Below are 288358 nucleotides of genomic sequence, written 5' to 3'. Positions count from 1 at the left end.
AAGTTTCTTTCCCTCCCAGAAGTGACTAACGAGATGTGAGATCAGACAGCTCATTTTCTGATAATCAACTTCAGAAATTTCAGCTATACGTAGAAATTTATGTAATAAGCATTCAAGTGCAAGAATAATATCTTGAATCTTATCATTATAAGACAATCTGTGAAAAAGAGAATGACTAAGAGGTATAGGAATACCTCTCTTTATTCCAGCACAACTATAATAACAATATTTTCTGAAACTCTTACTGTTAGCAGTAAATTAAATTCTATAATTAAAAGTATCTAGATAATAATAAATACTTGATTCTTATGTTTACAGCACTTGAAATAAAAGTCCATTAAAATAAGCCCACAATTTATATGGGCAAATTAGAAGATGCAACAAAAATTAGAAAAATATCATATTGTGGTCACTATATATAATGGTATACTAGTTTGATACACTTTTTTTTTAAATGGTATCTCACTTGCTGTCTTTATTTACAATACAGTGCCTTATTATTTTCTACTCCTATCTCAAGCCCTTGAGATGAAATACTTGGAATACATCCTTCAGTTTCACCTTATTTGAAGACAGTTTTTCTTCCTGAAAAACAGGGAACAGTTCAAACTCACATTTTAAAACAATATCTTGTATATAAATTGAATTACATCTCTCAGGATTGGATTATTTTCAGGAAAAAAAAAGTAGTCCTTTCTTTTTCTTTGAAATGCTCACAGGACCTTTCCAGATTTGCAACAGGTTAATTTCTGTAATATCTACAAAAGCTATCACTGATGTTGTTTCTTTTCAAAGTGATGGTGCCCATGAAGCTACTTTAGATTAGGGCTTTTTTCTGGAAAAAAAAAATCCATTTAAATTCTTCTTAGGACTTATTTCATATGAAGAGACACAGGAAAAAAGCACATATGATAAATTATCACTCTATCAAAATCAGGGATTGATTTCTTGCTGACATAAAGTAGCCCAGAATTTCAACCATGATTCTTCTATTTCTTCACAACACTCTGAATTTTCTAATGGCATATTCATTGCACACTTAAATATTAACAAGGCAAATGCTTTCATTAAAACACATCTTTTTGGAATTGCATATAATGAACAAGTTATCCTGTTAGTTGTGACATATTTTTCAAAAATATTTGTTGTGCTCTTTAAAGCAGTACACCAATACAAACCCACTCTTGTCAGTGAATTTTAATTAAATTGAAGTTAATGCTTAATAATGTTCAAATGAAGTATTGTATGCCACATGCTTTTCAGACCTTGATGTTCTGGAAAGCTGTTTTAGATAAGTCTAAAGGTAATTTCTATAATATTGTTTTTGTCAACAGAGAACGCTATAAAACAGTTAGCCACATCTCAAAAGATGGCAAGCAGAGAGAGTGACAAAGTCTCAAAAAATAAATTTCAGAAATGAAGAAACAGAGATAACATAATGTCTTTTATTTTTAAAAACTGAATTTGACCGCAATATGAATGAATCTGAAATATGCACAAAATATTATTCACATTTTTTCAGGCTGGAAAAAATATTTGTTTAACATTTTCTCTCTGCTCATTTTTATTCCTTCTTCCCCAAGAACGTTTGTAGAAAAAAAAGAATCAGTGACTTTTGTGTGAAAGTATATTTAGGTGCATGTTTGCACAGATAGCTCCTTAGAATCACAAGAAGCAAGCCAAAAAAGGTTTTGAGAGATTATTTGCCCTGTTCCTCTTCTCCTGGTTAGGATAATCTGAATACACACCATTCTTCCTATGGTGATCACACTGCTGACAACCTCAGAGTCACTTTACAATTCCAGAATTCATGTAGTCAGAGACTGACCAGTGTGTCACTGACACTGTCACAAAAGGTTTCAAGGCCATCCTCGCTGGAGACACCTCACTTCATGAAGCTTCAAGAATAAGCTTCAGGACAGACAGACAATATGAAATATTGACACTAGCTATTGTAGTGAAGAGTTTTCAAATAACCCATGGGTTGAAAGGTATTTGCAAAGAAACATTTTGAATAGTGCATTTGTAAATATTTAAGTCTCTTCTCAGCTGTGAGGAGATACACCCTGGCAAATGCATTGCTGTTGTATTCATAGTGCACTATAAGGTTGGCAAGATTTATGCTTTCCCTTTTTCCAAAAGATGTATCAAAACCTCAGATCTCATTTTTGCAAAAAAAAGGAAGTTGGCTGTTGCATCAAATCTGGTTTTTTTAGATCTATTCTTAATGGAATTATATGATACACAAATTCGGTGTTCATAAAGAATCTGATAGTTTTATCTCTTCAGGATGCCTTGATGAAAAAAAATTAAGATACAGAAATGACATCCAAAAAATGGACAAACACAGGTCATTCTTTTTAAAGATGGATGACAGAGAGAGGAAAAAATATCTTCCTCCTATATATTAAAACAACACTGTACTAAAATACACAAATATCACAATATTCATGCTATTAATAACATTATCACATATTGGAAAATATGGAACAACCTTATGCCAATAACCTTAAAAATAAATAGCAGCTTCCAAAAGTGCTATGAAATTGTCATTATTTATTATGTCAAAATCCAGTTAAAAAACAAGCCAATTTTCTGGAAAAAATTGTTAACCAAACCATTCAAGGGAAAAAGAACCAGTTAACAGGTCATTGTATATCACACTTTCTATGACTATTAATAGCAAACCTTAGGTTAAATTATGGCACATACTCCTTTTGCAAGCTTTAGGCTTTAGCTGTAGCTTATTAAATTGGTGTGATTTTAATAGGAGTTATAATCCTCAGATTCAACAACAGAAATAATGATGACAAATGTGTCAACTGGTGTTACTTAAATGTTGTAAACAATGTTTTGTTTAAGTTCAAAACTAATTTCTTATTGTTGAAAAATCATAATAGAAATTGAAGTTACATTACTCACCGAGTTCTTCACTTAAACATAGTGGGATGGGGCTATTGCCATGGAAATTAAATACATGGAAAGAAAATTAAGGAAATTTATCCTGAAATATATCCTCTTACATAACAATTGAATTCTGGAAGCAAATTTTTACTGGGTGATTACTAAACAGAAGAGGTATTAAATAATAATAAAAAATAATTACGAAGAAGTTTAGCAAGCTTCAATTCAAATAAACACCTGACAAATATGAAATTTTATAGTAAAATTAGAAATCATGGACACAGAATAATATAGTTTCCTTGGCAATCGTGAGCATAGTTGTTCTCATACCTTTCTGACAGTTCTACCTCAAAAATATGTTGTCATTCTTCAAAGAGGTCAACATTAGTGTTTATAAGGAAAACCCAGCTGATATAGCCGACTTGAGTGTCCAAAAGTCATTTATCAGACCTTTATTAAAAGCTGTTATGAAAACCGAGCAGTTAATAAATGAGAATCAAATTTATGCACTGATTTGTATGTGGTTACAGTGGAGAGACGTTACCAGTGGAGTTGCATATGCATCCATTCTGGGATACCTTCTACTCAGTGCTGAGTAAATTTGAAGTGTAAGTAAGTGTGGCAGAAAGTTGTATTTCCTAGAAAAAGCTTGGCTATAACCATAATAAAGAACAAGTATGTAAGCACAGAGCAGTAACAATACATACCTTCTCTGAATAGGTTAGTATACACTAACACTCAACATAACACAGCTTTTTTATCTTTTGACCAGATGGGCTTTTAAACTGCCATTGTTACTCACAGCATTTTTCTTGGCACTCGTGGGAAATAAACCACCAAGATTACACAGCCCATAGCTGAAGGAATGAATTCATAGAGATCTCTTATAAGCTTCACGGTTGCTGAGCTCCTGAGGGACAGGGTGATGATGCTAACAAACTTCTGCTAACACATTGTAATTGTATTCAAATTTCTTTCATTGTGATCTTCCATGTCCTTTCTTTTTTTTTTTGTATCCCATTTCATTTTTCAGTGACCTTTTGAGTTATTCTCACTCTTCTCACTGAATATTCCTATCTGTCCTATGGAAGTTTAAATTTTTTTTTCAGTATTTCTTTGCCTGGAAGATAACCCAAATCCCAGATTAGGTAGTACAGGTATTGTAGAAACACGTGACAAAAAGCTCTAATTGACTCCAAGGAGCATTGTTTCCTCAATTTCCTGACAACACGGAAGGCCTGGCAGTGCTGTAGGTGCAAAATGAGAATAGCAAAGCTAATAAAAAGAGCAATTGTTGTAGCTGGCCACTATTAAGGTCAAAGTTCCAAGAACATCCGCAGTGGACAACAATTTATAGATTTGTCTGCAATCTTCATTTCTCAGTTTTACTTAAGCTTTATGAGAAAATACAATACAAATAAGGCTTAACAAAGCATACCAGTAATCCACCTGGGTCTGGAAAAGTAATAAGTGCTAGTAACATATTAATCTTACAGAAGGAAAAAAATAATAAGAAAAAAAAATCTCAGTGCAGTTGAACCACTTACCCTGACATTTCGTTTTATAATAAATATTCTTTAGCAATATTGTTTGATTGGACTTTATCATGCTTTTATTTTTTTCCTGCTTCAACTTAGTATCTTAAATAAAGATTTAACTTTACAGCTCTGGTGGAGTTGTCATTGTTGACTACAAATTCTGTCATGATTTATAATCTAGCACCAACTGACTTTCCATTTATACTTCTGTGTTGAATTTCTTCTTGCTATTCAGCGTTTTAGTATATGTAGAAAAAGCTGACTTTTCAAGACAAAAAAAAAAAAGTGATACTTCAGAGGGAGTCATTTGGAAATTTTGGCATTATTTTCTTGTTTATTCTTCTCCTATTATTATTTTAGGCCCTTTAACTACAGCAGTTAAACTGTATAAGCTTCTAAGCAGCTTTTTCACAGAATCTTAGAATTGTTAGGGTTGGAAAAGACCTAAAAGATCAAGTCCAACCATCGACCCAATGCCACCATGCCCCCTAAACCATGTCCTGAAGTGCCACATCTAGATGTTTTTTGAACACCTCCAGGGATGGTGACTCCACCACCTCCCTGGGCAGCCTGTTCCAATGTCTAATGACTCTTTCAGTGAAGAAATTCTTCCTAAGGTCCAGTCTGAACCTCCCCTGGTGTAACTTGAGGCCATTTCCTCTCGTCCTATTGCTGGTTACCCGGGAGAAGAGAATGATTCCCACCTCACCACAACCTCCTATCAGGTAGTTGTAGAGGGCGATAAGGTCTCCCCTCAGCCTTCTCTTCTGCAAACTAAATAACCCCAGTTCCCTCAGCCGCTCCTCATAACACTTGTGTTCCAGACCCTTCACCAGCTTTGTTGTCCTTCTTGGGACACACTCCAGCAGTTCAATGTCCTTCTTGTAGTGAGGGGCCCAGAACTGAACACAGTATTCGAGGTGTGACCTCACCAGTGCTGAGTACAGGGGAACAATCACTTCCCTCATCCTGCTAGCCACACTATTTCTGATACAAGTCAGGATGCCGTTGACCTTCTTGGCCTCCTGTGCACACTGCTGGCTCATATTCAGCCAGCTGCCCGCCAGCACCCCCAGGTCTTTTTCTGCCAGGCAGCTTTCCAGCCACTCTGCCCCAATCTTGTAGCGTTGCATGGAGTTGTGACCGAAGTGCAGGACCTGACATTTGGCCTTGTTGAACTTCATATAGTTAGCTTTGGCCCATCGATCCAGCCTGTCCAGATCTCTCTGTAGAGCATTCCTACCCTCAAGCAGATCAACACTCCCACCCAGCTTGGTGTCGTCTGCAAACTTACTGAGGGTTTTTATTTATTTTGAGCAAATGCTATGCCTAGATTCTCAGACAGAGCCCGATAGAATTAGTAGCCATTTCACCATTTCACTCCAGAAATTCTATATGAACTTGCCTTTCCTTTGGGATACTTCAGAAAGAAATAATTTCTTACAAACCTGCTGGACTACAATTTCCTGTGAATTCCTTGTCTCCAAACCTATTTTATTCTTTATTTGTTCTGCCAAGTTGGATACCATGTTAATCTGGGAAGTGGCTTGCATTACTACTCTCCAATGTGACAAGATCAAAGTGTTCTGTCTGCATTTGATGCTCCCTGGCATTCCTATCCAGAGCACTCCTAGGCTGCGTTTCGGTTGCTCATCTTGAAATGATGCTGCGTTGGTACCTGTGTGATTGATCTTGCTTCCTGCCTTCAACAGGAGCTGAGCAGCACTGCTGCCAGTATCAGTTATGCTGCAGCATCTGAAGGAATTAATCACCTAACTCCTCAGTCAAGTTATTTAGATACCTATCCAGCAAGCCAATCATATTCAGCAAAATCAATTTAACATTAATCACATGTTTAAATTTTGGTCTTTAGATGAGGTGAAAGTCTTATTTGTAATTGAGCCTTAAAACCTATTTTTATGTGCCACTCAGCATTTTTAAATACTCATGATACTCAGAAGAATTTGGTTAGTATTTACCTAAATTGAGTAAAAATGAGACAGAATTGCACAATTGCGATACACTGTTATCTTCCCAAATTACCCTCCCAAGTGGTTACAATAGCAAAGTGCAGATATACTCAAACCAGGTCATTTAAAACTTCAAAGTAGGGGGCAGTCACTGGTGGTCTGAAAAGCAGAGTGGAAAAAAAACTTAAAAAAAAAGCAGAAACTGAAAAGTCCACGTCAGCAGGATGAATTCTTCTCCTCTGAGATCTGTTCTGCTGTGAAAGCTGCATTTCAGAATCAAGGAGACACGGTGGCACCCATATGCCTCTTTAAGTCCAGGCCTTCCTACAAGCTTCCAAGATGCAAGTGATGCCAAGACAATGGAAGAAAAACAGAGACCCAGGGTGATCAGATTCTTCCCCACTATGTGGCTTGAAGGTTTTCTGCCCCCTTCCTGATGCTGCAGTATGTGATATTTTAACACTGGAGAGGGACAAATAGAACTGCTGCACAGACACTGCAGAGTACACAGAAATGTTACTGAGGGTTTTGCATTTGTAATCTTGCTGCCACCCTTGCTGTGCCTTGTCCTTGCTCTTTACATATACAGGCTATAAACTTCTTCGAATGCTAGCTGTACAGCACAGTGTTTCCCCATCCCCCAGCTTAGTAAAACCTGACAGGGAAGCGAGTTGTGCACACATTTGCTTCTGTTCCCAGTTTACCAGTAGCTTAGACTCTGCCTCTTGCAGTCTCTGGGTGTGGGCTGTATAAGAAGTGCAATGTCTTGCTGGCCTAATGAAAAGTTCTTGCCCATTCCCCTTGGGCTGTGCTGGGTTGCTGCCAGAGCATGATACTATACCCAGAAGCAAAGGAGGTGGCTAGATCACACCAGCCACACAATATGATACCTCCCCCTGCAGCAATTGCTCTGGACAGGAATGGCTTCTGCTCTGGCCTTCCTACAGACCTGTCCAACTAGACCTCTGCCTGTTGTTGAGACATTGACCAAGCAGCACTCACAGCAGTTCCCAAAGTGAGTATCTGCCCTAGTTTTTCAAAACTTTCTTCCCTCATGCTCCCGCAATATGTAATTTAGCCATTCATGTATTTTCTGTCTCATCTGATCCTGAAGCAGCAAATGTTTATTTCCTTCTAACATGCATGGTTGAATTAGGTGGTAAGAAGAAGAAAAAAAAAAAAACACCACAGAAATTTTCATTTCCCTTCCAAACCACACCAAGAGAAATCTTCCCTGTATCAAAGTTTTGGGGGACTTTGTGATAGAATTTCAAGCTGATCTAGAAAGCAATATATTCTACGTGCCCTTGAACTTGAAATTTAACCTGACCTCGGTTTTGTGCTTCAACATTAGATGAGTTTCTCCTGCAGTTATGTTTCCAGGAAATAAACTTGAAGTTCCCCTGATAGTTCCTCAAGATTTAGAACATTAAACTACTGACTGCAAACATTTGCACAAAGGTGTTACAGATTACATCTAATGGGTTGTTGACCATCGTACCCGAAACACTTTTTCAGTGCACTGTCTCAAAGACAATTTCAGGCTCCCAAAGGAGATCTGACTTACGTATTTCATAGGCACAGCTGCAAATGGACACATTTTTACCTTGCATGAATGTGCCAGAGAATATTACCAATAAACTTTGCACTTAACTCGTAAATATCGTGGAGCAGAACTTACTTTAATTATACCCCAGCTAAGGTTTGGCATAGGATAGAACAGTTTTAAAAATTCTAAAATACGCTCTTCTGTCTTTCTTGAAATTTCAAAGAGGCCCTTGAGAAGTTTGTGTAAGACATTATAATATATAGCAAGAATGCTGATCCATAATGCCTGCACATTGCTTCATACAAACAAGCCCTGATTTCAATTATGGTTGCTAGGCACTACTCTAATTACTCATAATGGAATCAGGTAAAACATATGCTTTATGGAGTTTCTATAGGTTTAGTTAATGGTATACGTTAAATATTTATATGAGCTCCTTTCCATATCCACATAGGTAACACCACCATAAATGAGTACCATATGATTCACTAAGTATTTTCAGTGATTGCTGTAATATAATACTGCAAATGCTGTCTGTGTTTCCAGGTGAATCTTTGTGCTGAAATTCACTTGTCACTTGTAAGGAATGAGCACGTGGAAGGCTTGGGTGTCTCTGATGGGGGACAGCAATCCCTTTTTATGAACTGATGCATATTTAGGATGCTACATTGTACTGACTTTTAATAGGAACTGGGATCTTCAGTCTTTACCTCTCAAAAGTGTTTAAGCACTTAGTGGAAATTAATCAAAGGTAGTCGGGCTCCTAGCCACATGTGAGAAGCTCTGTCTAAGTGTTGAAGTTACTCCTGAGGATAGGTGTTTGAGGGATTGTAAAAAAAAAATAAAATAAACCCATACTTATTATTGTCTCCTTCACTTAAAATGCAGCTTTGCAGAAACCTTTCTAATGTACTAGTGTGGTTTTTAGACCTTTTGTCCAGAAAGTAAAAAATCTGGTTTTAGTTCCTGATTCAGCCTCAGGATACTCAGATCTCCCACCTCCCAGTTCCCTGCTTTTTTTCTGTCTTTGCATTAATTAAAAAAAAAATCCAACAAACAAAACACCACACGCAAACCCACGACCACCACCAACAACAATAAAACCCCCACAACCTTGGCAGCAGGAACCAGACTCAAGGAATCTCATACCTGCGCTGAACGCCATTACAAGGCCGTTGATGTTAGATGCCCCAGCTCTGGTGAGAGTGCTGTAACTGGATGGGGCATCATATCCCTTCTCACATGCTGACTCTCTAATAGCAGCTGACTAGTGTTAGCTATGCAATGACATATATTCCCCTCTATTTTGTAATTTGCCGAGAAGAATCCTTTTTTCTGTGAGCTTTCAATTTCAGGGCATAATGTCATGGATATTGATGACGTTTTTTTCAAGTGACCAGACTGAGTTTGGTTTAGAGTTTTACTTTACATATAGCCAGATTTAGATGAATGCTAGAAAACCACCAGCTTTTGAGGCCAGGTAGCCCTGGTAATGTTTCTACAGTTGAGCTGCAGGCACAGGGGGACCTCAGTTGACAGAGGGCTTCCCTCATCAGGGAGTTACTGAGGAAAGTTTCTCTAGATCATACTTTTCAATGCAAAAGCCTAACACCGTTTTGAATTTGATCATAAGTCACTAAGATATTATTACCAGAGTTATTGTATCAGACTCAGAGGTGCATCCTGCGTGAAAAGAGATTGCTTTTATTTCTCCTCTGGAATGCACTTTATTCAGACTACCTTTATTCAGTCTTCTGTCTTCATGCTAGCACAGCATCTTTTTTTCTTTTTGTTTACTCCCATATGGTTTGTTAATTAACTTTTCTTCAGAACTTATGAAAAATATTCTCCATATTTGCTGAGTCTTTTACTAGCAGTGTTTTCTCTTCCTTTGCCAAAGTATACGTCTCTTAACAGGTCTGAAATAACAAATTCATAGTGTTAGCATGTGATGGAATATCTGATATGCTTGGTACACAATGCAAAAAGCAATAAAAAATTATATTTTGAAAGCTGACAGCAGATAAATAGCTTGTTTTGCTAGAAATCCTCAGCCTTGATAAAAACTATGATCTGCTTAAGACACCAAGAAATCAAAAGTTAACTTTGTATCTCATCTACATGAATATTTGTATTTCATATTGTGGTGGAGTTTTTCTGTATGGCATTGCTAGAAAATATCTTTAAAGTCAGTTGTAACATAAATATAGCTAAAAGTCTTGTTCAATGTATGAAACCACTTGAGGTTATACTGTGAACAACTCTGTTTTTCTGGGTTTTGAAGCCAGTCTGACTTTTGGATATGTAATTTGAATGGAAGTATATACTAATTTACATGTAATTAACATTGACATTTTACATGCAAGGCTGATACAGTTTTGTGCCTCTTTTAGTTATCTGTTGTAAACAATCCTATACAGAGAGCATTCTGACATGGAGTGGAACATACTGTGCACCTCTTTTTCATGAAACACATCTATTTTTTGTGATGAATCTACTGCTATCAAAGAATCATGAACAGGAACAGCCACTGCTTTCCTTTGGTTCTACTGGGGCTTTGTACTTCTATCCTGTGTTGCCTTCTATCTTTTTTGTCATTTATACTTGAGTGAAATGAATACCAAATACCATTAAATATGAGTGGAAACCTTTCAAATTTATTCTGAAGTGGCTACAAAGGGTACAGGACAGCAAAGAATCAAATCAAGATTAAGCTTCCGTTTAGCTTGCTTTATAAATTCAAATTAAGTATAACTTTTTGAATTGAGAGAAGAAAGGGCATTTAAACAGACTTCAAAAGAGGTAAAAAGTGAAGAAAACTTAACTCTGAACTGGAATTTCAGTTATCACACACGGTCTTTCTCACTATGAATCACACCATTATCATATGTCGCTTAGAATAGCCCTGCTGGTAGCACTGAAGCTATAAGATTTACATCAGCTTAGGATGTAACCCAGTATTTAAGTGTAGTATCTGCTTAGAATTAGCCATTAATTACTTTACACAAACAAAGCCAAAGACATATTATTTTAGTTTCCTCCATAAAGTTCCTTTTGCTTGCCTATTAAGAGATGCGATGTATTTCCTCTGCCAAAACTGATGTCATATTGGCAACAGAGTAGGGAATCACACATTTAAATTTTCTGTAAAAACACTACTTTAATTAATTTCTGGCCACTCCCAGAGACAAAATACTAGACTATACAGACCTCAAGCCAGACTCAGTGTGGCAAGCCCTACGTTTCTAAATACTTCTCTTCATTTTTCATAATTTACAAGTATATTGAGGACTGTTAGCAACTAATTTTTGTGGAGCACAAAGTGGTAACTTCTCCAGTATAGCTAGTATTTAGCTAAAAGTCTTTTTGCACTCTTCTAGCATTCAATGGACACCAGAATAAAGCTTAAAGAACACAATTCAGTGGAGAGAGATCAAACACTCAATACATGCAAGAGGGGAAAAAAAGAGGATACACAATTCTATCCCCTACCAAGATCAAGTAACAAACACCTGGTTGTGACAGGGAAAAAGAACGTCTCTTGTGATTTCTTTCTTTACACCAGAAAAATGCTGAGGCCTGTCTCAAGCACACTCTGAGACCAGCCGATCTGGCTATTAGCACAACCGTTAAAATGAAATCATAAGTCTCTTGTGTTTCCTTCTTTTCCAGTCATAAAAAGATGAGGCTTGGCTCATGCTTATATCAAACGCTACATTTAAATATTGTAGTTTACTTTCTCTCCAGGGCAATCACCCACCAGGGTCACCAGGCTAATCACAGCTCACTTTAAATCACTGGAAACAGGGACAAAGTAGGAGTGAGAGGGGGAAAACAGACCAATATATTGTTAGTGACATTTCTCAGCTTTGTAACTTATTTTCCTCTGAGATCTCTTTGTGCTTCCCAGCAGCTTAGAGAGGATGATTCCCTGTCCCCTGAGCTCCCATTTCCAAATAATTCTGAGCCAGAGACTTTCTGAAGAAATTTCACAATTTTTTTCCTTTTTCCCTGTAGTTCATTTATTCTGCCTTTCTTTTCTTTCTTTTCTTCCAGTGTGGTATCTCTCTGTCTGATTCATGAAAGCCTCTCCTCCCACCTTTTATAAGTGGGAGCATAGCAACTAAGTGACACACTATCAATAACCACTCTGACTGCTTCAGAGAAGACATTGCTTGTTTCTTGCTGGCTGGCAGGAGTAGGAATGTACCCAAAGAGATTACATCTGACTTGCAGTTTGAATGAGATACTGCAAGAAACTAAACAAAGCTAAATAAAATGAATGCATTGGTCAACTGAGACAAAATTTCTTTCCTGCATCTGCTAGTTCTACTGATCCCAGGCAGTAAAACAGCCTTGCTCCAAACTCTTCTGAATTGCTAAATGGCCTGGATGAAAGGAAGATTTCTAAAAACACACTTGATATTTCCGTCATAATGACTGAAATCACAGTTTTGACTTTTTCTTGTAGACAATTACTAGTTATTGTCTTGGCCTAGAAACTCAAATGACTCTTGAATTCAATCTTTTCCAGTCCTACACAAAATTATCTACCTTATGCTGCATCATAGTCCTTGTCTCAGGTTCCACCCATTCAATATCATTCTGCTGCTGGGAGAAGTAACCAATAACTATTCCTCCCTAGTAAGATACAACATCACAGTCTGTCTTGGGGCTGTGAATCAACATCTTATTGTTCAAACAGACAAAAGACCAATATACAAACCAAAGTAGAAGTTTATGCTGTTATTTTGAATCATGAGCTTCCTAATAACTGCAGTTGTATCTAAATATATGATCCACTAAACACAAATTCTTTAGCCTAAAGTACCCTTTGATGTTTAACTGGAAAGGATATTTATGAATGAATTATGACATAATGCATAAGGGTAAGCTACAAAAATGAAAAATGGCATAAACTTAGCAAAGAAAAGAATGTAGGAAATCTGAACCCACTGCGAGTCTGGATTCACTTCTTTTGTCACTATACTCTGTTTGCAGGATCAGGCTAAGAAAAAAACAAAGTAGACAGTTTTTCAAACTTAAAATATTTGTTCCTCATTTAGGGACAGAATAAATGATGTAAAGTGAGAGATTTTTCTCAGGAGTAATCTCTACAGAGGTTTTATTTCTTTTAAGCCAGACAGCAACAAACCATACAATCAGCTTACTCTAGAAGAATTCTAACACACTACACCTTACCCTGCCTTTGCGTTAGCTTTCTCGTACATTTCTGGCCTCTCTGGTAACTAACCATGTCCCAGACAATGCCTGTGCATTCAGGGTTTGTTCTGGAAAGGCAATTCAAATGTTTCTACTATGTTTGGGGAGAGATTATAGCTGTGTGGGTGTGAATCACGGTTTGCCACTTCACCTCATAGCCATAGAATGGTTCACGGCCTCTCTCATTTTGCAGAAAAGACGTGGCCTTTCTCTCTCCAAGACCGAAGAAAATTCCAATTAATTTAAGTCTTTTCTTATTCTCAGTCACCTGACTTTCATATTTTGGGAAATTCCTACCCCAGCTTTTTTTTTCCCCCAAAGCAACATGATCTAGAAAGTTTATTCCAGATATCTGCCACACTTCAAGGAACTTAAATCCCTTTACCGGTCTGTTATACCACCTGACTCCAAAACAACTTTCTCCGTAATCACGTAATAGGTAAGTCAGAGAAGCGCTGTTTGATTCCTGCTTCTTTGCATCTTCAGGTGTCAGATGCCATCTCACTGTCATACACAGCGCAAGGGTAACTGCAGAGTGTTTTACCCATCCAGATCATGTCATGATGACACAGCAGAGAGCACCATTTTCTCAAAAGAGTGGTAGTCAGCTCTTACCTCAGAAGTCACCAGAAGCTCCTTGACCATGTTTTCTTGAATGCAAATTAGAAACTAATAAAATAAATGGCAAAACTTTAAATAAAATCGCACGTTACAGGAAAAAAAACCCTTCTTATACTATGTTTCAAACTTGTATATCATGTGTCTATTTTTATTTCCAACAACCATATACTTCAATTATCATAACCTTCAGCTTCTTATTGAAAATGATACTGAAGTTAATATATCTCAATTCACTTTATCATTAATTCATATAACCCATTACATGTAGAGTTTCTTCAAACAACTTTTCTGAATTATGAGTGCCATAAAGAAAAGGCAATTATATTTTTCACTGCAGCATGCTTTGTTAACCGCAAGTATCCTCTGGAGACAGAGGATAAAAAGAAGGCGGAGTTACTGAATGCCTTCTTTGCCTCTGTCTATACTGTTGGAGGCTGTCCTGAGGAGCCCCAGACCCCTGAGGCCTCAGAAGAAGTCAGGATAGAGGAGGAATCTGTCTTGGTTGATGAGGGCTGGGTCAGGGACCAATTAAGCAACCTGGACGTCCATAAATCCATGGGCCCTGATGGGATGCACCCGCGGGTGCTGAGGGAGCTGGCGGAAGTCATTGCTAGGCCACTCTCCATCATCTTTGCTAAGTCGTGGGCAACGGGAGAGGTGCCTGAGGACTGGAGGAAAGCAAATGTCACTCCAGTCTTCAAAAAGGGCAAGAAGGAGGACCCGGGTAACTATAGACCGGTCAGCCTCACCTCCATCCCCGGAAAGGTGATGGAACAACTTGTTCTTGGTGCTGTCTCTAGGCACATCAAGGATAGGGGGATCATTAGGGGCACTCAGCATGGCTTCACCAAGGGGAAGTCATGCTCAACCAACTTGATAGCCTTTTATGAGGATGTAACCCAGTGGATAGATGATGGTAAAGCTGTGGATGTGGTCTATCTCGATTTCAGTAAAGCGTTTGACACGGTCTCCCACAGCATCCTCGCAGCTAAACTGGGGAAGTGTGGTCTGGATGATCGGGTAGTGAGGTGGATTGTGAACTGGCTGAAGGAAAGAAGCCAGAGAGTAGTGGTCAGTGGGACAGAGTCCAGTTGGAGGTCTGTGTCTAGCGGAGTTCCGCAAGGGTCGGTTCTGGGACCAGTTCTATTCAATATATTCATTAATGACTTGGATGAGGGATTAGAGTGCGCTGTCAGCAAGTTCGCTGATGACACAAAACTGGGAGGAGTGGCTGACGCGCCGGAAGGCTGCGCAGCCATTCAGAGAGACCTGGACAGGCTGGAGAGTTGGGCGGGGAGAAATTTAATGAAATATAACAAGGGCAAGTGTAGAGTCCTGCATCTGGGCAAGAACAACCCAATGTACCAGTACAAGTTGGGGACAGAGCTGTTGGAGAGCAGCGGAGGGGAAAGGGACCTGGGGGTCCTAGTGGACAACAGGATGACCATGAGCCAGCAGTGTGCGCTTGTGGCCAAGAAGGCCAATGGCATCCTGGGGTGTATTAGAAGGGGTGTGGTCAGCAGGTCAAGAGAGGTTCTCCTCCCCCTCTACTCTGCCCTGGTGAGGCCGCATCTGGAATATTGTGTCCAGTTCTGGGCCCCTCAGTTCAAGAAGGACAGGGAACTGCTAGAGAGAGTCCAGCGCAGAGCCACGAAGATGATTAAGGGGGTGGAACATCTCCCTTATGAGGAGAGGCTGAGGGAGCTGGGTCTCTTTAGCTTAGAGAAGAGGAGACTGAGGGGTGACCTCATTAATGTTTATAAATATGTAAAGGGCAAGTGTCAAGAGGATGGAGCCAGGCTCTTCTCAGTGACATCCCATGACAGAACAAGGGGCAATGGGTGCAAGCTGGAACACAGGAAGTTCCACTTAAATTTGAGGAAAAACTTCTTTAAGGTGAGGGTGACCGAACACTGGAACAGGCTGCCCAGAGAGGTTGTGGAGTCTCCTTCTCTGGAGACATTCAAAACCCGCCTGGACGCGTTCCTGTGTGATATGGTCTAGGCAATCCTGCTCCGGCAGGGGGATTGGACTAGATGATCTTTCGAGGTCCCTTCCAATCCCTAACATTCTGTGATTCTGTGATTCTGTGAAATAAGCAAAATGATGGCAATAGAAAGAAAAAAATCATAATTAAATTGATTTGAATTTGAAGCTTAGCCTTAACAGAATTTATTTAGCAGTTTTCTCCAATCTGCCCAAATCTGTTTATACAGTGTCACACACAAATGCAAAATCTCATTATGTAACAGTCCTCAAATAAATCGTTCATACCTGGCCTTTATCAAGACTCAACCGTTCAACAGTGCTTATTATCTCTTGTCAAGTTAGCATTTTATTCAGAGATACAGCTAAACCTCATTAGAGTAATTATGCCTGCTGAAATCAAAATATCAAGTCAGCAATATAGAAACCAATATATGTTATATCTTTCCATATTGCATCCTTTGTCATTATAGTTTTAGATAAGATTTACATTCACTAACTATTCATTTATTTTTGTTGATATAGTTTACCATTATGCAATCTGTTATAAACTTTGACATATATGATATAGAAACATAGAACCATGGAATGGTTTGGGTTGGAAGGGACCTTAAAGATCATCTAGCTCCAAACCCCCCACCACGGGCAGGGACACTTCTCCAGTAGATCAGGTTGCTCAAAGCCTCATCCAATTTGGCCTTGAACACTTCCAGGGAGGGGGCAGCCACAACTTCTCTGGGCAACCTGTTCCAGTGTCTCACCACCCTCACAGGAAAGAATTTCTTCCTAATATCTAATCTAAATCTACCCTCTTTCAGTTTAAAACCGTTCCCTCTCATCCTATCACTACATGCCCTTGTAAAAAGTCCCTCTCCCGCTTTCCTGTAGGATCCCTTCAGGTACTGGAAGACTGCTATGAGGCCACCACGGAGCCTTCTCTTCTCCAGGCTGAACAGCCCCAACTCTCTCAGCCTGTCTTCATAGGAGAGGTGTTCCAGCCCCTGATCATCTTTGTGGCCCTCCTCTGGACTCGTTCCAACAGCTCCATGTCCTTCTTATATTGGGGGCCCCAGAGACGAACGCAGTACTCCGGGTGGGGTCTCACAAGAGCAGAGTAGAGAGGCAGAATCACCTCCCTTGACCTGCTGGCCACACTGCCTTTGATGCAGCCCAAGATACGGTTGGCCTTCTGGGTTGCACACGCACATTGCCAGCTCATGTTGATCTTCTCATCAACCATCGCCCCCAAGTCCTTCTCCTCAGGGCTACTCTCAATCCATTCACTGCCCAGCTTGTATTTATGCTTGGGATTGCCCCAACCCACATGCAGGACCTTGCACTTGGCCTTGTTGAACTTCATGTAGTTCGCACAGGCCCAGCTCTCAAGCCTGTCAAGGTCCCTCTGGATGGCATCCCTTCCCTCCAGCGTGTCGATCACACCACACAGTTTGGTGTCGTCGGCAAACTTGATGAGGGCGCACTCAATCCCACTGTCCATGTTGCCAACAAAGATGTTAAACAAGACCACTCCCAATACTGACCCCTGAGGAACGCCACTTGTCACTGGACTCCACCTGGACATCGAGCCGTTGACTGCAACTCTGATTGCGACCATCCAGCCAATTCCTTATCCACTGAGTTGTTCATCCATCAAGTCCATGTCTCTCCTATTTAGAGACAAGGATGTCGTGCAGGACAGCGTCAAATGTCTTGCATAAGTCCATGTAGATGACATCAGTCTCTGTTCCCCTATCCACCAGCACTGTAACCCCATCGTAGAAGGCCACCAGATTTGTCAGGCATGATTTGCCCTTAGTGAAGCCATGTTGGCTGTCACCAGTCACCTCCTTGATTTGCATGTGCCTCAGTATACTTTTGTCACGGTTTAAAGCTGGGCCGGCTATTAACCCGGTGGCAGACGCTTTCTGTTAACCCTCTCCCCCCCCCACCCTAAGGGAAAGGGAAAAGGGAGAGAGACTTACGGGTTGGAAAGTTAAAACAGTTTTAATAAACTATAGTAATGAAAAAGAGTATAATAAGAATAATAGAAATAATCAAATATATACAAATATATACAAAACCAAGATCGAGAGCTTGGAAATCCTCCTCAGGCAGAGTTGCTCCCCCAGCATGGGCAGGCTTTTAACTGGAGAATTGGCAAAGCTGGTACCAATCAGTGGGAGACAGGAGGGCCCCTCCCTCCTGGGCCCCACCTCCAGGAGGCAGTGGGTTAGTGATAAATAGGAAAGTGAGAATGACGTGTATGGGATGGAATACCTTGTTGGTCAATTCTGGGCCACCTGCCCCGTCTGCTCCTCCCTGCAGGTGCAACCCCCCTTCGGCTCTTCACTCGTAAGCAGTGAGGAATTTAGCAGTGACCTTGGTTTCTCTAAGACTAATTGGCCTGGTTTGGGCCAAACCAGGATAACTTTCCAAGAGGATCTGCTCCATGATATTGCCAGGCACAGAGGTGAGACTGACTGGCCTGTAGTTCCCCAGGTCTTCCTTTTTTCCCTTCTTGAAAATGGGGGTTATGTTTCCCCTTTTCCAGTCAGTGGGAACTTCACCAGACTGCCATGACTTCTCAAAAGTGATGGATAGAGGCTTAGCAACTTCATCTGCCAGTTCCCTCAGGACCCGTGGATGCACCTCATCAGGTCCCATGGACTTGTGCACCTTCAGATTCCTTAGATGGTCTCAAACCTGATCTTTTCCTCCAGTGGGCGGTTCTTCATCCTCCCAGTCCCTGCCTCTGCCTTCTGCAACTTGGGTGGTGAGGCTAGAGTACTTGTCGGTGAAGACTGAGGCAAAAAAAGTTATTGAGTACCTCAGCCTTCTCCAGATCCTGGGTAACCAGGTCTCCCGTTTCCTTCTGGAGAGGGCCCACATTTTCCCTAGTCTTCCTTTTATCACTGACATGCCTTTAGAAGCATTTCTTGTTGCCCTTGACATCCCTGGCCAGATTTAATTATATCAGGGCTTTAGCTTTCCTAACCAGATCCCTGTCTGCTTGGACAATTTCTCTGTATTCCTCCCAGGTTACCTGCCCTTGCTTTCACCCTCTGTAGGCTTCCTTTTTGTGCCTGAGTTTATCCAGGATCTCTTTGTTCATCCATGCAGGCCTCCTGGCATTTTCACCTGCCTTCCTCTTTGTTGGGATGCATTGCTCTTGAGCCTGGAGGAGGTGGTCCTTGAATACTAACCAGCTTTCCTGGGCCTCTCTTCCCTCCAGGGTTTTATCCCAGGGGACTCTACCAAGCAGGTCCCTGAAGAGGCCAAATTCTGCTCTCCTGAAGACCAAGATGGTGAGTTTGATGTGCGCCCTCCTTACTGCCCTATGGATCTTGAATTCCACCATTTCATGGTCGCTGCGGCCAAGGCTGCCCTTGAACTTCACGACCCCCACCAGCCCCTCCTTGTTGGTGAGAATAAAGTCCAGAATGGCACCTCTCCTCGTCGGCTCCTCTATCACTTGGAGAAGGAAGTTATCATCAATGCATTCCAGGAATCTCCTGGATTTCTTGTGCCCAGCTGTGTTGTCCTTCCCACAGATATGAGGTGGTTGAAGTCCCCCATGAGGACCAGGGCCTGTGAACGTGAGGCAACACCTATCTGTCTATAGATGGCCTCATCCACTCGGTCTTCCTGGTCAGGTGGCCTGTAGCAGACACCCAATATAATGTCTCCCATCCCTACCTTCCCTTTAATCCTGACCCACAAGCTCTCAGTCAGCTCCTCCTCCATCTCCAGGCACAGCTCCAGGCACACGAACTGGTCATTGACATAGAAGGCAACACCTCCTCTTTGTCTTCCCTGCCTGTCCTTCCTAAAAAGCCTGTATCCCTCCATTCCAATGCTCCAGTCATCAGAGCTGTCCCACAGGTCTCCATGATGCCAACAAGGTCATAACCTTGCTGGTATGCACATGTGTCTAGCTCCTCTTGTTTGTTCTCCATGCTCTGTGCATTTGCATACAGGCATGTCAGTTGGGCCCCCAACGAAGCTGACTTACTGCCTGAAATTCCTTTCCGCTGCTGTTCTGTCACTCTCCTGCTGACCTGCCATCCTTCTCCAGGCTCTGGGCACCTATTGCTGACCCTGGCGTCAAGCTGGCTGAATTGTGATGGACTGAGGTTCCCCTCCCTCAGCAACTCTAGTAATATCAAGCAATTCTGATTTTTAGCCTGTATCATGAAAAAAAAACAACTTTGTTCTAACACTGTTCTAAGAGAAATGTAAGCAGTACTCACTGAAGAATAACTTCCCAATCATGAAGATTTTGATTTAGCGTCATACATCAGTTTTATCCTTAAGTTAATCTTAGAAAACTCTTGTTATTCTCTTGTGTGAAGAGTTATCTATATAAATAGAAAAAAGCAGTAAAGGGGTTTTTTTCTTTCTTGAAATTTAAGCTAGACTTGCAGTCATTATTTTCTCCATTTACATGCTGGTTTGTATCTCACAGTCTTCTGCTTATGGCTGTCCTTATTCTAATTCTTGTTACTGAGCTGATCAACGCAAATCATAACCACATGCATTCTGGAAAAATTTTTGAGATGTTTTTAGGGAGTTAGTGGGACTTGCTGCTGAAGTGTCACCATTAAATTCACTGTCATGAAGTTCATGATCCATGCACAAATACACTTCACCCAGATAAAATCTTAATTCTAATTTTTGTCATGACCACCTTGTCAACTCTGTACCTGTCATATCTTAAGCTAATGAAAACCAAATGAAGTCCTTATAGAGATAGTGTTAAGACTGCAATAGGTATATGGGATAAAATCATTATTAGACTTGGAGCAAACCGAGTATGTAGGTAATACTGCAGCATTTCTTTTAGACCTGAAAATACATTCCAATGTCTTTTAAATTTTTTTATGGTTGAAGTCTTTTCTTCATAGAGTTTGTTCAGAAACATCAGCTCTTTACAAGTACTCTATAAATACAGATTCTGTTTTTGTGAAGAATTGAGCAAAGACAACTTTGTTGAAATGCATGAAAAGACATTTCAGTGGCTCAGTATTCATTCCAGATCTTTGCTTAATTCCAGGAGGTTTTCAGGTTGGAAGCAGTAGTACCAAATTCAAGGAAATCTCTATCGCTGTTTATCAACAAGAGTGTACCACATAGCTTCAGATGAGAAAGTACTACTGAACTTTAACAGGAGTCCATATATTTTTCCATTTATTCAGCACTGTCTCTGAAGCTGTCTTTCTAGATCTTTCTCAGTGGCTTGTGTGGGGGACAACAAAATGGCAGATGAATGTCTCAAAGTTTGCAGTCGTGTACGACATTTTCTGAGGCAAGAAGTTAGTCGTCGACTAGGGGTGAGTGATGTCTCCGTCCTGCAGCCCTCCACCCCCTCCGGAGAGACCCATCCGGGATATCAGGCGACAGCCTGGCAATGGGCCAATCCTGCGGCACGGGAACCGGAACTGTGACTGGCGGCTCCGCGTCAGCACAACTCTGCAAAAATTCTCTATAAAAGAGGCCGTTTTGCCCCACCATGCGTGTGCCCACCACCGACTGCTGAGAATCAACAGAGGACAGACGGAACACCGCTGGGTCCATGGTGGTGACTAACCCTGCTGCTCTCTCCGCTCTCCTGCTTAGTTTTCTCCTCTCTCTTCCTAACTTTCCTATCACTTCATTTTCTCTCTGACGTCTCGTTCAATAAAGCGGTCTAAGTGGCAGCAATCTGACCTCGTTTGTGTCTTAATGTCGCTCTCTGGGATCGTAAAGAACCTTCTCAGAGCCCAGAATCTAACTCAGGCCCTGACAGCTTGCGATTCACAAGCATTGCAAGACCTAAGGGCCTCCTCAGGGCTGGACTTCTGCCCTAAATATAGGTTGATGATCCTCCACCAAAAATCCATCAAAAGCTCTTAGAGGTAGTTATGTGATACATAAATTGAGTTTGTTGCCATGTTTCAGAGGTCTTTAGAAGAAGAATCACAATAGAAATTAATGTTCACAGAATCACAGAATCACAGAATGTTAGGGATTGGAAGGGACCTCGAAAGATCATCTAGTCCAATCCCCCTGCCGGAGCAGGATTACCTACTATGTTCATAGTACTTCTACTAGCATAATTTCAGTTTCTCACTGGAAATAATCATAGAATCACAGAATATTTGGGTTGGTAGGGACCTTTAAAGGTCGTCTAGTCCAACCCACCTGCAGTGAGCAATGACATCTTCAACAAGATCAGGTTGCTCAGAGCCCCATCCAACCTGATCTTGAATGTTTCCAGGGATGGGACGTCTACCACCTCTCTGGGCAACCTGTTCCAGTGCTTCACCATCCTCATTGTAAAAAACTTCTTCCTTATATCTAGTCTGAATGGAATCTTGGAACCTTCTGTAGCACTCTGCCTCAACACTGATAAATACATATAGTAATGGCAATGTTCTTAAGCCTTTGAGCTCTGCTGAGAAATGGGTAGGTAAAGAGAAGGTACGTGGATCCCAGCAGTGACCCAAATAATCTGGGACAACGATTTTTCTTTTGTGTCTTTGCAAGATTTATGATCCAGGAGTGTCAGCCCCTTCTTGATAAAAACCACATCTTTTCAAGGATAGTTCCAATAGCTCATCCAGCAACTTCAAGCTGATTAGTAGGTGTCCAGGACACTGGGCTTATTAACAATGGCATCTTAGAGTATTGCTGAGACAATATGTCACTTCAGCTCCAGAGAACTCAAGGAATGTTATCTTCTTCATTTGAATTTCCCCATATCCTTCCCCAGGTCTGTCATACACAGTCCCAACAATTACTTCCAATTGGTTGACCTCAGAAAGTAAGACTATTTCAGACGAATGTAATGTACAATTTACTGCTGTGTTTCATCTTTGCACTCATTTCTCCACATATCCGTCATTGTTTCCCAAGGTGTCCAGAACCAGCTGGATATACACTTGTTGAAATATATTCATCATTCTGTAAGTATTAACAATCATCAAGATCCCAAGACAATGCAGTATTTCCTCTGCATTGGCTAACATCAGTTAAAAATGGCAAGGGCCCAAACTGTAAGGAATGAGATGAGCAGATAGGAATTATGGAAATCCTTTCATTTGAGTCCAGATTTCATAATTTTAGATGGTACCAATAGCTACACATCAGCGCAAAAGAAAGCAAGGCACGATCAATCAAACACACATACACTTATCCCATGCCTAAATCCAAAACACATTACTGTATACCAGTGAGATCCTCAGTAGAACCCCAATTCCCAGAGTAACTCTGCACTTCTTTAGAAAGCCAGTCCTTTGTGGAAAGGGGTATTTATACAACCTATCTGTAGGAAACCAATTTATAGGTCTAAATCGGGAGATCAGTCTTACCAGTATCCACACACAGACACTGAAAAGAGGTAGAGTATGTGGTTGATAGGCTGGAGGGAAGGGATGCCATCCAGAAGGACCTTGACAAGCTTGAGAGCTGGGTCTGTGCGAACTGTGTGAAGTTCAACAAGACCAAGTTGCACGGTCGGGGCAATCCCAAGCACAAAGACAGGCTGGGTGGAGAATGGATTGAGAGCAGCCCTGAAGAGGACTTGGGGCAATGGTTGATGAGAAGTTTAACGTGAGCTGGCAATGTGCGCTTGCAGCCAGAAAGCCAACGGTATCAAAAGCAGCGTGGTTGCATCAAAAGCAGCGTGGCCAGCAGGTCAAGGGAGGTGATTCTGCCCCTCTACTCCGCTCTCGTGAGACCCCACCTGGAGTACTGCGTCCAGCTCTGGGGCCTCCAACATAAGAAGGACACGGAGCTGTTGGAGTGATCACCTTATCACCTTCGTGATAAGAGTGCTGGAGCACCTCTCCTATGAAGACAGGCTGAGAGAGTTGGGGCTGTTCAGCCTGGAGAAGAGAAGGCTCCGGGGACACCTTATAGCAGCCTTCCAGTACCTGAAGGGAGCCTACAGGAAAGTGGGAGAGGGACTTTTTTACAAGGGCGTGTAGTGATAGGACGAGGGGGAATGGTTTTAAACTGCAAGAGAGTAGATTTAGATTAGATTTTAGGAAGAAATTCTTTCCTGTGAGGGTGGTGAAACACTGGAACAGGTTGCCCAGAGATGTTGTGGATGCCCCTTCCCTGGAAGTGTTCAAGGCCAGATTGGATGGGGTCTTGAGCAACCTGATCTAGTGGAAGGTGTCCCGGCCCGTGGCAAGCAGGTTGGAACTAGATGATCTTTAAGGTCCCTTCCAACCCAAACCATTCTATGATTCTATGATTCTATGATTTTATGAAATATGTTCCTGCCCTGAATCACCATATCTGGAGGAAAGTAAGGGAAAGCCAAAGTTAGGAGTCTAAAATTAGGCTGTGGGGATTCCTCACAGCAATCAAAAGGAACGTAGCCTGAATATGCAAAACAAACACAGTGAAATTTCTGATTTTAGAAAAATTAGATTGGGTGAAACTGAAAAAAAAAACATAATCTGGAATAATTTTGTGGTTGAATATGAGTCTTCGCTGTTCCTAAAATTGGCCACTGTACCAAACTTCTGGTGCGGAACATAACAGCAAACCTTCTGGCCCTGACTGTGTAGTACCTGCATTTTCTGTAAACTTTGCCATTTGAAAGCAGACTGACAAGTGATAATGCAAAACATGGATAAAGGCAGAGGGGGGTTAATTTGCTACAAAAGAACAGAATTTCTAGTAACTGTTGCTTAAAGGTTCCCTGGCTCTGCTTTGAGTCTCCTTAATGAAATAATAAATGTATTTTTACAGGTGTGAAACAGCACAAAATGCAGAAATTGAAGTATTGGCTAAAACACCACGCCTTATTCACAAGGATACTCTTGGTGTGAAGCAAATCTGTGGATTATGGGAGGGGAATGGTGAAGAGTCAATAGGAATTTGAAATCCCAAGTGTATGGGATGAGCCAGCATGCATAGTGAAATCTTTACCTCTTTAAATTAAAAAGCTTCAATGTGTAGTCTTTTACAGTGGCAGATGAAGGAAAAGTTAGCCTTATTGGACATATATTGTCTTTGCACTTCGTATTTTTCTTTTAGTCTTATATGGTGCTGTATTTCTAACAACAGATAAATGCTGTATGGGTTTCCCTAGCTGCTGACAAGGGCTATATAGCAGGTCAAATTATCCTCTAGAAACACCCAAATGTCCTTCACTCAAGGAGATATATCAGGAGATTATGCACCAGTATCTTGGCTCAGACTTACCAGAAAATGACCTGCTGAAGACCTATCGGATGAAGTAATTCCAAAATAACCCCTTATTTGCTTTACAGGATATGAAGCGAGTTCTTTCATAGGGATACAGGAAAGAAAGGCATGTAATTCACTGTTGGGCTGAGAGCTGAGCTGATTAAGGAGTTCCAAATTTGTATATTGTGGAGACTATCTTTTGCAGATGGGATCAAAAATGTCTGATGTGCTTGTTCACACACGTGCAGATTACGGAGTGGGTTGAAAAATAATGTAACTTCCTGTAAATAATTCCCAGCACTATGTAGGACTGATTTTAGGTGCTACATCTCTGGGGATTGATAATGTGCTATTGGTACTAGTCAAAATGCTGCTAGGATGAGCATCATCTCTACAGGTCCCCATTTCTGCCCTGTATGAAATCTAAACTGATTGCTTTCATTATGCTACCCCTTAACCTGCGTATCACATCTAATGCACATTTATGACATGGGATTCCCACCTTAATTTTCATTGCTCATTAGAAAACAATTTAAAAAAAAAAAGTCAGAAGGTTTTGTAGTTTCTTCCTTGAATTTCTGTGGGCAGTGTCTATTCTACTAGTGTCAGGCAAGCACATCAGATTCTGGTGACCTGTGCTTCACAGCAGGCCCTACCAAGTACAGTCAGGTACTACATCTCCCTATCCTTCTTTACAGAGGTGTTTATAGATGTTAAGACCAAAGGACGCCAACTTCTAGCTGCTGGGAGATGCAGTCTCACAGGTTTTCATGTGACTGAGACTCTTATGTGACTTTGACACTTTCCTTACCTCTTTCCAAGAGAAACCCAAGCTGTTTAATTTTCCTGTATACTTCCCCTTTTAGATTCCTGTTTGCAGAGGGAAAGATACCAGCATTTAAGCTGTCTTTACACTTGCATTAAGTTCTCTGTCAGCTGCCAGTGTTTTTAGAGCAGTTTTGGAAACACTGCTATATCTGGGGTGCTTTACCAACATAAGATATGGAGACAGCCAGAGGTCTCTGACATAATGGACAGTAGGAAGAAAGTAAGAAGTGAAATGAATAATTATAATTCTTCATGATAAAAAAAAAATAGGTCTCCAAATGAAATGATAGGTTTAAAATGGAACATAATTCTGTTACTGAATTCACTGTCACAGGATACTATGTGGCTTATATTGTAAATAGTTTCAAAAAGTAAAATCCGAAGATAAGCTTCATCTGTGGCATCCAAATAGAGTGGGCAGATCACCACCACTCCAGAAGTTTTTAAACTTTTGATAGCCAGAAAGCTGGCTTGTATGGTTCATTGAGCAGAATCAGCAATTCAGGCTGCTGAGCTAATGAAGCTTCAGTCTGAACCAGGTAGACACACTTTATCTTCTTACCTTTCATGGTGTAAGGTAGGCAAGTAGTATATTCTTCATTTAACACAGTCACTTGGCGGGGCACTGATCTCTGGCTAAACAATCTGATTAATGCCTGTATTAAATTGGGACTGTGCAGTGCAGAAATGCAGTTTGTGGCTGGCACTGACTGCCCATATCTGTGTAGAACTGTCAGCTGACTCACATTTCTGGACCTTCTTCAGTCTCTCCTGTTGGCAAGCTGTGAACACTTTGCACTTTGCACAGCCATCAGAAGCCTACAGATTTGACTGTAGGCATCTATATTTATTTAAAGCAATTTAGTTTTCCTCAGGTTTTTTTTTTTTTAAAACTCACCTTATTTCCACATTTATTGCAAAATATCTCTTTTTTAGCTGATTTAAGTTGCTGAATCTTCTTTATCTGCCTGTTTTATCTTCAGCGATTTCTTGTAAGGTTTTGTGTTCTGCTCTGTCACACATTTGTAAGTAAGCATATGTTGTTCTGAGTAGGACATAAAATGCTTCTGCAGTATGACATCTCCTGTCAATCCACAGCTATAGTAAGAGCAATCTCTTATTTTCTAATCTAAAAATCAAGGGTCCTTTTCTTTGTTCACAGTATAGCAAGACAGAAAAAAAAATATAAAGAAACATATTTCAAGTGTTTCACTGAATAAGCCATTATCTTGAATAAGGCTTTTGTAATGCCAATGCACTGTGACTCATGCAATTCAGATCCAAAGCTAATATGCTGTTTGAAAATGTACCCGCTGCTGAGATGATTCCTAAACAGGGAAGCAGAGAAGTGATTATTAGATAGGACAAGACATGAGCTGATTTACTGAAATGTGGAATAAAGAGATCTCAGCCTCTACAATTTGCCTGTCAAAAATGAAGCTTTTAATCAATTTAATCAGTGTAACAATATATTAGTTCAGCAACCTGCCATCTCAGCATGTAATTTTAACTATAAAGAACATTCTACAAACACTATAAAGCCCCAAAGTGCTCTTTGAAAAAGTCTCTAAAACATAAACAAGGTTTTTAATAGCCTGTGTCAGCAGGATTAGAACAAATCACAGGAATGTAATGAAGAAGCTTTTTCTTTTTTTTTTTCCACAAAAAGGATTCTGCAGCCCTGGCTAGATAATCTGACTGCACTCCTCATTCTTCTGTGGAGGCAAAATTTAACCTTGATTTGTCATCTTCTCTCCAAAATCTCACTATTTTTCATGCCCCATGGAACTACTTATACTAATCTCCATTAGTTCTCTCAGGGTGCTGAAATCATCCATTCTTAATTGCAACAATGTCCTGGCATACACACTAAAACACAAAGGAATGTTATAAAACAGTATTAAAAAAGTATTAAGGGCAGTAAAAATTTTCACTCTCAAACTGCACTGTTGGAATAAATTTTCATAGGAAAGTATTACTGTGTATTATTAATAAGTTGAAAGAAGGTGAAATCATCATTTATATTATTTTGTTGATTTAAAACATTTCAATGAAGGAATTACTGTAATTAACTCACTCTCGTGTTTTCAGTTTTCCAGTGACTCACTGTGAAAATTGCCTCCCCGAGCCTCCCACATACACACAAGTCACCACATATTTGAAAGCCAAGAAAGCTAAAGGATCAGGCACATATACAAGAGGGCTTGACACAAAAATGGCATATATAAATAAATTTTTCTGTGCGACCATGAACGCTTGCAGTAGTATTTTAGCGCAGTGTGGTCTGCAAAATGAACTTCAGGTTCACATCATAAATACAGAGTTCTCTATGTGCAGATGACTATGTGAACTATTTTCTGCTCTTCCACCCTCTGATGCACCTGGCCTACCCCACAATTATGTGAAAGGATGGTTGTGGCTTTGACCTTCTGTGGTGCCTTCCCTTTTTTGGAAGTAAAGCTAAGGAGCAGTGTCTGAACCTTGCACAAGGATGGAAAAGTGTTCTGCGAATTGCCTTTCCATTGAGCTGAGTGTGCTGAAGAGCCTAATGCAAACTAGCCCCTGAAGAAAACTATGTGTATCTTTGTTCTATAAAAGAAGAAAATTAATTCTTGGTCCTCAAAGGAGGAGGCAACATGTGCAAAAGGCCAACAGCTGCACCATCACATTTGAATCTTAAAAGTCTACCCAACTGGAGAAACAGATGTGAATTTGGAATAAATTTAAGAACATTTCTCCCTCATTGCACCAGTAACAGGGACACAGGAGGCAGCAGATTAAATCACAGGATTGCCATTTATGCCTAGACAAAGCATATATGTAAAGTGCCACATTAAAGGAGAGACACTTTATGGCTCTGTGAACCAGCCTAATCAGCAATGGGTTTCCCCCAAAATCAGTGGTTTTCAACTTTAACAGAAATTCTCACAAAAGAAAGCAATAATTGCATCAATAGCACTGTAACTGCATCAAGTGTTGCAGCTTCACTGGCATCAGCCATCTTAAACTCACTTTGATTTCTCTCTTCATTCCAAATGTTTTAGCTATCCAGTGGAGGAGTAATAATTATTACAAAGTATTTTTTTCTTTTCTGTTGGAAATTGTTCATTGTTTCTGTTGGAAATTGTTGATTTGTGTTTTAAACTGTATTCATGACAAAGAGATCCAATCTATCATGAACAAATTTATAGGGCTCGCATGTGGATATTTCATAAATTTTAACAAGGTTAAACATACTGAATAGATCATTTATTTGAAGGAGCTTTCATGGTCTACTCCTATTTTAGACCTTTGCATTGTAAAGTAATAAATACACAAAAAAAGTTCTGCTAATAATCATTATTATACAACTGAAATAGGTAATCAAACCCATTTTTATGGGTAAATATTTCCTATTTACGTGTTGCATTGATTTGAATAAGCATAAATGATGTGTTAGTGCCGTCAAAATGGATCCCATAGAGTCAAAAACACATCTAGTAGGGAATTCTAATATTTTAGGCACTATATCTCTTGTAAAATAATCCTTCTATATCAACAGCTAATTATTTCAGGCAGCTAATCAATTCAATTATTAGCCAAATATTTCAAATCTTTGGCTTGGTAAATCTTCATTTACTGTAACAAAGGGTGCAGTTACACAATATATTCTCTCTGGTGGAGAAGTTAGCTAAAGAAGTCCATTCCCCCCTCCCTATTTTAGCATTCATTCTCATGCTAATGCTTTATTCATCATCTTTAATACAATTGCTTATGAGGCCACAGTGTAAACCAGGTCACTTAGATTATTTTGATTTCAAAAAGAAACACCGAAAATCATTTCTGCATTTGTGCTTATAGCTCAGAACAACTTGAAGTTGTGATGGAGGGCAGAAAAGTGTTTAGAAAAAAGCAGATCTAGATCCTGGACTGCAAGCAGTTTAAGAATATTGAAATACTCGTGGCTCATTTCCCAGAAGAATGCTTTAATTATATGCATACAAAATATCTGGAAGGAGCCAGATGTCAACCTGGTAAACCATCAGCCAAGAACACAGGGCCAACAGCACTGGGAGAGTAAAGCTGGAAGTGGCAGGTCAGTTGTCTGGTAGGACTCTGTGTCCTAAACTCACACAGAATTTTCTACTTTTTCATTGCAGTCACAAAATATAAACAAAGCCAAACTTGGCAACAGAGAACTAAAAACACAGGTCTCCTTGTTTAACTCAGAGTCTAATCATGAAAGTGAAAGAGCTGAGTCTGCGTTTATTTGCTCCTTTACAGATCTTTTCTTCTGGTGCCTCAGAGGTGGCCATAACAGCAAACACACCTTTGGTTTTAATGTTCCTTATCAACAGTAATGGCTCCCTACTCTTAATCTGGCTTTTTAGATGCTATCTATCTGAGGAACGAATTCTCTCTTCTTTATCTGTGGCGATTAGCTGTTCAACTGCATTTCCTTGAGTCACTTTGCTCAGGCAAGGTGTGTAATTTTTAGATATTTTCTATTCAAACATTGAAGTTTCCTCCTTGGATCTTGCTCAAAGCTCGCAGTGTTCTTTGAAAAGTTCAAATGGAATGAGATCTAGAACTGAAAATTCTGTTAGACTGATGGACCTGTAGTTCCCCAGATCCTCTTTCTGGCCCTTCTTGTAGATGGGCATCACATTTGCTAATCTCCAGTCAACTGGGACCTCCCCAGTTAGCCAGGACTGCTGATAAATGATGGAAAGTATCTTGGTGAGCACTTCTGCCAGCTCCCTCAGTACCCTTGGGTGGATCGCATCAAGCCCCATAGACCTGTGTGTCTAAATATACCTATTTTTACTCCTCTTTACTGTCTGTGGAGAGATTATAGACAACAAGCTCAAATGTAGAGCTAAACTACACTTTTACCTAGTCAGATGAAACCTACTCTAATACACGTAGCTCCTATGCCTTTGTATATTCCTTGTTTTCTTAGTATGTCCAACTGCTTTTAAACAAGTTTGGAGCACCTACATGACTATTAATCTTGTAAAATTTATTTGATACGAGTAAATAGAAGGAAGACAATAAATCTATTTTCACTTTCCACTTGACTGGGTTCTGCAGTCTGATCTCCTAAGGAGTTCAAAATATACCCTATTAGGCCAATTGTTAGATCATTAATATATATGTTTTTAAAGAACTATATTTCTTTATATAGAGAGAATTAGACAGATTAGATATGTATTTATATTATATATCCTCAAAATACTATTTTTAAATGCAAAAAAACCCTACGTATAAGAAATTGAGGTTTTAATAACATTTAAATTACATTACACTGTAGCAAAAAAATAAATCTGTATTTGGCTGATTTGTTAGCTTGCTTTTAAAGAAAGGCCCAAGATCTAATACAGTTTCAGGAAAGATTGTTAATCAATATTTTTTAGTTGATCAGCGTATTAATCTTTATATGTCCTAAGCAACTTTCTAGCTTTTTTCCTGCAGATATTCATGGGAAAACTAGTACAAAAGATACTATAAACTAAATAGAAGTCTGGTAATTAATGTGCAAATGATATAATTACTGGATTTTAACTGTCTAGAAATAACTGCTACAGACAAATATGACATGACTTACATGTCAGGGGCATCCTCATACAGACAAAGACAAATCTTCAAATTAAGCCTCCTGACAGTAATATTCTAAAAGCCTGAGACCATTAGTTTTTCCTAGGTACTTATTAATCCCTTTGAAATAGAACTGATGGCTTTGGTTTCAATCCCCCATATGCACAGCTAACAGTCAGATTCTTAGCATTATACATGGAAAGGTGAAATTAAGAGGGGAAAAAAATATTCCTTTTGTCTTAAAACCTGGTAATTAGCACACCTCCTGTAGCCCTGCCATTAAATGCTGTCCCTTCGACTTCTTGTGATTTTACGACAAGAACCATTTATCCCACCTACGATTCTGTTGCAGCATTTGAGCAGAGAGATCGCTCCTCCTCACAGGAATGTGGAGACAGCTGTTTTCTGAGGTCCTGCAAAGCGTTATACAGAGCTCTCCGTGGATCTCTGACTCTATCAGAGTGGCCTCACATTCACTCTCCGACCACAAGTCTTCAGCTCATTTAATTTATAACTGTTCTCTCAGTTCAAGACTTTGTTCTCATGTCAAATCTTCCTTTAGTATAATCTGCCAAAGACTATTCTTGGTTAACGGCTTTGATGAACGTGCCAACTCTGTATGTTTTAATGGAATAACAAAAATGGAAGGTTTTCTGTTACAGAATAAGAAAATCCTAAACGCACAAAAAAGACAGTGTCTAGACTTCCCTGTATATTTTTGTTGCCAAAGCTGCAAATAATGCTGACTGAACAGCACCTCAGCTAGGAATCCGACTCGAAATCAGCGATGCAGAGAAAATGTTATTCTCATTTTACAACAGATACATTAAATTTAACTTCATGTACATTCATACAGTCACAGATACAAAACATGTCCATTCTTGCTCTAATTATTAGTGAAATCTTGTTCCTACTGACCTAATCACTAATTTTTTCATTGACTGATTTAGGGGAAAGGGAAGGCAAGTTTCAACTAAAAAGGGGTGAAATGATACAACATATGTGGAATATTCTGGATCTTTTCTAAAAATACCATATTACTGCAACCTCATCTAAACCAATATGACAGAAGCAAAACTCGAGGTGAATACAATGATACAAATAATTAAACAGATATGTTTAAAAACTGTTGAAAAATTACATGCATTTACTATTATTTCTTAACATGTCAAGCCATGTTCTTGGCATGGTCCCGAAGGCATCATAAGCCCTGTCTGTCCCTGCACAGCCCCCCAGGGCTCCCCCCACCCTGCTCAGGGCCCAGGACCCTACATCAGCCCCCCGGGGCTGTCAGCGGCCCCTGCCCCAGCGGTGTCACAGCAGGGCCGGTCTCCAGCTCCCCACAGCCCTGCCCTGCCTGGCAGTGGGTCCCCTGAGCCAGGCCCACCCACAGGCCCACATCCTGGCCCAGCCTCAGCCTTTCCCCATGCCCAGGAAGGTGCCCGATGCCCAGGGCTGGGGCTGTCCCGGTGCCCCTCGGCTGCCTTGCACCTGCCTGGGGGTGGGACGGGCCCTGGCTGCCAGCCCCTGCCCTGAACCACCATGGGGAGCCCTCACTAGCCTTGAGGTGCCCTGACAAATTGAATTAATATGCAAACAAATTGAATTAATATGCAAACAAATTTACCATACTTCGTGAATTTTGAAGTTTAATATAAGTGATTAAATCTCAATGTCTTTGTTCTTGCTTTTATTTGATTTAGCAATAAAATAGAGGAGGGTTGTTGGGTTTTTTTGCAGTCAGTACACCCAGAAAGATTTGAGTCTTTACCTAACAAACAGTTTCTAAATGTTGCTTTGTATACTCTTGTACATAATGCACTAAGTAATGCATCCATAAATAGAAAATCATGTATTTAAAAAACCTCAGGTAGCATTTTTTACAAATCTCCATGAAACTATAAACTGCAGAAAAAATAATTGCTTAAAGATTTCTATTGAAATAAAAACATGCAAATTGCACAACTGACAAGGCTTTCTTGCCAGAATAATAAAACAAAACATAAAAGAGCAAGTTTACCATTACATATAAATTGAGCTAAACATAATGAAAAAGTATGTGACAGAACTGTAATGAAAGCAGGCAAAATGATAAATAAAATTATGCTAATATGAATTTGTAATAGACCAAGTGAGAAAGAATAAAGATATATAATCCTATCTGTGAATTGGTGTTTCAGTAGTGAGAAAAATATCCTCTTCAAGTGGCTATACATGTGGTGATGCCCAGCCTGCAACATAACAAATGTACTTAGCCTAAATACAGATATAAGTATATTCAGAGATAACAGGAGTTTTCATATGATGCATTATTTTAGACTTTGTCTTAATGTTTATGAAATGGAATATCACATATTTAAGAAATGATAAACTCATTCAAAAAATCATAAACTCACTCAAAATCCACTGGTGCTTTCTCCTTCTGGGTATTTATTTCCTTTCTAGTGGGACTGCAACCTAACCATGCATTATGTTAAGTAGAAGCATATATGAATTATATTTAATACTGAAATTATTACTGAATAATTTCAGTATTAAATACTGAATAATTAATTCTGAATTATATTCAGAATTAATGAATTTATTCTGATTAAATTCAGAATAATTAATACTGAAAATTATTCCAAATCAAACATTCATCACCATCATGAAACAGACATACATTTTAACCTTGGTTGTACATGTACTCTAAAGGTTTTGAGAGAAGACAGAATGAGGACTATTGTAGCTCTAGGAGAAACTGACTTGGCTGTCCAAAACTGAACTTCTAAAACAATAGTGGGCACAGCCATTACCCAGGACGTCTTTGTAGAGCCATAACAGGTCTAAACAAGTTAAATATAGAAAATATGGAGTAAATAGGTGCCCTTTTTTTTTTCCCCAGCACACCAATATACATGATAAAGCAGCAAGAAAACCTCTTCAACTTCCACATCTTTTCTCCTTTCTGACTTCAGTTCTGTACCTGTTTCCTTCTTTTGCCCAGGCAGACCCATCTCTTACTTGAAGCTTACTTTGCACAGTTCTAGTGCACTTACACTAGTGCACTTACAGTTCTGTGAACTTACTTTGCACAGTTCTAGTGCAAAGTCTAGGTTAATATTCATATTCATATTCAACCCAGTTTACAGAACTTACATCCTAGGGGAAAATAACCATTTGCTTACTTTTTCATTATAATGTATACAAATTTATGTTCCAGATTGGATTATCCAAATCAATATGTGATAGCAGTTAATACGGTTCATAATATGCTAACTGGAGTCTAGTCAATACATCATGTAATAACTGATGTATTTGTTTTCCTCATCTCTCAGTTAATGTAACCTGATTCTGGAGGCAAAAGAATAGATTCAAGAAGCTTCAGTCTTCTTCTGTTTATTCCAGCATAAATCAAAAGTAACCTCATGAAATGAAATTAGCTTTGTTGATGTGAGATAGGTGTGAGAGGACATACAGAAACAAAAAGTGAAGGTCTAACTTAGGTAACAAAAGCTTTTCTTAAGTGCATGCAGAGAGATAGAGAGAAAAGGATCCACAGTAAGTGCTGAGCAGGGAACAGAGAACAGATAGAACACTTAGGTGAATATGTCAATAGAAACTAGGATGCCGTTAGTTTTTACTCTTCTCCTTTACAGCTCTTCTATTACACAATGATGTAACTAGCTGCAAAGCACAGTCCTGATCAATGTCCTCCAGTTAGTCTTTTTTCATAAAATGCAGGAAAAAATACATAATTACATATAATTATAAATACAAATACATATGGGCAGTATGAGTATATATATCCGTTGTGAATTTACTTATATCTCAAGTGCATATATAGTGTACACATAAGAAGGAGGTACAGCCGTCTTATTACCTAGTAGCTTAGGGAATCACTAGTAACTAAGCAAGCCAGTCTGAAGGGATCTGAAATGGATGGACTCACCAAACTCTTTGTGTTGAAGTGTTCCATTTTGACAGAAAAAAATAAATTTTCATTGGGCCAGAGAGACGAACAGACATGAAAGAGTGAGCACGGCTTATTGGTTGGTGTCCTGTCTCTTTGTTGGGTGCTGCAAGACATGATTAAACACCTCACAATATTTTAGGTGAAACATGCACAACTAAAAAGCCAGTTAGGCAGCAGGAGATCATGGCATTTCAGGCTGTATGCTAGGAGTGATAATACTCGTAGTAAAAGTTTACCACCTAAAACTCTTACTTTAATCCTCCTGTTAATGATCTGAGTCTGCCAAAATGTTAAACATTTGCCCAAAAATTCCAGTTTCCTACAGCTCTGCACTTTGAAAATAACTTTAAGGATCAAATTAATGGTCTTGACACAATGACTAAACAAGCAGGTTGGATAGAGAAGGTGGCAGGTGTTCAAAGTAATCTTTTAATGATAGTAAACTCAAAATACAGTGCCTAAAAGACCACAACAACTCCTTTGCATTTTTTGTAGCACGTCTTTTCCAGTTCAGTTTTATCTGCAATATCTCTATATTGTGGGATGATTCCTTAGTATCCACCTATACAAGGAATGACACAGTATTGCATCAATAATGATAGCTTTGCTATACATAACAAATCTTTAAAATATAGAATATCTCTTCTTCCTGGCATATATTGGCAAAAACTTTCGGCTTTAAATGAAGGGAGTAAGATAGAGATTACTGAACATTTGAAATCACACATACTAAAGAAATTTATTTCTTGAACTAATAATTAGTTTACACTGGCTAGAACAAATTGTGCCTTATCCTTCAGAGTCAGGTGGCATTTTATACGAGAAAAATAATAAAACACCCTATTTTATCTAGTGTCTGTATCTCTCACACATGACTGAAGTCTTTTAAATCTTGAAGCACTGATTAGGGGTATAATTGACCATATGGTGGAATTTTTAAGTTCCTCTCTCTAATACCTCTAATATTCTGTCTTCTTGTGTCAGTTATATCAGCCTAAGGCATAGATTTTGTATGTATAAATACAACTTTTTATAGACGTACACATACACACATATATACACACACTGATGGATGGAATATATGTATATATATATCTATCTGCAAATATATATATATATTTGGAGATAAATATAGATATACACATATATACATATATATTTATATATGTTTGGATATATACATACACACACACATTGGTAGACGGAATTTTTTTTCCAGGATTCTTGATGGCCAACTGCTTGGAATTCCATTTGAGGAAGCTAAACAGCTGAGGATTAAAGGTGCTTTTAAGAAAATAAAACCTACAGGTCAAATAAGCACACTTGGAGGACAAAGAATTTTAAGGAAAAGAGCACGGATGAAAACTGCTTGTTTTCAGTCATATGTCTTGTGTATGTTTAAACCCAAAAGCTCACAAAACACTGCAGAAAGTGGATATTGGGAGTTATATTTATATATGCAGATATTGTTTTCTTTACGTCTATATTATGTACAGACAGCATATACACTTACAAAGTTCATTATGGGTTAAAGTTATCACCAACTGGCACACTAAATTATATTTGCCAGACTTCAAAAAAGACAGAATACTCTAGAAGAACTAAAATATTAAGCATACTCACTGAACATATTGCAGCGATTGTTATTATTGATGCATCAGCTACAAAATTAAAACACGTTCCATCATGCTGGAAGAAAGAAATCCCATTTTAACAAAATGATCATTAAGTTTCAAAGGTTTACACATGTTCTGAGTGTACAGCCCTCAGACTTGAGAGCATTTAAGAGGCTGACAGTAGGACGGAAAGGCAATAGAGAGTCTCTACAATAGGCAGAACTGGAGAAAGTTTGCTGAATGTACAAATGGTATAGAGTTTTGCTTGGTGAGGTGCATAGATGACACATGGAACAATGTAATCAGAAATTAAAACTTCGTGCTATGGATAATGAAGTCACATAGAGAGAAGGACATACACATGTACATAGATTTAATTGTATTAGATGGGGTAGTAACAGAAAAAATTGCATTAGGTTAAGCTATTTAAATTTTCCCTTTATATAGGTTTCTGCTTTTATACAGGTTCCTTTAATATAGACTCTGGACTGATTCTGGATCCAGAGCACATACACATGCTATGGACAAAACTGGAACATGGAACTGAATGTAATTCAATGGAAAACCCATAAACAGCCCTTGAGCTCTGCTCTTTGAAATGACCCACAGGTATACAGGTTTTAAACTTTGAAGAGACAACACAATAATTGGATATGACTTTTTGCATCGGATAGACCACAGAACCTAACCGGTAATTTCTTCATTACACCAATAGCTTCAAGTTTAGCAATGTTATACTTTCTAAAAAGTAAAAAAATTAACATCCCTGCTATAGTATTTATATTGCTTAAAGATTTTTGAATCATTATAACAGATAAAAGTTTGTTATTAAAATGGAAGAGACAGATATTAAACTTTTGATAAGTTTAAAAAGTTGAAAATGCCAAATGAACTCAAGACACAATATTAATATTATTTTCATAATGTAAGTTCCGCTGAAAAAAAAAAAAGAAATATGTTTCCAGCAATAATTAGAGACAGTTTAAACACAGAGTATTTCTGGACAGTTTGGGAGTTTGGGTGCCTTTCCAAATTCATCATGGTACAAACTCTGCATGAACTTGACCTAAATAAAAATATGCGAAATAAATCTTGAATAGTATGTATTTTGATTGTGTGCAACATTAGACTAATTTGGAGCACCTATGCTCAAAAGAGTGCTAGATTGATGTTACATTTCATCAAATGAAAAGCAACATGAAGTACATTATCAAAAGACAGTTGCTTATATTAAAAAATAAATATTAAACTTTTTATGACCATCACTTTATCTCTATACTGAGCTCTGACTTTTAGACTTAGAGAAAAAAATTTCTAGGTCTTCTGTGTATATTTTCACTTGAAAAAAAGGATCGTTATAAAGAATGACAAGCTACAGTTAAATTAATACTGGTTTTCCCATGATGAAAATCAAGTCCTGATTAACTTCAGAGATGTATTAAGGCAATTTTACTGATTGCCACTGTGGAAACTGGCTTGACATGCTGGAAAGCCAGGAATCATTTTTAGATGTTTTTCTCCACAAAATCTGGTTTGGGTGACTTACCCATAGGAACTGCACATGAAATTTCTTCTGCCTAACTTAAACTATTTAAGAGGTCATTCTGCAGCATAAACTATTTTGGACTACTCAGATAGGTGTTTACTGTAGGTCATTGGAATCACCTACTAATGAGGCCTAAGGGGCACATTATTGAAAGAGGAAACCTAAAAATCTGTCTTTCAGGTAAATGGAATTGAGATGAGTTCTGTCCTGAGACAGGAGCTCCACTTCAAGTCTGTCTTCCATAAAATGGCTAATGAAATCACTAGCTGGTATTGGACATTTCAGTAACAACAGTCATTGAAAAGCTACAGAGTGTAATGATGTTTAACGACATATTCATTTAGTTGAAATCTGAACAACAGACTAGTCTCCTAAGAAATGAAAATTGCAATATATATCTTAATCACTCATTTCTTGAGATTACTTCTCTGACTTTAAAACCAGGCTTCAACTAAAACTGGTGTATTTCCCACTAAGCAAATATATGTTGCGTCAAGTTGGCTGATTTCTGAAAAAGATCAATTCGTGTCTGGTTAATTGGCCAACTCTCAGCTACTAATGTTTGGCAAAGCTCAAAGAGATACATTTACAATAGACATTAGGGAGTAATAACCCCATGACCAGTACAGGTTAGAGGTTGACCTGCTGGAAAGCAGCCCTGCAGAAAAAGACCTGGGAGTTCTGGTGGGCAAGAAGTTCACCATGAGCCAACAACGTGCCCTTGTGACAAAAAAGGCCAAGGTTGTCCTGGGGTGCATTAGGAAGAGTGTGGCCAGCAGGTCGAGGAAGGTTATCCTCCCCCTCTACACTGCCCTCGTGAGGCCACACCTGGAGTAGTGTCCAGTTCTGGGCTCCCCAGTTCAGAAAAGACAAGGAACTACTGGAGAGGGTCTAGCAGAGGGCTAGGAAGATCATTAGAGGACTGGAGCATCTCTCTTATGAGGAAAGGCTGAGAAAGCTGGGTCTGTTTAGCCTGGAGAAGAGAAGACTGAGAGGTGATCTTATAAATACTTACAAATACCTTAGGGGCGGGTGTCAAGAGGATGGGGCCAGACTCTTCTCAGTGGCGCCCAGTGACAGGACAAGGGGCAATGGGCACAAATGGAAACATGGGAAGTTCCATCTAAATATGAGAAAAAAACTTCTTTACTTTGAGGACAACAGAGCACTGGAACAGGTTGCCCAGGGAGGCTGTGGACTCTCCTTCTCTGGAGATATTCAAAACCCACCTGGACGCGACCCTGTGCAATGTGCTTTAGGTGAACCTGCTTTGGCAAGGGGTTGGACTAGATCATATCCAGAGGTCCCTTACAACCCTCACCATTCTGTGATTCTGTGAATCTGTGATTTTGATAAGTGCTAAGAGGCAGTCCCTGAAATTTCTCCCAAGTTCCTTACCTGGTGCACACATCTGGTCGTGAAGAGAGCATTGTATCGGGATAGTTTTGTAAACATTATACATCTACATGTAACAGTGTCTGACAGAGGATATAGGTAAAGCTGTGCAAACACTAAAAACATAGCCCAGCTGCAGCAACTGTCTCTGTGAAACCTGAAAAATCTAATCAAAATACAGGGGCAAATCAACAGCAGCTGAGAAGAAGGAGACGGAAAGAGAGCAGAGATGCACTCACAACCCAGAAAGCCAACCGTATCTTGGGCTGCATCAAAATAACCATGGCCAGCAGGTCGAGGGAGGTGATTCTGCCCCTCTACTCTGCTCTCGTAAGACTCCACCTGGAGTACTGTCTCCAGGTCTGGCGTCCACAGCACAGGAAAGACATGGACTTGTTGGAGCAGGTCCAGAGGAGGGCCACAGAAATGAAGGGAGGAATGGAACACCTCTCCTATGAGGAAAGGCTGAGAGAGTTGGGGTTGTTCAGCTTGGAGAAGAGAAGGCTCTGGGAAGACCTTATTGTGGCCTTTTAATAGTTAAAGGGGGCTAATAAGAAAGATGGGGACAGTAATTTTAGTAGGGCCTTTTGCAATAGGACAGGGGATAATGGTTTTAAACTAAAAAAGGGTAAATTCAGACTAGATATAAGGAAGACATTTTTTAGGATAAGGGTGGTGAAACACTGGAACAGGTTGCCCAGAGAGGTGTTAGATGCCTCATCCCTGGAAACACTGAAGGTCAGTTTGGACAGGGCTCTGAGCAACCTGATCTAGTTGAAGATGTCCCTGCTCACTGCACGGGGGTTGGACTAGATGATCTTTAAAGGTCCATTCCAACACAAACTATTCCATGATTCTATGCTGAAAATACATGATCTTACTCCACAGATCTTGAGTTTGCTCTGTGAAGACTCAGTCTCCAAGTCAGAGAAACTGTAATATATTCTACCAAATGGTACTAATGATGTGACACAGCAAATGAAGATGAGGACAAAGCAACAACATTGCGTTCCCTTGTTCTAGCCATGTTTCACGTACTCTCAGAAACTGAAAGTTTAGCGTGTGGCCATATCTGTTGACTGTGTCACTGGAAGACTCTTCTGTTATTCTGAGGGGTGACAATAGTCAAATCTGTGCTATTATAGAAGAAAACAAATGCACCTATCAGTATATGTGACACGTCATATGGATTACATACTACAATTTCATATTTCTTATAGAATTATAAGTCATGTCTACATTATTAAATTAAATGGACCTAGGGAACAGCTACTTAAATTAAGCAGTGCTAATTCCAAGCACTGGAACTTGATCTTGTACTGTTAAACAATCAGAATCCCTGTTATGTCCGTTGTACGATTTGGCCTTCACGTTTTGCTCCCAAACCATTCCTAGGACTAGACAAGAGTTGACATGGGCTAGGAGCCATTCACAACAAGGTTTGGATGCATACTCCCACTTTTGCAGGACAAGATTGTTTAATGTTACAAATCTGGTCTGTTCCACATCAGCTGTCCTCAGCAATAGAGGACAGTCCCCAACACATTTAAAGTTCAAGATAGAAACAGACTTTGCAACAGACATCATCTTGCAGTAGAGAGATTCTGATTAGATAAAAGGAAAAGTTCTTTTTACCATGACAATGGTCAAAGATAGGCACAGGTTACTCAGAGAGGCTGTGGGGTCTGCCTCCTTGGAGGTCTTCAAGACTTGACATAGCCTTGAACAACCTGATCTGCTTCAAGAAGGGAACAAGATTAAATGACCTCCAGAGGTCACTTCCAACATAAATTATGCTGTGATTTTGTGACTCATGTTCTCATTCAAAATCCACACTAGGCTGTGCACACAGGTAAGGATAATTTCATCTAACAAAAACTATTATTTCTTAAATTGGCAGCATGGATCAGATGGATGAAATTTCCATTTATTTTATATGAGTAATTTGAGTCTCAAACAAGATCACTATAGAAAGATGACATAAGCATCATGTTACATAAGGTAAACAATAAAACTTTGTGTATTCGTTTAACAGACATCCAATCAATACATGAATCACATCTGGCAAAAGTGTGAGAAGTTACATGAGAAAAACTCTACCAAAACAATTGAATTCAGTAAGTAACACTTCTGAATGCAGTTGAAGAGGATCTGAACAGCCCTCCATAAGGATCAATTCACAACATCTCTACCACTAGAAAATAGGTCTGTAAAGACAGGATCTGGGTCATGTGTGAAATTTGATATGTACACTTTTTTTAAGTCTTCTGAAATTGTGACTTAGATTAGATTTGTACGTTGGGGTCCTCAGTTTACTGAGCAGAGTTTTCAAAAGCCCTGAAATTCCTCAGTAGAATATGACCCATTTTCAAAAGTAACTAACTCACCTAAGGAGTATTTCCCACAGGAAGTCAAAATGGCCATTAGTTTATATACTGTATGTAACACAATTGTATGTGTGTGTATGTATTTTCCCCCTACCAGATTCATCACAATGAATTTGTACAAAAAGATTTTGTATTAATTCCCTTTGATGGCAATGATAATAATTTAGTTTGTAAAGATATAAAACCAAATAGTAATTTCCAAAATCTTGCAAGACTTGAGCAAATATCATGAAAATAAGGACAGATACTGAATATTGCCTGTGAAGTTACAAATTGTATGTTTTGAAATGAGCTTTCTTTCATGCAGATTTTATTATTATTTTTCTATGGCATGACATAATCAAAACCACAGAAATATTTAAGTGAAATTTATGTATTTCTTACATTAAATTTATTACCATCACTTTCTAGACTCTAATCAAATCAAAATACATGATAAATTGTCCTTACCCATGGATCATTTACAAAGTGTACAAAAATTATTAATGATCATATTACTTCATGCTTTCGGAGACCTTGCTCACATGGATCACTGGCAAAAATAAACAACAGGAGCCATGTCAATGCAGATATGAGGTCCTTAACTTGAAACTCTGCAAATGAACCGAGTCCACATACTGATGGCATAATGTTTTTCAATACTGGAACTGTTGATGGCTAAACAAAAGTGAATTAATATTATGGAGTATTGACCTCAATGATTTCCCTTCTAATATAAAGACATTTGAAAATAAGAATTCACACATAGGAGATTCCAAAGCTGAATAGTTAAAGAAGGATTTCCTTCCCAATTTGAGCCAGGAGGAGTAGTACATGATCAGCTAAAGCAGAGACTTAAAGGCTGTAGGTCTGGTAGGGACTATTCTGCTCCGTGCTGAGGCACTTCAATCCATTTCCCCTTGACCTCTCTTCTCAGAGTACCTTTGGTTTGGCTTCACTCCAGTGGTCCCTTTCTGACCTATTTCTTTCCACTACCACTTTCTTCATTAATTTGCATACCCTTCTCCTTTTACTTTATTTAAGCAGTTAGCTAATCACTTCCTACAATTTCCCTTCCTGAAATTATACCCCCAGCATGGTGTTGTCTGCCACAATACTAAGCTTTCAGTGTGTTTTGTTTCTGTTCTTTTGATCTTTCTTTTCTTATTTATTTGGACTGCAATAAGGTTAGTGAAGGCATTATAGCACCTAGTGTGATGTGGCCCCATTCCTGATTGATCACAAGTCACAAGGAATTCATAATAAAAAATGTTACACTTAATAAAAATTTACCAAATGTATTATTTTCAAGATTGGGAAATATAATTCTCCTTTTGAAAGTTCTAGCTTTGCAATATATGCCTACAATCAGCTTGACATAGCTAGTACTGTGAAACACAGCCACTTGGGAGAACACTGGACAGGTTGTTTCATCAGGAGGAAAATACTGGTAAAAGAAACACATAGATTTCATACAGAGGTCTAAATTCTAGTCTATATGTTAAACCTGATCATTTTCTTCCCCACCCTTTGATTATATGGCTTTAGAAAAGTATTATGCTGCCAAAGAGGATTAAACTGGATTTGAGATCTATGATGGTCCTATTATTTCAAGCATTTAGGAGCATCTTTTTGTTTTTGTTCAGCATTAGGCAAACTGACAGCCTTCAACTTATCCTTCCTGCTGCGGTACACTGTGCAAAGTCTGTAGTCTATTTAGCTGGGGCTGATTGCTGGGTACCTGTCTTTCTGGTTTTCTCTTAATCTAGTCCATTTTCAACATTACAGAGAAAGACTATGAACATTTAGTTAAAGCTTATGTAAAATATAGCTTAGTCTATCTAGCAATGTTAATCTTGGCCCCAATCCAGCAAAGCTCTTAATATTTCTTAATATTCTCATTACATTCAGCAGAAGAATTGAAAATCAAGCATATACCTAAGCATGGAGTCAGCTCAAGGTTTTCAACATTATCTGTGTTATAACAGCAAAAACAATAAGAACACAGAAAAACAGAACATTGTAAATCAGGAAGGGCATAAGACACATTTCTGAGATTAGGTTAAAACCAAAAGAATATATGAATTTTATTTTTAAGCTAATTAATGTTGCTTGGACACAGACTCTTAAACTAGAGCTAGTTATATACTACCGATACTGACCTTTGCTTAAAATGTCTCTCTTTCATCTGGAGAGTCAGATGGCTCACAGTGGATAAGGCCAGGCTAAAGATCTCTCTGGGTACCTCTGTACTGTGTTAGAAAAGGGCCAGAGACTGAGGTCAGCGCTGGACCACAGCATCCTTACTGTCTAATTGTTAACAGCACTTCCTGGCTCTTTTTTATTGGAATACTCCAGCTTGCTCTCTCCAAGACAAATTTCTCACAGAGGTGGTTAGCCCTAAACACTGTGGACCCCAGCCAGCTGGCTGCACTCACCCTTTCAGCAAAAGATCAATCCCTGGACTTTTATTTAGCAATATAGATGGAACTTCAGCTTCCATGGTTGGGAAATAGCTCAGAAAATTAAGCTCCCTTTGTGAGGTGCCTTGCTAAAGATCACATGTCTCTCCTTCCCCTACTTTTTCTCTTCATGATCTCTCTTCTATTGCAAAGGTTGTGAAATCGTTTTAACTCTATACATGGATTTCTCAGCCTCTGTGTCTTTCTACAACTAAAATAGTCTATCATTCCACCGCCTCTGCTTTGATAGAACTTCTGAAAACCTTGCAGAAAACAGGACCTGGGAAAGGACCATTTTAGGTTTTAAGTAGTCCTTTCTCTATTGCAAGGGGTTACATAACCAAAACCTGAAATCAGAAGTTTTATAGTATCATCAAGTTCAGAAGTTGTTTTTATTCTTCCTGTCTTTTTCTTGACTGTCTCCCAAAGGCCTAAACCAGACAAATGTTTCAGTTTGTTGAATATTGTGTGTGTTGTATTCTATACTCCCAGTTTAATCTTATCAAATGGATAATGATCAACTGAAGGACAGAATAAATGTTCATATTCTTGTAGTCATTTGAAGCACTTAAAACACAGCTAAAAAGTGAGAAGGAAAATAATTCTAAAACAACTAAGTCAACTTCCTCTGGACATCCTAATGAGATGCAACATTATGTCCTTCAAGATATTTCCAATAATCACATATTAGCTACCTCAGCCTGTTAGAAATTCTCGGATACCTTAGATACCTGTTTTTTCTTGTGCCTAGCACTGAAAATAAAACCACTTTCTACATTCATTGGTACTCTAAACTGTGTAGTTCTGAAATTTGTAAATAGATTCTGCTGTAGTTTTGGATACAAATTGTTTTTGAATATGCACAGACAGAAAACATTCTCTTTGTCTAGTTATAGTTGGAAACATAAGTTGAAGAGCAGTGAAAATACCAAGGAACAGCTGATACATTTCTAAGAAAAAAAAATTATTGCTCTCAGAAAAGAAAAAATAAAACAAGAAAACAAGGATTTTTAGTGCATGCAGTAAATAGTATATATCACCTTGCTAAGCAAGGACTTGAACTGCAAGATTGTGTCTTAAATACACTGAAAATATCTCAGTAAATGGAGAAGTCAGCTATCACTTCATTTAACTGATTGGTTTGTAGGCAGGATAACATGTTTATGATACTTCAAAGTAAGTGAAAGAAAGCTGAGATAAATTCTTGCCATTCAAAATGACATAATGGTAACAGTGGCCCTGAAAAATCATGAGAGAGTATTCTTGAACAATTGCTGGAAAGCGATACATGTAATTATGGTAGATTAAATAAAACAGATTTCTCTAGCACAAGGAGAGTGGTTTTAGGGCTATGATATGTGGGTGATGACATTAATTTTCCTTAATTTGTTGACTTGTATAAGACAACTTGTACATTGACAGAAGTACACACATCATGAAAGATATAATATTGACTTTAAATATGTCTATCAACAATTCTCAAAGACACCATGATATAATGCAGCTAATAATAATAAGCTTGGTAGCCAAGTGTTACCAAAAAATTGCAGCCAAAGGAATTAAGAGCTAAATATTCTCATTGCTATGGATTTCGCATGCCAGGAATCTGGTAAAAATAGCATTGTGTATACATACTTCAGAAATTGTTCATAAAGTATCCAAATGAAAGTTTATATGTCAGGACATAAAATATGAAGCATCAGTCATGTCACTGGATGTGTGTTTTTCTTGCCTAACTGCACAGACAAGCAGGAGCACTGATTTCAGTTTTTGAGAATATCTGGCATTAGGTACAATTTGGGAGGCTGCTAAGGATCCTAGAATATGATATGTAATTTTACGCACAATAACAACAGAAATATTTTATTTTTCCAAGGCACTAAGTCAAAAAGACATAAACATGGCTTATCTACCCTACTGTCTCGAACTGCAAAGGCACGGCAATCTGCTTCAGTGCAGCTGATCAGATAGAAACTACAATTCCTTCTGGAAGGAAGATCATCAGAAAAGTTTAAGGTCATATATAGTGAGAAAGGCAAACTTTCCAAAGAAAACAAAATTTCCCAAGAAATGTAAAGAGATACTGATGAAACAAGCTGCCTAAAATCAGCACACAAAAAGTGATTTAACATATGCTGCCTCAAAGTAACAGATATTGAAATGTCTAGTATTCAGTCAAGATCAAACCAGAGAATATATACAATTATTAATGGTCTTGGAACTCTACCAAAGCAGCAAATGTAAGAGATAAGCAAGTTGAAAATGTTCCTTAAGTGAATGTTTCTACTCTCAGTCAAGACAGAACAATGACTCCATTTCAGCTCTGGAGGACAGATGTCACATTATAGAAAGAACACTGAAGTTTGTTCAGGAGTGTCTCTGTGTAGTCAAATCCAGTATCACTGTTTTTTGAAAACAATCAAGATGACAAAGAAAGTTTCTGGTGACAGCAGGAAGTGAAGCTGTAGCTGAGGTTGGTTTTAGCCCTTCTGTAGAGTGCACTGTCAGCAAGTTCGCTGATGACACAAAACTGGGAGGAGTGGCTGATGCGCCGGAAGGCTGCACAGCCATTCAGAGGGACCTAGACAGGCTGGAGAGTTGGGCGGGGAGAAACTTAATGAAATATAACAAGGGCAAGTGTGGAGTCCTGCATCTGGGCAAGAACAACCCCATGTATGAGTACAAGTTGGGGACAGACCTGTTGGAGAGCAGCGTAGGGGAAAGGGACCTGGGGGTCCTAGTGGACAGCAGGATGACCATGACCCAGCAATGTGCCCTTGTGGCCAAGAAGGCCAATGGCATCCTGGGGTGTATTAGAAGGGGTGTGGTTAGCAGGTCAAGAGAGGTTCTCCTCCCCCTCTACTCTGCCCTGGTGAGGCCGCATCTGGAATATTGTGTCCAGTTCTGGGCCCCTGAGGTCGAGAAGGACAGGGAACTGCTAGAGAGAGTCCAGCGCAGAGCCACGAAGATGATTAAGGGGGTGGAACATCTCCCTTCTGAGGAGAGGCTGAGGGAGCTGGGTCTCTTTAGCTTAGAGAAGAGGAGACTGAGGGGTGACCTCATTAATGTTTATAAATATGTAAAGGGCAAGTGTCATGAGGATGGAGCCAGGCTCTTCTCAGTGACATCCCTTGACAGGACAAGGGGCAATGGGTGCAAGCTGGAACACAGGAGGTTCCACATAAACATGAGGAAAAACTTCTTTACGGTGAGGGTGACCGAACACTGGAACAGGCTGTCCAGAGAGGTTGTGGAGTCTCCTTCTCTGGAGACATTCAAAAGCCGCCTGGACGCGTTCCTGTGTGATACGGTCTAGGTAATCCTGCTCCGGCAGGAGGATTGGACTAGATGATCTTTCAAGGTCCCTTCCAACCCCTAACATTCTGTGATTCTGTGATTCTGTGTAATATGTTGTAACAGTGAGAACAACACATACGCTCACAGGGTGAAGACAGTGACATGCAGCTTCTACATGTAAGAAAAGATGTCATGTCCAGAAACCCAGAGCTCAGATTACTGGAACATCTTCATGTTTATAAATTGTTCTTTTTATTTATGAATGTTTAAGTAGTATTTTTAAGCCATAGTGGCACACAACCACTTTAATAAAAGTAAGCTGAACAAGTTTCTCAATTCTCTTTATATATTATCATTATATATGATCCCATCCTGTTGGGGGATGGGATAAAAGTTCCCCTATCTATCTCCCTCTAGCAGTCTTTTGCCACCACAAAACAAGAATAAACAGAGGGTGAAGGCAGAATGAGAACAGAGCAGAAGAAAATGTTTTTTGTGAAGAAAAAGTTGATAACCTAGGAAAATAGGTTATGATTTCCCAAGCTCATTTTATCAAAGCAGATATATCATATAAATGTAGCAATGCATCTAAATACTAACGCATTTGCCATATGTATGGATTTTCAGAGTTACTGGAGTTTCTTATTTCAGTTACTGAAGTTACATATTTTACTTGTGAACAGAAATACCAAAATGGGTATACATAGCTCGTACAGACTGGGGTTTCCTGTGGCTCTAAGCATGCAAGCAAAACTTCTTTACCCCATTTCTAGAAGGTCTTTTTTCCTTTTGTTAGCATTTTGCACATTTGACCTCTAACCTAAAGCTTGCTGCAGAAAGACCCCATCACACCCTTTTTGAGTTATGAAACAAACATGAGAAAGATTTCCTTCTTAGGATTCTGTTATACCTCATTCATCTTATCATTGTTTTCACTCTGCAAAGATATGTTAAGCTTTTTCCAAGCCCCCAAGGCAGCACAACAGTATTACAATAACATTTACTGAAAGCTCTCAGAAAGACCTCCTACACTGCAATTCCTAGTTGGCTGGCACACCCATGTGTCAGTTCTTTTAAATCGTATGTCTCAGCAGGTTTTACACACATACTCATTCATGACATAGAAGTTTCTAGGGTTTGGGGGCTCACTTTCTTTTATCACAGATTGTCACATTGTTGAAATTAATCATAGGTTACTTTCCCTAATGGCTGCTGCTGGGAAGTTGGGTATGTTGGAAATCCTGTTGTGATTTGGGATAAAATATTAATGTCAATAGCATCTGCTCTGTGTTATAATGCTACGTAGAGTTAAACAGTAAGGCAGTTAGTGATATTAGAAGGCTACCCTGGCAAATTACCATACTATTTTTTACATTGTGATACCTGATCTGAATAGGCCTTAATTATGACTTTATTTATCTTTCATACGCAGCTGCTATTTCTGTATAAGGACCACTTTTTTGCAACAAGCAACCGTCTATGATTCAAAGTTTCTTAAAGTGCCAATGCCTATCCTTATCACCTTTATAGAAACTTATTCCAGTAAAGCAAATCCAGGCTGTTCTGAACTGCATTCAGATCAAGCACATTTACACTTGATGGTCATTGGACTATTGTGTGAACTAAAATAACTGTTTCTAGTGTATTAGACCTGAATTCTGCCCTTCAACTTCAGAATCCCAAAAACTTAGATGTTCAAGCAGAAGCCACCTGCTGGTGTTTATGTTCATTTATTTTGGTCCAGATGACTTGCTTAGTTGGTGTTGAAAGGTATCTAATTCTAGAACAGGTGTTTGGAAAAAAAACCCTAAAATTTTTGCATCTTTAGGGTATTGTTCTCATCAATAATGTCTCCAAGCTACCATTGATTTAAATGGAAAATAGATCATGCTCCAAGTGAATTAAGGAATAATTTGTTGCCTGGAAGCTAGGCTAGGGATAATGGTCAGGCAATATATAAAATAACTGATGAATATTCAAAAACTGTCAGGGACCAAGCTAAGGAGAGGACAGTAAGAGTTAGTACACAGACAAGGAGATGCAAAATGAGCTGCTAAAGCCAGAGATATGATTAATCAATCAGTCAGCACATTTATTGAGTAATGCAATGGCATATGTCCAGTTAGAGAAACTGGAGGGAGTCCAAAAAAGTCCCCCAGAATACCTAATTTGCATGCATATTCGTGATGGAATATCATTTGCCCCACAAAAGTGGAAAGGCTGTTTCGGGAAAGGACATAGATCAGAGATGAGATAGCTGTGAACAGCTGTCCTGTTTTACTTTTTGGGGGTTTTTTTACCCTAAGAGGTAAAAAAGAAACCAAGAAACAGTCACTGCAGTGTCATTTCCTGGACAAATGCTCTCTAGAAGAATGACGAACTATTGTGATCTTTCTTTTGTAGACTGACACAGACCCTGTTTCCTGCAAACATTTTTAATATGTGAATTCTAGACAGACATTCCAGCACGTACAAAAAAATGTGGTGGCAAAAAAGATACTAATCTCTTTGGGCCGAAACTGATTTTGACCAATTTTTTACTGTGTTGGGAAAACACTTTTGTGCTGCTCCTGCTGCTGTTGTTGTAAGAAAAACAGATATAAAACGTGAGAAAAATAGTAGGCCTGTGGTCCTTGCTTCATATTTCCTTTAGTTTTCTGCCTTAAAGGATCAGGTGATTGGCTCTGGCAGCCCAGTCACCACCTTCTGTTTGAAAAATTGAGCATCTGATCTCAGATAAGAAAACAGCTCTTAGTTACCAGGCTGTGCCACAGAGCTGATTCCTGAGTCCCTCAGATGCCTGTGGCATCTTTTTTCTAAGGTCTTTTCAAAGTTTTCTTTTGAACCACAACCTTACTCATAGCATCTACCAACTGTGCCAGCTGCTATCAGATCTGACCTCTCATCATGCAAAAGTATTTCCGATCTTTCATAAAGGTCAATCAGAAAGCAAATGTGTACTGCTATTATGCTGTCAGTGTGAACCACTTCCCATTTGTGTCCTTCTCATGACTCTTCCCACCCTTTGCAGCCTGAAGAGTACATTTTGGGACTAGCTATATGGGAAAGTGTCTCCATCTAATCTACTCAGTCTTTTGGCTGAGTGTGAATTCTGCACCAATGTATAAGCAACTCCATGTAGGCTGGAAATCTGTTGTCTGTGATAGTGTGATGGAGATATTGCCATTTTGTCCCATCTTACATCGTGCAGCTTTGTGAGAAACAGCATGTCTGAGCATGGCTTTGATTAGCTTTGCATGTGCAGTTAGCCAACTCAGATGTGATCCAGTAAAGCAGACTCTCTTGTGATATTTTGTGGCTAGAAAGAATGGGGGCTACCACAGTATATGAGTATTCCCTGGGCATTAGATAAGAAGAGGCCCAAACTATGCCAGTAAAAAGTATTACAAATTACACATAGACCACAGAATTAGTTCTAGTCATGGTCTTGGACCTGTTTACCTGGAGAACTTCCAGAGACAGGAGATAGGGGATCTTTCATGATCCGCAGCCCAGGTTCAAGAGAGCCTACCTCTTTCTCTCCCACTATTGATAAGAGAAGTTATTCTGCTTAAAGCCTGAATCTGGTGAGTTTTAATGAGTGACACATGCATGGGAACTGTGTTTTCCAGCAAAGAGAGACAGAAATGAGACAGATCTGTGGTGTTCTGGCATAAGTACCTGGCTGTAATAAATGAAGAGCCTTGACACTGACCTCCTAGGCTAGTCAGGACCTGGACAATAATAAAGACTGGAGAGAGATGTAGAGCTACAGGTGGAAACAACCACACACAGAAGTTAGGAGAATGTGCCATGTTCTGCCAGATAAAATTTTGTCTCAGTGTGGAAACGTGTCCATATGGACGCTTCCTGTGTGTGTCCATTTTCTTCCTGACCTTAACTTCCAATGCAGCAAATAAATTAGTGGAAATATAGGTGACCAGACGTCTGAGATATAAGCCTTTCCTCTGGACTCTGTCACTGAATAACAGAGAGAAGAGAGTGTGGGAATTTTGTATTCAGTCTTAGAACTGAGGGAAATGCCTGATGAGGGTCTGTTCTCCCCTGGCCTACTCCGTCATGGATAGCTCTGTTCACTGGCCAAATGCACCTCTCTTGCTGCTAGTGGAGTGTGGTGCTCACAGTTTAGCATATCTAGGCTCCTGCTAACTTGCAGTAGATTGGCAAAGAATGAACAATCTGTGTCTTCAAATGCAAGGTCTTGGAAGGTGACTGTAGTTTGTTACATGCTGTGGCCTTGATCAGAAAATCTAAGAAATGGCTAGATGTTCATCAGCACCTGACAGGTATTACTCTTTGGTGCCTTTGCTCAGCAATGCCATTATTTCATGGTGTCAGGGAAAGAAGTAAAAACAGCAGCATACATCCAAGGCCTTTTTTGCGTAAAGAACTGATGACAAGTACGATGAACAAATGAGGCACAGAGTGAGGGAGAACCATATTGGCATAACACAAGTCCCTCCCGCAGGCCTGGGGCTGCCCAGATACCAAGAGAAGTAAAAAAGGTACTACTTATTCAAGAGTACTGCAAGAATTAAAGCGGTGATTCTTGACTGACTGGCCTGAGCATCTTCTGTAATATCTTAGGAGAGGTTCATGCAAATAGGGGTCTACACACATCAGAATTAGATACTCTGTATACACTTTGCTGTTATTTGCAACATTGAGGAAGAACACACTTTCTTTTCATAGATCTGAAGCAATTTATAAAGAAGCAATTGTGCCCTGAGAAAGAAAACTGAAAGTACCAATCACACCGTCATTCTCAGAATAGTCAAGGTCCTGATTCACCAGACTATGCGATAGAAGTCACCTATGCTGTATTTTCTAAGAGAGATTGTAGTTCAAATTTTTCTGCTCATTGAACATTTCCTTTTTACTTAAAACAATCCATTTTCTTTTTTCCTTTGCATTTATTTAGCAGAAAAAAACACCAAATCTTATCCATAGGGAAATATCTCATGCTGTTTAGCAGTGCAGATTACCCAAAGCCACCTGCAAAAAGTGTGATTAAAACAATACAGTAACACTGGGAATATTTTTTATTGTTGTATTGGACAACCGCATTTTCTTTTAAAATAGGAAGAAACAGCATGGTATTAATGTAATGTACTAAAACCTCTCAATGATACTTCTATACATTAGGAAATTAGAAAACCAGAAAGTTATTGATGCTTGAAATGCTGCATAGCCCAATTCAAAATAAAACATTCAGATTCATACTGCAAGTGGTGACAGATTTATACTAGGGTTTGTATATGTGTGTCCTAAAATGAGACTGAAATGATTGAGCAATCTGAGCAAAACACACAAGATGGGTAATATGAAAAATATTCCCTAAGACAGACTGTGTATGATCCACAGTAAAACATAAAATGAATATAAGCATCATAATAACAATACTAAGCAGAACTTAGCAAGCTAACTGAAGAATTTGTGCTTGCAAATGTGTCCCACATGTCTAATTTTGAAAATTGTGAACACAATTTTACTGCTTTACCTTTTAACAGGATAAGTTAATACCCTAGTTTTTAATACAAGCAATGCAAATATGCTCTAAGTGTGCATTAGTTGTGTCACCTTAGTGGAAGAACACTCAATTTTGTCCCTGTCTTGTCCTGTTTATCCTTTCTGACTGTTTTCAGATTGTAAACTTAAAAAAGTGATTTTCCACTCTGCTCAGCTTCCATATCAGTCTTATATGTAACAGAAGATTTAGGGAAACAGGTGGCTGTAATTGCTTTGATAAAACAGTTTCAACAGAAAATACTGGTTTGTCAAAACTGAAACTTGGTACTTTCTCTGCTCTTAACACAGTGGAGAGAGACATTCATCAGAGGAAAAGCAGAAGAGTGGCCAAAAACATTATCACTTTGAAATTGCTCACATCTATAAAGCGTCTTGTTTTAAAACCTAACACAAATGAGAATGATGATGAAAAACGTGGGTCTGAATCTTTTCAGGCAGAAAAGGTAAAACAATTGGGTTCCCCAAATCCTATATGGGTGCTACAAATATAGTTGCAGTAAAAAAAAATGAACTCTTCTTCTCTGTTCTTGTCAGAAAATTTTAATAACTGATATTTGCAAAAACACCAATATCGGTTAATTTTTAAAATCTGTCTCATTCTGGAGAAGGTTCATTGCTGTAAATTCAAAGCAGAAGTTATGGACAGAAATAGGGTTAAGAAACACCTCTACTCTCAAGGTTTGCTACCAGCTTAGTTGTAGGTGCCTTCTCACTCAGCATTCTGCCTGTCAGTTCTGAATCCAGTTCTGCACTGCATCACCCTTATACATTAATTAAAGATTATATTTGTGCAGGATTTTATCATCCATCAGAGGCTTTGTTGATAATGTAGAGCAGTGTAGAGATCCTTGTTGCCTCTTCTGAATTCATATTTCATAATCTAAAAATTATTATAAAGATTTTTATTTAGTAAATATGACTATAGAAGTCTTAATAAAAGTCAACAGTACACTGTATGATATGTGTATAAATGTTTTATCAAAAACTGAATGAAACACTACTCAGTGTTGTTCCTCCATCAGGGATTAGAGGCTGGCAGTAAATTTGTGAGCAGAATGCAGCTGAAGCAAATATTAAGTTTTCTGAAAAACATCATTCAAATTATATACACTCTTTGTTGTTCTTGGAAAATTTTTCAGCCTGCAACATTAATCCTATTCATCTCCAGTTGAAAATAGTTATCTCATAGAAGTTGAGAAATATTTCATATGATGAAATTAGATGTTCTGTATCATATTTCTGCTCTCTTAAGCCATAAAAATATGGATGTTAAGGAACTACATATAGATGTTTGTGATACATACAGATTTTTCAGAATTAAAAATATATATTTAGATTCCCCCATATATATTCTTTACCTTTTACTGCACATAGATTACACAACTGTATGCAGTGTACAGGGCATATGTAATACAATGGTATAATAAACTTGTTGCATCATAACCAGCATTATTATTTCACACAAAATTTTCATGAAGAACACTCTGAACATCATATGAACATAGGACTGAATGTTCGCATTTCCTACAGGGTAATGGTGAGAAATTAACGTATAACAGCTCCTTCTCTTGAACAAGTAAGTGGTAATGAAAGCCTTAGAGATTCCTATAAGTGATGCTGTTCTATCATTTGTCTTAATTTTTTATGAACTTTCAGCAATTATTAGTGTTACAGCCCCAACAGTCATTGCTGAAAGCTCTTTCAGCAGCATCTTGGCCACATATGTCAGTAGAAATTAAGAAACACAAAGATATTTCCATCCACTTCCATAAGTGTATCATTTATACCTGCCTAACATAACAAGAACTGACAAAATCTTGGTGTTTGCTGGAGGTTATTTCTAGCAAAAACAAAGCAGATTTTTTTATCCTGTAAACCTACAGTGGTCTTTTTAAGACAGAAGATTCTTTAATAATGGTGGTCCATTTTATAGGATTTCCTGCATCTAGAAGAATCTACCTTTGCTCTTTCCATTTGGGAAGTTAAAAGCCAACACACAGGTGGCCAGGAAAGACTGGACTAACCTTTTCCAATTATGAACTAGCTGGGTCATCAGAAATGTCTGCTGGTATACATTATATTATGCGGGGCAACTGTTTGATGGCAATACAACACTGCCCAAAGTCAATTTTTAAATACATGCCGATTTGCACAAGTCCCTAAGTGTGTGACAAAAACATACACTTTGTACCAGAACTGTGTACTATTGGATCACGAATCATTTCGGCATCTCTGGTCTAATACTGATCATTTGGAGTCCCTGCGTATTCTCAACAGGAACTATAGAGTAGCATTTTATGTTTCTTCCAACTGCCACCATGTGTTTTCAATAAGAGCGGCAGTCTGCAGGTGCAGTTATCTTTTGCAGTACATAAATTTTAAGGAGACTGAATTCTTTTTCTCCTCTAACAAAGACCTCTGAGACTTGCCATGCTTGAGAGCTTGCCATTGAGGTGTAACCTCTGACCTCCAGTGCAACATGCAGCAGAAGAAAGCAAACTCCCTGGTCTGTACAGAACACCTGCCTCAAACATCTGCAAGCAGCAAAGTCAGCAATTTAATGAACTGGCCTGCTCACAGCCCTGTGATTACAATAGCTCTGCAAAGATTCTTAAGGAGGCCAAGACTAAAAGTGCTCAGGATAGTATGATTTATGATACTAAAATGTTGACCTTTTACAGACTTATTATGATCAAGCTTCATACTTCAGGTTGATGTAGCCTGTTAAAAACACTGGCCCGCTTGCCTGTTGCATGCTAATGCTTTATGTGCTTAGTGTTTTTATTCTTCCTTCTACTTATGGACTTGTACCAATTTGCAATACCCAATGGAGGGAAACTCCACTGTAAAAGCTTGGAGAGAAAACCTCTGGTTTCCCATTTCTCCATTTGTAACAGTAGTATTTATATTTGCTTATACAGTGATTTGAGATTCCTGAATAAAACCAGGTTTTTTTTAGAGTTTGTGCAATCCAGGCCACTGTAAGGATGTCATATATAAGTCCCCATAGAATCTAGACAAAGTCCCACAGATTTGTCTTGTCTCTCAAACTTGCTAGGAACTCTGCTGTGAATAACATAGTATTGACACATTTGAGTGGGTTTTTTTGGGGGGAGGGGGGTTGATGGGGGAGGGGAATTGTTCCTGAAGGGAAAACAGTATACAGTCCCACCCGTTTTTTGTTGTTACAGAAGCACAGTGTGCTTGGGAAAGTGTTCTGCTGTGGGAGCACACAAAGTTCCTTTGACACCCTTGTGGGTCACTTCTCCCTACCTAACCAGAGTCTATATGATTGCACATGATAAAGTAAACGGCACTTGTTCTCACAGCTCTACACCACCTGGCTATGCTTTGTGACAATCTAGTCAAATATGATCTCTTTTTTAATAGCATATTAAGTAAGCTTAGTAAGTATGGCAATCATGTCGTATTCTGAGCAGTACATCTCCTACTGAAGTTAATAGTTCTCACTTGCTGAGGACCTGAAGTTACATTAAAATCAAGGAGAATACTGGTAAGCAAAAAAAAAGACTACCCAGGATAAGATCCAACATGCCCTTGCTGTAAACACAGTACAACTCTTCTTCCACAGCAAAACTTGTAAAACAATTTTCTGCTGAGCCTGAGCCTTTGCCAAATATAAATCTTATCTAGAGCATTCTAATTGAGTCATTAGCAGTTCCCACTTATCTGATCATTGCTAAGCTTATCTTTCATATTTGGCCACAACTTTTTCTTTGCTTCTTTCTACTGCAAAAAGTGCACAACATAGTCCGTTGCTTTCACTGTAACAAGACTGATAAACCTCTAAGGTCCCTAGGATTTTACATGAGGAGAGCTTGCCCTTTGTTAGTCTGAGTGTTTGAAAGTTGGGTTCCCAGACATATTTATGTACTGCAAATTGCAGTGTTGCAGAGCATAACTTGAGTGCCCAGTCTTGCTTCTTCAGATAAATTATTTTCCTAAATCTCTTAAAAACTGGGATTTATCCAGTCTGTCCTCTGTAGTAATACTTGTAATGCTGGTACACTGACTGTCCCAGACAAGGAGATCTGCTGATTATACTGAAGTTCCCTCTTTGTTTAGCTCCTAAATCTCATTCTAATTATTCTAAGGCACAGGGGTGGGATAGCACAGGTAGGAGAAACAGGTTCATTTTAACGTGTTGCATTGTCATAGTATTACAAAAGATCACTAGGTCTGAGAAGTGCTTGCAGGTGCTCAAGATACCCTGTTCAGTATAATTTGAAAATTAAATAAGTTTGGTTTGAGTATTGAATAACTCTTTAATGTCATGGAAGGAGTAAAATTGGTTAAAGAATATTTTCTTTAGTTATATAATCTTCTACAGAAGTTTCTTTCCAGCTCAGTTTTTAATGTACCAAACAGTCATGGTTTCTTTTAAATGTCCCTAAATAATTCTTCCTATTGTTCTGTTGTGAGAAAAATTCTAACCTAATTCGGAAACTCCTTTACTCTGATGGAAAAGTTGTGAACATCTAGGGACAGAAATGTCTGAAAAAAAGACAGATTTACAGGTTCCCAGCTAATTCCATTTCAGGACAATTATCTGCTAATGTCCCTCTTTCCCTCCTCTGAATCGGGTGCAGTGTAAATTTCATCTGATGAAAATCCCTAAGAAAAATAACAGAAAGACTGTCTTTCTCAAATGAATCTCTAGTCTCATAGGCATCTACAAGAGTAAAGAAGATGGTTTGCAGGAAGTGTATTCACTACAAATTACATAAATAAACACAAAGTACCTCAAAAGTGCACAATCGACTTTGTCCATATCCATGCCAGATTCATAAAAGGATTTTTTTTTTTCTCTTTAATGGAAGAATTATCCATTATCTAAAATTGAAAAATCCTGTCATTAGGGATGTACCTCAGGGATTGCTACTGGCTCCTATACTGTTCAGCATCTTCATTAATGACCTGGATGACAGGACAGAGTGTACCCTCAGCAAATTTGCAGATGGTACAGAACTGGGAGGAGTGCTTCGTACTCCAGATGGCTGTACCACCATTCAGGGGAACCTCAAAAAGCTGGAGAAATGGGCAGAGAAGAATGCATGAAGTTCAGCAAAGGGAAAAGCAAAGTCCTCCAACCTGCAGAGGAATAAGCCCTGTACCTGTAAAAGGCTGGGGGCTAACTTGCTGGAAAGCAGCATGATAGAGAAGGACCTCTGGGTCTGGGTGGACACCATATTGACCATGAGCTTGTAGTGTGCTGTCATGGAAATGAAAGCCAATAGCAGCCTAGCCTGCATTAGGCAAAACATCCCCAGCAAGTCAAGGAAAATGACCCTTCCTCTTTGCTCACTGCTGGTGAGACACATCTGGAGTGCTGGGTCTGGTTCTGGGCTCCCCAGTACAAGAGAGACATAGACATAGTGGAGTGGGTGCAGCAAAGGACCACAAAGATGATTAAGGGACTGGAGCGTCTTCCACACAAGGAGAGGCTGAGAGAGCTGGGACTGTTTAGCCCAGAGAAGAGAAGGTTCAGGGTGTATCTTATCCATGAGTGTAAATATATGATGCGGAGAGTAACAAACAGTGAGCCAGACATTTCTCAGTAGTGTCCACTGGCAGGACAAGGGTTGACATGGTGGTGTCAGGGCAATGGTTGGACTCAATGATCCCAGAGGTCTCTTCCAACCTGATTGATTCTGTGATTCTGTGATTCTGTGATATGAAACTACGTCTGAACATCAGGAAATACTTTTTTACTGTGAGGATGACTCAGCACCGGAACAGGTTGCCCAGGGAGTTTGTAGAGTCTCCATCCTTGGGGATATTCAAAACCTGACTGGACACCATCCTAAGCAAACTGCTGTAGTTGACCCTGCTTGAGCAAGGAAGATGGACTAGACAATCCCAAGAGACTAAACAATCCAACTTCATCTATTCTGTGTAATTCTGACTAATCCAGCCTTTTTATGTTAAAATTGGATGTCAGTTCTGGGATCCATCTTACAGGTTATATGGGACAGATAGCCAAGATGTCTCTCTGATCTCAGTATTGAAAGCAGTGACTCAGCAGTATTAATAACAGTGTAATTTCTCTCTCTGTGCATAAATTGTCTGGCTACATGAAGCATAGCAGGTCAGAGAGAGTCATTCTCTGTGACGGGTTGCCGCTTTATCCACTCTTCTTCAGGGTAGACTGGAGGGAAATGGGAAAAACAGAATTTATTCTTAGGTTAGTCAAGGGCTCATATAGGACCCATAAAGTGGCTTTAATCTAATAATTTTAAAAGTTAGGCAAAAGTAGGCTAGCTTCTAGGACTTTAACATATGACCAGAGACATAAGAACTTTCTAAGTAAACACTGACACGATAAGGTGGCAAAACTCTTCTTCCTCTCCAAGCAGTCACAAGGCTAATTGTCTCCTTGAGCATTAACCAAGGTGGTATAACTATGTTGGATGTCCAAGATGGTTCTGGCAGTACATGCAAGTTTCATATCAGCTGCTTGATCCTCACTTATCAACAAAGTAATGCTTCCCACGTGACAACTGAAGTGATGCTTCCCTTTGACTTTATTTTAAAAACAATACTTCTTAAAACTTGAACATATGTTTTCATTATTATTTCCTCCTTTAGAAAACATAAGGTTACAAGAGGCATTTACTGATGGAAAAGACTATTTTTCATTAACAATTACTGGCATGGTAAAACAAAACAAAACAAAATCCTTTTATAGGCTTAATTTCAACAATTTTACCTTTCTCAGATTGCAAGTTCTTCAGGTCTTTTAAAATTATACCACATAAAGCAGCAAAAAAATAGTCATTGCAAACTAAAGTGATAGGATTATACTATTAAAAAAAATCAGAAATTAAAGAATATATTGTGAAAAGTGTAGGAAGTAATAAGCACATGGAGCTGTTTTGAAAGCTGCTGGCACTGTTTAGAGATTAAGTTAGCCTTTGGCATGGCTGATCATTATTTCAGTGTTGTGTTTTTAAAGGCGGATTTTAACGAAAGGCTACTGGATTAGTAGTTTGGAAAAAAAAGTTTTATTTTATGAAGCAGATTTATAAAGAAAGTCCATGTTGGTGGCAAGGGCAACAAAAGGAACATACATATGGAATGCAGATTGGTAGATATGTTTTATGCTGAGCTTTTACCTGAAAGTACAACTTTGAAGAACAGGTAGTTCCTCTGTGACCTCGGGAAACAACTGAATCTTTTCCTTTGCAAAAGAAATAGAACAAAACAAACCCAAAACAGGTTCAAAATGTAGCTCTGAGAAATTTGGCAGTTTTCTCTTGAAAGGCAGTCTCAAAAGAGTGTGTTGATTCCTGGAGATGTGTCTCAATCCATTTCCCGATTCTATTATATTTTGTTTTCTCTTTGGAGTTTGAATGAACTGTTGACTTTCTCCTCTCCTTATAGAAAATGGAATTTTTAATTTTCTCACTTGTTAGCTTAGATATATGAGAAATATGTGGCAATCAGAAAGCCTCTCAAAGCACAAGGTCTTAGTTACCAGGTACGGGTTTTACCGGGGCAATAACGATTAATATTTGTGAAGCAGTTCGTGAGGAAAATGTAAGTGAATCACACTCAGCTTGTTTTCTGTTTGTTCTGTTAACATTTTATGCAGCTGTCTAAGCACAAATACATATTGAAAAAATAAATATTGAAATTGAATTAAGCTTGCATGTTGCAATTTCTGAATTTAGATGGCATGCACTAATTCACAGGAGATACACTGCTGTATATTCACTGCAGATCTAGGGAATACTAGCGAATCCCTACCTTAAGGATAAAAAGAAATACTTAATCATCAGAAACTAGGGACTAAACATTAGAAAAGGACATTTCTCATCATTGCCTCATTATATCTGGTGAGATTAAAGCAAAAAGGCAGTTTTCGGAGTATTCATATTTTCTTCTACATGAAACCATACAGCTTCCTATAAGCACAAATTATGACACAACTTAGACTTCCAAAATCCAAACATACTGACCTGAATGAAAATGATCTCCAGAGCCTCAGCTAACAGAATATCATCAAATGAACCTCACCAGCAGAGACGCTTGTATTATATATATCTTGAATTTAAGATAGAGTGATTGTTTTGCTGCAGAATCCACAAATGAAAGTCTCCAAAGTCTGAGAACAATTCAAAATATTTGCAATAACTTCTCTGCTTTTTTTTTATGTAGAGCAGAATGCTTTGGAAAGCAATTTTAGCAATATTTTCCTTTGAAAACTTTTACTGTTATTTAAATATTATCAGCTATACTACTACAAGGGAATAGGATGAGAAGAAGATATGGTAGTCCAAAAAGGCAGAAATACATTGTTTTCTTTCAAGAGCATTTAGAGAGAAGTTAAAATCATTGAGAATTGTATTATTTATGGCTTTTTTGAAAAAAATGTTCTGCTCAAACACAAAGTCATGCTGCTCAAAGAAATCTCTCTTCAGTTTATTCTTCAGATTCCAGTAGAGACCATTACAATCATCAGAAATAAGGACAGATCTCAATCTCATCTGATCAGATATTACAAGTGCAATGAAAACCAGCTTCCTTTGGGAGAAGAAACATTTATTCTGAAGGTATCTTAAGAAGAAATTATTTCCAGGATACAAAATGAAAGATGAAAACAAGGGCCGTGTTTCTTCTCTATTTGATGTGTTGCGCTAGGCAATCTTGGAAACTTTGATAATTTTGTAACATTTCTAAATCATTTTGTTCTTATTCCTTTTATAAACTGGTGAAAAGTAAAGTAATTTTGAGTAATTACACATTTTCTGTTAGCTCCTAATTACACCAAAAATTTAACATTCCTTGGAGAACTTCACTTTTTATTATGATGAAGTTAAGTCTGAGATTTACTATTTTATCAAAAAAACTTATTCTGTGTTAGAATGAGGCAATAATTTTATCTGTGAGCACTAGGTGATGCAGTTTTTTAAAATGCAAATATATGTAAAGAAACACTCCACACAGATTTAAGCCGTAAACAAAATCATTCTATTCATGATTTTATATTAACTTCTCATTAATACGGTAATGTCCTATTAAGTATAAATGTAGTGCTTAGAATCAAAGTAAAGATTAAATAAAAGTAAATGACTCTGTCACAGCCTCAATCTTTTATAAATACTTTCCAGGTGACTGGTATGCCTGACTGTTAAACAAAGCAAATATGGACCATTTGGAACTACTTGGAAATCCTTTCATCATTTCCTTAAAAGAAATGTGTCCCAAATAGTTCAGCACATCATTCTCTGGAAACCATTTAGCTAATTTATAAAAACAAGACCACTGTTGAGAGTGTGGCCTGCATCTACCAGGCATAATGATGCTGCCTTATGTTTTGTTCATTCTGGAAACAATCAGTCACACACGTGCCAGAAATAATAGTTACTACATGTTCAGAAAGTATCCAAACACCAGAGACACATGTATCTCATTGACTGAGTGGGGAGTATAAATCTACATCAACAAGCACCATATTCTGATATTCATAAGATATTCTATTTCAGCTGCTGACAGTTTCAGATTATTTTTATATCTAATGCATCATAGTTCAAAAACACCATGGAGATAAAGCCTGTGAGTGAGAAAAAGAGAGGGCTGTGGTGAACTGAGAAGTGAAAGCTGCAGAAAAAAAGACAAACAGAAGACAAATGAATAGTTTTCTGTAACATTTTCAGAGCAGCTGGAGATATCAAGCAGACATCAGTAACAAAATATCCCATTTCTACAAATTCAATGTAATATGCAAGTATTATAAAATAAAATTCACACAACCCCATAATATCTCTTAGAAATTAAAACCAGGATGTCTCAGAAGCATGATCTACTTTTCTGGGACCATTCACAGGATTAAGTGTTGTACAATTTCAGGAAATTCAACAGAATCAATTTCAAAACAGTTCTTTTCATAAGTAAGTATTACTGGCAGGAACTTGCTTCCCTAAAACTCCCTAATAATCATTTTAGAAAACCAGCCACCCATTCTACCTTCTTCTAAAGCTTTTCCATCCCAGTTAACAGAGTGAACTGGGGAACATTGTTATATACAAAGAAAAAAATAATACTGAAGGGTGTATTTGATGCATCTGATTAAAAAGATTTTGTAAATACCTTGCCAATAGTTTATATGTTCCTGTGGACTACAAAGTGTCTTTTGCTCTTTAATTCATTCAGCCTACGAAGAATCTCAGCCCTTGTTGGAACTGGAAGATATTTTGTCTTCATGGGTGATGGTCAGCCACATCACACTAGCATTATGGACAAGTTTCTTGTTCTCTTGTCGAGTTCACAAAGTATTTATGGGGATATATCCTCTGATGACAGGATTGTCAGCACAGCCTTCCCTTTAGCTCTTTGATGGGAGAAAGTATGTCCCCTTAGTTACATGGTTTAGTTTGATGTACATTCAGAATAACTACACAGAGGCCAATAGGTTGAAACAAGTGTAAATCAGCATGTCTGAGTCAGATTTAGTAGGTGAACTAAGGTGAAAATGTACTTTTACACTGAGGCAATAGGCAGAAAACACAACTCACCTACTACAGGCAAGGTACAGAAGTTACTGTCTAGGGGCCCGTGGATTGCCTTAGCATAAAATCAATGAGGGTTCAGATTTGATCTCGCAGGATGAAAGGATTAGTGCATCTGAGAAATGTCAAAGAAAACAAGATTACAGTGCATGTGATGTACAAAGAACTGAGGGTTAAGTATGCAGAGTGTTTCTGCCGGGTCAGTTTGCTGGATCTGCTCCTTTTCTTTGAAGGCGGAGTAACCTACCAGCAAATTTTCGCTGAAAATGCATTATTAACTCTGCTTGCTTTATGGTTCATCTTAGAAGCATTATACAATTCATATTGAGAACTGAATCTTTAAAGTGTGATTAATACAGAATTAGATGTAGGTAAGCTAATGAAGGACTTGATGACTGTGATGAGACATACAGCCCCACTCAGCCTGGGCATGATTGATCAGTTGGGGAGATCCTACTGGCTACTTGTGGGACTGGAGGGCACCACCAGCCCCCCAGGATTCCCCCTACCCTGCCCAGGGCCCAGGACCCCATGTCACCCTCAGGTGGCTGGCTCATGACCACACTGCCAAGGGACCATCATGGCATTTGTTCTCCCTGCTTCCTGCATCATCATTACTACCATGTGGTTTCTGCACTAAACTCTCTGGAATAATAAGAGGATTGTGCTGTAACCCACTAGAGTGGTTTTACTATAAAATGAAACTGCGGGAAAAGTGACACTGCCTGAGCTGCCACGTGAAGGCAGAGGGACCTCAACAGTGCAGTGTAACAGAATACCCTGGTTCCATCTTTTCCATACTGCCTCTGGAGAGTAGTGCCAAGAGAAACTTATTCAAACTCCGGGTTTTGTCCAGGGCCTTGCTAGTTGGAGCAATCCGATCTAGGGCAGGAAACAAACTAACAGTTAAGCAATGTGGCTGGTCAGGCATCTGGTACTGAAGCTCGCTACCTGGACCTCTTTCGCACAGACTCATGGAGGCACAAATAATTACACAAAGCAGCTGAACATATACTGCCTGACAATGTATGATGCTTTTCCTAACTCTGCTTTACCTATCACATGATCACAGGATGGTTGATGTTGGAAGGGATCTCTGGAGGTCATCTGGTCCAAGCCCCCTGCTTCAAGTAGGACCATCTAGAGCCGATTGCCCAAATCACGTCTTGACAGCTTTTAAATATCTCCAAGGATGGAGACTCCACAATCTCCCTGGGCAACCTGTGCCAGTGCTCAGTCACCCTTACAATGAAAAAGCATTTCCTGTTGTTTAGAGGGAACCTCCTGTGTTTTAGTTTGTGCCCACTGCCTCTGGTCCTGTTACTGGGCACCACTGAAAACAGCCTGGCTTTGTCTTCTTGACACCTACTGTAGGAACGCATTTGTACCTACTGTGGCTTTGGGCTTAGAAAGGGAGAAGCAGAGGTAGTGATCTCTTCTGTGATAATGAATTAAAGACACAGCATGAGGTTCAGGACAAAACAACTGGCTTCTTATTGTAACTCCAGAAGTAACTAAACTCTCGTATTTTCTAATGTTCAAGTACTCAACTTTTCAACTTAAATATAGTTTAATAAGTTTTGGGGGTGTAATGGAGTACACATTTCCCTCCAGTTATAGCACAGCATAAAATTCAACCAGTATACCGCTTTTTGCACTCACCTAACAGAGTTATGTACATCAGTCACTAAGAACTGTGTTTGACTAATTATGTCTTTACATTAAAGAGGACATATTTTAATATCTATTACAATTTGAAAACCTTGTGTCAGACAAATTCTCTTCTCAAAAGCATTTATGATAACATAAGCAACAACAAATTTGCTCTAGTCTCACCTGGAAATTCAGCTTTGGCATCATGTTTAAGCCACAAAGTGAAAAGCAATAGAGTCTTCACTTTGCAATTTATGTAATTCCTATTTTACTCGAAAAGAAAAATAAAAAATAAAAATCAGTGGCACAAATATTTATTATTTCTATTATTTAGTTATTATTGTGCATATACATACACAACCTCATAATATGCACATATACACATATATATACACATGCCATTTCTAGATACAGTGAGGTTTTATTGATAAGAAAAAGTTATCGGGGAGAATCTCTGACCTGGGTCAAGCTGATAAGTCAAAACTGACAGGTCATGAAGGTTAAGACCTCATTCAATTAACCCCACACCATGTGAATGGCATTAGGTAATTACTGTTTTAGATGTGCCAGGGTGGATTAATTGTGTGTCTATTAGCATTTAGACATTGAAGTAGTTATGACTGAAATTTACAGTATACAACTACGGCCTATTACGTGTAAGATGTTAAATACTGATACTTAAAAATACTTTTAAATACATAAATTCCAGCTTCTAAGAAATAAATTAGCATGATGGCCAAAATACTGTCATTAGTAAGACAAACCTCCCTTCAAGGCTTCAGAATGAGGGGTAAGCACGCTAACAGTTCATTAAAGGAGTAGCTATAGGCCCTTATCCAAAAAGCACTGAAGTCAATGAATTACAAGAATGCTAACCAATGAGAAAAATATGGGTAGTCTTTAAAATCATTAACAGACAATAAACTTAAAAGAAATGCCTATTATTGATGTATGAATTATAAATTTATTTAATCTGGCACCATAGCTAGTTTTTTATGGTTAATCTGTCTACCTTTCCAACATTCATCAGTATCTCAATTTTACTTGAGAGTGTATGTATGTTCATAATTCCAACATTTATAAATATTTCTGAGCGAGCAGACCGCAAAGGGTTTTTCACTGAATTAGAGCTCAGAAGATTTGTTTTAATCCTTTCTCTACTTGTACCCATTGGTTAAGAAAATTTCATTTCCCTCCCATGTAAAAAGGGGAAATAAACAAGAGATGTGAGAACTGGAAAAGTGGGAATGTTTTGAAAGATTTGCCTCTTCTCAGTTATCATGTTCCACTTAGGGTGACAAATGGCCTTAGACTGTTAAATTGGCTCTTAATACCGTACAGCACTTTTGGACTTTAGGTGCATTGTAGCTGGGTACACACAGAAGTGCAGCTGCCAAGCATTCAGTGGCACGACTTTTAATTCTGACCTGGCTCGATCAGAAAATTGCACCTCTATTAGCAGCTACAGTTTAGGCCACAAGGATATTTGTGTTATCCAGGCTTCAATATTAATATATGAAATCTCAAAAGTACTTAATCACTGCTACAAAATCCATCATTCTCTATGTTTAGATGCACAGATTGCTACAAGCAGATCACCTTTGTATGCTGGCTTTCTCCCTGTGTCAAGATATTATGGCCCTGAAACAGTAGTCTCCAGTCTCTGTAGCTGTCCCTGCCTCTGCTCAGGATCAAGGCAATCTGGAGATCATCTTTCACAGTGAGTGGGTTTCTGGTCCAGGACCTGTCTGCTGGAAGTAAGACCAGCTGTGTGGTGTGAGGCACCAGTTAGAAATATGCTTCCTTCTTTCACAGGGGAAGAAGAAACCTGGCTACAAGCAAAAGTACTCTACTGATGGCTGTGTGCTTCAACAACAGTGAATGACTTATGGCCTAAGGCCTGGAACATGAAAAATGAAAGAGAAATTTCAGAGCAGGTGAATAGAAGGTGCCTCTGGTGCAAGAGAAGAGTGGTTGTGTGTAGGTACCTCAAAAAAAATCTGAAATCCAAAGCTCTGTAAAGCTTTGGAGCGGTTCTGTCCCTCTAAATAGCATAGGTCACTGGCCACTGTAAGGGCTCACAAGAAAAGCTACTGCTTCCTTGAGAAAGAGAATCTAGTTCTTCATCAGTTTACTAAAGTGACTGATGCTACATCCATGACATTAGCATCCCTTAACAGCTGTGTCCACAAGAAAAAGTATAGTGATGTTCATAAGAGGGAGAGACTATACTTCAACTAGAGCAGGCTTTACGCTTTGGATCTTTAGGATACAATAAATTAGATTGAAAGACGTACTTTTTCAGAGCATAACAAAAAAACTTGTACTTGGCTTAGCTCTCATTTGGTTTCTCATCTATATGCAAATATCTAGCACACAAACAAAACTAAAGCAGAAACATGAAAAAGCCTCACAAAACACCTTCATATCCACCCCACTGATTTTTCTTTTTGTTTCTCCTGTACCTTAGCAAGCCATTCTCAATGGAAATTTAGGGAATATATTTTGCCTAAAAAGGACACTTTTCCAAACATTTGTGCACCTGAAAATACCAGGTAATCTAAACTAAAATCTTTGCATTAAAAGCTTTGAATTTTTATGTATCTAGGATGAAAAAATTTATCAAAACCAGAATACAATTGCCGTTAAGAGGAGGAGCAACACAAAGGACTATCTCACAGAGCAGACTTGTAGTTGTGTCGCCGCCATTGCAATGAGATATTTGAACAAAAAAAATTTTACTTTTTATGGGCTGGAAGCCTCCTTTGCCATGGCTGGGTTTATTCCTGTGTAGAATAAAGTATGGATGTTCTATGAACAATCCTTGCTTTTTTAAGGCAGAGAATTTGGTAAAGAGAGAAAGAGAGAGACATTGTATTCCCTGTGGGATCTTCAGTTTGGGCTGCACTTTACTAGCTACTCTGAAGTAAAAAATAATCTCCTTCCCAAAACATAAGGAGAGAGACAAAGTGGCTTATAACAGTCCTTGCCAATGTTTTATTGCAAAGACTAATGCAGCAGGATTATTGACCTCTTCTGAACTTTTGACCTTGGTTAACTACATCTTTAAAAAATACCATTTGCTCCATGCATTTTTGCTCACGAATGGGAGTAATTTTTTAACCTTGTGGTATTTGTTAGGCATAGTTCAGTCAGGAGCAGGGAGAAAATAAATGTTCTGAACATAGCTGGTGGCATTATGAATTCTGAGCTTTATCATTGTAAAAGATGTTTACAGAGAGTCTTTTTTTTTAACCTTGCATTATGAAAAAAATATTATTCTCCCATCAGCTAGAAAAAATAATAAAAGCTTGTTATTTCTCTCTTGAAATCCTCATGACTTGCACACAAACTGCAATGGGAAGTATCATTAAAGTATATGAGCAGTCTGTCTATATTATGTTTAAAATGAAAACAGTATGTATAACATTATAAGTTGTAGATCTTCGGAAACACAATCTCTTCTTTCATTTGATGTCCCAGCTTCTTGCTTTCGGTGTTGGCTTCAGTGACAGAAAGCATAAACTTGATGACAGAATAAAAGGCTGAAAGCACCTAATTAATTATCATCATTAAAAAGGTTCGTATTTCTCTTTGCACATAGTGTGTGTGCTTAGATTGTAACTGAGATAGAATCAGCACTTCCATGTACTTTTAAACATCAGATTTTTGGGGGGATGATATAGCAATTTCTGTTTCAAAGTTTTTGCTTTTTCTTTTTCTGCTAGGAGCGTGTCACAAGGAAATATTTCTCCCTGTTTGGCTCTTTACACAAACACTGACTTTATCAACATTCAATCACAGTTATTTTTGCCCCTTTTTCAAAGCCAGAGAAACTGTACTGTACTGCTACATTTGTGGTGGTCCTCAAAAAAATTCTGTTTATAATATCACAGTATAATATTCCATTCGTCTTGATGCTAATTTTTGTATGTGTCACGGTTTAAAGCTGGGCCAGCTATTAAACCTGTGGCAGATGCCCTCTGTTATCCCCCCCCCCACCCCGCAAAGGGAAAGGGAAAGGGAAAAGGGAGTGAGACTTACGGGTTGGAAAGTTAAAACAGTTTTAATAAACTATAATAATGAAAAAGAGTATAATAATAATAATAGAAATAATCAAATATATACAAATATATATACAAAACCAAGATTGAGCTCCCCTGAAGTCAGCCACGTCACCAGCGGCACTGCAGGGCAGGCTCCGGGAAGGCCCAGGCTGGGCCTAGCGACGGTCGAGAGCTGGATTCAGGGATGCACGGATCGGGATCGGGGGCAGCAGGAAAACAGTCGGAGTCCTCCTTGGACACCGGCCATAGCAGAAAGAGAGCGAGACCCTCGTGATCCCCCCGCTTTATACCGAGAATGACGTGTGTGGGATGGAATACCCTCGTTGGTCAATTTTGGGTCACCTGCCCTGTCTGCTCCCCACTGCAGCTGCAACCCCCGCTTCGGCTCTTCACTTGTAAGCAGTGAGGAATTCAGCAGTGACCTTGGTTTCTCTAAGACTAAGTACAGCAAGAGCCTTACTGCACAACATCCCTACCGGTGCCTCAGCGATAACTACAAACTTCGAGCGTTATCAGTCCTGGAGGCAGACACTGTCTGCAAAACATGTAGTTAGTTTCAGAAAGTGCAGTTACTTAGAGGAGACTTAGCTGAAAGTAAAAATCACTGAAAGGAAAATTGGCCTGGTTTAGGCCAAACCAGGACATTCCACCCCTTATTCCATACCATTCACGTCATACTCAGATCACCACTAACTTTTCATTTTAAAATATATACAGATAACATTAGTTTATGATTCATCTCTATACAAAAAAAAAAAAGGTTCATCAAGTTCATTTAGTTCAGGATTGTGGGTTTCCATCTGGCTAGGAGTCTCCCAGGGTAAGAGAGATGGTATGAGCTTTGTCACAGTTCGTGCCCACGGGTTGCAGGTTAAAGATGTCAGTCTCGAGGAGGTTACTGGACGCCACTTGCAGCTAGCTCCGATCTCATCACCACTGCTTCAACCTGAAAGACACTTATGAACACTGTTAGTATCATGCAGCAATTAACATCATGCAGTTCAGAATTAAGTATTCTCACCCAGGATCAGATCACCTTCAGGGACACATCGGACTCCACCATCCTGCAGCATCACCCACCAAGTACATCCAGGTCCTTGAGCAAAAGCAATCCCATGAATGGGTTTACCTTTGCCCGTAGCAGGAAGAACCCAAACAGTTTTTCCCAACAGATTCCTTTCATGCACCACAGGGACTTTATCCCCTTCTACTGTATGTAAAATGTCTGACTGAGCAGGGCCAGCTCGGTTGATAGATCCTCTGGTATTAACTAGCCAGGTAGCTTGTGCCAAATGCTTATCCCAGTTTTTAAAGGTTCCACCCCCCATTGCTTTTAGGGTAGTTTTTAACAGCCCATTATACCATTCAACTTTCCCAGATGCTGGTGCATGATAGGGGATGTGATATACCCACTCGATGCCATGCTCTTTGGCCCAGTTATCTATGAGACTGTTTTTGAAATGAGTCCCATTGTCCGACTCAATTCTCTCTGGTGTGCCATGTCGCCACAAGATTTGCTTTTCGAAGCCCAGAATAGTGTTCCGGGCAGTGGCATGGGGCACAGAGTATGTTTCCAGCAAGCCGGTGGTCGCCTCCACCATGGTAAGCACATAATGTTTACCCTGGCGGGTTTGAGGGAGTGTGATGTAGTCAATTTGCCAGGCCTCCCCATATTTATATTTCAACCACCGTCCCCCATACCACAAAGGTTTTAACCATTTGGCTTGCTTAATTGCGGCGCATGTTTCACAATCATGGATAACCTGTGCAATAGAGTCCATAGTTAAGTCCACCCCTCGGTCACGAGCCCATCTGTATTTTGCATCTCTCCTTTGATGACCTGAAGTGTCATGAGCCCACCGAGCTAAAAATAGTTCACCTTTATGTTCCCAGTCCAAATCTATTTGGAACACTTTAGCAGCTTGATCCGCTTGTTGGTTGTTTCGATGTTCCTCAGTTGCCCGACTTTTAGGTAAGTGAGCATCTACATGACGTACCTTCACGACTAGTTTCTCTAGCCGAGCAGCAATATCTTGCCACAGTTCAACAGCCCAAATAGGTTTACCTTTACGCTGCCAGTTGCTTCGCTTCCACTGCTTTAACTACCCCCACAAGGCATTTGCCACCATCCATGAGTCAGTATAAAGATACAGCCTTGGCCACTTTTCTCGTTCAGCAATGTCTAGAGCCAGCTGGATGGCTTTTACCTCTGCAAATTGACTTGATTCACCTTGTCCTTCTGTGGCTTCTGTGACTCGTCGTACAGGACTCCATACAGCAGCTTTCCACTTCTGATGTTTTCCTACAAGACGGCAGGATCCATCGGTGAACAGGGCATACTGCTTCTCATCCTCTGGTAGTTCATGATATGGTGGGGCTTCTTCAGCACGTGTCACCTCCTTTTCTGGTGGCATTCCGAAGTCTTTGCCTTCTGGCCAGTCCATGATCACTTCTAAGATTCCTGGGCGATTAGGGTTTCCTATTCGAGCCCTCTGTGTAATTAATGCAATCCATTTACTCCATGTAGCATCAGTTGCGTGATGAGTAGTAGGAACCTTACCCTTGAACATCCAGCCTAGTACTGGTAATCGAGGTGTCAGGAGAAGCTGTGCCTCAGTACCAATTACCTCTGAGGCAGCTCTAACTCCTTCATATGCTGCCAGTATCTCTTTTTCAGTTGGGGTGTAATTGGCCTCAGAGCCCTTGTATCCTCGACTCCAAAATCCTAGGGGTCGACCTCGAGTCTCCCCCGGCACTTTCTGCCAGAGGCTCCAGGTAGGACCATTGTCCCCAGCTGAGGTGTAGAGCACATTTTTAACATCTTGTCCCGTACGGACTGGTCCAAGGGCTACTGCATGCACAATCTCTTTTTTAATCTGTTCAAAGGCCTGTCGTTGTTCAGGACCCCACTGAAAATCATTCTTCTTTCTGGTCACTTGATAAAGAGGGCGTACAATCTGGCTGTAATCTGGAATATGCATTCTCCAGAAACCCACAACGCCTAAGAAGGCTTGTGTTTCCTTTTTGTTAGTTAGTGCGGACATAGCTGTTATTTTGTTGATCACCTCTATCGGGATCTGGCGACGCCCATCTTGCCATTTAATCCCTAAAAACTGGATCTCCCGGGCAGGCCCCTTTACCTTGCCTCTTTTTATGGCAAAACCAGCTTTCAGAAGAATTTGGATTATTTTCTCCCCTTTGTCAAAAACTTCTGCTGCTGTATCACCCCATACAATGATGTCATCAATATATTGCAAATGTTCTGGAGCTCCACCCTTTTCTAGTGCAGTCTGGATCAGTCCGTGGCAAATAGTAGGACTGTGTTTCCACCCCTGGGGCAGTCGATTCCAGGTGTACTGGATACCTCTCCAGGTAAAAGCAAAGTGTGGCCTGCACTTTGGTGCCAAGGGAATAGAGAAAAATGCATTAGCAATGTCTATAGTGGCGTACCACTTGGCTGCCTTTGACTCCAGTTCTTATTGAAGTTCTAGCATGTCTGGCACAGCAGCACTCAGAGGTGGTGTAACTTCATTTAGGCCACGATAGTCCACAGTTAATCTCCATTCTCCATTAGACTTTTGCACTGGCCATATAGGACTATTAAAGGGTGAGCGAGTCTTGCTAATCACTCCTTGATTTTCTAATTGTCTAATCAGTTTATGAATGGGGATCAGGGAGTCTCGATTGGTGCGATATTGTCGTCGGTGCACCGTGGCAGTAGCAATTGGCACCTGTTGTTCTTCAACTTTCAGCAACCCCACAACAGAAGGATCCTCTGAGAGGCCAGGCAAGGTAGACAGCTATTTAATGTCCTCAGTCTCTACAGCTGCTACACCAAAGGTCCATCTATATCCTTTTGGGTCCTTAAAATACCCTTTCTTAAGGTAGTCTATGCCAAGGATGCACGGAGCATCTGGACCAGTCACAATGGGGTGCTTTTTCCATTCATTTTCAGTTAGGCTCACTTCGGCCTCCAATACAGATAACTCTTGAGATCCCCCTGTTATTCCCGAGATACTGACAGATTCTGTCCCTTTATGATTCGATGGCATGAGGGTGCACTGTGCACCAGTGTCTACCAGGGCTCGATACTTTTGTGGTTGTAATGTGCCAGGCCATCGAATCCACACAGTCCAATAAACTCGGTTGTCCCTCTCCTCCACCTGGCTGGAGGCAGGGCCCCCCTAATTAAAGACTGGATTCGTGCAGCTCACGGGGACTGGACCTTCATTTCCCCTATTCACTCTTAGAAAAAAAGGATTTGAGGCCCATCTACCCTGACTGGGGTCCTGCTTACTGGTAACTGGAGCAGCCATCCTCCTAGGAAAATTCTCTCTGGTATTTCTTTTAGCTTGCAACTCACGTACTCATGCCTGTAGGGTACTGGTAGGTTGTCCATGCCATCTGGTCATGTCTTCCCCATAATCACGCAGGGCAAACCACAGGATACCTCGTGATGTGTCCCGTTTCCTTTGAGCTGGTCCTGTAGGAGGGCGTTTTCTCCTAACAGCTGCAACGCGCGCCTGTGTAGGTAGAGAGTCAAGTTTATTCTCGATCCTGGACAGTTTGTCTGACAGTTGTTTAAATGAGTCCTTGTTTTCCTTTGTCAGTTGCCACGTTGGGCGCCAATAAATCTGTCACGGTTTAAAGCTGGGCTGGCTATTAAACCTGTGGCAGACGCTCTCTGTTATGCCCCCCTGCCCTCCTCCCAAAGGGAAAGGGAAAGGGAAAAGGGAGAGAGACTTCTGGGTTGGAAAGTTAAAACAGTTTTAATACACTATAATAATGAAAAAGAGTATAATAATAATAATAGAAATAATCAAATATATAAAAATATATATACAAAACCAAGACTGAGCTCCCCTGAAGTCAGCCACGTCACCACCGGCACTGCAGGGCAGGCTCCGGGAAGGCCCAGGCTGGGCCTAGCGACAGTCGAGAGCTGGATTCAGGGATGCACGGATCGGGATCGGGGGCAGCAGGAAAACAGACGGAGTCCTCCTTGGACACCGGCCATAGCAGAAAAAGAGCGAGACCCTCGTGATCCCCCCGCTTTATACCGAGAATGACGTGTGTGGGATGGAATACCCTCGTTGGTCAATTTTGGGTCACCTGCCCTGTCTGCTCCCCGCTGCAGCTGCAACCCCCGCTTCGGCTCTTCACTTGTAAGCAGTGAGGAATTCAGCAGTGACCTTGGTTTCTCTAAGACTAAGTACAGCAAGAGCCTTACTGCACAACATCCCTACCAGTGCCTCAGCGATAACTACAAACTTCGGGCTTTATCAGTCCTGGAGGCAGACACTGTCTGCAAACATGCAGTTAGTTTCAGAAAGTGCAGTTACTTAGAGGAGACTTAGCTGAAAGTAAAAATCACTGAAAGGAAAATCGGCCTGGTTTAGGCCAAACCAAGACATTATGCAAATATGTTGCCTTTACAGTCTCAGAGCTAGAATTTATGAAACCCAGAAGTCATAGTGCTATTAGGAGCATCTCCATTCCAGTCCCATTGATTCAGTGAAACCTGACTTGGTGAATTATAAGGGGTAGTAAGTCTTCCAGCTACTAGGTTAATTACAAAAGATATTAAGGACATAGCCCCCATGGTGTTTTGTTCTAAGAGTAGTACCAACACAAGCTTCAGCTGCACTTGTAAATTTCAAAGATGTAAGAAACCACATATTTTCTGCTTTCATTACAGTGCTGATAACATCAGCGCTACCAGGGTCTGTGAAGGGTAATATAGTTAGTAGTTAAAGCTTTCTCATCTGTAGCAAATGATGTGCATGACACTAATAAAGTTTACTGTTTTACAAACGTGTAATAAAAATCCGTCATATTTTAGTGTGAAACAGACAAAGTCTCAGGTGTTTCTGAGATTCTATGTCAATCTAATCTACCTAATTCTGGATGAAAAGTAAATGCTAATTACTCCCAAATGGCACTTGTGAGCTAAACAGCTATTTAACTGGGGGAAAGAGGTGAAGAAAGGATAGTTCTCCCACCTCTGCAGGTTTTCCAGGCCAAAAAAATGGAAAAAAAATGTCTTTCAGATGTAAAGCAAGATAGAAGATACTGTATACTGTAAGACTGTAACAACTGATGGACCAAAACAATCTTCAAATCAAATATTTACCTACCTGATAAGAAGGACACAATTTTGGAAAAGTATTCAGCTCTTCTCTAGACCAAGCTATTTGTTGTATCTCGAATTAATATTAATTAAATCACTCAGTATGTCCTTCATCTTGGTTGCCTTTCCAAAAATGAAATAAATCATAGTTTTCCATTAACTATGATGTAATATGATTTGGCTAATATTAATTAATTATTCTAAAATGTGATCAATCCATTTCTTCCAGAAGTATTCCAAAGCACTGTATGTCCAGTCCTTGGATTAATAAATGAATATGTAGGGAAAAAAAAGGGGGGGAAGGCAGACATTTCAGAAACTAAACTAATCAAAGCACTTTCTTTTAAAGTTAACTTGATTTTTCTATACTAGAACAAAAAACCTTAACACCCACCCTCCAGGCGTGCACATTTGATGCTGTTTAGCTTTTTTACTGAAACACGAACAATCAAGGGATGCAACATTAGTAATTACAAAGTACAGTGCAGCAATTGCTGTGTGCTGATTAATGCTAATACATTAGTATGCTGCTGTTTGAATCCAGAGGTCATGACCAGTAGTGAAGTTCTGGTGAATCTCTTCACTACCAGTCCTTTTCTTTCGATAGAAATACATCAAAATAGAAATTTAGAGGAAAGTTTTAGAAATTGTACTCATATTACACAAACTCTGATGCTGAGTGTATCACAGATATCATAATAAGATACGAGGAACTTTTCTGGGTTTATTATTATTAATTGATTTTTTTGTGTTTTGGTGCACAATGCCATTGCATTATTTTATTACTCTAAAGTTGGATACATCCTTTATAAACCTACCTATCCTACTATAAACAATATCGTTATTTGTTTCTACATTAAGTGACCCTGGAGTTAAAAGACCCTTGGTAGTCTTTTCAAAGCTTCTTAATATTTTGTAACTGAAGGAGCCATATTTGGCAATGTGGTCCTTATAGTGCAAGGAATACTTCATGAACACCAGAAAGGTTTAGCTTTCACTTCAGAAATGAAGTTGAATCTCCATAAAAATCTTCTGCTAAATCCCTTATCTATTAGTTGAGTCTTCATGCTCTTCATATTTGGCCATCCACCTTTAGTGTGATAAAATACGCATTGGTCTCAGTCAGAAACTTAGTATATTTTCCCTAGGTATTTAAGCCAAAAAGCTAGAAGAATAGAGGTAAAGATTTCTCTTTAGAATCAAATCATTTATCACCTCTCTTTTTCCTTTCTTTTTCAGAATATATTGGCTGGTGCAGACATATCAACATTTTATTAGAACTCGTAAGCTCCTTCAACACCATTCAGAGCATTAAATCCTAACCCCTACATGGCGCTATTTTACCAGTCTGCGAAGTGGAACCAGAAAACTTCATCAGCCTCTCAGCTGAGTATACAAAACCTGAGTGTTAGCCAGTCCTCCCATTGTAGAGGACTCTTCATGAATAACTTGTGAAATATTCAGGCAGAAAATGTGGCTCGCTCCCAAATCACTCCAAAAATCTTCCTTTGCATCATAAAACCCCTGGATTCCACCACAGGCTGATGCAATGTGTAGCCATCCGGTCTAGGGAAGTGATCGTCCCTCTGTACTCGGCACTGGTGAGGCCGCACCTTGAGTACTGTGTCCAGTTCTGGGCCCCGCACTTCAAGAAAGATGTTGAGGTGTTGGAGCGAGTCCAAAGGAGGGCGACCAAGCTGGTGAAGGGTCTGGAGGGTCTGACCTATGAGGAACGGCTGAGGGAGCTGGGGTTGTTTAGCCTGGAGAAGAGGAGACTCAGAGGTGACCTTATTGCAGTCTACAACTACCTGAAGGGAGGTTGTAGTGAAGTGGGAGTCGGCCTCTTCTCCCGGGCAACTAGCGATAGGACAAGAGGACACAGCCTCAGGCTTCGCCAGGAGAGGTTCAGGTTGGACATTAAGAAGAATTTCTTTTCAGAAAGGGTTATTAGACATTGGAATGGGCTGCCCAGGGAGGTGGTGGAGTCACCATCTCTGGATGTGTTTAAGAAAAGACTGGACATGGCACTTAGTGCCATGGTCTAGTTGACAGGGTAGTGTCAGGGCAAAGGTTGGACCCGATGATCCCTGAGGTCTCTTCCAACCTGGTTGATTCTGTGATTCTGTGATTCTGTAATTTAGAGGCTGCTTCAAGGATTCAGCGGATAAAAATGATTGATCAGTGTTTTCTTGTTTTGTTTTCCTCTCTTGGGTTATGCAAAGCAACAAATTATAACAGAAACTGGAAATTATCCAGATGACCAATCATAACAGCTCTAAAGTACCATCAGAGAATCATAGAATAGCTTTAGTTGGAAAGGACCTTTAAGGTCATCAAGTCCAACTGCTAACCTAGCACTGCCAAGTCCACCACTAAACCATGTCCCTAAGCACCACATCTACATGTCTTTTAAATACCTCCAGGGATGGTGACTCCACCACTTCTCCGGGGCAGCCTGTTCTAATGCGTGACAAACCCTTTTGGTGAAGAATTTTTTCCTAATATCCAATCTAAACCTCCCCTGGTGCAACTTGAGGCCATTTCCTCCCATCCTATCACTTGTTACCTGGGTGAAGAGACCGACACCCACCTCTCTACAACCGCTTTTCAGGTAATTGTAGAAAGCGATGTTTCCCCTGAACCTCCTTTTCTCCTGACTGAACAACCCCAGTTCCCTCAGCTGCTCTTCATAAGACTTGTGCTCTAGACCCTTCACCAGCTTCATTGCCCTTCTTTGGACTCACTCCAGCACCTCAATATCTTTCTTGTAGTGAGGGGCTCAAAAGTGAACACAGTATTCGAGGTACGGCCTTACCAAGGCCAAGTACAGGGGGATGATCACTTCCCTAGGCCTGCAGGCCACACTATTTCTGATACAAGTCAGGATATTATTGGACTTTTTGGCCACTTGGGCACAGTGCTGGCTTATATTCAGCCGGCCATCGATCAGTAACCCCAGGTCCTTTTCCACCAGGCAGCTTTCCAGCCACTCTTCCCCAAGCCCATAGCGGTGCATGGGGTTGTTGTGCCCCAAGTGCAGGACCTGACACTTGGCCTTGTTCTACCTCATGCAGTCGGCCTTGGCCCATCGATCCAACCTGTCGAGATCACTCTGCAGAGCCTTCCTACCATCAAGCAGATCAACTCTCCTGCCCAACTTGGTGTTGTCTGCAGACTTACTGAGAGTGCACTCGATCTCATTGTCCAGATCATTGATAAAGATATTGAACAGAACTGTCCCCAATACTGAGCCCTGGGGAATACCACTAGTGAGCAGCCGACAGCTGGATTTAACTCCATTCACCACAACTCTTTGAGCCCGGTCACCCAGCCAGTTTTTTACCCAGCGAAGCGAACACCCATCCAAGCCATGAGCAGTCAGTTTCTCCAGGAGAATGTTGTTGGAAACATTGTCAAATGCTTTACTAAAGTCCAGGTAAACAACATCCACAGCCTTTCCCTAATCCAGTAAGCGGGTGTCACGGTTTAAAGCTGGGCTGGCTACTAAACCTGTGGCAGACGCTCTCTGTTAACCCTCCCCCACCCACCCGAAGGGAAAGGGAAAGGGAAAAGGGAGAGAGACTTACGGGTTGGAAAGTTAAAACAGTTTTAATAAACCTATAATAATGAAAAAGAGTATAATAATAATATTGGAATAATCAAATATATACAAATATATATACAAAACCAAGATCGAGCTCCCCCGATGTCGGCAACGTCACCACCGGCACTGCAGGGCAGGCTCCAGGAAGGCCCAGGCTGGGCCTAGCGACAGTCGAGAGCTGGATTCAGGGATGCACTGATCGGGATCGGGGGCAGCAGGAAAACAGTCGGAGTCCTCCTTGGACACCGGCCATAGCAGAAAGAGAGCGAGACCCTCGTGATCCCCCCGCTTTATACCGAGAATGACGTGTATGGGATGGAATACCCTCGTTGGTCAATTTTGAGTCACCTGCCCTGTCTGCTCCCCCCTGCAGCTGCGACCCCCATTCGGCTCTTCACTCATAAGCAGTGAGGAATTCAGTAGTGACCTTGGTTTCTCTCAAGAACAAGTACAGCAAGAGCCTTTCTGCACAACATCCCTACCGGTGCCTCAGTGATAACTACAAACTTCGAGCGTTATCAGTCCTGGAAGGAGACAGTGTCTGCAAAACATGCAGTTAGTTTCAGAAAGTGCTGTTACTTAGAGGAGACTGAGCTGAAAGTAAAAATCACTGAAAGGAAAATTGGCCTGGTTTAGGCCAAACCAGGACATTCCACCCCTTATTCCATACCATTCACGTCATACTCAGATCACCACTAACTTTTCATTTTAAAATATATACAGATAACATTAGTTTATGATTCATCTCTATACAAAAAAAAAAAAGGTTCATCAAGTTCATTTAGTTCAGGATTGTGGGTTTCCATCTGGCTAGGAGTCTCCCAGGGTAAGAGAGATGGTATGAGCTTTGTCACAGTTCTTGCCCACGGGTTGCAGGTTAAAGATGTCAGTCTCGAGGAGGTTACTGGACGCCACTTGCAGCTAGCTCCGATCTCATCACCACTGCTTCAACCTGAAAGACACTTATGAACACTGTTAGTATCATGCAGCAATTAACATCATGCAGTTCAGAATTAAGTATTCTCACCCAGGATCAGATCACCTTCAGGGACACATCGGACTCCACCATCCTGCAGCATCACCCACCAAGTACATCCAGGTCCTTGAGCAAAAGCAATCCCATGAATGGGTTTACCTTTGCCCGTAGCAGGAAGAACCCAAACAGTTTTTCCCAACAGATTCCTTTCATGCACCACAGGGACTTTATCCCCTTCTACTGTATGTAAAATGTCTGACTGAGCAGGGCCAGCTCGGTTGATAGATCCCCTGGTGTTAACTAGCCAGGTGGCTTGTGCCAAATGCTTATCCCAGTTTTTAAAGGTTCCACCCCCCATTGCTTTTAGGGTAGTTTTTAACAGCCCATTGTATCGTTCAATTTTCCCAGAGGCTGGTGCATGATAGGGGATGTGATATACCCATTCGATGCCATGCTCTTTGGCCCAGTTATCTATGAGATTGTTTTTGAAATGAGTCCCATTGTCCGACTCAATTCTCTCTGGCGTGCCGTGTCGCCACAAGATTTGCTTTTCGAGGCCCAGAATAGTGTTCCGGGCAGTGGCATGGGGCACAGAGTATTATTGACAATGTATGGGTATGTGTTGGTGGAGCACTCTTCACAACCTTCCGGAACATGGATCGGTTGCATTCCACTTCATCAGGATCTACAGGATCTACAATTTCCCGTGGGTGTCTATAAATGATCTCTTGCACAGCTAGTTGTCTAAGGTAGTTAATACCTTTTTCTATAGTGGTCCATTTGCTCAGGTGGCTCATAACATCATCTTTATAGGGATACCTGCTCTTTACAGCTGACAAGAGTCGCCTCCAGAGACTGATAGTGTTTGACTTTCTTGCGAGCGCCTTATCAATACCACCATCTCTGGACAGGGGTCCCAACTGTCTGGCTTCTCTACCGTCTAATTGCATGCTATCTGCCCCATTATCCCAGCATCGGAGCAGCCAGGTAATAATTGGCTCACCATCATAACGGCTGAAATCTTTCCTTATATTTCTCAGGTCCTTCAGGGATAAGGAGTGGTAGGTTATCTCTACATCCGAGTCCTCCTCTTGTGATAGTTCTGCTTTAGAAGGACCTTTATTCTGTGATGGGTCTGCTTTAAAAGGACGATTGTGGAAACCCCCATCTGTGTCGGGCCCTAACTCTGCCTGAGAAGGGCCCTCACCTGGGTCATATGATGGCTCTGCCTTAGAAGGCTCTGAGTCATCATCCTTCTCTTCACGAGCTGATTTCTTTCCGTATTTCTTCCTGGTTACAGGAGCAATTGGTACAGATTCGTTAGATGCTGGGGTCTGAGTAGATGCAGTGGCTGTCGTGGGAGTGCTGAGACTCGTTAGAGTCTGAGTAGCTGCAGTGGCCATCTTGGGGGGTGTAGCAGCTGTGGTGCAGGCTGCCGAGGTTTCAGTGGATTTAGTGGCTGTAGCGGCAGCACACGCTGTAGGATCTGAGGTGGCTGCACAACACCTACAACTGTCCCTGCACCGATATTTAACCTTATCCCACATCAGAAACACATTCAGGACAACCGAAAATAAAAACATGCCACCTAGACAGCACCATCCGAATTTCACAAAATCTAGAGGAATCAGCTTGGCAGAAAAGGAGAAGGTACTATTTCCCGAAGTAAAATTGGAAGTGTAATCATTAACACAATCAGCTAAAGGACGCCCGGAGTCCGCAGATAAAATCGCTGCTACCGCGGTCAGAATAGTAACAGCCCAGTTTATCATGACATAAATCAGTATGAAACGCCATAACAAAACAATGCACATTGACCAGTGCCCAGCAGTGATAAACTGCACATAAACAGTAACAAACAGCGCATACGGCAAGTAAGGTATCATTACACTTAACTCTGTAAAAGGCTTTATAAAGAGATGAGATAACACAGCGTTCAAAAATGACATTACCATCTTCACTATCTGTTTTAATTTCCAACCCCTTGTAAATCTCAAAGGAAGAAATCTGATACTCTCTCAGCTGAGCTCTCCGGGTCTCCTCCCACTGGAGCTGGGATTCGACTTATCAGAGGAACCTGTTGGAGCTTCTCTCGAGCCCCACGTTGGGCGCCAATAAATCTGTCACGGTTTAAAGCTGGGCTGGCTACTAAACCTGTGGCAGACGCTCTCTGTTAACCCTCCCCCACCCACCCGAAGGGAAAGGGAAAGGGAAAAGGGAGAGAGACTTACGGGTTGGAAAGTTAAAACAGTTTTAATAAACCTATAATAATGAAAAAGAGTATAATAATAATATTGGAATAATCAAATATATACAAATATATATACAAAACCAAGATCGAGCTCCCCCGATGTCGGCAACGTCACCACCGGCACTGCAGGGCAGGCTCCGGGAAGGCCCAGGCTGGGCCTAGCGACGGTCGAGAGCTGGATTCAGGGATGCACTGATCGGGATCGGGGGCAGCAGGAAAACAGTCGGAGTCCTCCTTGGACACCGGCCATAGCAGAAAGAGAGCGAGACCCTCGTGATCCCCCCGCTTTATACCGAGAATGACGTGTATGGGATGGAATACCCTCGTTGGTCAATTTTGAGTCACCTGCCCTGTCTGCTCCCCCCTGCAGCTGCGACCCCCATTCGGCTCTTCACTCATAAGCAGTGAGGAATTCAGTAGTGACCTTGGTTTCTCTCAAGAACAAGTACAGCAAGAGCCTTTCTGCACAACATCCCTACCGGTGCCTCAGTGATAACTACAAACTTCGAGCGTTATCAGTCCTGGAAGGAGACAGTGTCTGCAAAACATGCAGTTAGTTTCAGAAAGTGCTGTTACTTAGAGGAGACTTAGCTGAAAGTAAAAATCACTGAAAGGAAAATCGGCCTGGTTTAGGCCAAACCAGGACAGCGGGTCACCTTGTCATAGAGGGAGACCAGGTTAGTCAAGCAGGACCTGCCTTTCATAAACCAATGCTGACTGGGCCCGATCGCCTGGTTGTCCTCTATGTGCCCTATGATACCACTCAAGATGATCTGCTCCATAACTTTCCCTGGCACCGAGGTCAGACTGACAGAGCTATAGTTCCCCAGATCCTCCTTACGGCCCTTCTTGTAGATGGGCGTCACATTTGCTAATTTCCAGTCACCTGGGACCTCCCCAGTTAGCCAAGACTGCTGATAAATGGTGGAAAGTGGGTTGGTGAGCACCCTTGGGTGGATCCCATCTAGCCCCATAGACTTTTGTGTGTCTAAGTGGTGTAGCAGGTCACTATCCATTTCTCCTTGGATTATGGGGGCTTCTTACTGTTCCCCATCTGTCTTCCACCTCAGGGGGCTGGGTACCTGGAGATTAACACTTCTGCCTACTAAAGACTGAGGCAAAGAAGGCATTAAGCACTTCAGCCTTTTCCTCAGCCTTTGTCACTATGTTTTCCCACACATCAAATAAGAATGGAGATTCTCCTTAGCTCTCCTTTTGTTGCTAATGCATTTGTAGAAACATTTTTTATTGTCTTTTATGACAGTAGCCAGATTAAGTTCTAGTTGGGCTTTGGCTCTTCTAATTTTTTCCCTGCATAGTGTTATGACATCTTTGTAGTCCTCCTGACTCACCTGCCCCTTCTCCCAAAGGTCATAAACTCTCCTTTTTTTACTGAGTTCCAGCCAAAGCTTTCTGTTCAGCCAGGCTGGTCTTCTTCCCTGCCGGCTCGTCTTCCAGCACATGGGGACAGCCTGCTCCTGTGCCTTTAAGATTTCTTTCTTGAAGAGTGTCCAGCCTTCCTGGTCCCCTTTGCCCTTCAGGACTGCCTCCCACAGGACTCTGTCAACCAGGTCTCTAAAGAGGCCAAAGTCTGCCCTGCAGAAGTCCAAGGTAGCATCTCTGCTGATTCCCCTCCTTACTTCTCCAAGAATAGAAAACTCTATCATTTCGTGATCGCTATGCCCAAGATGGCCTCCAACCACCACATCACCCACAAGTCCTTCTCTGTTCACAAACAATGGTCCAGCAGGGCATCTTCCCTAGTTGGCTCATTCACCAGCTGTGTCAGGAAGTTATCATCTTCCACACATGCCAGGAACCTCCCAGACTGTTTCCTCTCTGCTGTATTGTATTTCCAGCAGACATCCGGCAGTGCGTGCTTGCAGCCCAGAAGGCCAAACGCATCCTGGGCTGCATCAAAAGCAGGGTGGCCAGCAGGTCAAGGGAGGTGATTCTGCCCCTTTACTCTGCTCTCGTGAGACCCCACCTGGAGTACTGCGTTCAGCTCTGGGGCCCCCAAAATAAGAAGGACATGGTGCTGTTGGAATGAGTCCAGAGGAGGGCCACAAAGATGATCAGAGGGCTGGAGTACCTCTCCTATGAAGACAGGCTGAGAGAGTTGGGGCTCTTCAGTCTGGAGAAGAGAAGGCTCTGGGGAGACCTCATAGCAGCCTTCCAGTATCTGAAGGGGGCCTACAGGAAAGGGAGAGAGGGTTTTTTTACAAGGATAGGCAGTGACAGAATGAGGGGGAATCGTTTTAAACTGAAAGAGGGTAGATTTAGATTAGATATTAGGAAGAAATTCTTTCCTGTGAGGGTGGTGAGACACTGGAACAGGTTGCCCAGAGAAGTTGTGGCTGCCCCCTCCCTGGCAGTGTTTAAGACCAGATCGGATGAGGCTTTGAGCAACTTGGTCTAGAGGAAAGGTGTCCCTGTCTGTGGCAAAGGGGTTGGAACTAGATGATCTTTAAGGTCCCTTCCAACCCAAACCATTCTATAATTCTATGATTCTATGATCTGGTAAGTTGAAGTCCCTCATGAGAACAAGGGCTAGAGATCATGGGACTTCTCCCAGCTGCTTATAGAATATCTTGTCTGCCTCTTCATCCTTGTTGGTTGGTCTATAACAGACTCCCACCATGATAGCTGCCTTGTTGGCCTTTCCCCTGATTCTTACACATAAACCCTCAACCATATCGTCATCATCTTCAAGCTCTAGACAATCAAAACACTCCCTAACATACAGTGCCAGCCCACTGCCTCTCCTTTCTTGCCTATCCCCCCTGAAGGGTTTATAAGCATCCATTGCAGCACTCCAGTTGTGTGAGTCATCCCACCATGTTTCTGTGATGGCAACTACGTCACAGTTTTCCTGCTGCACAATGGCTTCCAGCTCCTCCTGTTTGCTGCCCATGATGTGTGCGTTGGTGTAGGTGCACTTCAGTTGGGCTATTGATCCTGCCACCTTTTTGGTGGGAGAAGGCCTAATTCCTACATGACCATTCTCAGGTGCTTCCACGGTTTCTAAGACATCAATAACCCTTGCGACTCTGCTGTCGCATGACTCACCATCCCCTGCCTCCACTGAGACAGTAGACGAAAGGACCTCTAGTACACCGTCCCACAAACATTGGCATGACGCCCCCAGGTTTATCTCTAGTGAGCCTGGTTTTATCCTTTTCCCCCTTCAAATCTAGTTTAAAGCTCTTTCGATGAGCCCTGCTAACTCCTGAGTAAAGATCCTTTTTTAATCATATTGTTAACATCCAGAATTAATTATGTTATGTACTTCTGAAGTAGTAGCAGCAATTTTCATAGAAGTTTCATTATATGATTAATATATTAATGCATTATGGAATGAATGTAACTGCTCATCCTTTGCTAGTATCCTGTAAAAGAGGTTATAAAGTATAGTAACAACATTTCGACATGCTTAAGTAATTATGCTATAGGAACATACTGAAACGCTACTACACTCAATACTATGTTTGCCATTCTAGAATGATTTTTTACTGTTAAAATACTGTTTTGTGAGCAGTGGCAGCCATACAGCTCAAAGATAACATCTGCAGTTCTGCGAACATCCATATCGATTTTTTACAATCATTTGATTATCATTTTTATATAGCAAAATTGACTTCCAACCCCATGAGTTTGACCTGATCAATGAACACACCTTTAACATTTAGCACATATGCCTTTTGTTTAGCTTTTGCTGAATATACATTTAACAATACAACTTTAACTAGAAGAGGCTGTTTCTCACTTCTACAGTTCATTTGCCTACTGAAGGCAAGCTTCCTATTAACTGTGAGGAACACAGCATTTATATTCAGTGACGTGTATTTTTAAGCAAATTCAGTCAACAATCTTTAGTCCACCAAAATCATTCAGTATGCATGCTTAGAAAGCTTTAAGGGAGGTAGTTGCCTGTGCCTGGAAGCTTACTTTAGATAGGAGTAGTTCAAAGCATTTACATCAAAGTCTTAATGTTTGTGCCATTAAAGACTGTGGAGGTGAGTTTGGCAGATGCAAAGTCTTGCATTCAAAGCCAGAGGCAAATGTATATATCTCTAGACTTGTTCTGTTCATGTTTTCATTAATTGCAAAGAATGTGTTGCTTTAGGCTTACTCTATACTACAGATGACAGAATCACTTCAGCAGAGGTAAGAATTCTTTAAATCACCCACAGAATTATCTTAGATACAAACATTAAAGAATTTTGTGGTCCCTATTTTGTTATGAAAAAATACTTCAGATTTCTCTTTACCTTTTACAAGAAGACTCATGCCCTTCACTAGTAGAAGATAATTTACTTATACACTCAGCAACTCTAATGATACCAATTCTCCAAATTGTTCTGAGATGGGTGAAAAAGTTATGGGAAATGAGAGGAGAAAACTGAGTGGAGATCAAGTGATAAAAAAAGATATTTTAGCAGTTCCATGGCTCTAGACTACAGTGACTTTGTGGTTAATTATAAAACTTTTATTCTTGAACCTGACATACCTGCAGTGACCCATGTTACCCCCATTAACAGTAGCAGATTGTCAGTGTCTCTGTTGGCTCCTCAGCTATGTGTGAGAAGGAAACAGGAAGAAGGGCATTTTTGCTGATGGAGTTTGTTATCTGTGGGAGTTGCAATGACAAATATAAAGGAACCAAGGAAGTAAGACAGAAGAGTGGTGAAAAATAAACTATATGTAAGTTGCCAGTAGAACCTTCAGGGTAAAAAATAATCTTCATTCATTCAGGAGGAAAGGAAAGTCATGGATCTAAACAGCCTTATTTTCATATGCATTCCCAGTCACAGCTAGAAAACATCCTAACCATACCAAACTGTGGTTCTGGAAGGGAGATGATGGTTGAAGGCCAAGAGGTAAAGAAAAAGAGAACACTCACCAAGGTCATCTTGAGCAGAAAGACCTTTGTATTTGGGATCCCAGATGGTTTTGGTTTCAGCTGTGGAGAGTCATGCAGCATGAAACCAAACATTTAGAAAAAAAACTCTTCAAAAGCCCTAGCAGAGACGGGGAAGCTCCTTATCCAACATGTCAACAGAGTTGACGTGCAATACTTGTGGGGGTAGCAGCCCCTCCAGATGGAATGAGATCAATATGCAGTCACCTTAAAAAACCTGGAATACTAATGTAGTGATTAACCCTAATACTAATGCTACATTTTGCAAATGAAGTCTGAGGTACCTGGAGTCATCTGTGGTTGCAGAATTTTTGTTCGCTGAGTTTTCACAAAGATTGGGGGGGGGTGTGTGTGTGTAACAAATCAATCAACTTAACAGTCTTAATTAATTATATCCCTATGAAGCGTAGACACTCAGCTAGATATTTTCCCTCCAACTGGAATGGAAAGATCAGAGGGGAGTCAGATTCTTTGGTCTTTCCATAAGCATCAAATTATCACTGGGGTTTCTCAAATTCCAAGGCCCTGTTTGCCCTTACTAAAGATTTCTCTATTTTACACATACAAGTAAAGAGCTCTCAAAGGATGAAAGCTCTGCCTGTCCTTGGGGCAAAAAGTAAAAGCTTTTTCTTTAGTGATGAGTAAAAGCTCAGGCCAGAGTTTTTAAGCATGTAGGACAAAATTCTCAGTACCATTGTCAACCGCAGAAGGTTACAACAGGAAAGAAGCAGCAACTCAGCAGGGTAATGTAAACACATGCTGGGGAAGTAAGAGTTGCATTTAAGAAATGAAGCAAGTTAATGTTTTGGCTTAATGATAATTTTTCTGGAAATTCTTGGGAGGTCTAACTGTGTTCTGGGAGATCTTTGGTTTCTCAGGATTGCAAAGCTTCTGAATTCTCCCTCACACACACACAAAAAGTGCCAGTGCTATGCATTATACAGTTGTGCTAAGAAGTGAAGCTCTGTGTAGGAATAGCTCATAATTTTCTCTGCATTCCAGTGAAGCCAGTGTTGGAATGCCACTAAGGTCCCAGCAGCTGCTTTTTTAGTAGGTGGTTAGATGGAAAAAGGCCTTTTGGGAGGGTCTGTCCAAAAGACAGCAGTAGCAACACAGGGATTACAACTGTCAAAGTTGTGCATTTACTTCACTCATGCATGTGTGCATACTAATGGAGTAATTTGATAATTTTTTTAAAAGGCTTGCTCATTGCTTGGTTGGTTTAATAATCAAGGATTTGAAAAGCAGAGTTTTTCTACAGTAGGGATTAAATTATCTGCCTTTATGTTTTGTGTTTCTTTTTGTCCCCTTCTCCCTTCTTATTACCTGGCTCTTTACTCCATCCCTTCTCAATATCCTATTTACCCACTGCTGCTTAAATCCCCCACCTCCTCAGCCCTGCTTTTGGTGCTCTTCTGCTCCCATCTTTCACCACACTTTTTTTGTTACAAATAAGATGTGATCGTAGTTACCCACCTGCTGTTCTCATTTCATGATAGCATCAGAACACTACTTTCCCAGCAATGCGAGACCAACAGCAGTCAGAGCTTTTTGTTGGCTTTTTTTTTCATACATCCTTTTCAATATTTGGCATTAAGTGAAAAGCAGTCTTTTCCTTTCACATTACGGCTGTTTTGAACACGCAAGTTTTCAATTTCTTTGAAGATAAGAGAACAAAAAATCTATTCTTTGGACACGTCTTTGCTATTTTGCTGTATAATGACAATATTGACTCTTCTCCTCATGCCATTTGATCATCTACCTCAAGGCCAGGGCAATAAAGATGTATAATTTGTCTCTCACCTAACATTGACATTTATTTTAAAATTCATATATCGTGTACTATAGGAGAAGACTCTCTCATAAATAAAGCATATACATCATAACCATCTCCATTTCAGATTATTTAAAATGCATAGCATCATAGAATACCAGGTTGGAAGGGAACTCAGGGATCATCTGGTTCAACCTTTCTTGGTAAAAGCATGGTCTAGACAAGATGGCCCAGCACGCTGTCCAGTCAAATCTTAAAAGTGTCCAATGCTGGGGAATCCACCATTTCCCTGGGGGGATTATTACAATGACAGATTGTTCTCATGATGAAAAATTTTTCCTAGTGTCCAATTGGAATGTCCCCAGGAGTAACTTGTACACATTACCCCTTGTCTTTTTCATGTGACTCTTTGTAAAAAGGGACTCTCCATCTTCTTTGTAGCCACCCTTTAAATACTGGAACATGGAGATAAGGTCTCCCCTAAGCCTTTTCAAGGCTGAACAAACCCAGTTCTCTCAGCCTTTCCTCATATGCCAGGCTTCCCAGTCCTTTGATCGTCTTTGTCGCCCTTCTCTGGACCCTCTCCAGCCTGTCTACATTGTTTTTGCATAGCAAGTACCAGAACTGAACACAGTATTCCAAGTATGGCCTGGCAAGCTCCGAGTAGAGTGGGATAATGACTTCTTTATCTCTGCTGGTGATGCCCTTCTTGATGCAACACAGCATCCTGTTGGCTTTCTTTGACGCAGCAGCACACTGTTCACTCATATTGAGCTTGTTGTCCACAAGGACTTCCAAGTCCCTTTCCACAGAGCTGCTCCCCAGCTGGCTAGATCCCAGCCTGTGCTGCAGTCCTGGGTTATGTTTTCCAGGTGCAAGACCTTACACTTATCCTTGTTGACCTTCATAAGGTTCTTGTTAGCCCACTCTTCCAGCCTATCCAGGTCTTCCTGCAGGGTGGCTTTCCCTTCCAAAGTGTCCACTTCCCCACTCAGTTTGGTATCATCAGCAAACTTCATCAGGGTACCCTTGATCCCATCATGCAGATCACTTATGAAGATATTAAACAGCTTTGGGCCCAATATCGACCTCTGGGGGACCCCACTTTTGACAGGTTACCATCTGGAAAAGGAGATATTTACCACTACCCTCTGGGTGCGGCCTGTCAGCCAGTTCCCTACACACAGCACAGGCCACAAGTCCCTGTTCATGCTAACTTTACCTCTCATTTCAGTAAGTTATTTCAGACTTGCTTCCTCTATTTAATTCCTAACCATTGGAAGTTAGTACTTTTTTTGCTTGTAGTTTTGTTTGCTCAGCATTACCCTGGCTTCTGCCTTAAACATACCCCATCACCATCCCCTTCAAACTGTTTGCACCGTTAACAGTGCCAGCTCTCTATTTATTGCCTTTTTTCAGCCCTTTTTTCCAGCTGTTGCCATCTGCTTGATACACATTTACATCTCACTTAAAAACCTGTCTATGTTCACATGGGTTGCAGATGGACAAGCCTTTTTGTTGGTTTGTTCATAAATTAATTTACTACCAAAGAAAAAGGAAAAATTGCCTAAGTGATTACTAGCTCTTAGTCTCCATTTTGGAGGATGGGAAATGTAAATTAGTCATGTGTAGAAATGTAGAATCAAGTACACTGTTGGTACTAAACAACTTCTGCATGTGTATTTATTAACTGACAGAGAAATATATTTAGGAGCAACAGCTATAAAAGGTTTTCACAGTTCCTTACTTTGCTTTGAATTAGGCTTTTATGTTATCAGCTGCAGTATCTGAGTTAGAAGTTAATCTGTTGCAGCTTTGGGATAAACGTATAATGCTAAGATTACTTGGAATTCTGTTACTATTTGCATACCCCTCAAATCTATTAAATAAATGAAGCCAATAAAACTACTAGTCAAATAAAGCATTATAATCACAGCAGATTTTAGTCATTATTATATACATAGAACTCTGAAATAGCACTGCTTAGAATCTGTGTTTTCATTCAATTGCCTTTGAATTTACATTAGTAAAACTCAAGCTAGAAATTCATTAATTCTCTTTGCAAAGAGGCTTCTATAGTATCTTGGTAAATATGAGTGTTTTTTACAATCATTTTATGAATGGAAATTAATTCTACTGTGTATTTGGTAGATGTATTAGAATATTAAATGTCTTAGAATAAGTGATATCTTCAACACCACATATTAGAATGACTAGATTATTAGATATCTTAGAATATATGGAGTCTTCAATACTGAGAGTATTTTCTGCTGTTATTGACATCTTGTAATGCTACATGTGCACAACTTTTGTATGAAGAATTTGAACTCTGTATAATCACACTTTCACAATATGTATATTATAAATTAATATACATCTTCAAGTCCAATATTGTGAGTTTTCCTTAATTTGACCTTTACAGAAAAGGTTACATTTTTTTTTTTTTTAGATGAAAATTCAAGTGTTACCTGCTTGGGTCTCACCCAGGGAACAGGCAGTTTATGCCAAGAATCTGTAATGTGGAAATAATTCAGACTTCTGCAAAAATATACACAAGAAGTTAACTCTTTTGCACCATGTGTACACTGATTATGAAGACAAATGGGGAAATTCTGAATTATTATTTTTGTTCTAACCATCTGTCAGCAACTTTCACCCTTTTTTTTCCCTTTGACCTACCCAGTTGTCTGTATGCTCTAATGAAATTGAGCTACTCTGGGACACTGAGAGAACTGAAATGAAAGAAGAACATGAGATAGTCAAAGGTTCTCGTTTAATGAACCTTTATTAACCTCCTACGCATTCCTTCTCATTATGTTGATTTCAGTCTTAGGAAAGATTTAAAAAATATGTTCAGAGCAACCGCCTGCTGTGGAAAAGTTTGATTTGTGAGGAATGTGGTGGTATGCCAGCTCTTTGAGCACAGAAAGAGAAAAACTAAGAATGCTTACCAATTAAGGCAATGTAATTCAGTAAGCCAGAGCCAACTGCAAAATAGCCCTGCTAAGACTGAAATGATATAACTGCAGCATAACAGTGCAATCCTAGTAAGGATTTGTGAGAATCAATTCCTATAAGACAACCTTACAATAAAATTAATTTGTGGCTGAAGACCTTCACCAAGGAAAGTAACACCTGGGAGGAAAAGAACTGCCTCACTGTTTATGGTGTGACTAGAGAGCGTATACCAGTAGAGACTAAATAAACCATTATTAAAGTCACTGTTGAGCAAGGAGATAACGAAGTCTTTCAAAAATACATTTTAATTGGTAAAACCTTAAAGTCAAAATAGCTATGTTGATTTATAGTAGCTGAGAATGTAGCCTTTTATCTTCAAAGAACTCCAACTCAAGGAGCTTTGACCATATAGGACTGAAGTAATATTATTTCCTTCAAGGCAGTTTCTCAGTATGGGGACATTGCTACAGGGTGAAATTTATTGATTGCATCTTTGATGCTACTGACTAAAAGGAAACTGCACTGTATTTTGTCAGATTGCAAGCTCAGCATTAAGGATTTCAACTGCAGTATTCCTGCCTTGTGTAATGAAAGAGAAACTTATTAATTTGCTCTTGACCTCAAGGGATAACTGTCATGAGAGACATTGACCCCCTTAAGTAGCTTATTATTTCTCTTGCTTTTCTTATTTCTAACAAAAGTACAAACTCTTTCCTGACTAGATCATGGCAGGAAGGATGTGCCCTTTTCTACCTTTAGCAGTCAGTCTAGTTACAGTTTTAGACATTCAGTCCAGGTATACTTGCATTCCTCTTCAGTTGTACAGAAACAACCCAGTTTGTGCAAATCTCTGATATAAAATAAATTGTTATCTTAATAACATTACTGTAGGTGAAAATGAATATTCATCATTATTAAAAGAAGGATGTAGTCTACACAGATTCTGAGATGCTGTAGTAGCTGTGAAGAGATTACTGAAACCGTCTGCATCCCAGGCATTGGACTTCCACATGGAGCAGCAGAACTGACAGTTGCAAATATCTGTGACACTATGCAAAAGTTAAATGAGGACTCAGATTAAAGATCTGAATAGACAATGCTGCCCTCATTTTTACTTTCTTGTTTCAAACACAATTATGCTACATAAAAAGCTAGTCAATCCAACATCCTCAAACATGCCATGTTCTCTCTGCATTGATTTTCTAGCTGTTGCCTGTTCAGACAGCACAGTTTAGGATTGTATATTTACTTCATACACTTCAAATTTTGTCAGCACATCTACTTCTTCTTTCGCCTCCGGAAGGTATGCAACTGGATAGTAGCATTTGTGAGAGGACACCAGCTGTACTTTATCCATAACAGTAGTATTGGTAAAGGGAAGAGAGGCAGCAAGCAGAAGAAAAAGAAAAGATAAAGTACTCCCTTCTGGTGAATATTTTTAAAAAATAAATCTCTAGCCAAAAGAATTTATTACCTAAATAGATAACCAAGAAATTGCTGTTATCTACATTTCACCAGGACAAAATCAGGAAACAGCAAAATTCAGTGATTTGACAAAGGTTGTGGAGCAAATTGTGACACTCTGAATTCAGCTCAAATTATTCTGTCTTCTAGTCCTGAGAAAGAGATTATCCTTCCCTGCTGACAAGATGGGTGTCTAGCAGCATTTCTATTTAGACCTCTGCAATAAGACTGTACTAAACTATGTCAGGACTCAAGCGCCTTTGACTATATCCACTTACATGGGCATACCCTAAAAGACAATGCAATGCACAGCCACTTTGTCATTACTTTTTACACACACACTAAACAGCATTAAGGAAAATGTCTTATGCAGAGCTGACAGAAATAAATTGCACAAAAGTGATGAAGCATGGAAAATTATTTAGTAGTAAGGGAAACTTCTAGTCAATACTGACCTTTACCCAAGTGGCAATATTTCTAGGTGATGAATAATTGCAGACAAACACACAGTGCATATATACCTTTCTGAATCTTTGACTTTCTATGTGATTTTTGTCTATTTAGCCAATATTTATTCTTCCTCCATTGTATTTGTCTATTAAAAGACATCAGAATGAAAGCAGTTCAACTTTTTTTTTCAAAGCTTTACTTCTTTTATTAGCAATTTCAAGACACTTTTTATCAAAAGCAAATGTTAATGTATGACCCTCTACAATGGCAGTTTTACATCATGAGGTGACAAACATTTTAAAATACATCTGGTACATTCCACTTGTCAGTTATAAGTGTGCTTCAAAAACAGTGAGAATATGCTATGACCAGCTTTGATAACATTCCTGGAAGAGTATGGTATAACTCTGAGTTGACTAAGGGTAGCAGAACAGAACTGTCATTGAATGATTTTCTAATTGCACAAAAGTTTAATGAGAATTTTGGCCACAAGTCCAAGTAAATCATATTACATGTTTGCACCAGCTGCATGTATTCAATGCTGCAATTTTGATCTCATGAACAAAAAACATTCCCAAAACTACTCTTGAAATGTGGTGAACACTGCTGCAGTAAAATGTTTAATTCTGTTAAATTAACAGGGAACATATCGTGTTTACAATCCATGCTTTCATTTGAATGGAAGATTTTCTATAGACATAGTTATTTTTCTTGCATTCTAAAACTGGAAATGGAATAGAAAAGCAGTGCTTATTGACTTACTATATGAGCATACTGGTAGGTTGTGCATGACTGGAAAGCTCAGCACTTGTGCTGAGGCTGTAGAAAGGGTGACATCATGTAGTGTTTTCTTGGCCCTGACCTCCAGAGGGAAGATTGGGAACATTTTCACAGTTCTCTGCAGTTCCCCTCTGTTCTGCAGGTCCAGGCTGCCTTCTGTAATCCAAGGCTGTAGATGCAGGAGGAAGGAACAAATGATAGCTTTAGACTGTGGACAAAAGGATCAGTAAAAAAAAAATCCATCAATTTAGACATAAATGAGATGTAAATGATAATATGATTGAAATAATAGTGGATCGATCTATGTTGTTGATGTCTTCTTTTTTTCTTTTTTCACTCCACAGTAGATGTATATCCTGGAAGAAATCTTGTATAGCTACAATATAAGAAAAATGTTTCTTTTTCTTCACTTTCAGATGACAATTAACACGTCTCTTTTCAACAAGATTCTTATAAATGATAAAGGTATCTGTGGTATCTGTCACTGTTCTCTTGATTTTTTTGTTCAGTGGCCATTAATCTATACTAATTTTACTAGTGATTTTTAAAATAGGATTTATTAATTTATTAATAGGATTATTCATGGACAAAAGAAATATGCCTAGACATTAGCTTTACATATGTAAAAATTATGAGAAATGCCAAACAAACCTTTAGTCTTGTACTGTTGCACTTGTACATCAATGCATTAGTGCAGACAAAACTCAATTTGAGAAAGCTACCATATGTATGACAGATTCTTCTTGAGATCTCCATTTCATTCTATAAAGCCTTTTTATGTGAGTACATACTCTACATTCTCTGGTCAAAGGAACTGCTCTTAAAAGTAATGCAATACTATTACCCCTTTTCAATATTACCAGCAGCATGCTTTTACAAAAGACTCTGTATAAAAGCAATTAGAAGCATTCCTGTATTAGTAATATAGTATTGTTTGAATTGTACACTGCTTCACATTTTTCCAGAGAAGTATAATAGTGTATCCAGAGCTGGGAGTTTAACTTCTATATAGAATGAAAATATAAGCAACTCGTGTTGGAAGTCAGTAGTTTATGATTTAACCAGTAACAGCTTTGTTTTCATAATTAGTAAAAAGTAATAAATAATGTTCAAAAGTTTAAGAGAATAATTTATTTAACTCCTTAAAGAAGGGGCAATTCTGCAGTTATCTTGCTCCAGTTTAGAAATATATTTGAGTTATATTTTTTCCAGTGTCAGTTCCAAAGCATTTGGTATTCATCTTAAAAATGGCAATTTTCAGAAATTTTCTTACATTATGGTCCAGACTTGTCTGTGTTAAATTCGATATAAAGTTATCACTGTTTTCCATTAAATTATTATTATGACTCCAAATTTGACAAATTGTACTTTCCGTCCCGCCATTTCCCTATCAGGCCTTTTGGGAACCAATGAGAATAACTTCCTAGTTTCTCGAAGGATGCACTGAAACAGTGCAGAAAAGATATACAAGCATTCATGAGATGAAGAACTGGGAAAGCTCCTTTCAGGCAGGGTGTTAAGCTGTGCTCACTTTCTCTTCTAAGTGAAGTTGACATGATGATTTGCTTGAATACTGAACTGAGAAATGGTGCTCCACTGCCCTGGAACACTAGCTGCTGGTGTCCCTGAGTAAAGCATCTGCCCTGCTCTGCGGCATCTTGCCCTATGCCAGCTTCCTTTCAAACTCTTTCAGAAGCATTTGCTGAGGCTTGACTACACATATGCCGGACTTACACAGCTGATTTTCTTAGGACATAGTAGCCATTTAAATAGATAATTCACAGTGAAACTTACCTTGAACTCCAATATCCTGAACTAATTAAAACAGATAATGGTGACACACAGGCTTCAACTGGGAACCAGAACAGTTCTAGGAACACTCTTCAAAGACACTAAATATTAACAGTGAGAGAAAAAAAAATATTTTTTCTTAAAGTTTTAAACATGTAGCACAATGATTGAATGAAGAACAATGTGTCATAGGACATAGAAAGTGCATGCATCACAATGACACAAAAATGTGTGCAACTGATAACTTTGCTACTTCACAATGAAAACCAAAACTAAATGTAAAATGAAAGTCATTGCAGTAAAAGTAAAGCAAAAATAGAGATTATTAAAATAATGATAAAGCAGAAAGTCTTTTCTATAATTTTCATCTTGCCAGAAGCTTTTTGGAATGTCAACATACAATAACCACTGCGTGAATGCCAGAGGAACAGTAACAGACTGGCAAATGAAATGAGGTGAAATGATGCCTGCCCACTAGTTTATATCCAAGCTAGTTATTCTGGCTCTTTGACCAAACCAAGCCTTGTCTTATATCAGTATTCTTCCTCCAGTGTTTTCTGGACATCTATTACCCTTACTAATGGAGGTGACATAAACTGTCAGTATGGCTATTCACACTTGCTGCGATACCACTCACATTCTTCTTTTATAATCTTTTTAATAATTATCTTAGTCCTGTATCTTAGTCATTCTCCTTGCTCTGTAATTTTTCCACAGTCTTTCTTAAAGTGAGGTTCATTCTTGGATTAATACTCCCACAGAAGCCATAGCCACATACACTGCACATAGACCTACTGAGTTAAAATCAAATGGTAACTCTACAGTAGCAGTTTTTTAGAGAAATTGATTTAATCTCATGAAATATTGCATCAGCTAATAATTTTATAATTACTGTATGTCATTGAATGTCTTAACAAAATTTCTACTGAGAAAGAATTGCTACTATATTAGAAGAATCCATCATTATGTAGGCTATAACAACATAGAATGGTGTGAAATTTGAATTTCCTTTTGTTGAAACTTGTGGTAACTTATGCTTTTTTCTTATGTAAATTTTCCTCTTTCATTTAATGTTTTAAAGACATTTTATGTTTTAAAGCATTTTATGAAGTGTTAGTATGACACTTTTTTCTCAAATACAAAAAAAACATGATCACAACTCTCCATGAACTTTAAACAATTAAAAGGAAATTAAACAAAGTAACTTCATAACTTTCAAAGGCTGTCACAGTTAAGTAGAAACCTCTAAAAATCTAATAAATGTCTGGAAAAAATCTAGGAATGATGATTTTTAAAAGTTTTGTGCATGATGGCATTACAGGGCATTGTACGTAAGATGGGAGACTGTCCACATCCCTGTTCCTTGGCATGAATTCTGCCGTCGCCACTTCAGCAACTAGCTGGGAGGAAAGAGAGCTTTCTTTGGAATCTCATTCTTCTACCTGTATAAGCAGCAGCAATATGCACCCTTGAACTCAGAGTACCTGGTGGCACATTTTGGGGATTTTCTCACTGTCCACTATGCTTGTGCTGCACCTAGACAGATATCCAGCTCTCATGAAGGCAAGGCTTTCTCCTTCAGGAATGAAGTAGGAGCCTGGTCCTCACATATTCAAAGCTGTCTGAGACCTTTAAACATCTGCATGCCTGGAAGCAAAATGAATTGTGCTTAGGACAGAAGTTTATTTCAATTGCTCTTAAGCCCTGGAAACCACATAAAATCTCTTCAGGCAAGGTTCTTTACTACTTTATTGTCCTTACTAATACAAAATATTTTCCAAAGACTTGAATTTGAGCCCATTAGATCTTCATCATCCTGCATCTCACTGCAGCACATTTCTACATAGTTGGAAGTAAATAACACTTCTTTGCCCTTTCTATTCTCACAATGCTGCAGAACTCCTTTATTCTTTCACCATAGACCATGTTTTCTGAACTCTGATCATTCTCCTTGCTCTGTAATTTTTCCACAGTCTTTCTTAAAGTGAGGTTCATTCTTGGAGTAATACTCCTGCAGAAGCCATAGTAGTGCTAAGCAGAAGGAAAAATTATTTTAATGTTAAATGTCACATTCCTGTCTGAATAATTCAGTATAGTTTGCCTTATTTTTTTTTTTCAACAATACAATATTGTTGGATTATGGACATTTTTTCTTCAACCCACGAGTTCATGTCTATTAGATGACTACTTAGATAACTGTTCCCCAAACTGTAGTGTCCAGCATATTATTCTAGCTCTAGCAAAGTACTTTTTGCTTATCCCTATTATAGCTAGCATTTTAAAAAACACCATACTGTTAATTTGAGATTACTTCAAATTCTAATATTTCTTTAAGATGTACTTCCTTTATCAAGTCTGCAAATTTAATAAGCAGTCCCTATTTCATCTTCCAAAGTGTCAATGAAAACAGTACATAACCTTGGACAGATCAAGAGTCTCTGTAGTACATTAGTGGATACATTCTTCAAAATTGACAGGTACCATCATTAATTACTTTTTAAACATTTTTTTGAAACAAAGTTTGCATATATTGTGATACTTTCATCTGAATAACATTTTTAGAATTTAATCCTAAGAGTAGAACACAAAGCCAAAAGCTCTGCTAAAATCAAGGTATGCAAAAATGCTCTTTTCTATCTTGAAGGCTTGTTTCTATGTTATATGAAGAAATTATGCTATTGTTATGGTTTGGTCTTCACAAATTCATGTTGGCCATTATTTTGTTGCCTATATTATCTTCTAAATTTTCACAGGTTAGGCCTTGTTATTTTTTTCCATCTTTTGCTGTATGAACTTCCTTTATACTTTTGCTTATTTATTTTTGTTCCCGCATCCATCTTTACAGACCTGCCCACAGGTAGTATGCTTTCTGGTTCATGACATCAATACCTTGCAAGTTAGTCAAGTTGCAAGCACAGGTATTGCTTCTCTAACAGACTCCAGCTGTTTTATGACTTCCTCCTCTGCAGGATTTTGCATCTTGACTCTATTAGGTGGCAACACCACCATGTTCCAAAAACTTGTTAGACTGCCTGGACGTGACTCATATCATCCTACTTTAAGTGTCTTCTGCATAGACATCTGTATCTTAGGTTTTCATTCAAAGTTGTTTCTGATAATGTAAAGAAACATAGACATTTTTAATGCACAGTTACTCAGATCTTTTGACTCTGTGGACTAGAGAGTAACCAGCACAGATACAGATGTCGTCTCTGTAGCAGTGTACCCTTAGTCAGGTGAGTTCCTACCTCCATGTCATGCTGTACTCTTTCCATAGATTATGCTTGACTAGTGATCAGTGATTACTAAGTAGCTATGATATTACTACCAAGTCCTATGCTTGGATTATTCTAATTTTCATCTCCAGGACCACCACCATGATAGTGTCCATCTTCTTTCAATTCCAAGCACTATAAAGAGGGCTCTGAACACCTACAGGAAATGTATGCTTCTCTGTAATCTGGATCTCAGAGCAGAAGTAAGCACCCATCACTTTTTAGAATACTTTCTTGCCTTCATTAGTCTCCTCTTGCCTTTTCTGAGTAAGCTATATCCTTCAGTATTAATGCTGTGACAAGTGTAAATCATGAGACAAGTTTTTAATCAATCAAATGTAATTTACAGCAAAATGTTGGCCGTGTAGTAAAGCCTCCAGTTCCTCCTACTTAATCCCTACATTATTTAATATGTTTGGTGGACCCACTCACCATTCTCCTTTTTGCCTCTCCTCTGACCTTACGGTAAATACTTCTTTTCTTGCCAATATTTAGACTTCTGTTGAAGGCAGAATATATACCATACTGATCTGGTGGGTTTTGTGAACCTATCTCAATAAATCAGTAAATTGATGTGAGAGAGGTGCAGCTCTTTCTTGGGCTATAGGGTTTATGGAACTTTATTCCGTGGTCAAGGCAGCTGACGTTCTGCTGGCAGCACCATCTGCTCACTCACATATTTATCTCCATGTCACATCTGTCCCTAAGCCTTGACCTTTGATCAGCAGAATTGACAAAAAAACACCTGAGCTCCTGACCCCTTCACCTCCCCATTCCCAGAGCCTTACAGTAGCTTTTAATCTGTGTAAACTCATTCCCAGTAGTGTTATTAATACCCACATGGAACATAAGCATGGGGTAGTGTTCAGAGGGCTGGCACAAGATTTCAGTAACGCCGAGGATTTGGGTTCCTCAGAGGCAGCATGCCTTCCAGAATGTCAAGTCTTGTTAACAGATGGGTCCCACTGTCACTCTCATCACCACTGTCATTGACAAATCTTATAATCTTGTCACAAAAGTGGTGTTCCTTGGTGTTTTCCATGCAACCTAATCCTTTAAATTCTTAGCTTCATGAGAATTTCACATCCTTCTCTTTCAACCTCTCCCCCTCTGTTACTGTCACTCTTGTAAAATTATAACATTTCTATTTACAGAGAAAAGCTCAAAAACATAAGTCCTGACTGGCAAGAAACCAGAATGTAAATTAAAATGAAACAAAACAAAACCACATATTTTTTCTCTTTAGAGAAGCCTACGATTTTTCAAGCATATACGAGTTTGGTAATTCCAGGGATTATTTCACCAAGCACAATTAAAAGTACCGTTGAATAAAAGAATACAAACTCATCCATCCTTAGGGGTACATGGTTGAAGAGAAGATAAATGTCTTTAGAAATACGCTTTCACCTTAGCTAAACCTCTGACTACATTCTTGAAATACTTCCTGAAATATACTTTTGTAAACGGTCCAAGTTTACAGTGGAATGAATCTATACACACAGAGTGCAGTGTCATAGACAAAGTCATACTTCTGAAACATTTTAAGGGACACCTAATATAATATCAAATCAATCTTTTTGTAACATAATGATGAGCCGCTGTAAGGATGCATACTTCCCTTTTTTTAAATTTATAACAAGAAAGCAGGTGGGGATAAGAAAATTTTAGGGAAAACCTCTGAAATGAAGCCAAAAATATAAACATTCTATGGTGCAAATAGTGACCTATTATGGAAAAAAATTGCTCATCATTATAAAAATTTACCTCTTTTTTTGTCATTTTTACATCCTTTATGGGAGAAATAAAATCATTTTGAAGACGACTAAATAAGAAAGACAACCAAACAGCTGCAACCTAGCTTTTTAAAGGGTTTCTCACAGCTTACGTATTGAGCTATACAGAGGAAAGAACAAGACACTAAATATTGGAAAAAGGAAACTTCACACAAATCTGTGAAGCACAAAGCATCTCATAATGTATGCAACAGGGAATATGATAATATATCTAGGTCATCTCTATAAAAAATAATGGCTATGTTAATCTTTTGAAAAAGTAAGCAACCTAAAATCTATATTATTCCCAAATAGGTAAACCATTTGCCACAAAATAGTCAGTGATCAGGACAAGAAAAAACTTTGTAAAGTTGACATATAAACAAGAAGGGCAATTTTGAGACTGAGGAACACGTAAGAGAGTGTTTAGTAATTGGAATTTTAAAAAACATCTTGCAGCTAATAATAGAATTTCCTCTTTAATGAACAATGGAGAAGCATCACTGTCCAACTCAGGCAAAATTCAAGTTATCCCATGAGAAAGTAGGGTGACAGTGGTCAAGGACAAGCAAAGGCAAAATCCTTAGAGAAACAAGGAAGCCCATAAAAATGCTTTTTAGAAGAGTGGACTTCCCATGGCAGAATTATGGCTGTTAGGGACAAGGCAGAACACAGCAGAGAGGAGAGAGGCTCAGACAACAGAAGTATATCCAGGATGTGTAAAGGAAAAGTCAGGAGGATTGTCTGTCAAAAAGAAAGAATTAGAGAAATCACCTAATCGAGGGTAAGCCCTTCACGTAACCTAGGATCTGTTTTCAAAGTCAACAACAATGAGCAGGTTGGGTTTGCTAATCTCAAATCCAGCAGTACTACTATTAAATTTAAAATGGGTTTAAGGGCAGAGGTGACTGTGATTTGTAAAGAGACTTTACAAGAGATGATCCCTGGAACCAGATGGAGAGGTTGCAGATAGTGGTCAATAGCCCTGGGGACATATAAGTTGCCTTGTTTAGTGCAAAGTCCATCTTAGCGACACAGGGAAGGCGTGAAGTTTGACAAACTCTGTGTCCTGGTTTGGCTCAAACCAGGCCAAATAGTCTTAGAGAACCCAAGGTCACTGCTTACAAGTAAAGAGCCGAAGGGGGTTGTACCTGCAGGGAGTAGTGGACGGGGCAGGTGACCCAGGATTGACCAGCAAGGTATTCCATCCCATACATGTCATTCTCACTTTCCTGTTTATCACTAACCCACTGCCTCCTGGAGGTGGGGCCCAGGAGGGAGGGGCCCTCCTGTCTCCCACTGATTGGTACCAGCTTTGCCAAATCTCCAGTTAAAAGCCTGCAGGTGTGATGGCAGTGGAGCTTTTGCATTTTGCCCTCTGCCCGTGCTGGGGGGAGCTACTGCCTTTTCCCCTCTGCCTGTACTGGGGGGAGCAATTCTGCCTGAGGAGGATTTCCAAGCTCTTGATCTTGGTTTTGTACATATTTGTATATATTTGGTTATTTCTATTATTATTGTTATTATATTCTTTTTCATTACTATAGTTTATTAAAACTGTTTTAACTTTCCAACCCATAAGTCTCTCTCCCTTTTCCCTTTCCCTTGGGGTGGGGGAGAGGGTTAACAGAGAGCATCTGCCACCTGGTTAATAGCTGGCCCAGCTTTAAACCGTGACAGATTCATTGGCGCCCAACGTGGGGCTCGAGAGAAGCTCCAACAGGTTGCTCTGATAAGTTGAATCCTGGCTCTGGTGGGAGGAGACCCGGAGAGCTCAGCTGAGAGAATATCAGATTTCTTCCTTTGAGATTTACAAGGGGTTGGAAAGTTAAAACAGATAGTGAAGATGGTGATGTCATTTTTGAATGCTGTGTTATCTCATCTTTTTATGGAGTTTCTTTCACAATTGAGTATTGCAATGATGCCTTACCTGCCGTGGGCACTGTGTTATTGCTTGCTTCTTATGAATGTTTACATGCAGTTTAGCAGTGGGCGCTGGTCGAAATGTATTGTTTTGGTATGGGGTTTGATACTGATTTATGCTGTGATAAACTGGGCAGTTAATATTCCGATCTCTTATCTCTATGACACAATGATGGGCAGCTTTAATCGCGAATCAGTAGCAGCAACTTCATCTGCACGCTCCAGGCGCCCTTTAGCTGATTCTGTTAATGATTACACTTCCAGTTTTACTTTGGGAAATAGTACCTTCTCCTTTTCTGCCAAGCTGATTCCACTAGATTTTGCGAAATTAGGATGGTGCTGTCTAGGTGGCATGTTTTTATTTTTGGTTGTCCTGAATGTGTTTCTGATGTGGGATAAGATTAAATATCGGTGCAGGGACAGTTGTAGGTGTTATGCAGCCACCTCAGATCCTACAGTGTGTACTGCTGCTACAGCCACTCAACCCACTGAAACCTTGGCAGCCTGTACCACAGCTGCTACACCCCCCAAGATGGCCACTGCAGCTACTCAGACTCTCAGCACTCCCACGACAGCCACTGCATCTACTCAGACCCCAGCATCTATCGAATCTGTACCAATTGCTCCTGTAACCAGGAAGAAATACCAAAAGAAATCAGCTCGTGAAGTGAAGGATGATGACTCGGAGCCCTCTAAGGCAGAGCCATCATATGACCCAGGTGAGGGCCCTTCTCAGGCAGAGTTAGGGCCTGACACAGATGGGGGTTTCCTCGATCGTCCTTTTAAAGCAGACCCATCACAGAAGAAAGGCCCTTCTAAAGCAGAACTATCACAAGAGGACTCGGACGTAGAGATAACCTACCACTCCTTATCCCTGAAGGACCTGAGAAATATAAGGAAAGACTTCAGCCGTTATGACAGTGAACCTATTATTACCTGGTTGCTCCGATGCTGGGATAATGGGGCAGACAGCATGCAACTGGATGGCAGAGAAGCCAGACAGTTGGGATCCCTGTCCAGAGATGGTGGTATTGATAAGGCGCTCGCAAGAAAGTCAAACACTGTCAGTCTCTGGAGGCGACTCTTGTCAGCTGTAAAGAGCAGGTATCCCTATAAAGATGATGTTATGAGTCACCTAAGCAAATGGACCACTATAGAAAAAGGTATTAACTACCTTAGAGAACTGGCTGTGCAAGAGATCATTTATAGACACCCACGGAACATTGTAGATCCTGTAGATCCTGATGAAGTGGAATGCAACCGATCCATGTTCCGGAAGGTTGTGAAGAATGCTCCACCGACATATACCCATACATTGTCAATATTAGTATGGGGAGAAGATGATATGGCACGTTCTACTGTGGGCGAAATGGCTAACTGTATGCGACAGTATGAAGATAGTATTTCTTCCCCACTGCAGGCACGCATCTCAGCTGTGGAAAAACTGACTAAGGAGAACAAGGACTCATTTAAACAACTGTCAGACAAACTGTCCATGATAGAGAATAAACTTGACTCTCTACCTACACAGGCGCGCGTTGCAGCCGTTAAGAGAAAACGTTCTCCTACAGGACCAGCTCAAAGGAAACAGAACACATCACGAGGTATCCTGTGGTTTGCCCTGCGTGGTTATGGGGAGGACATGAACAGATGGCATGGACAACCTACCAGTACCCTACAGGCACGAGTACGTGAGTTGCAAGCTAACAGAAATACCAGAGAGAATTTTTCTAGGAGGATGGCTGCTCCAGTTACCAGTGAGCAGGACCCCAGTCAGGGTAGATGGGCCTCAAATCACTTTTTCCCAAGTGTGAATAGGAGAAATGAAGGTCCAGTCCCTGTGAGCAGCATGAATCCATTTCTTAATTAGGGGGGCCCTGCCTCCAGCCAGGTGGAGGAGAGGGACAACCGGATTTATTGGACTGTGTGGATTCGATGGCCTGGCACATTAAAACCACAAAGGTATCGAGCCCTGGTAGACACTGGTGCACAGTGCACCCTAATGCCATCGGATCATAAAGGGGCAGAATCTATCAGCATTTCAGGAGTAACAGGAGGATCTCAAGTGTTATCTGTATTGGAGGCCGAAGTGAGCCTAACTAAAAATGAATGGAAAAAGCACCCCATTGTGACTGGCCCAGATGCTCCGTGCATCCTTGGCATAGACTACCTCAAGAGCGGGTATTTCAAGGACCCAAAAGGGTATAGATGGGCCTTTGGTATAGCAGCTGTAGAGACTGAGCACATTAAACAGCTGTCTACCTTGCCTGGCCTCTCAGAAGATCCTTCTGTTGTGGGGTTGCTGAAGGTTGAAGAACAACAGGTGCCAATTGCTACTACCACGGTGCACCGACGACAATATCGCACCAATCGAGACTCCCTGATCCCCATTCATAAACTGATTAGACAATTAGAAAATCAAGGAGTGATTAGCAAGACTCGCTCACCCTTTAATAGTCCTATATGGCCAGTGCGAAAGTCTGATGGAGAATGGAGATTAACTGTGGACTATCGTGGCCTAAATGAAGTTACGCCACCGCTGAGTGCTGCTGTGCCAGACATGCTAGAACTTCAATACGAACTGGAGTCAAAGGCAGCCAAGTGGTACGCCACCATAGACATTGCTAATGCCTTTTTCTCTATTCCTTTGGCACCAAAGTGCAGGCCACAGTTTGCTTTTACCTGGAGAGGTATCCAGTACACCTGGAATCGACTGCCCCAGGGGTGGAAACACAGTCCTACTATTTGCCATGGACTGATCCAGACTGCACTAGAAAAGGGTGGAGCTCCAGAACATTTGCAATACATTGATGACATCATTGTGTGGGGTGATACAGCAGCAGAAGTTTTTGACAAAGGGGAGAAAATAATCCAAATTCTTCTGAAAGCTGGTTTTGCCATAAAAAGGGGCAAGGTCAAGGGACCTGCCCGGGAGATCCAGTTTTTAGGGATTAAATGGCAAGATGGGCGTCGCCAGATCCCGATAGAGGTGATCAACAAAATAACAGCAATGTCCGCACCAACTAACAAAAAGGAAACACAAGCCTTCTTAGGTGTTGTGGGTTTCTGGAGAATGCATATTCCAGATTACAGCCAGATTGTACGCCCTCTTTATCAAGTGACCAGAAAGAAGAATGATTTTCAGTGGGGCCCTGAACAACGACAGGCTTTTGAACAGATTAAACAAGAGATTGTGCATGCAGTAGCCCTTGGACCAGTCCGTACGGGACAAGATGTTAAAAATGTGCTCTACACCGCAGCTGGGGACAATGGTCCTACCTGGAGCCTCTGGCAGAAAGTGCCAGGAGAGACTCGAGGTCGACCCCTAGGATTTTGGAGTCGAGGATACAAGGGCTCCGAGGCCAATTACACTCCAACTGAAAAAGAGATACTGGCAGCATATGAAGGAGTTAGAGCTGCTTCAGAGGTAATTGGTACTGAAGCACAACTTCTCCTAGCACCTCGACTACCAGTACTAGGCTGGATGTTCAAGGGTAAGGTTCCCACTACCCATCATGCAACTGATGCGACGTGGAGTAAATGGATTGCATTAATTACGCAGAGGGCTCGAATAGGAAACCCTAATCGCCCAGGAATCTTAGAAGTAATCATGGACTGGCCAGAAGGCAAAGACTTCGGAATGCCACCAGAAAAGGAGGTGACACGTGCTGAAGAAGCCCCACCATATAATGAACTACCAGAGGATGAGAAGCAGTATGCGCTGTTCACCGATGGATCCTGCCGTCTTGTAGGAAAGCATCGGAAGTGGAAAGCTGCTGTATGGAGTCCTATACGACGAGTCACAGAAGCCACAGAAGGACAAGGTGAATCAAGTCAATTTGCAGAAGTAAAAGCCATCCAGCTGGCTTTAGACATTGCTAAACGAGAAAAGTGGCCAAGGCTGTATCTTTATACTGACTCATGGATGGTGGCAAATGCCTTGTGGGGGTGGTTAAAGCAGTGGAAGCAAAGCAACTGGCAGCGCAAAGGGAAACCTATTTGGGCTGCTAAATTGTGGCAAGATATTGCTGCTCGGCTAGAGAAACTAGTCGTGAAGGCACGTCATGTAGATGCTCACGTACCTAAAAGTCGGGCAACTGAGGAACATCGAAACAACCAACAAGCGGATCAAGCTGCTAAAGTGTTCCAAATAGATTTGGACTGGGAACACAAAGGTGAACTATTTTTAGCTCGGTGGGCTCATGACACTTCAGGTCATCAAGGGAGAGATGCAACATACAGATGGGCTCGTGACCGAGGGGTGGACTTAACCATGGACTCTATTGCACAGGTTATCCATGATTGTGAAACATGCGCCGCAATTAAGCAAGCCAAACGGTTAAAACCTTTGTGGTATGGGGGACGGTGGTTGAAATATAAATATGGGGAGGCCTGGCAAATTGACTATATCACACTCCCTCAAACCCGCCAGGGTAAACGCTATGTGCTTACCATGGTGGAGGCGACCACCGGATGGTTGGAAACATACTCTGTGCCCCATGCCACTGCCCGGAACACTATTCTGGGCCTCGAAAAGCAAATCTTGTGGCGACATGGCACGCCAGAGAGAATTGAGTCGGACAATGGGACTCATTTCAAAAACAGTCTCACAGACAACTGGGCCAAAGAGCATGGCATTGAATGGGTATATCACATCCCCTATCATGCACCAGCCTCTGGGAAAATTGAACGGTATAATGGGCTGTTAAAAACTACCCTGAAAGCAATGGGGGGTGGAACCTTTAAAAACTGGGATAAACATCTGGCACAAGCTACCTGGTTAGTTAACACCAGGGGATCTATCAATCGAGCTGGCCCTGCTCAGTCAGACCTTCTACATACAGTAGAAGGAGATAAAGTCCCGGTGGTGCATGAAAGGAATCTATTGGGAAAAACTGTCTGGATTCTTCCTGTAACGGGCAAAGGTAAACCCATTCGTGGGATTGCTTTTGCTCAGGGACCTGGATGTACTTGGTGGGTGATGTTGCAAGATGGTGAAGTCCGATGTGTCCCTGAAGGTGATCTGATTCTGGGTGAGACTACTTAATTTTGAACTGTATGTTGTTGCTGCATAAGTGTCTTTTAGGTTAAGACAGTGGTGATGCGACCGGAGCTAGCTTCATCAAGTGGCGTCCAGTAACCTCCTCGAGTCTGACATCTTTAACCTGCAACCCGTGGGCACGAACCATGACAAAAGAGAGACTGCTAGCCAGAAAGACTGCTGAGAGACTGTTAACCAGATGCAAACCCACAATCCTGAACCAAATGAACTTGATGGACTTTTTGCATAAAGATGAATCATAGACTAGTGATATGTATATATATATTTGAAAATGAAAAGGTAGTGGTGATCTGAGTATGACATGAATGGTATGGAATAAGGGGTGGAATGTCCTGGTTTGGCTCAAACCAGGCCAAATAGTCTTAGAGAACCCAAGGTCACTGCTTACAAGTAAAGAGCCGAAGGGGGTTGTACCTGCAGGGAGTAGTGGACGGGGCAGGTGACCCAGGATTGACCAGCAAGGTATTCCATCCCATACATGTCATTCTCACTTTCCTGTTTATCACTAACCCACTGCCTCCTGGAGGTGGGGCCCAGGAGGGAGGGGCCCTCCTGTCTCCCACTGATTGGTACCAGCTTTGCCAAATCTCCAGTTAAAAGCCTGCAGGTGTGATGGCAGTGGAGCTTTTGCATTTTGCCCTCTGCCCGTGCTGGGGGGAGCTACTGCCTTTTCCCCTCTGCCTGTACTGGGGGGAGCAATTCTGCCTGAGGAGGATTTCCAAGCTCTTGATCTTGGTTTTGTACATATTTGTATATATTTGGTTATTTCTATTATTATTGTTATTATATTCTTTTTCATTACTATAGTTTATTAAAACTGTTTTAACTTTCCAACCCATAAGTCTCTCTCCCTTTTCCCTTTCCCTTGGGGTGGGGGAGAGGGTTAACAGAGAGCATCTGCCACCTGGTTAATAGCTGGCCCAGCTTTAAACCGTGACACTCTGCATTAATGGTATTCCAAACACTAAAATGCCTAACTAAATCACAGTCATTGAGAAGGAGATTAAAAGCAATTGGAAGAAACTTGGCCTAAATTTGGCAATAATGGTCAGTGTAGAATTTACTGAAACAAGAGACCTTATTTCATGCCTTTTGCAGCCACATTTTTGCCATTCTTGCTGCTCACATGGCAGGAAGACTAAAGAACATGGCAAAAACCAAAGTAGCAGTCATTACTAAACTGACAATGTGGTGTGTCCTTACAGTGCTGATGCTAGTCATTGCTTAGCTAAGCCATACATACATTTTTTTAATGACATTAACATGTGTTAAGGGTAATATGTTGTTACGAACTGAATGCAGTATTCCAAGATGTCCAGCCTCACTGAAATGCTGCAACTAAAGGCTTCCGACAATTGCATAGGGCTTTTTTTGATTCCTATGACACATTAGAAACATATTTCATGGATGGATGCTATAGAATTTGCAGAAAAGTTCTCTCTGACTGTTTCTGACTTCATTTTTTGTATTTTTCTATAATTTCTAATGATGTCTAGGTGATATTTAAGAGAAAAATAAGGATTTTTGAATCATATTAATTAATATTTTTTTCACTCTTCACCTCATTAAAATCTTTCTTGTTCCCCTCTAAATCCATTTTTTTGATAGTTTGCTTCCCACAGTAGCTTGTCAAATGATCTTTTTCCAAGCTATGTGACTGTTCATTTAAGGGAAAGCTAAGTATTCTCCTATCATGGGAAAGTTTACTAGGATAATGATAGCAGCCTGCCAGAGACCAGAAGCAGCTTGCTTTGTTCTTCTTTGCAGTCTGCTGGCTCCATGGCAGTGGCACAGCTTTTGAATTTGCTGGCAGACTAACTATACCTGGAGCCGCCAAGCAGCCAAGACGCACAGCAGAGATGTGCATGGAGACAAGTATTCACATCTGTCCTCCTTTTATTTCTGGCACCAAAACTCCAGTGGGCTATACTTGCTGATCTATATCCTCTCCTTCACAAGTCCTTAAGAAATTCTGTAAGTTTTATTTTCTTATCTGTGGCTGTGAGTTCATTTAAAGGGTGGCACTTTTTCTTGTTTCTGAGTCTTCATGAACTATCTAAGGAGGAAGAGAAACTTTTACTTGATCTGTAAGTATTTCAATATTTCCACATTCAAGATGATTGTGACATATGCTTTACAATGCCTGGAAATGGCTTTCCCTCAATTGTAATGCAGCAAGTCATGCATTTAGACTTGTCTTTTGAACATAAAGGAAACATGTTGATTTCAGGAGTCTAAGCTTCAGAATATTCCACAGTAACTCGTGCTAAAGCCTCACTATAAGTTGGTAAAAACCAGAGCAGCATCCCTTTCTTTCATCTGAAGCTAATCGATTCAATAGGCAAAACGGAACCTGATGATTATGCAGAAATGCTTTGCCTGCATCACAGTTTCCCCATAGTCAGGACAGTTGAGGAATTAGCATAAAGCCTCTAGGTCTCTTCATTGACTGTCTTCTCTTGCATGCAAATTGCCTCTTATTTTTAATGTTTGACTCTCACTATTCTGTCTATAGCAGGACTTCTACAGAGAGAGAAAAACTTTTGCTTGAGACCTGATGCCTTGCCAGAAGGACTGAGTATGTGAGGCTCTGGATTTCAACTGTGATGAGCGATGAGTCTCCCGGTGGGCTCAAATCCTGCCTTTAAGAGGAATGTTTTCTTTTGACTGACATCCAGTGCAGCTCCTGCTTTTAGCAGCTCAGGACCTCATTACTGTAGGTGCTCTCATAGTACCTAAAAGCAGAGCTCACTCATTTGCAGTCACTGCTGAAACAACACAAGGGGAATCCTGCTTCTGGTTTCCTCCTTGGAGGTCCCCTTCCTCTCCCCAGTTCAAGAGCTACAGTCCTTTTGCACACAGTGCCAGGGTTTACCCTTTCTAGCTTGCAGGGCCTTGATCTACTCAGCTTTTCTTATGATCCAACACAGTCCCTCTCCTTTCAGCAACAGTGTTCGACAGTGATGAAACTCACACAGCTATCCCTCCAACACTAGGTGATATCTGGGTGACTGTCTGAGATGGGGTAGACCACAAGCCCATGGATGTGAGGACCATATGCAGGGGAAGACCTGCTTAAGACAGATCAGCGTGAATTCCCTGAGTGCATGGCAACCCAAGGGAAAACAGGAAGAAAAGGGACAGTAATACATGTGTTCACCACAGTGGTGAAACAGTGAAGGCTAGCAGAGCCAGAGGTGTGCTCCCACACAGGTCCAAATCCCACATCTCAATGTTTTGCTCAAATATTCTCCATCTTGGAGGAGTTGAGCTCCCTACGCAGTGCCAGCAGTAGACACAAAACCCTGCCAGTTTTACAAGCTAAGCAACCAGTATGAATTCTATAGAAATATGGCTGATCAACTTCCCATTTCTCAAGGCTTGTGAGGTAACTAATGTCTGACAGAACAAAAATATATGGAGAAGCTGCAGGTTTCATTTTCTGCTAGCTTTGATTTCCCAGGGCCAGTGCAAGAAGGGTTTCATCACAAACCTACTGAGAATTAAAGAACCTATAAGCTTGTGCTTCAAAAGAATATTTTTCAATTTCTTTGTAATTTGACAGGCCCATCATGCAATTGAAATGATTTGTCGTGTGGTTTTTCCCATACAACTTCCTTCATAGTTAAGATGTCACTATTTGCCTTACTATTGTTTCACAAGTAAGTAGTAAGAGAGGATGTGAAATCCCCATCCTTGATTATCTCCAAAACATGAAAGGGCAAGGCCCTGAGCAACCTATCATCTATGAATGATAGCATGCAATAAACTGTTCTAGAGATTTTGAGGTTAGCTGAGATAAGAGAACAAGTTTCCTAGATAAAGTCTGACAACAGCTACTGAAAACACTGACTACATTATTCAATTCATAATTTCCCAATAACTGCATATATAATTTTTAAAAATAGGAAGATTTTTTTAGTCAAAGGCTGACTTTCAGGCAGAGAATCCCAAACTGAACTGTTCACTCAACTGAATTACACTGCTCTATGCAAGCTTTCTGCTGAGTGATACTGAGAATAATGTTAGGTAAATACTAATTTTTTGATTAAATTTAATGAAATAAAAGGATTAATTTCTTGTTAGTGGTTCCACATATTTTATAAAGTTACTTACAAAAGTTACAAAATCACCTACAAAATAAATGTGGGATCATTTTAGGATTTTATTAAAGTGTTGAGTATTCTCTATTAGGGATTGGGAAAAAAACATCTAAAGATAATATAAGCTGTGTCAGCTTTGTGCTTTTTAATATTATTCAGGCACAGAAGTTTATATTGTTCCTGCCACATCTCTCTCCAGGCTTCTGGTATTCAACCACACCTCCTGTTTTGAAAATGAACTGGGATCAGTTTTGCTCAGTGATATATTTAGCTAACCCGAACATAATTTATTGTCTTAACAGCATTTATCAAACTGCAAATATGAGTGATATCTATCAGTTTAACATGCTTCTGTGTGCTTGCTACAATTTCCTGTGGCTAGCATGGTTGTTGTTTAAAAAGACAGTAAGGTTTTCTATTCTCCAAAACTATATTATATACATAATAATTTAAATGAGATACAGTTGCAGATATACTTTATATCTAAAAACTAATATTACTTTGTTGACAAGGAGCCCTTTATTGAAATCAGCATGAAATATATGAATGCATATATATTATCTTAATGGCTTTACTTTTTTTATTGGAAAGGTGTCATAAACTGAAATCTTTACAGCAATGAGCATTGAAGAGAAACATGCTTTGAGGGTGTCATGTATGACTAAGATTAATAAATGGGACAAGCTCTCACACTGAATATACAACAAAAGCAATGAACAGTGATCCATTATAAACCAAAACAAAGAAAAAAATGAAGTTCAGGCAAAAAGATAAGACAAATTAATACAATCTTCAGAAAAATGTAAAAATACAGAGTTCATTCACTAGTGCACCGTTACAGTGTTAAGCTATTGTATACCTCTGGTAACTCAGCCATTCATGAAGCACCTTTAGCCAATTAAACGGGATCCTTTGTGATAAAAGGTATTTCACTCAAAGCAAGAAAAATGCACATGGATCTTCTTTGTCTTCATTATGATTCAATAAACACCAAGCAAAAAGCACAGTTGTCCCTAAGTGCTCTGAGAGAACCATGCACAAGCTTATTTTTTTCTTGTATATTCCCGTTTTATGATTTACGGTCTATTTGATTTTGGCTTGCAGGTATGTTCACTGAAAGTCTGAAATATTCATATTTCAAGCAAGTATTGCAGCAGATCTCAGAAAAGAAATGTAAAAGATTACTTTGAATGTTTGCAGATACTAATATGGGAAATTGCATGTCTGCAAAGAAACAAATACATGAGATGATTTTAGCTTCTTTTTGTGCCACTATGCTCTTCTGTCCCCAATTTGCCTTCTCTACCTTTCACTTAGATAGAAATGACAGGGTGGAAATTACAGCCTATCACTCTGCATCTACTAATAACTATGCTGTCTGAACCATTTAAATCAGGCAACATTTTCTAAATAAAATTATAAAAATATGAAAAATATGTTGGCTAATCAGTACTAATCAGCAAATCCAGAGTTACTTTTAAACATTGAACCTATTGGACATATGTATTACTGGGCAGCTTGTGAAAAAGACAAGCAAGCTCTATTTGGTGTACAAATATATTTGCACTCTCCTGAAAAATGAAAAACCACTATTTCCAAAGTTGATGTTCCTTTGAGAAGAAACAGACCTCCTGAACGTAGGTTGTTATTAAGTAACATGAATAAATCACCATCACAGGTGAAGAACTGGGTACAGCAAGCATTCATAAATTCTTTAGTTTCTGTGCCACATGGCACTCAGTAAATGCTTATAGCAAGCCATGTACTAAATATTAACCTATGCTCCTGCCAGCACCGTGAGTAGAAGCAGGAAGGCTATTAAGCACAATCTGAAGCAGGACAGAGCAATTCGCTTCTGCTGAACCGCATCCCTTCAGATCTGCTGGAATGTTGCATACTGGCTCTAATTCAAACCTTACATTCTCAGTGTTCTCCCCGGTGATTTCTTTACCCCTACAGGTGCTGCATTGCCACCGATGGGCTAACAGCCAGTGTTTTGGCTCAAGGCCTTCCTCAAGGAGGCTGGCATATATCCAGATGATGACAATGTAACACCTGTAATAAGAAAACAGAAGTATAGAGGGAGTGTTTTGTACTGTAAAGAGCTTTCATTGTATTAATTTTTTTATGAAATGGAATCTTTTGAGTGCATTCTGGTTTTAGATGCACAAAAGCCAAGTTGCACAGAAGCGCAAGGCAGAAAAACCAAAATGATTGATACTGTTCAATATATAGAAAATTTTCTTTATTTCATATGATTCACATCATCCAATCATTGTCTCTTTTAGGTCAATGTTGAATAAAACATTTATTTCAAGTTACGGAAGGAAAAAACGAATGGATATTTTGAATTACCGTGTACAGAACACTTTGACTATTTATTATGACAACTTACCTAACCACAGTGATATATCATTCTTACCTGGGTTTACTGAACCATAATGGCAAATATTATTGAAATAGACCAACTTGCACAGAAATTTAACTATATGTTTTTTGCTAAGCATTATCCAGTTATGTAAAAGAAAAACCAAAACCAAATTTTGGAGTTTATGTTCAAGATAACAAAATCTAAATGTTCATTACGTAAGTCATGAGTAAGTCAGAGGCACATCCCCAAACTAAAGATACTGCATCTGAGAATGATAGCACATCTATGACAATTTGAAACAGTTAAATGTTTGTACTAAGACAGATATTTATATTTATTAAAAACATAGAATTTAAATCATGGGATACGGCACTTTAAAATAGAAAATACTCCAAATCTGGTGTATACACAGATTTCACCATCATTTTCAATCATGAAAATCTTGACTTACAGGATCAGGCCGCTGACATATATCCAGCAGCATTTTAACTATTTTGAGTTAGTATTACAAAGGGTGAACAAATCTTCACTGTGAACTATTCCATTAAAACAAAGAAAAGGATTGCAAGTTCTTGAGTCTAATTTTTTACTTCAGGGATTGCTTTTCAACGTAAAAGACTCAAATGATATCTAAATTTATTTTCAGTTTATTTTGATCACTTTCTAAAGAAAACAAAATGCTGTAGTAAACGGGGGATAAAAAGGTTTGACTTTATACACAGTGAAATGTAGATGTAGCAAAGGTACTTGCCAAGACACTGATTTTTCTTAGATGACTCTGTCTTCAATTTAAGGAAAACAAAATTATTAATTCTGTATGGAGGAGATAATGTAGCAAGTTCGACGTAGGATAGTTTATTACCTAAACAGTATGTACAAATTCTAAACATGAAAATAATGAGTAAAAGAAATCAGACTCTATTTACATTTACATTTTTTTTTACAAATTATTTTTTACAAGAAATGTATTTTTTTTCTGTAAATAACAGGACAGACGCATAAGACCAATCTTTTTGTATTACATAAATAAATATTGACTTTAAATGAGTGTTATAGGAACATAATTTCTACAGCCAATTTGGGTAACAGCGAAGCAGTTCTGTTACCTCTACTACAATATAATTAAGTAAAAAAGGAAAAATTTTACATATAGAGCTCTGTTAATTACTTCGTAAATTGTACCTTACTAATATATTCCGTAGAGGTAATACAGTCGTTACATTTCATGCCCACAACTGAACAATGAGTTTTGGCATGCAAAACCATATATAATCATCAACATTGTAGGTATTCATTTACATTTTTTAAATAAAGGGTTTACTTAATTATTTAAAACTACATGCAACAGCTTATTAGCATCATATTCCTTGTTACAATGCACAAGTTTGCATAACTTTATTTTTAGTAATTGGTGTTCACAGGTACTGATCAAAAGGGTAGGAATATACTTGGCACACAGCACAAGAAAATGAATTAATAAATAAGTCAATATCACAACTACATTTACATATACACAAGACAAAAATAATTTTTTTTATGGTGTTGTACACAGAATTTAGAACTGTCTGGGTCCCATACTTTTTCTATAAGGCCCTGATTTAAGACAGTATTCAAGAAAATTTTGACATCCATGCTTTATTTGACACATCACTAAAGCTCATTCTTAACTGCAAAGGTCTGCTTCCAGCCCACTGACAATTTCTGTGCATATGGAAGTTTCTTCTTCTGCATACCTTCTTGAATCAGGGCTTGCTTATCTAAAACTCTCCCTGACTCCAGTTGGGAGCATGGAGCTGCAAGTATTGTGGAATAAATTGACTCAGTATTTAGGTTTCTATACAGTTCTGCTAATGCCAATGGTAATATTCCCATTCACGTTAGCAATGAGTATTTCTTTGATTTTGTGTGTGACCATGGCAAATGTTAATGTCAATGTTAGCATTGCCACACCATGTCCTCAGCTCTTTCTGAGGCCACTAAATTGAAGATGTTCAGCATTTCAGAAGTCAGACCTCCTATTTATTGTCTATGTGCTATATTCTTAATAAGTATTCAAGATGATACACATAGTAGTACATCACAAGCTCTGTCTTATTTGAATTTCTCTTGCTCTATAAACAACTCAAAAACAGTCAAAAAAGATATAACAAGAACAAACCATTCTCTTCTTAAACAAAAATCACCGACAAACAACAAAAAGATCCACTTCACAAAGCAGTTAGCAAAAATGGCATAATCTTATAATTCTCCTTTAAGAAATAAAGATAAACAAAATGCATCCTGAAGTCAACTGACGAATCCATCAGAATCATACATAGCAAATAATACAATAGTGTAAAGGTGCAGAGTACCTAAAAATATCCCAATATCTATATTAACTCTGTATTACACAACATCATTAGAGAAAATAAATCTTTAACTAGTGAATCGAGTAGTGAATTACAACTCTAATCCTGAATTAAATGTTTAATATGACTTAGGCTAGTAAATTAGGACAATACTCTGTACAATTCAGCAAACAAGGCTTTATGAATTAGGCACTAACAACTTCAAATCTGTACTGCTAAATTCAAAGAATATTCAGGAAATCACTCATAGCTGGGAATTTAACATCCATGCATGAGCTTTGTTGACCTTGTATTTTTCATTTTTGATTTGGAGGGTAGCTTGAAAGGTAAGTTGATAAGCTGATTTGTAGAAGGAAAAAAATAATTTATATCTTAGTGGACTATATATAATACACTTCTTCAATACAATTCTACTTCATCAACTTTTTTTTTTTATTTCCAGAATCTACTTCAAAAGGGAAAACCCCTCCATGTTCTTCAAACGTACATTGTTACTTTTAGAATTTGAATGCTTCAAAGAGACTGGCACCAGCAAACAGTAACCATTTTGATTAATTTCAGAATAATGAGGCTTCCCCTCAGGAACCAAGACTAAGGGTATGATCACTCAGGGCTTCTAACTTCCAGTTTATCTCCAAGCCAGATTTGGCATCATTGTAATAAAGATCGACATCCATGTTCTATGCTTTACCATGTCACTATGAATGAAACATAATTTCATTAACATTAATCAAGCCACTACAGATTTGCTCCAGCATAACTAGAATAGACTGTGATTGAAAGGTTTGGACAGAATTTTTCAGAGAAGCCTGAGGTAATTACTTTCCCTGATCCCACTGACTCCTGTTCTCAGCAAACACCACGGAGAAAACTTCTAGCCTTACCAATGCCCTGTGTAATCTAAATGTCAAAGCAGTGCTGCATACTAGTCTGATTCAAACAGTGTTTTCTTTGTAAAAAGTCATACACACAAAACGTTTCTATCCTGACAAAAGTCTCTGAGACTCCGGCCTTCCAAAATTAAAAGTAAACCTTTATACTACAGATTTTATGAAGAAGAGTTCATCTGTTTATTTGCTAATGTATTTTCGAAAAGAGGAGATGACAGAATGATAAAGGAATTCAAAGCACCATAGCCTTTAATATTTTAAAAACTACTGTTAAAGGCCCAAATCATGCAGCAATAGAAATTTTGTGGAGAAGTTCTTGGTCACTGAGTGCATATCAAAAAAGCCAACAAGCAAAGAAGAGAATGGCAAAAAAGAGCACTTTAAAAATGAAGGTAGAAAGGTAGGAAAACTGGAATGAGCAAGTGATCAGAAATTAATTCAGTTTCCTTCACCCCCTGTCGTATCAATCCACATGAAATAAAAAGCTATAAACCTAATCATGGACAAACTGTATTTGAATATTTTGTGAATGCTCTACTACGATAAACATAACTCTGATCCTCAGTTTCAGGTATGTATTTTTTTTCTCCGTATTTGCTTTCCACAAAACAGTTTGTCATCAAGAGAAAGAAAATATATTTAACACTAATGTCTGAGCTCTGAATATCTCAGGCAAATATGAAGCACAGGTGAGTCTATAGCATCTGCTGGTAGAAAAAGTGGCCACCTTGTCAAGTTTGACTGCTCAGCATTTGTGCTCCATTAGCCTCATCATACGATGGTTCAGGGAGCAATGGAAACTGTGCCAAAGAATGCAGGAGCACTTTGAACATCTCGAACATGAGAAGCTGATTATGGGTATTAGTATGGACATTTATTGGCAGATACTTTCCACCCTCTTGATAATAAATCCAAGCAGTTTCTGTTTACTATCGAAGGATGTCTCTCTGTGTGGCAAATTATTCTAGACAGTTTATATTGCGCAATAAGGCAATACAAATTCCCTTATGGTTAAAAAGGGCACCCTACTGTCTAAATTTGAAAAATGCATTCAAATAAACTACAAGCCAATGTTTTCCAGATGCCAGAATATTGTCACATAATTCTTTCTGTAAGCAGAATAGCATGGAGACAATACATCCATCCTTCTGTTCAAAAGATCCATGGGGAAAAAGAGATACGTGCCTCAAAAACCAAAGCCAAAAAGTACCTCTACGGCTACTTGAATAATAAATATGCCTCAGAATTTCAATTTCTAAAATGTTCATGTTAACTATTCAGATTTTTAACTAGAAAATTGGTGTTTCTTTTCAAGATATTATTAGACCTTGAAATATTATGTACCAAAAAATTATAAGTGGGATTTTAAAAGTCATTCTTCCAGGCCATATCAACTAATTGTATGAATTGCCATAGACTTTTAACGATTCTATTAATTGCCATCTGTTTCTTTACAATGGTACATCTACCCTGTATATTTTTAGCTATTAACTACGTTAATAGAAGATCTACATGTTAAATGTAGATTACCATTTCAAAACAGATGGTTAATACAAATGTATCATCATTCTCCTCCATGGTGATATTGCAATTATTAAATACTGACTATTTTAGGGTTTCTGCTACTGTTTTTTATTTTACTTATGTCCTTATTTCAGATATATGGAGATCTTCATTAACAGCAAAATACACTAGGGCTTAAACTGGTGACAGGCAGAGGTTTAAGTAAAATAGATAATTTAAATACACTGATGACAACATGGCCTCCAGTGTTCAAAAGTATTTATACATCACAAGACAACATTGCAAATATTAACATTGAAGTCACTAAGAGAAAAAGCTGTATACACTGCACCATTTTAATCTACTTTAAACACAGAAATACAAAAACATTATAAGGAACACATTTTTTATTTTCTCACAGGTGTTGAGTTGGATGCGATCTTCAGTTTGCTGAATAGTGTTGGTACTGAAATGGTACTTGTTGTATGTTTCATCCTGGCCTTGGTGCAAACACAAATTGTCATGGTTAAACTATAGAGAAGTAGATACAGATCATACAGGATGCTAACTTCCACTGGAAAATGGGGTTCATTGCTCTTACAGATGTGCCTTTTCCTAGCCTCCATTTGGGAGCTCAGTTTTTCTCTTAGTTATTTGTATAATCATCTGAAACAGTCTAATATTTCTCTGGGGGTGGCTTGTAGTGATGTGGATGATGTTGCTTCAGATGAGGTCCTAAACAAAAGATTAGGAAAATATGCACATGTCAAACCCTGAACATGTAACACCATAATTTATCTGTACAAAAAAGTCTTTGTGAGGCCTTCAGCTTGCAGTCCTTCAGCTTGTAAGTGAACTGCCTGTGTTGACAACTATGTGCATGTTCAGTCCAGACAACTCTAGTGACTGTGAAAGGACAAAATGATTCAAGCAAATGAATCTTGGACTAATTAATTATACTTTTTATTGAGTTTTGCAACATTGAGCTGTACTTTTCAGAAACTTACAAAATGCTGGAAATGGCCATTAAGAGGTCTGCACTGCTTTAGAAATATGATCAGGCTCTAGCCATACTGGACCGAATGCACCCAGAAAAATCTAATCTCGAAACTAAGCGATCCCAGGCGTAGGCAGTACTTGGAGGACAGATCATCTTTGAATCCCAAGTGCTATAGGCATAAGCCAAAGAGCTGTGGTGGAATGAATGGCAAATGTCAGTCCACAGAAACTGAGTGAGAAAAAGACTGCATTTGCTTCCATCATTGCTGATGGACAATTATGGAGGGGGGAACCCCAATATTTTCACGCATCTTAAATTCATGGAATGCTACTGGAACCAATAAAGACTCTAAGGCTCGAGCTAACTGTTTACATGCGGAGGATTGAAGTTCTGTAACATGTAACCACACGTCAAAATGGGGTGCTACTTACTGTGGGGTGAAAATGGAGGAAGGTCGGGTGTTCGGAACAATTTTATCGTAGCTGGCCCTTCCCCACCAGTTGTCAGCACTTGAACTTCCAAGCGGTACAGCATCGATGGCCTCAGATTGGGCACAGTAAGTACATAATGATCCTAAAAGTAAATAAATTGCGTTAATTCTCAGAGCGTCTAAAAATAAAATATAGTTGATCTACTCACACAAAGCAGTGGTTTAAACAGGTTCTGTTACTCTCAGCATCCACAAATTATTTTCTTAGAATTCTATTAAAAGGACTTAATGTATGCATCACTTCGTTGAGAGGGTTTGTTTTTAATTTTCTGCTTGGCATTGCCTTTAGGCATATTTTTTTACCATAATGTTATGGTTTCATGCGTAAGAGGTCCAAGTTGTTCCTTAGTGTTCTTGAAAATGGATGATGTGCTCATCACTAAAAAAAAATATAAAATTTTAACTTCCTAATCATTCTTTTTAACAAACACGTTCATTATATAAACTTGTTTTTATTTTGGATCTGTCTGTGAATTCCACTAATTGGTAAATTAATTCATGGCAATTCACAGGTCTGACCCCCTGCTGCAGCTAGTAAAAATAAATGTGGCTACACAGATTTCAGCATATTTGTCCCAATTACACCATGAGAATCTGCCCTTCTGTTCTTAATCCCATTTTTGGCATGATGGCCTCAATTTTCACTGCTCCATACCTTGTGTGGTCACTTACACTCGTGCAAAATAATTTCAGAGTAAGTTTGTAAATGCTCCCAAATGGGAATACATCTGACTAAAGACTGAAGAGCATTAAGGGATCAAAAGTCCTGATTCACCTTACTCCAAGATGAAAAGGACCAGTCCTGGGAAGGGGACAGCAGGGCATTGACAACGGACAGTGTGGGCACGGTGTGCTCCTGCAACCAGCCAGGCTGGGTCAGCCAGGAGTTTGCAGTTCCTCTGGCTGGCATTGCACCCAGCGCCATGCAGAGGGACCTAAGCGGGCTGTGGGAACAACTGGTAATTTGCTGTTACTGCCAGAGCAGACAGTAAAGGGGAGAGAGATAAAAGGTGGGGAGAAATGTGTATTTTTACTACCAAATTAGCACATATTCTGAGAAGGGGCTGCTCTTAACAGACCTTGCTGAAGCTGTTCTACCTCATATAACATACTGAACGGGTAGGAGAGAGAGAGGAGTGCATACATCACACTCATACACTCACTCTGCCCATTCAGGCACTCCTCCAGCAGCTAAGATCTGTGGGTTTCAGCCCCCCTTGTGTAAATATTAAATTTTTATCAGTCAAAGGCTACCAACGAGAATGAGTGAATGATCCTCACTGTAAAACACCCTACATTCTTGTGGTTTCTGAGAGGTAGGAGATACTGTTTTAGCTCAAACCAGAGTTTTCTTAACCACTTGCCATAAATAGACAGAGATACATATAATATATATAACTAAATAAAAGGAATCTCTAGGCTTTACAGTAGTGAAAACAGAGGAAACCAAAGATAAAAAATTTAAGCATAACACAATACAAAGGAGTGTTTTAAATAAAACTTTATATATATTTCAGACCTAGCTGGACCAAAAGCTTAAAAAAAGGAACAGAAAGTCTGAGTAAAACATATGTCTGCTTCTAAAAAAAATATAAAAACTGAAGTGAAAAGTAACATCTCATGGTCTGTAACTTTGCTTATCATTGTGCTAAAGTGGCTGTTTGCACTCAGTCTGTGACTGAGTGACCACTTCAGGTAATCTTGCAATGTGGCTTGCTGAAGAGACCAAGGCTGCATCTGCACCGTGCTTCCACTCCAGACTGTGGGTCGAGCTTTGAGTGAATTGGTGCAGATCACACAGAGCCTGTACTAAGCTGTAACAAAACATCTCTTCACACTGCGTGGTAGCTTGCCCCATAGTTTTAGAGCACCCGCAGTCAACTTTTGTTTCTTTCCTCCAGAACAGGCAGCTTTGAAACACGGGTGCCCTAGCCTTAGGGCAGTCTGCTAGGAATTAAGACAGAATGGTGAGAACCTTGCCTTGGATTTGTGGAAAACACATTGAATGTACGATGTGTCCAACAAAACATTTTATGCATTCTTTGATGAAATGAATGTCGTGAAAAAATTTTCAGCCAGCTCTGCCCCTAGACACAATTGCCTTGATCCACTTCCCTGAAGTGAATGGAAAGACTCCCAATGCTGTTAGCTGATTTTGGATAGAGGCCAGCTGCTTAAGCCCTTTTGTTGACTTTGGTGGATCTGGCAACAGTCTGAATGAAGTGCTCTTCACCTGCCTCTGCCAGAGGAGGAACTGAAACAGCAAAGGCCATCTTAAAGCAAATAGGGAGAAGAATTCAAACTGTTAATTTGCACACTTTCAGTTAACAGTGAAATCTAGTTCTCCTTTAAATTACTTGTCTGTCAGACAATGGTTCATACTGGCAGAGGGGGAAGCAATTTTTATTTTTCTTAGAGCAATGAGTGACTCAAAGTAAGAGAAAATTCTCTTAAATCCATCGACCTGGATACCAAATAATTAGTAAAATTGTAGCAACTGCCAAATCGATCAGCGTGATCATCAAAAGAAAATAAAAACTATCTATTGCCACACAGATGACCTTTTCCTCCCTTCAGGCATTTCTCAGACAATGGTTGCTACTTTGACAATTGTCAACATTAAAATGTTTGATGTGTCATCAAGAAGAGTAGCTGTGCTTTGTTTCTCCAGCAAGGAGGAAAAATTAAGCATTTCCTGCTCCAACTTGCCTGCAGAGCCAAAGAACACTATGTGTGACACCTGCATCACCACTAAACATTAAAAATAGGCCAGATATGCACACACTTACGAAGCCACTAGCAAAGGAAAGTAACGAACAACTCACTGCTGGCAGTATCTGCGACTGCGAAATGATGCTGTTGGGTAAGCTGTTCTGCCGGCTTTCTGTGGTTACTTCTGCCCAAGTGACTTGAAATCCTGTCATGGGCTGGTGAAGGTCTGCCTTAGATATCTTCCAGGAAAAATGACCAGTGATGTTACCTTCCTGGACAATGAAAGACGCAGATAGATTCTCGGGTTTGGCCAACACTTTGGGTAGAACTGGCACTACAAATTTGGAAAGCAAAAAGATAAGCTAAACTTTGAGAGATAATGTTCAGTACCGTTCATTCAGTTCCACAAATCAAGGTCAGACAGAGCTCTCTTTCTGGTGTTACCCAGGATCCTGCCCGCTTTCCACCATCACATTTTCAGTGTTAACCGAAGCCTATCTTTGATATACTCCGTTGGCATTTTGTGCCAAATTTAAACTTCAAATAAAATCCTGTCAGCTGCAGGCAACAAAAAGGAAAGCCTATGGCATGTAAAGGCATAAGTGCTTCATTCACAGGCAACCATCCTGCTGTTCCTCTCTATTTCAGAATACCTGAGCTCTAGTTTTCAATTTTGGGACCACAAGAAACCAACACAGTAGCACAGAATGTCATGACGCAGGCAAAAAGTAAAATTCATGCTCTAAAACTGTAGTACAAGTTAATAGGGGCACTCTGATTAGAGGAAACACGCTGAGTTGCAGTTGCCCAAGAATAATGTTGTCATGCTGGAAACTCTCAGGAGGGGTGGTCAGGAAATGTCAGTTGGTGACCAGGAGGACTCTGAGGCGACCCATGAAGCACAGGAGTACCCTTGGGGACAGCAGGGACTCAAAGTGAGAGGGCCACCCTCTAGTTGAAGAGAGAAGTTTCCAGACTTGTCTGTGCAAAGCCGTGGCTGACCTGTCCTGATGCTGACAACAGCCCAGCTTCAAGCTGGCGTCTGGACTAGCTGACGCCAGAGGTCCTTACCAACCAACATTTTCATGATTTTGCAATTTTCCATAACCCTCTAGCTATACCTACCATCGTGACAACACTGTAAAAGGTATAAGAGTGCCTTTATTTGTTATTTGAGAGCAGAATTAACCTAAACAAAACCAAACTGAAAAAGCAGCTTGCATCAGTAGCAAAACATTCAAAAGATGGGTCATGCCAGCATAATTATATTTACAGTTATCATCTGTCATTATAATGAATATAACTGGGAAACTGTTCCTCCTTACAAAAAATAAAAAATGTGTAATAACAAATGTTATCATATATTTATAAACAGTCCACTAAAATTATCACCTAATTGACAAAACAGTAATGTGGTGGCCAAAATCTATACTGTTCTGTATTTTAGTTGATTTTTCACATATGCATTAGTAATATTTTTATTTGTTCTGAATCTTGCATTTCCCCTTTTAGAATTGCTTTTAAAGACTTTTTTTTTTGGTGATTATAAATACATTTGAAATATTTGGCTACTTCTCCAGATCATACCTTACCTCCTTCTGCAGGACAATTAATGTGCTTGTGATTTTTTTCTTTAAACGCAGAGCAAGGTGGGGTAACAAAGAAAATACTCTCAGCCTTAAAACGACCTTTAGATTTTGCAGGCAAAACAGTTACTTTATATTTGCATGAAAATGACAGGTCCTTCAGAATCATGTAGTTTTCCTAGAAGAAAAACAAAAAAGATCACGTTGCAAATAGACCTCTAGAAAAAAAATAAAAATTGAAAAATAAGGTTGGCAGAAGATGAAAAGTTTTCTCCAATAAAATATTTTCCTCATATGCTTAACACATGCCAAAATGGATTTTACTCAGAGAATAAAGCAAACATTGCCTATGTTATGATTATTTTCAGTAGCAAAATAAATTAGCATGGTATTTGGATATGTCCTTCAATTCTACAGGGTTCCTCCACCACACTACTTCAAAGCAGCTGGCTTCTAACACCTAGAACAGTCTCTCCTACATGAAGGCAATGGGGATAGCAATGTGAGGATGTAAATGCTAATCAAATTAAATAAATGTAAGAAAGCAGAGTCAAACTGCTGTAAATTACAGGCTTCGTCTTCATTTAACTTTTTAAAAATGCATTCAAAGTCCAGCATGGCATTATGGATCCATTTTTTTCCGCTTTAGTACATTAACTACTTTTACCTTCTTATCCGGAAGAAAAGCTCCACAGCTGAACTACAAAGCACAATTCTCTGTTTAAAGACAATGACTGGAGAAGAAAACTCTACACAAAGTGTAAATGTCCCGCTAAATTCTTACTGCTGTCTAAAGTACATTTGAAAATCACAGCCTGAAAGCTTTAGCACAAATCATATATGAGCAAAAAACGTTTTGCTTCTTTTTTTTTTCCGTGAAAATGTCCAATAATACCTTACTGGCTAAGGTCAAAAGTCCTTCACTGCCTTTTAGATATTTACTTCCCTTTAGAATTACTAATTTCCAGTGTTCTTCTGCATAACTCTCTCTTTTTTGTAATCCCAAACTGGATTTGTCTAACTTTCACTTGGAAGGTCATTTTTGATAGGACACAGAGACTGAGCTGAGAATGGACTTGATTCCCTGCCTTCCACCTGCCAGGACAGTGCCCTAATAGGCTTGACTCCTGCTTAAAATTGTGACAGGACTATTTTTATTTATTGTGACAGGGTCTAAATTCTCAACACTGGAAACGTAAGGCCTTTATCCATCTTGACCTATCATACCCACTACCAGACCTTTTGTAGCATCAACCTTCTTCTGTTTGCTTACAATTATTTTCGTCCTCAAAAAAAACACAGTTTCCTAAAGTAGATTGGATCAATTACTGTAAGATGACTGAGAGAAAATAAATGAAACAATCCCACAATGCATTTGGGCAGATGTACAAAGAGTCTTTCTTTCCTGACCTCTAGTGGAAATAAACTTCTTAAATGTTAAGCTTCTCCTGTCTTCAATGTGCATAACTCGAAATATTGCGGCTGATCATAACATTATGTCACAATCATTTTTTTAATCCACCTCTAATATTTGCTTTGCTGACCCCTTGAAGCAGTAAATCTTACAAGCTAACAGCCTTCTGTATGAGAAATTATGTCTTTTGATTTACTATACTTTTACATGTCATTAACTCCACTGAATTGATCCAGTAGTATAGGTCAGCATAAGAAGGAAAGGTGAATTGTGATTTCTTCCACTCTCCGTAACACACTAAATCAATTGTGATGCACCAATCACATTACTGTGTTGTTCAAATAATGTGTTACAGAGATGGATGACATTACATTGCCAACAAATTGAGTACAAAGAACTGCCACTGCAATATGTATCTGGGCTTACAGGTACTTACATAGAGCTTTTCTCCTTATCTGATATCTGTCTGACTTCCAGATTTAATGTCTAGTATTTTTCACCTACAGTCCTTTCTTCTTATTCTATTATTCTCCTCAGGGTTATGAAACCCACCTGCATGTCTAAAAGAAAACCTAGTTTATTAAACCTAGCTTATTACTGTTCAGTATTTGCACTGTGCTAGATTCCTACACTACTAATTATAGATAAAGCTCCATGTTCTATATGCTGTAGAAATATATAAGTACTTAGCTAAGAAGTTTGTTTGCCTGCTCTTGTTTTCTGAATAACACCGACAAAAAAATATTATTTTAGCCTAGTGTGGATTTAAAAAAAAACAAACCCCAAAACAGTCCAGATGCATCATTTTTATCTTTTGCTGAAGATGAACATGAAAAACAAACATTCTTACTTTTCTGTAAAACATGGTATAAAGCATTCTGTGTCACGTTACAGAACCATCCTTTCTCCTGCTGCTTAGGACCTACTCAGAGTCAAGCAGAAGGCTGAATGGAGACTTACATAAGTCAGCTCAGTTACTTTCCCAAGTCCTTTGGTGTCATTGTGTGCACAGGACTCCAGTAACCAGTGGACTTGGAATTGATTCATGCTGCTATCTAAATGATACAAAAAGAGAGGAAAAGACATATATTATAATTATGCTTTCACCATTGCAACTTTTCTGGCTTCTCTGGATAAAAATAGGAGGAGTTTTAAAGGTTGTAGAGCTGGTAGTTCCTCACTTGTTCTTCAGCATCCTTCAACAGAATGGAGAAAATACTATATACTTTAAAACTTACATCAGCTAATGGAGATAACTTTAAAAATAGTGAATTGGCATTTTCAGATATGTAAGCATATACTGCTTACATTTTTTTAAAAGATCAAGCACATAAATTGAGCATTAAAAAAAATATCAATGCTGCTACTTCTAAACATCCTGCAAATGATGGAAATGACTTTGTGTAAACTGCTTGTGACTATTTTGTCAGAGCACTGCAATATTGCTGCCTGGCACTGCGTGAGAAATCTGTGCCTGAAGACGTGAAAAAGTCGGTAAATCCCTGAGCTTTCTCCTTTCAGAATATATCATAAGACCTGTGCAGTATCTGTCCAAATAAAATTCTAGTCTTGACTCTTAGGAGTAATACCAAAGGCTTGAGTTTGCTCCCATTTAAATCAAAGACAAAACTTGCCGCAGTATCAACAGTATAAGCTTTCAACCAATTTCCAGCTTTTCTAGCTTCTTGTCTAATACTGGTTGCACAAGGAAGCAAAACAAAGGGGAATAAAGAATTAGACAAAAGGAGAAATACTCTCCAGGTAGTGCACATACATCCTGTCATTTTTCTGGATTTAGTTTCCCTCTATCTTCATACAGGGAATGCAAAATTATTTCTGTCATTATTAATTAGCTTGGTACAACATAGTCACTAATGCCATGTGCCTGATTGTGGGTTTCAGGAGGGAAAACAAATATCTTTGATGTCTTAAGGGCTGATCTGGCATTAGACTGCTATAAGCAATTTGGATACAGAAGGGAAGGATTGTAAACTAAAGAGAAAATAAGCAGTGTCTGAAACTAGCTCAAATGGTACTCTGGTAACAAGACTGATCAGAAGATCCTTGAAATAGATTTTTTCAGCAGCTATCTTCATAACAACACATGCTAAATATCTGTGCAATTTCTTTGTAAATCCAACTTCTTTTTTCAAAAAGAAATCTATAAAGAAATAACTTGCTGCCTTGTGATTGTTCCCTCTGAATTAAAAATAAATAGAGAAATGGATGTGCTTTCACTTGCCTCTTAGTTGCTGGGCTTTCCCACTTGATGTGTCTACTGGATGAAGACACAAACTCACAGTGCATTTGTAAGTAGGTTTCAGCTGATTTTGTCTCTTCCAGTTTACTCAGTTACTGCCTGTCACCTGCTTGCACCCCTCTCCTGGGACAAACAAGCAAAACACCTAGCTCCTTGGGACCTGAAAACTTTGTGCTGCTATATTAATAATGGTATATTAATGATGTACACTCAGACAATTAGAATAGAATCATAGAATCATAGAATGGATTCGGTTGGAAGGGACCTTAAAGATCATCTAGTTCCAACCCCTCTGCCACAGGCAGGGACACATTTCCACTAGATCAGGTTGCTCAAAGCCCCATCAAACCTGGCCTTAAACAGTGCCAGGGAGGGGGCAGCCACAACTTCTCTGGGCAACCTGTTCCAGTGTCTCACCACCCTCACAGGAAAGAATTTCTTCCTAATATCTAACCTAAATCTACCCTCTTTCAGTTTAAAACTATTCCCCCTCATCCTATGACTACATGCCTTTGTAAAAAGCCCCTCTCCTGCTTTCCTGTAGGCCCCCTTCAGGTACTGGAAGGCTGCTAGAAGGTCTCCCTGGAGCCTTCCCTTCTCCAGGCTGAACAACCCCAAGTCTCTCAGCCTGTATTCATAGGAGAGGTGCTCCAGTCTTATCATCATCTTCGTGGCTCTCCTCTGGACTTGCTCCAACAGCTCCATGTCCTTCTTATGTTGGGATATATGTATATACCAGTACTATTCAATATATTCATTAATGACTTGGATGAGGGAATAGAGTGCACTGTCAGCAAGTTCGCTGATGACACAAAACTGCGAGGAGTGGCTGACACACCGGAAGGCTGCGCAGCCATTCAGAGAGACCTGGACAGGCTGGAGAGTTGGGCGGGGAGAAATTTAATGAAATATAACAAGGGCAAGTGTAGAGTCCTGCATCTGGGCAAGAATAACCCCATGTACCAGCACAAGTTGGGGGCAGACCTGTTGGAGAGCAGCGTAGGGGAAAGGGACCTGGGGGTCCTAGTGGACAACAGGATGACCATGAGCCAGCAGTGTGCCCTTGTGGCCAAGAAGGCCAATGGCATCCTGGGCTGTATTAGAAGGGGTGTGGTTAGCAAGTCAAGAGAGGTTCTCCTCCCCCTCTACTCTGCCCTGGTGAGGCTGCATCTGGAATACTGTGTCCAGTTCTGGGCCCCTCAGTTCAAGAAGGACAAGGAACTGCTAGAGAGAGTCCAGCGCAGAGCCACGAAGATGATTAAGGGGGTGGAACATCTCCCTTATGAGGAGAGGCTGAGGGAGCTGGGTCTCTTTAGCTTAGAGAAGAGGAGACTGAGGGGTGACCTCATTAATGTTTATAAATATGTAAAGGGCAAGTGTCATGAGGATGGAGCCAGGCTCTTCTCAGTGGCATCCCTTGACAGGACAAGGGGCAATGGGTGCAAGTTGGAACACAGGAGGTTCCACATAAATATGAGGAAAAACTTCTTTACGGTGAGGGTGACCGAACACTGGAACAGGCTGCCCAGAGAGGTCGTGGAGTCTCCTTCTCTGGAGACATTCAAAACCCGCCTGGATGCGTTCCTGTGTGATATGGTCTAGGCAATCCTGCTCCGGCAGGGGGATTGGACTAGATGATCTTTCGAGGTCCCTTCCAATCCCTAACATTCTGTGATTCTGTGATTCTGTGATTGGGGGCCCCAGAGCTGGACGCAGTACTCCAGGTGGGGTCTCGCGAGAGCGGAGTAGAGGGGCAGAATCACCTCCCTCGACCTGCTGGCCACGCTGCTTTTGATGCACCCCAGGATACAGTTCGCCTTCTGGGCTGCAAGCACACATTGCTGTCTCAGGTTGAGCTTCTTGTCAACCATCACCTCCAAGTCCTTCTCCTCAGGGCTGCTCTCAATCCATTCTCCGCCCAGCCTCTATTTGTGCTTGGGACTTCCCGAACCTATGCGCAGGACCTTGCACTTGGCCTTGTTGAACTTCATGCGGTTCGCAAAGGCCCAGCTCTCCAGACTGTCAAGGTCCCTCTGGATGGCATCCCTTCCCTCCAGCATGTCGACCGCATCACGCAGCTTGGTGTCGTTGGCAAACTTGCTGAGGGTGCACTCAATCCCACTGTCCATGTTGCCAACAAAGATGTTAAACAGGACTGGTCCCAACACCGACCCGTGAGGAACACCACGTGTCACATGTGTCCACTTGGACATCAAGCCGTTGGCTGTAACTCTTTGAATGAGACCATCCAGCCAGTTCCTTATCCACTGAGTGGTCCATCCATCAAGTCCATGTCTCCCCAATTTAGAGACAAGGATGTCATGTGGGACAGTGTCAAATACTTTGCACAAGTCCAGGTAGATGACATCAGTTACTCTTCCCCTATCCACCAGCACTGTAACTGCGTCGTAGAAGGCTACCAAATTTGTCAGGCACGATTTGCCCTTACTGAAGCCATGTTGGCTGTCACCAATCACCTCCTTGATTTCCATATGCCTCAGTATACTTTCCAAGAGGATCTGCTCCACGACTTTGCCAGGCACAGAGGTGAGACTGACTGGTCTGTAGTTCCCCGGGTCTTGCTTTTTTCCCTTCCTGAAAATGGGGGTTATGTTTCCCCTTTTCCAGTCAGTGGGAACTTCACCAGACTGCCACGACTTCTCAAAAATGATGGATAGAGGCTTAGCAACTTCATCTGCCAGTTCCCTCAGGACCCGTGGATGCACCTCATCAGGTCCCATGGACTTGTGCACCTTCAGGTTCCTTAGATGGTCTCAAACCTGATCTTCTCCTACAGTGGGTGGTTCTTCATCCTTCCAATCCCTGCCTCTGCCTTCTGCAACTTGGGTGGTGAGGCTAGAGTACTTGCTAGTGAAGACTGAGGCAAAAAAGTCGTTGAGTACCTCAGCCTTCTCCATATCCCGAGTAACCAGGTCTCCCGTTTCCTTCTGGAGAGGGCCCACATTTTCCCTAGTCTTCTTTTTATCACTGACATACCTATAGAAGCATTTCTTGTTGTCCTTGACATCCCTGGCCAGATTTAATTATATCAGGGCTTTAGCTTTCCTAACCAGATCCCTGACTACTCAGACAATTTCTTTGTATTCCTCCCAGGCTACCTGCCCTTGCTTCCACGCTCTGTGGTCTTCCTTCTTGTGCCTGAGTTTATCCAGGAGCTCCTTGTTCATCCACGCAGGCCTCCTGGCGCTTTTGCCTGCCTTCCTTTTTGTCAGGATGCATTGCTCCTGAGCCTGGACGAGGTGGTCCTTGAATACTAACCAAGGAATTTGTCATCCACGCATTCCAGGAACCTCCTGGATTGCTTGTGCCCAGCTGTGTTGTCCTTCCCACAGATATGAGGTGGTTGAAGTCCCCCATGAAGACCAGGGCCTGTGAACGTGAGGCTGCATCTTTCTGTCTGTAGAGGGCCTCATCCACTCGGTCTTCCTGGTCAGGTGGCCTGTAGCAGATCCCCATTATAATGTCTCCCCTCCCTGTTCTCCCTTTAATCCTGACCCATAAGCTCTCAGTCAGCTCCTCCTCCATCCCCAGGCAGAGCTCCATGCACTCAGACTGGTCATTGACAAAGAGCGCAACACCTCCTCTTTGTGGCAATTAACCACAGTGAATCTGTTATTGAATGTATATTATCTGATAATCACAACTTATTATTTTAACCTATGTGCATATAAGGTGGACTGCTCTTTGTAAAGCAACAAACTGGGTATTTTTGCTTATCATAACTTTCACCTGCAATCCATAAATAAATCACTCTCTCTTTGATAGAGATTATCCAAGCCAATTAAGCCTTGCCATTATCCAGTCAGCAAGAACTGGATAAGACACATACCTCAGGTAGGTCACTGAATATCACTACATAGGCCACTGGGAAAAGATAGATCCCAAGCATCAACAGCTTGCAATAGCTCAGCATCCAGATATATCAGTGTAGAGGTTTACTAAGCCTCTGTTCAGAAATGCAATTAAACAGGTTGGAACCCAAGATATTTGGTATTTCCAGCTCCTGGCACAGTAGACTTCTGTTTAGATTTTATTGCAGCTCCACCTCCATTCCTTATGTGAGCTTCTGCTCTCAGGCAGTTCTTTTCTTCCTTCCTACTTCTCCTCTCCTGCATTAGCAAACCCTTAGAAACCCATCTGTAAACAGCTGTGGTTTCTGATAACCTTTTTATTTGAGCTGGAAAATCAGGAAGAGGTTAAAAAAATTGTTATTTCACTTCCTGTCAACTTGGACTCTAAATGTAGGATGAAGGTTTTTAATAAACATAATTTCATATTTTTTTATTTAAACAAAATGAACAAATGAATCTTATATTTGATAGTGCTCACATCTGGTATTCTGATAACAACCTATATTGAAAAGACAGGATTTCCTCTCTTTTCAGTGAGTATGTAATTAAAGCTATTTCAAAAAGGTTTTTGCGTACATATATAAAAGTACATCAACTGCTATAAACTGGAATGCATCCAGACAACACCAGCTAAGTTTATCCAAACCTTTTCATTCGAACAGGCCTTCTATTTTCAAGACTAAAAAAAACCAAACTTCTATTTTCAAGACTAAAACTTCTTCAGTTCTCGTCTCCACCTTTGTGACTGCTGTTATCTAAAACATTTGAACATAAGCGTGTTAATTGCTTTTTGTTAAAAAGAAGAATGTAAAAACAATTGACAACAATAAAAACAATTTTCTCCTTTTAAAAAATCTATCCTGCTGGGGTCTAAAGCCTGAGCAATTCGGGTTGCAAAACTGAAATAGGGAAGAAGCTCCTACTTGAGACAGAAACCTTTTAAAAAACATGGAAAGGTGATACATTCTGGAATTAAATAAAGCTAGAAGCATGAAAAGCTCAAAGTGTATGTGCATGCATGAAGTATGCATATTGAATAACAAGACTGGTTTAGAAATTATCTTTAAATTTTTTAAAAGCAAAAGAAGACAAGATGTATGGAATGATCTAAAAAGCCACATAAGAGACTTCAAAAAAAAAAAAAGATGAAAATATGCATTTGTTTTATAAAGCTACTTATAAAGCTCATGGCTCTAGAGTTTCATTTTTGTGCAATATTATACACCTGATTTTGTGTTTATAGCACATGCAAAAGAAAAGCTTTTCTCAGACTTCCTTTCAGCAATATACACTCTCCTAGTGAGACCGCTACTGCAATTTTATTTGGATTTTTGTTTTCAGCTGTCCATTACAAGCTCAGTGGTAGGTACAGGACAAGCGATCCAAGCTTCAGTCTAGCTGAACATCAGCCACTACCACCAAAGCTAATGGTTCTGAACTAAGCCCAGCTGAAGTTAGTACACTGTAATCCACACCACATCTTTTTCTGAAAAGTCATTTGAGTAGCTAATATTAACAGACTATCCAGTATCTAATGGGACTGATTTTGGTCAGTTTTATGACAAAGCTCTGCTATCCCTTCTAGAATAGCTACACAACACTGAAAAAAACCTGCCAGACTCCTTCAGTCAGGTTCCCTGATATTTCAGGGAACTCCTTCAGTCAGGTTCCCTTTATAATATAACATTATAAAGACTTTTTCGTATATAAGCAATCTCCTTCTTAATAGTTTGAAGATTTCTTGGTTCTATACTTCAAATTAAGAGGTTTTATAAAGCTTTATAGCTTCATTATTCTCATGGTTAGAAAGTATGCCGTTTAACACTAAAAGACTGATGCTTGCACAAACAGCAAGCATTCATCTTTCCCATACTCAAAATATTTGTATGGGAACACTGAACTTGAAGGACATACTAAGTGCTAGCACTCATTCGAACAGCTCCAAGCTTGTGAAATTAGTCAACATAATAATCATTTCAGTAAGAACTCCTTAAAGGACTGTTACAGCAGACAGCTTATTCAAACAATTACTTTTATTCTCAAGCTTCTTCTAAAAGGGGGAAAAAAAAAAAAAAGCAAACCAGAAAAATTACTTTAAAAATCCCTGTAAAGTTACTGTCATGGACATGACCTTCAGCTGCTCAAGCTAAAGATATCTTGATGTGTCAGACAGGTGCACGAAACTAATCCTCCCAAATAAATTAATAGTTAATGGTAATTATTCTGGCTATGATTCTTAAAGTAAATTTTCTGAGGTATAAAATGAGTTCCTAGCCTTAAGAAAACATTCCTATACAGACATCACATGAGCATGTTCTTAAAATTCCACATACGCTCAGCTGTTTTACTGAACAAGAGTAAGCAGCCAACTTTGCTGGACAGAAATCTTAAATCTCTAACTAGAAATGTATTGATCAGAGGATGCTCTAAAGTATGTTGAAAAGATGTCTGTTTTTATTCCCTCCTTCGTATGTTTCACCCAAAAAAGGCTTTAACTCCACGTGAGTATCTCCACAAAGCTACCCCTCTATCGACTGTGTTTATGAAGATGTTCATCAGATTTATCTTCTTTCTCCCCCTCTCCAATCTAAACTCTTTAGTTCTATTTCAATTAAAATAAATAAATTACAGATTTTTTTTTGGAGGGAAATGCACATTTATTCTTCAGCTTTAAGCTGTAAAAGCAGCTCAAAATCCCATTAATGTCAATGCCAAATACATCTGTTTGTCACTTTGAAAAGCTCAGGTTCATATGCACAATTTAAGCATCTTAAATTGAAAAGTTTTGCTTAAAGTACTGCAACATATCCTAAGTCATGGCTGCACGATGGTTAATAGGAATACCCTAGGCCCACATTCTACATTTGCTAAATCTCATCATCTCCTTACTGAATTTGAAGCTCAAGATCCATTCAGAAAAATCACCTGACACAATGCCAGGTAACTCTGCAACTTTTCCTAGCTGGAATTTCTGGGTTAAATAGTTCTACAGTTTATTGAAAATAAACTAAATTAAAAAGTAATCTCTTTTCCTCATCTTTGCCAATATTTTCTACATTTCTGTTCTGCTGTACATTTCCATTACTGCCAGCCATGTGAGTAATTTCATCTAATGTGGTTTCTTTTTTCCTACCATGTTACCACAGACAGCTCCTTTCTTTGCCTCAAATATTTTTTTCTGCTTTATATTACATTTATTGTTGCAAAAGGGTGCCAACTTTACAATCATGAGGAACTGAAGTGTGCTTTGTAGCTAGAAAACTGGCATAGCATGGGCAGGAACAGCAGGGAAGTTTGTTCACATAACGCAACATCACCAATATGGCAACAGCCTACTATCACTCCAGGAGACCAGGTAACCAGACTTAAGAGGTATGTATTTCTTTGTATTCCTGTGATCCACAGCAAGAAAATCGCAGCAGACTGTTCTGGGAACTGCGGCTAGTTCTACTGATGCTTTGCTGGAGGTCTTTAGCACTCCATGACTCCTTACCTCTGTTCCACCCCTGTCAAGTGGTGATAATGATAACGGTCTCTACTGTAAAAGTATTTCAGCTCTAGAGTTGTATATTATTCTGTTTCATGGGTGGTTGTTGGATGATGGGTCTCTACAATTTGGTATAAATATGCCAATTAATCCCAGCTGTGACAGCACTATTATGCAGGCCTAATTTTTAGAAAGAAAAAATTATTCAAAAGAAAAATCAAATGGGATTTGCTGGAAGACAAGATTTCAGAGCAGACATGTTCAACAACAGCAGCTGAAACTAAGGTTTAATTACTGTAAAAATGTCTGGCATCAATAAACACAGTAACCTCAAGCTGATTTCTGTATCACGACAGGATTTGAAGTAATTACCAAGCAGTGTCTGATAGATTTTCCCATTAGAATAAAATATGGTAAAAAAGTAAAGATTATAAAATAAGACATACTTATATAAAAACCTTTGCCTGGCAGCATAAAAGTATTAATTCAATATAAATAACAAGCATATGTTGAATGAGTATTTCAGTAAAAAAGGAAATGGTGTTCTATATTTTTTGCGAAGCTACCTCAGCAAACTGACTCCCTCCAAAATATATACATATAATTAATACGCTAATCATATGTCAAAAGGAGTTGTTATCAAAGTTTGGAAGATAATTAGCCACAAGTAAACCTGCTGCCTTCATTCAAACCTAACCTTTCTTCAAACAGAGTACCATAAGGAGACTGAAATTTCTGTGAAGCTATTCAGTAAGAAAATTACTGAAAGAATTTGTTCTGCATGTAGCTAAACCTTTGGATTTATCACATATTGTTAAATCCGATATTTCATACAGCAAACTGCAATGATTATTTGTGGCTGGCCACATGGATTTTGTTTTTCTTCTCATACTAGGGAGCTGATCTTACAAGCTTCTGAGCACTCTGGCCCAGATTCAACAAAGCACTTAAGCATATGAACAGTCGTGTTGACTTCAATAGTTAAGAGTAGCTAATGGAAAAGGCCAGAAAGTTTAGTACCCACCAAGATCAAGACACTAATGACCATACAAACTATAGTTAAAAACAGTCTTGAACATGTCTTTGATTGTCTTAGACTAATAGGAAGAAGGAAATACAGCAAAACTAAGTAATTTCCTTTCTGGATCATGTGTCTTGCAGCATTACTGCTCTAAAAATAGGCTATAGCAAGGGGTAAAGATTTTATATTTAATACCACAGTACAGGGCAGAATCTGCTCCTGGCACATGAAGTGCACATCTCCGTATCTACAAGCTTGATTGTTTCTAAGGCAAAGGTACAGTATGATTTTGGGGATTCCTGTGTCAAACAACACACCATCCAGGACAAAAGTTACTCACCTCATTGTATTGAATGGTGCAGCTGTGCTATGGTGAATGTAAAAGTAACAATGGTAAATAGTGAAATTTATGATGCCTTCCATAATCTCTGAAGTGCCCAAACACATGTACAAGTCAAAGGCTTCCTGAAGAAATGTTTCTGCCCTATCTTCTTCCAGTATGCAACCCCTGATGCACCTTTACAGCTGTGGATCTAATACAGCACAGCACTGCTTCCAGACCACCATTCTGGCAGAAGGATGAGCAGCAGTGTTTGCTCTGCAGCATAACCTGCCTCTATTTCCACATCAAGAACTATTAGGCAAACAGTTGAGACAGCATACAATGAAGTGTCTTCTGCTCTCTCAGGCTTGCACTCATCTGGCTATCAGGCCACCATTCTTCTCCATGTCAGCACAGAGTTCTACAATATGCAAGTTTCCACAAACACTTTTTCTGCTAAAACTCAGTTGCTGGAGAGGTCCTGAAAAATATGCAGGGAAGGATTAAATATGGGCAAAATGGTTTCCTGGTTAACTGGAGAAGTTCCAGCTGACTGGAAATTAGCAAATGTAACGCCCATCTACAAGAAGGGTCGGAAGGATGATCCAGGGAACTATAGGCCTGTCAGCCTGACCTCGGTGCCAGGCAAGGTGATGGAACAGATCATCCTGAGTGCCATTACACAGCACATGCAGGACAATCGGGGCATCGGGGCCAGCCAACATGGATTCATGAAAGGAAGATCCTGCTTGACCAACCTGATCTCCTTCTATGACCAAGTGACCCGCTTAGTAGATGAGGGCAGGGCTGTGGATGTAGTCTATCTAGACTTCAGTAAGGCATTCGACACTGTCTCCCACAGCATCCTCCTAGACAAACTGGCTGCCCGGGGCTTGGATGGGTGGACTCTTCAGTGGGTTAAAAACTGGCTGGATGGCCGAGCCCAGAGAGTGGTGGTGAATGGGGCAAAGTCCAACTGGCGGCCGGTCACTAGCGGTGTTCTCCAGGGCTCAGTTCTGGGGCCGGTGCTGTTCAATATCTTTATAGATGATCTAGACGTAGGGATTGAGTGCACCCTCAGCAAATTTGCAGATGACACCAAGCTGGGTGAGAGTGTCGATCTGCTGGAGGGTAGGAAGGCCCTACAGAGGGATCTGGACAGGTTAGATAGATGGGCCGAGACCAATGGCATGAGGTTCAACAAGAACAAGTGCCGGGTCTTACACTTTGGCCACAACGACCCCATGCAGCGCTACAGGCTGGGGGAAGAGTGGCTAGAAAGCGGCCCAGTGGAAAGAGACCTGGGGGTGCTGATCGACAGCCGGCTAAACATGAGCCAGCAGTGTGCCCAGGTGGCCAAGAAGGCCAATGGCATCCTGGCCTCTATTAGGAATAGTGTAGCCAGCCGGTCTAGGGAAGTGATCGTCCCTCTATACTCGGCACTGGTGAGGCTGCACCTTGAGTACTGTGTTCAGTTCTGGGCCCCGCGCTTCAAGAAAGATGTTGAGGTGTTGGAGCGAGTCCAGAGGAGGGCGACCAAGCTGGTGAAGGGTCTGGAGGGTCTGTCCTACGAGGAACGGCTGAGGGAGCTGGGGTTGTTTAGCCTGGAGAAGAGGAGGCTCCGAGGTGACCTTATTGCAGTCTACAACTACCTGAAGGGAGGTTGTAGCAGAGTGGGAGTCGGCCTCTTCTTCCAGGCAACTAGCGACAGGACAAGAGGACACAGCCTCAAGCTTCACCAAGGGAGGTTCAGGTTGGACATTAGGAACAATTTCTTCTCAGAAAGGGCCATTAGACATTGGAATGGGCTGCCCAGGGAGGTGGTGGAGTCACCATCTCTGGATGTGTTTAAGAAAAGACTGGACATGGCACTTAGTGCCATGGTCTAGTTGACATGGTGGTGTCAGGGCAATGGTTGGACTCGATGATCCCAGAGGTCTCTTCCAACCTGATTGATTCTGTGATTCTGTGAAAATCCAAGTGAATAAATGAAGCAGTGTATTTACTACACATTGCGTCAGTTTTAAAGACACGATTAGTATAAAGTGACCCACATGGTATTTGTTGCATGAACAAAGAACACTTAGAGAACGAATACTTCAGTGTACTGCAGGAAAGCAAACCATCTCAGTCAGTACTTGATCATAACATTGATTTCTTCACATACTGGTTCATGAGCCATTCTACACCTCTCTGAATCATGGCATTTCTTGCCAACATTTGAAAACTGAAGCTAATGACAGGAGAAGAAATAAAGATAGAATAACAAGTGCTATTTTACTTATGGTAGTTCAGCAAAAGCAAAGTGAGTTATCAGTCTTAGGATACATAGGTAAACACAATTTACCTTCAACTAATGATAAAATGATGCATTGATGCGCTAATGTGTTGTGAGCCTCTCTGCGCTCCTCTTTTCCCTGTAAAAACTATGTTGTCAGTGTGTTCTGTCTCAGACATCTTAGGTAAGTTCTCTCAAAAAAATGAAATGAAAACAGCTGTGGCTCTTTAGCTGCCTGTGCATTGATTCACCCAGTGGCATAAAAAAAAGAAAAAAAACCCCAAAGTGTCAAATAAGTGGTTATGAAATTCATGGTATTCATGACACCTCTGAGAAAAAGAACTTTTCAATAATCACCTATTCAAGCAGTATGATTGAAATAAACACCAAAATCCTCAGCTGACATTTAAACTTCATTCAATAAACACTTCCTAACAAGGCAAACTATACAGTTTCCTGCTCTCATATGGAATATAAGCAGTATCATTTAAATCACAAAGATTTTGTTTCTCACATTACGCCACTTAAAACAAACTTTCTTTCTACAGAACACATTCTTTGTACAATACAACGATAAGCCTTTCCAAAATGATATTAACAATTAGTGTGTAATTTAAAGACAGGCCTGAACCACAATATTTGTGTCCATACCTAGACCTAGGAAGCCTCAAGGTTTAAAGATGTTTATATTGAGGGATTTAAGTTTGGGATCATCTCTAAGCCGGATTACCTCTACCCTCACTCCTTTTCCCACACACAACATCCTATACAAAGTGAGTTCAACCGTATCTCATTCTGTTTTTTTCTTACAAGGAAATTTGCCTCTTGTGAGCTCCAAGTCTCACAATAGCTGCTTTTAGCCTGAATAGAAGCTTCCTACGTTACTCCCTCATGGCCAGATTTTCAAAGGTACCTAAGCATCCAAAAACTGAATTTAATGAAAAAGGACGGCCCTCCCGCCAAAAAAAAACAAAAAACAAAAAAAAGCCCCAAATAAGTCCAAGGCTCGCTATGGTTATACATCTATTGAAAATGTCGCTAGGTACTCTACCATTAACTTTAGCCTTCTGTGTAACTTTGACAAATCTAGACACTAATTTAGGTGGGGAGGCTATACTGAGCGTAGGTAATCTGGGAGTCCTTTCCAATTCCAGAGTCAAGGTGCAGACCCAGCTCACTGCTAACTCCACAGTGGGAGGAGACGCAGAGGTGCACCTTCTACTCCCTTTTCTCTCACACCCTATGCAAAATCCGTATGGGTGGGTTTGTACACATGTACAATGCTCCATCAAGTTCCAAAACTGGACTTTCATGGTATGCATCATGGCATGTCATATCAGGATGTTGCTTTGCTGAACTGTTATTCATAAAGTTAATGGCATTAATATGCAGTTTCTAAATCTGCTGTTTAAGACTACTGAGCCTACAAGAAAAAGAACAGAGCAAAAACAGGTTAAATATCTATAAATCATGTGCATACAGACAGGGTAAACAGAGCTTGACTGTTCTCTGTGTCTCCAATACAAGAATTAGTATTCAAATGAAGCTAGAAGAAATAGCTTCAAAATAAATAAAAAAACGTGGTTCTTCATAGAACAAGCACTTAAAACTCTGGAACCCCATAACACAGGATGTTTCAGATGCCCAAAATTTATGTGACCCTGATGGGACACTGTATATTATCATGCAAGAGAAACACATTAAAAGTGAATAAATACAATGAAATCATATTGGGCTCAGGAAATCCCATCAACTAGAAGTTGTCTGAAACTGGGACAATAATATGCAGAAGTATCATTACACGCTTTCCCTATTTTATGTTCCTTTGGATTTGCTTTTGGCTACTGACAAGGACAGAATACCTGGTGGGACCTTTGGTCTTGACTACTATGGATATTCTTATATCAGTTTATGGTCACAGAAGTAAAAGCAACTGGTGTTTAAGAACTCATTATTCATCAGTTGCATACATGTGACATCTTTAAATCTAGATTATAATTTCAGTGTCAGATACCCTTTTTTTTGTGTTTTTCCCTCCAGCTCTAGCTACTCATTCAAATAGTTCTATTTCCTTCCCTGTCTGTAGTGTTTATGAAACTGGTTTTATGGCCACCTTATAAACTACTCTAATTAAACAATACAGGTTAAAAAGAGGCATGTGGAGGAAAACTGACCCAATTTACAAGAGGACGCTCATTAGTTTAAACCACCTTCACCATGAGCATGATGACTCACTGCTGATACTTTAACCTTCCCTGCATCATAAGCTAAATATTGTACTTCAGAAGCTAGGCAGGCTAAGAGAGCACTCATAAGCAGTTATTACCCCATAGCTGACGAAAGGTATCTTGCTAAATTGCAGTTCCGCAATATCTTTTTACTCCCAGTAGAAATAGTAGGATTGCTCCAGGTATGATAGCGTAAGCATAAAAGAAAAAGCTTTGACTGAATGTTACCTAGTGGTACAGTTTGGGGAAAGGAAGGGAAGAACTGGATGGTAAAAAGCTTGTCATTTTATCCCTCAGTTATTCAGACTGCCTAACAACAGACATTGCCATTGACAATCTTAGTGATGCTATATAGATATATATGCATATATATGAATTTCAGTACTTGTGGTTAAAATAATTAACTTTATAGGTTGTGGTAATACTCAAGAAGTAATAAATGTAGAAAACTGTGAACTGTGTACTGGGTAGACAGATATTATTGAAGGAACTTAAAGATGCTGGTTTTGAAAACATATTTTTTCCCTGAAGAACTAAAAACCAGGTAAGAGTTTATTTATTAGTTGGCCAGTTAATTTTTTCAATGTCTTGAAGTGAGTTAAGTCTTGATAAATGATTTTGCAATGCAATATTGAATGTGTATCTGCAGTTTGACTGCAGGTACTCATCCCACATAATGAGTGATCTTTGGACTGCACTCCTGGACCAGGTGATTTGTAATTACATTTCTATTTGATCTTTTAATGTAAATTCAAAAGAAATAAAGCTTAAATTTGTATTCAGTTATTAAGTTTAAGAATATAAGAAGACTTCTTTTAAATGCATAAATTAAGTCAAATTAAATAGACGTTCATGATTATTAAAGGTGTTCTGGAGTATGATTCGGGTCATACTGAGGGCTTGTGAACAGCATAAACTATGTAAATTTTAAAATGAAGCAATAAGTGGATCCACCATACAAAGTGTTAGAACCAGTTTGATGAATGTTCTGGACCAAACCAGTTCAGTACAGCCACAATCTGCCTTCAGCAGACATCAGTGAGTGCCTGCTAAGCAAAATCAGTCTTCTGTGCTGTTTGAGCTCTGAGACCACAGCGGGTAGTTCTGATTTGGCTTCAGATATTTGATTTCCTGGCAGACTATGAATCAGTTCCAACTACATTCCTGGGACTAATCATTGGACAGACTTGCTCCTAAGTCTCTCATACCAAGAGCTTTAACTACCTACCCTGAAAGGTACGGAGGTTTGGAAGAGAGTGAAAGGCATTCAGTAATGGTTTTCTGTTGTTCCTGTGGAAACATGAAGAAATGCAGTAAACTCTGCCCTTGAAAAGACTCCTCAGTATGGTCCCATTTGAAGGGGAGATGCCACTGAGGTTGCCCCTATTGTAAATGTGATTTTAAAACTTTACTATTTGTCCCACTAATCAATTGTATACTATTTGAGAAGTTGCACACTATCTGCTCTACGAAATTGTATTATTTGTTTTTCATGACTCCCATCAGCAACATTTTCATATAATCATAGAATCATAGAATGGTTCGGGTTGGAAGGGACCATAAAGATCATCTAGTTCCAAGCCCCCTGCCACAGGCAGGGACACCTTTCCACTAGACCAGGATGCTCAAAGCCTCGTCCAACCTGGCCTTAAACACTGCCAGGGAGGGGGCAGCCACAACTTCTCTGGGCAACCTGTTCCAGTGTCTCACCACCCTCACAGTACAGAATTTCTTCCTAATGTCTAATCTAAATCTACTCTCTTGCAGTTTAAAACCATTTCCCTCATCCTATCACTACATGCCCTTGTAAAAAGATCCTCTCCAACTTTCTTGTAGTCCCCCTTCCAGTACTGGAAGGCTGCTATAAGGTCTTCCTGGAGCCTTCTCTTCCCCAGGCAGAACAACCCCAGCTCTCTCAGCCTGTCTTCATAAGAGAGGCTGAGAGAGTTGGGGTTTTAAGTATTGTATTCTTAAGTATTTTTTAAGTATTTAAGTATTTTTAAGTATTAAGTATTGTTAGCACTTCACATTTGGAAACAAAATAGTCCAAGTCCTGTAGTCAATTTATAAAGTACAGCTGGAGACGGTCAGATGCTCCCTTTCTTAGTCTCTCCAGGCAGTGAAAAGGCAAAGAGATTTAAGAAAACAGCAGTGGAATGACAAAAAAATTATTCCTGGAACTACAATAGGCCTATGAATGACAAAGTTAGGGAGGAGGAAGAATCACACAGAGGATACTTCTAACAGGATATTCTTTTAACTCTGAAATAATTTCCCACAACAGTTAAATCTGACAGCATTGCCTACCTCCCCAGGCAGGATGCTGGGGAAGCCTATAGAATACAGGCATCTGAGTGAGCTGCAGCACATGTGGAAAAGTAAAATTATGCAATGGTTACTGGTGAATTTCTAGAGAGTTGATCTAGTCAAAGATTCTTGTGCTTGGGGTCAGCTTTACTAATCAAATCCCTAAATACAAATGCACATTATGTGTACCCACACAATCAGCCTCTGCTGAGCCAACGTCTCTGCATTTGCACAGAAATATGAAGGAAATATGTTGGTGTATACTTCACTGTAGTTAACAGCATGGTCTTCTTGTTGAAAGAACTGTGGACCACAGTGATACCTTCAAGTACAAATATTTTACTGCTTAAATATCTACAATTAGAAAATGGCAGCTGCTCAAACACTGATCTTCCTAGTGCAACTGTTAGTACAAAACTAAATAATTCCTTAATGTTAAGCAACTACTGCTGAATTCTTTACAGTAACAGCTAGAAGCTCCAACTGGCATTGAAGGGTTTCATTAGCTTCAATGGCACCAGTTCCATGAGAAAGGAACATAGGATAATACAGGAAAAGCTTTCAATTATTTTAAAACCTACCATATGAAATACCTTATTGCAAACAAAGAGTCAGCACATACAGACACTTCATTTATCTCCCTGAACTAAGTGAAAGTTAATTTTGTTTTCCTAAGATCTGGTTTTAAAAGCATTTGTGGCAGCTTTCTGTTTGCTTTGCCTTGCCTTGCATTTTATTGTTCCCTGTAATTTAATTCATTATGCTTGTTTGGTTGATTTATCAGACAATGGAGGATTATTTGCCTGTACCTGCCTTAAGTGTTCTTTTTTTTTTCTGCTTTAGTATTTACCAGAAACACAAAGAAAGAAGCCTGAAGCCAAGTCTTAAAGCATTTTAAATATTTGTCTTTTTAAGCAAAACCAAGGACAGATATATTGATTTTAAATATCTAGAAGTACTTTAAATGTTTAATTTAAACAGGGGATGTAAATGCTCATAGACCTCATTCAAAGAAAAGTGAAGGAAACTAAAGTTTTACCTGAGCAAGGAGAGTTACATTATACTCAAATAACAGGCACTAAGAAAACAGCAGTGAAGGCAGAGTAATGGGTTAGAAAATGTTATTGTGACATGTTGCTTTGGAAGGAAATCATCACACTAAATTACATTGTAATATGTTCATGTATTATAATTATTGCAGCAAGTGATGAGAATTGATGTAGTGAGCTCATAAAGAATAATTTTTTTTCCTTCTGTCTATGGGAAATATCTTATTTTCATACCCTGAAGATACACAAATTTGCAGCAACTTGAAGGCTTTTCAGCTGAAGTCTGAAACCTCAGCTTTCTAGTTGCCGAACCACTGAGGAAGAGAGGAAACCTAAGCATCTTTTTTTTTTTCACACTTTCAGTCTTGATTACTGCACAAGATACTGAGGATCTTAATTATTCTAAGTAGTTAATCCTTTTAAGTAAGTGGTTCAGAGTGCACCCATTCTTCGTAATGGAAGATACTCTGACTCCAGCACCAAGGAGTTAAAAGCAATTTGTTTAAGTTGATTCTACCATTTGACATAAATAGCACATAATTTCTAATTTCACACAGGCAAGATGGCCAAAAAAACTGGCCACAAGCAAGTTCTTATTTTCATTTACAGAAGTGGGATTCATGCTGTTTAAGGAATGTACGGTGTTTCTCTAATCCCACGCCTAAGTCAGAGGCAGCAAGTGAAAGACATTTTCTTCTTTCAGAAAGAAGCTATTGTATTCATGTAATTACAATATGCTTTTGTGATTACTCTGTCTAGCAAAATTACGTGCATTTGCTAAGCACCTTGTACTGCTTGGAGTGTGGAGTTATTTTTGCTAGCATACATCCTGAAGTGAAGTTATTATTGCCATCATACCGAAGCATGCACACTGAAAGATTATTTCAGAAAGAGATTTATTTTAATGTAAACTCCAGATCATGCATTCCATTTATGCCTCATGCTTACTGAAGCTAATGGGACTTAAGAAATGACACTTGAAGAACAGGCCTAAATAAGTCTTTCCTGCTACCAAACTGTGGCACATTATGACACATATATATATGGAAATAGGATCTTCCATACACTTACTCGGACTTTAACTCAAATACTGTGTTCAGTTTCTGAGTACTGATAAGCAATCTCTTCTTTACTGTGTAGGAAAGCCAGTTCAGTAATACTTTGCAACACCCCCTCTATCGCAGTTGTTGCACAGAATAGAGGTCTGATGAATTCTATCCAGAGGGATGATATAAAACCAAAAGCTTCAGCCCTGATGTCATCATTGTGGTCTTTCACTGGCTTCCTAGAGGCACACCTGCAAATGACACTGAGGAATACATCTTCTTTGTAGTAATGTAAGAACTACCTTTGAATGTCAAGAAACATCACCGTACATTCTGGAAATCCTAAGGTACATTGTGATAAACTGTCAGGTGGCCTCTGCAGCCTGATAGTCATAAAGGACAAACTCCCTGTCATTCAGAAAACAATAACAACATCTGTCATAGGGCCTTACAGATAGGACTGAAGAACTTGATTTAACTTCAGAGTTCTACTTTGAGCAGATGGTCAGACCAGCTGACCTCCAGAGGTCCCTTCCAAGTCATTGAAATTGTTCTATGATTCTGTTCTATTTTGTCCTTTTTAGAGAGACTAAAATGGTTCAAATTCAAAAGCAAAACCATTTCTCTGCTAACAAAGGGACAAATGAAAGTAAATTAATAAGTTTATGTTTCTTAAGTCGTCTGAGACTGCAAGAAATCCCCACAAGTCTTTTCTTCTGTTTGTTTCTCTAATCTGCAGAGTGCTGTGATGCTACAGCGTTGGGAGGCAGTACAAAACTCTTCTATAGAGCCATCTTGGTTTTGGACAGAATTTTAAAAAAATAGATAATCTCAGGTCTAAGTAGAATGGTAGGGCCACTGAATTCAGGAATAAAACAAAAATTTCTGAGCAGTTATTACTGTAGAAAATGAGTAACATTCTTATAAAGTGAAAGACTGGTGTTTTAGTAGTTGTTAAATTTTTCATTACAGCTAAAAGACACTCTATATCAATATCATACTGGTTTAAATGTCTTCATCTTAAAAAAATCCAAAATCTAAATAATGTATTTATTTCATCACAACTGCAACCATCTCTTGTTAGGACCATGAAATCCATCACAGAAAGTACAAAAAACTTGAAAATCAAACCAGACAAAGCAAAGATTGCTACAATCAATTGAAATTTTGCTTAATTTACAAATGTCCAATGTATTCAAGCTTGAGACTCGTATTTCTTGAATTATTTTTTATGTCACAGGAACTTTTACAACTATTAATATACTTATTTCACATAGTTTCATGACATTTTCTTATTTTTTATTTGTTTTAAAGTCACACATCCTAATTTAGGACTATAGAATGGCTGTGTTCCCATGCCAAAAAAGGTGCTGTTTTTAATAGCAAACTACAAAGTAATGAGAACATCAGAGCAATTAACAAGGACTCCTGTTCTCACACACTTCGTAGAGACAGAGAGTTCAATTCCCTGTCAGGAAGGATTTGAACTCTGATTGCCTATCTGCAATGAAAATAGCCTAAATGCTAGGCCATGGAGTAGGCTGAGGTAAATTCTCTCTCAGTATTTCCTATTACAGTTGCTACACTCTTATACTTCCTACATCTCCCTAAACATGACTTGAGAGAGTGCAGTTCATAAAGGAGAAAGATGTGTGGGTACAGTTCCCAATGCAGCTGGCTCCAGTAACTGCTGTCTTTCATACAGACAAGACACAGGCAATACGCTTCTCCTGCTGTGTTCCTTGCACAGTGAACAAGACTTGCTCTGCAGTAAATTGTCACTAGTACATTTACAGTCAGTACCTCATCCATGTACTGCATAACCTCCAAACTCCTGTAAGAGCTTATAGAAGCTGCTAGCTTCTCAGGAGCAGGTAACTGGCTATATTTCAGTTCCACATGAGGCAATGGTTCCTGCTGAGTACTGCATATGCTGTCACTCAGAACACGGATATTTTCTTTTTAAAAAAGAAAAGAAATAAGACAGTGTGACAAACTGCCATATTCTGCCCCTCTTCACACACCTTTGCTGTCACTGTTCTCTATGTGAGAAAAATGAAGGCAACTTCCACTGCATGGCTGGGGACAGAGCTTGCTCCCATCATGTGACCAAAATGGACCTCTGGGTGTCCTCCTTGTATAAATGGATGTACGTAAAATCACGTGAGATGAGTCAGCTGCACAGTCAGCAACTCTGGAACTCAACTGGTCTATCCCTGGCACAAGGTGACAGTGTGTAAATCCATGTAATTTCTAACAGATCTGTGCCATATATGTCTTTGAAGATCTCCAATTGTGGAGATTACACCACTTCCAAACACTGTTATTTCTAAGCTATAAAATATTCTCTGACTTCATTTAATCTTAATCACCTCTTGTCTGAGCCACTATGAGAATGCTGACTACCTTATTTCTTTCTATAGGCATTTATAACTTTTACTACAAATATTACTTCCAGGTACATAACACAATGTGGGATTCAGCACCAGATTTAGATGTCATTATTTAAGTAACTACAGAGTAACATCTACTTATAAACTCGATATCCACATTACCATTATAACTAGTGGACACCTAGTTCAAGATATCTACTTTGGAACAAAATGAATATTGCTGTATTGGTCATGATTTTTTCTCCATTAGTTATAACAGTGAATTTGGAAAACTACTTGTAAGGTGATTTTCACTAGGGGAACTGGCATTTTGGTCATAGGACACATAATCTTTCTTCTGGAAACAGGCTGGCAGGAAAAGGGCTGCAGCTGGATCGATTGTTCCACTGGGCTGAACCTTGCCTGTAGACTGTGAGTTGCACAACCCGGTCCACACCTGTGGGAGATGTCATAGTCTCCTCAATCTTTGAGTCTTGTCCCTCATTTTTTTTTCAGTTCAAACTGCCCAGAATTGAACCTCAGCTCACAGAGAGATGTCAGGCATCTCTAAGCCTTCTGCAAATGAGTTGTCTAGGCTCCCTTCTGTAGTCAGTAAGGAAGAGAGGCATCTCCAGAGAATGATTCAGCTGCTGTGTGGGATGAATTGCTTCAGAAGTCACCTGCTCTTCTTTTTTTGACTATAGGAGGAGCTTGGACAACGAGTTGACAACTCACTTCCAGAAGGCTAAAGCTTAAGGTGATTAGTCCCAAGCTCAGAATATATAAATCCCATTTTGGATAACCAAAAGGATATTGTTAGGTAAACTTAGTATTCACAATTAAAAATGCCTCAACTTTTATTTAAACTTTAAATTATTCCAGCTTTCCATGAAGTTAGGCAAAAATGAAATATAATGGGGATAGCTAGAAAAAAAGAAAACTAGCATAGCCAAGATATGGACAAACATTTAAAATGTGTATGTAGTCAGGCTGAGCCAAAGCTTGCAGATTTTATGGAAGAATAAGCATTTGATTTGAAAGTATTTGATACAGCAGGGCTAGAAAGGTAACCATTCAAACAGGCAGGCACTTTTTAAGAAGCAAAAGATACCTCTCACAATCCACACCATCCAGCGTGACATATTCTTATGCTACACAGAATAATTGAATGGTTACATAGTCTCTCCTCGTTCAAGGTGGTGCTGCATATACCTACACCCCAAAGAACAGGCGGTTCCCGAGCTCGGGGACACCCGAGCAGCAGCCCCGACCCCGTCAGCCCCCGGAAGCCCTCACCAGCCAATCAGACGAGGAGGGGGCGTTGCCAGGAGCAACCGTGGGAGGTTTAAACGCGGAAAGATCCAAACAAACCGTCAGTCGGCGGCGATGGCGAGTGAGGGAGCGCGAGCGACCAGGGCGGGCAAGGCAGTCAGCGCGGGCAGGGCAAGCAGGCAGGGCACAGCCACCCTCCTGGCTCCTGGGGTGAGCACACTTGGTGGCCTCGCCTGTCCAGTTTGGAACAGACCCAGTGATGGTCTCCACAAGGTTGAAAGCTGTGGCTAGCAGGAGTGGGGGGACCCAGGTGGAGCCCCCTAAACAGCACAGAGCTGTCCAGGTCTCTGGCTGCAGGGAGTGCTTGAACCTGGCATTAGTATCAAGAGACAGCAGAAATGACACTGTGTGCGGTGTGAACAGGTGGATGATCGGTGCAGGCTGGTGACAGGGCTTAAAGAAGAAGTAGAGAGGCTGAGGAGTATCAGGGAGTACAAAAGAGAAATTGACTGGTGGAGTCACACCCTTCCATCCCTGAGAGAAATGCAGCAGATGGAAACTCAGCAACAGTCAGAGAAGCCCCGATGTTCTCACCTTCAGGAAGGAGGGGACCCAAAGGATGAGGGGGAGTGGAAAGAGGTGCCTGCTCGGGGGGATAGGAAAATTCCCCACAGGGCCCCCTCACCTTCCCAAGTGCCCTTACAGAATAGGTATGAGACTGTGGAACTTGAGGGTCAGGCAGATGATAGTGGAGAAGGTCCATCTGGGGGCTTGCCTAGAATAAGTCAGTCAACCAGATGGATCAGAACTACAGATGTTAAAAAAGAAAGAAGGGTGATTGTAGTGGGGGACTCCATTCTGAGGGGAACTGAGGGCCCCGTATGCCCACCAGACCCATCTCACAGGCAGGTCTGCTGCCTCCCTGGGGCCCAGGTAAGGGATGTTACCAGTAGGCTCCCTAGACTAATTCAACCCTCTGATTATTACCCATTGCTAGTTGTCCAGGTTGGCAGTGATGAGGCTGATGAGAGAAGCCCTAGAGCAATCTAAAAGGATTTCAAAGCACTGGGGTGACTGGTTGGAGGCACAGGAGCACAGGTGGTGTTTTCCTCAATTCCTCTCCCAGCAGGCAAGAATGCTGGAAGGAACAGGAGAACTTATCTGATAAACACGTGGCTTAAAGACTGGTGCCATCAGTGGAATTTTGGCTTTTTTGATCATGGGGTGGTTTATATGGCACCAGGCCTGCTTGAGACAGATGGGGTTCACCTGTCTAATAGGGGCAAAAGGATTCTGGCTTGTCAGTTGGCAGGGCTGATTGAGAGGGCTTTAAACTAGGCTTGAAGGGGGAGGGGGATAAAACCTGGCTTGCTGGAAATGAGCCTAGGGGTGGAATGCCAGAGTTGGGGGAGAAACCAATAGCCCAGCTGAAGTGCATCTACACCAATGCATGCAGCATGGGTAACAAACAGGAGGAGCTGGAGGTCCTTGTGCAGCAGGAAAGACATGATGTAGTCGCCATCACGGAAACGTGGTGGGATTACTTACATGACTGGAGTGCTGTAATGGATGGCTACAAGCTTTTCAGAAGGGACAGGAGAGGAAAGAGGCGGTGGGGTGGTTCTGTACATTAGGGAGTGTTTTGACTGTGTAGAGCTTGAGGATGGTGATGATAAGGTTGAGTGCCTATGGGTAAGAATCAGGGGGAAGGCCAGCAAGGCAGATATCCTGGTGGGAGTCTGTTATAGACCAACCAACCAGGGTGAAGAGGCAGATGAACTATTCTACAAGCAGCTGGCTGATGTTTCACGATCGCTAGCCCTTGTTCTAGTAGGACACTTTAATTTGCTGTATGTCTGCTGGAAACTCAACTCAGTGGAAAGGAGGCAGTCTAGGAGGTTCCTGGAGTGTGTGGAAGATAGTGTGGAAGATAGATAACTTCCTAACACAACTGGTTAGTGAGCCCACCAGGGGAGGTGCCCCACTAGACCTGCTGTTTACAAACAGAGAAGATCTGGTGGGGGATGTGGTGGTTGGAGGCTGTCTTGGGCACAGCGACCACGAAATGATAGTTTTCAATTCTTGGGGAAGGAAGGAGGTCAACGAAACCTCTACCTTTGACTTCCAGAGGGCGGACTTTGGTCTGTTTAGGACACTGGTTCAGAGAGTCCCATGGGAAATAGTTCTTGATAACAAAGGGGTCCAAGAAGGCTGGACATACTTTAAGAAAGAAATCTTAAAAGGTGCAGGAGCAGGCCATCCCCATGAGCTGAAAGACGAGCCACGGGGGAAGAATTCCGGCTTGGTTGACCAGGGAGCTCTTGCAGGAACTTAGGGAAAAAAAGAAGGTTTACAATCTTTGGAAAAAGGGGCAGGCGACTCAGGAAGAGTACAAGGATGTCGCTAGGTCACGTAGAAGGAAAATTAGAAAGGCGAAAGCTCAACTAGAACTCAATCTGGCCACTGCAGTAAAAGACAATAAAAAGTGTTTTTATAAATACATAAACAACAAAAGGAGATCAAGGGAATATCTCCATTCCTCATTGGATGCAGGGGAACATTGTGACCAGGGATGAGGAAAAGGCTGAGGTGCTTAATACTTTTTTTGCCTTAGTCTTTCACAGTAAGACCAGTCATCCTCAGGGCAACTGCCCCCCTGAGCCAGTTCAAGAGGAAGTAGTTAGCGACCTGCTGTGCCACTTGGACTCTCACAAGTCTATGGGACTGGATGGTATCCACCCAAGGGTACTGAGGGAGCTGGCAGAAGAGCTTGCTAAGCCGCTCTCCATTATTTATTACCAGTCCTGGCTAACTGGGGAGGTCCCAGATGACTGGAGGCTGGCCAATGTGATGCCCATCCACAAGAAGGGCCAGAAGGAGGATTCCGGGAACTACAGGCCTGTCAGCCTGACCTTGGTACCTGGCAAGGTCATGGAACAGATCATCTTGAGTGCGATTACACAGCACATAGAGGACAACCAGGTGTCAGGCCTAGTCAGCATGGGTTTAGGAAAGGCAGGTCCTGCCTGACCAACTTGATCTCTTTTTATGACCAGGTGACCCATCTAGTGGATGAGGGGAAGGCTGTGGATGTAGTATACTTGGACTTCAGCAAAGCCTTTGATACTGTCTCCCACAGCATTCTCCTGGATAAGCTGGCAGCCCATGGCTTGGACAGGTGCACTCTTTGCTGGGTTAAGAACTGGCTGGGTGGCCAGGCACAGAGAGTGGTGGTGAACGGTACCGCATTCAGTTGGTGTCCGGTCACTAGTGGTGTCCCCCAGGGCTCAGTACTAGGCCCAGTCCTGTTTAATATCTTTATTGATGATCTGGATGAGGGTATTGAGTGCACCCCCAGTAAATTTGTGGACAACACTAAGTTGGGTGGGAGTGTTGATCGGCCTGAGGGTAGGAAGGCTCTGCAGAGGGATCTGGACAGGTTCGATGGGCTGAGACCAATGGCATGAAGTTCAACAAGGTCAAGTGCCAGGTCCTACACTTTGGCCGTAACAACTCCATACAGCGCTACAGGCTGGGGGAAGAGTGGTTGGAAAGCAGCCCGGTGGAAAAGGACCTGGGGGTATTGGTGGACAGCCGGCTGAACGTGAGCCAGCAGTGTGCCCAGGTGGCCAAGAAGGCCAGCAGCATCCTGCCTTGTAGATATGACTGTATATGGCACTTAGTGACATGGTCTAGTTGACACAGTAGTATTAGGACAAATGTTGGACTCGATGATCCCAGAGGTCTCTTCCAACCTGGTCAATTCTGTGATTCTGTGAACTTAAATATTTCAAAAATTCTTTGAAAAATTCCAGAAGAAAAGGTGATTATCCATTTTGTAGCCCTTTATTTCAAACACAAAAATTGAATGGATTTTATAGATGTGCTACTGCTACACATGTAGATTGCTCCAAGTTAAAACACTAACAGTATCAGCACATTTTCAAATAACAGCATATGAACCTGTTATGGCTAAGCTGGAGCTATGTGTAACAACCTATATGCTCCTAGAGCGCAAGAAAGGAAAATCCCTTTTTTGATTTCAGAATCTGATTAGACACTTAAAATTCATGGCATTTTCCTTTAGACTGGAAGACTGAAACATAAACTTGTTGTCCAACTTAAAGATTCTTCCAGTGGTTGTGGCCAACAACTAATCCTGCTCTAATTCAAGGTGACTGACTAAGTTTGGCATAAAGCCTACTGTGGCCTTAACGTGAGCCAGTATAACTCTAAATTTTATGTTTCAAACTACAGTTTAGTTTTTGTTGCACCACTACATGATTTCCATATACATGTATTTCCTGACCACACTCCAGGGAGACAACATTCATAGCCACAAAAGCTCTGTTGAGCATAAGGCCAAATTCTGCTTCCCTATTTGAAACTTTACAGAAGCAATTTCCACTGAACCAAAAATTATCTCAGCTCTCGGAAGATTCAGCTTCCCAACATGACTGACTGTAATTTTTGGACAGCTGATTCACATCATTTCCCTCTGCCAGACATCTACACATCCATAACACAGAGGAGAGGCAACGTTTCACTCTAACGTGAAGGTGAAGGGAAGGATGGATGTAGCATTTAGCTTTGAATGATTGTACAAGGTTCATTATATTATATCAATGTTCTACAACTCTGAGGCAGTTGATGAGAGTTCCTCCTTAGAAAAAATAGTAAAATAAAAATTTGACAAACCTGTCTTCTTCCAGTAGACTTTGACCTGAAGTTGATTGTCCTGATAGAAAGGAGTTCCAATTTTAAGAAAACGAGTGGTTTTTCTTCTTTGAAATGTTGGGTAAGGATCTACCAGTCCTTTCTGGGGTTTCCCAGCAGAAGACATCTGTTCCTCTGCAATACACAGAACAATCAGGATTTATTTCTTTAAGTACAGTGCCATATAATGATCATGTTAACAGTGCTGAAATTCAGAAAATAATACTATCTTTAATCCAAATAATCTTATTTCAGTATCTGACCTAAATTAAATTAATATAAAGAACAAACTGTCCATAATGGTTGGAAAACATATTATTTGTCTGAAATTCAGTCAAAAAAATGTATTTTGGACAGAGAGAGAAAAAGATAAATATATTTTAATATGAAAATGCTCTGTAAATTTTCAAAAGAATAGTAAGGAAAGCATATAAATAGTAAGCATATTTATATGCTCAAGAACAAAAAGTGTTAACACATTGACTTTTTAAACAGGCATAGTATCTAGCAGTAGTTCTGTATAATCATTCATGGTCTTTATATTTGTGCAGTGTTTGAATATACACAAACTCCAACAATGGCATTGAGTGTAACCCACAGAGTGCCACATGTGGTTATTACATCAAAGTAAATATAGTCCTTTGGTATGCTATACAAGAACACTCTGGTCAGATTAAAGGTCTTTCTTGCCCACTTTCCTGTTTCCGACAGTGACAAGTGAATGCTTAGGAAAACACTGTAAGAGCAGAATTAACTTTGAACAATCCCCTGGTGTTATTTGCCTAACTTCCAATAACCAATGATAATGGGATGTTTTGCATCAAAAATTTTGTTTGGCAACAGTTCATCAACATTCAGCAGGGTTGACAGTATTTCTAGATATTTTCCATCGAAAAGGCAGCAATGCTGATTCAAACTGTGTTTTCATTGCACACTTGCAAATATATCAGTTCTAATTAAGAGGACAGTATTTGCATGAGATTCACAAAAAAAAAAGCTGTATTTAATTCAATAATATACCTAAATGAAAAGTAAAGATTCTAATAATTAGGAAGTGGCAAATTATTAACTGCATACTTGAGAGAAAGAGGGAAAGACTCAGATTTCAATAATTACCATGAGTAACACATGAACTTGAACATTGTGCCCTACATATAGCTTCAGCTGAAACCCACTTGCTTTTTGGCTAAATTTTACTTTCTCAATCCTTTGCTTGATCTGATACAATTTTACATTTTCTTTGCTTGTTTTGAATTAAACTAAAAATACCAAACTTATGCAAATTCTTTGTCAAGGTAATCATAATGTTCATACTACCTAAAAGGAAATCAAAAAGTGATAGAAGTACAAACTTAAATCTATTAGGTATACCTCAACTTAAAGTATTTTAATTTTACTAAAACTCTGCTTTGCTCTTCTCTGTCTGCTCCACTTCCAAAAAAAACAGGACATCATCAGTTGAGAATATTTCTGTATAAAAATCAAGAGAGAGAGTCTTGCTGCATTTCCCAGAAGTGAAGCACACAAATATAGCAAGGCAACGTGCTTCTGAGTGTGGGGAAATATAACGCCAGAGGGCCAGGGTCAAAGCTCACAGAGGTCTGTAGGACTAAATTACTTCAGCGGGTTATGGACTACTCTCTATTCTGACAATAGAAACGGACACCTAAAAAACGAGAGCTTAATACTACAGAGACCAGAGCAACTGACAGTGGGACTTCAGCAAAATTGGCATGTTGCTTCTGGAACTACTTCCCAAAGGCCATAGAAGTCCCCAAATAACAAGGGACATGAATGTCATGTCCTAGATAATATTTCAGGCCATATTTTTTTTCTATTTCATATTTCTCCATCTGCTTCTGAGTATTCTCAAAAGTATCTCAAGCAGGACTAGCTCTGTACCTAACTAACCTCAGTGAGATTCAGAAGGTGAATTTGCATTTCCTCCAGAAGTAGTTTTTATTTGCTTTTTTATGGAGCTATAATTCAGCCATTTTTTAAAAAATGTCCAAAAAGGTCCAAATACACTCAGCAGTGCTCTATCCACTAAAATCAGTGGTTTAGGATTCAAGAATCTTGAATCCTTTACTTCACTAGCTTTAACAGAAAGGATGCTTAGATTTGTCCATAAACTTCTTATTGAAGTACTCTACTGTAAAACAAATATGTGTTTTAGTTCTCGCAGGCACTGATTTGCAGTTAAAAAGAAAATACTGCTCATTAACTAAATAAATGTTCATAACTTGAATATAACAGTCAAATACTTGAAGTATATGAGAAAACAAAAATAATGCTTTTAGTACAGTATTACTCTGGTTTGAAAAACAATACAATTAATTAACCTTTTAGTCCAAAAAGTCACCACAGTAAAGTGAAATAAAGCACAGGGCATTAGAAAGTCTATACTAATTAGACATTAGTACGTAGCAGACTTTCACAGAAATCACTGACGGACTGTTTTCTGAAGTAAATTAATCAAGGAGAGGGAAGATTATCTAAGCAAAATGGTGGAAGGAATTTAAATCTAGCTGTGACGATGATAGGAAAGAGGTGCCACTGAAGTGGATGGAAAATGATGAAATATTTAAAATTGTATTCTTTAACATCTTATTATCAGAATTTTGCTGTATTGGTTAATCAGAGACACATCAGCAGTTGGAGCAGTAACTTGGTATTGTACTGTAATTATACAAATATCATTTAACTAAGACTAAGAATCATGGTTTACTTTCAGATTCAGATATGCTTTTCAATTACATTACTTAGCACGTGAGGTTTTAAAGAAGACCTTAACAAGAAATAACCTGACATCTAAAGATCTCAAGGTTCTAATTTGAATGTGGGTCCTATGTACGTAATAATTTCTTCAGAATTCATTGCTTGTCAGGCATGGAACATTTTAGATTCCCTAATAGAAGAGTTGATGTTTTGTATCAGTTCATAGTACACACATATTCGTGTGGTCCAAGAATCTGAATCAACGGGCTACTCAAAATAGTCAAGATTTTGAAAAGCATTGCAAGCTAAAACTGTCCAGTTAAGACAAAAACACAGAAATGGTTTTATTCCAGCCACTGAGAAATATAGTATTTATAGCTGTACTGCATTTAAAAAATATTAACACCACAGTCATGCAAATGGTTCCATTTTTGTTGCATTTGTTTATTTCAGGTGAGTAGGATCTAAGACAAAGAAACAGGCAAAAACTGTCACCAATTTTTAGATAAGAAATTTAACATTAAAAGGTTACTCAACTTCACCCAGACAGGATGACTATGATATGAAACAGAAAGCTTTAAGAAAATTATTTTTTTTAAATTTGAGAAATCGTTATATAAAACATTCACATTCCAGATAAAGAAGAGATAAAGCATTCAGGCGTTTGAATACAATTACTCACTATTACTCCTGGTGTCCTGAGTTGTGCTAAAATGGAGAGAAACCTTAGCACTTTTTAGGCGTATTTGACCCCAACGTGTTACTGCCTGCAGTTCTACATTGTAGTTGCTGTTGGGTTGGAGTCCCTCTAGGACCACATAATTTTGGGCCTATAATAGAGGAGAATAAATATACAAAGTAGTTATAGTATTACTGAAACACAGGCACTTATTAAAAGCAGGCCTGTTGTCTTAGGCATGCTACTTTATTGAAATTAGAAAACTCATGTATAAATTTCAACAGAGCAAAACTTCCTTTCTTTAAAAAATATATTTTATTGGACTCCGGTTTTCTGTGTCATTTTCAAAATGTTAACCTTTTTGATGTTCACATAATTTTGCTAATTACTTGGCAAATACAGACACCTATTATTTAGGTCAAAACTAACTTTTTTTTAATATATAACAAGTTTTTTTCTTATGCCAAAATTATTTTAGCCAAAGAAATTTAAACTTATTATTCCTCAATTTCTGTGTTAGCAAAGCAATTGAAAACTTTTTCTGGAGACAGTCAGGCTGAAGACAGCTAAAATCCAACATTCAGTACATTTGTCAATATTTTCTATTTGTTTCAACTGTTGAAAACAAAAACGGAAAAAAAAAACAAAACCCACAACGAAAAATACCCCCTCATTGGTAAGAACACTATTCTGCTATAGAATGGAAAACGGAAAAGAAAAAATACAGTTTCCATTGTCATGGAAGTGTCTTAAATGGGGAAACATTAGAGTAGGATTATCATTCTACAGTCAATAAACCATAAATTAAGGCAAGTCCCATGGCATTGCAAAGAAGAGCCAAGGCTTCTCAGTATTCTTACATTTCTAAATTTTTTAAATGTATTTATAAAAATGTCCTTCTAGCCCATACCTCAGACAGAAGACATTACTCCCTCTTTTCATTAGAATATATTGTGCCTCTGAAGTTTGACAGTCTATCCAGAGTGAAAAAGTTAACCACGTACTGCCATATTTAACACTTCAGGGATTGTCAAAAGCATTTCACATCAATTACCTTACTCGCTTTGTGCTGATATTTATAACATTGAATATAATGCTCAATTAACAGTGTTAATATTGTAGTCAAATTATTTGAATGTCTACTTAGAATTATTTCATATGGAAATTATTATAAAATTATTTGGACTAGACTACATCTAAAGGTAAAAGCCAGGTAAAAAAACTTCAGTGATCTTTAAAAAATAAGATTTTTCCACCTTCAATTTTTTTTTGGTTTTCTGCACTTCCAATTTTTAGACAAAAGAATTGCTATAATATTCGAAGGACCACTGATTAGCAATAGCCTCAGGAGTGTCCTATGGGGGAAGTCTGAATCTCATTGGCATTGCTGTACAGTTTCATGACACACTGCAGAAGAAAAAGTACAATGAGCCAGGAGTAATATGAAAGACATTCTAAGAGCCTGCCTTTTCTTTAAAATACGCCTTAGCTCTTCCGGGTTTCCCTACATTCAAGGTCAGAACTTGGTCCCAATTAGTGTAATGTTGTATATTGGATCTGTTTTAACATATTCATATGTAGGATGTACCCTATGCAAAGTGTCAACACAACATTAAGGACTCAGCCCAATTTTAAAATTCTCTGGGTTTTGTGATTTAAGGACCAGCTTCTGGTCTTTAGGCTGTAGCCTCTGCCATGAAGATCTCTAGCCAATGGCAGCTTTCCTAAGAAACACAAACTTTTCTGCCTAGCACAGTCCAACCCTACTCGTATCTTGCCAAAGTGATTTTTTGAAAGTACAAGAAAGAAGTAGCTTTCTTTTCTATGTATATTTTCTTTTTTTAAAAAAAGAAGTATTTAACTGAAGTAGAAACAAAGAACCAAGTTAACTCAGCCCCTGAAATCACTCCATATTGTCTACATTTCTGGGGAAATTTCCTTTTCCTGCCTGCCCTTTAAGAAGTACTAATAAAATAAGCCTGAATTTAGAGGACAAACAGGATTTAACTTTCTACTCATCTCTCCTGTAAAATCTTATAGTATTTACTTGCATTTTAAGGCAGAAGTCTATTTCTCTCCCTGAGTTCAATGAAAGATAGGGATTGAGAGATCAAAATTGTCTGCAGGGTTGGTGATATTAAAAATTAAAACCACTACTTTACCAGCTGCTGAAATAATTGCAATTTAGCACATAATTTATACTTACACTCTATTTCGTGCCAGAAATAAGCCATATTTCTGTCTCATTTACTACTTTCTTTCTTACCCCATCGGTAATCTTCCTTCTCTTTTTTTTAGCTGGGATTACATATTTGCTATATGTCCAGCTCCAGAAGACTTTGTAGTGGTGCACTGGGATATCAGGCTCTTCTGGAAGATCCCAAGTAATCATTGCATTTACGCTCCCATCATTGTTTGCACTGATATTGGCAATTCTTATATTAGATGGAGCTGGTGGAGCAGACGGATCTGGAATTTAAAACAAACAGAGATTCTAAAGCAAAGATCATCTTCAGTAAGGTAAAGATCATCTTCACCTTACGTATTTACCAGGCATACACAAACCGGATTAAACACTTACAGTACACTGAAGAAAATTCAGGCAAAAATTTCCCATAAGTGATATGGCTTCTTGTAAATTCTAGAAATTCAAGCTCTACTGAAATAAAAATTATGGGTTAGCATCTACTTTTGTCATTATTCTCTGCTGTTGATAGTTCACAAATATTATGAAGCTTCATCAAAATGTACTAGACTATCAGTTTTACTTCTGTCATTCACTACTTTAAATACATCAGGAGTACAAAACACTTGTGTTCTACAAGTGGCTTTGTACAGTCTTCACAGAACTGTATGGTGGAAACACTTAATATTTTTTCGGTGTTGCCAGACAATTCTCAGATGATAAAATTATGTTTCTACATGTTGAATCTTTCTTCAAAATTCTAGTACTGATATCTACCACCATAGGACCTAAACATTTCCTTAGAATAAATGTAATCAAGATTTAATGATATATTATGATGTCATAGAAGTATACAGCATTTTTTTAGAACAACAAAAAGCAATTAGCTACCCCTGTGATTTCTTTTCCTATTCTGGCTTAATTTCTGGTCAATATCAACTGAAATATTATTCCCTCAGTTGTCTATGTGCTGACCCTAGAGTCAAGAAGGACACCTGACAGTCAGAGGTTCTAATATTGAACCTTTTCCAATATTGAATGTTAGGTCCTCCTTGTGGACTTACTATATAACATCCCGGTCCTGAATATTGTGAATCAATGGAAATTTTGCAGATGAGCTTCTGAAAATCCTATTTGCTATTTACTAACTCCTACTTTTTAACTCCTACTATTTTTTTAAATGCCCACGGTAGCCAGACACTGGTGACAAAATATAAGGAAACTGCAAAAACAAAATTTAAGTAAAAGTAAACTGTGTCTCAAAAACAAATTAAAAGTATATCAGGCAGAATAAAGGAAATGCATGGTAATTAAGGCATATTATGAACCTGTAGCCAAGAAAAACAAATCTGATCTAAAAAATAATTTTCATATAACTTTTTAGCCAAGTGAGCCACCACTTATTTGCCAGAAATAAAACTGGAGGTGTGCAGAGGGGACACCAGGCATTCATTTACTGCATGGTTCATCTGCATCTTTTTATAATGGTAAATGAGCTGTTAAATAAACTTTCCAGGCATACTAAATTCATCAGATAAACTCTATGACAAATGGTCTCACTGAAAAATTCCATCATTTAGCTCATGCAAACTGACACATTCAGAGTTAGTAAAGACAGCATTTCCTTTTTAAAGATCAGCAGATGTGAAATAATGGCTTATTCCTGTTATTTAACAGGACTCTTGGTTAAATAACAATGGATGCTCCTGTTTCCTCACACATGCCATTTTAGTTAAATAGCAATGGATGCCCGTGTTTCCTCAGACATATAGTTCAACCTAACTTTTGGCCATAAAAGTTACAAAGCACACTTGAGTATAAGAATTCTGGAAATTTAACTTAATTTTCAAAATAATGAGAATTCCTTATTTCTTCTCACCCATTTTTTTTAATAAGCTTGCAAGCCAGTTCCCTTTATTTTTTCTGGCTTTTCAGAAGCACTGTTCTTACACTTATTTCCTTACCTGTGAAGCAGCCAACAACTCCATCTTAAAGTATACAAAGCTATTTATATTGAAGGGGATATATTTAAGAAATTAATTTAGTTAAATGGTTTGTACTGTTCTGTAACAACTTTTTATTTACTTCTATCATTTAATAAAATAATTAGATATAAAATAAAATTTGCGTACAATAAACAGAATCATGATTCATAAATCCAAAATCCTTATTAAGTATTCACCTTCACTGTTTTAAAATATTAGGGTTTTTTTATGTTATATGACAATGTATTATGGCAATAAAACATTTATAACCTGAAGCGCAACATGATCCTATTACTGTAGGTGAATTATTCAGGTTATCTCCCAGAAGTACTATGCATCATGTATTATGTATACATAACATATGGGATAGAATTAAAGGGTTTCAGAGAATATGTCTTCACAAATGGTCAGGTATAAGCAAAACCAATTCTAACTATAAAACATGTTTTTCTTTTCTTTCCAATCAAAATGATTCTATGATTCTATGATTCATTCTGCAGCTATAAAAGACTCCGAGAGTCATTAAAAAAAATCTAAAAGTTAAATTAAATAGCTATTCTGGAAAAAGTGTATTTTTACGTTCTATCCACCAATTTTTCCTAGGTCTAAAAACAAATGACTAAATTTACGTTCTTCCTTTTCAATTGTTTCTGTCCCCATAAGAATGCAAGATAGTGTGTAATTTTCCTTGTATAAAGTTAGCGATTGACCAGAATGGAGCTTTTATATGTCTCAGAATTACGGGAATTTTTTTTTAAGGTAACTTCAAACACCCTTGGTTTTCCCAGTAACATAAGCAGAAAAAGAAAACAGTAAGGAAGAACTATGTGCGTACTGAAACCAACAGATAATTTCTTCTGACTTCTATAGCACCAGCATTTCACCCTGTACTTTTTATAATTGCACAGTTTATTGAAAATATTACTTATCAGTAGCATTTCTTCTGTGTTCACTAGAAACAGTCCAGTCAGCAGGCAAAACGCTGATCCATATTTAAAAGAAAACCCAGTAGTGTTTCTCCTTTGCTATGGGAGAATGTAAACATATTAAAAATCATTGGGTAATTACAGTTAAGGAAAGAAAGAACGTCCCCTTAAAAGGAATGTACATGTGAAATAACACAGCAATAGCAGAAACATTTTCCTGAGTGTCCCCTTTCTTCAAAGTCTCTCCTTTGCAAGCCTTGCAAATGTCATCCACAAAGACGTCTTTGAACAGGAGGAAGAGTGGTGGTGGTAGCAGTAGAAGAAAGAAAGGAAGGAGATCTCCAGTTGACAGACATGAAAAGGCGAGACATTTGAAAGTGCCACATTTTCTAGAAGAGCTTTTTTAAAACTAGTAGACTAAGCTGGAGAAAATAATAAACTAAAAGGACGTAAGATGTCAAAGATGAACAAAATTTATCACAGTTTTGCATTTAATCATGTGAAAAAAACCTGTCTGATTGTACAGACAAAACAGTGAAATGTTTCTTGGATTTGGGGTGTATTACCTGAAATATGAAGCCACTTCGTGAGCATTTTATACCTGCTGATGATCCAATCCATATTAAGTATTTCAATACCACTATATAATTTATTCATCTATTTCTATATATTTCTGTGACCCTCATCACTATTACAACTGGTAGAACTATCATTTTGTAAGCCAAAAAAACCCAAGAATATTATTCTTTTCTTTCCTTTGAAAGGACTGAGTTTCACCAGCAAGACAAACAGGTGAGAAGGAATAGCAGCAAGGCAAAATATTGTGATCTCTGCTATTAACAGGAAAAAAAAACAAACAACCCAAACCCCACCCTCAAAAAACAAAAAAAGCACACCAAAAAACACCTAGACATCTGCAATGCCCCCCTCAAAAAAAAAAAATAAAACCAAACCCAAAAACCTGTTAAGTATAAGAGCGGGCTTCTCCATAATGCATGCCTGCCAGTTACCAGATAACAGATCAGTTGTTTTCTGATTTTTTTAAGGCTTCACTATTGCATGATTGAATGGAAAGGTCATGCTTCTACAAGGTGCTCTGTTATGCTTATGTCTACGCAGACATTAAAAGCAGTATACAACTCATGCTGAAATACTTCAAGGTCTAATAACTGGTACTGGATTATAAGGCTCATATACATAAGGTGTTTGTTAACCTGACTATGAAGCTAAACTGGCATTCTGCTGACCATGAAGCTAACAGCCATCCTGCTGTTAGTCTTCATATATCTGATCCCTTTGACTGACTGCCCACATGTATAATTCAGATACATGAACATTAAATTACTGGAATGGAAACTACTGCCAGGTTTTTAAACGTAAACTTCTGAAATTTTTATACACATTAATTTATCTGACTGTTAAATCAAATTCTTTGGTTTGCAGAAAGAGTGATGCTAGTTGCAGCTTTTCCTTTGCAGTTTATACTACAACTCAAATAAAATAAAAGTCATTATATATATACTAGAATTTGGCACAGACAGCTGTCCTCAAATCTGAAAAAATTCCGGTCTCAGCAGCCTGACAAGTAAATCACTTCTCGCTGCTAGAAATGATAGCTTCATTAGGTCAAGGCTGAAGCTGCTGTTCCAGCACATGGAGTAAGTACTGCATTTGTCTGGATTGTATCTGGCTTGAGTATACCCAGAGGACTCAAATTCTTGTCTTGCTAGCTACTCAGCCATCACAAGCAAAACTCTCTCGCCAGACCCCAAACGGGAGGATTCCTTGCTGCAAATAAAAGAAAAAAAGAAAACCCCCACATCATCACCATTTCAAAATGCACATCTTCTCACACTAATATTTGTAAACATAATGATAGAAAATTTATATTTTACAAAATTCTTTCAATCAATAGGATCTGGAAGCACTTTGTAACCTTAACAAAACAGTATGAGCAAGCTGTACACAAGAATCACATCACACACTGCTGCAATGCATCCACTTTGGCTTGAAATGTGGCAACTGTAATGAAAAGAGCAAATGATTTGGAATATATGTCAGAGAAGAAAATAATGACATTGGAACAGAATTCTCATTCTGAGCTGTAAAAGTGATAGCAAGTTTGACTCTAATTTAAACTCTTTTTTATAGAGCTTTTTTTTCCAACTTAAAATGGATCTCCTATTGCTATCTTTTAAACATTAGACCTTCCAACTCTAAAAATCTGCTGAAGCTGCACTACAGACAAGTTTCCAACCATTAAACAGTTCCAAGACATAAGCAGGAGGACTGGCTTTGCCCAATGGAAATGGCACACATAAACCAGCTGTGCAACAGTATAAAAAAATCATTGGTCCCAAAAGAGCAACAGAAAGGATTTTATTGCCGGGTGTGGGTGTCTGTTCTGGTTTTACTAACACTCAGTAATGTATGCATGAAATCACATCCAGCATGGTACTTATGTGCTGTGAAAACAATGTTGTCTGCTTCCTTTTGCTTGACAATTTATCCTGTGTATGCTAGCAACTTTAGCAACTTTAGCATGCAACTTCAGCATGCTAGCAACTTAAAATCTTTCGCAGAGGTAGAAGAATCAGATGGTTTGGGCTCATTGCGTTCACCTTATAGCCTATTTTGTCTCAGAAAACAGCACAGTACCTAATTACAGACCAGCAATATAATGTATTATATGGAAATGCCTAACACTGATCCCTCTAGCTGACCAAAGTCTCTAAGAGTTCATTCTCGTCATAAATCATAAAAAGCTAGAAAAAAATAGCCTAAAAACTCTTACCCAAATTCAACAAATTAAAAGTTGCGTTACTAGTGCTGAGCAGCTTCTGACCAGTTGGGTTAGGCTATCCGGTGCCAGCGTAATAGGAGAAAAGCACAGGAAGCTTTTCATCCAAGGAGGCTCATTTATGGATTGCAGAAACAGCTCTCTCCTGCTTCCAGAGAAAATGAAGCCGCTTGGAGAGAGCCAGTCAAAATATGAAGAGAAATATTTGGGGATCAAAAACGTACTGCCAGGCATTTTGTCAGCTTTATGTATTGCTGTCATTGCAAGATGTTGCCACTCAGTTGAAGACAAAAAGGAAAGCATACACAATGTAATAATCCTGAAGAGTGAAGTGGAAACCACTATCAAAATAGTAGAAAGTTTTGATCAATTTTAGCTGACAGTATCAATCTGAAAATCCATGTGCAGAGTCCTACTTCTGGGAAAGAACCCACTCTCCTAGGTGCAGTATTCACTTCATCTTCTAGCCACTTTGCTCCAAACAGGTAGGTATAGTCTAATATGCATTTCTTGTAATTTTGGAATTGCATTTTGGCAAAATGAAGCATCACTTCATTCCCTGTAAAGGCCCATGCCAGACAAGCACATGCAAACCCATTCTTTCCTTTATAAAAAAGAAATAAACAGCATAAAAAAATTACCTCTGCTTAAGCTCTGAATATTTCATAAATTATCTCAGCTATGTCACTTTGACTATTTATAATTTACAGATTAATGCCATAAATGAACACACGAGGCAGTGTAAAACAGCTAATAAACCTTCACCTCAAATGTTTACAGTATAAGAGCATCAAAAGCTGCAGTAGATAAAACCTCAAAACACAACTACATGAAGAATGGTAAGCTGGAATGCTTGATGAAATACTCTTGTTTTCCTGGTTTTGTCTTTTTCATGACTGGGAAATTAAACTAATTTGGATAATAAGGAGCTTTATCAAGTGATAGAAAAGTTAATGGAAATCACATACCTAAGAAGCCTTAACATTATTTTGAAGAAAACAAAACCTTACTTTGCTGTGTCTACTTAAAGATCACATTTTTTGCATTTGCAAAAAACACAAAAGAGTATAAAACAGTACTGTGGTAAACAGACAAAATGCTCTCTCCAAATAATTACAGCAGCAATGTTTTTGAATGTTCTCTTTAACAGCTTAAAATATTTAGTGACAAAGACTTTGTGGTGCCATACTCCTCCCTAGATTCAGATTATATATCATGTTTGTCCTCCCTAAAAGAAAAAACAAACCCAAGTAATTTGCTATTCGTTATAACTTCTGAGCAATTGGTAAAAGTTCAGCATCTTGTGTGAGAAACTGTCTTCGGAATTGCTGTCATGTTTCCTGATCAAAGGGTTTATTTTTGAAGAAAACTTCTGTTAAGTCTGATGAAGATAATAATCTTCTCTTGGTCTTGGCACAACAGGGTGAATTGAAACAGTACAAGAATAAATGTGAATTTCTGTCCACACTTCATACAAACATAGCATAGACAGTCAGCAACCTTCCAAAGATGGTGTGCCAAAGGCTGCTTTCCTTTTCCAAACTGGAGGTTAAATGTTCCTGTAGGAGCTCAGCAGGGGCCAGTAGATGCTGGCACTCAAAAACCTAGGCATATCTGAGCAGCAGTTTCTTGCCTTTCTGCCAGGCAAGGAGCCACTGCTTCCCACTGAGCTCCAAAGTAGTAATTAAATGTCTATACGACACTATAACTGTTACCACTACGAGCGCCTACTCGGGGACATGGAGGCTAAGAGATACCGCTTGAAGCATCCCAGTATCATTTCCAACAGTCACCACCTAGCAGCGTCTTCAGCTGCGTCACCTAGCGCTTCTACACATTTCATCTGGTGAACATGGTATCTTTATAATAACCACTGACAATACCAAAGCCTCTAAAATAGTTGAACAAGCTGCCAGAATAGGATGATCTCGGCTACGAAGCTGATAGCTAACTGAACTCCTTGCTGTTTGTCTGGCAATTCACGATTCTCTGCCAAGGACTGGAGTTTAGATTTGGAAATTGTTATTTTGAGGGTTACAGAAGCCTTATGAACAATGCTGGCTACATACTTTCTGCCATTATCAAGATCTCGTTATTTTGGTTTATTAGGTAAGATCACGCAGAGGTACTAGTGGCTCCCACTGTCCTTGTCAAGAAGTCCTAAAAGTGCTCCCCACCTCCACCAGACAGCCACGAGCAGCACTCAAGGAGAGCAAGTGCTTCAGGGGTAGCTGCAGAGACCACAGAAAAAGAGGGCTCTGGTATCTAACATGTAATCATTTCAAAACCACAAGCTCCTGAAACACAAATCACTGCCAGCTGGGAGGCTATTCTGAAGAAATATCCTTATGTGCTTATCCTGCTCTTATATTGTTCTCCAAAAAACACTTTTGGCTGGGGTCAGATACTGGTCTAAAGAGACCTTCAGTATGACTTACCCTGGATATTCTTATATTCAATACCAATGTAGGTATTTTGAACAATATACTCCTGTGGCTAGCACACTCAGTAGGAGATGAATTTTTTGGAATGTAATACAAATCCTGGCTGAAAATGTCATGCTCAAGCCAAAACCTCAGTGGTATCATGATATACCTTTATGTAATTGCAATTATAGTGGTTCCAAGCAGAATAGTTGGAAAATATTTACAAACTCAGTAAAACAACTGACAATGATCTGAGTTTAAAAGAAAGTTGGTGCCAGATTCAGGAACACAGTGCTGTATGTATCTGCTGAAGTGCTGCTCATAAAGAAAAGCAAAATGAAAGCTACTGCTGTTGCTGAGTCCTTGCAGTAAGCCCAACACAGCTTGAAGGAACTGTATTTTCGATGTGACTGAAATGGTATTCTACTTAAGTATAATAAATGCTTAAAATAAGACTTCTTTTATACTTGAAAAGGTTTGTGGTCACAGCAGTAATAGGATAGCTATGCCAGCCAACCTTCCTACCACAAATGGGGGGTTCTAGCATCAAAAAATTATTGAGTCTAATGTATACTTACTCAGTAAGTAATTAAACCATCCATACCAGCAAAAGCACTTGCATGCCTCTGTAACTGCATCGACAATAAGATTTTTTCTAGGACTGACTATGGCCAAACAGCAAGCTAAAAGCTAGCATGGGAACCCATAGATGGCAACTGCCTGTATTGCAAGATAATTCTGTCTGCAGAAAGAGGAGGAAATGCATTCCTCAAAGTATGCGTTATAAAGATTCTGTCTCTACTATAACAAAGACAAGTCTTTCTATTAGAAACTACCTCTGTTAGTAGAGTGAAGAGTGACAGATCTCATTCTTTGGCACTAAAGTCAGCTAGCATGGTCTGGCTATGCCCACATTATCGACTGCCTTTAAGAGAGGGTGACCACATCTAGACCATCTGTCTGTCGGGAATAGTTTCTGGCCTGTGCTAACTCCTATACTATGCCTGAGAGTCATCCGGGAAAATTTTGCTTCCTGTGGGTGAAAGGCACACCAGGGACAATGCCAGCAACTTCACAGAATGGGAGATCCACTTCCATCTCCCCCATCCCCCAAGGACCATTTACTGGTACAGAAATAATTTTCAACGTTATTTTATTACCCAAACCCTTGCAAAACCAGAAATGGCAAAAAAATTCCTACAATACTTTGTGGATTGTCCAGCATGCCTATCTAATGAACAGAAACATGCTACTTAGCATTTATACCCTTTTTATTATCAAGCCCTTATGATTAGTGCTAGCGAAAGGAAAGTTATATTATGAGAGCCCACAGTTCCATCAAAACAATGCTGCTATTATTATTTAGATACAGGCAACAAAATATTTCAATACTCTGCTAAACATATGCAGCAACATATTTCTCATAACTAAAAAGAAAAATAAGAGAAACTTCTCGGAATAACACACTGAAACCCCAGCTCCTTCATGTTTCATGGTCAGGGTCATGTTGTTTGATACCAACCGCGCAGAAAATGTTTAAAAGGAGGTTTATTCATTAAGACCCCTTACTGATAAAAGAATAATGACATCTCGAACCTTTAATTCCTTTGCCAACTTCAAACAAAACTCACACCATTTCTAAAGCCAGTGGCAAAACTACCAAAAACCCACCTGTTAAAAAACTTCTGCCACAAAAGTAGGCAGATCAGGTTGCGTTCCATGTGTGAGTGAGCAGAAGGTGAGCACCAGACATAGCAAACAAAAACTAACCTTTTGAGGATCGGAAGTGCTTGCTGGGTGCTGTGAAGCCTCTCGTCCCATGCACATTCACAGCTGCCACACGGAACTGGTACCACCTGCTTGCTCGTATGTCTGGCAGCCGAACCCGCTCGTCCGTAGTCTGGTGGGGAAAATGTCATGCTTACTCTCTTTGTTCTGACATGGCTAGTTGTGCTATCATCTCCCATGCAACACTGGTTAGTCAGACTGAAGGGTAGGGGACGCACTTCTTTAATATGCACCAGAGCTGGCAGGTTGTGTACAACCACCTCACCTGACTCCAAGCATCATTCCGCACTGCAAAGCATTTACAGCTGTGAACAAAAACATATAACCACCCAATCTTACAGTGCATTGCAAGTCTCTTCCAGAAAAAATAACCTTTAGAAAATTGGTGAAGTGTTAAATTCACAAAATTACGTTTACAGTTACAACAACCTTCACCAGTGTACAGGGCCTAGCTGTTCAGGTGTCGACATTTCAGGGAACTGATTGCCCCAGGTCACAGGACTCATTTCTCCAATTCTCACTTCTCAGAGAATTAGGGATCCAAAATGGCTTGACAAAAACCAGCGCTGTGAGAAGCCGCCTTTTCTGGTTCATAGGAAACACGAAACCCTCAGGTAATGAATGTAAGCCTTCTTCACATCTTTGACACATGTCAAAAAGACACTCACAGCCTTAACTCTTCCCTGCAGACCTTTCTCAGGTCATAGAAGATGACCTTTTCTCCAACAACACCCACTGAGACTGCTAGTGTCATGAGTTCAATTTCTATCTTCTGTGGGGAGTGCCTTAACCACTGAAATATGGAATAAGCATAGATGCACTCTGAAGCCTTTCAGTAGGAGGTGCTTTATGTGCTCTTATTCTGAGCCCTGCTTTCCTCTATCTTTTCTTTCCCTTTAAACTTTTAAAGTGCTATCTTTTGCACTATTCCTTATTTTTGCTAAGGTACAAACATCAGAACTGAACACAGCCTCCTGGTAACCCCTGAATCACTGCCAAGTACTGAAGATGTAGCATTTTTGTAGAACTCATCAGAAACTCATCCACTTGCTGCAGATATTACTTTTGCAATTAGCTCTCAATTGTCCAGTTTTCAATTTATTTTAGGATTTCATGTTTATCGCATTTTAATTTAATTTTTTAATCAAAATAACACACGAACCTGAACTAAATGTCCTGTATATGTCTAATTATACTATACAATCATTACTGGCTATCATTACTGACCAAACATGCAAGCTCATTAAAAAAGTAGTGGCATCAATTTATTTTCACAAGCTCTGTTTTCCATGGCTTCAAAAATCTGCCTTCCTTGTACAGGATCCAGTGTTACTTGCAATGATGTCAAGCACTTCCCAAAAAAAGGCACAACATCATTTCTGCTTTTTGCTCTTTCCAATCTGCATAAGAAAATAGCAGCTGCTTACCTAACTCAGATAGCCAGAACTTGAGGAAGTTGCTTCAGCTCTCCAGCAATGGTATTTTTAGAGCCCTGACCAATAAAATTTGTAGGTGTTATCCTGCACTTAATCTCTTCATTTGGCAACAAGCAAAATTTAGGGAAACAGATATCTCATTTGTGTGTGCATGTAAAGGAAAGAGAGCCTTTCTAAATTGCACTATAGACTGATCTCAGACTGTTAAGTGTTGCAGACTTTGAGCCCCTCACATGTTGCTGCTACTCAGAGTCTCTCTCCATGCAGACTGCTGTATTTGTCTTTTTAGCTTAAGCAGGGGTAAGAGTCCCAGTGCATTCATTGTCTGTCTCATCTTCTTTCCTTTTTTTAGCTTTTATGTTACCTGTAGAGTGAATTATCTCATCCAATGAAGAGGTTCCCCTAGGGAAGAAAGAGCCTACATGAACCAGATTTTACCATTATTTTCATTTTATGGAGCACTCAGATGTGCTAGTTTTTTACTGCACGTACTCAAGAACTTACAGATAAGAAACGACAGTGAACTAGAGTAAAATAAACTACCACTATATTAACAGGAAAAAAAAACAAGGATATATTCAGGCTACTGCGGCAACTGAGATCAGGGTCAGGATCAACATCTAATTCTAATTAACCAGTTACAACATTGTGGGTTTTTAAAAAACAGATTTGCTGAATTTAGTTACAAGGCATGCATAATCTGAGTAGACTTGACCCCAAATTCCTCAGCTAAGGAATTGTGTTTGTCATTTGCATCAGCTCAGTTATTCTGCTAGGACCGATTAAAAGTAAGGATTCAGTTGTGTTAGTCTTCCGTGGCAGCCATGAAATACTGTAAAATCAAATAATCTGTCAAACCATATCACCAAAATTATTTTAATTTATGAACATGCCTTGGGCCTATTACTTTCATCATTCATTTTGTTGGCAAAGCTCCTGTTAAACTCAATGGCATGCAGAAGGTGTAACTCCTGCATTATAGAGTATAAACTACTTTGGCACCTCTAAGCAATAGATTAAATAAATTTCAAGGAAGAGCTAAATACTACTGAGATATCTTATACTACCTTAATAGTAAACTGATTTTTTTGTTTAATTGCTTCAGTTAGTTCTCACTACTTAAGTATGTTTGGAGCTGAGATCATAATATTCAGAGCCCTTTCAATATCTGTCTTACATTAACGTAAGCCCACTGAATGGTATGCTGAATGGAATTACAGTAATCAATGGACTGTTTCACTGTGTTCATTCCCTTTCGTTCACACTATCAATCCTGGATTCCTTTCTGTAGTGCAAAGGTTTAATGGAAATAGGAGAGGACAGCCTTACCCTGCTGAGTTCATAGCTCTACACCTTCTTTTAAAACACACAGTGATAAAAGAATTTGCAGTTCAGAGAGGGAAGGGATACTATCCCGGGTATCAGAAGAGCCGAGTTAATGTTTCCTCTGATACAGAAGAAACCTAACAGTGCTACATCCACTACTCTATCAAAGGACAGCAGACCTTCCCTATTTCGAGTGAATGCAATCCCACACAAGGTGGGCACTCTCTAAGTATTTTTACCAAAGCAAGCTCTCTCCTGGGAGACGGAGAAATAAACCTTTACTGTACAGGACTGGTGGTCAGCTCCAGCAGGGACTTCTCACTGTCAAGAGCTGTGAAACTTTCTGTGGTCCTCGGAACCAGAACTTTAAGTGTCCCAGAAACTTTAGGTTTTAAAAAAGATTAGTTGTCCACAGAATTTAGACAATTCCAAGGTGAAGCACTAAGGTTTGTCACAATCAAGCTAGCAGTAAATATAGCTTCTTATTTGTTTTTATAAAGGAATAAATTAATAAGTAAACTTCATTACTGTCTGCCCATATGTGTGTGTATATATATATATGTGTGTATATGTGTATACACACGCACACATATTTGACAACCATTCACACAACACAGACGTGTTCTGTCTGAAAATAACTGATTTGGCATATTTGAACTAACTTCATTAATTAACTTAATATGATTAACTATCTATGTTTCCAATGTAAACAGCAATACTATTGGTTTTAGAAAGCATTAGCAGCAAACAGAGTTACAAGTTTGTTCACAAGAGATATAGTATTCTCATGGGATAGTGCAGCAGGTCCTCCTTAGCTGGCTAAACCTTAAAAAATAGTAGTGTCAGAAACTTGGCATAGCCACTTAGAACACTACATCAGAGCTAACTAGGCTATCTAGTATCTTGGTTCCCACAGTTTTTATATTAACCAGTGGTCGAATGGTCAAATGGTTAGTTATGTCAAGTTTTCCCAAAAAAGTGCAGTAAAAAACTAAAGTTAACAAAATCCCTTCCTGAAGTGAAAAATAATTAAAATTGTTTTCAATGTGTTTGCTTTATTTATATACTTGGAGAGTTAAATAAATAACATATTAATAGATTGAGCCTTCCTCCTTAAAAAGACAAATCAAAAAAGACCTGGTGACACAATACAATACAAACGAAACAAACTTTTTCATAATTGTTTTTTCAATACTAAGTAAAAACTTATGTGAGATATTACTTGCAAATTAGCTCATGTAAAGGCAATAGAAAACAGCAAGGTTTTTTTGAAAAGTAAACAGTTTAAAATAAAGTTATTGAAAATTATAACCCCATTTCTTCTTGGACAGATTAAAAAAACAGAATATTGGATGAGGAACTCTGATAAAATATTATGAAATTGCTTATAAGATGCAAACAATAACTTTGCATAATTACATTACATAGGGGCATAGGCATAGAGATCCTCATCCACAGCCTTTTTAATGTTTGACTGCTTTTTACATGCTCTCTAGCTTAAGTCACAGAGTAATGAATGAGCCAGCACCATCTCCCCATGACTGAGATGCTCCAGTTGCTCTCAACCAAATGGCTGAGCTCTTTGCAGCCTTTGCCTATAATTAAGGTCTCATAGCCCAATGTTTTGGAATCATACAGGAAAAAATCTCAGTTATATGGACAAGAAAAGCCTGGAGGCCATGCACATGGTCACTTTAGTCAAACTGAATATCCATCCTCGTTGCTGATATTGCAAAATAAATTCTATTGCATGCAGCCACACTTAAAAAATTTGACTGCCTGGTGGGATGTCTAAAACTACAAACACCATGGAGATACATTACTCTATAGAGACAGAAATTCTGACTACTAGCACCCCTCAAGGGTTCCAGCCTGTATGTCCCAAAAGGCATACACAGTTCACAAAGCCAGTCAGGCATCCTGAAGCTTGTTCTGAACTGACATTCCCAGTGAGGTCCATCACACAATCAAACATGCATCTCTTGTGATGCAGAAGGGACAGCGAAGTTCTCAGAAAGATGTCAGTTGGAGGAGGCTTCTCCTGCCACAGAGATTAACTCATCCCTTTCTGCCCATGTGTAACAGACCCCCGGGAAAGGCAGCTGTCAGGATTCTTATCACTCTTGCACAGGAACACATTTCTGAAACACTCTCTCCTGTACATCCATTCCAAGAATCCAGAGGTCCGTATATGCTCCACTACCATGGAGCACATATAGTGTATGCTTCCAGAAATGTGCATGAGGTCTGTTTCTGGGATAAGAAAAAAGCACAGCAGTGTGCTACCTTTGCAGTCTGGATCCACTAGCCAGAAGAGTTGGGCTTCGACAGTCTAGCACATATACATGGCACAATAACAGTGAGGAGTAATTCAGTTCTGGCTCATTTTTGCTACATGGTATTTCCTAGCAGCAAAGGCAGGAGGTTGTTTGCTGAATATGGAGAATGCAGATTGAAGACCTGCACCTCAGCTGAGAGATAAATAAGTCACTGCAACTTTATCAGGTTTGGAGGTGTGCACGTTCCCTTGGGCTTGCACAAGCAGGGTTTCATGCCAGGCTCTGCTGCAGGTGACTTTTTCTGAGCAAGACTCTAACACAGTGACACCACTCTAACACTGTGGCACCACATTGAAGCTAAGAACTTCACTTCTGAGTGTTCAGTTTCACAAGCTTGACATTATTTTAAGATAGCTTTTTCCTACACAATCTGAATTGAGAATGAACACAGATTGTCACAGAATTTAAACTCCTTACTTTGTTTTGTGGATGATTCCATTTCTTCTCTCTTTCCTTTTTTTCTTAGCTATAATGACATTTTGCAGGTCTTTTCAAAATCAGCATTTTATTTTTCTTGTCAGCAGGGATGAGGGTGAAGCAGTTAAGATAAACGATTGGAACTCTGCCATCCAGGTGGACTGTCAGCATGTTAAAAAACAGATTGAAACTGGGAAGGAACTAAGTGAAAATTTATGCTCTGCTGGCTGCTTCTCGTTAAGAAACATTTGCTCATGAATCTTACATTTTCAGTCTGGATTGCAGAGTGATAAGAGCATGACATCATAGCCTTTTCTGAATTGGGAGAATAACATCTGAAAAAAACAACTTTACAAAGAATAAAGGTTTTAGCCTTTTTTTCACTCTTTGTTTTATTTTAAAAAATTAAATAGCCTTTTCACCAATTGTATTACTTATCTTTTCTGTAAGACCCAAGCCATGCCTTGGAGACTGTGCACTGAGTCCCACTGACCTACAGGGAAAAACTTTTTAGCAAGGCCTGTTGTGATAGGACAAGGGGTAATGGTTTTAAACTAAAAGAGGGTAGATTTAGACTAGATATAAGGAAGAAATTTTTCATGATGAGACTGGTGAAACACTGAAACAGGTTGCCCAGAGAGGTGGTAGATGCCCCATCCCTCATTCAAGATCAGGCTGGATGGGGCTCTGAGCAACCTGATCTAGTTGAAGATGTCCCTGCTCACTGCAGGGAGGTTGGACTAGATGACCTTTAAAGGTCCCTTCCAACCCAAAATATTCTATGATTCTACAACCTCAGAAGGACTATGTCTCTTATGTGCTTCCTTCAATGGATTTTGGTATCTAATTCTACATTTTTCAAGAGATTTGTGGCTTTCAGAGACTTTGGAATTCCCATCTGAATGTATCATAAGTACGTGCTTACAAGAAAGTGCCTTATGAAAATCAAGCCTCCAGCTAGTTCTATAGATTTTAATCTATGGAGAGCAAACCCACAAAATAAACTCATTTTGAAAACATAAACCTCTGAATATTTTTTCTTTTGGGGACAAAGAAACCACTATTTACTTCTTTACTGATAGAGTCACACATTTTTTATAAAGTCATTTTCAATACATACCAAAAGCTTTTGATGTTTCTATAACTGAAAAACTTGAAGTGAAAATACTGAAGTTCACTTCTCCTGAGTAAATCTAGAAAATAGTTCATTGAGCAGTAAAGTAAGGCCTTGGAGATCTGGATTGTGTTTGCAGCTCTGTCATGACCTGCAGAGAGACCTTATAAAAGGATCCCTCTGCATGAGCAATCCCACCTGTAAGTGATTTAACTCTTCTCCAATCTGAAGAGGACCATTGGTCTGGATGCTAAGGATCCATATCACTTTACAAAGTACTGACCTGTGCCACAGTTTGCCAGTTAGTAGCATCATCCTCACTTGGATGGATTCCTTGATTCCACCTCCTCTGAACAACATAGATCACAGGTTCAATGGAAATATTAAATTTGGAAGACCACTTCACCTCCAGATCTCCAGACTGAAGTTCTATGAATTTTAATTCTTTCCGGGGTTTCAGTGGAACACCTGTAATAGGAACGTGCAAACAAAAATATGCGATTAAACCATATGTAGATGCAGCTGTATAAAAAAAAAAATTAAAAAAAGAGGAAATTGTTGGTCAGACAGAAGGAAAAAAGGGGGGGGGAATGGATAGGCTGATGGGCATCGGAGCTTCAGAAGTGCTCATAGCTGACCTATCTCTGCTAACAGTAAAACTAATTTTTAAAAAAATCTTCAAAATTATTTATTTCATTTAAAAACTAAAGGTTCTAAAAGTTGTAAGCTAAAACTGATCTCACAGAAAACACTTTTCAAATGTGCTTTGATAACCTGGAGAAATATCCCTTTGATCTCAAACAGAATCAGCTACACCTGTTGTTCAGTTTTTCACCTAATTTGTCTTTAAACACATCTAATGACAGAATTTCCACAGCATCACATAGTAATCCGTCCCACTACTTCTCTATCCTTACCATTAGAAAGCTTTCTCATTACCTTGTTTAGTCTCCTCCACTGCATCTTAAACTTGATACTTGTCCATGATGTTCATGGATTCTGGAGAACAGTTTCTTTCATCTATGGAGGAGCCTTTTATTTACCGCAAGACTTATCACGCCTCTGAATGTTTTCTTCTTCAGTCTAACAACCACAGTGCACTCCATTTTCCTTCTAAATCAGTGTTTCTAGACCTGTGATCATTCTCGCAGTAGTCTCTGGAAACTCTCCCGTTGGCCCACAGCCCTTCTTCAGTCAAGCCTAAAACTGGACATAGACTGTTTCTAAGCTTTTACCAGTGTAGACTAGAGAAGCAGGATTATTTCACACATCTTACATTAGTTTGATATAATTATCAAAGCTGTTTTCCTTCTCCATGGCAGCATGATCTTATTGACTCATATGCAGCTGTATTGTATGATCTGTCACTCTCCACTCTTCACTAAAGATCTAGGAAAGGTAATTCCAAGGCATCTTGGAATAAATATATCTGATGTATATTGTCCAATTGTTACATTTCAGAGACAAAGTTGGCTTTCTAAAATTTTACAGCAATTTGTCATTGCACAGTGACACTGAAGGACAGTTATTTCTCTTGTTTCTACTGCTGGTAACACCACCTTTTTGAAAATATCTCTAGTAGCTTGAAGGAAAAAACAACTCTTCAAACTTGGCATCTTTTGACTAAATCAAGAAATCAAGTGTTAGATACACTTCTCTAGACAGACTTTAGGAACTCATATATTTGAGTGCGCAGTATTTTGTCACTTCAGGATATGTCACAAATAAGATTTCTGTGCTGACATATAAACCTTCTTAGCAAGTTATCATATGCACTTTAGTTATTTTGTCATTCCTCTGTGTGTCCACATAAGTCCAGCTGTACGTGTTGGTTCAATAAATTGTTTCCTACTCAGTCTGCCACAGATTACTGAATACCAAAATTTCCTTAGGTGAACAAACCGCTTTTATATTTTAAGAGGTGTTCTTCTAAATCTGATTATACAATTAGCTACAAGTAAAGAAAAATTGATATTGTAGCCCTTGAAGAAATCTAAAATCAACCCAAGGAAAAGCCAGTACTTAAATCTGGTTATCAAAGCAGTTTAAACCCTGGATATCCTTCAACAGATGGCAGACTTAGTCTAATATAACGAACATCACAGAATATGTCAGTTCAGATACCCATATTTGAAAATCCTTCTTTAATTATGATGTACAATAATCCTACGATTTGCATGCTAAGAAAACTTCCATCTGCTTTGCATTAGGGGCAGTTGGATTCACTTGATTACAAGTATCCCAGCCTCTCCGGTGTTATGTAATTGCATGCAGATGGAACGCAGCAGCGCAAACAACGACAGCACAGCACAAGTGCATTTTAAAATACTTTTGTAGAACCAGCACCATCAATTTCATATCCAGATGTGTAGATCCAATCACTCTTCAATGTGCTTTTTATTATGTAAATTGTCAGCCCTTTCATCATGCTGGAACAAATTAGTCCTAAGTCTGCAGTGCTTAACTGAAGAATCCAAATCACTGATTGCTCTATGTGTGCAATACCAGAGCCCAGGAAAAATGTTTCTCAAGGTGTCTTTCAGATGGCACATGCATCTCCATGCCATGAAAAATAAATGCACACTGGTCCATCATAAGAATCTGTATCTTAAATGTCGGTTCCCCAGGTATTCAAAAAGTTTCCACAGAAGGGTTCTGGACAGTAAAGGTGTCAGTACGATTGTAAACACAGTTCTTCAAAGACTCAGAGATGCTCATCTTTAAAACCGCACACTATTTTTTTAATACAAAACTATTTTTCTTTAAGCATGAAAAGAGCCTTTAAAATGTGGATGACCATCTGGCTCCAGCTATCCTATTATGACATTGTCATACCACCATACCCTTTAAATGTCATAATCTTCTCTTCAGAATTTACCTTGCCCACATCTGCTGTTTGGTCTGCTGTATGGATTGCTCACTTACACGTTTCAGACAAAATTAGTTGGGCTGGTTTAGACAGCCTGAACCCTAAACCTTTATTAAAAAGGGGTCCTGGAAAGTTCATATAAGTAGGTGTACCATCACATCTGAGAGACCACTAACATCTGAACAGGCAAAAGGTGATGGGAAATTTTTTCAGCTGTCACCAGCTGAGTGTAGAAAAAGATAGATGTCATTGTCCTTACTTGGGGATGCATATGTGCACGTTAGACAAAGTGAACCTGATCAAGCATTTTCCATCCCTTTCTCTTTCTTCCTTTTTTCTGCATTTTTAAGTTGTTTTACTTCTAAGTAGAGATACCACTTGCATTTCTATCTCTGAAGTACCAAAACTACTTTTGGCACTTACTGTTATTTATAACACCATTATGTCCATATAGAAAAAAAAATAAGGTAGGCCATGGAGAAGGGACACTTTCTGAAGTTCTGCACTAGCTGAGAGGATGCAAAGGAGGTGGAGATGACAGAAGAGTAGGAGAGAACATTTGATATCTCCAGTAAAGGGAAATAAAAATGTGAAGACTATGTAACTGATGAGTAATACTCCCAACAGAGATGAAAAAATGCAATGAAAAAATGCAATGATAATGGACATTTTGAAGATTATAGTGAATGCAAGCCAATAAACAATTAGGATAACAAGTAACAGGACTTGTTATGTTAATCCAACAACATTTGCGATACATGACTTTGGTGCAATTAATATTCTTTTAGGATTGGGCCTTAGCACTTAGCACCAGAGGGCAAATCCAGTTTGAAAGTCCAGCAAATCAGGTGGGTATTTTGTATCTGCTGCTGTAACTAATCTCCAAAGCTTGATCAACAGTGAAACTATAGGAACTTCTGTAGACTCTTAGATTCATTCTGAGTTCATTTTCTAGCTGTGAGTGCTGTCAAAATGCTAAGAATAAGTACTAAACTTATTCACTAGATCTTAGTCATGCTTGCAGAGTTTGCTCTTCCCTAGTGACAGGAAGGTCATTTATCCTTGGAGGAAATGAATAGCAAACTGCTCCGCTTCTATTTGTCCTTTGTTGCAGAAAGACAGGTTGAGGAGGCTAATTAGCTGAATTCATCAGCTGAGAAGGCAGTACAGTATTGGGCTTGTCCTTCTTCTGCAAGATATATATGCTTTTACAAGCAAGCACCTCCTGCAGATAGGTGATGTTAGAGAAAGTTAGTTCTGCTCCTATATAATTAGGCTGAACAGCAGTATACTTTCCAGTGCATAGTTATACACGGTATCATATCCTGTCATATCCTGTGTCCTCTCCAAAAGCATGTTGTCTTGTTTTATTTTATGTTTGTTTGCTTGGTTGTTTTGGTTTTGCCTTTTTCAGCTGTTACATTTACTGGAATGCTTTGTACTTGTGGTATGGAGACTGATCATGTAAATCATCACATATACAATATGAATGCCAGTTTATCACTCTGGTCGTTTGTCTCAAGAAGATGAAAGAAATAACTAAGTGATCCATTTTAATAATTTTCATTTTGAAAGGTGCTGTGTATAAGAGTGTATTAATTCCTTATGGTTTTAAAGGGGCTGCTCCGAAGTCTCTTGGAAGGAAGAGAATTTCCCTTCTGCACTGGACATCTGGATCACAGTATTGCCTGCTGTTCAAAATACTTCGAGTACTATCTTAATTGTTTTTGTGTTTACTCAACCTCTACGACTTCTAGATCAAATTTTCTCCATTTATGTAAGCAAATAAGATAATGCTTCCTGATGGCCCACCCGGTACACTCAAAGACAGGATTCAAAAGTCAAAGCACATTATTTCCGACACACATTCTCATCACCAGAGACATTCAAAAAGATGCATCAACATTTCTGTTAAAGCAATGAACTTAAAAAAAAACCAAACACAATCTCCTTCACATATTTTACCATTTTTCCACCCACAGATGGAAATAAGTCCGGATTCGGACCTAAGCCTGGAGCTTAGTTCAGAGTTCTCCTGATTAGGCTCTCCATAGAGAGCCCATGCTATCAGAAGAACAACTGGTTAATATTTATTTTTATCACTGAAGAAAGGAGAATAGATTTCTAACAAAACATTCCAACTCTCTCGAACAAGAAAATGCCCTTCATAAATGCTCATTGTTCTGCGTTAGGAGCACATTTTGAAAATATTTCCATGAATAAAGCTTTTTTTTAATTCCAACAAATTAAAATCTGGAGTTTGTCTAAGCAAATAATTTCTTAGTCTATATGTTCTTGTCGATGGATGTCAAGGAAAAACTTTTTTCACAGAATCTGAGGATTCAAGTCAATTAAAAATTTTTGAATAAGATTGCCTTAGATTTAAATAATGAATTAATATATATATGTGATATTATAATCTTTCACTATTTTATTCTTAGGTCATTAAGAACAACAATGACAAATATACTGCATTGATTTGTTCTTTTACCAGATTATCTCACACTTCCTATTGGGTGGTCCTACCTGCTTGGCTTATAAACATAAATGTTCTTTGTGATTAATAGGACTTGAACTATTTATTGTTAAATATTTTCCTGATATATCCTCTCTCATCTGCATCAAATTCAGTAAGATTTAACCTAAACTGGCAAGTTTGTTCAGTTTAAGATGATTCATAATAGCAACATGTTTACATTCCACAGATTTCCAGACATGGGCTTCACAAGAGAAAAAAATTCAGAAACTTGAGCAACACTTTCCTCTGGCTTTCCACCCTTTCAGTGTCCAGCCATATCTCTACAGGCTCCTATCCTTTTTCTTCCCATCCTTACAAACTCCTATGAAATGAAAGTCCTGGTTTTCTAGGAGACTTTATTATGGTCTGAAGTTATTAGCCCATGTATGAGCACATATTAACAACCTCTACCTTTGTACAGATTTTTTGGAACTTGGCATGTATGACCGCATCCATTGGAACAGCATTTCTTCACTCCAGAACATTCACTATCAGCTTCACAGCTTTCAACGCAGGCAGCTGCAAAACCACTGGCCTTCTCAGGTGCTGGGCAGTCCCCTTGCTTCACAGACAGGATGTACTTAAGGAATTCACAGCTAGTTAGGCATTCATAATTCTTCTTGGGGAAAAGAGGCTAAAGGGAAAACAAAAGTATTATAAAGTTTTCAATAGGAACAAAAGAAAAAAAAAAAAGAAAAAAATGTTGTAAGTTTTCCAAGACCTTCTAAAGGAAAATTCAGATTTTCAGCTTTTGCAAGACTATCCCTGAAGATTTATATATTCAAGCCACTTCTAAAAAAGCATTCCAAGTACAGAACGATGAAATCCCTCAAGTAAAACCACCATCTTTAATGGAATAAAGTTGTTTGTATCTGCCAGCTTTCCCTTGTTTTCCTCGCATTGGCTGGCTACAAAGTTGCTCAATGACAGATTAAAAACATTCCCAAAACAAAGGGGAAGCAATGGTCAGACAGTCTTTTTTTTTTTTGGACTACCCCACATTCCTCCCTTTGTAGTTCATAACACTTTACCCACAATATCTGATGTAATGCCACTCTAGATAAATAAGGGAAATCTTGTTTCATTATACTGTTTGAACTGAGTTGGCTAAGAGAAGATTTTGTAGCTTCTTTATGTTCTTGCCAGCATTAGTAATTGTATAACTCTTCGTGGAACTGGAACCAAATTTCTGATAAAATGATCAGCAGAAAATACAGATTAAAATAAGTCTTAAATATATTGATTAAAGATCAAAGTAAATGCTACTTCTTTGAGAAATCAAGTCCTAGGTCTAGGAGAGGTTGCTTCAATGCATAGACATTTTATAGCATGTGTACTACTCAGAGGTTTGCAAGGTTCACTTAAACTATATTAAAAATAGCATCTAGGGATCTCCCATCTTCCCGAGGACAACGTTGTGTGTGACATGGGGGTTTCATCTCCCCTTTTATCTCGTGCTTTATTTAGTTTGGTGCAAAAACATCTAAAGTGATTCCCTCAAAGCGATTGGTGGAACTGTAGATGGGCAACCCGTGTATCACAAAATCACAGAATCACAGAATGTTAGGGATTGGAAGGGACCTCGAAAGATCATCTAGTCTAATCCCCCTGCCGGAGCAGGATTACCTAGATCATGTCACACAGGAACGCGTCCAGGCGGGTTTTGAATGTCTCCAGAGAAGGAGACTCCACCACCTCTCTGGGCAGCCTGTTCCAGTGTTCGGTCACCCTCACCGTAAAGAAGTTTTTCCTCATATTTATGTGGAACCTCCTGTGTTCCAGCTTGCACCCATTGCCCCTTGTCCTGTCAAGGGATGTCACTGAGAAGAGCCTGGCTCCATCCTCATGACACTTTGCCCTTTACATATTTATAAACATTAATGAGGTCACCCCTCAGTCTCCTCTTCTCCAAGCTAAAGAGACCCAGCTCCCTCAGCCTCTCCTCAGAAGGGAGATGTTCCACCCCCTTAATCATCTTCGTGGCTCTGCGCTGGACTCTCTCTAGCAGTTCCCTGTCCTTCTTGACCTCAGGGGCCCAGAACTGGACACAATATTCCAGATGCAGCCTCACCAGGGCAGAGTAGAGGGGGAGGAGAACCTCTCTTGACTTGCTAACCACACCCCTTCTAATACACCACAGGTTGCCATTGGCCTTCTTGGCCACAAGGGCACACTGCTGGCTCATGGTCATCCTGCTGTCCACTAGGACCCCCAGGTCCCTTTCCCCTATGCTGCTCTCCAACAGGTCTGCCCCCAACTTGTACTGGTACATGGGGTTGTTCTTGCCCAGATGCAGGACTCTACACTTGCCCTTGTTATATTTCATTAAGTTTCTCCCTGCCCAACTCTCCAGCCTGTCTAGGTTCCTCTGAATGGCTGCGCAGCCTTCCGGTGTGTCAGCCACTCCTCCCAGTTTGGTGTCATCAGCAAACTTGCTGACAGCGCACTCTATTCCCTCATCCAAGTCATTAATGAATATATTGAATAGAACTGGTCCCAGTACCGACCCTTGAGGGACTCCGCTAGACACAGGCCTCCAACTGGACTCTGTCCCATTGACCACCACTCTCTGGCTTCTTTCCTTCAGCCAGTTCACAATCCACCTCACTACCCGATCATCCAGACCACACTTCCTCAGTTTAGCTGCGAGGATGCTGTGGGAGACCGTGTCAAACACTTTACTGAAATCAAGATAGACCACATCCACAGCTTTACCATCATCTATCCACCGGGTTATGTCCTCATAAAAGGCTATCAAGTTGGTTAAGCATGACTTCCCGTTGGTGAAGCCATGCTGAGTGCCCCTAATGATCCCCCTGTCCTTGATGAGCCTAGAGACAGCATCAAGAACAAGTTGTTCCATCACCTTTCCGGGGATGGAGGTGAGGCTGACCGGTCTATAGTTACCCGGGTCCTCCTTCTTGCCCTTTTTGAAGACTGGAGTGACATTTGCTTTCCTCCAGTCCTCAGGCACCTCTCCCGTTGCCCACGACTTAGCAAAGATGATGGAGAGTGGCCTAGCAATGACTTCCGCCAGCTCCCTCAGCACCCGCGGGTGCATCCCATCAGGGCCCATGGATTTATGGACGTCCAGGTTGCTTAATTGGTCCCTGACCCAGCCCTCATCAACCAAGACAGATTCCTCCTCTATCCTGACTTCTTCTGGGGCCTCAGGGGTCCGGGGCTCCTCAGGACAGCCTCCAGCAGTATAGACAGAGGCAAAGAAGGCATTCAGTAACTCCACCTTCTTTTTATCCTCTGTCTCCAGGGCCCCCACCTCATTCATCAGTGGGCCTACATTGCCTCTAGTGTTGGTTTTACCTGCAATGTATTTAAAGAAGCCCTTTCTGTTGTCCTTGACCTCTCTTGCAAGGTTTAATTCCAAGGAGGCCTTAGCTTTCCTAGTTGCCTCCCTACATCCTCTGACAACAGACTTATATTCCTCCCAAGTGGCCAGCCCCTCCTTCCATGATCTGTACACCCTCTTCTTCCACTTGAGTTTGCCCAGCAGTTCCCTGTTTAACCATGCAGGTCTCCTGGTACCCTTCCTTGACTTCCTACCTGTTGGGATGCTCTGATCTTGAGCTCGGAAGAAGCAGTCCTTGAATGCTAACCAACTATCTTGGGCCCCCTTACCTTCTAGTACCCTGTCCCATGGGATTTCCCCTAGCAATTGCTTGAAAAGGCCAAAGTTGGCCCTCCTGAAGTCCAGGGTTGTGATTCTGCTAGCTATTCTGTTCCTGCCACATGAGATCCTGAACTCTACCATCTCATGGTCACTACAACCAAGGCTGCCCTCAACCTTCACCTCTTCAACCAGACCCTCCTTGTTAGCGAGGATAAGATCCAGCAGCGCTCCTCTCCTAGTTGGCTCATCCACCATTTGCATCAGAAAGTTATCATCAATGCACTGGAGGAACATCCTGGACTGGGGATGGCTGGCTGAGTAGGCCTCCCAGCAAATATCAGGGTAGTTGAAATCCCCCATGACAACCAGGCCCTGTAATTGAGAGACTGCTCTCAGCTGCCTGTAGAAGGCCTCATTATCCTCCTCATCCTGATCCAGTGGTCTGTAATAGACACCCACAACAGTATCACCCCTGCCAGCCTGCCCCTTAATTCGCACCCACAAACTCTCAACTCGCTCCTGATCCGCCCCTGGACAGAACTCAATACATTCTAGCTGCTCACTCACATAAAGAGCAACTCCACCACCTCTCCTTACTGGCCTGTCGTTCCTGAACAGGACATAGCCATCCATGACCACATTCCAGTCATGCGAGGTGTCCCACCAAGTCTCTGTAATTGCCACTAGATCATAACGCCCCGACCGAACACGGATTTCTAACTCCTCCTGTTTATTCCCCGTGCTGCATGCATTGGTGTACAGGCATTTCAGGGAGCGAGCTGAGCACACCGATTTCACCCCAGGGGGATGGGAGGCCTCCTGGTCTACCTCAACACTAGAGCGTTGCCCCAGTGGTGCAAGCCCAGCTACTACCCCATCCCCCTTCGAATCTAGTTTAAAGCTCTCCAAATGAGCCCTGCTAATGCCTGTCACAGAACCCTTTTGCCCCTACGACATAAACCTTTCCCATGTATTACCGTCACGCCTGTTGTCTTATAAAACCAGCCATTATCAAAGAACCCAAAGCCCTGCCTGTAGCACCAGTCTCGTAGCCAGGCATTAATAGAGACAATCCTACTATTCCATCCCACGTCATCACCTGAAAATGGAAGGAGGGAGGAGAAAACAACTTGTGCCCCAGACTCTTTCACCAACCGTCCTAGGGCCTTGGAGTCTTTCTTCACCCCCCTCAGACTACGGGATGCAGCTTCTTCCCCACCTGTCTGGAAGATCAGCAGGGGGTAGTAGTCTGTGGCCTTCACCAGGTTGGGGAGTTTCCTGGTGATATCCCTGATTCGGGCTCCAGGCAGACTGCAGACCTCCCTGTGATGGGGGTCAGCTCTGCATATTGGGCCCTCAGTTCCCTTTAGGAAGGAGTTTCCAACCACTAAAACTCTTGTAACTGGGGTTATCTATAGCCTGCTTTTCTATCTCAAAGGAACCAAACACCTTCCACTCTGACAGATCTGATTTACAGATTCCTAAACCTAGACAGGAATTATAATCCACTCTCCATCCAACTATTCATGTAACTTCTGCAACTTCCTTCCATATTGAAATGTTTTACTTTCTTATTTTCACTTTTCTCATATTTCTGGCAAAATGAGAAAGACTCCTCACTATTAAGGAGGCCCAGGTGTTTCACAGACTATGTGTCAATTTTATTCTCCAACTTCATTGTGGTCCAAGAACGTGCCACTTAGTTACCTCTCCCACCTTATCGTACAGAACAGTCCAGAAGTTTTGCATCAGGCTTTTAAGGATGCATTTGGGTGTTACGGTTTAACCAGCCTAAAAGCTACCAAAGTGAGCAGTTCTTATTTCTCCTACTGACTCCAGTGATCCTTGGACATGCACTCTTGCTGTTCCCCGCATTAGAATGCACCTGATTATATGGTTAACCAGGTAAGAAGTTAAAACAGCAGGAAATTGAATTTATGGAAAAAAACGAGTCAGGTAAACTGTCTCCTTTTCTTCTTCACACATAAGGTTCCTTTAACATTAATACACTCATTCAGTAGAAAAGAAGTAACATACCAAACAGAGACCTTGAGAAACACAAAGCTAAGTTGTTGCTTCCAGATCTTTTACAAAATCCAAAAAGATTGAAAACACTCTCAAAGGGAAAAAGCCTCATTTAATTCAATCAATGTCTGTGGAGCATACATGAGTCTGAGAGAAAGAAAGTGGTCCCGTGCTTTTGTGTGCGTGTGTGTTAAGCTAATTTCAAATCCTAAAACATCACAAATTTGCAGCTACTTAATTAAAAACTTTATAGCTCCCTGAGGCATAATACTTCCTCAAGGCTTCTCCTCCTCACCCTATTTCACAGCTCATTTTTCAGTTAGCTGCTAAATGTGCTGCTCTTCATTACAGGCCTTTGAAGTTCTAAATTTAGCTTCAACCACAAAACACTAATCAAAGAGGGATGCTCACTGTTTTTAACTATAATAAAACAGTGTTCTACAAATGTTTTCCTTTTAAACCAATTTTATACATATTTTCACCCATATCTGGAAACATACAGCCTGAGTGAGAAGTAATAGCTGAGAATGACATAAATTAGATCCACTAAAACTTCTTTATTACAGTACCTTAGAGTTTTGTATATGAGGAAGCAGCAATTAATCTCTGTTAAAAGACTCTCATAAGCACTGGTTTTCATGATAAATTTTTACTTTTTCTTCTAATGTAACTACATAGATCAGTAATCCAATAATCCCTATTTACACATAGTTGGATGTAAAAATTTTTTTTCATTGAAATTACAGCTTTTCCTAGTCATCTTCACAATGCTTAAAATCATTTAAACATCAGACATGCTCCTGTACCAGAAAAAGAGTACCCACAGTGACGAGGGTGGAGTTAAATCAGTATATCAGTGAGATCAATGTATCAATTATGGTCACTTCTATAAAAGTTGAAAATTTTCATAAACGTGCACTTTCATAGACTTGAATAAAGGTGTATCTTTATATTGATTTAGTTACGATAAAGCAACTTTCTGTTGAGATATTTCCATTTTGTACTAAATAACACTTAAGAACCGTAACATCTAACTTTCACCAACTCAGCAGAACCATGTTTTAAATCCAATAAAACCATCTCCTTTTCTGTACTAGTTTAACTGATCTAGGTTTGCTTGTTCACAAGGTTATTCCGAAACATGATTCAGAAACAGTTTTCCAAAGACTTGTTCCTGACTAACTACGTATTTTGATAGTAGTCTTCTGAACTAAGAGTCCACAATCCAGTTACTCCTGAAGAGCCATTCTTTTAGAAATCAGATTGGCTTTCACATATAGGAAAGTCATCTTTTCTCACTACCCTGCACAAGGATTTTCACACAATGACATTTTGTCTTTAAACAAAGATACCCTTACACATGGCCAGAAAAGACTGAAGGGCATGTGGTAGAAACAACAACTTACAGGAGGGATTTAACAGCACCTTCTGAGAGAAGCTACGTAAGTGTGGCTGGATCGAGTCTTAAGACTTCAAGTTGAGATAAATCATTTGGTCAGAAAAAAAAAAAAGATCTTTTTTTTTAAACTCAGACTCACTATGACTAAATTGTTTTATGTGTATCCGTTCAAATGAAGGTGAATGCTGTACAAATCTCGTGTTTGCTAGCTGTCTCCTTGAAGCTAATAATTTAAATGAGAGAGACAGCTAGAACAAAGTGAGAAAGAGTGCCCTTAGGCTGACATACCTCACAGAAGCTTTGGCAATGGTTTTTCTTCAGGTCCCAGGACTCTTTGCAGGGCTCCAGGCACTAGGAAGAATCAGGAGACAGAAGAGTGTCAGAAAGAGAAAGAAATAAACAACCACAAATTACTCCATTTCTTCTCCAGTTGTTTGTTTGACCCATAGAAAGTTAATAACAGGCTTGAAAAATCCACTTCTCCTGAGGATAAAATTGTGTCATTGAGTCATGGTGCCAGAGCAAGGTCATGACAAGCCATGGTTAGATTACAAGAAATATTTTCAGTATTTCTTACTGTGCAAGGCAATTGCCTCACTTGTTTATATGCCACCCTATTTTCTGCCTTATTGAATCTAGGTCCTAATAGCATTTAAGACCATGTTACTGGATCACAGAGACAATTCCAGAAGCACTACTCTAAACCAGAGAAAGTTAGATCTTCTCCTCACTGACCAGCCTAAAGATTAGACAGGCACATTGCCTTCTCAAGTGAGAAACTATTTCATCAAGCTATGGAGTAAATTCAGCAGAGGTTTAGTCACTATTCATCTATAAATAGACAATGTTCACTGGTCTGTTAGCAAAATCATTTTATTTCAAGTACCATATTATCATTTCTTCACCTTCAGACTCTACTGCAATGAGAGGGTTGAGATTCAAACTCTGCAAAGCAGAGCCAAGCTTCACAGAACAGCATAAAGAAAAATCACACTAAAAGAGCATTTACTGCAGCTGAAACATAGACTCACATTCAGAAATCTTTTCTCTTCCTTTGTTAGACAGATGATCTTGGAAAATACTGGCATTGTTGGGAGTTAATAACATCTACTCCTTCTAGTAATAGTGGAAAGTTACTTATTGCACCAAGAAGAAAGGACTTTGACATGCAATTTATTATTTGTATCATTTGTCTCTCTTATACCTAGTATTAGATTGGATCCATATACATTTATGCTACTCAGAAACAAGCATGAATATGTATAGGCTGTATCTCAGAACAGCTGTCCACCTCTATCATTAATGTACCAAAAAAATCAGTGTTTTAAAAGTTAAGCATTTTGCTTACTAGCAACACAGCCTGAAAAATATAATAAAACCATTAGTCACAGAGGTTACATATTTCAGGAATGAAAAATACCACTCAAACATTTTCTATAAGTATATTTTGGTATTTTAGACCAAATTTCTAGCATTTCAAAATTCATAATATACTGTATAGAGAGTAATTAGAAGGATACATTACAAAAAGTCACTGAAGTCAGTAAGTTTAATTAATTCCAGAGTGTTGATCCTCCTGTGGTATAGTTACCGTACATTTGAGCCCAATTCCACCATCATGCCAATTTTACAACTCTCCTAACTGTCTGATGGATTTAGCCCCAAATTACAGAGGTATAAATGGTGTAAAGACACAATGGGCAACATTTTGATCACACCGGAACTTTGTCAGTGATCCCCAAGGCTGCCAGGATTTCCATGTCCTTGCCTTCTCCAAATTCTTGTTTCACTGCTGCACAGCCACACAGAGCAAATCTAAACCAGCATATCCACAATCTTGAGATGACAACTAGGACCCAGTTCATGCTGACTATATTGCTGGACCACCTTCATTGCAGGCTCTAGAGCAAAACAGTTGGTACTCCTGGAAGGAAATACGAAGATGTTGTATGTTTCAGAGAGTTGGTTCAAGGCATTGGTACCAGAATGTCTCTACCCACAATGTAAGTAGGCTCCAGCACTTGATGCCTTGTCTGGCTGCCTCTCTGTCTCAATAATCACTCAGGGCAGCCCAGGCTACTTTCAGTTGAGCCCCAGCATTGCCTGCCACCAGGTCAGGCAGAAACGATGGGCATCTCAACTCAGACACTTCAAAGGAAAGATGGACAAAATGAACCAGGGCTGAGCAGTATCCTGAAATACGACTGCTCTCAGAATACTCCAAGGAAAACAGATGATGTAGGAAGACATAAGGCCTCCACCATAAACTTTATAGGCTCTGATTAGAGCACACGCTCTTACCTATACATAAATAAAAAAATCTTTCTTCTGTATGAGGAGTCGGAGCATTGGGCTTAGCCTAGCACCATGGGCTGCTGCAGAAGCTCATTGCCTAGATTTAGTGGAGCTGTACTATTCTGTAGGTTGGAGAAAAACTGCTAGCAGACAGAAATATTGCCAATAACTTTGCACTAGAAGAGTTTGGGACTGTCCTAAAAAGGTAGTTATTAAGCTTGCAATAACATAGATGAGAGAACCTCACCAACACTGAGGTTTGTGCATTTATCCTCTTAGCTACTCTGTTATGAGGTTCCCCTGAAGTGGGAAGCTGGAAAAGCTGCAAAAGCTGGAAGCTTGGATCTAGGTCTCACCTTTGAGTCCTTGACTTAAACTGTAAACCAGATGAGATCTTGAGATCACCCCCACTGTCTGGTGAGCTTTATGCTCTGAATGGAAATAATCTCAGGTAAAGAGATACCTTTTTCCCCCATGAAGTATCTCCTGATGTTTTTTATGTGGAAAGGGAAACGTGTGCCAGATTCAACATGTTATATATATACTAGGTCTGAAGAAGCTCTATTGTGTACATAAATTGTCTTTTTCCAGACATCTCCGTTTTCCAATAAACTCTTTGTCCTCATAAACTTTTGCTTGCCTGGTTCTTTTAAACTTTCTCATCCCATTTACACGTGTCACTCTGAGCTGCATCTTTTATCTGCAAAGAGTTGTGAGTTTTTTCTCATCTTTGGCATGTTTTGCTATGAATGTGCATTAAGATGAGTCTACTGAAGAACATACATATTGCAGTGCTCTGCACAGTACTGTATTAAAACAGTTCTCCCTCTACCATGGATATCCCCCATTTTCAGACCATCTAGCAAAGGCAAGCACCAAGTTGAAAATTCTCTCCAGAAAAAAAAAAATCAGGCCTTACACCGACAGCAGCTGAAGGTTTTCTGACAGGTATCATTCGGTGCATAATAAAAATTAAAATCAAGAAAATGTGAGTCAGAACTAGTGGCAATAACAGCTGTTTTCTTAAATCCAAGTTTTCAGAGAATACAAAAAAAAAGCATACATCTTAAAATTTAAAATTAGGATAATACATTTCTAATAATTACAATGCAACTCAGCAAAGACTTGACCCAAAGCTCCCCCAGCCCAACAGGAGTTATTTCACTGGTATTTAGCTTAGCCTTGATGTCTGAAAGGAAAGCATACAGCACATCTCACCAATAAGAAGATTTTCAAGGAAATACCTAAAACACCCATGAGAAAACTATTCCCACCCAGCAGGTAAACACATCCAGGTTGTCTGGATTAGTGTAAACGTGTCTGCCTGTTAAAAGGACACTGAAATCCTATATCCAGGATAAGGAGGAATCTAAGCCAAGCAGCAGCTGGCAGCTGGTTTGGCACCACTTTACGTAACAAAAAATACCTTGCAGACATTACTACCTGCCCTCAGAAGCCAAGCTTCGGTATGTAGATGGCAAACCACCAGCAGGCAGGAGTGCAGGACACGGGAAGCATCCCGGCCGTCCATTCAGCAGACGTCACCTGTCCCTTGGAGCTACCGCTGACTGCTGCCCCGGCACCACCGTAAAGGCTACTCTACTGCTGGGAGTGGGGCAAGGACAAGATATGAAGCACAGCACTGAACCAGTCATTATGGGCCAGTGGTACTCTTCAGAAGATGATGGGTGTTAATCACGCTGGCCTTGCAAAATTGAATTCTTCTAAAGCACCTGTTTTATCATCTCCTGTGGTCAAATCTGGAAGCTGTAGGCTTTATTTCTTCATCCAGACTGCTGCAGAGTTGTTATTCAGTACTACACAACTGTATCAAAAGCCAAAAGGAGTGCTAATAGAAAGCACTCCGGCATTTGTCGTCCTTCTAAATTTGTGTGTATGTATTTGTGTACATATGCACATACACATATTCACGTATATATCAGATATTACTATTGATCTGTGAATAATCAGACTGTATAAAATTACGAACAAGGACAAAATACTGCTTTATTCAAGGAAGAAGGATTCCTATTGCTTTAAAATATTTTGGTGGGTTTTTTTATTTCACTTTTTTTTAAAATCTGCAGTTAAGGGCCCTCTCAAAGAAGTCTTTTTTGTTCTAATTTTAAACTACAAATACAGCAACTAAGAGAGTAGCATACAATGCTTGCCATTTGCATTATTTATGAAAGAGATTTTCAAAATAGTCCACTATTACTTTTGCTTAGGAAATGTTGCCTTTGACCTAAATGGGAAAGAGTTACACCAACACAGCAATTTTGAAAGTCTATTGAATTGCAAAACGTCATTTAAGTATTGAAATAAATATTTATTCAAATGCTGTATACTTAACTCAAATATTGCATTTAAATTAAATAGCTGAATTTGAATATTTACAGCTATTTAAACAGTAAACAACTATTTATTTCAGAGTGGAAGAGTCCTCCCTCAGTATTTTTGTCTAATAAGGCTTCTTCCTACACCAAAGTGGAACCAAGTCATATGCAAACTGCCACAAAAAGGATGGAAACAAAGTCTTATAGCTGGATATAATTATTCTTTTTTTATCATTCATCATTCCAGTTGCTCACAACAGCAAGGTCAGAAATGAACACAATATATATTCAAGAGTTTTGCTGTCCTAAGTTATTTAATTAACTGGAACGTAGATGGTAAAAAAAAAAAAAAAAAAGGAAAAAAACACCTTTCAGTGTACAGCCTCCTAAGAACCTGCCACATCATGAAGACAAGTATCTGAAAAATGCATGTACTCATTATCATGCACTGAGCAGAGCAGATTATTGGGGTCAGGAATTTAACCAAAGCCAGGGAAGAATATAGTGTATAGAGAAAATCACTTTGTGATGGGTACACTTAAATATATGACTGGACCCAAAGGAACCATGAGAAAAGTGATTTTCAGTCTGTAATGTAAATCTTAGCACAATGGCAGTAAATACAACACAAAATACAAACAGGCAGTGAGAGAGAAATAACCAATTTTGAGATTTTTTTTAATCTACATCTGCTGTTTATAAATAGGAATAGAAATTGTTACTTTCTGTGTCTCAAAAAGTGGACTCCGAATTGTCTGAAGAACACAATTCTTCTGTTTCAAAACAGCAAAAGTACAGTCGAATATTTACCCAGTCCAAATCAATTAACAGCATGCTAGCTTGGTAGAACAATAACAGGTATTAGCAATATCACATCATAGAACATGCTTTCTTTTGAACAGTTTGAACAACTACTTTTCTTCTTTACTGTATGAGTCATGAGATGCAGGATGTGTTTACTGAAAGTATTTATCATGATAAAACTGAGGAGACGCACCAGAGAGATTTATAATTTAAGAAATTTTGGCACATTAATTACAAAAAAACCCTCCCATTAGTTATGTATTACATTTTCCCAAAAGATCCATACATACAAAAAAACAATCCTCAAACATTCTCTTCCTGGAAGATACATCTCATTTATTAATGCCCAAAAGAAATATCAATATTTACGTTACTGTTTGAATCAAAGACCAAATCAGATTCTCCAGTTCAACGCATGAGTCTGATTTGGTACTTCTGCACTAAGGAGGACATGGTGTAATTCTAAAAGCTATACCTATAAGGAAATAATTTAGCAGAATAGTAGAATATTAATTATGCATAAAAGTAGATAAGAATCACAACTCTTTAACAATTTGCAATGAAACATAACAAAAGTATCCTGGGATGAGACCAATGAATCCATCTGAAGGACTTTGGCTGCCCACTTCAGGAATGTACATAATTTTTGTCAAATCATTTTATAAAAGTCTATTTATACATTCGTCTCTCAACTTCCTGTGGTAATGCATGTCCACATAAACTTTAAGATGGGTCTTTTCCTTCTATAGATTCAAGGCAACTTACTTGAATTCTGCATATTAAAATGAAAGAAGTGTTTGGTTATGAAATTCAAGTTAGATACGCTCCTTTAAAGATGCCTGTTCTATTTTTTTTAAACTCAAGTTTAACTCTTTGACCAGCCCTAAGCTATAGCCTGTCTACCCACCCAGAATGCACAGGTGTGACTGTTTCATAATGTATGTTACAAAATGAAAAGCTCAAGTAAACAGAACTATACGCAGTGAGAATTTCAGGCACTTAGAGTGAGGAATCCTACAGAGGCAGGTAAGTGAAGCCAGAATCGTGATGTAAAAAAAATTTTTCTCAATTCCACACTGGATCATTCTCGATGCTCTCCAAAACCCATGCTTGATAGTTTGATTCAGAGGCTTCATGTGAGTATTTCTCCATGTGAGTAGTTCATGGTACCAGGGTATTGCACTCAAGCTTGTGGGCACCTTTCCTAGTGATCAAGTGCCTAAGATGAGGCACTGCAGCACTTCAGGTATGAGCAATTTCAGATGCTTTTACACCCTATCAGGTCAGGCATCCACTGTACACATCTATGTTGTTTAAAACAAGCCATTAGAGGTAGAGATGAACTAATGAATCAGTAAGTTCCTCAGGCCAAAAAAAAAAATCCACGAGTCTAGAGAGGACTGTTCAATGGCAGAATCAGTAGCTGTCATAGTAGCTTGTAGGTTGATACATGCTGCTCGAGAAGCCTCTGAACATTTCGAGATCCATTTTAAGCCAAGTCAGTCTTGCTTCTCTGCCCCTTTTGCCTCTCCTCCCCCATCAGCAGACTGAACCATCGGAGCACTAGTCATCAACTTTCTAGAAACTCATTGTGACATTTTAGCTCCTAAAATTCAGTTACATTTAATGTAGACTGGGAGAGGTTTAAGCATCTTTAAAACTTTAGAAGTCTAATAGGAACAACTGTGAAACATTTTCTTTTATGTAAAATAGCAGTCTCATGTGGCTACGTGGAGTTACTCCTCTGTTCATGTTAAAGAGATTCTCATGAGAATTACACTAGTAATGTATTTCCCTTGTAAATGAATAAACAAATGGGTTAAATGACAGAGAAAGGTTCTCTGTCTGTGTTGCCTGTTTTCTCTACTGTAGGTCAGTGAGCATCATCAATTGGTGAAAAGGAGTGATTTTGTATTCAAGGATCAAGTCTTAATTAAATTAGTTACAGCTAGGGCTATTCTGTGACATTATCATGTACACTGGGAACCCAGCTGATACTGTCTGAAAGTATTGCTAATTGTAGAGCTGGTTTTGAATGAAAGCCAGGTCTTAGATTTTAAATGGTCACTAATGAATGTGCTACTTGGCTAGAGTGATCTGGGTCTTTGAAATCCCTTTAAGGAGCACTTCTTAGTCTTTCTTGAAATGTATTCTTTGTTGTTCTGTACCTATGGACGTGTACTATGATGGGGTAGATGACAAGGAACAGGTTACTAATGTGGAGTTTGTTATCATCTGCAAGTACTGATTTATTCTAATTAATAAAAGTATATATACACAAAGAGAAAGAAAAATCCTTCATTTGTAATCAACATTCAGACAGTGCATTCTATATTTTAGGACAGATACAATCGCTTTGTATTTTCCTGAAGTCAACTGCTCAGAAAAAAATAACAGCAAAACTCCTGGGGCCAGCACTGAAACTAAGGGAATGGTGTCTCTATTGGAGATGTAGTTACACCTACCTTAACTATTCTGAGTCCGCTTCAATCGTAAGGTAAAACACTGCAGTACAAACCTCCAGGGTCCGACAGGAGCAAGTAGGGACAGACAGGGATAGGGAACAGCAACCACATGGCCACCATCATATTATATCACATCACACAAGGGTGTACCTGCAGTGATTAGGATTAATCTGAGACTAACACCCTAACAGACTTTTCTGGTTAATTCACATGTGACCTCATCCAGAGCAATTTGGCATTAAAGTACTAAGGGTTAATTCATGAGAATACAGCATTTTGTGTTGAGTTCTAACATCAGAAAGTAAGAGGGAATATAAGTCATCCAGCAGCGGTCTTAGTTAACAGGAATGACAGCCATATTTCCTGGCAGAACTTGGTATGTCCCATATGAAAAGACTAGCAAAAGCTGTATAACAGAGATCCAAAACATATCTTTACATATGCAACTGAGATTTATTTTTAATAATTCTCATCTAAGTAGGATGATGTATACAACCTGTAGGTGAAATATGGAACTTACAACACATCACTTGCTTTAGATAATTTTCCTAGAATTGGATTCTTTCTGGTTTTCCTCACTGTTTGCACCTTTTTTTTAAGAAAAAGGTGGTAAATGATGTCTTCCAAATACATGCTAAAGATAAACCTATGAATTGAGACCTTCCCCAGCTGCGACCTTGAATTGAAGTCTTGAAAGATATGAACAATCTTTACTCACCTCAAAATGGTGTTAATACCAAAATACTTTTAAAAATTACATTTCAAAACCAGCATTAAACGATTTTACTTCTGGTTCCACATCCAAGCAGTTTGCTCTCAATAAATGTAAATTATTTCTGCAGATGGGACTATCAGTGTCTCGTAACAGATCACTAAAACCTTCACTTCACCAAACCATGGAGAACATAGCTACAGTATCTTCCAATTACAAATTCTGAAGGACATAGAAAAAAAATAAAATATTATTATTCAAAATAATATCCAAATAAGTAAGAGAAGGCCAGCATACTAACATGTTTCTTTGAAGCTTTATTTTGCTACTTGAGCAGAGAGGTGGACAAACCCTTGATTCCAGTTCTGTTTGCTCAGCCTTAGACATATAGTTACTGAAGCAAACTACAGCAGTTTTAGGTGCAACTGTCTTCTATCTGTTACCAGCACTTTGGAGAGTGGTCTGGTCATTCAAATGATTATTTCAGAACAGAATGGAAGATTTCTGAGAAACTTTACTGGCTGCAAAGTGGAGCAGCATAGTTTAAACTGCTATAGCAAATAGCTGCATTCAATGTGTATTTATTTTACTTGGGCGTGAAGGGACTAAAAGCACACACATGGACAGGTGTTACTGCTCTCCACAGTTATGCAAGCTTGCTAATACCAAATCAGGACTTATGGTAAAGGAAATTTTCATAAGTGCAGTTGTTGGATATCTACAAAAACATGAGCTTGAAAAAATAATTTCCTTTTCTTAATTGTCCAGTTCATTTCAGTACACAACATCAGGGATGCCAATATCACAATTTTAAGTGTTAGCAGTTTGAGTTACTGAATGCCTTCAATACCCTAAGCAAATAAAGGAAGCCTTATGACTTAGGATCAGTAACAGTATTTCCTGGAATAGAGATAGGGAAATGGCTAGTCACAGTACATCGGTTAAGTCTGTCCAGACCTTTGCATATACAAAGTAGCATTATAGGCTTTGTTTCTAAAATGGAGGCTCTGTTTCACAAATTTGGACAAAAAAGCTGTTCTGACTGCACCGATCTCTGAAAATCCACCATTTCAAATCTCCGTATGCTCCAACACCCTGCATTAGAGCACCAGAAAGGCCAGGACCCTTGCCAAGAACTTTGGGTCAAATTTTCTGGAAGTCCATGTAGCCTTTGCTGTAAATTCCCAGAATTAAACATAAAGTGAAAGCTACGAGAAAAGTTGTACATGTACTGAAGGTGAGAATCACTGAAGGTGTTGAAAATGAAGGAACTGTTTCGACATAAAATATGAGAGAATTCATATCATCACACTGTAGCAGAAATGCAGCAGTTTCAACTCTAATTCTTCTAGAGTGAAAATAACTTTCAACACTGACAGCTTGATATCTATCTGTATGTCTTAGTTGTCTGGCATGTCAAACTTTGCCAGCAGAAGTGTTTGTTTGAAAGGACAGAAGAACAATCCTAGGATGCTCTTCATGTTTCTATTCTTTGTTACCAAATCAAAATCCTGGCCATCGATGTCAACAGTTCCCAAACTTTAGTTCATTCCTGACCAGTTCTTTTCAAAGTTTGTTTACAGGGTTTTATACCAGCAGATGAAATTGGGTTACATACTTTCTTCTCCTTTCCTGCCGCATAGCCTAGAGCTTACCACAGTCACCAACAAACAACTTTGAGTTCTTATTTTGCCTGATTTTGAAACATAGAATTGAACTCAAACCTCCTACATTCAAGATGAATCCCTTAAACATAAAATATTTGATGGAGCTTTCTCTCTCTGTTGACATTGCTTTGTCTTGTACAAGCAATGAGTTCTTCTCTAGAGAACGGCCTTAAATGTGAACCTCTCACCTTGAAGGGGCATGCCCTAGCAGCACTTTCTGATCCTCCTGAAGTTCTTTTGAAATGCTTATAATAGGTACAAATATTTGGTTACGTTTCAGTACAGTAGCTATTCCATCACTGCTTCTTTCCTATGGAGATAATATTCTTTTTCATGCTCTCTTTTTTTTCACATCTTTGTTTCCTCTACCAACCTACTCTGCTTTAAAATTGCTGTTCCAATTATCCCTACACAAACTGTTGCCTCAAAGACCATTTTCCTATTCTTCTATTGCTTTGCTTTTATGTGCTGCATCAAGTACCAATTAGTTCTCTGTTTTCAAAACTCTTCCCAGCTCCATTCTAAGTCTCCACATTCTGAGGCTTCACCTGTCAAGATATTACTCATAGCATTGGCAAAATGCTATGAAGCAGCAAGTCAAGCCTGGAGCACTAGTATGCACATCAGATACACACTGTGGCAAAGTGCATAAATTATTTTAAATCAAATGAAGAGTGATGCAGTCTAAAAAGGTTAAGAAGCTCTTCTCTAATAGACTTCTTTCTGATAATGATAATAGTTTTAGTTGCTTAGTGTCTTCCTGCTTCTTTCCGTGCTATTGCTTGCGTATGGAATTCTTTGGTAGGGCAGCTACCATATTAATGAATAATGAAATGAACCACCTGAATTAAAAAAACAGTAGCAGTTTTGCTTCTCTGTCTGAACTTTCTTCCTTCAGGCTGCAGTCCTGGAGTGCAGTTTACCAATAAACTGATTTGTCATGTTTGCATCTGTTCCACCAATCTATCATGGATAAGTCATGCCAACTCTTTCTTTCTGCTTTTAAAGCTTCCCCAAGATTGCATCTATAACCTAGAGAGTAAGCAACATGGCAGAAACTTTCCACTTGTATGTCCCTACTGTTTCTAGATCACTGTTCCCTGCCACCCTTTCCATGCAGATAGGGTCCAAAGAAGATAATCTAGCAAAAATAACAGTAATATTTACTGCCAACAATATGGGTCTGCAAAATGTAACAGCTTTTCACTTCCAGATATTAGAACTGCAGATGGGATTTCACAATTTGTTTCCAGGAGTAGCGATAGCGATCAGCTGATGGATATCTTTACGGTTCGACTTGATGATCTTAAAGGTCTTTCCCAACCCAAACGATTCTATGATTCTATGAAAAGAAGCCCATCTTACATCCTAAAATGTCTCTCTCATATACTGTCCTTTCATTTCCTAATAGTTGACTATTTGCTTTAGTGATTACATAACACTTTTAAAATAAAATTGAGCATAAATATTTTGACATTTTATATATGCACAGAATTTTCATTGAGAAAACATGATTCTTTTAATCTCAAACAGACAAGGGAAAGCCTCTTCAAGCTGGCACTTTCCCCTTCCAATCTGTTACAAGGCAGCTTCAGATAACCACACACAGTCTTGTTATAAACACCATCTTGCTGTGCAACTTAAAGTGTCTGTCAGAGCAGCGCTGCTCTCTCCAAACAAAGTCAAGTTTTTTGTTGCTGTTTTATAAATGAGTTAAACTAGTGAACTCTCCTGATAACAGATGACTCTCCTTATACATCACCCTGCAAATTCACACATACATTTCTGAATGAAAGAGCCGCAACTAAATGTTCTTTTTGCTTGTATCCACCACAGTACTATGGTTTTATAGACCACCTAACAATCAGAGACCATGAAAAAAAGAGTGGCCCTCTTTGTCTAAATCGTTACTTTGTTTCTCTTCCCTGGCTTTCTATTTCCCTCCCAGCACTACCATCACCATAAGAAACGACATATTCCGCATTACTAAATAGCAAGAGCCATAGGGCTTTTCACTTCTAATTTCATGCCGTAATAAAATGCAGTGGTTGTTTCACTGGGGGACCTGAAAAGCCTTCCTTTGTGAAGATTGTTTGATGGTCAGGTTAAGTATCACACTCTGGCAGCAGACATCTGTGCATGCCTCTTCATGCAGTTATGGCAAGGGGGGAGGAAAAAGAACAGAAAAATTAAAAGGAGTTTGTCTTGAAAAAAAAATTCATCTCCTACTCTGAAGCAAGCAATTTACATTCTATTGCTTGGCCTAAATATCTTTAAATATATCTGCTGTCTGCCTCATTGATAAATGGATCAATCTAATAATAGCAAGTCGAGGAAATTTTCAGTGTACTCAGAGTTACACTTGTTGCTTTAATGGAAAAATCTAATGACCTAAAGTAGACTGATGATACAAATTTATGTAGGTCAGAGAAAAGGAAAAAAAAAGGACCTAAAGAAAATAAATTTGCATTTTTATTAATTTCAGAGCAAACAAATTTGCAAAAAAACAGTGAAGGTGATCAGCAACAACAAACAAATATGGTGTTTCTAAAAAGTACCAGTATCATATGTAAAAGAAATATTGCTTCATTCTATAAAAATAGAAGTTAAAATTCTGTTAATCCCAAGTACAAGAGGAACAAAAATCCAAAATGTAACAGGAAATGCTGTGAAGTGTTCTAAACTTAGCTTTAAATATATTCTCACTACACAAATAATGTTTTTCTGCCCCATGTTTAGAAGCCCTATTGTATCCATTGAATCTTCTGTAAAAAGAGATAGTGTGATTCCTTTTCACAATAATATCATGTCTCTTAACATAGTCTACTGAAACACCAAAATGAGTAAAATTCTATCAGTTTACATGACAATTCATAGAATAAACACTGCTGGATAATACTTTAAAAGCTGGATAGTTTCACATATTATTTGCAGGAAAAAAAAGTTGTGATTTAAATAATACAGTGTCTGAATACCTTAGAAAATTCGAACAACCTAAAATAGATATCGTTTCAAAGGAACTTCTTTCAAAGGTTATTAAATAAATGCCTTCCCTCCTATTATTTTTCAATGTATGCTACACATAGGCAAGACAGGCTGCACTTACATGCTAAAATTCTTGATAAGTCTCTCTAATTATCATATTTTTTAGTTTATGGTTACGTGATGGGCATAAGTGAATCTAAATCTATAATGCCAACAGAAAAGGAGCAATCCTGTTGCTACTGAGACTAGCAGTCCTTTGGACATAAATGTGCTGAAACAGGCACCCCGGATGAAAAAGTGACCAGTTTTTAGCCAAGTAAACTTCCTCATTCAGCTCGCTCAGTAGCCTCATAAAAACTAGCTGTCTGGGTCGGGGACATGCACAAAAGGGAAGGAGAGAGGAGTCTGTAAACACCTCTTTAACTGATAGCCTGCATTTACAGCAGCTTAAGCCAATCAAAACCACAATCTAAAAAACAACTACTATCTCATTTTCCCTCCAAGGCTGAGTAATACAGGTTGACATACCTCCTTACTGAGAGGTAAGTGGGACAAACTGGCAGTTGAGTTAACAAATAAATAGTTCTGATTAAACCATCATAGAATGTAATAAACTGATAAATTATTCCTCAGCCTTGTGCTGGAAGAATCAAGCCGGATACATTTTCCCTGGCAAGAAGTCTGGGCCAGATTACTGGCCATTTCTACTTCCAGGGCAGAAGGGAAGGCGACTCGGCTGTCCAGACTGTGCCCCAGAAAAACGTTCTGCCTTCAGTGCTCATGAACATGGTAGTCCACCTCTGCAGCTCAAACAGGTATCACTGCATTACTTTACAGTATAAATTTAGAATGTTAATTGGGCAATCAAAATTTTCCTTAAATATGAAATTTAGCTGGCAGATATTATTCCTAAAAGAATTCTGGGATTGTGGCTGAATATGTAGCTGCTCTTTTTTTTTTTTAACTTTAGTGTGGAAGTTGAATATTTTCATTAATTATCCACTGATATCTAACATTATTAAAACGCACTGATCCTTCCATGTAGTCCATGTTGTAGTCATGGACTACAACACAAAAAGGGAAAGACTGATAGTAATATACTTCTAGTCATCCTGAAGTGCCCTATCATAGTGTGCAGATTTTAAGATGGTGAAATGATCTTTAACAGTTGGACTTGATGATGTTAACGGTCCTTTCCAACCTAAATGATTCTATGATTCTATGAAATGGAATATAATTGTGATAAAGGTGAGGCTGTAGCACAGCAAAAAATGTAAAGTGGAAATTTGGGATAAGCAATGCTTCATCTAGTTTTCTGCCATTCTTCTTAATGGGACTCTTGAGCAAGCTCTCAGAGGAATCAGAGAGAGTAAGATTATGGAAACATGTTGGTATTAAATCCCCAGAGAACAACTGTCTGAAAAGCAGCTCTTCGCATAGCATTCCGTATGCTGACAGATGAAATGGATAGCTTGCCTTTTTATGCAAATATATGCAAGTAAATGCACACTAATTAATGAAGTGTAGCCAAAGGGTCACAACCAGAAGTCATAATTTGAGATTAGATCAGCACAGATTGAAGGTGCCCAGAAATCTCAGGAACTGACTCCCTGTGATTGCTCAGAGGCATCCTAAATCTCATGGTAATGCATGTCTAGGTAAGAGTACCAGAGTGCTCGGTTTTGTATAGAGAACATGTACCTGAGAGCTGCTCTGTAGCTACTGCCATTGTAAACTGCAAAACTTGACAATCCTGAAAAATATTCACTGAGGGCTCTGGAGTTGCGGCAGCTCTAACTGGATGTCACCTTTTGCCACTCATCTCAATACAAACAGGGTTAGGTTGGGCAGTAGTGGTAAGATGGCAGGTTGGAGGACTGTGTGCAAAAGGAAGAAGGAAAACAATGGCACTGGATAAGGGAAATAGAACAGGGGGGATGGGGAAAAAAAAGTCCTGCAAAGCTTTCTGTGTGAAGTGACCTGTAATGATCGCAGCGTATCCTTGAGGGTATATCAATGTGTAATCGAATACTGCAGCTTTTCATTCAGTCAGGATATTTCCAAATTTTCTGTTTTCTATATAGCTACCTCTTTTAATGAAATATTCTAGGGATTTTCTTTTAAGAGCTTAACTCTCCTTTTGAAACCAAATGTCAGGAAAGAAAGTACTTAAGACAGTTGCCTGTTCACAGGTATCTATATCCAATATAATGTACAGTATGGCAACTGGCCTCCAGCTGCCACTCCTGAAAGTCAAACACCTTTTTCTTAGGTATCTGTCACACCTGCCAGCCCACATGGATGCCTCCAGGACTCTACAAAGCTCCAATGGAACTGGATGATCGTGTGTGAACGAACAATACAGACCTACTGTGGGATTCAACCTCAGACATCTAAGCTGCATGTCTACATGCGAGACAGGGACCCAGCTTTCCATTAGCTGATGGACATCTAGTCAATACAATCAATGGTATGTGGAGAACCACTCAGCGGACCAAATATAGGTGTCTCCTACATGGTGAGATAAGTAGATCTCTGGAGGTTACTGACTGTACTAACTTGATCCCTACTGAAAACAGAGGGAGCCTGGATACCTCCGTCACGTATAAATTGTATAGAATAAATTGTATAGAATCCAAAATTCAAGTGTCTGAATCTCAAGTCCCACCACTGGTCAAAGTATTGTTAATTTTATTAGCATGGTGGGATTATCATTTTGAGAATCTATTTCTTACCCAAGAACTGTAATCTTCCAGAATATTCCTGGAAATAAAATACTTCTGTAACACAGGTATTTCAGGCAGACATTTATAATCTTGTGGCTGTATTATATTTCTTAACTGTAAGAACACACAGCCATAAAAGTAGATAGAAAAGTACTCATGAAGAGACTTCTGAACAAGACATAAGATATAATCTGGTTTATTTCATCACCAGTCACATTTGTTACATGATTTTAATCATTTTTACTCCCTCAACCCAATTTGAATTTATATAATTTTAAACTGATATAACATTTTAAATATGTTTAGTTCTATGTATGAAACCACCAAGGCACTATTTTTTGCTTATTCAAAGAAACTGTCTTAGTCATTTTATATTTTCCACAGTATTTCTTTGGGCACGTGGCTAGAGATTAATATATAAGCATCTTGTGGTAACCTTCGTATATTTGTCTGAACAAATGTATCAGTTGATGCTGTATAATGAAAAACAATTATCTCTTTTCCCTAACCTCCACAAGACAGTCAGATAGAACTTTTCTACCACCATGTAAAATGGCCACTGCCCAGCAGCAGAACTGCTAGTATACTGAAACTGTTTACAGAATTACTTGTAACATAAAATAGACATACATTCTTTATTGTAAATATCAGTTGTTACCAATCAAATCACAAAAATTACCCTTTTTCAGAAACAGCGCAACATTTTTTTAATAATGTTTTTTATACGCAACAGAATGAAGAATATTTCAGGATTTGAATATTAAAAACATCTTAATAATGCCTGACTGTGAAGAAATGTAATACCTCTCTCCTGCATTTTAAAATTGTCTAATGGAATGGCTGTGAAAGTTTGCATGAATCTGACAAATGTATTCTTCAAGCATCTTAAAATTTGCTTATATATTCATAGAGAAACAACCTGTTTTATGGTTTAACCTCAGTCACTCAGTATCATAGGGCCAATTTTGTGCTTGAATTATCATATGCAATATTCATTAAAATCAATAGAAGCCACCCAGGCAACCAAGGAGACAGAGCTTGGCCCAAAGTATCTTAAGAACAATTTATGTATTTGGCACAAATTCTGAAACAACATTTAGGCCAAGCCACTTACATAAACGATCTTTCCATTCATATTGTTAAAAAAGGCAACAGCAACAACAGCTGTCACAGCTTGTTGTGCAAATACATCTCTCTCTTTTTAATTTTAACCTCTTAGACTAATATGTACCTGCATTTTTAAGAAACAAATTTCAAATGATGTCTTTTTCAGTTCTTCTATGAATACAATTTTCCTTCAGGCATTAAAAAGAAGCTTGAAAAGGATATTCTTCTAAATTGTGGCCATTACAGCTGATTTACTTACCTCTTCCTCAGTCCTTTCATGTATCCTTTTCTTGTTCAGTGTAACTACTGAAATTCTTTCCAGGCCTGAATATGACCAACAGAGATGACTGTATTGAAATACTTTAGATATAAGAGCCTTTCCAGAAAAGCGGTATCACTGTAGGCAAAGATGGACTTCATCCATGTTAGAAAACCTACACTTCGTGAGTGTATCTCAGGCTTTACTTTGATTACTAAGACTCACGATATGTACAAAATCATTCTAATTTAGATGAAGCTTACTGTATCATATAATGTGCTCTTAAAGATACAGTCTATCACAGTTAAGTGGAATTATTCTGTGCCTGTAAAAGCCCTTTTATGCCATTATAATTGCGTCCTTACAAGTATTTTGACAGAGGAGTATCAAAAAGCTGTACTACTCCAATCTATACTGCCAAACTAGCTGCTGATATAGTTTTATATTTTTCTCCTGCCCTGGATCTGACAACAGAATAACAAAGGTGTGGTGTTAAGACAATTAAAGTATTTTTTTTAAATAGAAGAATACTTCAAGTATATATATAATAAATAACTATAACTCAGTTCTTGAAAAATGTCACCGTGTCTCTCCAGGCACAAATGCAATCCAAGAAGTCAAAGAGAAAAAACGTGTCGGCCCCATCTGTAATGCATTTTAAACTAATTTATTGCCACTAACTGTTCTCAAGTAACTGACTTGCCCTGCAAATATTACAAGCTAAAGCTTTCATTTAAGAGGTTTATTTGCTTCATGGATAGTTTTGGCACATTTTGCCATTTCCCACTGCAAAAGTAGGACTAAATTTCATGTACTCTGCAAACCTCCATGTAACATCTCAGAAGAAAGAGAGAATACTCTGAAGTTTGTTATTTGCCACATTAATAACCAAAATTGCTCCAGTTACCTCCAAGAAGGACAATCAATCACACCATTTGTTACATGAGTCTCCAGAAGTTATTTCCTTCATGAAAGCATTTTACTGATTTTTCTAAATTACATACCATCTTACAGGCAGATTTGCTTTCAAAAAAAGAAGTAGAAATGTAGCTTTAAAAGGATCGCTTCAACTACTACAACACAATATGCAGTATAGAAGATAGAAGATTTGATGTTTGAAACAGTGACTTCAAAACATAAACAGAAGCAGACTAAACAGTGGCATCTACTTCCCAAGTTTACACAAGGAACACTCCATCAGTCTAAAATACTCACCATCCTACACATAAATGTGCTTGAGGGTCTGTATATCCTAAACCTTTTCAGGGTGTTATGCCCAAGTTATGCCAGTGCCTTACAAAAGCTTCATTCAACTTTATGCAGATTATACACAATACAAGACCTGTAGTGGGCTTTACCTTCCAATGCATTGCTCCTTATAGAGCCATTCAAACCAAACACAAATCAAGTGATACAAAACCAGAACAATAGTGTTTTCCAACTCATTGGATCCAGTTTGGAAATTAGAGATGGTGTTTTTACAAAGCAATCAGTGAAGGTTAAGTGAGAGGCATACAAAAGTGTTAGTCAAGATGTAGTTGAGAAATGGCATCCTCCCCCACTGCTATTAAGTTAAGTAGTACAAGTGAGACTCAAGTCCCTGAGAGAGAACGAGCATTTTGCAGAGATGAGGGAGTGAGGCTCCAAGAATAGCATAAGCCAAATCAACTATGGGCAGATGTCCTGGTTCTGCCCTCCTGCTCTGTCTGGGCTGCCCATTGTGTTTGTTCTTTCACACCTCAACTGAAAAGGTGAACACTTTTAGGCTGGCAATGCTGAAAACTCTCCCTTTGCTCATTTCCTCCACGCTGAGAAGTTTTCAGCCAGACACGTGAGTTGAACTTGGTCACTGCAAAGTCAACATAAGGTAGTTGGATGAAACAAGCAGCTGGGGGAAGGGAAGACTGCCCCTTGCCACATCAATCAACATATAAAACAACCTTACGGCCAGCCCACCTCAAAATGTATTCTGTTTTGAAAATTTCCTTTTTCCTCATCCTTTTACTAAACTGAAAAATCTTTTGGATTTTGAAGTGACCATCAAAACAAAAAAAAAAGATGATGTGTTAATGTTTTTTTCTTCTGCTTCTGCATTTAGATGTGAACTGTTTCCATGATCCTCAAATAAAGAAGTATTGCATTGGAAAATAATAAAGCCTTATTTGCATGTTCAAGGTCTCATATAGAGATACATAAATTTGAGCAACCTGAGCGTTAGAAAACATACTTGCAAAGAAGATATTCATGTCACCATGCTGCTGTATGACTGGTTCAGTGACCAAATTCTCACACCAAAATTAAAATTTGGTCATTAAATCATCTTTGACGGAGATATTTCCTACTAATTCAGGCAGAAAGCTTATACACTTTTAGGCTTGACAATACCATTTGCAATCATATATTCCGACTTTCTTACTTCATTGTCAAACTGCAACAGGTGTTAAGGAGCAGAGAAAAGCTTTTTTTCCTAATTTCACATGCTCTCTCTTAAAGCAACAGGTTATGGGAGTTGAAGAATTTACCAGGTTGAAATTCTGGGCTCCCAGCTGCCTGCAGCAAGCGTCCCCAGATCTTAGCAGAGCTGCAAACTGCCCTTGCCTTTTCCCACTCTAGAATGTCTCGCCTTCTATCCCAACTACACATTCTTTGCTCGGGATCTTCACAAGAATCTTGGGTGCATGCAACTTTTTGCAGTGCCTATTCTGACGAAATTCTCCTTAAAAAACCTCAAGGGCTTCTCAAGTGCTTCTCAGCAACATGAAGAATCCAGGCTGGAGGAGAGACAAATATTTCTTACCTTTCCTGAAACTGATATTTTGTTAAAAAGTAAAAAAGTAAATGAACAGGTCTTTATCAAACCCTTAAAAGCTTAAAATAGAAGAAATGAAGATACAATATAGGCCAAATAAATAATAATGAAAAATAACCAGAGGAAGGGCAAGGAATTGCATTCTGAAAATTCTATCATAAGAAATAAGATTTTTAATACTGAAAACAATAATCACAAGTAGCCCATAAGGCTTCAAATCAAAGTCAACTGAAATCAATGACACCTTTGCATTTACTTCAGCAGGCTTTCAATAGGAGTATAATTGCTTTAATTGAGTCTTGAAAGATAACTTGTGATCATATCATGTACGTTAGAATAACAGATAGTTGAAAACTGAGAATGTTACTCACAAAAGGCCTTTTTCCCCCCACTTGTTTACCATGTTTGTATTTTTTTCACCATTAACCTCTAAACTGTTTTATACTGTTCAAACATCTTTATGTGTTTCTGTTTACTCAAGGTGTGAAGCAGCTTGTCTTTCGAAGAAAAGCTGCAGTTCTGTCCTACCATTTCCTTCCAATGTAACTCATTTTTCATTTTATCAATGAAAAATTAGATCATTGTTTCCACAGTTGAGCACATTTTCAGTGTGATGTCAAAACATGAAACATACTTTTTTTACTGAACTTCAGCAATTTTATAGCAATAAATATTGTATGCAAATGTTTGCATTTTATTGTAAAAATGTCTGTAAAGTGCTGATTTTATTAATCTGCCCTAGTAGTTCTTATCTGTCACTTTGAAAGGGCAGCCAAATAATTGCACAGGATTTTACAGCAAAACTTGTCTCCTGAAGCTTTTCTACAAAACAGAAGACATTAATTTCCACACAATCTTGCAACTGCACCAGTTTTTCTAGAGCTTTTTATCAGTTTCAAAAATATTGTGTCTAATTCCTAACCTTGTCTGTTAAACTTGATAGTAACTTCATTAGCATAGCTCATAGGTATTGCATTCACACATTTATAATAAAGAATTGTTCAAAGAAAATGGGTCCAGCTCAAACTACACTTTGTAATTGCTAAAGGAGATCCAAATTAGCATTCACAGCCTGCATTTCCCTAACAACAGGCTTTCAAGCTGAAAATAATTTGTAATTCAAAAAGGATTTTGGTCAACAGATTCTGAGCATGCAAAACATGTTTGGCCCTTAAAAATTCCAAGACCTGTTGAAAACTTAACTTACGAGTTTACATTTTCTTGTTTCCTGTTATTTTGCACTGAAACATTATAAAATGAGTGTATGATTTGATAAAAATTTGAATTACTCCCAGACATTCAGTTTAGACTAGGTTTACTGCTAATATCTGATGAAATCTTAATCTGTATTTACAACAGTTCTTTACTTTGACTCCAAATGATGTAATGGTCTTATGGTTTAATAAACAGGAAAAGATGTGAGAAAAATTAGCCTCATATAAATTTGAAACACACCAGCCTCCTCTTCAAAATGTTTGTCTATACATACATATGGATTATAAGTATAGCTGCTGCAATATGTTTACTCCAATAACAGATGCAGAGAAAATCAGGCTGATTCATTGACTAATTATATAGTTAAGTTGTGTGTAACATTGAGTACTGAATGTGCACAGACTACATGCAATTACATTTCTATGAGGATTTATGGTACATAACAAGTCTTGAGATTTAAAAAAAACCTGAACAGTACTTTCATGTTACAAAAATAGAAAAGCACATACACAACAGTTTATTTTTTCTCATATTGGGTTGTTTTTGTCTGAAATATGTAGATATGATGGAAGTAATATGTGGTATTAGTATTTCTGCACTGTACTGTACTTTTATGGGAGTGCTGAAGAAACTTCTGAAATAGTTGTCACAGAATTTAAGATGTGATTTCCCCTATGAGGTCCATTCATGATTCGGGCAATATATGCCTTCCCTTATTTGCATTGGAGAAAAGGCACGGAGAAGAACAAAACAGAAGACCTGTCAAGTTTACTATGACAAAAGCGAAGCTTACCATTTTGGCCTTCACCTTAAGTCCTCTCTCCTTCCCCTTTTACCCTCAAACCTACCCCTCTAGCTTGATGCCCTCATCTGACACACCTGCAGCTCAGTGCTGCTACTTACCAACTTCTGCAACTGTATCCAGCCAGTTGGAAGAGCTTGCTAACAAGATTTATGTGGTGCAGGGAATCTAACATTTTAAGGCAACAGAACTATGCTGCAACAAGGAAAATGTATGCCTAGATACAGACATGCTTATGTCTGTCTACAAAGAGACTCTGTATCCTTAGAGAAAAGCACTCATTTCACATGGGGAACAAGACTCCAGAAGACTGGAGGAAGAATGACTTCTGTACAGTTCCTGGATAAAGTATTTTGCCCTGAAGAGTAGAAGTGTTCCAAATAAGTTCCTGATCACGTTGAAACAGATTCAAGTATTATCTCAGCCATGAGAACAAATTAATGCAACATCCTAGCCCACTGGGGATTTAGGACACTGCAAGAACAACTTCTTGAAACCGTAAAGCTGTAACTATTCTTCATCACAGCTATCGCAGTTTTTTGTGCGTCAGAGGGCACACGGGTTTCATCTGTACTTTTATTTCATGTTTGTTTGTCATTTTGCATATTTTTGTTAGGTAGGCCACTGGTGCTGTGATAATTCAGCCTGTTGAATGAAAAACCATAGGAAATCATGCAAAGGAATTTTGAAGTCAATGTTAGTAAAAATTCTCTGAGACTGAAACAACAATATTTATATCAACTTCACTTTTTATTTTCTGAGCCATACAATATTTTTTGCATATTGTCATGATTTTAGGAGACATGCCATCTAGGAAAAAGCTAGATCCACAGATCAAAGACTTGGCAGATAACTTTGTACGTTATTTCATTATGTAACCACCCCTCTATGCTAACCCCAAAAGCAAAAGAGCTGCTACAGATGGCTTCTGATGGCAATTTTTTCCTCATTGTAGTTGTAAGACACATTAGAACAATTGACAGCTTAAAGAATGTCCAGCCAGACCTGTATATCTTTCAAATAAAATTAGAAGTATGATCATTATGAGTTTATCCAAATTTTTCCTCCATCCCCGCACATACAAAGCAGTTAGCTGTGATTGTTTCCCACACTCAGCTGACATACTAGACGCTTCGGTATGAAATTATTCAATCAGAACATGAAATCAAATTTGTCTTAGACTCACCCTGTTACTCTTTTGTCTCTTACATATGATTTAAATAAGAAAATGAAAGCCAGTTTTTTACTGAAGCTGAAAAAAAATACAGAAGAGCAACATAACACAGTATAAAAGTTTCCGTTTCACAGAATAAGAGAAGGTAAAGCACTAGATTTCCTATGAACCAGACTATTAAGTTTTATACTCTGGGTCACAATATAGGAAACAAATATTACACTTTCATAACATTTCACATCTCTGTCATCAAACTCCAACAACCATCACTAAAAAGATTGAGATGATTTACACAGCAGCAAGTGCCAACTTTAGCCAAAGAAAGGGAGAGAATAAGTGGGTAGAGGAGGGGATGAGACATGACATTTTAGTTTTGATTCTGCATATAAACATGGAGAAATACTAGTGTGATGGATAAATGCATTAGCTTGGTGTTTCTGAAGCTTTTTGAGAGGTTCTTTTTGAGGGTGTGCTGCTTTGAAGGTTGTATCACCAATGGTGGTTTTGCAGCAGCAAACTGAGAGTTTATGGGGGTTTTGGTTGCTATACCTCCTTCATACTGGCTACCTGCTCCTCAGAAGAGACTCCAGAAAAGGACACATGTTCAGTGCTCATCTTCCTTACTTGACAAACCTCCATCTTAATATTCACCCGCTTTAATGTCATGAATTCTGCCGATTCAGAAGAGGAAACTAGAATTCTTCTCTTCCCTTCTTTCTTCTTTCTTCCTGTCTTTGTGACAAATGTTGAGATGCTCCACTCTAACCCACCTGGGCTATGCTAACACTAGCTCTGAAAGCTCATGAGCATGAACCTGATTATATTGAAGTACCAAAGTGTAATGGTTACATGCAAATTTAGATTTGCAAATGTATATAACAACAAATGTATATAACAAAAATAGGGATTTCTGATTAGGGACTGACAATAGATTTCATTTCACTTCTGAAGTCCCCCATAGCATTGCAAAGACTTTTTACTATATTTTATATTAGCTCTGCATACAAAACTTGCTTTAACAAGAAACTCTAAGTTAGTCTGACTTCAAAAGTTAGTATATATATATATCATAGATCTTGTGCTTAACTCTGTGTAATAACTTTTGAACATTTTTGGAAAGACTAAACTGTCCCTAGTAGGAGAGCAAGGAGTTAAATGGAGGTGGAAGAAGTAGGGAAAATGCTATGTAGGCCACCTATTTACTCATCATTTTCCTGCTCCATTATGCCAGCTGTTATCACAAGACATTACACCAGTACCCTGCTCAGAGTTTACTCTGTATTGCTAGCCATGTAAGAGTTTACTACAATCAACACAGTAAATGTTCATGACAGACCAGTATATATTAGTAAAGTATTTTATCAACCATTATTATCTTTAGAGGACACCAATTTAAAACAATCTGTTAGAGCAGTTTCTGATGTGTAAGCAGAATCAAGCTCTTTATCTATCTGTGCTACTGGAAACAGGGGGACAAAGATTGGCAGAATTATTTCACACCTATCAGTTTACCATCGTGTCAGTTATCATCTAAATGAAATGAAAAAGATCAGAATTAATCCAAAATGTAAGTCTGGCCAAAAGGAATATATATTACATTATGACAAATCAATTATTCCATAAATATCCCAGTAAAGCTTCCACTTTGGCAAAGACATTTATACTAATACAGTATAATCCTTTCCCTACTTAGCACAAAGAAATGTAATCAACACATAGTTATAACTAGAAGAATATGTGAAAAGGGGTCATGATTTCCTTGGTAGAGAATATAATGAGTCCTTACCGTCATCGTGTTATTCGCTACTCACTCTTTGTTGTACTGAGATCAGATGTAATGAAAAATTATTATAGAATTCAGTGGTACTATCCAAGCAGACACTACTGACCAGGCATCCTACATGCCTGCATGTGTATCCTAAAAATAACTTCCCTATCATGTTCTTAGTTGAAAAAAAAAAGCAATATGAAACTAGGACTAACATTTCACAAGAAAGTAAGCCTCCCCTCTACCAAAGCTGCCCTTGGTTGCTATTCTGTTAATGTGTCATGTACTCATATTTCTTTCTTCCCCATCTCTCATTGTTGATTTACATAAAATCATAACACTTAGATTTGAGTTGGTGCAGACACCTAGCAAAGATATTGGACAGAAAGTGTTTCCTATATTCACTTAAATACTTCATTCTACAAAGACAGCTGTAGGAGACAAGTAATATTTTAATTTCAAACACTATTATAGCTTTATTCTCGAGAAAAATTTAAATTCTTAGATAAACTCATGTATGTAATGCCAAACTTATGGAACAGACTTATTTTTCAGTACAACAGCAGACGTAGTGATATCTATGTACTTTATTAACACTGAAAAAATTTTTCCAACAAAGCCCATGAGAGGTAGATACCATTCCATTTTACAGATGGGGAAGTTAGAGAAGAGAGAGGGCACAGATTTTGCCAAGACTACTTAAAGTATATCAGCAATAAGAACACGTGTCTCTCAACCCCAGCTAAATCAAGAGTCTTGCTCCTACCTGAGTTACAGTCACCTATAAGCAACTCACCATTTAAAATCACTTTCTGTCTCTGGATGACAGCATAGATACGCCCAAGCCTTAAGTATTATGTTCAGATTTTTGCTGTGACAATCCCCATATCCCACCTCTGTCTTCTGTTGTGTGCCCTTCGCAGCAGAGAATACTGCACCCTGAGACTTCCTCAGGCACGTGGGTCTGTGACTTTTTCCAGTCAAAATGGGGCTGGTTAGCAAAAACTGTGAATTTGTCCAGCTTAACCTGTTTTGACTGAAGCAGTTTAGGATGTGCTTACTGGAGTAGCGGAGTGGAGAAGCAGTAATCACAGAGATACTGCAGAGAGGGAAGAAGTGATAAACAGCTGGGGGACAATAATCTCTTCAGTGTCACTGTAAGAGCCAAAAAAAGTGCAGTATACAGACCAGAATCTGCAGCCCAGCTTGAAGGAAATATATGTATTGTTCTAGCTAGAGACTTTACATAATTAGCATCACACTAACCTGAACTCTGAACAATCGTTAAATGAATGCCCACAGTGAGAAAGCCCAACCAACTGAACTTAAGGAACAGTAAGAAGAGAGAGGATAAAGGTAAATTACAAGCTCCAAAGGAGAGGAGAAAAAAGGGTTGATTTAATTCTCATTCACTGACTTACAGCAGCCTGATTTCCCCCTCTCACCAGCAGTAAGAGTGAATGTAAATCAAAAATCCAAGGAAACTATTTCGCCAGTTAGCTAGTGTCCCAAATTAAACATTGGCATAACTCTATTTAATGACAATATGGTCATATCACAACTCAGTTTAGAATAATGTATATTTTTTCTGTATTCCTCTTGTAATTGTGAACTACACAAGGAGTACAGGCAGTGCCCCCCTTGTGAATAGTCAGCTGCAATTATAAAGTGACCAAATAACCCTCAGTCCTAGCTGCAATACTCCTCAGTGATGAAGACTGCTAAAAATTAAGCAATGATTCTTTCTTGCAGCAAAAAAGACAGCCTGTGCAAGCCTAAAATTAGCACATACCTCTCCTCCAAGGCATTTTATCTGTTCCTTTAAAAAGATTCACATCAACCTGAATACGAATTAAATGCTGCTTCTCTTCTTTTTCCTCCTTTAAACAAAATCTGCATTTCAAAGGAAATAGACAATTTTATGTCGGATATTGAAGACAGTATCTGCCAGCTCTTCCTTTTGTGTTTCATGTTTCATATCTCCCCTTTTCAATTTTGCATCTTAAAACACCTGGTTTGGCTGCTAAGAAAGCAGCCATATTACAAACAATGGTCCAAAGCAGCACATATTACAAACAATCAGAGGGTCTAATTCTTTCTTGGTATATTACCTCACGATGATACCTATATCACAGAATAGTTGAAGTTGGACATGACCTCTGGAGATCATCTAGTCCAACCCCTTCTGCTCAAAGCAGAGACCACTCAAGCAAGTTGCTCGATATCTATACAGAGAGAAAGGGGTGGTGTTATTATATACTCTTTTATGCCTTAGCAGCAGGCCCATGCTCTGGTTACATTAGGATCCTGTATAACTATACGCACAAAAGCTCTGTAAGAAATAATTCTATGGCCTGACCAGTTTCCCACACAAATAAAAAACGATTCAACAAATGACTACACCACAATATAAAGAATAAAGGTAACTGCAAATACCAACATGCTCAGCCTTTACAGAATATCAATTTCACCATAACCTTCTGAACAGAAGAAATACTAGAGATAAATTAAATGATACTGTCATAACAAGCTATGTAACTGCTGCATTTTAAGGGTTCGCCAAGTGCACAATGTGGATATGCTTCAGCGTGGGTCTGCTTCGGCACAGGCACTACTTGAGGATGCACTTTCAGACATGAACTAGCTACTGGACAAAAAGATAACTAAAGAAATATTAGGGGTTTAGTAATTTTTTCTTGTAATTTCAGCCTAACTAGACATATCAGTCACTAACAGAGATTTAATCTATTTTATAAATAATGACATGAAGTTTCGTATCACCCAGTATTTTAGACAGACATAATCCTTCAGTAAGATACAGTTTACAGTAGACGCAGATAGACATTTTATCTAGACATTCTTGTAAATAGCTCAGGCTGCAATCATCTGTAAAGATTTCTGCACCAACAAGGAAAAGCAAATCCTGAAGTCGTATGAACTGTCTTAAGTAGAGCACCACTGTTTAGCTTCAAAACTACATTATCTGCAATGATGGTACTCCAAGTTCAATGAACTTCAGTGCTGTTTCTTACCACACTGACACTTTCAGAGAAAAGTACACTGACTTCCATGGGGACTGGATTTTACCTGAAAAAACATAATAGAGAAAGCATGTACAAGTGTCTCTAAATTGGGATCTAAGTGGAGAAATTTATGATGGACGGTCACAAATTTCCTTTAACAGATTTCTAGCTTTACACTGGACCTCTCACTGCACAGTCTCTTTTTAAATGCCTAACAAAAAAATTGTCACTCAAAGTATCCTCATGGTTGTCATTATTTTAGAAGGCTGGTTATGTTCGAGAGCAAACACGGACATTTTGAACATAAGCTTGACTGGCTGTACTTTATAAAATATATATACTGTAAATCAAATATGAAAACCAGGATGACTCTCTCAAACTGGATTTCAAGCAGAAAAAAGTTTTAAAATATTGTGTAACGTTAAAGAAACAAACAGCCAAAAAGCTCTCAGGAGCTAAAGTATTCAGCGAGATGAACAACTCATCTTCACCATTTCAGTAGCTCAAAAAGAGGCAGCAGTCCCAAACACATTTGAGTGTCAAGCCACAGTTCTCTCAGTGTGGCAGAGCCTATGTTCCCTGCTAGTGTATAAGTAATATTTTGTGAAGCAGCAAAAACTAGAACAGATACAGATATAAATTTAAAATCTGCATTTAGATCCAACTAAAACTTACAGTTTTCAAACAAAAGTTCTTCTCAGATTCTTCCCTTATGAAGGGAAGGATGCCTCTACTTATCTGAATGGACTACTGGACCTAAGGAAAGGCAGATAAATTTTCCCAGGAAAATGATGTTTCAGGATGGAAGCTGAAAGATGAGGTGAGATGATGTGTAGGAGATCTGGAAGCAGAAGACGTCAAATGTTTGTGCTTCTTTTCTGCATTTTTATGGCAACTCCCTCTAACAATCAAAGGCACATCCTTGTAAATGCTAGCAAAAGTCATGACAAAGTTTAAGCCTAATCCACATATTTGAAGAATCAAAATGCTCTCTTTAAGCACATAGCACTTTCACAGAATCACAGAATCACAGAATCACAGAATGTTAGGGATTGGAAGGGACCTCGAAAGATCATCTAGTCCAATCCCCCTGCCGGAGCAGGATTGCCTAGACCATATCACACAGGAACGCGTCCAGGCGGGTTTTGAATGTCTCCAGAGAAGGAGACTCCACAACCTCTCTGGGCAGCCTGTTCCAGTGTTCAGTCACCCTCACCGTAAAGAAGTTTTTCCTCATATTTATGTGGAACCTCCTGTGTTCCAGCTTGAACCGATTGCCCCTTGTCCTGTCAAGGGATGTCACTGAGAAGAGCCTGGCTCCATCCTCATGACACTTGCCCTTTACATATTTATAAACATTAATGAGGTCACCCCTCAGTCTCCTCTTCTCTAAACTAAAGAGACCCAGCTCCCTCAGCCTCTCCTCAGAAGGGAGATGTTCCACCCCCTTAATCATCTTCGTGGCTCTGCGCTGGACTCTCTCTAGCAGTTCCCTGTCCTTCTCGACCTCAGGGGCCCAGAACTGGACACAATATTCCAGATGCAGCCTCACCAGGGCAGAGTAGAGGGGGAGGAGAACCTCTCTTGACCTGCTGACCACACCCCTTCTAATACACCCCAGGATGCCATTGGCCTTCTTGGCCACAAGGGCACACTGCTGGCTCATGGTCATCCTGCTGTCCACTAGGACCCCAGGTCCCTTTCCCCTACGCTGCTCTCCAACAGGTCTGTCCCCAACTTGTACTCATACCTGGGGTTGTTCTTGCCCAGATGCAGGACTCTACACTTGCCCTTGTTATATTTCATTAAATTTCTCCCCGCCCAACTCTCCAGCCTGTCCAGGTCTCTCTGAATGGCTGCGCAGCCTTTCGGTGTGTCAGCCACTCCTCCCAGTTTGGTGTCATCAGCGAACTTGCTGACAGTGCACTCTATTCCCTCATCCAAGTCATTAATGAATATATTGAATAGTACTGGTCCCAGTACCGACCCTTGAGGGACTCCGCTAGACACAGGCCTCCAACTGGACTCTGTCCCATTGACCACCACTCTCTGGCTTCTTTCCTTCAGCCAGTTCACAATCCACCTCACTACCCGATCATCCAGACCACACTTCCTCAGTTTAGCTGCGAGGATGCTGTGGGAGACCGTGTCAAACGCCTTACTGAAATCGAGATAGACCACATCCACAGCTTTACCATCATCTATCCACCGGGTTACGTCCTCATAAAAGGCTATCAAGTTGGTTAAGCATAACCTTTAAAAACAGAGTTTAAGCAAGTGGAATTTAAAAAGCAAGAGAAATGAGCATATTTGAGAATTGTGCATTTCTGCATAGGTAGATCCTGGTTTACATAGATAATGCAGCAGAAATAACAAGTAAAAATGTTTTATCTCTCTCAGACACCAGCTTCTACTTCATGTTATTTTTTAAAAGCCTGGATATGTGAAAAGACAATGAGACTTGAAATATGAATTCTGTATAAAAACTGACATTTCCCTACCCAAGGCGATTTAGTAAAAACCTCTGTCATTAACTAGTCACAAAGAATGAATATGTGTCTGTTTTTGCAGCTGTCTCCTGTAGCTTCCAAATAGAAAATCACTGCAAAATCATCAACTTGAAGGGAGTTATTGCTGGAAGAAGACTGTGTATCACTGCAGTGTCTTGACTTTCACTGAAATTTTGCCCAAGTACAAAGTAAGAAAAGCCCCAGTAAATTGCTATGCTGGATTTGTCCTGTGGAAGGTGTGGCCAAGTAAAGATCTCTGGATTCAGGTCTCAAAAAAAGCCTCCTGAGCCAGGTAATTCAATGCCATTGCCAACATCAATTCACCTGCTTCAGTGAGAATAAAAGCTATTTATTTTCAAATATATAGAAATATACAGATACACACTATATTACTAAACAACAAGAATTATTTTCTCAGGATTTAAATGAACAGGTTCAGAGAATAGAAACAGGTAAAAAACAAGGAATAGTTTCAGTGCTTTCAGTAAAAGCAGAAAACTATGGTCAAAATAGATTCAGATCATTAATATCTTGAAAATGTATCACAGTAGCTTACATTATAAGATCTAGTAGAAAATTCTTATATCCCACATAAAGGCTGACTAAGGGCATCAGGCTGGTATATATACATTCGGATTGAAACTCGCATTCATAGTTTTACAATTTTCTCTCATACAGTTTTCCAACACAGTTTTACTACTTCTGTCTCTATAAATCAAGCATCACTGATGCACTTGCCATATATTCTGCAGGTAGAGTACAACTGGAATAATCATCTTAAAAAACAACCTTTTTTGAGAGATCCGACTGCACGGCAATGTTCTGTATTAAAAGGCCCAGGAAAAAGGAAAAAACCTGTTAAGATTCTCATCCTCTAAAAGATAAGAAAAGAACAGCAAAAGAAGAAAACAACAGAAGGTTGTCTCTTCATGTGTTTTTCCTTAAATTAGTGTTAGGGAATGTGTGTGTGTGTGTGTGTGTGTGTGTAGTTTCTCCCCCCTCCTTCCCCCTCTGCTCTCTCTTGCTCGCTCTTTGTTTTTCTTTCCTCTGTGGGAGATGCTATTATACAATAAAAATGTCTTTTCAGTAATTTGTCATCTGCTTTGAAATCATTCCTTTCAATATAACCTTTTGTTAAAATCAGGCAGAACGACACATCTCTTTCTGCAGAAAGGCACAAATTAAATTTCTTGCTAGTACACACTAGGTGGACGAGTTCTACTGACAAATTGCATTACATGAGCATTAACACATAGTTGGAAGATAAAGATACTTGACACACTTAGATCACACTTTGTGGTGTAAAAATTTGAACTAGCGCACATTACCACTTTCATATTCTAAAGCTTAAATTTAGTATCTCAAGATCCTCCTAAAATGGATATCATTTGACAAATGTTAAACTCTACTGTTACAGAATTATTCTTGCCTACTCATTTTGTGTACACTAAAAGGGAGAAAGCAAAAAATGCATTTTTAAGCATATGCTGACTTAAAATCTAAAATATTGTCTTCTTTTCATCTACTCCAACATCAACTATGAAGTAGCAGTGCTATCATAACCCTTATTTTCAAACATTTTCATATTATTGGAAGTCCCTCATAAACACGGGCTGCAAGGTTGGACTTCTATGACTGCCCTACATATTTCAATTAATTCCAAAGAAAGATTACAAACCTACTTCTTTATAGAAAAATGTCCCTCTGCTTTCAGTGGTCAGATATTTAAACTACCTCTCATGTCCTGAAGTGCAGAGACCGTGCTGCTAATGCCTATATTTGTGCATATAAATCTCTAATTTGTCAATCCAGTTCCCCATGAATAGTCTATTTAGGTTGGGTTTAAAGCAGTGGGAAGTCGACCTACACGAGAGAGTTCTCTTGTAAAATGACCGGAGGTCAGTGTTATTATCTCTCTAGGCTACCAATGCTGCATTTGTTCCACCCTGTGTATGAGTCATTCATTTATAATAAGCTCCACCGCACTTTGAAAGTGCTGGGAAGGATGGGTACAGAAGCTTATCTTCTGTCAATTGGCTGAAGCATAAGACAACTCAAAAAAAAGAGATGCCCTCAGTATTTAACTATTCAACTAGAAGATTATTAACTTTGTTATAAATAAATTAGAGATCTTACACCCAAATCCCAGTAGAAGTATGCTACAATCACGCTTTCTATTCAGACTGCCACTTTGACATATACTTCCTTCGCTTTTGAAGTTCTCATTGTTTATAAATACCTACTGAAGATGTGTACTGTCAATAGCAACTTCCTATTAAAAGCAAAAGTAGTTACAAAAGCTAGTTTAAGCAATGAAAGTACAACCACATTAACAAGATGTGATTCTATATCCCAGTGTTTTTCTTTCACACATAAAATTTAAATAATCCAAATAAAACAAGTTCAATATTCAATTGAAAGTAAGTTACATACAGATTTAGGTTCAGATTTTCCAGACAGCCTCCAGGAGTTAAATGCAAAACTCCCATATGGTCTGAACAGAGTGGAACATTTCTCTATTATGGGTTTCTTGAGGGAGTGAGAGAGGAAGGTGAAAGGAAAACACAATAAAACAAAACTATTTCAGAATTCGTGCAATCACATTTGCATATGTCTCTGAGATTCATGCAAAAAAGTATTCTCCTACTCAACATACTTACACACTAGCTTAATTCACAGTTCTTTATAAATTATAATACAGAAGTATTATTTAAATGTTTCATACGCTCTTCTTATGATGCACTCGATCAATCTTGGAATCTCTAAGAGAATTTAGCTGCTGTTATTTTTTCCTAACTTATTCCATTTCCCTGATGCCTCTCCTTAAAAGCCTTTCCATCTGTTTCTTTTGTAAGATTTGGCATTTTTAGATGGTAGGCCATAGAACTAAAGAGAAGTTCATTAAGATTTTCTTAATACAAGAGACAAAGGTGTCAAGATAGATAAATTTCTGTAGCATTGTCTTGAAAAGTTACAGAACAATACAACTTGACAGCTTGACAGTACTTCCAGGCTTTGTTTACTGTTCTTGCAACATTCACAGTAAATGAGATCACCAATCAGACAAGGTCAGAATATCATGCTATCCAAATCCTGGATAAAATACAGCACAGAGCATGTGAAGTGAATGGCATACATCATTACAGAGGAGCTCAGATTACTGTAGGCATACAGCACCATGCATCAGTAGTACTTGGATTTGATGCAACATTTACACTTTAACAGACCACCCCAGAATAACTACATATATAATTTATTTAATTAAGAAAAGATTTAGACTTCCTTTAATAATATTCTGAAGCCATGAACAGAAAGTGTAATCATTTTTTGAGTGCAACTGCAGATGTTACAAAAAATGGGTTTTTTCCATTGCATGATAAAACATTTCTGAAACCTATTCATATCCTTTCCAGGTTATATGATCATACAATCATAGAATACCAGGTTGGAAGGGACCTCAAGGATCATCTGGTCCAAACTTTCTTGGCAAAAGCATGATCTAGACAAGATGTCCCAGCACGCTGTCCAGTCAAATCTTAAAAGTGTCCAATGTCAGGGAATACACCACTTCCCTGGGGAGATTACTCCAACGGCTGATTGTTCCCATGGTGAAAAATTTTCCTCTTGTGTCCGATTGGAATGTCCCCAGGAGTAACTTGTACACATTACCCCTTGTCTTTTCCATGTGACTCCTTGTAAAAAGGGACTCTCCATCTTCTTTGAATCCACCCTTTAAATACTGGAACATGGAAATAAGGTCTCCCCTAAGCCTTTTTGAGGCTGAACAAACCCAGTTCTCTCAGCCTTTCCTCATATGCTAGGTTTCCCAGTCCTTTGATCGTCTTTGTCTCCCTTCTCTGGACCCTCTCCAGCCTGTCTACATTGTTTTTGTATAGTGGGGACCAGAACTGAACACAGTATTCCAGGTGGGGCCTGGGCAAGCTTCAAGTAGAGTGGGATAATGACTTCTTTATCTCTGCTGGTGATGCCCTTCTTGATGCAACCCAGCATCCCGTTGGCTTGCTTTGCTGCTGCAACACATTGTTCACTCATATTAGGCTTGTTGTCCACAAGGACCTCCAGGTCCTTTCCACAGAGCTGCTCCACAGCCAGCTAGATCCCAGCCTGTGCTGCATGCCTGGGTTATGTTTTCCCAGGTGCAAGACCTTACACTTGTCCTTGTTGACCTTCATAAGGTTCTTGTTAGCCCACTCTTCCAGCCTATTCAGGTCTTCCTGCAGGGTGGCTTTCCCTTCCAAAGTGTCCACTTCCCCACTCAGTTTGGTATCATCAGCAAAATTCATCAGGGTACCCTTGATCCCATCATGCAGATCACTTATGAAGATATTAAACAGCTTTGGGCCCAATATCGATCTCTGGGGGATCCCACTGGTGACAGGTTGCTAGTTGAAAAAGGAGCTATTTACCACCACCCTCTGGGTGTGGCCTGTCAGCCAGTTCCCTACCCACCACAGACCACTTGTCTAGACCACAATGCATCAGTTTTTCTAGGAGGAGACAGTGAGAAACTATATGGAAAGCCTTGGAGAAATCCAGGTAGACAATTGTCCACTGCTCACCCCACATCAACCAAGAAGGTTACTTGTCATAGAAGACGATGTCTACTTTCAATTCAAGTACCAAATGTGGAGTCATTTGCAAAGCTGAAACAATAGAATATAAACAAGAGGCAGTGTCATGGTTTAAAGATGGGCTGGCTATTAAACAGATGGCAGATGTTCTCTATTAACCCTTTCCTCCTCCCAGAAGGGGAAGGAAAAGGGAGAGAGACTTATGGGTTGTCACCACTGGTGCTGCAGTGCAGTCTCCGGGAAGTCCCGGACTGGACTGTGACAGACAGGAACTTGATTCAGGAATGCATGGATTGGGATCGAAGGCAGAAGAAACAGAGTCCTCTTCAGATGCTGGCCATAGAAGAAGAGAGCGAGACCCTCGTGATACCTTACCTTTAAACTGAGTATCACGTGGGTGGGACAGAACACTTCGCTGGTAAATTTTGGGTCACCTGTCTTGTCCGCTCCTCCCCAGAGGTGTGACCCTTCTACGGCTCTTCACTTGTAGTTAGTGAGGAATGTAGCAATGACCTTGTTTTCTGTAGGAATAAGTCTAAGCAAGAGCCCTTCTGAATACGATTCCTACCATTACCTTAGTAATAACTATAAACTTGGAGCGTTATCAGTCCTGGAAGCAGACACTGTCTGCAAAACATGCAGTTAGTTTCAGAAAGTGCAGTTACTTAGAAGAAACTTAACTGAAAGGAAAAAATCACTGAAAAGAAAATTGGTTCTGTTCATGTCCAAACCAGGACAGGCAGAAAGGTCAAAATAGGCCTGACATCTTTACAGGTCTGTCTTCTTGCTGACAGATTTCCCAAAACACACTGTGCTTGTTGTTAAGCAAATGTCACAAGTTTCTTTATTGTCTTCTCCCAAGGTGTTAAACAGCTCTGTACTGTTTGATAACCTGTCAGCACCCAACAAATGTTAGTAATAAAGAAAAAATGCACTAGCTTTCCCTGACAGCAATATAAAACATGGTCAAGAGCTTTTCCCTAAATTCACTGTTTGATAAAACTACAATAAAAAGTACAACTGTACTGAGGTATTTCAGCCTTTCCCCAGAAAAGAAGCAAAACCCAAACTGTAATGCACTTAAAATGTCACTCTGAACTAACAGATGAATCAAGTAAGTTTCTCTGCAAACACAAAACACACTTGCCACACATGCATCTGTTTGAATTGCACTGATCTACCCAGAAAATTGTGACAACTCAGGAGGGGAAAAACCCTTCAAATTATTATGAAACAAGTTCTTCTTTCTTTTTTTAATTCCATAGTGACCAACTTCATTTTTTTAATAAAGGTAAGTTAGAGAAGTAAAACCACAGTTCATTTTCTAACAAGGAGAAGATTTTGTAGGCAGATGGCATAGGTGCAACAAGCCTCCACTAGAAGGATCCTGCTGGGAAGGCAGAAATGATCCCTGTCATTTTTTGGCAAAGATGTGCGTATGTGATCTGCCTACACTACTATGCTGCCTGTTCACTGCCCCTTCAACACCATGCTGTCCTCTTACTATTTCTTTTACAGAATACCGCCAATATCTTTAACATTTTGACATGATCTGCCAAAAGTATAAGTTTAAATAGCCATTAAGCATGTCCTATGCTTCACAAACACTTTTAAATTAGTATTACATCTGACAATCTTTTTACCACTGAAGCAGTAAAAACAGGGAAGAAGGGTTGAACTTCTAATTAATTCAAACTTCCCATATTAGTGATTAAAAACATTCATGTATATGAACAGTGTTTGCAAGCAATCTATTTTGCTGTTGTTGTTGTCTGGAAAAAAATTAAAAGGATATCTTTAAAGAACTGCACATTTATACACCCACTTCCTTACAGTAACTACTTTCAAGTGTATTATAAAATGAATTTGCATAATTTTGGACCAACGAATAATGAGGAATAATGAGGACAAATAAGCCTTTGCCTGAAGATGATGATGACCTACTTATTTGCCATTTAAGGAATTAAATTCTTCTTTCTGCAATACTTTCGAACCCTTATTAAATCTAGGAAACATGAAAATCAGATGATTTCCCCTACAGCCAGGTATTACTTTGAATGAAGCACATATTGTGATTTTACGTACCACTATTATCCTTTAACAAAAAATGTATTTCCACACAATAAAGCTACATTTTAGTTCTCCTGGTTTCAGTTTATTTAATGGTAGGGGTAGAAATTAAAAGGAGAAAACAAGGCAAGAAAGCTACCAACTAAATCTCTTATTTTTTTTTAAACACTCATTTGTTATTCAAATGTATTATGTAACTATAGATTAATTTTAAAATATTCAGTTATGAAACCAAAAGATTTAAATTCATCTTTTGAAGAAAATCAGTGATTAAAAGCTGATTATTTTCTGTATCATGACCCCACCAAAAAATGTAGGTCACAGTTATGGTAGAAGTTGTGTATGATGACGCAAAGTGAAAGATGATTTTGGATGAGGAAATTGTGCAGCAAGAACAGCTGAGCTCTAATGAAACACAATACTTCTGTCATGCAGATACCTTCACTAATAAATAATGGTAGGAAAATAGAGCCCTAAATAATATATGGGCAGAACAGATCTCCAGCAGAAATATGGTGGAGATTTTCTCTGAGACACCAGCAGTTGTTTAAGAAATATTTGCTGAGCTGATGATCCTCCAAGGTGGCAAAGACAGATTTGGTAATGTTTCTATTGATTTAAATAGTTACTCATCAGCTCTCATTGCCTCAGTGCATCCTTACAGCTACAACTCCTAAGCTTCCAAAAATGTCACCCGAAAGACTCCAATTCCCTCCCTTGCTCATAGCCCTTTAGGAGCTTTATACCTGCCACTTGGTGAGTGAATAATGATAACTTCAGATACCACTCAACAACATGGTCCAGATCCAAATAAAAATTAACAACTGTAGCCAGACTGATCTCTGCCTGCTGGGCCTGACCATACCTCCCACGAGCACTCCTGCCACCCAGAAGTAGGCACAGTTAGTTTTCCTCCTAACAGCAGCTGCATGAACCAAGCCAGGGTCATGTTTGGGGCTCTGTATTGTACTCTCAGGCCAAACTGAAAGAATTACAGACATTAGGAAGAGCAACTCATAAGAACGCACATGATGCTAAAGCCTGATTCAAGTGGACATAAGTTGAAAACAACGATAAAGTGGCAACTACTGTTTAACCAATATCTTCATTGTTTACTAGGACTAACAGGGTGTTCGTATTTACGTAAAACAAAAATGAGTCTATTTCCCTCCCAAAGGAGTTCAAAACTCAGTTATTAACAATATAGCTAAATGTTATACATAAACTATAAAATTTGAGATATTTCATTCCTAATATGAAACTGCTTTAAAAATTGATTCTGCATTCCTAACTCTGGAAAATTCCTACTATCTTCAGAGGGTGCAGTTCAAGTCCCAAGTGCTGTAACTCAATTTTCTTTACCTGCTCATGCCCTGATTTATTGTGGATATTTAGATTTAATATATTTTGGATACAACAATATTACCTCTGTGAGAAAAAAACATAGGCACCTGTTTTCTTTATCCAAAGTCAGAGGTTGCAAACTCTGACATTTCTTGGAATCCACAGGTTTTACATCTTAAAGCAAGCACAACGTTAGATATTCTGCGATAAAGATCCTTGTTCATAACTCAGTCTCCTGGTTCACACTCCAAAGGAAGAATCCCTTTCCAGAATTAATTATGGCAATCCTTTCATACCTAAATGCATAAGCTGAAAACACCTTCCTGAAAAAGGAAATCCCTTTTATGCATACATGCATAAAAATAGTACAATGCTGAATAGTTATCCTTTGTCTTCTTTCACTTCATTGTAATGGATCCTGCTGGTATTCCTGCATGGGGAACTCCTTATGTTGAACATGAACAAAAAATACCTCTTCAAATTTCCCATACACATTAAATATGTATGTCAACATTCAAGAAATATGGCTGTGATTTTCCCCTTCAGTTTTTCCCTTCACCCCACGCAATTGTTCACTTGTATAAAATGAGGATGCAAACCAGTTTTAAATTAGACTGTAGGAAGTAGCCTTTAGACCCAATTGCAGATACATAAGTGACCCTAGAAAAGTTACGGTATTCAAAAACAGGCCCGGTGTTTTCCTGTCACTATCTCACTTTTGGAGATTGGCATATGTATAGTTCTATGCTGCCTCTGTGTGTTTAAATTCTTCAGGCCATTGAAATAGCTAAAAACATTTGATTTGCCTAAAATCAGAATGCATGTTTGTAATCCATATAGTAGGTGTAATTATTATGGAAGAACCATCAAAACCAGTTACCTGTTTGACCTGTTAACCTGAGCCTATATCCCAAGCTGACTTTAAGCAAAACTTTCTAAGGAAACTCAATTACGAGATCTGCTTAAAATCCATGGCACAAACACAACTCTAACACTGCACCTTCTCAGAAACATTTTTGTTGTGTAAAGAGAGTTATTCTAATATACAGACAGTGCTAAAAGGCAATTAACTCTTTAATGCCTGATTAAATATCATACTTAAGTGTTACAAAACAAAACCTCCAATTTCTGTTTTAGGGCAGACCATGCTTCTATGCTCAGATAGCTTCCCAAATCTTCACAGGTACTCAAAAGTGGAAAACAGTCATATCTCCCACTTCCAGCTCAATGCTGTCCTTACAACTCAACGAGTGTGTGGAGAAAAGGGCGCTTACATTCTTGCCTGTGTGCCTCAAAGACAGTTGTCTTCCTCTCAGCGCAGTATCCTGGACATCAACAAAAGCACGTATTTTTGTATCTCCTTCAATATTATGGTAATGGAGAAACTCCAAGGTAGGTCACTTGAAAAGGCACAATCTTGCCTTATGGATAGATATAAAACTTGTGTAAAGTCAGTATTCCTTACTTCAGTGGGTTTTGACTAATGCCCTGGGTCTAATCAAGCAAAACTCCTTTTACAATCAAGGCTAAGATACAGACATGCATCTCGTTTTCAAGCTCTGTCCCTTTACAGTGGCTTGAATATATTTTATTACTACATTAAAGGTCAATGCAAGCACATTTTGTCTTTGTCACTTAACTAGAGCTATATTTGATCTAACTCTGCAGTTGTCTCCCACAAGAGGAGAAAAGGACCATACATTTAAACAGACTATTACAGCCTGTTTTGCACCAAGAATTAATTAGGTTAATGAAATGTAATTTAATAAGATAAAATTAAGATTCTGATCTCAACTGCAAAGTTATAAATTTTGTATAGATTCTCTGACTTGAGCTATTAAAATTCCCGAATAGTAATTCATGCAGCTGAGCTTAGGGAAATAGATTGTATTTGGGAAATCAAAATCTCAAATACACTTCCATGTTATGTATTTCCCTCTGCACATAGAGTGCAAAGTTATTGAAAGATGAGAAAAAAGTTATGTACAAGGTTTGAGCAAACTGAGTGGTGAGAGAACTGGGAAAACTCTAAAGATTTAAAAGGATAAATCTGTTGCTTGCTTTCAAGCAAATTCACTGCTAATTTTCCTTAGTCTTAGCAGTACTGTCTGTCTTTACTGTCTGACCAGTGTTGCTCCAGTAATGATTGGCCTTCTGCTAGATGTTGCTTAATCAACTGCTTTCTAGATGACAAAAAATTACAGTTGATTAGGCTGCATAGTTCTATTGCTATTTCCAAGTTTTGAGGAAGGGATTATTTTTGTGCTCAAATACCTCTAAATAAAGGGTTCTGCAGTCTGAATATCCCTGGATCCTGAACAGTGTTCACTGAAGCAGAAAAACCTAAGTTAAAGAAGCATTTAGTGCTTCAGCATGCCAGCTTCAATAAATAACTGTCGGGTATGCGTGTGTGTGCACGCACTCATGCACACATTTCTCCCTTTAACTGTAGTGTATGTCTGTGTATAGTGTAGAGCATGCAGACTTAAGATCTAAAGCCAGCATTTGCATTTTTGGGACTGGAATTGAGACTGCTATGCTATTATTCTCAAAGCCAGTGTTGGCACAATTCAGTCATTAATGACAATTTTGTGTCCTTTCTCCGTGAAAGAGGGCTACTTAATCTTTGGCTGGTTACGCTCAGCATTGGCTCAGTCTGCTCAGTATTCAGTAGTTCAAATTTCAATCAGTACAGTGATCAGACTTGCTTATCTCCATTAGCAAGCACACCAGATAAAACTGGCCAGAAAAGTAAGCTCCAAAAGAGCCAACGTTTTCTATAAACCCACGTTGAAGATCAATGAGAAACACAGCAGAATTCTGCATCAATGAAAACCTGGGGCACAGGGACAGTCAACCAGTATGATTCTTTCCTCCCTACCCATCCTAAGGGCTCTAGCAGTGCTGATAATCTTTTAGCAGAAGAAAATGATCACACAAAATGGCCAGTGATCAGAGGGATGGAACACCTCTCCTATGAAGAAAGGCTGAGAGAGTTGAGGTTGTTTAGCCTGAAGATAAGGTGGCTCTGAGAAGATCTTACTGCTGCTTTTCAATACTTAAAGGAGGCTTATGAGTAAGATGGGGACAGACTTTTTAGTAGGGCCTGTTGTGATAGGACAAGGTGTAATGGTTTCAAATTAAAAGAGCATAGATTCAGACTAGATAAAAGGAAGAAATTTTTTACAGTGATGGCGGTGAAACACTGGAACAGGTTGCCCAGAGATGTGGTAGACACCCCAGCCCTGGAAACATTCAAGGTCAGGCTGGACGGGGCTCTGAGCAACTTGATCTCGTTGAAGATGTCCTTGCTCATTGCAGGGAGGTTGGACTAGACAACCTTTAAAGGTCCCTTCCAACCCAAACTGTTCTATGAAAAATGAAAATAACTTGATTCTAACCATTTGTCCTAGAGACAGAAAGTTATTGGCAGGATTATTCAGAGTGAAGGCGAAGCAAAACAACTTGTGTCAAGCCCTGAGGTCTATTCTTTGAGACAAAAACATCTAAGTTGAACAAACCAATAAACGGTAAGAGCTGTGAAACCAAAACTAGTGTCTGGGAAAGGACATACCCTTTATGTTTCACAGTACTACCTAAAACCAAGTAATAGGGCTTAAGTAAGTTTTTTCTAGCAGCAGGTTATTCCACACCTGCAGGTTTACTTATCTGTGGAAAATCTAGATGGTAACACAGTATTAGACTGGAAGAATGACTGATGTGATTCAGCACGGCAACTGTGAAGAATATGATCTTTCTTCATTTCCACTTATTTCAGTGCCCCATGTTCTAATACAACTGTTTTTTTGATACCCAAAAAATAAAACTTGATATTTACGAATATAGAGCAATACATCAGAGGATTACAAAGTACTGTAAACAATGTTTGAATTTTAACTCTGTTTGTCAGTTCTCAAGGCCCTGAGAGAACAAAGGGATTCCTGTCATCACAGCACATTTATACACTAATGCTTTTGTATAAATATAAACACTGAATCACAAAGCTCTTTCTTCTGTCTCCCCAAACACAAATAACCAGAAACTTCAGTCAACCTATTTCTCAGCTAGTTCAGCTTTAATCACCTAATCACTATGGTTCTCTAAGCCCCCTCTACCTTTTTATTGATTTATATAATAAGAAAATCAAATCATCCATAAGAATGCAAGCAATCAGTATGACATCTGCGTTCTTATTTCTTACATGCTCAGCATTATTTTATCTATTTAGTACACCAATAATCTGACCTATTCTTACTAACTCTGTTCTATTAAATGGTTTTACCTTATCTTTTACTAGATGAAAGAAAAACACTCTGTCTAGCAGATCAAGAAAGAAATTTTTATTCATTCTTACTTTCTAGCCAAAAATCAAAATGTCCATTATCTCATCCTCTCATGGGTGGTACTTAAATCACCATAGATTCACAATACCAAGAACCTATTCCTCTTAAATTTTACAAAGCTATCCCTATCCTGCTGTAGCTTTCTTGTGTAAATAACAGTGGCTCAACATACTTTCCAGCAGAGATGTGAGTTTCCAGGCTAAGAAACCTGGAATGTTCCGGCTACTTCAGGCTAATGATCTCTCAAATGCACACTAATATGTTTGATAAAAGTCTCCCAGCATGTGTGCACAGAATGCTTACCATAAGAATGACAGTACTGTGGGCAGGGCAAATCGCTGACACCATTTCAGATTGAGTTAGATGCTGGAGGCACAAATTAAAACTGTGAGCTTTCATTTCAGTGGGCTTTGACAGATGGAAGAGTGCATCAAATCTCTAATTGTTTAAACCATTAACTCATCTTTCCACCTGCATTATCTTTGGAAAGAGCTCAGCTGGAAGCCTGGAACAATTGCTCACAGACCGAATTCAGGAGTGTGATTATTCTAAAAAGAAATCAGAGTTGTCTTTTTGAAACAGTATGTTTATTTGGCTGCAGCATTTGTAAAATTATTTATCTTTATTTTCACGTTTTCCTCTCAGTTCTGAAAAGTCAAAAAAATAGCCTTTCAGCCTTTTTGCAGAATCAATCAATCAGGGACCACTGCCTTGGCTGCTGGGAATAAGAAAGTTGTATTGCAATTCACAGTGCATTATGATGATCCCCATTTATCTCCAGTCCTTGTAAATGCCACTGCACATGCAGCTCTAAATTATGCCTGCTGGTCTTTTGACTTTCAGTTGCTTACAAAAAGAAAAACTTGTGTAAGGAGCTGTAAAAAAAAAATTATCTCTACTTCACAAACTCTCTTGAAATGCCTTTCCCAGTCATTTTGCCCTCCCTTAGGGCTAAAATACATTTTTCACTAAACCAGCATCAATGTAGGGCACTTTGTCATTTCATGTTATTCTCACTAGCATTCGACTATTACTGTTGTTTTTATAGGGAAGCACCTGTTACGGGCTCAGCACTTCCAAGTACTTGAGAAGAACAGCTTCGGCACTATGGAGCTCACACCGTAAAAGCAAACTGGCAAAATGGAGCAGGAACAGCAAATGCTATGCATTTACACACAGTTTAGTAAGACTCTCTGTTAATAAGATGACAGAAGGCAGTGGGATTTTAAGGGCAAGACAAGAGCTTTGTGAATGACAGGCAGGAGTCATTTTGTGCTTAGAAAGCACAAGCAGAAAAGAAGAAAACAGAGAAACTCAAGAGAACTGGGATTGTTCAGCCTGGAAAGAAAAAGGTTCGGGGGTTTCTTACCCTGGTTTATAAATACCTGATGGGAAGCAATGAAGAAGAGGGAACCAGGCTCTTCTCAGTCACGTCCACAGACCAGACAAGAGGCAATGGGCACAAATTAAAACATAGGAAATACAAAAACTTCTTTACTGCACAGGTGGTCAAACACTGGAACAGGTTGCCCAGAGAGGTTGTGGTCTACATCTCAAAACCCAACTGGACGTGATTCCTGACAACCTGCTCTAGCTGACCCTGCTTGAGGAGGGGGCGGGGGCACTAGAAAATCTCAAGAGGTTCATTCCAACCTAAACAATTCAGTGATTCCTTGGTAGATTTGTAAGAAACAGGTAGATGGGCTTACAGAATAGTGACACTAGTGGAGAGAGAGAGGTAAAACACCACATAAAGATTTTCAGAGGATAAGTTGAGGAGAGGTAAAGTTGTAAACAAGAATTATGTAAAGATTTTAAAGTTAAATCCAACAGCAAAGGTGAAGTCAGTGGGGGAATTCAAAACACAACATAAAACAGTTTATTGCCACTGTACAAAAAGAGCAAACTTCCAGCACGACATCGTTATCCTTGAAGTACTTGAGCTGTCCTTGCAGACTATTTTATTGGGCCAGACTCTGATAGTATTTCACACATCAAGTAGTACCTTAATCCACACATAGATGTTAGTGGGAGGTTGATCAACAAATTTAATGATTACTGTAATTCTTTAGTTCAAGTGGATTGCATAAAGGGGAAGTTACTGGTCAAAGTAAACAAGAGCAGTGCAACATTCAATATATTCAACATTCAATATATATATTCATATATATATTCATATATATTCATATACTGAATATATATATATTCAGTACTATTCAATATATTCATTAATGACTTGGATGAGGGAATAGAGTGCACTGTCAGCAAGTTCGCTGATGACACAAAACTCGGAGGAGTGGCTGACACACCGGAAGGCTGCGCAGCCATTCAGAGAGACCTGGACAGGCTGGAGAGTTGGGCGGGGAGAAATTTAATGAAATATAACAAGGGCAAGTGTAGAGTCCTGCATCTGGGCAAGAACAACCCCATGTACCAGCACAAGTTGGGGGCAGACCTGTTGGAGAGCAGCGTAGGGGAAAGGGACCTGGGGGTCCTAGTGGACAGCAGGATGACCATGAGCCAGCAGTGTGCCCTTGTGGCCAAGAAGGCCAATGGCATCCTGGGGTGTATTAGAAGGGGTGTGGTTAGCAGGTCAAGAGAGGTTCTCCTCCCCCTCTACTCTGCCCTGGTGAGGCCGCATCTGGAATATTGTGTCCAGTTCTGGGCCCCTCAGTTCAAGAAGGACAGGGAACTGCTAGAGAGAGTCCAGCGCAGAGCCACGAAGATGATTAAGGGAGTGGAACATCTCCCTTATGAGGAGAGGCTGAGGGAGTTGGGTCTCTTTAGCTTGGAGAAGAGGAGACTGAGGGGTGACCTCATTAATGTTTATAAATATGTAAAGGGCAAGTGTCAAGAGGATGGAGCCAGGCTCTTCTCAGTGACATCCCTTGACAGGACAAGGGGCAATGGGTGCAAGCTGGAACACAGGAGGTTCCACATAAATGAGGAAAAACTTCTTTACAGTGAGGGTACCTGAACACTGGAACAGGCTGCCCAGAGAGGTTGTGGAGTCTTCTTCTCTGGAGACATTCAAAACCCACCTGGACGCGTTCCTGTGTGATATGATCTAGGTAATCCTGCTCCGGCAGGGGGACTGGACTAGATGATCTTTCGAGGTCCCTTCCGATCCCTAACATTCTGTGATTCTGTGAACATACCCTCCATCTGTGTGCAGTCAGGATATGTATATAGTCAGTGGGTTAATATGCATTAAAAAAAATACAGTTGTGAAAATGGGTGGATGTTTCCTGCTTTTCTCCTAAACCCACTAAGTAAACTGTATTTCATTTTAAGAAGCAATATAATGAAATTGCCAGATAATAAGGATAAAAACAAGAATACTATTTTCTACCTTTACGAACATTGGGAATCGCAAGATGTATAAGATTCGCTCCGAAAAACACAAATCTAATAACAATCGTATTTGGGTAAAATTCTTCTATCAACACTGAACACAGATCTCTCTACTCAGAATTTCTCATTAATGTCAATGAGAATTACGCTTGCAGAAAGAGCTAGAATCCATACAGGTTTCATTATGTGACTTTTATTTATAAAATCTATCTTAGAGAAGAAAAAGGAAAAATGTTCTGAGACCTATCGCTTTGACAAATGATAAACAAATCTCTAACAAAAAGTGTCACGAATGTTTTTCAACAGCAGAGCTAGACATTTTGGTTTAGACACTCTGTTTATTCAACCAACAGGATTTTAAACCCTGATCTAGCCTACTCTTTCCTCCCTAACAGCTGCCAGTATACTCAAGAAAAAAGAAAAAAAAAAGGGTTTTTTCCTACATGTTATCATTTAGAGGGAACTTTTCCAGTAATAATGAGGGTTACAAATGTGTATCAAAGCCAACCGACTACCTGTGTTGGAAACAAGCTGAATTCTTTAAACTGAAATAACAGATTAGATTATTATATGTTAGATGAGATCAATACATTACAGACACTACTTCTTCATGTATATAACCTGTACTTCATAACACTTTAAAATAATTCATAGAATCATAGACTGGTTTGGGTTGGAAGGGACCTTAAAGATCATCTAGTTCCAACCTCCACTGCCATGAGCAGAGACACCTTCCGCTAGACCAGGTTAGGCAAAGCCCCATCCAACCTGGCCTTGAACACTTCTTATTACTTAGGTCACCTTATTTACTTAGGTAACTCAGAGTATGAGATATCATAGAACACATGATTAATCAGAAGGAAAAGGAGGAATAAGCCCAAAGTAGATCTTATTTGCATACCTACATATGTAGTATCAATCCTAATGAGGGTGGCAATGCTAGTGGGAACATTTATGCTACTCTGCTTCTGGGAGCACGGAGGGCTCAGGGGCATATCTGAAATGCTTGTACACCAACGCACGCAGTATGAGAAAGAAACAGGATGAACGGGAAGCATTGGTTAGTTCCCAGAACTATAATATTGTTGGTATTAGTGAGACTTGGGGGAACGAGAGCCATGATTGGAGTGCTGGGATGGAAAGCTACAGGTTGTTCAGGAGAGATAGGCAAGGCAGGCAAGGTGGAGGTCTCGCACTACATGTAAGGGAGAGGTCTGACTGCACAGCCCTTACAGTTAGTGATGAAGTGGTTGAGAGCCTCTGAGTAAGGATTAGGGGGACAGAAAACAAAGCAGATGGTGTAGTGAGTGTCTTCTACCGATCGCCCAGCCAGGATGTAAGCACTGATGAGTTATTCTATAGGCAATTAGGAGAAATCTCTGTATCGGTAGCCCTTGTTCTTATGGGAGATTTCAACTTCCCAGATATCAACTGAGAATATCATATGGCTGTGATGAGCAGGTCTGGGAAATTCTTAAAGTTTGTGGGAGATAACTTCTTGTCAAGTTCTCAGTAAGCCAACTAGGAAAGATGCCCTCCTGGACTTGCTATTTGCGAATAGAGAAGGACTTATGAGGGATGTGATGGTAGGTGGCTGTCTGGGCCACAGTGATCATGAAATGGTTGAGTTTCTCAGTGTAATGAGAAAAAAAGGACAGCAGAGTTGCTACCCTGGACTTCAGGAGAGCAAACTTCAAGATATTCAGGGAGCTATTTAGCAGAGTACCCTAGGAATCTGCTTTTGATGGCTTAGGAGTTCACAAGTGTTGGTCAGTTTTTAAGAACCACCTTTTAGAAGCACAGATGCAGGCAATTCGACTGTCTTGTAAGTCAAGCAAGAGGGGCAGAAGACCAGCTTGGCTGAACAGTGAATTCCTTATGAAGCTCAAGAGGAAAAAAGAAACTGTACAATCTCTGGAAGCAAGGTCAAGTTTTACAGGAAGATTACAGAGCCATGGTTCATATATGCAGTGAGAAGACATGAAAGGCCAAAGCTTAATTAGAGTTGACACTGGCCAATGTTGTGTCAGACAACAAGAAAGGCTTTTTTAAGTACATTGATAGCAAGAGGAGGTCTAAAGAAAACATTGGACCGATACCTGTTGAAGACGGTCATCTGACAAATAGGGATGCAGAAAAAGCAGAGACATTCAATGCATTTTTTGCCACAGTCTTTAATAATACTGATAGACCTTAGGCTGCCCAGTCCCCTGAGTCAGAGGACCATGAGTGTGGGAACAGTGACTTTCCATTTGTGGACACTGAAAATGTAAGGGACCAGCTGCATAAGCTGAATGTTCACAAGTCCATGGGGCCTGATAAGATTCATCCCAGAGTACTGAAGGAGCTAGCAGATGTCATGGCAGGACCCCTCTCAATCATCTGCCAAAGGTCTTGGGAGTCTGGGGAGTTGCCTGTTGATTGGAAGCAAGCCAATGTTATGCCAATTTACAAGCAGGGCATGAGGGAAGACGCAGGGAACTACAGACCTGTTAGTCTAACCTCCGTTCCTGGAAAAATTATGCAGAAGATTATACTGCATGTTATTGAAAGGCATTTAAATAATAATGCAATCATCACGCACAGTTAACATGGGTTTACAAAGTGAAAGTCTTGTTTAACTACCTTGATAGGTAGGTCTAGTGGATGAATGGAAGGTGGTGGATGCAGTTTTTTTGGATTTTAGTAAGACTTTTGATACTGTCCCTCACAGCATCCTTCTGGACTAGTTGTTCAACTGTGAGTTGAGCAGGTTCACAGTGCAGTGGGTGAAGAACTGGCTGAAGGGAAGAGCTCACAGGGTTGTAGTGAATAGGGTTACATCTGGCTAGCAAGTGGTCACCAGCCGTGTTCCTCGGGGTCCAATTCTAGGGCCAATTCTGCTCAATATATTTATCAATGAACGGAATGCAAGAGTTGAATGCACCATGAGCAAGTTTGCTGATGATACCAAACTGGGAGGTGCTGTTGAATCTCTCAAAGGACAAGAGGCCTTGCAGAGGGATCTACATAGATTGGAGCATTGAGCTATGATTAATGGGATGAAATTTAACAAGTCAAAATGCCGAATTCTGCACCTAGGACAGAGTAATGCCAGGCACATGTATAAATGGGGAGAGGAGCGGCTGGAGAGCAGCCCTGCAGAAAGGGTTCTGGGGGTGCTGGTCGACAGCAGACTCAGTAGGAGTCAGCAGTGTGCCCTGGCAGCCAAGAGGGCAAACCACATCCTGGGGTGCATCAAACACAGCATAACCAGCCGGTCAAAAGAGGTGATTATTCTGCTGTATTCAGTATTGGTGCAGCCTCACCTTTAGTACTGTGTGCATTCCTGAGCCCCACAATTTAAGAAGGATGTGAAGGTCCTTGAATGAGTCCAGAGGAGGGCAACAAAGCTGGTGGAAGGGCTGGAAGGAATGTCCTATGAGGAGCAGCTGAGGACTTTGGGCTTGTCTAGTTTGGAGAAAAGGAGGCTAAGGGGTGACCTCATTGCTCTCTACAGCTTCCTGAGGAGGGGAAGTGGAGAGGGAGGTGCTGAGCTCTTCTCCCTGGTACCAGTGACAGGATGTGTGGGAATGGCCAAAGCTTTGCCAAGGGAGGTTTAGACCGGACATCAGGAAGCATTTCTTTAACCGAGAGGGTGGTCAAACACTGGAACAGGCTTCCTAGAGAGGTGGTCGATGCCCCAAGGCTGTCACTGTTTAAGAGGCATTCCGACAATGCCCTTAACAACCTGCTTTAACTTCTGGTCAGTTCTGAACTGGTCAGGCTATTGGACTTGATGATTGTTGTACGTCACTTCCAACTGAAATGTTCTAGTCTATTCTGTTGCTCTGATTTCCAAAGAAAAAATCACCAGGTTTTCAAGACTCAGCTTCATTTTTAACATATTGAATATTAAAAGATTAAAAGAACCAATTTCAGGACCAAATAATTATTGGATTAATATTCACTGGTTTTATCAATATACAAACAACATATGGATGTTGTCACATAAAAATACGTTAGTCTGTGTGTACAATAATTCTCTGACATTATTTTAATTCTAACCAACAGTACCAAACACTTTTCTCCTGGACAAATTGTAGAAAAATGTCTAAACCTTAAACTAAACTTCAATGTCAAAGTATATTTTTTTAGGGACTATAAGATATTGAAATACATCAGATATCTACTATAATTAAAGGGAAAAAAAAGATTTTTACCATTCAATTTCTAATAAAAATTCTTATTCTTCTGAGACCACGAGATTTAAAAAAAAAAAAAAAAAACGAAAACCAAATACCCACTATAAAGTACAAGAGAGAAGAATGAGCACAGTAGAAAAGAGCAAAACATAAAAAAAAAAGAAAGACAAAACTATAAAATAATATGAAGGGCATAAGGTCAAACAAAACAATAGAACTATGGACAAAGTTAGACAAAAAAAATTTGTTTTCAAATCTATTTCCAAAGAAGTTCACAGCAAACTTCACTGACTCCAGTGTCAATTTTACCTCAACACTCATATTCACAGTGGAAGCCAACCGGGCAATTGACAGAATCCCAGTAAAGCCCTTAGTCTGCTTTAACTCTGTACAAGCAGACAAGCAGGAGTACCTGATGGCAGTGAATAAATAACTACTGCAACCAAAAATGGCAATTTATTTAAAGATCCTATAGCTGTCCTAATTATAACAAAGTACTTTTAACATATTGAAATTACCCACCTCGTGTCAAAATAGGATAAATATTCAGGAGCTCTCTTGTGTTTTTGTCTTGTAAAACAGACCTCTAGTGAGATCTTATTAAATTATATCACATATAAAGTCATTGGTGAATATTTTGCTGCTCACAGTCGTGCTTTTTTGACTTGCTCCATTAAAATAACAAAAATAAATAGCCATTTGGAATGTAAGTAGTGATCTGTTCCTGTGAAAGCTAAAACCATTTTAGTTCATTAGATTTGCACCTCTTTGAAAAATTAATAGTTCTCAAAGGTATTCATCTTCAAACTAATAGTCATTGTCTACACTTGTACTAGAGGACAATAGTATAATATCTTGAATTAACTTTAGAGGTACTTCACTGACCAAACGAACTTGAACAATATCTTATCAATAGCTATCTTCAACTACAGAAGTATCCCTAAATATAAAGACCACAGACTTCCATGAGAAAAAAAATAATTTTCATTGTATTCTAGTATTACGGTATTTTTCCCAGTTATTCTATTATTATGTACAATATTGTGGCTACAAAATTTCCACAGAATTTTATGTCAGACTGATCTTACTCTCAGAGAATAATGGACAGAGACTTTAGAACAGCTTTTTCCCAGCTCAGGTCTAGGCAAACTGAAGCCAAAATAGACAGCAAAGGTGTCTGCCATGAGGAGAAAACACATGCAAAAACACATGTATTGGATGCTTTATGATAATATTTTCTTCATAGCTTCACCTCCCATCCAGAACTTTTACAGGTTACTGTCTGTCCTTGGAACGAAAAAAATGCTTCTAAAATAAAATTGGGATTGATTATGTTACAAGTAAGAAGGCGGACTACACTGTACCTTTTCCACCTTACAAATTGTTCTATGAAAGAGTAAAATAATAGAAAAGTTACTAAATTCACTACATCATCTTTTATTGCTGTATCAGCTATTGTCTGATACAATAAATTTCTCCACCATGTATCAACCATGTGCAAACAAAAGGTGCTTCTGTTTCAAAGTCCGCCTGCTAACAAAGTAGCTGGATGTTTGCTGTCATCTGCACTTTACCATAAATTACCTCAAAAAGCTGTCACTAAACATCACAACCACAAAATAAAGGTGGACTCTGGGAGAATCCCTTAGAAAAAAATGTCATCTGAGGTATTTAGCAGAATCACACTCATAAAACTCCTCCACTGAGGTGCTGAGAATCAGTGAAAGGAATTTGCATTTTTAAAGGGTTAACTCAATCCCCTGCACTGCTTTGAAGGTTTCAGTTAGGTAATGCAATTGTTTGACTTTGCATTGCAAAACACAGAACACCAAAGCTTGCCTGAAATAAGAAAACATTCTGCTAATGTTCAGCTCTGCTAACAATTTGATCAAGTTTATATTTATTTCTTTTTCTAAATATATTAAAGCTGCTTTCTTAAGGAAAATGTATCACCTTCCTACGAAAGAATGAAAACATAACATATACTTTACAGTCATGTTACCTTAAGTAATTTAAAACTTAAAATGCAAATGTTGTTGCATTTTGTATTACATATTTGTATTATAAAATAATATTAATTTGTAGCATTTTTACACGGATTGCAAGAGACTAATATAATCTTAAGGTAAACTTTAAATTCATAATACCTTGTATCCATCTTTAGTGGATTCTACGAACTTGAGATCGATTCAGAGAGATGTTCCTATAACCTTTGTCTTGCTTTAAAACGTTTCAGATTAGATACCATGCCAGCCTTCACAAATGAATAAAAAAGAAAATTACATCAGGATCACTGTGGTACTGGGTAAGACCCCCACACTTTCCTTAAAAGGCACTTCAGTTATGATGAGCCACATCCTCTGCACCTCTGTTTCCTCGGGCTTTTTTAAGAATTATGAGACTTAATTGCAGAAGTGCAACCCTTAGCAGCATTGCACAGCTAACAGTAATTGTTCCGCTCTCTTCTTATACTGTTGTTGTTATACTGTGGTTTTAATACTGATAAAAGTGATCAACTTTGTTTTATTTTCCTGCAATGGAACAGTCAATAACAAATTGGTCCATTTCCAATCCCATTCATTTCAACAGAAACTAGATCAGTGAACCAGTAATCTCACTCTTTAAATGTAAAGAAGAAATTGTCATGTGTTAAAAATCAAGGGTTAGCACCAGCATTTAAAGAGGTGACATTATTAAAACAACGCAGAATAATGCTACTTGGATTTAATCCCACTTGCAGTAAAACCTTCACAGAATAAAGAATAAACATTGAAGTTAAAAAGTCTAAGTTATTGTAGAAACACATTTTCAGGAAGATTAGACTAGACAAAAATACTACCTTCACCATTTTCAGGTGAATTTCCAACAGATGCATATTCCATGACATTTACAAACAGTCAGCACTAGAGTGTGTAATTCCACTTTGACCCACCAAAGCTCTCAAATCATTGTTGCTTCTATCCAGGCACTATAGAAAGACTCTTGCACAGGAGAATCAGTTGACAATTAGCTCATCGACCCTCTAGGCTTTCAGGGTTAAAGTGCTAGGATGGGACAAGGCATCAGTAAGCAGAGCCACTGGGATTTGTATCAAGAATTTTTTCAAGAAATTCAGTGTCAGGCTAAAAATTAAATACCCAAACTGAATGAAATGTTGAATGTTGGCATACCTCAGTGCTGTTGGAGGAAAATTTTAAAGTGATTGACATTTTTACTTATGACCAAAAATACTGAAAGAACACAAATGATACACAAGATTTTTGCCAGTGTAAAGTTTGTTGGTAACCACAGAATTATGTTGGTTTAACCAAGCTTGATACTTATCCTCAAACATAATTCCTTTGTCCTGAAAGAGTGAATCACATGGTTTTAATTTTGGATATTTTACTATAGGTTGAGGTTTCCAAATAAAATATAAACAGATGCTTCTGAAGACAGGCTACGATGAAAAGCACTTAATCTAGAGACATGAGATTGAAAGCAATTAGGTAATTTAAATGAGAGGGGAAAAAAAAGGACATACCTTTGAACATTGTTTATGATTCTGGCACCAAGCAAGTGACCCATTGTTCTGAAAGACAACAAAAAAATACATGAATATTAATATTTCTTTAAGACTAGACATGATCACCTTAACAGGTTTAAACAGAATTCACCTTCCAGTTCTGCTTAGAGAATGATGTTGTGTCACAACATTAGTAACAATCCTGACTCCAAGTCCCTTGTGTCAAGTAAAAAGCTCAGCAAGCGTGAAGTGACCAGTTAGGAAAGCATTTCATCAAGAAAGGCTGGTGGAAAACTGACTGAAGTCAACTTTTAGCCCATCTCTGTAAACACTTACTATCTAGACTTGCTAGGAAGCAAATGGAGGTAACACTTGAATTTAAGAAATGGATAGGGATTGGTAGTGATTCATGAACAGAAAGCCCATTAGTGACATATTGCACAATACTTAAATTATCAAGGAAAGATAATGAATGGCCTTGAAGTAAACGGAAAATTCAATTAAATGCTACACGAGTTTATCAAAAGTCAATCATGCCAGTTTTATATTACATTTTTGATAATAAAGTGCATTTCCCAGATTAGGAAACACTGAAACTGTCATTTGTCTTGACTGCAGTAAAACAACCAATACAGTATCACATGCAAAATAATAATTTAAGCTAAAGGAAAAGAGAGCATGATGAGAACAGAAAGATAAATATGAAACTGGCACAGGGACAAACAGCAACCTGCTGTTCAACTAGAGGAGCTTCTGAAGGGTCAACAATGGAAACAATATTTCCCAGTAAAAAACCACAGCTCACGAACCAGAAGAGTATGTCTGCTGGGTTAACAGATGAGACAAAAGATTGATTCGCTTTCTGTATAGTGGAAGATCAAAACAACACCAGGAAGATCTGAGTGAATCTGTGGACTGAACATGAGAAATGGGTAAAACTTTGCAACACAGAGTGCACGTTCATGCACTTAGGAACTTATATGTATACATTTCTTCCATATTTTATAAGTTCATACACTAAAAATAGAACAGAAGATGATGCGGGTTAATTTGTTGTTTACAATCTGACTACAATAGTCAGTCTATGAGGAAGTAATAGGATATCCTTTCAAAGGAATTAGGCAAGGTATTTCCTCAGGGATGAATTAATGTGATTGTACTATGCCTCCACCTTTGGCACTGACTATAGATCTGGAAATCAGTCTCCACGGAAGAGGAATTCATGTAGGCCAGAATGCAATGGCCTAGCGGGACCTACACTTTCTTCTTTTTTTTTCTTTTTGTTTTTTTTTGTTTGTTTGTTTTAATAAGGTGAGATGCAAATAATGGAATAATATATATAAATAACTTTTTATGTATAAAATCACACAGATGAAGCCAAAATTATTCTCTGGATGTACAACAATTCAGAAGCAGAAATAGATACATCAGCGTGCATTGGAATCAAGCCAACTAGACCAGTTTCTCAAAAGAGCAGTACTCTCTTCTGATCTCAGCAAAGCTTATCAGTTTGAATACAGCACTGTATCAGTTTGATACTGTGCTATCACAGCTATATGGCCTGTGCTTTGAAGCTGGATCCCTCTTAGCGAATGTTTGAGGAGAGTGTGTTTGTGCATGTCTTCATACAGGTATGTGGCCACATCTTCACACAAGCTCCGAAGATGTGGCCAGCAAGTCAAGGGAAAGGATCGTCTCCCTCTACTCCACTCTCATGAGATCCCACCTGGAGTACTGTATTCAGCTCTGGTGTCCCCAGTACAAGGCAGACATACACCTGTTAGAGTGGGTCAAGAGGGGGGGGCCGTGAGAATTGTCAGAGGGCTGGAACACCTCTCCTATGAGGAAAGGCTGAGAGAGCTGGGGTTGTTCAGCCTGGAGAAGAGAAAGATCCTGGATGACCTTATTGCAGCACTTCAATATATAAAGGGAACTTATAAGAAAGACTGAGAAAGACTTTTTACCAAGGCCTGTAGTGACAGGACAAGGGGCAGCAGTTTTAAACTGAAAGAGGGTAGGTTTAAATTGGACATAAGGAAGAAGTTGTTTACAATAAGGGCGGTGAGACACAGGAACAGGTTGCCCAGAGAAGTGGTGGATGCCCCATCATTTGAAGTGTTCAAAGTCAGGTTGGACAAGGGCTTTGAGCAACCTGGGGGCAGAGCTGTTGGAGAGCAGCGTAGGGGAAAGGGACCTGGGGGTCCTAGTGGACAGCAGGATGACCATGAGCCAGCAGTGTGCCCTTGTGGCCAAGAAGGCCAATGGCATCCTGGGGTGTATTAGAAGGGGTGTGGTCAGCAGGTCGAGAGAGGTTCTACTCCCCCTCTACTCTGCCCTGGTGAGGCCGCATCTGGAGTATTGTGTCCAGTTCTGGGCCCCTCAGTTCAAGAAGGACAGGGAACTGCTAGAGAGAGTCCAGCGCAGAGCCACGAAGATGATTAAGGGAGTGGAACATCTCCCTTATGAGGAGAGGCTGAGGGAGCTGGGTCTCTTTAGCTTGGAGAAGAGGAGACTGAGGGGTGACCTCATTAATGTTTATAAATATGTAAAGGGCAAGTGTCAAGAGGATGGAGCCAGGCTCTTCTCAGTGACATCCCTTGACAGGACAAGGGGCAATGGGTGCAAGCTGGAACACAGGAGGTTCCGCATAAATATGAGGAAAAACTTCTTTATGGTGAGGGTGACCGAACACTGGAACAGGCTGCCCAGAGAGGTTGTGGAGTCTCCTTCTCTGGAGACATTCAAAACCCGCCTGGACGCGTTCCTGTGTGATATGGTCTAGGCAATCCTGCCCCGGCAGGGGGATTGGACTAGATGATCTTTCGAGGTCCCTTCCAATCCCTAACATTCTGTGATTCTGTGATTCTGTGAAAGGTGTCCCTTCCCAGGGCAGAGGGGTTGGACTAGATGACCTTTAAAGGTCTGTTTCAACCCAAACCATTCTGTAATTCTCTGACTGTGAAGACAGTTCAAGTCATACACACAAAATGATTGAAGTTGGAAGGGACCTCTGGAGGTCATCTCGTCCAACTCTCCTGATCAAGCAGGGCCACATACAACCAGTTGCCCAGGACCATGTCCAGGTGGCTTCTGAATATCTCCAAGTTGGGAGACTCCACAACCTCTCTGGACAACCTGTGCCAGTGCTCAGTCACCCTCACAGTAAAAATGTTTCATCATGCTCAAAAGGGAATCTCACGAGTTTCATTTTGTGCCCACTGCCTCTGGTCCTGTCACTGGGCATCACTGAAAAGAGTCTGGCTCCATCTCCTTTGTACCCTCCCGTCAGGTATTTATACACACCAATGAGATTCCCCCCTCAGCCTTCTCTTCCATAGGCTAAATGGTCTTGGCTCTCTCAGCCTTTCTTCAGAGGAGAGATGATCCAGTTCCCTCACCATCTTCATGGCCCTTCACTGGACTCTCTCCAGTATGTCCTTCTCTCTCTTATATTGAAGAGCCCCAGAACTGGACACAGTACTCCAGGTGTGGCCTCACCAGTGCTGAACAGAGAGGAAGGATTATCTTCTTTGAGCTACTGGAAATATTTTGCCTAATGCAGACCAGGATACCATTAGCCTTCTTTGCTGCAAGAGCACTTTGCTGGAACATGTTCAACTCTGTGTCCATCAGGACACCCAGGACTTTCTGCAAAGTTGCTTCCCAGGTGGGTGGCCCTCAGCATATATATTCATGCATGGGGTTGTTCCTCCCCAGGGGGAGACTTTGCACTTTCCCTTGTTGAACTTCATGAGGTTCCTGCCAGCCCATTTCTCCAGCCTTCAAGGGTTCTCTCGACTGCAACGTGACCCTCTGGCATATCAGCCACTCCTCCTGGTTTTGTGTCTTCAGCAAACTTGCCAAGAGTACACTCTGCCCCATCAACCAGGTCATTAATGACAATGTAAACCAGGACTGGACCCAGTATTGGCCTCTGGGGCACACCACTAGTCAGTGGCCTCCAACAAGACTTTGCAACGCTGATCACCACCTTCTGGGCCTGGCCATTCAGTCAGTTTTCAACCCACCTCACTGTCTGTTCATCCAGCCCACACATCAACAGCTTGTCTGTAAGAATCTTACAGGAGACAGTGTCAAAAGCCTTACTGTAGTCCAAGTAGACAACAATCACTACTCTCCCCTCATCTACCAGGCCAGTCACTTCATCATAGAAGTTTTTGGCATTAGCTGCTCCATCATCTCCCCAGTAATTGAGGTGAAGCTGCCCAGTCTGTAGTTCTCTGGGTCCTCATTCTTTCCCTTCCTGAAGATAGGAGTCACATCTGCTTTCCTTCAGTCTTTGGGCACTTCTCCCAATGACCATGATTGATCAAAGATTATCGAGAGTGGCCTTGCAGTGACAACTGCCAGCTCCCTCAGCACTCGTGGGTGCATCTCATCAGGGCCCATGGACTTATTCAAGTCCAGTTTGCTTACATATTCCCTGACCTCATCCTCTTCCAACAAGGGTACATCTTCTTGCTCCAGCCTTTCCCCCGGCCTCTGAGACCTGGCACTCCTGAAGGCTGGTCTTGCTAGTAAAGTCTGAGGTGAAGAATGTATTCAGTACTTCACCCTTTTCCATGTTTGATATAACCAGGTCCCCCGTCTCTTTGAGCAATGAATTTCCCCATTCTTCCTTTTGTCACTTATGTACTTACAGAAGCCCTTCTTGTTATCTTTGATGTCCCTGGCCAAATTCAATTCCATTTGGGCTTTAGCTTTCCTACCTTCATCCCTGGATGCTTGGACAATATTTCTGTAGTACATCCAGTTTACCGGTCCTTGCTTCCACACTCTGTATGCTTCCTTTTTGTGTTTGAATATTGCTAGGAGCTCCTTGTTCATCCATGCAGGCCTCCTGGCATTTTTGCCTGACTTCCTATTCATCAGAATGAACTGCTCTTGAGCTTGGAGGAAGTGATCCTTGAACTTTAATCAGCTTTCTCGGGCCCCTCTTCCCCCCAAGGCCTTATCCCACGGGACTCTTCCAAGCAGATCTTTGAAGAGGGCAAAGTCTGCTGTCCTGAAATTGTTTCAAAAAAATCTTTCTAGCTGGCATGGGAGTTTGGCCCCAACACAAAAAAAATAACAAAAAGAACCAGAATCCCTTTTTTTTCAAGATGCTGTACACCAAAAGGACCAGAAAGCACAGCAAGTAAAATGACAGAAACAGCGTATATTTTGACTCACATGTTCTCATCAGATAGTTTGTGGAAACAAAGAACATAAGTCTGCTTTTTAGCTAAACACAAGTTATTCTAACAATATCAACAGCTAAGCACACTCTCCTGTGCACTGATGGACCAACTGAACTAAAAAAAAAAAAAAACCACAGCAGAGATTTATCTACTCCAAGATCAGTAGGAGAAACAAATTTTTGGTTAGTTCAGCCATCTGAGGGCATGTCCTTTCTGTACTTAGAGATGAGCACAGCTCACTAAGATGGTTCCATAAAAATGCCAGTGGCGAGTCACTTCCAAGTACAATTCAGAATCACCTTCCAATTTTTCCTTAAGCTTCTGTTAGCAGGGAAGACAAAAAGATGGAGGATAAGGTAATTAGTCTACAAACTTGGATGTTTCAGCCATGACAGATAAATCACTGCCTTCTCCATTTTGAGCATTAAGCATATTTTTAATCTGATACGATGCAAAGACAAGTCTGTAACACAGATTTGAATCAGACACATTGGGAAGTTCAGGAACTGAAATTAAAGCATTGAACTTGCATGTTACTCTTGTACCTTAAGAATCAAACTAATGCAAATTATATTTATGCTTTCACCTCAACTTTTAATCTGAATTTCAGAAACATTTCTATATGCTTTTTCCATATGAGCGGTAATGTTAAAAATATCTGTCTGTATTACCTAAGGAACTCTGGGGATGATAAATGTAAAGATGTACCCACTCCTTTCCACTTGTAAGCTTATTTAGGAACAATTTAAAAATTTTAGTTCATGCAATTTAATTTCAATATTTTATAAACACTTATTTTGTCTTATCTTCCCAGTAGGTTAAAATGCAATCATTATTTGATTTTATAATACCATTTTTATCTACCATTGCTGTAGAATTTAGCTAAAACTGAGATTTGCTAGCATAAGAATAGCTAACTATGAGCAGCATGTCAGGTCCAACCCCTTCAAAAAGAGAGAGACATAAATAGAAGAAATAAAACTTTAGAGCAGCCGTAAATAACATATGCTAGTGGGAATACTTTAGTATTACTCTCTATGCTGTATGAGGATTTATTATTTCCATTTACAGATCTAGCCAGCAGTAATGTTAAAACAATATTTTATGTGCTACTTTGAATTTATCCCCCCTTTCTTCTTCATATAAAATGTGACAGAGGTAGCTGATTGCAATAACAGATTAGTAGCAGCTCACCACTTTGTTTCAGTTATGCTGCTGCTTTCCACTGAACTAGAAAAAGCACTCCTGCTTTTGAATTATATCTGTTACTTGAGACAATAATGCCATAAGTGTCCAGATGTGTGGCTCTCCTACTTCATAATTTCAATGTCTACAAATGTTTTCATTTTTCTACTGAAAACTACTTTTTAATTCAAGTGGTAATAATTTAATTTTTTAAAAAAGTAAGTTTAGCAATACGTAAAAGTGTTGTTTAGCAACTTCAACTTCATACAAACTAACATGATAGGAATGATTGTTCATTGTACAAGGTGAAAGAGCAAATTCTACAGGCTTCCTACAGGGTATTAAAGGAAGCAGGAATGCTAAATGAACACTCTTCTCCACTCTGCATCTTTGCAAATGTTTAATCTAAGTTACACCAATGTTAAGCTGTGATTTCTTTTTTCTGCTTTTAGTCTTCTATACCTGGCTGAAACTGTAATTTCAAACTATCAGAAATTTGTGTTTTATCTGTAGCATTTTATATGCTCCCAGATTACAACCTCAGTTCCCTCACATCTGTTTTTCTTCAAATCCAATCCTGATCTGACTTATGCCAATGAGCGTTTTGACTCTGTCTTTAGTGGTGGCTTAACTCTGCTGCGCAGAAATGGCCTCGAGAAAGAGTTAAATAACCACCTTTTCTGCCCATCTATAAGCCTTTCACCAGTGTACCTTCAGGGCAACCTTAAAGTATATTAATCTGTACACCAAAGAGAGGAAACTGTGCTCAATGGGGCAAACTCCAAACGTTCTATCTTCCCAGCACTGACATGTCATATGAAAGATGTCAGGCAGACAAGACTAAAACCGTCTCCAACATCACATAGTAGATGAGACAACAGGAACTCAGGCCAGTGCCTGAGCCCCACACACTTTCAGTCTGCCAGAAAGGAAACTGTAGACAAACAGAATCAGACCTTTAAAGACCAGAACTTTGACATGTATAAGGCAAGAGTTTACAAAAGCAAAGACTGGGGGGGCGGGGAGGAAAGAAAAAAAAAGACAATCAGACTAATATTACAAAATTTATCATTCAAATTTTTCATGAAAATACAAGCCACAAGTATTTTCAATAAAACTGATAAATTGGCATCTTTAATCTGTCTTACTAGGCTTCATTTCAGCAAGTATATGTGCACACTTGCTTTCCTCTGGTAAACCACAAATGTCCTTGGGCCTAAACAGTTAACACAGAAGCACCTGTGTTCTGTGTCCCCTTATGCCTTGAAAAGAGAAAAGTTGCGCAGCACCTCTTGTAAGAAAAAAATGCATGTAGAGAGGCAATAAAGAATCAGTCTTCATCTATCTACAGTGTGCCCCAGGGAAAAAAATTAATAGCCTTCACAAGCAAGCAAAAAATTGCCTTTCATCACAGCAACAGCAAAAAACCTGACTTCCCTTCATTTGCATCTCTGTCGATAATTATGTTAGGAGATACAACCCTTCTTTTGAAATGCCAGAGATCAGGTGTAAAAAATGAACTAGACATTTAATTTCCTATGACAATACCTGTATACCTATTATCAGTTTTGGAAGTCTTTTCTCCCCTGCCCAATCTTCAATTCATTTTTGAGTGAAACCGCTGTCTCTCAGAATTGGCCTCTCCTGACATAGAAATAATCCCTTCAAATAACAGTACCCACTGACATGAAACAGAGCATTTGAGTAAACAAATCAATAGCTCCTGAAATGATTAATTTAAAGAGACAGGTTCCCAACACTTTCCTTAACCTTTCAAAAATATCAATAGAATGAAATTATTCATGTTTCACCTTGATGGGTCCCATGGCTGGACAGAGGGGCTGAGGCTCTCTTGGGACAGGCTGTCCCTCCCTCTGAGTCCTTAATCTGGGCTCCCATCTGCCATCAGGACTCTCTGCTCCCCTGGCCTTGTAGAGGTGGCCCTGTGATGGGCTGATGGCTCCTGTGGTAGGCCTGGGAGCAGCCAGGAAGGGTGTGATTTGGGATTCCCCATCTGTCATCACCTCTCTGAGCTCTTTCATGGGTGTGTAGATGAGCTTTTATCACACAACCTAACAGTTCATACCTAAATATTTTACAGCAGTCATAGAGAACAGAACCAAATTCTAGATAGCCCAACATCACGCATTCAAGAATGATAAAAAACGGTTACTGAAGTAAAAGTATAAGAACTGGATGAGCAACTAAGGGCTTATTACATATTTTTGGTCTTTCTTGTTACTTTTCTCTGTAATTTCCCTACTTCTACTATACTTTTTTAAGATGGAAGGACAGCAACAGCATGCAATGTTCAAAATTGACCATGGCATAATTTAAACAGTATCATAATATCTTCAATTTTTTTCACTGTTGTTTTTCAAAAATCCTTAACTTTCAGTTTGTAGTTTTGATTCCTCCAGAGAAGTTAGCTGATATTTTCACCTTTGTCATATGTTTCAATGTTGTGTGTGTGCAGGTGTCAGGGCCCTGAAGACATAAGTAGGCCTTAACAGCCCTGGCCTGCCTCACCGGGGGTCTCGACCCCCACCTCCTGCCCATGGGCCCAGAAGTCCCATTTCAGCCTGGCTGGGGCCATCAGTCCTTCTGTGAGCTATGCTGTAGCTGTGGCGCTTCTGGCTCTGCCTCCTCGATGGACATCTCACCTATGCTGTAGGCAGCTCATCTCCTGGGGATACCCTGTAGCTTGTCTCTGGCCCCATCTCACGGCTGAACCTGGGACCCCTCGCTGAGGCCTCATCTCCAGACCTGTCTCTGGCCTTGTCTCCTTTTAGAATAGAGCAGATTACTGCAGTTGGAAGGACCTACAAAGATCATCTAGTCCAACTGCCTGACAACTCAGGGCTGACCAGAAGTTAAAGCAGGTTGTTAAGGGCATTGTCGGAATGCCTCTTAAACAGTGACAGCCTTGGGGCATCGACCACCTCTCTAGGAAGCCTGTTCCAGTGTTTGACCTCCCTCTCGGTTAAAGAAATGCTTCCTGATGTCCAGTCTCAACCTTCCCTGATGCAGCTTTGAGCCATTCCCACACATCCTGTCACTGGTACCAGGGAGAAGAGCTCAGCACCTCCCTCTCCACTTCCCCTCCTCAGGAAGCTGTAGAGAGCAATGAGGTCACCCCTTAGCCTCCTTTTCTCCAAACTAGACAAGCCCAAAGTCCTCAGCTGCTCCTCATAGGACATTCCTTCCAGCCCTTCCACCAGCTTTGTTGCCCTCCTCTGGACTCATTCAAGGACCTTCACATCCTTCTTAAATTGTGGGGCTCAGGAATGCACACAGTACTAAAGGTGAGGCTGCACCAATACTGAATACAGCAGAATAATCACCTCTTTTGACCGGCTGGTTATGCTGTGTTTGATGCACCCCAGGATGTGGTTTGCCCTCTTGGCTGCCAGGGCACACTGCTGACTCCTACTGAGTCTGCTGTCGACCAGCACCCCCAGAACCCTTTCTGCAGGGCTGCTCTCCAGCCGCTCCTCTCCCCATTTATACATGTGCCTGGCATTACTCTGTCCTAGGTGCAGAATTCGGCATTTTGACTTGTTAAATTTCATCCCATTAATCATAGCTCAATGCTCCAATCTATGTAGATCCCTCTGCAAGGCCTCTTGTCCTTTGAGAGATTCAACAGCACCTCCCAGTTTGGTATCACCAGAAAACTTGCTCATGGTGCATTCAACTCTTGCATTCCGTTCATTGATAAATATATTGAGCAGAACTGGCCCTAGGATTGAACCCTGAGGAACACTACTGGTGACAGGTTGCCGGACAGATATAGCCCAACTCACTACAACCCTCTGAGTCCTGCCTTTCACCAGTGCACCGTGAACCTGCTCATCCCACACTTGCCCCTCGCTGCCCCTGACCCTAGCTCCTCGCTTGCTGTGCCTGGGGCTGTTGATGACCCTGTTACCAGCACCCAGCTCTGCCCGCCCTGTGGGGCTGCTCCTGTCAGAGTGGCCACAGCCTGCAATGGGGTCACTCTTGGCCCCTGGCTCCCTATCCCCTGGAATCAGCCAGTCCTTGCTGATTCTGACAGCCGGAGACTGTGCTTTGGGGTCTATAATAACATCTTCATTTTTCCTCATGTATAAGAAATGTCCTTAGACTTTGCTCTAGTTAACAAAAGCACAAAGCAAAATTTCAACAACAAAACCAAATAAAGATCACCCAAAACAGGCAAAACAAGAAAACATACAAAACCTACCAAACAAACAAAAAAATCACTGCATATGGCTCTAATGTGAGAAAAGGTAAGAGAACAAACAGTACTTAGCAGATAGTAGTCATATTGTTTGATGTATTACCATTAGATGCTTGGGTAACTTTATGATGAGTGCGTTATATAAAAACTTATGTAGAAATATAGCATTAAGCTTAACTACATACATATATTTCCTCTGCCATCTTACAAGTACATACAACTCTTTTTATTCAAAAAAAATTAACTGAGCAACAGCATTCTGAAAGAAGAAACTGAAGGGAAGAACGCATTTTGGAACATACACGTGGAGTTCCTCTGTTACTGTAACTAGCCACTGTGATCTCTCACAGCTAAATCAAGTGTACATCCTCCCTAGTAGAAGCTCTTTCTATACCACAGATGTTTAAACTGTAGAAAAGCAAATGTTGGTTATTGGTTAACCCAAAGTAATTAAGTTAAAGAGGTGACTGAATGTAAGAAATAGTTATAAAACTGATCAGCTTAACAATTCATTCTGGTGACATAACTGCAGTTTGTAAATATAAACCAAAATTAAAATGTCATGGGTAACAGCTTGACTAACACTGCAGTCTAATTTTAAACATCTGGATTTAACACCAGAAAATGTGTACCACAAATAATTTTTAGAAATTCTTAGTCAGGTTTTCTTTTGGATTTACCCTAATGCTGCCATCACGTGTAATGTGCTAACTCCTGTCACAATGGTATGGTGGATCCTTCTGTAGATGAATGGGTACAAATAGAACTGTATTGACCTAAACCTTGCATTGGTACTTCCTAAATGATTCATGCAAAGTCATCTTCAACCTTCGTTTCTATTACAGACTGTTTTCATTAGAGTTTACACTGAAATATTTAAAGCCACAACTTTACATGCATCAAAATGAAAACATAGAAAAAACATTAAGATCAGAGTAATTACAAAAGAAATTACGTAAAATCAGCAACCATCACCTAGATTGTGAGACACAACAGTATTTGTTCTCTGGCTGTCATCATTAAGGTTCCTAGAAAGACAGTGATCAAAATCCAAAGGTCATTACCAATGAAACATCAACAGATCAGTAGTTTTGAAAATACAGACTACGTATTACTTGGATTAAATTTGCATCTCAAGTATGGAACACCTTTTCTCTTTTTCCAGCAGTGTCTACTCAAATGGATAGAAAAACTACTATATAAATACAAGCTGTAAAAACAAACGAGCCACAGGAATCCTTGTGTCTCCACCGCACTTGTGAGTTATGACTGCCTTCTTGTGGTTTCACAGACTTCACTCTTACCACTTCTAAGACTGATCTCCACTGAGGTCTTATTCTACTTAGCAGAAGTTTCTATCAATCTGTAAAAGAATCCAGATGAAAGACACTTCACTTCGATAAGCATAAGGAGCAATGAAATACATTTACACTAACTTGAAGGTATTAAAATTAAATATGGAATCTCACAATAAGGCATATTTTTTTGTGTGCAAATCCTGCACTCATTTCTTGGGGTTAAGTAATCCAGTTGAAGTGAGCAGAAACTAATCTAATAACATTAATACAGGAAGCAAAAAATGGCTTGTCAACTTATTTGTCTGTAGGCTCTATTTCAAAATCCCCACCCTTCCAAAGTGCTAATGTGCCTTTTTTGTCATGTAATAAAGTAGATTTGCTACACAAATGAAATCATGAGACAATAAAAGTATATGCCAGCTCAAGGATGTGACAGAAATGTAGTCCACTGGAAAATTAACACCAAAAAGAAGAAAATACATTCTAAAATGTAATGTTTATTTATGCAAAACGCAATATAAATGTAGACATATGTGACCTGTTTTAGTGTACTTGAAAACACACAACTGATTTACCAAAAACCAGTAATATTCCAGGTTTCAGAAATGCGTGCATGCTGCTTTTAATGCTGATTTGACTTTATAACCGAAAATTATAGTCAATACTACTATTCTGTATAATTATAAGATTACTGGTTAGTTGGGTGATTCCAAACAGCATTTGATGTGGTACATTTACCACAGGCTTCATTCTCCTGCACCGTCTACCAGTTGATCATTCCAGAAGCAGCTACAAACACCCCAGGGTGTCTCCACACTAGGAAGTTGTGTGAACCGCAGGAACACATCTGTTGAGTAAAACAACTGGTGTTGATGGACTTGATGTCTGCACTACACATATGCCAACTTCCCCTTTCCCTTCAACTAGTTCTACTCTGGTCCCATGGACACAATGCCCCTTAGTCGCTAAAGCACATTAGGTCCCCCTGGATCATCTCTTCCAGTTATGTTCATCCAGAAGAAATCGACTGCATGAACTCTCAGACTGGTCCATTACGTGAAACAGAAGATGATCATGATGCTCAGGAGACTCACTCCAAAAGCAAACTCTGATTCACGTTAAAACACTAATGTAGTAGATGCACCTCAGACACTTCTAACATCTCCCACAAACACACAAGAGCGGTATTTCAGTGCTTCTTACTAGACTAGATTTTCCTCATAAGCCACACTGTTTCAGGGCCATTCAGGTCAGCGTTCCTTTCTGGACTTGCAAAACACTTAGGGTTCTGGTGTCTCATGTCCTTAAGAAACTAAACTTAAAAAAGAAAAGAAAAGAAAAAAGAATAACTACCACACATTTTCACATCATCTAAAATGTCCATTATAAATAGTCTATAAACTATAAGAACGCGGGATATTCCACACAGATTGCATTGACATGGAATCATTCCCGATTGCAAAACTGCTAAATGCATTGTACTACATACTGGCCATGTGATGTTTCACTGTATTTTCTCCTATTCTGTTCCGGTATGTATGGGAGGGGCATCATTATATACGACACTTGTATCTTTGGCAAGAGTATGTATACACATCTGCTCTTAAAACTTAACAGCTCTTCAGTATTCATATTATTGTGACTCAATATCCTGGACCATCAAATTTTGTGCTCACACTCTTCTACTTAACATACTAATTATTTCCAATATAATTGCATGAAATTCACATGATAAATTTCAGGAACGTATTTCCTTTCTCTTTGGCATGTGTTATTAGTTTACAAGATACTAAATATTTCAAGCAGTAGTACCAGCCATATCCACCACACACTGATGGATACATATATTTTCATTTCCCTTTAAAAGAAAAACAAACAAATAAATAAATTAATAAATTCCATGCAGTACCTTTCTTAACAGAAAATATTTGTGAGAAATATCTCCTATCTTATTCCAATTGTTTTGATATATATTACTACAAAATTTATCCTCTTTGATCTGTGAAAGGCAACAAGCTCAATAAACATCACTGTCAATATAAATACTTTGTTCCACTATCCCAAGTTCTTTTAATATTGTAAAAGCATATAAAAAAGTGTAATCTCAGCAGTAAAAACCAGCACAAATAATGATCCTACAGATGAAATACGCAGTCTAAAATTTGACTATAATTATACATTAGTAGTTCCACAGACCCATTCATATTTATGAATAAAGTTTTCTATACAAAAATCCTATTTTAGAAGACTTCTTGAAGTGCTCAGCAAAGCTCTCAAAAGTAACAAGTGTCAAAATTAACACAGACCTTGGAGCTCCAACAGTTGTTTAAAACAGTTTCTGTGGATTTTTTCCTTTTTCCATAGAAGACCTGGCTCAGTGAGTGAAGCGCACCTCACTAGACTTAGGATTTCCTAAAAACGTTTTCAAAAGGGTTCTGTGGTCATTCAGGAATTAAAGAACTGTCCAAATTAAAATGACCCTTGAACTCATAAACAGAACAGCCTATCTTCAATCTGAATAAAAAACAACACAATATTGTTAACATAGACTCAGAAAGCGCTAATTCAAAGAAACATAGGCCAGCCACACAAAAAAAAGCTTTCACCACAACAGTTAAAGCAGCATTTCAGGAAGAAGTCTTATTTCCCAGATATATTTTAATTGCTACAGTCTTTCCAAACATCTGCCTTCACTGTAAACATTACAGAAAGACGGGCAAGATGTAACGGGTACAGTTTAATTAGCTCACAACTTTATTATCTCTTCTCTAAAGCACAACCCAACAACAAATCACACTATGCAAGCTAACACTCCTCTCCATTGCTCCTATTGGTTTGGCCCACAGCCTGTTCCTTCCCAACCCAGCTCTCATTTCTGTAGAAAGCCAGCATACAGGACTGCCACATTAAGCCAACAAAAAAGATTAGCAGATGCCAGCTGCGTGCCGGTCAGACACCACAGATCACACCACATAATGAATGTCCTCCTCCTAATCGTATCATCTAACAAAGAGGAAGCCGTGACCCCCTTCCTCTGACCAGCTCAGTGCTGCTCTCTTTCCCCAGCTCCCAGACCTGTAAAACCTGTTCACATTCATCTGCAGACCACATTTTTACTCCTATCCTATTTTAAGGAACTGCAACAGCTCCCAGAACAGCAAAGGTTGCAATGACATTGTGTTGACAATGGATGAACAACAGGTATCAAGTGAAGCAGTATAGAGAAGGGTGGGTGAGTCTTTCCCTTCCCACTTGAAATTTAACATGCCTGCTAACCTGATCCTAGCTGGGATCCTTGGGCCCTGCAACATCGATAGTATATTCCTGAGAGAAAAGCCAGCCTTTTAATGCAAGTTACAATAGATACAATCCACTTCTTCCAGTTTTCTTAGGAGCCTTTTCCAGTTTGTTAAGAACTGTATGCCACAAGAAACATATATTACATGAGACAATTGCTGTAGTCCAGTCTTCTAGACCCCCCTGCAACCACCCTAAGACTGTGAAAGGACTGATGAGCGGGACAGGAAATCAACATTAAATTCTATTATTTGAGAAAGATATAATGTAGTAAAACTACTTATACAGTGTGAGCTACAGGGATATTAACTGGATCTTTCTACAGTAACAATCTTCAGTGGAAGATTTATGTTGCCTCATCATATTGTCATAAAACTTTCCACAAACATAAAAGCTTTTCATGTGCCAGCTTTCTAGAATACAGTCTGATAACTAGCTAATGAAGACATACCATAAAAAGAAAATAAATCTCTCCAAGGCAGGACTGAAGCATTTGTCATTAACACGTCTGGTTACCAAAGATATAGCTTTTATGCAGAGCAATCATTTCCCAACAGGTCCATCACGTTTCAGACATTTCTGGCATTGAGTGAAAGGGTTAAAAATTAAGACGGGTTAATTTGCATTGAAGTTATTGAAAGGCTGGTAATATGAGAGATGTCAAAGCTCAGCCTAAATCCCTACCCAAGCCACAGTATTTTAAAGCCTACAGTTAATGTAAACAATTGGATATGGAATTTTCACATAATTCCACGGCAAGGATCACGAGTTCTGAAGCTTAGAATTTTCTTTTGTATCTTTGATCTAAATTAACAGTCACAAAAGAAAAACATTATAATGTATATACTTAAGCTCATAAAATGTGGATAACTAAGGTTAATACCAGCTGTCAACATCTTGAAGTATCAGCAAGCTTTTTACATTAAAATCTTGTTTCTCTTAAATCATCTATTTTTGCAGAACAGACAAATATTTCAGTTGTTCCATCTTTGGAAAGTCTCAGATACTGGTGGCATGCTCCAGGAATTCTATCCCAATTATAATGTTTCCTTCCATCTTACCAACCTTCTCACCTGTGTAAAGCAATTAAGAAAGACAGTGAAGTGAAGTGGGTTGTGGTACTACAAATATGTTTATAATATTCAAGTTTCTTTTTAATTGGACTGAGGAGCTCTGCTTGATTTGCTTTCTCAGTGGGAAGGTCATGGACGAGAACAACTTGACTGAGGCTTGATCTATACCAGATGGATCTACTAGGTATGAGTAAGCATCTTAGGGGCATGAAAATTTGACATCTGCTCCTATTATTAAGAGGATAAGCCATGCCTGCTGATGAAACTTACAGGGATGCTTCAGAATCCTTGAGGGTACCTGGATATGTAGAGTAACAATCCATAACTGGGCAAAATCTCACTTTAAAAAAAAAAAAATATTTATTTACTGTCTTTAGTGGTACTCAGCTCTGGATACATCAAAAATTGCTTCTACTTTCCCTTACCATCTGAAGGAATCTCTTCTAAAAACATCTTAATTTGAAGTCAAGGTGCTTTGCATCGGACAAATAACTGGCAATTCAGTTTTACTTTGTCCTAATGGCATATTATCATTTACTACCACTCTGAATTGTAAAGGATGATGTAAAGATGAATTTGTTAAATACAATCTGACTGCAAGTTAATTGTCTTTAAACAGCATACTGTTAATTTTCTTGGTTTTATCTATAAATTCTGAACAGACATTTCCAGTACATTTGCACTGGCCTAAGCTTATTTCCACTGAAACCACTGCATACTTTACTATCAGCTGTAGGGATACAAGACTCAAGCCAGCAATGAAAGCTCCAGAAAAATCCTGTATTAAACTATTAATCATATAAATGGAAGAACCGATAAGTATCAGTCAGGATGCCGAAAGATCTCCAGCTAAGGAAAACAACATGAGCTTATACTACATTAATGTGTAAAGCTTTTTAGTCTTTAAAACTACCTGTGAGTCATGCTTTCTATCCCAAAACAAAGGCAGCCAGTATATTCTTTAGGAAACTCTAAATGTTTATTCCTTTCTACAATTTGGAAAATGGCTGAGGTAAGATTTAACTTTCAAGGTTCCACATTGCTGCTCTTTTTTTGTACTTAAGAAAAGGAAGGTTTTGAACACCGGAAGGAGGCTTGAAATAATTACTATTTGCTGTTGTACATTTAATTGCCACTGAAATTACAGCCTTGGTGCTGTCCAGTGCTCAAATGTGTATGCATGGAGTTCTACGATTAAACAAAATCTTTCACAAAATGAGCCAGTATGCTGCATGTGCAGCGTCGAATGCATTCCTACTCCACTTGGTCAATGAGGATGCATTGGATGGAAAATGCATTAAATTTACCAAAAGCCTACTGTTTTTCACACTGTTTATTCAACTTCTTAACTCCAAGAAAAATCCAACAATAAGCTGCTAGCTGCAAAAATCTACATCATCTTTATTTATTCTGACAAACATGTCCCATAGCTGCTAGTAAGTACTATATGAAGAGTGACACATACCTCGTTAATTGGATGATTTTTGCCTTGTTGTGTCAGTTGTCTAACCCCAAACGTTCCTTCCACCTACTGCAGATACAGACTGACCAACACTTGGCTAATTCATCTCTCAGTTCATAGTTGCATAGAAAGATATCTCAAAACAGAAGAAAGTCTCAAGCTCTCCTAGTTCCAGCTCCCTTTCTAAAATTGCCAGATACGAATCAAATGTCAATCATATTATACACTCTTTGTGACTAAGAAAAATGGGGGCAGGTAATGATGTGATTCATTACTGTCCAGCTGCAGTTACACAGTAATACGATATCATTGTTTTCAAAGGAGCTATAAGCACCATCTATTTGGAAAAAAAAAAAAAAACACCACTTTGTTGAATTAGTTTCTATGTAGGAACACAAATTAAAAAAAAAAATTACAAACAGTCACTGTATTAGGACACATTATTATTATTGTTATCTCTCCTTCCTCAGCTTTCAACTATTTGCTGCCTCACGTACCTGTTCATCCATGTACTAAATTCCAACAAAACCTAAAGTCATACAGCAAGTGGGGTTAAAAAACTAAATTATGGTGTCTAGGTTCATAAATGCCCTAAGGCCTGACTGGAATGTTCCAGTAGTACAAAGAAATTATTAACAGTTTAACAACATCATCAGTTAACCACAAGTTATGTATAGCCCCAGATCTATGGTCTAAATCACGAGATGAGAAATCTTGTTCATGTATGTGAAGTGTTATTACTTGTTTTCTTTTTTTTTTTCATTTAAGTTAATGTGAAGATAAATCCCCCAAAGAGTAACCCATAAAAAAAGAAAAACAGAACTATGCTTATAAATTCTTGTAAGAATGGGAAGGGAGGTTGAACTATGCTTGTACTGGGTTAAATGAACCCATTATTCTCACCCAACCTTCACTATCAACCTCAGTCTCTGATTCTGGACAGAAGACATATGTCCTGAAGCAATCTTGTTATTTCCCTCATGTTACCTTATTACAGGATCCATGGCAGCTGGATCGCAACCCCAGAGGTAGAAAAAAGCATGAAGTCTTCACTACCTTGGCTAGGTTTGCAGTTTGTGACCACTTGAGAAATTACAGTGGCAACAGTTTGTCAAACTTCTGACTTGAAAGACATCCTTGTAGTAGACTGTGCCCAACATACTGCCTGGGGAGGACACTTCCCTTTCTCTGCAGTATGGGACTAAAACATGTACAGCTTTTCTCTCATCACATGACCAAACTTTACTGTATATGTGCAATACAGTAAATCCAGCACTTCTGAAAATGCAGAGTACATGGATAGGATCCAAAACTTTTCCTGAAGAACTGGGATTACTATTTAATTCAGAATACGTGTTAGAAAATCACAGTATTGACTCAAGAGAACAGGCTGCCACCACCAGAACATATTTCTGGCTGAAAACTCTCTAGAGAGTAAGTTCATAATGTTTGGAGAGCAGGAATTGTTCAGAAAGCCAAAGTAGCCTGTTCCTTTGTCCCTCTTTTCTAACAATCCATCAATGTGGTTAAAGTCTTTAAGAAAGACAGAAATGAGAAGCAAGCTGCCACCACCAGGACACACACAGCCCATAAACTGCCTCCAGACTCCCAAGTTACTTTTAGGAAAGAAATGAATGAAAACAAGCTGAAAAGAAGCCAGTCATAGGTCAGCAGCATTACCTGGACAGGCTGCGCACTTGAGTGCCCCTGGTCCAGAACAAACTTAATGTTTATTTGTCTGCATTGGTATGTACAACAGGACCATGAATTAACTAGAACTTTGTGGTGAATTTTCTTGGAGGTTTTACCTGTAACTGGACTTTCCAACAAAGACAAAAGGATTTTCAAACCAATTTTTAATAAACTACAAACAAGAATAATGAACCTTTTTAAACCAGGTAAAACTCCCTGCAGCTGAGAAAGAACAGAAATAAAAAATATTTACAAACAACTCTTCCTACGCCCATTGCATCTCTTCTGTTTCCAGCCTTAGTTTCAATTAACTGTGTCACAGTAAAATCTACAGACCCTTCTATTCCTAGACAATTTCTCTTCCCAACGTTGTGTGCCTGCTGGAGGTCACCTGTCTCCAGCTTTCCCCCTTCTGAGACTCTCTATCTCTTCTTTTGCTTCTCCTGCAAGTTCTGGAGCCATGCCTTCCTCAGGAGTCTCAGCTGCTCACCAGGGGAGTCACTCGCTTTGCAAGCTTGAGTCAAGTCACTTCTGTTTTAAAGGAACATGATGTAACATACAAACCAAGAAAAAACAAAGCAAAACATGCAGTGTCTGTAACGGTATAATAAGCCACGAGGCACTTTTTTGGTGAAAGATACATGTATTTTCCTGCATTATGTTTTCCATGCATGAATACTTTTACAGAATTTTGGTGTCATACCTCTTTGATTCATATTTTCACCAATGTCTCTCTAGACTGTCAATGAAGCCAACAGAAATTGGATAGAAACTTTAGGCTGAGGCTGTTCCCCAAATCTGGAAGTATCTGATATCCTTTTCAGTGGATGAAAATAAATGTGTGATTCTTTTTAATCACAGATAAAAGGAAAAGTACTCTACCTTCAAGTTTAACGGGTTCACTTACCTTTCAACACCCCCAGTTCTCCATCTTCATGTCCTGTGATCTCTTGGACATTAAAAGACTAAAAAAGGGATACAACTAGAGTTGGGATACCAAGTTCACAGCACTCTTCTTCTTTGTTGAAAAAGGCTGCATGGACCCAGTGTTCCTACATGGACCTGATCCAGCTGAAATCAACAGAAGGCTTTTCATGGACTTCAAAGGTTTTTGAAATATAAGGCCTTATAAGGCCCAGCTGTGGGAAAGGTCAAAATATGAAGATTCTTGGTGTAAACTCCTAGGCAAGTGCTTTTTTGGTGCAACATTTACATTTGCTAGGCACTGACTACTTAATATCATTATGAAAGTCTGTCTTCTATTATATCATATTCCTGATAGTCATTAATAGTATTTTCAATCTTTAAAAATATGGATGCTAAATAAGAGTACTTTCTGTTTCCAGAAGTTGGATATGTACTCAAATCCAGATAATCACAGAAAGCAAAAATTCACAAAGAATAGCCAATGGAGTTGTAGACCAGCTTGTGAATAATAATCTCCACTTGTAGACACACATAAATTCAGCACTCACTCTTAAGAAACTTGCCCTTTGCAAAATGACAAATGTTCAGCATCTGGGAAATCAGTCTGGTTTTGAAGCTGTCTCAGAAATGTATTGGGGGTTTTTTTCCTTATAGAACACTTACTAAACTAAGCACATTTAAATACAGTTCAGAGCACTAGTTAATCACAGAGACAGCTCATATGCAGACAATGAATAATATTTTAATAATAATTTTAATATGAACACTACCTAGCTTATACCCTTTCACTCTGTAGTAAGTGGATAAATGTTTGACCGGAAAAAGTATTTACATTTTAGAACTCTCAGTGTTTTTCTTTCTAAAGTTTTCTAATGCTTTTCAAAAGAAACATCTTCTCCCCCTCCCCGACACACCCCTGTGACATTAAAAGTACACTTTGCCAATGTTTTCTATACATAAAACATCTGCCTCAGAACATATCAGCAACATTCCTGTTGATTTTATTGCATTTGGTATCAGGCACATTTACCAAATTAAAAGCTATTTTAATTTCATGAACAAGAGCAAGATAGCATAAAGAATTTTTTTCTAATATGCAAGCATCCACAAGTAAAATGCAAGAAAGTATCTTGGCAACTCTTATTATTCAATACAATTGATCACCATCCACTTACACTTTCATACAGTTCATTTAATTTGTATTTAAAACTTACACTCAAGGCACAGCCAAACAAACACAGCTTGGGAAAGCAACAATCAGGGTTAAGGTCCCAAATGTGAGAAACCAAAACTGCTAGAAAACAATGACCAGGCTCTGTAACCCTTGCATTCACATCAACTATGCAGGCCTTCATTGATACCAAAGAGATTTGAGTTTGGTCACAAGAAAGCGAACGTAACTCCCACTGAAATCAGGGAAGTTCATACCAGACCAGCATACAACTGCAAAGACTAACTGTGGCTCAGTTCCACAACATGGTGAATAATGCAGGTGTTTTCACTAGATGCAACCATCATTATTCAAAACAAACCTTTCATCTTCAAAGTTTTTACATAAGATCATGCTAAAAGATCTCTGTATCTCTTGTTCACAACAGCAGATCTCAATAAGAGCATATCAAATGCCAGAATAATTATCCAGATCATATGCCATATGAACAATAAAAATAGAATGATTGGGAATTTTAACAAGTTTTGAGAAAATCATAACATAATGACAAATGTTTAAATTTGTGGAAAGAAATTAACAGCAGTGTGCTTTATGAGACATATGAAAGTTAGAATTATTTAACACAAGAACTATTTCTGGAAAGGAGATGAGTACTCAAATGGCAACACAAGCAGACAGCATGCATTTCCTAAGTACTAACATGTAGAAAAGATTGTGAACATGTCCCAAAAGATCTAAGCAAACTCAGTGCCTGGGCAGCCTATCTATTGGAACTGAAACATTCCGGGAATAACACACTACATATCTACTACATCTCGTTACAAAAGTACTACATACCTTTTCAAAAGATTTCATGAAAAGTAATTTATGGTTTCAGAATTATTCAAGACAGTTACAATAAATGGTTTCTTCATGATCTCCATCTTCTCTACAGCAGAGCACAAAGAGGCACACGCACCCTACCTAGACTTTCAGCCTGGCCTACAGCTTTCCCATCTGGAATCGATTGCAGATTTTTGCAGGTGCAGTCACTTTAGAGTTACAAGCAATGTGAAGGTAGATGTGCTGGCATTTAAACAACTAGCTGCCTGACTCGTAAGTAAAATCTGGTATTGGATATCTAGAGGTAATCACTTGCACACTATTTGCTTGCAGATATAAAATCTGAGAACCTTTTATTATTTATTGAAAAGAATTGTCTGCTTTTCCTCAAAAACTTCAGTTGTCCTGACAGGCAACAGTCCATCTGTAACAATGAAAACAACCTCCTACCACCGTATAGTTATCAGTCATTCAATATAACAAACTTTCAAGGCCTTATTGTTCCCTCTTTACAGCTATTAAACATTATGCAACATATAGATCTATTAGCTTAAAAAAATATTTTTCCATGCTTTCAAAAACCATTTTGAGTCAGCCTTAGCTGATCTAGCTTAGTACTAATTCTTAGTATATTACTCTTAGATTTATACTAAATCACACTTACAAGGGGAAATATCTCAATAATTTCCCTCGTGTCCCATGAAATTGGCTTACCAGGTATGTCTACACTGTACCAAAAGCTTCAACTGTAACTCATCCACTATTCAAATAAGTTAACTTGGGTATGAATAGAGAACCTCTGTGTGACCAAGCTCATCCACACTGTTGCTGATATGCTTTTAAACAGTACCCATCTTAATGCGTTTAAAGCAATATCTCATGAGCCTATTCAAGCAGCAATCACAATTCTGGATCACACTGTGTATACATCCCAGTGTACCTGAATTTCCCTCTTAAGAATAAAGAAATGGATTTGCTAAGATTCAATTTACTATTGAAGACTACCCAAACATTAAAAAAAAAAAAAAAAAAAGAAAACCACAGTGATAGGTACAAATATCTAAAAACATGGAAAAAAAATCTGACTGAATTTAGCATTAGCATTTTGTTTTTAATGCACTGACAACTATAAATGGTCCTATATAAACTAATGTAAGAAAAACATAAATAGTGAAAATTCATTTAGAAGTGAGTACCAATATTTAGCACACATTACGTCTTTGAAATGTAACTACTCCTATTCTAGTCACTTCTCTGCATCTGGAGAGCTGGGTCCAGTGATAGGCTCCTCAGTACCTGAGAGACATGGACTTGGAGGAGCAAGTCCAGCACAGGGCTGCTAAGATTAAGGGATTGTAGCATCTCTCGTGTGAGAAGAGGCTGAGAGAACTGGAATTGTTTAGCCTGGAACAGAAAAGGCTCAGGGGGTTCTCATCATTGTTTATAAATATCTGATGGGAAGGAGTAAAGAAGGTGGAGCCAGGCTCTTCTTAGTGGTGCCCAGTAACAGGACAAGAGGCAAGGAGGGAAAATTGAAACACAGGAAATTCCATCTGAACGTAAGAAAACACTTGTTTTTTTTACTGTGAGGGTGGTTGAACACTCGAACAGGTTGCCAAGAGCTGCCATCCAGCCTCAACTACTCTGTGAGCATGTGGCTGTGGCTCCTCTCTGTTCCTGTGACTCCATACAGCAAACACAGATGGTCAGTCTGACTAGTAACTACCCCCAAATTCTTGCTGCCACCATTTGTCCATCCTGTGGCATGTTCTACCATCCTCTTAACTTCTGACCCAGTAAACAAGATTGACACCTCCTCTACTTTAGCTAACTTGTCAAGTTTCACATATTAAGCAGGAAGACACTTGAGAGGTCTGTAACAGATGGCAGCTAAGAAAAAAGATCCATGAGTTCACAGGTCCAAGCAAACACTGCTCTGCATAACATTTTTATGCTGTACCTTTAGCCTAGGTGCTTACACTGATGTTCAAGCTCTTACTCACAAAGAAAACTTTTAATCATGTTGTTTTCTGAACACGGCTCATATGGCTGGCAGTAGAGGTTAAAACCCAAACTGTGTTTTCACTCAACTTGAAAACAGAATGCTAAAGGTCACTGCCATGCCTGCTCCCCCAAAATGGAATGAGTTCACCCACAACTAATTTCACAGATGGTAAAGGCTACACCCATAGACAGCAATGCAAGGAATTTAGTTTCACTCCACTAAAACATGTCGGTTACACAGAAAAGCCCTAGCTAAACTAATCTGAGTATTCAAGACGCTTTTCCAGACAGCTATATGAGGTCCCTATTTCTATCCATACCCTTTTCAGGAATACAAAAATTTGTGCAGGAACTGTGACCTCAACTTCCCGAGGGTTTTACCTACTGTACCAGGTTAATATAAAACTACATTCACAAATAAACTTTGGATACATCAGATTTGAAGTCCTAACTTTCTTCTGTACATCAGCTAAAATGCTGAGACCGGAACTGCCTTGATAAGATGTTGATGGAGAGACGGTATCCAATGACATCACCCTTCTTTACAACCTCAGTCCCTAAAACTGCCTGCCTTCTTCCACACAGGATTCACAGTCTTGATGTTTCTTGTGCAGCCAGGCACCTTAGACCTTCCTTTCATTCCAAACTAGAGGAAGAATCGCTCTTCCCATCTTCAAGGGCAGCTTACTAACACAGAGACATGCTCCTTTAGACAACAGCCAAATGGGTACAACACTGATGATGACACAGGACTGTCAGGTTCAAATCTACGTCTTCTCCACTGTAGGCACACCACTTGACTGTCATGCTCTTGGTTGCTGGAAGAACACTCTCAGCATCCTCCCCTGTTCAGGTGATTTACAGAGAATTTTGCCAGAAACAAAGCACAGCAGCAGGAACTCTACTTGTCAACGCAGTCACCTAGGAGCATGGGTGGGTTCCAGTGAATGCTCCAGTTACTTCCTCACACATGTTACGCAACAGTCAGTGTAAAACCCTGGTCCCAACACCCAAAAGAGCTAAAAATGAGTACCCTACACACTAGGCTAGAGAGCTGTGTTCTCTTTGTCCTACTCTTTCCGGTCACAGGTCAACGAATGCTTCATTCAGTGCTGTCCAGTGGCCTAAGTTACATAGTTGGGATAAAAATGCTTTCTCTCACCCGCAAAAGTCCAAAGCAAGCTAAAGCTCAATGCTGCGCACACTCCAGGAAGACAAGAAATATGTTGGAGTTCCTTCGTTCATAGATTAAACATCATTCTCTACTGTGGATGAGTATGTAATTAATATGCTGTTATATAAAAGAAGAAACCACTATGACCCGTTCTGCTTACGTATTTTGTTTGCTTTTTTATGAAAGGACTTTGTGCCAGCATGTTCTGTGTGAAACTTCCTGGCCTCTAGAGAGGCCACAGATAGATACAAAACGTACATATTTAGTTGGGCTATAAGACGCATGTGGTGCACTATCTCTCATATTGATCCCAAACGTCCTTTGGTGTAACCTCTACCTAGAATTCCCCAACCCTCCCAAAACTGGAAAACTCCCCTGGCCGTGGGAATTTTATAGCAAAAAGCAGGCATCTGTGCCTGTTCAACAGGCAATCTTAAGATCACAGACTTTTGATTTAGGTGACTAATTCTGCTTCTAGCCCACATCAATAGCCTACACGGAAAAAAAAAGTAAATTATTTGACCTGCGCATCAGTTAAAATAATTTCCTACTGAGAATGAACCTTTAAAATAGGCTTAGAATTGCTTCCCAAATGTAAATTAACAAATAGATTTAAAAAAAAAAAATAAAGAACACCTCTCTCGACCCTTTCACAAATAGGGATGGTAAAAAAAAATGGGTGAAAGTTGTAGGGGCAAATGAATGCATATCTCTTATGAGCATTTTGGAAATTTGAAAAATATTGGCATTCAAACAAGGGAGCCAGCAAGCATAGAATTAATCCTGATTTCCTGTTCATACTACCTCATTCCCTGTAAAAGGCTGTTAGTGACGTGGTTTTGGTACCACGAACTACGCGAAATGAACTCTCTCTTAAGCATCGGGGAGTCCATGAAGCATCCAGCTGCTATCTCCCTGTATCTAAAGCAGAGCGGGGAAACGAGTGGGTCACTCTTCTTTCAATTCTTGTCCTAACTGGGAGACGCAAAAGTTCCTTCCTCCTTCAGTTGGGACAATCTAGTGTTTAGTTTTGCTTCAAAGGTTGAATCAGATTACAAGATAAGTGGGCATCTCTGAAATGAAAAGAACTCCAGAAATTGCTACCAGTTGAGATGAAAGGGGCGGGGGGGGGGGGGGGGGGGAGGTATTTAGAAGAGGGGGGGATGAAAGGAGCATCGTGTCCTTTAGCCCTCATGGAACAATACGGCCCAGACCCGCATGTCCTATAGTCCGCTGTGTATTACCAGTCTCCTATGAGAACATCGGATGCTTGCTGTACTCTCAGACGCTCCTCCTTTCCCTCATTAAAAGACAATGGAAAGCTTAACTTTTATAAACGAGAGCACTTCATCTTCCAAACATTACAGTCGTTTCATGTCTAGCAGGAGTTTAATCCCTAGTAATTTAGATAAATTACCGTGTGCTTTAGCGGGTTGGCGTTAAAACTCCGAGATTCTCAACTGATTGCAAAAAAACAGACAGTTATCAAGTCCTAACTGAGTAATTTGCAGCTTATTTAACCCTAGCTAATTAAAATGTAATCACTATTGTTTGGCAGTGTGCATTCTGTCAGCAGTTTTACGTCGGAAATGAAATCTTGCCAAGAAAACACAAAAAAAAAAGCGCCTTTCACCAGGAACTGGCTTGATGTAAACTGCCTCTTTAGCCACTGAAACTGTAAAACAAATAAATTACAGCCGCCTGACAACGCAATAAAAAACACCGATCCCCCTCCACGACAATGAACTATTTTAATGGGCGCCCTCCTTCCACGCCATCCCGTGAAGAGGGGACCACGGTGACAGCGAGGGCTTCGCCGCGCCCCGTCCCCGTCGGAGCTACGGGAGGAGCCGCGCCCGGGCGGCCCCGCGGGCAGCGCCGGGGCGGGCAGGGCAGCGCCTTCCCCACCCGCCTCGGGGTGTCTCCCCGGTCTCTTTAGCCCAAATCTGGTTACAGGCACCGCACACCTCCTGGTGCCGTTGAAACGAACACATCAAGCTTTCCTGTCACCCTTTTTTTAAAAAATCGGGTTATCCTTAAACCTCGCTCGTACCAGCCTTTTGTGCCAACACCTGAGCCCTGAACGCTGCTTTACCCAAAACGTCTGTCCGAGCGGTTCCAGTTTCTAACTGACGGGAAAGCTTGGTGCCCTGCGCGCCGCAGGGACGTGCCACCCCGACAGGTGGAGGCGGCCCCCTTCCCACCGGGGCGGCCAGCCCTTTCCAAAAGGGCCTTGGGGGCTAGGAAGGGACAAGGGCCGGCAGTTCAGGAGGGTTTCCATCATTTGGACTGAGTCGACTCGGTTTAATACTTCCACGATGTAGGACAGGTGGGGAAGGGAGAAAGGAAAGGTGCGTGTATAACTGGAAGATGGGAAAGGACGGGCAGACACCCGCTGCTGCTACACCACCTCCCGCATTGCTTCCAGCGGAGCCGCCTTCGGGGCTCGCTCTCCCTCATTTCATTTTACACCCCGCAGGTCTCCCGTCACTTCATCCCCATTTTCGCCCCACTTCACCTCCACCACTCCCGTTAGCCAGAGGTATGCCTCTCTGTTCCAGAAAAAAAAGCCGCGTTGCCCCCACCCTCACCTTCCAGGAGGTCGGAACCAAATATTACACGTTCCCGATCATCGCTCTTATAAAAACAAGCTCAAACTTTCCCACCAGGCTGGAGACGCGAACCACCCGCCGACCGGCGGAGCCCCGTGGGACAACCCCAGCACCGCCCGCCGCTCGGAAGCACAAGCGCACCCCCGGCCCAGGAGCACGCTGCTGCGGCCGCCCCGCCCGCCCCGGACATCACCGGAGGCAGCGCCGAGCACCTGCGAGGAGCCGGGGCAGAGCGGTGCCCCCGCCCGGCCCCGCCACGGGCTCAGCCCCGCCGCCCAGCGAGCAGCTGACAAGCGTGTGGCGGGGCGCGGCGTGCCAGGAGCCCCACGATCCGCCGCCTCCTCTCGACCACCAGCCACGCGGGGAGCCCGGCCGGCACCCACACGCACCGGCGGGTCTCGGAGCTGCCGCGGGGCCGTGCCCACCTGCCCGCCGCCTCCAGGTGCTGGCGGCGGAACCCGCAACGCGCCCGCCATCGTTTGGGGGAAACGGCCCCCCAAGTTCGCCGAGAGGCGCTCCGGCCCCAGCCGTCCTTTCCACCCCCACCCCGCGCCGGTGCCGAGGGACGCCCACCCTCCGGCGGGCCGGCGGCGGGGCGCCCCTGTGCGGCGCCATGCCCCTACCTGGAAATGCTTGAAGAAGGCGGAGATGCGGGTGATCTGGAGGCTCAGGCACCTGGAGGTGCATCTGGCGGTGGAGAAAGCCTCGTCCTGCCTGCGGGCGGCGGCGGCGCCAGCCCCCGGCCCGGCGGAGCTGCAGCAGGCGGCCGTTACCCAGAGGAGCAGGACGAGGGACGCGCCGGGCACCCTCCGCACCATCGCTCTGCGGGTGAGAAGGGCAGAGGGACGGCCGGGCGCTGCTGGGGGCGGCAGGCGCCGGGGTGAGCTGCGGCTCAGCGAGCTGGTGCCGGGCTGCGCTGGGGGCAGACACCTCCGCACCGCAGAAACTACACAAGAAAGTTCAATCATTCAACTCTCCTCACCCTCTCCCTCCCGGCCGCCCGCCCCGGCCCACAGCCCTCCCCCGCCCGGCGGCGGGCGGGCCGAGCCTGACAGCGGCCGCGCCATTGGCTGCGCCGAGCGCAGTGGCGGGGCGGGCGGGCCGTGTGGCTGCGGGCAGGTCGGCCCGGCGGGGCCGCCGCTGGGTACCCGGGCCGCGGCCGCAGGCTGCCACCTGTGGGGCAGCGGGGCGGGCAGCGGCCCGCGGAGCCGCTCGCCGTGTCCTCACACACACACATACACACACAGGCGGGCACGGGTGGGTGTCCCGCCCCGCTGGCGAAGAGCTTGGGCGCCGACCTGCCCGGCCGGCGTTAACCGGCCGTCATCGCGGGGCCCGCAGCCAGCGGTGTCGGTCCCGGGCCCTCTGTCCGCACGGGTCCCGCCGCGGCGGCCTGGCTCAGCCCTCTCACCCCGCACTGCCGGCCGGGAGCGGCGCGGCCCGCCCGTGGCTCTGTGTGGCAACAGCCCCGCTAAGCCGCCGGTCCTTAAAGCCTTGTCTGTGTTAATCTCTTTTATTTCTTCTTTTTTTTTTTTATAAAAAAAAAAAAAAGGACGAGGAGGCAAGAAGGCAGGGAAATTACTTTTTGAAACGCGGTGTTTTTTACAGAGAAACACATTGGTATGCATTTGTCCCAAGGTGAAACACATAAAGGCTCCTCTAAAGAGTTACTTAAGAATGAAAACCTACAAGTCATTAGTCCAAATACCTCTGGGTAATAGCTGCAAAATTAAAACGGCGCTTTGAGCTTTAAAATGGCTCCCATACAGTATGCATCAGCTTAACGTCCTTTCTCTCTGCGCCTCCAGTTCCAGGGCTGGGAGCGCACGCTGCAGTATGTAGCACAGAGGTTACGTACTGCATTCCTCTCCCTGCGTACGCTATATGGACCCCTCCCGTTGCAACTATGTGCTGCTAGAAAGAGCAAGTGGATCTTTTCTCACTGGAGCCTGTGGATTGAGCCTCTGGAACTTGAAAATCCCAAGGCTGTATGAGCTGATATAAGTAGTCTTCAGGCCATTTCAGGAGTTAATAGTAGATTAGTTACTACTGTAAGTAGTAGTTTAATGTGGTTACCAAAGCCTATATTAAACAGACTGCAGGAGTCGTCTTTACTGGAACAAGTTTTAGCATTAGTTAAGTGCTCATTAGGAAAGTCACCTAAAATCTCATCAAAAGACAGCAAGGTCTTTGACCAGTCTGGCTTGTACTGATTTTACATGGCTATAATTCCTCTCTTTATAGATGCTCTTACATACAGAAATGTGAAATAAAGCATATTACCCAAAGTCATTGTTCTTACCAGGCTATATGCGTACACTTTCCATACACCCATATATAGCTGTAAAACAGAAAATCAAAGTACAAAAAAGGCATGTAAAATCCAAACTAATAAATCAGTACTTAAATTCTAGCATGAGATTCTAGCTATGATTTCACTAGCTTACCACAAAAGGCACAGATTAAAGAGAAGAGTGTTCTTATCACACATTTTGCTAATGTACAAATATAATAGGAAGCGAGACAAATTTCAGTTTAGATATTACTTTGCAGCTTACAGTGTCTCTTGTCAGCTGACCAGAAATCTTCACTTGACAGAAGCCGGTAGGCTAGATTCACTCCTGCAAGTGTTAACAAATCGAAATTACACTTCGCGCCCTTGAGTACTTGGGGAAGCACAGTTGCCAGAAGACGAGGTTGCCTGCCACATCCTGGCACAGAAGCTGCCCCGCTGGTTGCACTGTGCAAGCGTTCTCCGCCGGCTAGTTTCGAAGTGCCCTGGTTAGTCAAGGAAGACCGTCTCAGCTACACCTCCAGAAGTCTGCTTCATCTTTGGAGCTGGAGTGAGTACCTACCTCTTGCAATAAGGAGAGGTCATAAGTGGCTCAGAAATACTGTTCCCAATTCCGACTGATTTCTCACTGTCAGAGAACTGGTTAGGGCTCTGCTGACAGCAGCTGATGAACTTTGCCTGATCCAGCATCTCTATATAATCCAGTCTATGATTCTATGATATTGAAAATGAAAAAAACACCATATTATAGAACAGCACAGAAATAAATTCACAGTCCTAGCAATATCGTGACAAATAGTGGTGAGTCCATTCAGGTCTCGATATTAAGTACAGGACTTCCCAGTTTCTGACTGACTAACTTTCAAATAGGTTTTCTTAAGCCTTGACTAAAAATTTCACAACTTTTTGCCTTGAGTCAGGAAAAGAAAATTGCTTCTCTGATTCATGGTGTTTACAGGTACACCAAATGTTTTCAACTTTTGCCATATTTTAGCAGATAATAAGAACTGCCTGAAAAAATATGTGACACTATAAATCAGAGGCAAATCTAGAGAGGGCAGATGGTTCTATAGACATATCCCCTCAGTGTTAGCGCTAATGCAATTTATATTGCATATTATAAACCCCAGCTTTAAGTAAAAGGGTATGAATCCTGTTTCTCTTGTTTTATAAAGTCTGGTAGCAAAGGGCATAGAGTCCTTAATAATTAAAAAGTTAGTGAATACACAGTTTACTCAGTTGTTTTGTTTGAAATGTCATGGTTACAGAGAGCATCAGCGTAGTCTGTGAATTCCTTTTTAGTGAGGGGTGACTTGGTTAGCGCACAAAAGACTGGCTGTTCAGTTCCAGTAAAACTGTATTCACGCAGGTCCTGTTTCCCTTACACAGAGATTAAGAAACAGGCTCGGTAGCTCAAGAATTTAGTAGGTAATTAGAACCCACTATGGGCTAAATATCCGATAGACCAAAAGACAAGACACACAAGTTTGTAAATACACTCGTTTTAAAGAGGTTAATAAATTGGTTACAGAATACAGAAATCTGGAAATAAATTATATATGCCAACCAGCCAATCTTTAAGATAAACATGATCCATAACCACGTAAGTAGACATAACAGACATTCATACATTTTGCTCGCTGAATTTTTTTGTCAATAAATTAAATTACATAATCTTTTAGTATTAGAAGTAGTAGAATTAGTACCAATAAATTCTCGTAAATGCACAGCTTTGATCTTATGTTAAAAATACAGGGATTGTTATCCTGCCCGTACTTCAGAGCAGTCTGACGATGTGAAAAGGAGCTTTTTTTGAGGACCAGCTTTGCGAAGCTCGGGGCTGGTTTTTCACAGGAGACAGCGCCACATGCTGGTTTTGTCAGGTGAGAGCTGCTGTGCGCGGTACTGAGTGATTTCTGTTTAATGAGTTGTTCTTAAACGATTTTAAATTAAGCTGACTGCATCTTAAGTAATTACTTGTTATTCTAAAGGAATTACCAACGTCAGGTTCTGATTTCAGGTAAGCAAATAAAGGAGATGTTGTTAATGTTAAAAATATTTATTGTTTTCATGTAAACCACCGTGTTCTAGCTCTCTGATTTAGCTTATTACATTAAATAACCTTAATGTGCATTCTTTACTCAGTTCTTTTCAGCTTTAATGATGTTTTCGATGTCAAAAATCATTATCACTCTGGGTACAACATAATCCCCCAAACCCCCTCCAGGAGCTCAACATGCTGGTGTGCCTCCCTAAAGTGCCTGCATACTAATACAGGCAGTATGGACAATAAACATGATGAGTCAGAGATCTGTGTGCAGCTGCAGGGCTTCAGTCTTGTTGGGATCACGGAGACATGGTGAGATGGCTCCCATGACTGGAGTGTTGCAATGGAAGGATACAGGCCCTTTAGCAAGGACAGGATGGGAAGATGAGAAGGGGGAGTTGCCCTTTATGTGAGAGCAGCTGGAGTGCATGGAGCTCTGCCTGGAGGTGGATGAGGAGGCAGCTGGGCACTTAAGGCTTAGGATTAAAGAGAGGACAGGTAAAGGTGACATTATAGTGGGTATCTGCTATAGGACACCTGACCAGTAAGAACAAGTGGATGAGGCCCTCTACAGACAGGTGGGAGCAGCCTCATGTTCACAGGCCCTGGTCCTCATGAGACACTTCAACCACCCCAATATTGGTTGGAGGTACAACACAGCAGAGCATAAGCAATCCAGGAGGTTCCCAGAGTGCATTGTTGATAACTTCTTCCTCCGCATGATAGAGGAGCCAACCAGGAGAGGTAATCTGCTGGACTACCAACACAGAGAGGCTTGTAGGGGATGTGAAGGTCAAAGGCAAACTTGGCTGCAGAGACCATGAGATGGTGGAGATCAGAGTCCTGAGGGCAGGGAGGAGGGTGGAAAACAAGCTCACAACCCTGGACCTCAGGAGAGCTGTGTGCTCTTGCAGCAAAGGTGGCTAATGTTAACCTGGTGTGTGTTGGGCAAAGCATTGCCAACAGGTCGAGGGATGTGTTCCTTCCCTTCTGTTCAGCACTGTGAGACCACCCCTGGCGTACTGTGTCCAGTTCTGGGGCACCTCAATACAACAGAGACAAGGACACACTGGAGAGAATCCAGTGAAGGACTATGAAGATGGTGAAGGAACTGGAGTATCTCTCCTCTGAAGAAAGGCTGAAAGAGCTGAGACCGTTTAGCCTATGGAAGAGAAGGCTCAGGGGCATCTCATTAGTGTATATAAATACCTGAAGGGAGATGCAAAGAGGACAGAGCCAGATCTTTTTCAGTGGTGCCGAGTGACAGAACCAGAGGCAATGGGCACAAACTGAAACTCAGGATGTTCCCTCTGAACATCAGGAAACACTTTTTTTACTGTGAGGGTGACTGAGCACTGGCACAGGCTGCCCAGAGAGATTGTGGAGTCTCCATCCTTGGATATATTCAGAAGCCACCTGGACATGGTCCTGGGCAACTGGTTGTAGGTGGCCCTGCTTGATCAGGAGAGTTGGACCAGCTGACCTCCAGTGATCCCTTCCAACCTCAACCATTCTGTGATTTGAACAATACAATAATTTGAACAAGCAAGTGTATTTTCAAGTACATTTTCCCAATAAAAAAGAAAGCTAAATAGAAAATGATTTGCTTAAATGTTTTCCTTGAAAACTAATTGCTTGCCATAATCTTCAGTGAAGTCGGCAGGTATTTTTTCAGAAGCACTTATTTAACGCAGCAGTGCACCTTATATTTGAAGTATATGGGCTTTTTGACGAGCAGTAGTCTATTTGTTTTGTTAGTGAATTCCTGGCCAGGGATTAAAGAGATTATTACATGTCCCACCTACACTGCATGTTTAGTTCACTAGTATTCAGGACATACATGAGGAAGGTAATATATATGAGATATGCAATAATTTAGATGTAATATTAGATATATTTTCGATCTATTTTAACTGTGCTTGTAGACTTACAGAGTTTGGGGAGATGGCTGTGATTTCTTGATTGTGATCTCCTAGCAGCAGCTCACCTAAGAAACTGCAGTAACTGGAACTCTGGCAGATACTGGTCTTTAATCTTCTGTTTGAGCTTTAATCCAGCCTGTGTCTGCTAAAATCTGCTGCTGCTCAAGGGAAGCTGAAAGCATTTACCACAGAAAATGAAGTAATTTTGAAAGATGCTTCAACAAAATTGTTTCTTTCTGCAAGTAAAACAATGGAAGCCAGAACTGACATTGAAAGAAGAATGAATTTGTGTCAGAAATTATGCCATCTGCCTCATGCCTCTGAATGGGAGGATGAAAAAGACTTTCTTATGTCTTTGCACGTTCCTTCAAGGACCAAATGTAACTCCATTCCTGTGGTAAGGGCCGCATAGTAACCTTTTTTTTTTTTGCTGGGCTCTTATAGGTGGACTATAGTGTTCCTTCCACATGGGATCCCTGAAATTAATGACCTCCTCAAACTCCTTTTGAGGAATAGGATTTTGCATAGTCCTAACTCAAGCCTATGAGTAAAATCCAGAAATCTATCTCTATGTCTCATATAGCTGATATTCTTCATTTGTAGGTGTAGAATTGCAGTCTTATAATAATACTGTCTCCCAGGAGCAAATCAAGAGGAATTTTCTTAGTCACTGTTTTCTCTTGTACAAAGGAAATCAGTAGTAGTAAGAATATTAGTATTACAGTTAGCAGTCACCGTGGAAGGCAGGATGAAATAACGGTTCAATGTTCCAAAAATCTCATCATCGGTGTCTAAAGCAAGAGACAACAGATGCCTATCCAAAGATTGCTGGGGAAACACAGGAAACAAATCAGGTGATTTTGAACTATGTGGTAGGCCTCATTGTGTGTGTAGGAAACACAAGAGCGGTGAGGTCTGGGGGGGGGATTGAAGCAAAATGATGGGATAGCTTTAAAGAGATTCACTGGGCACTCTTCCCAAACATAAGAAGAAACATAACAAAAAGCATGAAGGTGCTTACTTTAAAATGTAAGAAATGAAAAATAAATGCTGACATCATTGTTTGACTGTAGGAAGGATTGGATTTTTCAGTGTTGAACTAGAACTTAACATTCTGTGTCTTAACGCAGTGCGGAAGAGAAGTAAATTCAGAAATACAAAGACAAAAGAGATGACTAAATCAGAAGGCTACAAAAACACCCTTTGCCCTATTGTTGACAAAAGAAAATTTGCTGTTATATCAAGAGCAGAGAAAAGAAGTCACGGTGTTTAGGATGGAAAATGATAAGAGTTAGCCTCATGAATGGATATAAAGGGCTGAATATTAGAGACGTTATGCCAAAGAATGGAGATTTAAACAAACTTTGATTTTCCAGATGTGGAGATCAAAGCCTTAGAATCTAAAGATGATGTCCAAATGATACTCCTGAATGAGGTTTCATCCACAATACTAAAGAAAGGAGACAAAACGAGACAGATTATGAACATACTGAACTTGAGACACTCATAAAGAAAGGTCAGAGGCAAACAATGCTATTAGCTGAATGAACATACTTATTTCATCCCAGGGACTCTAATCTTCTTCAGGGTCACACAGAATAGGGCAAAGCCAAGGATTCACTCGCTCCAAATCTGTGTCTTCAACTAGTTTGTAAAAATAAGTTTTACAATAAAAATATATCTTACTGGCATGTTCCCAGCTGCCTCTTGTCACTCCAGTCATTTGGTCTGATTTCGTGTTTCAAACAGACCATAATTCTTTGTCTTGCATTTTGTACATCCCATACTTCTGATTGAACCAGAGCATGTTTTTAAACAGGCACCCACTCTTTGTAACAGGAGAGAAAACAATGTAGAAATCAACACATCTTTGGGGAAGTTGTTTTTGTGGTTGTCTTACTTTAAAAACATGTACCTCATTCCTAGCCTGACTGCAGTGTTTATAATTGTTTAGGCATTTAACTTTTTTCCACCTTTTGGATAGATGAAGACTGCCTTTTATGTTGAAATCCCCCTGAAGATAGATCGAGAACCATCTGAAGATAGATATAAGGGGAGGTTACCTGCAGACCACAATTATCTTCTTTTATAAATTGACCAGGCTGAGATATCTTTGTGAAGTTTTGCTGTATTGCAGATTTTGTAAACCTCCTGCTTGTTCCAGAAACTTTCCAACCTCAAGATGCATACCTTAGGATTGGACATGGTATTCTAGTAATGGTGTCAATAATACTATGCAGATGTAATATGGTATCCATAGTCTGTCTTTTTTGTCTTCACCTTATATAGTTAAGAGCTACATTAGTCTTAGTCACTGTATGATAATGGAAGCTCATGTTCAGTTGATTACTCACCAGACCCCAAAGGCTTTCATAGATACAGACTTTCCAAGAAACATTTTTGTGCCCTGTGAGTGTGACCTACTTTCTGTGTTCCTAGATGTACGATCTTGCATATGGCAGCATTAAAATGCAAGATATTTAAAAATTAATTCAGATTACTGATTCAGAATTCTCTATATATTATTTATCACCTAAGTCAATAATCATGTCATATGGAAATTTCATAAGGAGTTATTTTATTATTTGTTTCTAGTTTACCAATACACAAACTAAATAACGCTGAGTCAAGAACAGACAGCACTGAACACATTAATTTCTGTTATGATTTCCCATTTACAATTCCTTTTGGAGATAGTATAGCTATAAAGATTTTTTTTTCCCAATCTGGATAACACAAATGTTTTACATTGATTATTGCTGAATGTCAAATTTTAGTTAGAAAGCCACATAATAATAAGCCAAGTGATGTGCTTTTGACATTGTCTTTGCCGATCAGATTTGTAATCACCTCAAAAGTCAATGTCAGATTTGCTTTGTATTTGCGTATGAAAACTGTTTTCATGCATTTATTAATTCAATTTGCTGCTATGCTTGCCATTGTTGCTTTTGCGAAGGAGAGGCAGACCTATCAAGGTGAACGCCCTCTTGGGCTAGCCTGTACAAAGAGTCAACTAATGTGTGCTGAGTCTGAAAGGAATATGTGACACAATTGTAAGAATTCTTTCTAATTAGCCTCAGTCTTAAGCAACTATCCAGCCTGTTACACAAAACATACCAGCTCTTCTCAATTCACATCACTGCATAATTTTAATATCATATATCCTTTAAGATTTAATTTGCAAAATATTTAAGAAAGCGGCATTCAGGATGACAGAACTACAATATAATGAATTGATCCTTTATAAATGTATCTAGCTAATAACTATGAAGTCTTAATATTCCCGTTCAATGTCTACAATAACTTTTTTTGTACAAAAAATAGCTAAAGGTAAGGCATGGTGTATAAAAACACTGTGTTCCCTTGAATTAAGCCGAAACCTTTTGATGTGCTCAAGAGGTTGTTGTTTGTGCACTGTGTCCTTCAACCTAAAATAACACTGAAAGTGATAGAATGAAAAATGACAACAATTAAGAAGAAGCTGAACCTGCAAATTTGTTTTTATGGATTTTCCTGCTCTGTGTTGCAAATGTTAAGATTTAAAATACAGAATAATTCAGACCTCTATTGTTCACAGTTCTCTCCTCAAGGTTAATTAATTTTGAAATGAATAGAATGAAAATCCATAGCAATATGTTTGCCTTTATCCCCAATCTTTTAGTAATTGTACTAAAAATGGTTAAGTATGTACCTGTGCTTTTGCATGTGCAGACAGACACATATGTGGAAACTCATGAGAGTAGTGAATGACCTCAGGTAAGTTGCTTTGTTTGCCTCTGTTCCCTTGGCAATAAATTTCAGAATGGTGGTGTTCCTTGTGCCACTCAGAAGAGCAGAGAGGCTGGTGACAGTTATATCACTCCCTGCAATACCAAAGCTTAGGAGGATATGACCAACCAGACAACGCAAATGGGGATATCAGTACTAATATTCACCTTCCCATGTCTGCAAATGTGATGTCTTTATAAGAAAATACTTCCATGCGCTGTGCTAGTCCATCAGTCCTCAGCATGTATTGGAGCCTGTGATTCTTCCTTTTCAGGTGCAATTCTTGTATTTCATGGGGTTCCTGTTGGCCCTTTCTTCCAGCCTGCCTGGGTCCCTTTGGATGGCAGCCCTGCCCTCTAGCATATTTACTGTTCTCCCCAATTTGAGGTCACATGCAAACTTGACAAGAGTGCACTCCATTACCACTTCCAGATCACTGATAAAGACGTTAAACTTGATAGGTCCCAGTGCAGACCCCGGTGGTATCCACTTGTCATAGGCATCCACACAGAGTACTACCCACTAGTCACCACTCTCTGACCCTGCCCATCCAACTAGCTTTTTACCATCTAGTTGTCCAGCCATCCAGACTGTGATGGTCTAATTTGGCTAAAAGAGGTAATTAATTATGGCTTAGCTAGACAAGTAAAATAAGTCTGTCAAAATGTGGACTACTCTATCCCATACACTAGTAAGCAGAATTCCTTCTGATTACCTCCAAGGCTAATGCTGAACTGTGTATTGTAAGCAACATAGTTGATTTGTTTGATTTGTCTTTACAGATGTCACTGAGCAGATGAAGTTTGGTAACTTGCCCAGAATCAGTTTATGTATTTATAAGATTGAGTACTCGTCAGGTCTTCACTAGCAAGAAGTAGTAGTTATAGGAACTGCCCATTTTCTCTTGGCTTTCACAAAAACTCTGAAAATTTAGTTCAGAGTTTGAAGTAGTCAGAGCTTAACAGTGAAACAGTGTGGTGGCTCTCTGACAATATATGTTCCAATGTACTTAACTTTTTGTGCACAGTTGATGCCACTCCATACAAAAGTTAAATAGGGAACCCAAATAGTTATTTACAGTCAATCGAACTGATCAGAATTCTTCCAAATAAATGTTTTTCATTGAAAACATGTTTTTCATATAGAATGGAAACATTTTTAAAAGATTTAATTAAAATTCACTCAGGTAAAGAATGCTTTGAAAAGAAACAGTGAAGCAGTTTTATACTTACATTAAAGCATCTCCTGTTTGTGTTTGTAATGAAGCTTTTTAATACAGGAAAAAAAAAGATCAGTGTTCCAAATGTGCCAAAATCAGTTGTTGGCATTGATTTTAAGAATAATTAAATATTTAAGTATTTTTTCTTACTGTCACATGCCAGTAGTAGTGCTATAGGTGAATATGCTGATGAAGATATGCCATGAACTAATAACTATAAAAATAACACATAGTATAAATTTTGTAAATCTACCAAATAAGCAAAAAAAAAATTATTGTTAGTTTGGGTTTTTTTATTTTAGCTAAGCAAAAATCATCCCAAAGTGATATGTTTTCAACATTTTTGTTTCCAGGAGAGTTTTTTAAAGTTTAGTTTTAGTCCCAAATCAGAATGAAACCCTTTTGTGAGGTGCTGCATTTTCCATTTGAATTAGAATGCCAAGAATTGAAAAGGTCTGTCCTCAGTCTTATCAAAAGCTGTTTAATAGTTTTAATGTCTATGAAAAAAGGGTGCATGTCTCTGATGTCTTGGTGATCTAGAGCAAGATATGAATCCTCAGAGAATGTTTACTTTTTGTACTACTCTTTAAAATTCTCTCATTGAGAGGTCAGGCTGATATTAAACTGGTCTTGATGTTGAGCTGTTTTTTGTATACCTTTTTCCACTTGTATCAAGTCCATTCACCCTAGCCCCCCCACCCTCGCAAAAAAACAAATCACAGTTTTAATGTTTGTTACTGCAATGACAAATTCCTGTGTTGTTTTATATCATGATCTTGACAGGAAATACCATTTTTCTTGACCTCAAGTAATTTGTGTAGCTTTCACACTTGTATAATGCTCAGCCTTGTTTAATAATGCCTGTCTGATCATCTATATTGCCATGAAGACTTTAAAAGAAGAAAGATAACGTGCTTGTCAAATCTTTTAATCCCTACCAAAATTCTATGGTTGTCATGGTAACTGAAAAAAAAAGGAAAAAGAAAAAGCAGATTGTGGCTTTTTTAAAAGATAGTATTTCATGGCCATTAGAAATAAAATAATGAGAAAATACTGTCGCTTCTCTGTTCCTCTGTAGAGCAGGTTAAAATACAAATTAAAAAAATTAATGTGTTTTGTTTATTAGAAATGACATCAAGTCTTCTTTTTCACTTCAATCCTCTTAGCCCGGGGCATTCCTGACAGAATAACAAAACCAATTCAACCTGTGTGTTTTAACAGCAGTAAACCCCTTCTTGAACATTATAGTTTTTGAGCGCTCTTTAATTATGGAGTTTGCTCACCTTCTTATCATCTCATCATCACAAGGGTGAGATTGTTCACCCTCCTAAAATAAAATTTCACAACTTTGAGGAAGCAAGGTTATTTCCTAGTGACAAGTGACATTGTGATAAAGTGCTGCATAACAGTTAGAAGACTTTACCCATCCTAAAAGCCCATTGATTTTAATAAAGATTCCTTTCTCAGAATTGAGCAAATTGCCCTAAATAACCTAATTCACCTAGTTACTTCAAAATAAACTTTTCAATGTGAAAATCAGTGGTAGGATCAGACTATAAAAGAAAAGGATTACTTCTCATCTTCCTTCTGAGGAAAGACTTTTATGTTAAAGTAATCAAATTGGAGCAGTGTATTTATTACAAATGCAGCCCTACCATTTTATTCTATATTGCCTAAGTCTTCCCATCTCCAAAAACTTCTTGGACACGGACAGAAGAAAAATGTATGCAACTGCTAAATAATGTTGTTGTTTTGTCACCATTGAAGAAATTCAAGAGTCACATTCAGAGTATTTGGGATATGCTTTCATTTTGAGATAAAAGAAACTGTATTTCTATGTCTTAACTACATAGAAACTCAAGCTGTATCATCTGTGTGATCCTTAGCTGCCATGAGAAACATCTACCAGCGTAGCCCAAAACTGTCTGTGAGGCTAGAGTTTTGAATGAGACACCTACATGTCTACTTTGCCAAATATTGGAATGGTGTTTTCATGCTAATTTGCTGCACCAAACTGGAGATATTTAATTAGTTGTACTTTGCATGATGCCTTCTGCTGAACTCAGGAGGATTTAGTCCTGATGTGACAAAGATATATGCTGCTATGACTGAATCTGAGAAGTGAAACCAGTCCCTTGGAATACAATATTTCTGCCATTCTTCTGATTGATACATTTTTGTAAAGATGTGGGTGAAAGATTCAGCTCTTTCAAAATCGGGGTATATGTATTTCCAATAGAAGACAACTTCATCTTCATGCTTTTTGTGCATCACCTGAGGGAGAAATCTTATGGAAAATTAAGTGAGATTTGATCACATAACATGGATGTAATATGAGGTACATGACAACATGTCACATTATAAAAGAGCATTCTGCAGAAAACAACCTTCAATCTAATGATCCCTAGCTGATCCAGTTTAAATGAAACAGTAGGATAAAAAAAAGTATGTCTGTAAGTAAGGATTTTGATTTTAAAAGGGCAAACTTTGAAAAATTATGAGAACCAATTAGAGATGATGACTGAATTGAGAATTTAAGGACTTTAATATAGAAGAGCCATTCACATTAATTCAAAAGAGCAAACTCTATCTGAAATTTTCAGACTAAGTAAGGAAGAAAAGGTTGCAAACAACATCCCAGGACTCTCAGAGTAAAACTACATCCAAAATTGTAGTGGATATAAAAAGAGAAATTGGTAAAAAGAAAAAAAAGAAGGATTGCTTTTATTTGGTGATAGAAAGAGTAGGGGTAGAATAATATGGTAAAGATTAAGCCTTGCAAAAGATATTTAAATACGTTAAAGAGCACATTTAGTCAGAATTATAAAAAAAGAATGATGAAGTAAATCTCATTACATGAAGGTGAAGGGAATAATGAAATGTAAGATTTTGTTAGTGTAGCTCTAAAAAAACATGCATGTTGTGCTTCATTTTTCAATACAGCTGATGATGCAGAACACCAGCCACTGGGTCCCAGTCTTCCTGCGGACCAGCCATGTGGCCTGTGAAGTTACATGCTGCAGGGCTTCCTCTCGCCACATAATCTGGCATGTATAAAACATAATAGGACTAAGAATTCCTATGCAGAAAACTTATATTGAAAAATGAAATAATGTTATTATCTGCAAATCTGTTTAAAATTTCTGTATCATAGGAAGAGTCTGCAGAAATGGAATAAAAATATGAATTTCATCTGTTTTGTTTGCTGCAATCTTTACATTTATTGATATATTTCTTTGAACCTGGATTGATTTTACCTTTTTACACGTACCATAGTATTTATCAACGAGAAGTGGATTTTAAGTAAAGTATAGATATTTTAGAATTCCATCTTATCTTACTTTAGAAAGAAGCTTACAAATTAAATTACTTGGATTTTAGCCCAGATAACTGAAAACAGGTCTGTTCAAGAAAGACCAGTATTCTATACATTTATTCTTATACGATTACTTTTATGGTGAATAATATTCTGCTGTAAATTTGTTGTTCTGTGCAGAAGAGAACAAGTTTCTTCCTCTGTGGAGAACTTCTACATGAAGTTTACCAGGAGAATATAGTTTTGCTTAGCCCACTGAGAATACGTAAAAGGTTCACATATATTGTATTAGAAGAAAAATTAGGGGCTGTAATCGTTGTGTAATGCATTTAAAGACCACATCACAGAGGCACTATCTGCACTTCACTAAGGGCTTGTTCCAGCCAGTGCTAAAGCCCAAATGTGTACCCAGAACCACTAACATGAGGAAGCTTAATTCAGTTTTCCTTGGTCCTCTATCTTTAGTTTTGCTGAAAAGATGAATTAGTATTTGCATTTATCTGCTTTTCTCACTAATTTTGTTAGGTAAGATTTTATAGTCTGCACAAAATATGGCTGCTAATGTATGTATGATTTCATACACATCAATAGAAAAAACATCCTATGCATTTTAGCCACTTCTTGTCATTACTAGCATTATCCCTGATCTGGAGGCTCCTGTGCTGGATAGTTTAAAACCAGCTAGGCCAACTCTAAATAGAATTTCTAAGATCCTTACCAGTAACATTTTCTAGATTATTCAGAAATATTCAATAATATTTCTGGTTTGTACTTCTTCGCACATTACAAGATCTTTTCACCTTGCTCAAGGTACATAATAAACATTAGACAATCAGAATTGCCAGGGGACTTACACCTGATGTTCTTTGAAGTCTCTGTGTATTGAGAAGCAGGGTATATTAACCCCTGTGAGATTTATTCCCAATAGAAGAGTAATGAATTTAATATAAGACCTGGCTGTATGCAGACATATTTTTGGAGATAATATCATGGGAGCTGGAAAAGAAGCCAGGGCTTTACTGTATTTCACAAAACACTTTTTTGTGACCTAGAGATTCTTCATTGCATGTTTTTTCTACACTCTGGAAAAGTTATTTTCTCTACTCTCTTATTTCTTTCCTCCTTTCTCTTCCCATCACTCCATTTCAAGCACTAAATATACATTTCAGACATTAGCTTCTAGAGCTCCAATCCCCATCTGAACTAAGAAGGAAATGTTTCGCTCATTCACACCAAGGGATTGTTGTTATTCAGCTCAAATGAGACAAGGATTTTACCTCAAATACTTATGGCAAAACTGTGGACATCAAGGCCTATTAAATTTACTGAAAAGTTAGAATCTAAGATACTTTCTTAGAGCTTATTCTTCTTTGCTACCTTCTCTGGTAGGAATGGTACCGCTTGCCACATAGCTGAAGATAAACCATGATTTT

At 39.5% G+C, this 288358-nt stretch overlaps 1 protein-coding gene across 2 annotated transcripts; it reads right to left on the bottom strand.

Moving 5' to 3' along the window:
* Positions 1-120806: 120806 nt before the first annotated feature.
* ANOS1 (anosmin 1) lies at positions 120807-273178 on the bottom strand. Of its 2 annotated transcripts, XM_068395194.1 has the most exons (15): positions 272984-273178; positions 244239-244286; positions 190460-190522; positions 183531-183753; positions 178016-178200; positions 171083-171212; positions 161257-161459; positions 158994-159141; positions 155576-155728; positions 146828-146834; positions 128324-128414; positions 125956-126127; positions 124477-124697; positions 121593-121734; positions 120807-120896 (listed from the first exon to the last, which is right to left on the bottom strand). In XM_068395194.1, the coding sequence occupies exons 1-15, from the start codon at positions 273176-273178 to the stop codon at positions 120838-120840; spliced, it is 2040 nt and encodes a 679-aa protein (XP_068251295.1). In that variant the 3' UTR covers positions 120807-120837. The 2 variants fall into 2 exon arrangements, with proteins under 2 accessions (XP_068251295.1, XP_068251294.1); XM_068395193.1 differs by lacking the exon at positions 146828-146834 and having other exon boundaries at positions 128324-128418.
* Between the last annotated feature and the right edge of the window lie 15180 nt (positions 273179-288358).

The sequence above is a fragment of the Nyctibius grandis genome, chromosome 2 (assembly GCF_013368605.1).
Source record: "Nyctibius grandis isolate bNycGra1 chromosome 2, bNycGra1.pri, whole genome shotgun sequence".
NCBI classification, from domain to species: domain Eukaryota; kingdom Metazoa; phylum Chordata; class Aves; order Nyctibiiformes; family Nyctibiidae; genus Nyctibius; species Nyctibius grandis.
Note: the sequence above shows the minus strand (reverse complement) of the source record. Positions and strands in the feature narration are given on the sequence as shown.

Bases quoted from the DNA above. Each gene is read 5' to 3' on its own strand.
- ANOS1 (XM_068395194.1), bottom strand. From the start codon at position 273,178: ATGGTGCGGAGGGTGCCCGGCGCGTCCCTCGTCCTGCTCCTCTGGGTA. The intron at 161,460-171,082 runs GTTAGTTTTTGT...TTTAAATTCCAG, and splicing joins GCACTTCCGATCCTCAAAAG to ATCCGTCTGCTCCACCAGCT. The intron at 121,735-124,476 runs GTGAGTTGTTCG...ATTTACTTTTAG, and splicing joins AGTCGCAGATACTGCCAGCA to GATCATTATGTACTTACTGT.